The 288,358-nt window shown below is 38.6% G+C and overlaps 2 protein-coding genes and 1 non-coding gene across 4 annotated transcripts; all 3 read right to left on the minus strand.

Moving 5' to 3' along the window:
- Positions 1–6,881: 6,881 nt before the first annotated feature.
- CLCN5 (Cl-/H+ antiporter 5) lies at positions 6,882–181,476 on the minus strand. 2 transcript variants are annotated; one of them, XM_016218526.2, is made up of 15 exons: positions 181,232–181,476; positions 180,519–180,633; positions 179,055–179,213; positions 55,921–56,067; positions 33,990–34,141; positions 31,521–31,620; positions 27,798–27,985; positions 23,739–23,861; positions 22,671–22,877; positions 19,633–19,713; positions 18,866–19,408; positions 16,954–17,140; positions 15,092–15,490; positions 14,727–14,943; positions 6,882–13,548 (listed from the first exon to the last, which is right to left on the minus strand). In XM_016218526.2, the coding sequence occupies exons 3-15, from the start codon at positions 179,068–179,070 to the stop codon at positions 13,458–13,460; spliced, it is 2,451 nt and encodes an 816-aa protein (XP_016074012.1). In that variant the 5' UTR covers positions 179,071–179,213; positions 180,519–180,633; positions 181,232–181,476; the 3' UTR covers positions 6,882–13,457. The 2 variants fall into 2 exon arrangements, with proteins under 2 accessions (XP_016074012.1, XP_016074013.1); XM_016218527.2 differs by lacking the exons at positions 55,921–56,067; positions 179,055–179,213; positions 180,519–180,633; positions 181,232–181,476 and adding an exon at positions 36,281–37,495.
- A 28,608-nt stretch (positions 181,477–210,084) lies between these two features.
- USP27X (ubiquitin specific peptidase 27 X-linked) lies at positions 210,085–222,762 on the minus strand. Its single transcript, XM_016218465.2, has 3 exons — positions 220,962–222,762; positions 219,771–219,902; positions 210,085–210,262 (listed from the first exon to the last, which is right to left on the minus strand). The coding sequence occupies exon 1, from the start codon at positions 222,530–222,532 to the stop codon at positions 221,216–221,218; it is 1,317 nt and encodes a 438-aa protein (XP_016073951.1). The 5' UTR covers positions 222,533–222,762; the 3' UTR covers positions 210,085–210,262; positions 219,771–219,902; positions 220,962–221,215.
- A 14,983-nt stretch (positions 222,763–237,745) lies between these two features.
- Positions 237,746–237,854, minus strand: LOC148090576 (U6 spliceosomal RNA). Its single transcript, XR_015713799.1, has one exon. It is a non-coding gene; the product is annotated as a U6 spliceosomal RNA (small nuclear RNA).
- Positions 237,855–288,358: the final 50,504 nt, after the last annotated feature.

Here is a 288,358-nt window from a genome sequence, read left to right on the forward strand (position 1 = left end):
TAATGAGTCATCATTGATTTGCTGCCTCCTGCACACCCCTGACTGGGGATCGAGCCCTCAACCCAGGCATGCGCCCCGACAGGGAATAGAACCCCGATCACCTGGATCCCAGGTCAACGCTCAACCACTGAGCCACGCCCGGCTGGACTGGACCTTTTTTTTAATGATAATTTGAAGAGGGTTCCTAAGCATGAAAAACACCAAGGACAAACACCATTGACTATACTTGCCCCAGATCCAAAGCCACTTGGTCATCTGAGGTGATAGCTGGTAGTGGCATGTTAACTGGTGACCATGGATGGAACTGCCAGGCTCAGTAAATATTTGCTGAAAGAGTACATGTAAAACAAACCAAAAAAAATCTCCACTAGACTGTAAACCCTGTGAAGATAGGATTGTGTCGGTGTTTTTCACTGCTATATCCCCAACACTTAGCACAGTGACTGGGACAGAATAGATGTTCAATAAATAGTTTCTGAATGAATGATTGCATGAATGACATCATACATGGGGTGTGGATGGAAAAGGTTGGGTGTTTATTTCTAAGATGTGGCTCCTCCACCTGAATGACTCCTCAGAGATCTCTGGTAGTAGACTGGGACTGTCCAGAGACTTCCTTTAGGCTGAATTACTTCTACTGCTGTCCTGGGTAATTGCTGCTTTTCCCCAAAGATAGGCAAATATCTGTGAGCAGAAGGACTCTGGTTATTTAATTGTAATGAAATAGAAGTAGTATGCTTTTTTTTTTTTTTTTTTTAGCTTTTACTGGGTATCAGACACTGCTAAGCTTTTTACATACATTATCTATCTCATTTATTTCTTACCACAACTTTCTGAGTCAGGTATTAACATTTTCTCCATTTGGCAGAAGAGATTATTGAGGTACAGAGGCGTTAGGTACCTTGCCCAGGATTGCATACCTAGTAAGTGGCAGAGCTAGGATATGAACTTAGACCTGTCAGACTTTAAAGCCCATGCTCTTCCTACTACACCAGTATTAGGACCTGGCAGTAGCCACGGACTTTTAGAAAGTCAAAGGGAATGGACCCTATCTTATTTGCCTTTGTGCCTTGAGTTCTATCACAGTGGCTGTTAAGTAGTAGAGATTTAATAAATGCTTAATGAAGAAATCTATCAGTGATGTACTCTTCCAATTCATTTATTCAACAAATATTTATTGAGTGCCTTATAGTGTGCCAGGTATGTCTAGGTAGGAGGTAGGGATGCAATGGTGAACAAAATCCCTATGGAATATAAATTCTAATTGGGGTAAATATTCTATAAACAAATAAACAAGAAGACATCAGATAATAATGACTACTCAGAAGAATAAAGAGCATGAGGCAATTAAGAATGACTGCGAGGTCAGAGAAGATCTCTGTAAGAGAAGACATTTAAACTGAATAACAAGAAGGAATGAGTCATGTGAAATGACTGAGGGATGTACATTTGATAAAAATGAAACAGCTAGTACAGAGATTCTGAGGCAGGAATAACCTGGGTGCATGAGGAACTGAAAAAAAGAAAGAAAATAGTGTGATGGGAGCACATGAAAGAAGGGGGTGAGTGCTAAGAGATAAGATGTATTTATTAGTTTGTGAGGCTGCCATAACAAAATGCCACAAACCAGACGGCTTAAACAACAGAAATTTATCATCTCAGTTCTGGAAGCTAGAAGTCCGAGATCAAGATGTCACCATGGTTGGCTTGTTCCGAAGTCTGTGAAGGAGAATCTGTTTGTGCCTTTCTTCCAGCTTCTCACGATTTTCTGGCAATCTATGGCATTTCTTGACTTGTAGGAGCATTACCCTGATCTACACCTTCATCTTCACAGGATGTTCTCCCTGTGCATGTGCTTGTTTCCAAATTTGTCCATCTTATAAGGACATCAGTCATATTGAATTAGGGCCCACCCTACTCCAGTACAAAATCACATCTGCAATGACCCTATTTCCAAATAAGGTCACATTCTGAGGTACTGAAGGTTATCACTTACACAATTCAACGTATAACATAAGGTTAGTGAGATACACCAGATGAAGATCATAGAAGGCCTCAGAGGCTAGGGTAAGGGGTTTGGATTTACTCTGCATGTAATAGGAAGTCACCAAAGGGTTTCAAATCAGGAAAGTGATGTGAATCTGATTTATGTTTTAAAAAGATTATTCTTGGGTGGGGAGAGATTAACCAAAGAATTTATATGCATGTATGCATAACCGGTGGACACAGACAATAGTGCTGGGTGAAGGCCTGGGGGTGTGGGGGGGGTGTGGAGGGGATCAATGGGGGAAAGGGACATCTGTAATACTTTCAACAATAAAGATAATTTTTTTAAAAAAGATTATTCTGGCTGCTGTGTTAGATTATGAGAGAAAACAACCCTGTGCCTGCATGAGTCATAAGACTCCCCTGCTAAGGATGGGAATTCTCATCATAACAATGGCTTACTGGACCTGAGGTTTTAGTTTTCATTGTTTATCATTAGTTTTCAGGAAAAAAGTATTAGTTTCCAATTGATGAGATGAACAGATCCTTATAACCACATATAAAAATATTGTTTTCTTTTGTGGGTGTTTACTGATAAAAAAAATTATATAAACAGATGCAAGCTTCTGGTAAAAACTTCAAGTAATACCAAGGGAAGAAAATTAGTAAATACAGAAAGGACCCCAGACATTACTCCCCCACCCCTATTTATTCCCACTTTTCACTTTCTACACACCCACATTTTAAAAGAGCCTCTTTGGAGATCCCCTTTCTAGAAATATTTCTGATCACCTCTGCATGTCTCTGTACAGATTCATACCCACAGTAAATTTTTAACACTAGGCCAACTGTCCAACCAGGCAGGCTCTTATTACCCTCTTCCCATAAACTGTCTTAGAAGCATTCAGGATGAACAGAAGCAGTTAGCTCCAAGATTAACAGTAGAAAGATCACTGGACTTGTGGTCAAAAACATGAATATCCAGTTTCTGTTACAACATGTCCTGCTAAATCTTTGTCTTAGTCTTTGTTTCCTCATATTTTGCCTACTCACAGAGTTGTGATATTGAAAGGTATTTGTGTAATAAAGCATTTCTAGCATATTACTGCTCTTGTAGACAACCCTCCTCTCCACTCCCCACATACACACAGCCATTTCTGTTGGTATTCATCCACATACAAGGAAGTTTTGGTTTTGTACCTGGAATTAGAAAGAGGAGTATGCTGGAGGACAGGCAAGGAGGGAAGGGGTATAATTGGCTTTGTCAGGTTGAGTGATATCTGGGGTAAGGAAGGGTTCACTGAGTGGCTTTGCAGGCTTCAGATGTGGCCAGGTGGGAGTTGGAGCTGGAGAGAAGAAAGTGGGTGCATCCCTCTTGAAAACCATAGCTGACAGACTGGTTTGAGTGTGCCTGGGATGCCCTGATTTAGTGATATTTGTCAGAGCCTTGGAGGCAGAAATAATCGGAATACATTTTTGTAGAAGGGGAGTTACCAAGATTCTGCTAATATTCAGGAAAGGAAAATAACTCTTCCACTAGAATAGACTGCTGGCTTATGCCATTCTGAATTGATTGTGTTTTTGGACTTTCATCTAGGGAATGGGTCTGTGTTTTCCTTTCATTGAATCCTTACTGCCAAGTTGTGCTCAATAATCATTGGTTGAGTGAATTGACTATTCTCATACATTATCTACTTTATCCCTCAGGACCAATTGAATAAGAATGATATTTAGATAGCCATTTGTAAAGCGCAGTTTTCACACCCAGTTTCAATTCTTTTCAACAGTCAATGAGGCAGGTTTTATGTCATTCCTTCCTTAGCGATGAGGTGACTGAGGTTCAGAAAGTCAAATCATGTACCTAAAATCACATGGCGGATAAGTAGCAGAGGTTAAAAAAACATGCCTTTGGTCACCTACAAAGGTTTGTATGAGACGGTGATTAACAGGTTGTGACTTGTAAAATAAAATATAAGATCTGGTCATGGGTGGGTACATGTGGTGCCCCTGAAAGGTATATACATCTAGGTAACAGACATATCTTCAGGCAGGAAATAGGAACTAAGGTGTCAAGCTTTATATAGGCAATCATTCTGCCAGTAATGTATTTTTGGAGGTCCTGCTCTGTGTTGAGTCCTGTATCTGGTAATTGGGATATAAGAGTGAACAAGTGGAACAATGAGTTTTCCTAGGCAGTGCTAAGATGGAGTCCACCAAACAGGAGGCTGATAAGGCTTGAGGGTGGGATGAAGCCTGAAATACCCCTGTATGGTTTTCCAAATACTAGTCTAAAATCTGGCACCAAACCTCCAGGAATCTATATTTTAATACCCATTTCAGGTGATTCTGATGCCCAGTCAGGATCAGCCAGATGAGGTCACTGCACATCATATTGACTCCCTTTATTTTCCTTGAGCTTTTAGGTTAAAACTCCTACCTCCACCTCAGTTTGTGCGATACACACACTCAGGCCAGCATATTAAAAAGAATTGATCTTCACCACACCCCGAGGCCAGTGAAGTAACCAGAAAAATTGCCTCAACGGTAAGGAGAATCTTATGGAACACAAAGCCATACTGTGAGGTCCAGAAGCCCCTTTTTGAAAGGAAACTCATCCTCCAAGGCCAATATTAGAAATTCTGAGTTATGTCTGATCAATAAAGGTAGCAATTCCTTTAAAGTAAGCCTTGAATCCAGGTCCTCTGGCTCCAAATCCTATACTTTTCCTTTTCTGTCTTCTGTTCTATCTGCAGCCTCCTGAATCAAGACCCTAAAATGTCTATTTAGAAACACTAGCTGTGGACAATATATAAGAAATGAACCTCCTCAACCACTCAGTCTTTGATAATTTGTTATAGCAGTTTGAATTTACTAAGACACCTGGAATAGTCCCAGTTTTGCACCTGTTGTCCCAGGGCAATTATTAATACCACCATCCCACTGTCGAAAGAGTCCTAGTCATACAAAAAAATTATGTGGCCATCCTAATGAGGGAGGAACTATAGTCCTTCTTCCCTCATTGGTTTTTATTTTATTTTATCCTCACCCAAGGATATTTTTCCCATTGCTTTTCAGAGAGAATGGAAGAGAGAGAGGAGGGGGAGAGAGAGAGAGAAACATCGATGTGAGAGAGACACATTAATTGGTTGCTTCCTGCAGGCACCACTACTGGGGCTGAGGATTGAACCTGAAACCAAGATACATGCCCTTGGCTGGAACTGAACCTGGGACCCTTCAGTCCATGGACCAAGGCTCTAACCACTGAGAAAAACTGGCCAGGGCTCCTCATTGGTTTTATCTGGGACATTGCTTTGAAAAAGAAACTACAACTTTCAGACACCAAGATAATAAGCTCCTTAAAGGCAGGGACTGTTAAGTGATTGACAATTTTTAAATAAGAAAAGCATTGAATTTTATTATATACATTAAAAATAGAATGTCGATAAACTAAGAAATAACTTGGGATTGAATTTTGTATTCCCAGCATCTAGCTGTACCTATGAATTAATGCTTCTTGCCCTGCCTACCTTCAGACACAGTTCTCTTCAACCCAACCCTTAGCTAGATTAGTATTTCAATGATTGCACTGACATCTGGTGGTCATTTCCAGGTTTTTCTCTGGGCAGCTCCTGTATCAGATGATGAATTGGTGTGTACCTCATACTCATCAAAGCCATTTTTATCTAAGCCCTACAGTGACTAGACACAACACTATAATTTGTAGCAAGTTACTGATAGCTAGTAACAGCTAGATGTATTTTTTTTTGTCTCAAAAGGTATTTATATTAGAGGCTGAAATGGTGATAGTGTGGAAGGAGTGCAGGAAAATGATAAATAATATAAAAAACTGAAATTTCTTTGTGGAATTCTAAGCGTATGAGTTATTTTTACATAGAGGTGTTCTTCCTGAAATGATACAAAGTAAGCTAAAGACATTAAAGTTCTTGGTAGCAACACGATAAAAAGCCAACACCAGTACAGATGCGATCAAATGTAAACAAAAGGAATTCTTAAATGAAAACATGCACAAATAGCAAACTGCCTTACTAGTGGTCTGGCTAACAAGGAGAGGAAAGGAGTAGGGAGGACAAATCAGATGCAGGAAAAATAGAGTGAGAAAGTAGGAAAGCCATACTTCAAAGTATAGTAAGTTCTCAATGTCGTTGATAGGTTCTGCAACTTTAAGTGAAATGATGTATAACAAAACCAATTTTACCACAGGCTAATTGATATAAACTAGTGTTAAGCATCTCATCAGTGTTATAACCAAAAGATGTTGAACAAGGTAGTTAGTTATTCGAGGACCTGCTGTATAGCTTTCTTTTGTTTTCTGTTTTCTAGAGGTGTGAAAAGGAAATGTTTGCATATTCAACTATCTCCCTGAAAAATTCCTTCCTTGGTCACTTCAGAGGGTTCCCAACACATCTTAGAGGGTCATACTAACCCTACTCTTCATTGAGGAACATTTCAATCACCCACCCTACTCCTTGTAAAAAATGACAGTATGTAGGCAAGAGCCCTATCAAAGTCCATAATCTTACATCATTAAAAACACAAAAAAGAGAGAAAAATCACAGCTCCCAGTTAATTCTCATGCCATTAGGAAAGTATAACCAATGTATGAGGCAGGACTATTTAAGTAGTCATAATGAATGAGGTATCTGAAATCTCTCAGAAGACGTAAGCTGCCCTTCATTTGTCTCTTTATGGTAAAAAGCATTACTGAATCTATAAATGTAAAAATAATTAAGTAATTAATAAATCTTTTTTAAGAAGTGAGCTTGCTAGTAGGAGTTTGCAATTGCTATTTACACTATCTTCCCCCAACCCCAGTACACTACCCCCCAATTTTATTATTAGAAATCAGAAGGTACAAAATTGAGAGTCTTCAAAAACACACCAGACACCAGGTTGGGTAAGGCTGTGTTTTATTACATGCATAATTAAAAATCTGTGCTAAGTGGAAATGCATAAAGCAATGGCGACCTGGGTTTAAGCCACACAGAGAAAGGACTAGACAATCCCATTAACCCTTCTGCCAATGTCCATTCCACTACCTTTAACATGATTGTTTACATTTCATACAATTTGCATAGCACTTATCAAAGTACTTTCCATTCATTGTCTCAATTTATCCTCACAACAACCCTGTGAGGTAGGTAGGGCAATTAACACTATCCCCATTTTTCAGATGGGAACACTGAGGCACAGAATGGTTAAGATCTCAAGGCTAGTTAGTAGAAGCATAGGGAATAGATAACTCCCCAGCCCATGTCTTCCTTTTTAGGCTGTTGCTATGCATGACCAAGGAGCAGAATGAAGTGAGCAGTGACTCACAGCTTTGGTACAGGCTGTACCTATGAACAGGGACCAACATCTCTAAAAGTTAGAATAAAGCTAAGACAGTGTGACTATAGGGTAGGCAACATTCAGATAAATATACGCTCTGAACAGCTCAGTACCAAGCTTCCTGTGGAAACTTAGCTTTGGTTGATGCTAATTTCTGGATGCCTAGTTGATGTCTATACATTAGCTTCAGTTAAACTTCTACCAGCTCTTATGAACTAAAATGTTGAGTCAGACAGGTTTTCTTTGGCTACCGTAACTGGAGCCAGCCCTACGAATGAGCTTATTACAAATATTCAAACAGTGGCCCGTGGGCTAGAACCCTCTGATCCTCCTTGCCTCATTGGCTTTGCCAAAGGATGGTATCTCTCCCATAGCCACAAATGAATGGACAGAGGTAAGAGCAGGATGCTGGCCTTGGTCAAATGAAGAAGAGTCACCATCATGACATCAATGTCATCCTTAAGTGATATGACCTGGGTGCTGTCTGTCAGGCTCAACTCCTTTCTGGCCTGTACCTGGTTAGCAGCATAGCTTCAAAAGACAGTTTAAAAGAACAAAATATTAAACACATAATTTTTTTATCTAGAATGAAATTAATTCTTAATCATTACATAGTCCCAAAGGACCAAATATATAATAAAAAAGTAAATACTTATTAAAAAGCTTAGTAAAAAGGCAGGACAATAGGAGAGAAAGGAGGGAGAAGGGATAAAGTAAAATGGAGGCGGGAAAAGGAACACTCTTGAATGCCCATATATTTTAAGGTACACTCAATATGATAATGAGGCTGAAGATTCCTGCCCTGATAAAACCATCCCCATTTTGCCAGATGGCATTTCACTTACCAAATCCTAGACTGCCTCTGACTTTCAATAGATTTCTACTAGTACATAATAATAAGGTTTGGCAATGAATACTTCATATATCTGCCTTCAGGATGCTAAAGCCCTTGACACTCCCAATAAATACCACTGGCTTTTGCCCCTACAGTGGAGCAAAGTTCCTTTGGCCCCATCAATTCAGAATTATCTTCCATTCTCTAAGTTCAGAATGATCCTCTCTTTTCTCCAAGGCCCACATTTGAAACAATATGCCTGTAACAACTGAGAAAATTTTGAACTTAGAGGAGGCGGGAGAGAAAGAGAGAGAGAGAAGGGAAAAAAGAGAGGGAGACAAAGTGGGATAGACGGTGAAAAAAAGAAAGGCAGAGATCATTTTTTTAAACCCTCATAATTTTATACTATCATGTGCCTTTCTTTAACCAAGGCATTTATTCAATGAGTGTGCAAACAGAGGCTGAAGACCCTTTGGCAGGAACTTAGAGGTAGGAATTTATGACTGTGGGATTGGGCTGGGTGACTCAATAGGCCCCATGCAAGACACGCAAACTCCACACATCAAATTCTTTCTTTCTTAGGTGATTTGGCAAAACCAGATTACAAAGTGGAAAAACCAATTTTGTTCCCTACATCACTTGAAAACTTTGCCCAGGTCCAGATATTTAGAAATGAGACTGGGGCCAGCAAACGTTTGGGAAATAACCTGAATTTGCTAACACCTACTATTCCAAGAACTTCTCTCCTTGGAGCAAACAACTGAAATTGAAGCAGAGCAAAAGTCCTGTGGTCATCACAGGAACACTACACTTATTTCACATCAAATTTACACAGCTCCTTGAGCTTTGATCTGAGAAACCCTCACCTTTTCTTTCTAATATACAATAAGTACATACTGGGGAGGCTAAAAATATAGATTTTAAAATATTTTGCTGTAAAAATTCAAGACAATCTCCCTAAAGCATATCATTTAGGCAATGGCAGTAGTGGCTTCCCACCTTCATGAGCAGATGTCTTGTCTTATGTCAGCCCTTTCCATAAAATTAGACTCACTCTAAATGCTGGTCTTTGGGAGACTATTTCACTTTTCCTTCCCTTGAGGCACATGATCAAGCAGTTTTTAAATGCGAAGATGTGTGGCTGGCCTTCCTTCCACCATCTTACATAAACTCATATGTTTTCTTACCAGGGCTTTTCCACTGCCATGACTCTCCATTCCCTCTCTAAAGGGAATCTAGGCATCCCAGAGGTGGTTAAAGAAAAGTCAAGGTTTTAGGATGCTTAAGTTCAGAGCACATATATTGACATTTATTTTTTAAAAGACTCAATATTCTACCTCCCATTTACTTTCTAAATTCCTAACTTTTCTCACGGTTTTCAAGAGCTCGATACTCTACGCACTACCATGAAAGATGCTCTCCTGCTTTCTCTGAACTGATGGATTGCCTATATTTGGCTCTGATCCAATGCAGATAAATCAATTCTTCACAGTATAATGTGGTCAGTCATCAGTAAGTACTTTGGCAATATAAAACACACTGGCTGTTTCAAATTCTCTGTATTGTTTTCACAATCATTAAAAAACTCAGCTTCAAAAATTGCACTCCTTATGATTTTTTTTTTTTTAAAGATACTGTGGGGTAACAAGTACACTTTCCTTCTCATCACCCCCCCAAAACAACAAACCAATATTGAGACCCAACTGTGATGAGTGATTTAAATACTTAAAACATAGAGCAACAATTATGTTTCATGATGGGCTCTATTGCATGCCAAGTTTTTAAAAACATATTTGCTCACCCACACACCTGAACAGGTTCATCACATTATTGAGAATTATTTCACAGCCTTAGATCACACTAAGTCTCCATTACTTTATCATTCTGATGTTTAAATACAATTGAAGGCTGGCTAGAGAAATTTATACTGTGCTCTGCTCTTCCTGTAAAGCTTTCAGATTTAGCTTTGGTGCCAAAACAATTGAAGTGCTTTACAGTTAAATCAGCAAATTAATCATTTGCTCTGCCAACTGGCAAATCCAAAGTATTGTCAATGTCAGATTATTCACCAGAGGATATCTGTTCTATGAACTATACCACCTCTGCTCCACAGTTGGGCTGAGCCAGAAGGATGCTGGAGCCAGAAAAGAGCAGAGCATCTGAACAAACTTCTAAATATAAATGATCTTAAAAGTGGCCATTATTTTGCATTTGCAGTTCCCTACTTCTTCCGTCCAATGGTATAACTAATCATCCATTAACTGGTTGGGCTTCTTTAACTTTTTACATTGAAGATCTCAAGATACAAAATATAGCAGACTTTTACAAATCTATAGACTCTCACTCCTTTCATGACTGGATGTCTACCAGATATTATTCCTTGGAAAATCCTAAAGTACTTATTGACATTCTTTTGTAAATTCTTCCCGTGTGTCAGGCAATTTTCTTTTTTAAATATCAAAATAGACTAGTTTCAACTCATATTCATTTTTAATCACAGAATATGTAGTCTTTGCCATTGAGGTCTGTGGCCATTTGAGGCTACTGACAGATTCTCCCTAATTCAGCTTTGTTTGTTGGTTAAGTATGTCCAACTGCTAAATTAGCAATGTCAGAAAGAACATTTTCGTTTGTCTCAAGACAAGAAACTCTGAGTGTGGAGGTGCTGCGTTAGCAGTCTAGCAGGGAGCTCTAGCCACAATTAACCAACCTTTGAGCCAAACCATAGGATTAGATACATAATGGATACTATACACTACAGCTATTTCTAGCATATGAGTTACGAGGATTCCTGAGAAGCTGAGGTTAATGGATGAGATTTATCAGGGTGAGGTATCAAAGGGATATTATTCTCTGGAGGGCCAATCCGTTCTTAGCATTTAGAAAGTTTACCTTGGCACAGTGTTATCTGATGTCTTGAATTTAGTCTCTGAAGTAGCACCTTAACACTGGCTCATCTGTCTAAAATTAAAAACAGAGCCTAGAAGAAATGCAAAGGCAAACTTAGACACCCCTCCATATGATTGCTGCACTATGAAATGCAACCAAACCTTTCATTGTCATCAAATACTAGAAATACTAACATTTCCTGTTTGCAAACTTTAGTTGGGTAGCTAATAAGATAGGTAGTGAATCAGAAATATACAGATAAGAACTTTGACTTCTACACAATATACAGGGGTGGTCAGGCAAAATAGCCACATCTCATGCGAGGGAATCAGTGGCGTGGAAGGGACAAAAGATATAAAGTTACTGAGTCATGACTATCATAAAATATATCCTAGAGTTGTTGTTTTTTTTTTTTTCATTAAAATGCTAGAGTGATATACTTAAAATAAGAAACTCTGGTGACTGCTTTGACATTTTAAAGATAAAAGTCAAAATAAGCCTTGACTACCTAGTTCTGGGCAATAACATAATTTCAGATTTGGGAAAGATAAGAACTAAGGGTTAAAAAAAATCCTAGAATCTGGGATCAGCAGCTTTTAAAATGAGGTATGAAGTATTTGGGGAGGGCAGGTGGAGGGCTGGGAAGGATATGCTGAGTGACTGCTGATTCCAGGCTGGAAGGATGGAGAGAAGTGCTGGGAACAGACTTGTAGAGTGGGAAAGGCTGAACTTTCACCCTTGGCAGTTAAGTCTCACTGCTGTGGGCATTGGTGTGGAAATTGAGGCATGATAGCAGTGACTAGGTTACAGAACAAAGCCAATGGCTGTGTGTTACCTCTGGTCCACGTCCCAAAATATTACTGAGGCTTGGTTTACAATTTAACTAGCCCTGGGTGTTATTTTTGTAATAGGAATGAATAACTCGGGACTGAGGAGTGGGAAGGGGCAAAGAATGGGGGAGGGAATAACTGCATGTAGGTAAAACTGTAGAAAATGAAACAGTGGTCGGAATGATGGTGGTGGCTCTGTAATTCCACCAGGTGTCCCTAGACTGTGATGTTTTCTACTGCAGTTAAAGTGATAGGAAATTCAGACAGGCACCTTTTCAATTGGATACAAGCACCTTTGGTGTCGCCAGGCCTCGTCCACACCCCTGGGTCTTAGGATGGTTCTGCATTTTTTTTTTAGAATTCTAAGAAGCCTCAAGGGAGTCACAGCTGCCTATTGTGTTCCAATGCCTTGAATATATTTGAAAGTACCCCAAGCCCAAATTCATGTTCACAGGAAAACACTGGCCTGTTCTACGTACTTAACACTGGGAGGAGGCATGGGTGTCCAGTTCTTTTAGTACTATTGGTCTTTATGAAGGAATGCATGAGAATGCAGATACAGCTTAGAATCTTCCCTAGTTTACCAGTATGCAGTCTGGTTCCCTTTATTATTCTTACATATTCCAGAAGCCTAAAGCACCATAACTCATGGAGGTGGCATCTGGGTAAGAGGATGAGTTGGAACCTCACAAAATTTAAAATTCCTAGTCATTGACTTTCCTTAGAACTTCACTAATCATTAATCTGGAGAAATCATTCCTTGCTATTAACAAATTCATGGCAAAATCCTTGTCTACTAGCTAACTAATACCATCTGGAAAATTACCCTTCTTGCAGACAAGGAGAAAGCTCTATAACTTTTCTTTGTGCACTTCAAAAGAGTACCAGGAACAAGCAAGCTAAAAAATCAACCTCTCTAAATTCATTTAGAGGAGATTAACCAAGCAGCATTGTCTTATAATCAGATATTAAAATTAACATACACATACACACACAAACTAATAATGCTAAATATTGTAACAGGAACAAGTTAACATTTGAACTGAATTTTCACAGTCTGGAAAATATCATTACTATTTTCCTTCTGGCTTTCTTTTCTGTGGTTGGAAAAGCAAAGCCCCTTAGTTTACACTTCATCTTCCACCAATGATAGTTAGAGTCCAAAAAAAAGTGACTTTTTCATGAGTTTCCTGCAGGCTATCAGTTAGGATGGTCAGAATTTTTCTTGCATAGTTTTCAATGATTGCATATTGGCTAAAAATTATGTTTTAAATTTTTTAAAAATCTTTAAAAAAAAGAAAAAAGAATTAAACCATAGCAATCTTGTTTACTCTTTCATGAAATCTTCATAATGCAATACCACAGAAGCCTGTGTTTTCTCCTAAAGAGAAGATTAATTTCCAGAAATTATTATGTAGTGCAACTGGTTAACTTGTAGGAAAGAGACAATACACTATTATAACTTCACCATCCAGATATGGGAAATGTGTTTTGGGTACCCAGTTAATAAAATATATCCACGGTCTGCAATGTCCTTTCTGTTTTGTATCTAGCACAACCCTGTGATTCTAGTTGAAGAGAATGGAATCAGGATCTTGGTTCGCCATCTGTGCTATATGCTTTAGCACATCCTTCTTAGTAATGATTCCAAGCAGTCGTCTAAAAGACAAAACAAGACAACAAAACAAAAACAAATCTGTAGTTAAAATAATATTCTCAAAGGTGACACTTTTCTTCTTCAGTCTTTTTCAACTTTGAACACTATCTGCACGTACAGACGATGAAATAACAGGACTAGGATACAGATACCAGGCCTGTGGAACAATACACGGATCCCTGAACACACTGCAAGCATTACTACCTTTGGGTCTCAGATCCTGCTATCTCCTCTGGCTTAAATATTCTTCTCTACATATACGAATCTCACTTACCTTTTGCAACCCAGTTCAAATGTCCCTCTTGCAGACCACCTTCCCTGATCCTACAAGCCAGCAATAACTGTGTCCTCCTCCCAGCAAAAACATGTTCTGTGTACTTGTCTTCTTTGCTGTTGTGCTATATGCACTTGTATTTTCTTAGCTTCCCTATAGCACTGCATACTTCTTGAGGGCAGAGAAGAGTTTTATTCATTTTTGTGTCTCCCCAGGGTCTAGTGGAATGCTTTCTTACATGAAGTAGGGATTCAGTAAATGTTGAATGAATCAGTTAGGAAAAGTCCCCTTCCTTATTTAAATCCTGCAAGACATCTGTTATACCATTTAAAAATTTTAGAGAGTAAAATTCTTATGTAATTGCTGGATTAACATACCATGTTCAGAAAAAAATCCACCTTTCCCCTCAACTTTCCCTCTTTTCCAATAAAAACCATAGTGCTTCCTTTATTTGTTAAAAAAATATCCCAGAAAGAGCCTTGGCCTTGGAAGTCAGAAGACTTATATTTAAAGCCTATCTCTACTATATATTAACTGGGAGCTCTAGTGTAAATCTTTCAACCTCATTGAAACTTGGTTTTCTCATCCTCAGATAATAACAAATGTATTGTATACAAATACTACTTAATACCTTTATAATTTCATAAGAACACAGCTGCTTTCTTTGTGGGGAGGAACTGAGTTATTTATAATGTGCAACCAGCGGTTCCCACCTCTCAAATGCACTTTCTTCCTCACACTTCTTTTCTATTAATTATGATGATAAAATAAACACATCCATCTTTATCTCAGAGCTTCAAAAAGGCCTATAAGTGCTACCAATGTTCATGTGAATTACATTATTCTTTCTCTATATATATAGTCTTTCTTCCACAACCTAATTCTACTTCACCAAAGATCTCTCACCCATTGTGCGTAACCAGGCACTGCCTCAGTCCCAGCTTGCGGAAGATATCTACGACGATCTCCATAGGGGTAAGGTCAGTCACAGTGAAGGGGCTGAGATCCAGGATGTTCCGAAGCTTTAGAGTGGGTGGAGTGTATGGTGGCATTGGAGGAGAATGCTCAGTGAAATAAATGATGGACGTGCTCACAACTCCATCCTGTTTTTTACGAGCATTTTCTATTTGAAAAGTAGGGGGAAAATGTTGAAAATTAAAGTGCTATTTCTGGCTTCTAACTAGTCCCCTCTCCCTTCCATCTTCCCTCATTTCATGAATATTTATTTATTTCCACAGTGGATTCTATTATCCCTTTTCTGGAATCCTTACCAATTGAAATAATGAGATCTCTTCGGAGGACAAAACCGACAAGCCTTTGGGACTCCCGGGACACCACTACTGGGAAGCCACTGTAAGTGGTTTCACTGATTATGGTCTCTACATCTTCCACGGTCATACTGTCCTGAGTAAGGGCAGTCAACAAAGGATCATTTCTCCGGGGTTTCATCACATCCATTGCCAGGGTCTTATGAGCAAACTCCTCTTTAGCTTCAAGAAAGGGGTATCCATTGAGACGAATGTGGGCATCATAGATGCCCTCCCGCCCAAGAGCATCTGCCACCCACTTGCTTGTCATTGCTGCAGCCATCAGAGGCACAATGTATTCCAAGCCGCCAGTTAGTTCAAACATTATGACAACGAGAGAAACAGTCATCCGAGTTACCCCACCTACAAAGAAACAGACACAGGCTATTGAAGGCGGAAAAGTATAGGATTCATTACAACTATCGGCCTGCTACAGGCCCCACTCGGGAAAAGCTTACTTACCAGAAACATTGCTAAAAGGAGGTCTTATTGATAACTCCACAGACCCCAGCAATACATTAAAGGAAGTTTACAATGGACATGAGTCAGAGTTCTCAAAATAGCATCTACAAAAGTATGAGATGCTTTCTTGATTCTTCTTTTTGTTTTATTTGTCTGTTGCTCCGCCCCCCCCATTATAAAAGTAACTGCAGAAGATATCCATAATATGTGCAACACTACAGAGACTACAGGTTCTCTGGGATGTGCAGGCCTTTGTGGAAAATTCAGAAGAAAAAAAAAGTAAATAAAATCATTATCTGTAAGTCCACTGCCTAGAAATAAGCAGAGTAAAAAATTTAAATGACTTTTTCAAGTTGTTTACTATCCAAAAATATGTTTTTACATACATAAGCTCATATTATATGTTTAATTCCCCACATGCTCCCCCACACACACACTTTATCTTGGGAACACTTTGTATATTATTACAAATCTATTTAACGCTGTATTTAAACATGTTAAATGTCAACATCACGTTCAATGTCTGCATAGTATAATATTACATAAATGTACCATAATTTATTTAACCAGTCCCTTACTGTGCACATTTAGGTTGATTCCAACTTTTTGCTATTATAAATATTACAATGATGAACATTCTTGTACAGATATCTTTATCTAAATTTCTCATGATTTCCTCAGTATGATGGAATTTGAGAATAGAATTACTCTTAAAGGGAAGAAATGTAGATATATGGTAAAGAGTGTTTTTTTAAGTATTTAACAAAAGAGTATGTGATCATAGACAATAGGGGAACCTACTTTAGATAAAAGCAGTCAGAGAACAACTGAGGAAAAACATTTAACAGAAAATTTGAAGACAGAAAGGAATCAACTATGCTACAACTCAGAGAGGGGCATTCCTAGGAGAAGGGGCAGCAAATACAAAGATCAGGACGGAGGAATAGGCTTGACATATCTGAAAAGAAGCAGGGTGGGGTGTTATGGGAAAAAATACCTGTATTTTGGACAACCAAGAATGCTTTCTTTTTTTAAAAAAAAATATATCTTTATTGATTTCAGAGAGAGGAAAGGAGAGGGAGAGCGAGAGATAGAAACATCAATGATGAGAGAGTCATTGATCAAGCTCGCAACCTGGGCATGTGCCCTGACCGGGAATCGAGCCCCGATCGCCTGGATCCTAGGTTGATGTTCAACCGCTGAGCCACACCCTGCCGGGCAAGAATGCTTTCTTAAAATACTTGAAAAATGGCAAACCCAACAGGAAATGGTCACTTAAAAAATCTGCAGTTAATTGTATTTAATATCACTCTTTATTATGGCACCAGGGTAGCAATTTTGAAGTCAATGCAAATACTACTCACCTAAGCAGGCTGCAGCCCCAACCATTGCATAAAGGCCAGGAGTGATGCAATCAGCTCCTTGGCTACACCAGCTATTGAAGATGGCCCAGTCATGGTGGTAATAAGCCAGTTGTTCCATTCCTACTCCTAAAAGTCGACCGGCTATAGCACCGACAGCCATGCTAGGGATAAAGAGGCCAGAAGGGACCTGAAAAGAGAAAGTAATAGATGGTTAGTGAGAAATAATGTTATTGCCTGGTACATATAAAGGCTAGAGGATTGACCCTCTGCAAAGCAAACAGGCCAATGACAATGTAGCTATGCACTATGCTAGCAAGTGGCTGTAAAGATTTGTATAATACTACAGGGACTAAAGGTTCTCTGGGACGTGCAGGCAAGTACAGCTGCAAAGAAGCTTACCCTGTTTCGGGGTCCATCAGGCTAGAGCCTGAAATCTCCAGACCAACACAGAAATGGAGGCAGAAATTAAGCCTTTCCCAAAGAAAAAGGAAAATAGATGGAGTTTCTCATATATGCAGACATTTTTCCCAATTTTGAATTCTTATCAGCAACAATTATCCTTTATTGACTATCTACTATATTCTATTCTGGATGCTCTAAAGATAAGATTTCAGGAGGTAGGTGCTATTATTCTTAAATCACAAAGAATCTAAGATTCAGAGAGGTTAAGTAACTTACCCAAGGCCAAGATTTAGTAAATACTGGTGATGGGGTTTAAATGCAATGCTCATAACCACTTTCATGTATTGAATCTTAACCCATTGCTCACACAAAAATAATGGCAGATGAGATTTCAGTTTATTTTGTAAAAATACAATTAAATGATTTAAATCAGGTCGTGACTATGGTTCCGTGACTATCCAGAAAAGGAACCCTCATCTGTCTCCCACTCTTTTTTTTTTTTGACTCCTAGGATACTATAGTGAATTCTCAATTATCTGAGCTAAGACAGGGACATGATGACAAGAATAATAAAAGCAGAATAGCTTGTGTTTGATTTTTTTGAATACATTTGAATCTGGGTGGGTCTGATGGTCTGAAAATCTACTTTAAGTAAAAGAATGAAGCCACAGGTGAAAATTACTTGAGAAGCACTGCAAAACTTTCCAGGTTGTTGAGGAGGATGGACAATATGATCTCAGAGACTTCAGTACTCTAAACTGAATTGCTGTCTCTAATTCCCTGGTTTAAATCTCTACTTCCCTAGAGATAGTGGGGTGCTAAATAAAAGACACAAATAAAAACCAGGAGGGAGGAGGAAAATACCTTAACAGATTTTCTTTTCTGTTTTCTTCTAAAATATGGAAATAATGATGGGTACTAAAAGTAAAACGTGCTGACTTGATGTCTCCTTTTGACAGTTTAAAAATTAATTTAGGATCACCTATAAAGTTCTTGATAATTGGAGATTGATACTAAATGTAAAAAATATATATATTGGGCTAAACCATACGAAATTGCTATTTTAGTGGTCAAAATAATTGAATATTGGCCACTTTGGTTCATCCTAATATTTTTACTTTATCAATAAACTCTAAAGCCACCCTATAAGGACCAAAACTATGTTGGTCAGATTTTGTTTTAATACACAATGCACAGGAATAAATACCTCACCATACTTTCTGAGGGACAAAATTTTCAACTAAAAAGGAGACAACATTTCCACTTAAAATCTCAGCACTGAGGTTTGCATTTGGCCTAAGGCCAGGCTTGGGAAATTTTAGATAGAGGTACAATTTTCTAAGAAATTATGAGGGCATATAGGGGTAAAAAGGGCTTTTGGGGTTGAGGAATAACATTGTATGAAGTTGGAAGCACCACGTGAGCTATGAGGATTGTGTGATATATTAGCTTTGCCCTCCAAAACCACAGCCACACATACATCCACCAAGTACCAAAAGAATCTCCTCACCTTCATGCCAAAGGTGAATATAGTAATAACAATTTTCATTATGAGTGTCAAGGCCAGCTGCCACATGGCACTGTAGACTCCCGCACCAGCAGGTCTGTCAGGCAGTTCACCCCCCTTGCTTGTGTTGAAACGGTTCTCATAATCACAGAGCTTAGAGGAGTCGAGAAGACCACAGTCATTAAATAGTTCAGAAATGAGCTCACTTGTGCTCATTCGGGTGTATTCATTGGGGAAAGCCAGGATGGCAGTGATGGCTGTCACGACAAGTACCTCTACGACAGGATACTTGCCCAACTGGGTGGTCTTACGCTTCCGACACCAGGCAATGTTTGTGCGGATAAATAAAGCTCCCCACAGACCGCCAAATATGCCCAGCAGAATAAATGGTACAAGCTCAAAGAGATGCCATGGGGTGTGAAACTCCACGTAAAATAGAACCAGACGGCTGTTCCCAAATGGATTGATTGAGCGTAGAGTAAATGCTGCCACCAAGGCAGCAAAGAACGAACGCCACAGCGTTTTGAGGGGAAAATAGTAGCTGACCTATAAAAGAGAAAGGGAAAAAACAAACTCAGTCAATATGCAGAAACTGTTTCAGGTAAAAACTTGGTGCTGCAGGAATTAAAAACTGAGAATGAAACTGACCAGAAATCTCTGGTCACATGGTAAAGCACTGAGTTATGCAAAGCACTTTGGGACTGCCATGTACATAGATACTGGCTGGGATTTCCAACACAAAGGTGCTATAGACAGTTAAAAGCAGTTACCTCTTCTAGGCTGAATAATACTCCGCCAATAGGTGCCCCAAAGGCAACAGATACACCGGCTGCTGCTGCAGCCGACAAGACCTACAATCCAAAACTCAAAATTAGTGATAGAATAATGCCACTTTCCTACCATCAATCACAGTTTTAAAAGGAATCTTAGTTGCTAAACATTTTTTTAAAACTTTACATGCTCCATATGTAGTTTATCAAAAATGAAGTTCAATTTATACTTTGAGAGCAAACATTGTACACTGGATTTTGAGCACATATTTCAAATGCTTGAATAGATACAGGGTCTTTCCTTTGTGATTAATTTAGGCATGTGCTTTATTCCAAATTATGCCTCTATCCCCAATACTCACAATTCAGTAACTGAATTTGAGTCTGTAGACCTATTCACCACCTAAATGAAATACTTACAATGATGTGCTTACACAGCACTTTCTTTGTAAAGGGAATGGTTTTTAAATTAAATTTTAAGGAAGGCTCTAATGATACAAAACTAAAGTCACAGTTAGCTCACAGCTATTCAGGAACTGCAAATATTCATACAATAGATATCTAGATTTTCCTATACTATGTGCCCTACTCCATGTCTAGTGATCTATGGAAGCAGAAATAGGGAGGTAGGTAGAAGCAAGTTTGGGAATAGATTTTGAAGGGAAGAGAAGACCTAAGTATGTTTAGGTGTGGCAAGACAAAGGGCTAAGAGGGAGGGGGGAACATGGCAAACAATAATTAATGGCAGGATAAAGTCCTTTAATTAGATTCTGGTTGCTGTAGAGTGCTAATATGATTTGGGGTAGTAAGGAAGTATTTCAAAGAGAAAATTGAAAAAAATTAAGAGGGTTTTTTTGTGGATGTGTTTTCACTTATTTTTGTATTGTTGACAGTACCACAGATATCCCCCATTTTACCTCCCTTAACCCCTTTCACCCAGTCCTTGCCCCGCCCTAGGCCTTCACCACATGATTGTCTGTGTCCATGGGTTATATATATATGCATATATGTTCTTTGGTTAATCTCCTCCCACCCCCTCCCACCTCCCTCCCCTGAGTTTTTCAATAATAAAATGGTTCTTGGCAAAATAAGTAGGTAGGTTTCTCTGGGAGTATAGGATGGCCAAGGAAAATGAAGGGGAGGAAAGAGTGAGGTCTCCAGTGCTAGCTGGGGAGGACTTCAAAATGTATGGCTATAACGGCTTTCATCTGAGAAGAATGACAGTAAACATGGAACTTGAGAAAGGGGATTTTAGTGATTATTTAGGATGAATTATGTGGGAGAAGAAAAGAGGTGGCTTGTTTGCTATAATTATGTTGTTGAGTGGAGCCTGTCTATGCCTTTACTTCTTAAATCTTTATTTTATTCACCCATCTGCCCACTTTGACGAGCCCCTGTGTCACAAAAGGGTTGCTGCCAATCAACTGTAAAAAATAACTGGAAAGTCTAAATAAGCAATAGGAAGTCAACTAAAGATTCAAATATTAATGAGTCTAGTTAGAGAAATATATGACATCTGTGCAGAGAAACTGCCCTCTTATTTTATAAGAAATTATTTGAACAAAAAAATGCCAATTTTATGGAATGAAACTAATAAGCAATCTACAGTTTCAAAGTCACCTCTACCCATGCAAAACTCAGCAGCAATCAACATTTCACTCTTGCCAGTTCAAATGTTTTTTCAACTCTTTTGCTTGTGTTATACAATATTTCCATATAACAACCTCACCAACTTAATACTACCTTTATATCCCTCTACCATTTGACAGGTAACTAAACAATCTATTCCGATTTCTCTCTCTTTCTCTTTCTCTCATTAGCCTTCCTCTCCTGCCAGGAACTTTCCCCCTTGAACTGTCAAAATATAGTCCATATTTGAAGTTTCAACATCTTTGAGTTTCCTTCTAGGTCTTAAATTTTGCTTTGTTTTCCAAATAAACCACTAGGTTCAAATTTTGTGAAAAACCCTTTCTGATAGAATGGCCTTGGTCTTGACCCATTCCATATGTGATTTCTTTGTAATTCAAGAAAAATAAAGCAAGAACCATTATTTTCTTAAATCTATAATTATAACAGAACAAAAGTAAAGAATGGCTTGGAACATTTTTTTTAAATGTTCTCCCTCCTCAAAATCCTAAACATAAGAACTCCTACAGAGATGCTGTGGTGGAACTAATTTAGCCGGGTTGAGACAGAAGGCAGAGGAAGATCCAAGACACAGAACTGAATCCCATTTGGTGTTAGGTAGAAATAAAACATGAAGAGTCTGGCATCTGAAACACATGCTGAGTTTGTATTTTTTCACAGGAATAGACAACTTCTTTTAAAAATCTTCTATTGTTTTGTAACTTATTTTATAATAGAAACAGCACACACTTGTATAAAATTATATATAATAAAAAGAGTTTAAGACTTTACTTTGCCTTTACTATCACCTTACTTTCTCATTCACCAAAGGTAGACTTTTTTTTTAACAGTTTGGGGTAAACCCACTTTCCAGACATTTTCTTTCTAGGTGCACATACACACACCTTTTAAAAACGTTAATTAAATTATACTATACACATTATTCTGAAATTGGTTTCTCAAACCTAATAGTGTTTTCTAGCCATACTTCCATGTCAGTACATAAAAGGCTATTTCAGTCTTTTTAACAGTTGCATAGTATTCTACAGTACAGACAAGATTATTCATTCAATCAGTCCCCCGTTGATGCATATTGTGATTGTTTCAGTTTTCACTGTGTTGACAAATGCTGCACTAACTAACTATCCCTATACATCTTTGGGCACACACATGCTAGGATGTCTATAGAATAAATTCTTAGAAGTGGAACTTCTGGGTCAAAGGGCATTTGCATTAACATTGGTAGAACCCTCAAATTTTCATCCCTAAGAATTACCATTTATGTTTTCACCAAAAGGGGAGAGAGAGAGACAGAGAGACAGAGAGAGAGACAGAGAGAGAGAGAGAGAGAGAGAGAGAGAGAGAGAGAGAGAAGGAGAGAGAGAGAGACTGTTAAGGTCCTTTGTTATTACCTCTCTGCGTTTGGCTTCATTCTTCCTGTATTTGTTGAAGCAATGGCACAGGATGTTCCCACAGCAGCAAGCCACGTGCACTAGGGGGCCCTCTTTGCCCAGGCTCAAGCCGGAAGACACTGCCAGCACCAATGTGATGGTTTTGATAATCAGGGTCCATTTACCCAAATAGCCCCTAATAATAAAACCACTCAAGATAGTTTTTATCTGTAGGTCAAACACAGAGAAAACGGATAATAGACTAAGCAAGTAAACCAGGCTAAGAAGCAATAATCTGGATCTCATTATAGAAACTATACCTTTTGAACAAGTGACATATAAATGCTTGACCTACAGTAACCCCAGTTTGGGAGGGAGCCCAGGAGCCCAAGAAAGTGTGAACTGTTTTTTAAGTTTTCATGTTTCTTGTTTCTTTTTCCTCTTTTGACCATGAGATAGCTGGGCAAGGGAGTATTGTAAGTATGAGAGTGTGTGTATATGGAGAAGGGGAGGTGGAAAGGGAAGGTATTTTCCTTATAGACTAATATAGCCTTGATTCTCCACCAGAAAAATTTGTAACTATAACTTGATGAGGAAACAGAGAGGTAAGGTCATCTGGGTAGCCTTAAATCTCAGTGGTTTCCATCACTGTCAAGCAATCTAAACCAAAAATAGTTAGAAATGGGGTTTTAATCACCCTTTTTCTAGCCCAATTTCAGATTGTAGAAAATATAGCCAAAGAGTTTTATTTCTTATGCTCTAACAAAGTTGACAATACCACTACATTTTCAGACCAGAATCTTGAGATCTACCCTGGGAGCTTCTTGGGTGGCAGTGGGGGAGTGTCTTCAGGGCCTGGCTCATCAGGGACCCACAGGAGGCTAGGAACCAACTCCTTTTAATGTCAAGGTAGCCCAGGCTGAGAGGAAACATAGGTCAGACATAGGGCTCTAGAGAGGCCCTAGATTGCCTCAGGATCTGATCCTGTTTAATATTCATATTGTGGTATGTACTGGAATACATATTAAAGGGTTTTAACCAAAAAGGATTCATTATTGTTACCATTTATAAGCCATTTTAGAAACTCACCTCAGGGATTCCGGAGCCACAGGCATAAGGTGCAAACACCTTGACAAGAGATACGGCAAGGAAGGCAAAAAGGAGAGCCCAGAGGACATACATGAAATAATTCACTATGTAGGCAAAGGCTCCCTGGAACAGGAAAAAAAAAGAAAAGAAGCTTTTTAAAGCTCAGACAGCCTCAGTAAGGAATGCAGCTCTTCTGAGTAATACAGGTTTTCAGGAAAGGTGAGAAAGAAAAAGACCAATATTAAATCACTCAAGATGTTCCTTCCCCGATTAGCAAAGCAACTACTGAAACACTGTCAGCCCATTTGCTACTGAAAATGAAGGGCTTTGCTACACCCAAAGGAAACTGACAATGGCTTCTAAGGATAGACAAGAACAAGAGCAAACAAACCCCTGAAGCAAATTCACTTGCTATATGAGTGGTTTGATAGGTTTTGTAATCAACTATACAGTTGACCCTTAAACAATGCTGAGAGGGATGCTGATCCCTGAGCAGCTGAAAATTCCCAAATAACTTTTTTTAAAATTTTCAACTACAGTTTACATTCAATATTATTTTGTATTAGTTTCAGGTATATAGCATAGTGGTTACACAATCATATACTTTACAAAGTGATCCCCTGATATTTCAATTACCCACCTGGCCCCATACATAATTATTACAATATTATTGAATATATTCTCTATGCTGTAATTTCCATCCTTCTGACTATTCTGTAACTACCAATTTGTACTTCTTAATCCTTTCAATGTTTTCACCCATCCCCATAACCGCTCTGGCAACCATCAGTCTGTTCTCTGTATCTGTGAGTCTATTTTCTATTTTGTTTATTTTGTTCTTTAGATTCCCCAAAAACTTAACTAAAGTTGGCCCTTGGCATCCACAGACTCAACCAAGAGCAGATCAAAATTTATCTTTGATCTGAAGTTAAGAAACCACAGGTAGTAATATGAAAATACTGTGTTCCATCTGTGGTTGGTTGAATCCATGTTGGTTGAATCCACAAAGGAGAATACAAAGGGCCGATTATATTTAGGATTGAAAAAAATCTGTGTATAGCGGACCTGCACAGTTCAAACCCATGTTGTTCAAGGGTCAACTGTATATGATACTATTAACAGCCCTTTTATTGGATGGCTGAACCTTGGCCACACATTTGAAGTGAAGGTTGGCTCTAGGGTTTCATTAAATTCACCTTTGGCTACCTGCCTTGGAGTTAAATTCCCATAGGAGGTTATAGTGTCTAAAATTCTTGGGTGTTTTTCTTAAAATACACAATTATGTTCTGTAGAAAACAATCACAACTTTGAGAGAATTTTGCTACCACAGATTTAGCAACAAGTTTATGCAGTAGAAAGTTCCAGGTTCTGACAACGAAAGAAAACCAGTGAAATGCCAGATGTCCCAAAGAATAAAATGGCAATAGGAATTTTTTAAATGGAGAAAATAGAATGGAGATAATATACTTTTGAGACTACCCCTATGATAACAAAGTCTCAGAGGAAAAAATCTAATTTTAACCACCAATAAGGATTCACCAACATTAAAGGGCTTGCAAATAGTTATGTCTTACCAACAAACAAACAAACACCAATCTATTTTGAATATTAGATTATGCTTGCTGATAGAAATATTAGAACTTGAAACCCATTCGAATTACATGAGACACAAAACTCAATGAACTTTTGACTTTTTAAAACATAAAACACTATTAAAATAATTTGCTGACCTAGACAAAGAAAACCAAAATGTCCAGGTTTTTTCTGAGTTATAACTTTGACTCAGGTTTTCCATTATCTTACTCCCTCAGAGAAACAGATAATTGCTCTCTCTTTGCCTTTGGAATGTAGCTCAGGAAGAATACTCCAGATATTGGAAACAAAGGGGGAAAAGGAGTGAAAGGGAACATAGCTGAAACTGGCTAGAGGCAGAGACCAGGAGGCCAAGTTCTTGGCAGGAGAACTCTTCTTAAAACCCAGAAGACTCTTTCCTCTGGCAAGGATTTTGTTCATAAAAAGGAGAGCCAGAGAAATTTGTCACTTGACAAATCTCAAGCTCTAGTTTGAAAGTTATGGTTGGAACACTTACACACACAGCTATAAAGGGGAAGCAGAGAGGAGCCTTGTGGTGATGCAACAATAGTTCTATATCTTGATTGTGGTAGTGGTTACACAAATCTGTACATGTAATAAAATTTCATGGACCTATACACACACACACACATCTATGCATGTAAAACAGGCGAAATAAGGTCTGTGGATTGTACCATTGTCAATTCCTTGTTTTGCTATTGTGCTATAGTTATATAAGATGTTAGCATTGGGGCAGGTTGAGTGAATGGTAGGGGAGACCTCCCTGTACACTGTTTTCCAACTTCCTGTGAATCTATAATTACTTTAAAAATAAAATATTTTTAAAAAGCAAGGGAATCACACATGCAAAAGACACACACACACACACACAGACTCACCCTAAGTTCCAGGGCTTCTCAAATTTTTCTACCCAAGTACTCCTAATCTAGGAGAGTAAATAGAAACATCAGGGTAGGAGATGGGGGTACCCAGGAGCAGAAATGGAAGAGATTATGTTTTATCTTAACAAACATGGGGATTTTGCATTTCTTTTTAATGATTCTTTACATTTAATTTTTGAGAAAAAAATGTTCCAAATATTTAGGAAAAACTGATATTCTGGGAAGGCACATAGCATTTACCCTGTGGTTTCACCTACCTTGTGGCATGCTGACCCCAGTTTGAGAAGCACAGACTTAAACCCCCTCATACACATAGTACATATGTATTGAACACTTTCCCCGAACCAAAATATGCACAGTCAAATATGTACATAAACACTGTTATTTCTGACTTTATTATTTTCCTACCCTTCTTTTCCCTTGACTGATTCTGTGTGTGTGTATGCTTGTGTGCTTGTGTGTGCGCACCCTTTCAAATGTGGACCAAAGTAGGTGTTAAAATAAATTTTAAAAGTACAAACAGCCCAGCCAGTGTGGGTCAGCGGTTGAGTGTCCACCTATGAACCAGGAGGTCACAGTTTGATTCCCGGTCAGGGCACATGCCTGGGGTTGCAGGCTCGATCCCCAGTGCAGGGCATGCAGGAGGCAGCTGATCAATGACTCTCATCATTGATGTTTCTCTCTCTCTCTCCTTCTCTCTTCCTCTCTCTGAAAACAACAAAAATATTTTTAAATAAATAAATAAATATACAAACATACATCCTAGTCTTATTTCCCTCACTTCACCAACACAGTGGATGAGTAGTGAGTTGAAATGATACCTGTTTTAGTTGGTAGAAGTCAGAGTGGAATTAGAGATTAAGAGTTGCTTCATTCTGTTTTATTTTGTGTTTTTGCTTTTAGTAGGAAAGATCTAACTTACAACCAACTGGTAAGGAACTGCAAAACAAAGTTAATTATGCATTGAAAAATATAGGCCAGCAGACAAGGACAAATAAAACTACTGATTTAATCTTAAAATGGGAATGGAGCAATTTTATTCCTGGGTTTCTGTTGTTTTGATATGGAATGTATCATAATTTTTTTTCATATTCAGAACATAGGTTTTTACTTATAATGATACAGGGTGTCATTAGAGCATTTTGAGCAATTTAAAAAATCATAATTTTTTAAATGTTCTAATGTAATGCTCAGGGGAAAATTACTTTTGGAATCTATACAATAAACATATTTTTAACTCACTCAATCCTTTGTTAGAAATTGTAGCTTACTCTAGCATTTCTACTGAAATTATTAAAGAAAGATAGATTCAGTCGCACGGTATACTAAAACTAAGAAAAAACACCACGTTTGTTTAAAACAAGCAAAAATGTTGTCATTGTGTAAGCATCAAACAATTCTACATGCCGGAAGAGATGGGAATTGGGCTGCACTTAAATCACAGAAAAAGGCAGCTGTCACTGGTTACCCTTTTCATGAAAAGGAAAACAAGGGGAGAGTCCACAATTGCCATGAGCACAGTGTAAGAAATGAAGGAAATGTAAGAATAAAAGTCAGTGGTTCCCAAATCTTCACTACATGTTACCTCATCTGTGCTGATGAGAAGCTGGGACCAGCTATTCCACTTTGGGCATTTGTCTTTGTCTTCAAAGGTGACATGGTCAGAGTCCCAGCAACAGTGTTCATGGTTAAACCACAATCCTTCTGTGCATATACCTTCTTTTAAGTCTGTCATCCAATGAGCAGAGATGTCTATCAAGCCAGCTAAGGAACCTGATTTGAGGGGAGGGGAAAAAGGGCGAAAATTGTTAGAGAAAAGGAGGGGAAAGGGATAAAAATAATGGACAAGTATATACTTTTTCCCATTCCATCTGCAGCTTCTTTCTGATTGCTTGATTTTTACCTATTACCTCTAATAGATGTCATCTATTATTAAATGCCTGTTCATGAGGGGAAAACAAAATAAAACATTAAATACTGTGTATGTAGAATTTCTATATAGGGAAAACTTAAGGGAGAGCAAAGTGGTTGGGTGGGAACAAGGAGTGAATAGATTTGACCTTTAGCTGATTTACGTAGAAAGATTCGGCTTTGACTTAGAGTCGATGAATACTGACCTATAAAGACAGTCAAGTTTATTAAAGATTATTTTATTCTCACTATATAAGGAAGATTGAGAAAACTTGCATTGACCATATTGAAGAATATGATATGATACCTTATTTGAGATGGTTTGGGGAGGGGAGCTGATGAACACAATGGGGTGAAGGGCTCAGTCTTGTGATTTTGTTCCATGGACAAGGCAATTTGAACAATGGCAGGAAGGCATTCTAGGCTAAGGGAGCTGAATTTATAAAAGCACTTGCCTGGCCGGGTGTGGCTCAGCAGCTGAGCGTCGACCTAGGATCCAGGGGATCGGGGTTCGATTCCCGGTCAGGGCACATGCCCTGGTTACGGGCTCGATCAATGACTCTCTCATCATTGATGTTTCTATCTCTCTCTCCCTCTCCTTTCCTCTCTCTGAAATCAATAAAGATATATATAAAAAATAAATAAATAAAGTGACCGTCTCCTTTAAAAAAAATAAAAAAATAAAAGCACAGACTGTGATGCACATGGAAGGTTATATGAAGCTGTGGATATGTTGAAGCCTCCTGAGCCTAGGACATAAATACTCTGAAGTTTTCTTAGTGAGAAGAGCAAACAATATTATATACATAACATTCATCAAAGAAAAGTATAAGAAAGTAAATGATAAATGGGGACTTAGGCACTTTGGCTAATAGACTGATAGGGTTAAGATAATTATAGTACTTTCAGTTCTGGCCTTCTCATCACTTCTGTCATCCGTACGAAGAAATTCTGGCATAAAGAAATTAAATGGTCTAGAATAGTGCTTTAGGGAAATAGGAAAGACATCATAAAATTCACAGCCCCTGAATCCCCAGACTGTTCCTGCATTCAGACACACTGCTTCCATTGTAGCTCTCTAATGCTTAAAAACAAAATACCCTGTGTGTATGAGGGAAAGAAAAATATTCACTGACCACCTAGTGACAAGAAATACATTAAAAGTTTGTGGATATTATGTTCACATTCCAACAGGCCATGTCATGTGTATGTTTTGGTAGGCACTAAAAGTGTTAACACAAGTTATTTACATACTTGAATAACCTAGTCAAATCTAACACAGTTTGATACCTACTCTTGGCTACTCTAGTCCCCACCTTCTCTTCCTTCCTACTCTTATTTCACTTATTGCCTGGATTCCGAAAGTTAACATGATGTTATAGAGTTTGGCTTGTTCTCTAATTGTTTCATACATGCATGTCTTCTCCTATCTAACACAGGTACCCTCTATGCTATCTTCCCTTCTACTTCTTTTTTTCCCAATTGGCTCCTTCTTCCCTTGTTACAAATTTCATCAGGTTTCCCCTACTCTGAAGAATAAAATGCTTCCCCTTGTCCTTGTTACCACTTCAAGCTTTTGTCCCTCCTCTACTTCTAATGAACACCAAATATCTCTAAAATTTCCATACTGCTTGCCTCCCCTTGAGCTCTGGCCCCTAATATTTGCCTGAGATGGTTTTTCAAGGTCATTGTTATTCTTCTAACTGCTAAACTATATAATCTTTTCTCAGCCCTCTTCCTTCTCTTCAGCATCTCTGCAATACTTGGGACTACAGACCACTCAGTATATCGTTAGCCAGCTCTAAACTGGTCAGACCATGTTCTCTCTCCTGCACAAGGCAGAAGAGGCACCATTAACACCCTAGACCACAAGTTGACAAACTATGGTCCAAGGGTCAAATCTGCCTCTGTGTTTGCAAATGAAGTTTTTCTTGGTCACAGCCCTACTCATTTGTTTACCTAATGTCTGTTTTCATGCTACAGAAACCATTTGGCCCACAAATCCTAAAATATTTACTATCTGGTCGTTTAGAGAAAACATTTGCTGACCCCTGTCCTCGATCATCTTCAAAAAGCCAGCTATGGATAAGCCATTCCTCATTGCAGCAATAATCTTACACTCCATGGCTTATTAATTATCTCTAGATAACAGCAGCTGAAGCACCATTAACAACTAGGCACTATGTTGAGTGTTATATGTCTTCTATCTCATTTAATCTTCACAACAAATGTGCAATAATAGGTACTCATTATCTCTACTTTATAGATCAGTAAATTATAGCTGAAACTTGTCAAAAGTCATAAAACTAGAATGTAGTAGGGTTTGGGTTCAAATCCAGGCAGCCACAAACTAGAGACTATGCTGTTAATTGCTATCTCATCTCATCCACCTCCAGGTTTCCCACCAAACTTCTATTTTAGCTTAATATTCCAGATCTTCTTACACCCATCTTTTAATCCCATAACGCTACAACTCTTAGCATCTCTGCTAGGTATTCTTGGCTTTCTGCTTTCTCCATGGGAGGGAAAGCCTGCTTGAGAACTTGCTTTAAAGCTGTATTTACATGCCCGGCCGGGTGTGGCTCAGCGGTTGAGCATCAACCTATGATCCAGGAGATTGTGGTTCAATTCCCCGTCAGGGCATGTGCCGGGGTTGAGGGCTCAATCCCCAGTGGGGGTGTGCAGGAGGCAGCCAATCTATGACTCTCTCATCATTGACGTTTATCTCTCTCTCTCTCTCCCTTCCCCTCTCTGAAATCAATAAAGATATATATATGTATATTTTAAAAAGCTGTATTTATATAGCAAGTGTAATATTCCAAGTTAGATCATATATTATTTGCAGCGGCTTGAGAGGTTGATGGAGATGATACGGAAAGGTGGTAGCAGCCTACTCCTCAGCCATCATGAAAGAATGAGACAGTAAACTCCTTCAGGATATGAGCCATATCTTAAATGCTTTTCTTTATCCCTAGTTGAGAGAATAGATGCTTAAGAAATAGCTACAAAAATGTCTCAGGAAGTCCTCTTCTACATCTCTCCTAAACCCCATGTAGTATGTGTTTTAAAAAAACCTGACTGCTTTCAATAGAAGGGCTCTTCATTAAGACAAGCACTGAAAGGAAGTGCTAACAGCACCTTAAAATGAATATATCATTTTATGGCATACAAATGCATTTAAATGTAATTCCTCATTTAACATCATTTATTTACAGAAGGAGATGCAGGTATTAGCATCCCTTTACTCTGGAGACATGAATTTCCAAAAGGTCCATCACCAATTTATTTCATGTAAGAAAATCATAAAGCACAGCACTCAACTCAGGTCATGACTTAGGGGAGGGGCATACCATAATTTGGGGAGATTTGTTTAGAAAACTAACAGAGTTTACCATACCTGATAAAAGCCCAATAAGTAGCATCAATAACCAGCCAGAAAAAGCATCACTCACACTGTGAATTAAGGCCCATGTTGACTCTTTGCTTTTATTGGTAATCTAAGAAGAAATGAGAAAACATTAGTACATTCAACACACGCCATTGCTTTTTCACCTCCAAATGAGCAACACAGTAAAGAAACACAAAGACAAATATACTTATTGGGAATAGAGACCAATTTGTAGTTACTTATTAAATAATCTTTGGCTGACCCAACGTAACCAAGAACTTAGAGATTTATTGAAGCTTGACTGCTGATCCCCACCTTCATCTACAATATTACAATGCCTGCAAGTATCTTATTCAAGCCTTCCCCATTCAGCTACTGATTTCTTAAAGCATCAATCTGTTTTGCTTACTGAAGTGATCTCTTTCTGCCCTAGACATCAGATATTTTAAGGATGGTCTCCTGACTCACAGCAAATAGTTTGATTGTTTTTCAAAGAACAAACAAACATAAGCTTATTTGAGTGGTGAAAGTACAATTTGAGGTGTACTGTCCAGAGCTGTGCTTCAGGTTAGGCAAATTTCAAGACTTGATCCCACAAACCCCTAATTGTACATTGATCATAGATACTAAATGATATTAGGAATGCATCTCTTTATTTTCAAAAATGTACTGGGAATATCTGAGGCTATCAACAGGTACAGAAAGTTTTACCTTTTAGGTCCTAGTCTTGTCAGTTTAACCCTTCAGTGCCCACATTTCAAAACCAAGAATTCTGACAGCATTGTCATTGGTATTTCCCCTTCTCGTATCTCTATTTCTTTTCTTTGAAATTATGACTTAGACACTCCATTTTTATCTATAGCAACATCACAAATAACTATAATAAATTATTGTAAAAAAATTTTAAAGCAGTTAAAGTTTTCATTTTGACCTATAACTTCAAGTTTCCAGTTCAGTGGTGAAAGTAGATGAGGTAACATTTTTCCCTGTGATAGTGTTTCCATTCTGAGGATGAACAGTCAGTGCTAAAAAGTCTCCTTTGAACATTTGATAAACATATTTTAATTGATTTTGAATTACTATTAATTGGCATAATTTGTATCCGATACAACCATTTTAATATAATGGGGAATATGCCCTTGTCATATCACAGGTGAATTTTGCATAACATTGAATATGCAACTGATGACAAACTGAACTCTGAATTACAGAGAGCAGAAATTCAAAAGCCATACAATTTCAAATTTTAAAACCTGCCTGATGAATTGATAAAATAAATAGAATATGTTTGTGTTCCCAAATATCAGAAACCTTTGAAAAACAGAATGTTTTGTAGAGATCACCTTTTTAAGTTAGGATAAGAAAACTCAGTGGGATTATCACAAATCCAAGCATTACAAAGGAATTTCTCAAAACCTGTACCTGAGACAACCTGACTCCTGGGTTCAGGTGGTCATGAGAAAATCAGTCAGGAGCAAGGAAAGGCTTAAGAATGAAAAGTGATCTGTTCAGGAGATTTACTTGGCTCTTAGGAAAGAAATTATGAATTCAGGACACAATGGGATCAGCTTAAAAATTTAAATTTGGAGTCAAAGCAGAAATAGTAAGAAAGAAAAAATAATACCTACCATTGGTTGAAGAAATGTCTCCACAGAAGATCACCTACTGAATCAGGGTCACTGGGGCTGGGGCCTACCTTATTAATAAGCTCTCCATGTGCTCCTGACACTAACTAGAAATTATGATTTCCTCACTTAAATGATACATAGCAATAAGTTCAAGGCAAATGACCTTGGTGGACTGCTCTGAAAAGTTTTCACCGTACTTTGAAAAGTGGAGAAATTCTCTTGTCATATTCACAAGAATCTGTGCCATATCCATAAGTACCAACTACCTATCATGTTAAATCAATGTCCTTAATTTGAATTTGATTGGTCTTGTGGTTTTGTTCAAGCTGAATACATAAATTTACTTTGGTTCTATGGTTGTACAAAAGCCATAATCACAAAAAGTTTATCTTGTATGCTTCAGTAAACACTAGGGCTCTGAGATTTTTTTCTTTTATTCTTTTAAAAGAAGCCCATTTACTTTTCTTGGTTCTAAAAATCCTGCTTCAAGGGAAAGCCATAAAAGGGAGATGAAGTGGGAAGGAGTATCTTTGAAATTTATTTTGGTCACTCCCACCAAGTTTGCTTCACCTGTCTGTGTAGGTATTTATACCCATGTCAGGCTGCAAGAACCCTTCTCAACCACTTAATCTAGAAAGATAAATCATCATTAAATAGAAATTCTTTTCAAAATCATATAAAGATACTTTAAAAATAAAAATAAATTAAAAATAAAACTCTACATTGCCAATAGAAACCAAATTCAACCACATCTAGGGCAGAAGGAAAGAATACATATAAAGAATATATATCTTCAACTTCTTCCCCTGGTGTTTCCTAACACTTACTCATGTACCATTTTTCGCCTTACCTCTCGGTGCCTATCCCGGTCTCGAGACTTCTCTCTCACCCAGTCAATTGTATTGAAATCATCATAGGTCCCCACACCAGGGATTGGCTCCTCCAAGAAATCCATCATCCTATTTGAAGTACCTATTCCTCCACCATTGTATGACTTGTCCTCTGTATTGAATAGGAAACAGACATTAGTACTTCAGACACTAGTCATTTTTAATACCTCTTTTCTTCGGACCAAAAGGTGAGCCCTTAAACTATCAGATTACTACAGTTAGGGTGTGCTGACAAAGCAATAAAGTCAATCATCTGGTGAGAACATCTATCTCATTCGGAGGTTTCTGTGGTCTAGGCACAAAATAAATGTTTTAAGGCAGTGTAAATGGAAGGGGACAGATGAGAGTGACAAAGGGAGAACTGACAGGAGTTGAAGTGCAGTGGGAAAAGATTTATGAAGCAAAAGAAATGAGCCTGTAGCAGCTTAGGTATTTCAGTTTCTGTTATGGAAGGGAGACAAAAGGGTCAAAGGCCTTTACAAACATATCACAGCAGAAAGCATTTTACATTTATGAGGCAATAATTCAATCTTGGGAGGTGGCTTTTGCCTGAATGGGGACTCCAAAGAAAGCATGTCAGCCTCTTCAAGAGTTAAGCTTGCTGGAATGTACATATTTCCTTTCAATAGGTAGAAGACTCTGATCTTTGATGTGATGGACTTGTAGAAACTTTTACTGAGTATGTCAGAACAGACTAAGATATAAAAGTAGAGATTTAAAGAGCAGTGTAAAACTCCATGATGATGTCCCTCCTTGATCCCTCAACTGGAAGAAACATCCATTTTTCCAACAATCACAGTCCTTTTTCTGCTTTGCCTTTAACACTTCTATTACAATTATTTATGCAAATGCTTTATTTTCCTTTCTAGACTAGAAGCTCTGTGAGGGCAGCCCTAGATCTGACTCATTCATCACTGCCTTCTCCAGCATCTAGTACTTGCCTGAGGCTCAATAAATACCAGCTAAACCAAAGTTTGTTTGATAACTGCGGTGATGAGGGAGAAGTATTCAAACTCAGAAGTTGTACTCATACAAGGTTACTTAGTATAGTTTAACAAACTTGTTCAAGATATTTCCACAATCCTCTGGTGGAATAAGATTTAGCTATTAAACACAAAATGTAATACTATTCAGGTATTTATGCAAATGCACTCTGAGGAAAAATGCACAGTAATGCCATGATTGAACTCAGACAGCCAGAGCTCACATTTGCAGCATCAACCTTGGCAGGTACAAAGCTTTATCTAGACAGTTTGGTGATGAATTCCTCTGCAGAGAAGGCCAAAGTGGGCCTGAACTGACCCCCCCCCCCCCCACTCTCCCTATCTGCATCCCCATCTTCACTCTAAACTTCTAACAGACAACTTCAGTACTCTGACAGGGTCAGTTTGAATTAACATCCAAGCTGTATCTGGTTTACAAATCTGAGTCTTCCCAATACTTAATTCAACATACTTTTCACAAGCATCACACATATTTGAAAGGAAAAGCTCTGCAGAATCTAAATCATATTGAGGGTAGGACTGGGGGTGGGGTTGGAGTAGAAGAGGTGAACAAGTTAATCTTAAAACCCCTAATCAAAGTCCTTTCTCTATCTTCCAGCCTACCTGGCTGTAAAATGGTTGGCTGCTGAATCACCAGTCCAGCATTTCCTATCATGTTAGTGGCATACTGATAAAGATCAGTGTTGGTGTGCTGTTTGAGAGCTTAGAGGGAAATAGCCAGCTAGGAAATGAGGGCAGAAAGAGAATAAAGTATGTGAGGAGGGGAGAAAAAAAAACAAGCTGTTTCAATTCTCAAGACAAACGCTGACATGAACACAGGATACAAAACAATCAGAAATTTACTTTTTAAAGCAGGTTAATGCTTCAATTGAATATGCTCTGGCTTAAGAGTGTTCCTTTCAGGAGAAATTAAATAAGGATTTTGTTAAACTGATTTTTAAAAGCAATAGCTATCTAATGTTACACTATTATCAAATGAAGCCCCCCAGCTTGAAGGATATTATGACAAAATGAAGATCTGCAACAGCTTCCTAACAGAAATGAAAGAATACTCTTACATCACTAGGTAACACAAGCACTGCATCATCCTTCTTTGTAGATAGTCTACTGCTATAAACACAAATTGTCAGGCAGCTCTAAAAGAGCAGGCAGTCATTAGAATCTGACAACAGACTGCTTGTGATTCTCCAGATTCCCTTCTCCCTGGGGTCATGCTTTGGTCCCTGGCCAGGCTCAAGTCTGCTTACCTTCAATTACAGCTTTCTTTTTTCTGCCTCAAGGAAGAAATAACCTTGGCAGCCCGCATTTGGTCATTTAGGTTGAGAAGCTTTTACAGAAAGAACCCCGGTATAAACTGCTTTAGAGGGGCACTTGCTGCGTTCTCTTTCACAGGAACAAACACCACCTAAAGAACCACCAGTGTTCCCCGGCAGAGAGTGTGATGTCACTGTTGGAATCACGTGACCAGACCCTTGGACCAGCCTTAGAGAAAGGAAGATTTTTTAACCGAGCACAGAAGCCTTAAAGATGTAGTCTCATCAAAACAAATGCCATAAAAATGAGGGCAGTCAGGGCAGTTCAGAAAAACTGGGGTCCATTTCCATCTGACTTCTTTCGCTTAGTGTAATACCCTCAAGGAAGGACAAAAATCATATGATATCACTCATGTGTGGGATATAAAATAAAAAAGAAACAAATAAATGAACAAACAAAACAAATTCACAGATACAGAGAACAGACTGCTGGTTACCAGAGGGGAGGGAAGAGGGAGAGGGCAAAATGGGTCAAGGGGGTCAAATGTATGGTGACGGATGGAAACTACCTTTTGGCGGTGAGCACACAATAGGGTATACAGCTATCAAATTATAATGTTGTACACCTGAAGCTTTTATAATGTTATAAACCATGTTACCTCAATAAAAAAATTTTTAAAGAGAAAACTGGGGTCCAGACAAGTTTTAGTCTTCAGACCTCATTTAGCAGAAAATCCAAGAAGGCAAAGTAGAAATCTCCAAAAGCATTTAGAGTTACAGGGATTCTAAGTAAAAAGGGGAGAGAGGCAAATATGCAAAAGAATTTTTTTAATGTGTTTCATAGCAATAACCCAGATAAAATCTCACAGATACAACATTGAGTGAAAGATCCCAGACACAAGCGAGTACATAGCATGATTCTTCTGTTCATACAAGTTCAAAACCAGACAAACCTACATTATATTCTTTTTGTATAGGATACAAATTTAAGCAACTACATTACAAAGAGAAGCAAGAAAATGACAAAAGTAAAGACAGTGACTATCCAGAGGAAGAGAAGAGGTTGTCATCTGGATGGAGTGCATGGTGAGGGTGGAACTTCTAGAATGCTTGTAATTTTTCTTGATCTGAGTGGTGATTACCTGAGTGTTGACATTATAATTATTCTTTAAACTGTACACATGTGTTTTATACCTTTCTATGTAAACATCATAGTTAGATAAAAATATTTTTTAAATGAACTGCACATGAACTGACTATATAAGGTCAGTTCTTTAAAAGCACCTAACAGCTTTGAAAACCCAGAATATGAAAATGAGTTGTTCCTTACTATTAGTGTTCTAGCCAGAAAGCAACATCAAATCTGATCTCATTAATCCAAACTGGGTAAAAGTAGCTATTTCAGCCATGAAAATAAATTCACAACTTTATTTACATTGTTTTAAAGGCTTTCCCTTCCCTGGCCCTATTCTGAAGGCTATTTTTATACAGATCTTAATTGTGCAATAAGGCCAGTTCAATAAAGAAGAATCAAATTGCCATCTCCCAACTTCCTAAGTGAATCCACAGGACAGCCACTGTTAAACATTAATCCAGTTAGTGTGCTCCAATAATCAAACCTAAATGGAGGGCTTTAAAATGTGGGGTTACTCTCATCAACTCTTATGGCCCAATGCATCCTGAAATGTTAATACAATAAAACATTATAAAATGTGAGGAACTTCAAGAAACCTGTACCCTCTTTGTTCAGTCCATCATTATAACATCTCAGTTTCTTGATGAACTAATCTAGCATGACTGAGAGTTAAAATGAAGTAGAAACTGATGGTATTATGACAATGAACTACAAAGCTTAAAAAGCAAAACTATTTGTGGTCCAAGTGTGACTGTCTTGCACAATTATACTTTTTAGAAAAGTATCTATATCTTACTTAAAGAGGATGACATGCCCAACCTCACAATCCTCCTTCAAAGTCATTCTCTATTAAGTAGGATTCTACCTCAAGTATTTAAAGACCACTACGGAATTCACTTATATTATCTAATGAGACTTACATTACCTTATGAGATTATTTTAAACTTTAAGATGCTATTTGTTATGGTGCCTAAAAAATGTGCTTCAACATACAGTGACTGGATCACATAACTAGTACCATGTTACTAACTTTTGATGAAAGTTCATATATTTTTCAAATGCTACATCAGTGCTTCTAGGGGAAGGACTTTTTTATTACATGTAAATTTACTTCTTTTCAAAACTAGAGGGCTAGTAGCTATGATGCACTCCTCATACTAAAATGGGGTTTAATTACAATTCAGATTAAGAAATGGGGCACTGCTATTCAAAATTTGATATATTTCTTTTACTCTTTTCTACGCCCCCATTCCTTCTCTGCCACATTTATAATCTCTAGTATATGTTCATTATACAGACTGCCAGATGTAGGTCAATTGATATTATTGTGAAAATAAAGAAATGCTTACCAATTATTAATGCATCCTATGCTAGAAACACAATAATATAGTTAATATTCGAGGACAAGCAGAGTTATCTTTCTGGAACAGAGATCTGATCAGATCATTTTCTGATTTCTAAAATGAGTGACTCCTACAGAAATTTTTTATTTGATTTGATTGATTGGAGAGAGAGAGAGATTTGTTGTTCCACTTATTTATGCATTCATTGGTTGCTTCTTGTTTGTTCCCTGACTGGGAATCAAACCTTGGCGTATTGGGATGATGCTTTAAGCAACTGAGCTACCCAGGCAGGGCCTCCTACAACAATCTTTTAAAATTTTCAGCCTACAAAGACCACTTAATGGGCATTTGGCACAAGTGTGGACCAGGAATTTTAAAACATCTATCATAAAGCTTAGAATAGGAAAAATAAAATATTGTAAAATGTATAATAATGATGATGAAAATGATATTACTACTATTTTAGGTTTCATCAATGAGAGGGATTAAATTATTGGCACTTTTTCATGGAGGTATCTATAATATCTGACTTGATAAATAGCTTTAACTGTAGGTCATAGTCCACATCCAGTTGGTTTCCTTTTTTTTAGAATTTTCTTATTTAGTAGAAAGGGTAAATTCATGACTTGGTTGTCAAGAATGGTAGCAGAAATTACCTACCCATTCAGAACCAACTACTAAAGTAGAAAGAAAGTAATAAAATGCAAAAAGCTTTTCAAGACACGATGTATTAAGAGTTAAGCTTCCACCCTGGCCAGTGTGGCTTATCTGGTTGAATGTCATCCCATGCACCAAAAGGTCACTGGTTCTATTCAGGGTTGAGGGTTTGGTCCCCTGTTGGGGTGTGTATAGGAGGCAGCTGATGGATGTTTTTCTCTCTCAGTCTTTCCCTCTCCCTTCCTCTCTCTCTAAAAAATCAATAGTAACATATTTTTTTAAGAGTTAAGCTTCTGGTGTGTTAACACTCTGCCAAGGAAGGTAGAGGAAAATCCAACAACAACCCTAAATGTCTAATTTGGGTACTTAGGTAAATCTAGATTTTTATCTCTATACAAAAAAAAAAAAAAAGTAAAATTTAACTCAAGTTTTGAAGGCACAGTGTGTCCTAAGTTATATATAAAATAATTCAATGCTCTAACAGAAAAATGATTCCAGTACAATTAGATCTCAACTTGACTGATAGAAGAAAAGTCCTCAAAAGACTAATTTGCCTTACTTGAGTCCTTGAGGTGGGGCAGGGGGGAGCTACAGAAAAAAAAAGAAATATTAAAACAGCTTTTCCAGAAGAGTAGTCTTAGGTCTAAAAACTTAACAATGGGTCTTTAGAAACACATTGCATGAATGAGGAGTCACATAAATGAATGCATTTAGCTCATTTCCCTTTATGGAAACCACTTGATAATTTTTTTCTAAAAATCACATGATGCTTAAAACTAGAAAACCCCTTAAAATACAAGTTAAAAAAAAAAATTGCTATTTGAGAATGTTTATTTTAATCCTTAACCAATTTGCCATTAGAAATTTACCTGGGGGCTGAACAGTAACTGATTAAATGAACTAGTTAAACACTAACAAAAACACAAGGGGAATGAGGATAGAAAGAAACCTTGTGCAGTGACTCTGAAGCCTGGCTTTAGTAATATCACAGTTGTGTGAGGGCGCACTTACTGGCAGCAGTCTAAAGAAAGGAATAAGTACCCAAAGAAATGGGGAGGGCTATTGGTGTGTATCACATGACTTTAAATAGTTAACTTTTTAAAACGTATTTCAGTTTTTACAGGGATAGATTGTGGTTTTGCAAGGCTGGTAACCACATCTACAAAATAAAAAATCAATACTCCACCTAGCACACATCAGCAGATATTCATCCTGGGGTCACTTAAATTTCACCTTCATTCTATAGCAAGTACTTAAGTACTAAGAGCCTATTGTATGCCATTTCTCACTTCCATACCTGCACCCCCTTCCCTTCTTAATTGGTTCATGAATTCTAGATCTCCCCATAAGTCACGAACCCTTTCACATTCCATTCCATATATTTGAGAATGCATAATAGCTGAAGTCCAATAATTAGTCAACACTTTTAGGACCTTTCTATCTATCAATGTGTGCCTCCATTTCACTTCTATTTTGCTTTCCCACTTATCCAAACCCAGCTTGTGAAAGGCAAATATTGGTGGAGTAGCCCTCACATCTGAGCCTTGGATAGTATTACAGGACCATGTTATGCTTTACTATATTATCTTAGTTTGGCCCCTGGAACACTTATTCAGGGCAACTATTCCATTGGTACACATCTGTACAGCCATGCTGGTTGTTAAATACTAAAATACCTCTATAGCTATAGATAAATAACCACTCTTCCCTGAAGACTCTCCTCCCCTCCAAGAGTCTCCTAGGTGGCTCCTGAATGTTCTCATGATGCAGCAGCTGGAACACCATGAGGATTCAGGACACTGCCCAGTCCTATGTCTTACATCCCAGCCTGTGTTGTTTTGAGTTTCCCCCAATCATTCATTTCATGTAAGGACTGACTGCTGTGGTCCCTGCTCACAACAGATTAAAACTTGAAGTTGTCTAAGAGGCAGGGAGGACAATAAAGAGGAAAATCTCTATCCCAACTCTGCTGAGAACTAGACAATAAAAAAGGTGATGACAGATGTGGGAAATAGAACTGCAGAAACTACAACCAAATCTCTGATATATACTACTGAGATTAAATTTGAGAGTTGTATGAAGTATATAGGAAGGAGGGGAATGGCAGAAAAGGATGGGGAAAAGGCTTTAAAGACAAGCATGAGTCTAGATTCTAACACCACCTACTGACTCCTTGTTTCCCACTGGATACAGCTGCTATCCCCACTGGGTTGTAGTCATTTGCTTGTGGTATACCTATATGTCTCCTACTCCCAGTATCTGCTCTAATCTGGAAGTTCCCAACCCAATCCACTTTCATTACCAGTGGAGCCATGGTGGTAACTTCCAGAATTACCACAGTTAGGTAAAACCACATGAGGGTTATGGCTTGGTATCTGCAGGCTCTCACTGGGCTAAATTGCCACAAAAATCAATAGAGAACTGGAAGTAAAGAGGCTAGATTTGACAAAGCTGCTGAACAGGTTGTCCATGTAAAGAAAATAGCCCTCTGCTTCATTACTTGCTCTTTATTCCTTCCTTATTACACTTGCATGTTTATGGGATTGAAAACAGGATTAGGGAATGTAAGGGTAGGAAGACATTGCCTTACAATGCACACTACATTCCACAGTGTTGGGAAGCCCTTTGGTTAGCATGATTTTGTGTAATTACTTGTAATTATTGTTTTAGATGCAGCAATTCTCCAGTTCTTTCATACTAAGTCTGCATTGGTTTCTTTCTATTAATCTCAAAAAAAAAAAAAAAGCTGGGACAAGACATTAGCCATTATTCTTTGGTGAGAGAAAAAGACTTCAAGAGAAGTACCAATGAAGAGATTCATACTGAATTCATGAGAATCATGTGATGTCATGGACAGAAAATGAGTTTAAAAACATTTATATGAAATACAGGAATTGCTCTTAAAGAAAAATTAAAAATGGAACTGCCATTTTACCTTGTGATCCCACTTTTAGGAATATATCCTAAGAATGCTGAAACACCAATCAGAAAGAATATATGCAACCCCTATTACTCTTAGGAGTGTTATTTACAATAGCTAATATCTGGAAAGAGCTCAAGTGGCCCTCAGTAGATGAGTGGATCAAAAAGCTGTGGTACTGAGGGAAGAGGGGGGGAAAGCTGTGGTACATTTATACCATGGAATACTATGCAGCTGTAAAAAGGGACTTCTTACCCATTGAGGCAACATGGAGGGATCTGGAAAGTATTATGCTAAGTGAAATAAGTCAGTCAGAGAAAGACAAATATCATGATCTCACTTACACATGGAATCTAATAAACAAAATAAAATGACAAACAAAACAGATCCAGAGACATGGAAGCATACAATAGACTGAGGATTCTCAGAGAGAAGGTGGGGGGGAGGGGGATTAACCAAAGTACTTATATACATATATGCACAACCCATGGACACAGACAACAGTGAGGGTGAAGGCTTGGGAAGGGGGAGAGAGTAGAGAGGAGAGGATCAATGGGGGAAAAAGGGGGACATCTGTAATACTTTCAATAATAAAGATAAATTTAATTTTTTAAAATATATCTTTATTGATTTCAGAGAGAGAAAGGGAAAGGGAGAGAGAGACAGAAACATCAATGATGAGAGAGTCATTGATTAGCTGCCTCCTGTACACCCTCTACTAAGGATCAAGCCCCAAACCCAGGCATGTGCCCTGACCAGGAATCGAACTGCAATCTCCTGGACCATAGGTCGATGCTCAATCGCTGAGCCATGCTGGCTAGGCAATAAAGATAAATTAAAAAAAAAAAAAATACTTGTACCTTTGCACACCAGTGTATGCATGTTATTCACTTCAACAGTGTTAGTAATAGCAAAACCTGGAGACAAAGGAAGAGTCCAGTTATGAGAGAATAATGCAAGGAAAGAAGTAGACTGATGTGTACTGAAACAGAAAAATCCCCCAAACATATGTGAAAAAGCAAGTTACAAAATAATAAGTAGAATATTTTTTTAAATAAATATCTGTGTGTTAACTGGATAGAACAATAATTGAAAGGGTCATACTGAATTATTTGGGGGAGTTATCTCTGGAGAGGGAAGTAGAGGGGGTTTAAATTTTATATATATACATATTGTTTGAATCTTTATAGTAATGTGTACTCATGCATTATATAATGGTTCTAAAAAGAAAAATAAACAATGATAACACAGCTAGAAGAGTAGATGGAACAATGCAAAGGGCAGACTTCCATTCTAAGAGGCAGATTACTGAGGTATTTAGAAACAAAGTACGTGACAGTTTCTGGAGAACACCAAGAGAAAAGCACCAAGAGGAAGATGGCTTACTAAGTTTTTCAATGAAAGTCAATGGGAAGAAAGTCTTCCTGATCAGACCTATTATCCAACAATGAGAAGATACGAATTTTAACCCTAGCTGCACAACTCACTAGAAGTGTCATGTTAGGCAATTGACTTAATTTCTGTGAGTTTCAATTTCCTCATCTGTAAAATGAGGAGGTATTAGCATGTATGATTTTTAAGATCCCTTCCAACCCTCATACTCTATCATTTTGGCAATCATTTTTTTGGTCTCTTATACATTGTGATGAATGACTTTTGAGAAAATCTTAGCTTTGAGGAATTCCAAAGACATTTTGATTATAGTTATCTGAGAACACTCCTCTGGCAAGATCGTAAAATGGCACTCCCAATCTTTAGCAAAGAAAAGTAAGACTCAGCTCATCAATAAAGTACAGGACAACCTGGGATCCAATGCTTCTGGTATATTGTTAACTACAGCTATATCAATATAGAATCAGTATCCTTGGAGTACCTGCTAGCCACAGACCCCAGAAACATCCAATACACACTCCTGAAACATTACAGCAACACTTTCCTCTAGCCCAGGGGTGAGATACCTTTTTATTGCCAAGGGCCATTTGGATATTTATAACATCATTCACGGGCCACACAAAATAATCAACTTAAAAATTAGCTATGAAAAAAGCTCCTAGATTTATTGAATTTTGAGTCCTGCCTGTGGTTACCTTGGCAGGACCAGAGCAACATTCCCCATCCCTGCTCTAGCCCATGCCACAAATTGGAACAAGGTGAGTTTAAAAATAATCCACTGGGGATTTATAGTAGTGCCAACAAGCCTCTAAATATATATATTTTTTCTTTCTTCCTTCCTTTCTTTCTTTCTTTCTTCTTTCTTTCTTTCTTTCTTTCTTTCTTTCTTTCTTTCTTTCTTTCTTTCTTTCTTTCTTTCTTTCTTTCTTTCTTTCTTTCTTTCTTTCTTCTTTCTTTCTTTCTTCTTTCAGAAGGGATCAAAGTGGTTTCCCTAATTGAAAAAGAAATGGAGAGCTTCCAGATTCGGCTCTGGCAAATAAAGAGTTTAGAAGTTGCCTGTCACTCCCATCCTTACAACAAACTGAACAAACTGGACAAACTGAAAAATCAGTAACTTCTCTTGGGCCCACCAGAGAGTAGAGGTTGCAGGGGAAACTGCAACTCCCAATTCTGAAGAGACAGGCTTATCCAAAGTGGCACAACTGAGATCTGCTTATCTAGAGTAGAAAAAGCTGGAACCATGATCTCACAGGGACACTTAAATGGCAACTTTGACGAATTGCTGAAGGCTGAGTGTGGACCTGCGTGGGAGTGAGAAACACTTGTGTCCTACACTTTTGTGGGATCTACCTCCAGGTACTGCACCAAGTTCTCAGTGAAGATTCAAGAAAGATCCTCTCCTGGCTCTGAGGAGGTAAAGAGTAATCACTGTGAAATATCCCAGAGCTCTCTATAAGATAGGCCTATGCTCCAGGGGAAAATTCTTTGGCTGAGCCTTATCCCAGTTGGGGGAAGGGCATTCCTTCCACTCCAGCACCCTCCCTTCCCAGCCTTCTAGTCTCACTGAAGAGAAAAAAAGCAGAGTCAACAGGCTCCTGGGCTTCCAGGAAATGCGTTGAGAAAACTGAGGTTAGGGACAGGAGTAGGAGGCAGGGAGAACAAAAACATATACCACTGGACTAAAACTTGTGACAGTCACAGCCACAAAACACAGGCCCAACAGACACTGAAATTTAATCAGAGGATTATAAAATGACCTGTTCCCCCATACCTTACCACCACACCAACAGGATTTTAGTATAATAACAGTGAATTATAGCTGAAAGAGCTGCAAGACACAGATTCTCTATCAAGGAGATCTACTAAAGAAAACTCAAAATCAAAAGGGAAGAGAAAAACAAGGACACTATAGGAATTTAACCCTTTGGCACTGATAGTTACACCAAACATTAAACACTGCCCAACTCCACTGGCCAGGTAGCTCAGTTGGTTAGAGCAGCGTCCCAATATGCCAAGGTTGTGGGTTTGATCCCCAGTCAGGGCACATATAAGAAGCAACCAATGAATGCACAACTAAGTGAAAAAACAAATTGATGTTTCTCTCTCTCCCTCCCTCTCTCTCCTCCCCCCCTCTAAAATCAATAAATAGCCCTAGCTGGTTTTGCTCAGTGGTTAGAGCGTTGGCCCGTGGACTGAAGAGTCCTGGGCTCAATTCTAGTCAAGGGCACATACCTCGGTTGCAGGCTTGATCCCTGGCCCTGGTTGGGGAGAGTGTGGGAGGCAACCAATCAATGGGTCTCTCTTACATTGATATTTTTCTCTCTCTCTCCCTTCCACTCTCTCTGAAAAGCAATGGAAAAAAATATCCTCAGGTGAGGATTAAAATAATAATAATAAAATAAAAGTAATAAAAAAAATTAAAAACTATTAAACACAGCCCAGTTCCTAGAGAGTTTACCATAAATCCTAACACAGTGGAATTAAACTAGAAACCAATAACAGAAAAATAGCTGGAAAATCCCCCCCCCCCCCCCCCAAATACCTTCAAATGAAACAACACACTTCCAAATAATCCATGGGTCAAAGGAATCTCAAGAAAAATTTAAAAATATTTTGAAGGAAATGAAAATGAAAATGCAACATGTCAAAATTTGTGGGATGCAGCAAAAGCAGTGTTTAGAGAGAAATTTATAGCATTAAATGCAAATATTAGAAAAGAAGAAAAATCTAAAATCAAAAGATCTGAACTTCAGCAAAGAAGATATGCAGATGACAAATATCAAAGAAAAAGGTGTTCAACATCATTTGTCATTAGAGAAACACAAATTAAAAAGAAGAAATACCACTACATACCTATTAGAATGGCTAAAATCTGAAACACCGACAATACCAATTGCTCACAAGGATGTGGAGTAACAGCAACTCTCATTCATTGCTAGTGGGAATGCAAAATGGTACAATCCCTTTGGGAGATAGCTTGGCAATTTCTTACAAAACTAAACATAGCCTTATAGTATAACCCAACAACCACATACCTATATATTTACCCAACTGATCTGAAAATATATCTACATGGAAAGCCGCACACAGATGTTTATAGCAGCTTTAGTCATAACTGCCAAAAGTTGGAAGAAACGAAGATGTCTGTCAGTGGGTAGGTGAATGAATAAACAGTAGGTAAATAGAATAAATAGATGAAATTCCAGACAATGAAATACTATTCAGCAATAAAAAGGAATAAGCTACCAATCCACACAAAGACAGGGAGGAAACTTAAATGCATCTTGCTAAGTGAAAGAAGCCAATCTGAAAAGGCTACATACTGTATGATTTCATTTATGTGACATTCTGGAAAAGACAAATTTATAAAGACAAAAAACAGATCAGTGGTTGCCAGGGGCTCAGAAGGCAGGTGGTTGAATAGGTAAAGACGGGGAATTTTTTAGCAAAGTTAAGCTATTTTTCATGATATTGTAATAATGGATACATGTAAAAATACATGGAACTTTAAAACACAAAGAGTGAACCTTAATGTATGCAACTTTTTAAATTCCCAGGATAGAATGCAGTGTGTGACAAAAGAATCTATGTTACAGCCCGGCGGGGCGTGGCTCAGCGGTTGAGAGTCAACCTAGGATCCAGGCGATCAGGGTTCGGTTCCTGGTCAGGGCACATGCCCGGTTGTGGGCTTGATCAATGACTCTCTCATCACTGATGTTTCTATCTCTCTCTCCCTCTCCCTTCCTCTCTCTGAAATCAATAAAGATATATTTTTAAAAAAAATCTATGTTACAAATAGGTGAAACAGCCTCACTGAAGTGAGTAAAGGAAAAAGGTGCTGACCCAAGTGACTGGAAAATTAGTGGAGTCTGTAAGACTAAAGAAAAAAGGAATTATGTATAAGCACCATACTCTAAGTGACAGAGTATTTAACTATGGGTTAACCATTTGAAACCACCATATGCTAGAAGTAAACAATTAACTAATGGATGATAGATGGTGGGAGCCAAGTTTCTTACTACCTGGAGTCGGAGGTTATAGACAAGCAGGAGGAGGCTAGAATGATCCATATGGTAATGGATTAGAAATAGAGATATCAGCATGATCTCAGGTTTAGCTTAATGTAGATACAGATGGATATATGTAGATAATATATCCATTTATAGGTATGAGTATATACATGGGTCAGTATACAGGCATATATTTACTTTCTGAGAGGCTGAGAGGGCCTAGAAGGAACAATGGCCCAGTAGACAGGAGCACAGCTAGTGCCCAGAACTTGGTTTCTAATACCATTCTCCACTAAAAGAAACCAGGGCTCCTTGGAGAAATGGCTGCTTCTGGGACTGGGAAAGAAATATATAATATAGGCCTAGAGCATATTGTAGTGCCAGAAAGTAGATAAGTCTCAAGAAAACGTAACAGTGACAGCGGTATGTCAACAGGAAACATCCATTTGAAAGAGCTCCAAATGTCCAAGGCTGGAAAATTTTTGAAAAAAACAAATAAATAGTAATGGATTATAATCTAAAGTATAAAACAAATATGAGTCCCTGCTGACATAAATAAGTGATTGAATAAATACATGGGAGAAAAGAGAGAAATCCCCCATGGAGAGCATTACAATTATTTTCTATAGATACTTCACTTTCAAGGAGATGGAGCATAATTCCCTAGTTCTTAAGTGTGGCCTATGCACTTCCTTCCAAAGAGTACATTATGAAAGGATAAAGAAAGAGTAACTTTACAGTGGAGAAAACTGACAAACAGTACCTCAGCTAGGTGATCAAGGTCAACGTCAGCAGTGACAAGCTAACAGTAGCACTTTATTTAAGAGTAGGAAGAGTAGTCTTCTTCCAGGAAACCCATAACCTCAGACTAATCATGAAAACGCGCACACACACACACACACACACACATCCTGACTGAGGTACATTCTACAAAATACCTGGCCAGTAATCTTCAAACTGTCAAATTCATCAAAAACAGTCTAGTAAACCATCACAGTTAAGGGGACCCCGAGGACACATGATGACTAAATGTAATGTGGTATCCTGGATGGGACATTAGGTAAAAACAAAATAAATCTGAATAATGAATTTTAGTTAAGACAAAAATAAAAATAAATGAATCAATAATTGGGGGAGAGATTAGAGGGCATAAATTCTAAAATCTGACCAGATATTTTCCCATTAAGTAACCTAAAGGAATCCTTTAAAGCCTGTGGACATCATTGCAGGCCTGATTTTAAGGGTTCAGCATATAAAACTGGTCTGTGGTTTGTAAACTCACAGAGCTTCTGATACAGGCCACTTTTTCTCTCAAGTTTAAAAAGCAGCAGATAAATCATTGCTTTTTAAATTCTCCTGCAAGTTATATAATTTGTGACTTCTACCTATTTTGAGAATGAAAGATTCTTTTGAGGTGGAATTATGTTTCCATAACACTTACTATATATATTATAGTCAATAAAATATGATTGGTCTAATGGCAAAAAAAAAAAAAAAAAAAGCAGCTACAATTGCCATTCTCCCAGGCTAAGTGTTTAGGGAAGTTTGAGTATTATGAAGGTGATGGATTCTGAATTCCCTTTCCTTGTCCTCCCTGCACCATCCACACAATTGCTTGAGTCAGACAGTTTGGGAGAGCCTAACTGAGGTGATGATGGTAATTTTTTCCATGAGCTAGAGCCCAAGATGTTTTCCATTTCTCTCTGGAAATATAGCATGATCTTTTTTGATAGCATGGCAGAGCAAACAGAACTGTTTCACAACTTACTTGGTGGATTTCATGTACCGGCATGATTTTCATTTTAAAAGACTGTTTTTCCTTTTCTGGGACATTGGAAGGTTATGTTGCGGCTTACAGGTGATCCAGGCACGTTGTCACATGACAAGGCCACAACCTGCTCTCATATTCCGCCTGGGCTTTGAAGTCACTCATGACTCTCTTCTAGTTTATTCCCCATATCTAAATGGTCCTATCAAGCCCACCTCTGAAGTTTCTCCAGAACTTAGTCCTTCTTCTCCATTCCTGTTATCTTAATTCAGGCCTTTTGATCTTTCACCTAGATTGTTTAAAAATAATGGTTTAACTGGTCTTCATCTCAAGTCTACTCTTTCCCCGAATCCATCCTCCACACTGCCATAAATTTTCTAAAACACAAATCCAATCATATTATTCTTCTGTTTTTAAATAATTTGATGACTCCTTGCTTACAAGATAAAGTCCAAAAGCATACATAATCTGAACCCTACCTAGATTTCTAACTAGATCTCCCACCCTATCCTCTGCTTTCCTCCCTCCAAATCCAACTGCCACCATCCCCACCCTGGGAGGCTCAGACTTCTGACAGACAGACTCTGGTTTCTTGAATAGAAAAGACTCTCTTGTGCTGCTGTGCCTTTACCTTCATTGCTCCCTGCCAGGAATGTCTCCTCATTCAATACTTAGGCACACTAGGTAGAAAGACAAGGAGATGAGGGAAAGAAGGGAATCAAAGATCATTACTAAAACAGAACAGTGCTGGGTTCATATCTGGGTGCTCCATAAATATTAAATGAGTGAATGAATGAATTGTTGACCATGAGTTCTAGGCTGCTGAGGCAGGCAAATGAGAATAGATGGAATATGAGAATAGCTCTGAAATTTTTCCTGTTATTCAAACCCTTTTTCTATTTTCCTCTCTCTCCCCTTTTTCAGATCCCCATGTTTATGTTTCTTCTAATATACAGACTACTATAAGACCACCTCAGATGAATTTAACCATGTCATACATAATTTACTTATTCATTCCTTATAAATCAATCCTTCTAGTCATCTGGAAAACAAGAACCACTTCTGCTTTTCAAGCTCCTTTTAACTTATCTTTTTAGTACATGCTATTGTGCCTGGTACAAAATGTATTATTTTATGCACAGTTTCACCACCAAATAACAAGAACTTTATGACCTATTCTGTTGTTTTTATTAGAAAATCCCATGTGTAAACATTAAATAAAGTAAGAACAATTAAAAAAGAAAAGAAAGGAAGTTATATCATTACAGAGTGTAGTGACTGGACTGACTTTCATGGCTCATGGAAAACAGCATAATTATTTTATGGTCAGAACTTATAAACCACAAGCAGCCATTCTCCTATAAAGGCTAGTGAAAAGTGATAAAGGACTACTCATGTAAAAACACACTCAACAATCACAAGCAATGCCAAAATCTTATCTGCCTCAGTTTCATAGACTATTAAATGAAAGCAAAGGATACTTGCTTGCCCCAATCACCTACTGAGAGCAAAGTGAACACACTAAAAGTACTTTAGTGATCCAAATGCTATATGAAATCATTTTCTATTAGAAGTAGTGATGATATAAGTAAGCTAAATCAGTCTGGTTTAGCCAGAAGGCTTAAGGAGAGGTAGCCAGTTTAAGTTTATGGAAGCCCTAACTGGCCATTTCACTAGAACCAGTAATTGTTATGACTAACTATGGTTATAACTACACATAAGTGGAAGTGACACACAAACACACATCCCTTTTATAGAAGTAGGCAAATATGAAGTCACTAAATACCAAACCATGAATACCTTTCTTTTATGAATTTTAAATTCAGGTGTTTTCTTTTGTCACTTTCCTGAGATATCTTTACTAGGTAAATTTCATTTTATCCTTTTCATATACTGCAGGATTTTTTTGTTTGTTTTTTTCCTATTTTTTATTTTTATTGAATTTATTGGGGTGACATTAGTTAATAAAATTATATAGATATCAGGTGTACAATTCTATAATATGCCATCTGTATATTGTATTGTGTTCACCATCCAAAGTCAACTCTCCTACCATCACCAGTTGTCCCCCTTTTATCCTCCTCTACCTCTCCCCACCCCCCTTTCCCTCTGGTAGTCACCATACTGTTGTCTGTGTCTATGAGCTTGTTTCTATTTTGTTAATTTGTTTTATTCATTAGATTCCACATATAAGTGAAATCTGGCTTGCAGTTTTCATACCTTTCTAACTAGTGTTATTCCCCAGTTATCTTCTATTATCATTCTGTTCATTTTCATCCTAGTACTACTTATCACAATGGGTAATTAACCAGGTAATGTTTGTTCACTCATTTACCTAACCAGATCTAAATTCTGGGTCATCTTGGATCTCATCTAAATTAATCCCACCACTGTATCCCAGGTGCCTACAATAGTGCCTGGTTCATACAGGTGCTCAAAAAATATTTGTTGAATGGATGGGTGAAGAAATTTGTCCTCACAGTAACAGTAAAGTTAATCCAAACTTCTTAGCATGGCATTCAAGGCTCCAGCTTACTTATTTGGGCTTATATTCTGCCCTTTTTACACCTCTATATATTATGTCTGTTGATATCTCTGTAAAATGTTGCTTTCTGCCTGGAATGTTTCTTCCTATCAACCAACTAATCTTTCAAGACCCTCTTCAAACACATGAAATCTTTTCCAATCCTCCACAAACACACACACACACACACAGAGAATGCTTCTTCTATTAAGTTCTTATAAGAGCTATAACACTTCTATTATAGGGTTATAACAGAAATTTAAAAATAATAGCAGTAATAACATTTTATTGAACAGTAACTCAATGCCAAGCATAGTAATAAGCACTGTATATATTATTATCTCATTTAATCCTGAAAACTACTCTAAGAGATAGACGCTATCATAAGTCCTTAGGGGTATGTTTAGCTAGCTAAAATCAAGGCAGGGATGGTGCCTTAAAGCCTTGCTAATTCTCAAACCTCACAAAGAATCTACACTGCTATATGTCCTTAACATAAATTTGCTAAATAATGAATTTTGACAGTAGTTTCTGGTCCCCTAACTTTACTTTGAGAATGGCAATTCCAATCAGTTAAAAAAGAACAGAGAGTAGTTTTAAGTAATTATACAAATTTAACGTTAAAGTGATGCAGTCCTTTCTAACCACAACTAGGAACTCAGAAGTGACAAAAGAAAAGGGTGATATACCTAGCTATATAAATTTTTAAAATATCTGTAGATTATTTTTGTTCATAGTAAGTAGGTTATTTTATATTTTTAAATACTATTTTTATTTTTCAATTACAGTTGACATACAATGTTATATTAGTTTTAGGTGTATAACCCAGTGATGGGACATTATACAACTTACTAAGTGTTCCCCCCCAATATTTCCAGTACCCACCTGGCACCATACAGAGTTATTGCAATATTATTGACTATATTTCCTATGCTGTACTTTACATCCCCATGACTATTCTGTAACTATCAATTTGTACTTCTTAATCTCGTGACTTTTTTTCACCCAGTACCCCAACCCCCTTCCATCTGGCTACCATCAGTCTGTTCTCTGTGTCTATGAGTCTGTATCTGTTTAGTTTGTTCATTTATTTTGTTCTTTAGATTCTAAATATAAGTGAAATCATATGGTATTTGTCTTTCTCTGCTTGATTTATTTCACTGAGCATAATACACTCTAGGTCCATCCATGCTGTTGTAAAGAGTAAGATTTCATTCTTTTTTATGACTGAGTCATATTCCATTGTATATATGTACCACAGCTTTTTTATCCACTCATCTATTGATGTGCATTTGGGTTGCTTCCATAGTTCAGCTAGTATAAGTAATGCCACAATGAACATAGGGGTGCATACACTCTTTTGAATTTGTGTTTTGGGTTTCTTCAGATAAATTCCCAGAAGTGAAATTGCTGAGTCATAAGGCAGTTCCATTTTTAGTTTTTTGAGGAACCAGCATAATGTATTCCATAGTGGCAGCACCAGTCTGCATTCCCACCAACAGTGCATGAGGGTTCCCTTTTCTCCACATCCTTGCCAACACTTATCATTTGTGGATTTATTGATGGTACCATTCTAGCAGATGTGAGGCGGTACCTCGTTGTGGTTTTAACTTGCATTTCTCTGACGATTAGTGACTTTGAGCATCTTTTCATGTCTATTGGTCTTCTGTATGCCCTCTTCGGAGAATTGTCTATTCAGGTCCTCTGCCCATTTTTTTTTTTAATTTTATTTATTTATTTTTTTGTTAATCCTCACCTGAGGATATTTTTTCCATTGATTTTTAGAGAGAGTGGAAGGGAGGGAGGGAGAGAGAGAGAGAGAAACACCCACATAAGAGAGGTACATTGATTGGTTGCTTCCCGGACACACCCCAGTTGGGGCTGGGAATCAAACCTGCAACCCAGGTATGTGCCCTTGACCAGGAATTGAACCCAAGACCCTTCTGTGCAGGGGCTGACACTCTAATCACTGAGCCACACTAGCCAGGGCCTCTGCCCATTTCTTTTATTGATTTCAGAGAGAGGAAGGGAGAGGGAAAGAGAGAAACATCAATGATGAGAGAGTCATTGATCAGCTGCCTCCTGCACACCCCCTACTGGGGATTGAGCCTGCAACCAAGCAAAGCATGTGCCCTGACCAGGAATCAAAGAGTGATCTCCTGGATCATAGGTTGATGCTTAACCGCTGAGCCACGCCGGCCAGGCATCTGCCCATTTTTTCATTGGGCTGTTTGGTTTTTTGGTGTTGAGTAGTATGAGTTCTTTATAAATTTTGGATTTTAACTCCTTATCAGATGTATCATTGGCGAATATGTTCTCTCATTTAGTGCACTGTCTCTTCATTTTATCGATGGTTTCCTTTGCTGTGCAAAAAGATTTTAGTTTGATGTAGTCCCATTTGCTTATTTGTCCTTCTATTTCCCTTGCCCAAGTATTTGTAGATTAAAAAACAGTTAACAAAGGCAAACGAGAAATGGAAAAAATATATTTAACCTATATTAGACAAAAGATTAATAATATCATATAAACAGAAAACTTCACCCCCAAAAGAAATTTAAATGGTTAGTAAACATGAAAATATGCTCAACCCCATTAATTTAAAAAGGCAAAATTTAAATCAATAATGGGAATTTATTTATTTATTTATTTATTTATTTATTTATTTATTTATTCGTTTGTTCGTTTGTTTTACTCATCATATTGTAAAGATGAAAGAAAGAATTCTAATATTCAGCACCCGTAAGGCTGTAGGGAAATAAGCAATCATCTACACTCATGGTCCAGAAACACTTTCACGTACATAAAACATATTTGTGTACACATATACTACCACACACACAACATTGTTCATTACAGCACTGTTTTTAATAGCAAAACACTGGAAACAACTGAAATATGCATCAATAAAAGCTTGGTTAAATAAACTACGGTACAGCTATACTATGAAATTGTATGCAGCCACTGAAAATAATGATGTTACTGGATAGCCAAATAATAGATGAGGGGAACTCTCATTTTATAAATGTATTCCAGATTCTAAAAGAAACTCAATTATAAAAAAATGAGAAAGGATTTGAACAGACACTTCATCAAAGAGGATATAAGGTTGGCAAATAAGCACATAAAATGATGGTCAACATCATAAGCCATTAGGGAAATTAAATTAAAACCATGATGAAATAACACTACATATCTATTATAATGGCTAAAATAAAAATTACGGAACATACCAAGCTGTCAAGGATACCAAACAAATGGAACTATCATATATAGCTAGTTTGGACACAAAATGGTACAGCCACTCTGGAAGATGGTTTGGCAGTTCCTTAAAAAGCTCAACATACATTTACCACATGACCCAGTGACCCTACTCCATGGTATACTACACAGACAGAAAAAGGAATCAACAAATTGGATAAATCTCCAAGGGATCAAGCTGAGTAAATGAAATCAGTCTCAAAAGGTAACATACTATGCAGCTCCATTTATTTTAATCCTCACCCAAGGATATTTTTAGAGTCAGAGGAAGGGAGAGGGAGGGGGGAGGGGGGAGAGAGAGAGAGAGAAAGACAAAGAGAAAAAGAGAAAAAGAGAGAGAAACATCGATGTGAGAGAGGAACATTACATGGTTCCATTTTTATATGACATTCTTGAAAATGAAAAACCATAGGGGCAGAGAATAGATCAGTGGTTACCAGAGATTGGGGGTAGGGAAGTCTGATTGCGAAGGGAGTGTATCCTTTCTGTATCCTGTCGGTGGTAGTGGATACCAGATTCTATGCATGGGTTAAAACTGATAGGATTATGCTCCAGAAAATAAATTTTATTATACATACATTAAAAATATTTTTTAAAATGATAAATTTTCATCAGCAATAATGATACCTTCTATTTCTCCATCTAAGGGAGGAACATCATCTCTCATAGAGAAATCCATAGCTGTCCCTGGTATGTCCATCAAGTCTTCATCACCAGAGCTGCTCTGGAAGCTATTGAAACACCCCTGCTGAAAGCCTCTATTATCCATGGCTCCTGTACAAAAAGAAAAAGAAGAGACTTATTATAATGAACTCCAAGCCCCTTACCATTTATTCTTTTTAAAAGTGTGGTAAATACACATAACAAAATTTACCATTTGACCCATTTTTAAACTAGACAATTTAGCAGCATTAAGTACATTTACAATGTTGTGCAATCATCACCAGCCATTTCCAGAATTTTTTCATTAACCCAAACAGAAACTCTGTACCTAGCAAATATAGCTCCCCAGCCCCATATAACCTCTATTCTCTTTCTGTCTCTATGACTAGCTGATTCTAGATATGTCGTACAAATGTAATCATATAATATGTGGTTTTTTGAGTCTGGCTTCTGCTTTTCATAATGTTTTCAAGGTGTATTCAGGTTATAGCATGTACCAGAACTTCACTTCCTTTTAGGACTGAATAGTACTCATTGTATGGCTATACCACATTTTGTTTAGCCATTCATCAGTTGATGGACATATGGGTAGTTTTCAGCTTTTGGGTTACATTTATTCTTATGTCTTTTTTCATACTCTTATTTTGACAATATAGACATACAAACTACTTAGTATATTCAGTTACCCTCCAGATGTAATGTACCTTTATCCTTACCATGTAGCTGATAGTAGTTTTTTGGGAACAATGCAAACAAACAAACCAAATGAGGACATATGTACAAAACTCATAGTATTTCACAAGTAATCAATTAAAGTAAAAACTACACATCAGTACTGAGAAATGTGCTAGCCATTTAGGAGTGAAGAAACATTATCTTATGCCTCTGAGTCTCCCAGAGCTCCTAACAGAACATAGATGTGCAGAAATACTGGAAGAAAGAGGCATACTGTGCCATTCAATGTTGTTCTCTGCTCAAGGATATGAAAAATAAAACACTTTTTACATTCCAAGTGTAAATCTCCAGATAGGAATTTTACTCAAAAAATCTTAGTATATTGATTTTTTTAAAAAACATCATTATAGCCAACTTTACGTTATCTACCCTAACCCCCTCCAATTTTTTTAAATGAAATCTTGATTGAGAATCATAGTCAGCAAGTTCCTATTGGATTAGGCAAATAATATTCCTTTTGAGGTATTCCAACACTTTTAAGAAACTTCTTACTCTAGGTTATCAGAATCATGTGTGACAAATGTGGCAAAAACTAAATAAGACAAATTAAGCAATAGGCCTGAAAAATTGGAATCATAGCAGATAAATTAAATATTTTAAACCTTTTGAATAAAGGAAAAGAACCAATATGTACCAGGTACTTATCAATTTTCAGGCTATGTGCTTGGGAGCTCTTTCACTTAATTTTTCCAAAGTTCTTATGCTATGGCATTATCACTCTCAGTGCAGATAAGGAAACTGAAGCTCAGAGAGGCTAAGTAATCTGCCCAGTTAGTACTAAAAAAAGTTAAACTCTAAATCATGTGTTCAATTTCACAATACCTTACTTATAATAAAGAGACCAGCCTGACTGAAGTGTGAGTGACATTTATAAACCACCTACTATGTACAAATCACTGTGGGATAGTGGGACAGATACAAAAATGATGCTGGGTAGGCCAGATGAGATGAAGATTGGGAGAGAAAGATTTGGGAGTTAGCAACATCAAGGTGATGTTTGAAACCAAGAGAACAGATATTCCAAGGGAGCCCTGCCACTCACTTATGGATAAGGATGAATATAAATAAAAGAAATGCATTCCTAATATCCTTCCTTAATATGCACAAATAACTTGAACTCTGTGCAGATGTGAAGTAAACAATAGGTTCCCCAGGAACATTACCACGTTGATGTGGTAACATATGGTCATATAGGAAAGGTAGGGTCATTTATTCAAAGGTACCAATAATGTACAAAATTACTGATCATCAAACCATTCTCTCAGCTACAAAAACTCTAACTATGCTGTGTGGATCAAGTGAGTCCTAGGACACTAAGAATTCATGCTTTGTGGTCTTAGCAGAGCTTCTTTGCTGTTCCCCAATCCTTCATCCTCAATGGACTCTTCCCCCCGCTCTATCCTGCTTCCTTCACTCCCCTTCTCCAAGCCTTCCTACAATAATGCATTTACACAAATTCCCTGTCTCAGCTGTAATTCTAGGGAACCTGACCTACCACAGGATCCTTAGCAGTTTTTTCCTATTACTAACAACACATAAGAAATCCTGAATCTGTCTCCCCTCCTTATCATTCAGGGAGAGGTGTATTTACTCTAGTTGAAAGAAAAAAAAAGAAAAAAGCTCCTCTACTTTGCTACTTTGCTCTGGATATGACTGAGATAGCAGCTCCTTCCCCACCTTACTCTGATTTACAGAAGCTCCACTCCTTATCTCCGGGGAATATGTTCCAAGACCCCCAGTGGATTCCTGAAACCAGGTAGTACCAAACCCTCATATACTGTTTTTTCCTGTACATAATACTTATAATAAAGTTTAATTTATAAATGAGGCACCATAAGAAATTAACAATAACTAATAATAAAATAGAACAATTATAACAATATGCTGTAATAAAAGTTACGTGAATATGGTCTCTCTCTCTCGGATAATGTATATGGCAACTGAGGTAGGTAGTGGATACAGTGTTGATATGCTGGACAAAGGGATGATTCACAGCCAGGGTGGGATGGAGCAGGACAGCACAATAGTTCATCATGGTACTCAGAATGGTGTGCAATTTAAAACTTATGAATTATTTATTTCTGGAATTTTCCATTTAATATTTCTGAACCACAGTTGACCGTGGATAACTGAAACATGGGAAGTAAAACTGGATAAAGGGGGAACTACTGTACTTAATTTTATCCTTTAAGGAAACCAACTATCTCTAGCTCTCACTTGTACCTCAAGCACCAGTCCTGAATTCCCAAGAACTCCACTTGACACTTCTGTAGCTGCTTCAAACTTAATCAGATAATAATGGGGGGAGGAACAGTGGAAATAACTTTAACTTAAGTACAAAAATTAAAATGCAAACAAGGCATGTTCCCTGTCCTCACCCTCCACATCAACTTTCCTTTTAAAATGCAGGTGGCATTAGAGTAAATATTTGCAGTTAATATTTGTCTAACTCTGGGATTTACTACATTCAATGAACCTACAAAAAGCACTTTAATGTCAAGAATAGGTATTCTGGGTTTCTAGAAATCTTAGCTGAAAACAAGCACCATTTTAGCTGATGAGAAGAACTGAGTCTAACAGGTTGGCACACCTCAGGAGGTTTTCTTTTTGTTTAAATTTATTAAATGCCCATGAATTCCATATAGTGACTAGCACTGAAAGAAAGCAAGACAATTTGCAAGATGATGCAGAATCCTTTCTCTTTCTCTGCACTGTTTACATGTCTCATTCAGGAAATGATTTAAAATACATAGTTCTAGCAACTCTATTAACCACACTAATCATAGAAAGAAAATGCATGGGGAGTCCAAAAATAATTTATATTTGGCTGCGAGACATGTCCTGTAGTCATATTTTCAGATGGGTATAACTATTGTTCTGGGAATTCATTAAAACAAAGTAATGACGATACAAGATGAAGAATGAACAAAGGGGAAGCTGGAAAACTTACCAGTTTCCCCATAGGGACCTTACAAACTCCTTCCTGTAACCCACTGACACAGAACAATTCAGCTAAATTGAGCTGCCGCATTCCAAACATTTCCTGGAGCAGCTACCTCGTTTACTGTTTTGGTTATAAAGCACTTCCTTAATTATATAGAAATAAAGGTCAACAAAAGAAAATTAGAAGAAGCAAGTAAATCAAGCAAAACAGATGTTATAAATGGGAGTTCAACAAAAGAAACAAATACAGTCAGGAAAACTCAAAGTGATATTTTCCCATGGATAATCCATTTTGGTTCAGTCTTTGGTTTTATTTCGCAGATATTAAGAGGTTCAAGAGAAAAAGTTAAAGCGGCAGAAAAATGAGGAAAAGTTTTTTAAAGCTGAGATTTGAACTTGCATCTAGTTGAATTGTAAGCTCAGTGTTCTTTCCATAACACTTTGGGGCTTCACTATGACACGTCATTCTAAAGAATGGGACATCTGGAATAAATCAAACTTCTAGATGGCCACAAGCCTGAGGTCAGCCAGATTTTATGGTAGGCCAAGAACAAAGTAAGGGAATTTGACTTATTACCCCAGCTGGTGGATTACAAATAGACTTTGTCATATAATGGAAGCCTAGGGAGAAGAATAAGAAAAAAATGTTTTTGTGGATGTGTAACATAACTGACACTTTCAGCTTAAAGGCACTAAAGTGCATTTTGTCACTTTCTTGCTTAAAATCATAAACTGGTTGCCCATGGCTTATAGGGTCTAGTTGAAATTTCTTTTCATGGCATTCGGGGTCCTATCAAATATAGATCCCATCTACCCAGATAGACTTACCTCCTACTACAAATTTGTTATACACCACATAGGCCATGCACTTCTTTGCCTCCATGACTTTGTTTAGACCAGATACTCTATCTGGAATTTCATCCAGCTCCCTATCCTCTTTTCAGCCTGGTAACATTCCAGTCAGTCCATCTAGGGCCAGTTCAAACAGGCTTTTTCTTCAAAACCCCCTTTGTACAGACATCTATGTTGACTGCATCATCTCTTCCACTGAGTCTTGTGACTACATATATACACCATGTCCTTCTCATTTCTGTTGTTCCAGCAACTTTAGTGTTCCAGAGTATATGTTCAATAAATGCTTATTGAGAAGGATTCCAGTTGGACAGGAAGGGTTAACAGCCAATCAGCATATTTACATGGCTGACACTCAATAAATCTATGCCTGTACTGTGAGGGTAGGGAATTGGGGATACAAAAATCATTTGTTATATTTGTCACTACTCTCAAGGAATTTATGACCTAGTTGAGAAGAAAAGTTTTACATAATGCAATTACACAACAGTTAAGTATTAAACTTTTACAATAAACACGCAATTGACATTCAGAAAATGGAGATGAGATTGTAAGCTAGAGAGGGCTTCGGGAAAGAGAGAGGGTATTCTAGGCCCACGGGAAAAATGGCCAAAGGCTTAAGATGAGAATGAGCCTGGAATTTGTGCTTGACCAGAGGACAGGGTAGGTATCTCAGCAAATGGAGGGAGGTTGATCATGAAGGACCTGGGAAGCCAATGGAATCTGTGTTTTCTAAGACGCAACATGATAAAAAAATAATTTTAAGAGGTAAGTGACAGCAGTGGGCTGGAATAGAGAAAGAAGGAAAGGGCTAGGAAACCAGTTTGCTATTTCCAGTTTCAATGCAGGTGATTTGGGATGGAAGAGGAGCACATACTCCCAACAGTTGTACTGAAAGATCCAGGTTGGAGGAGAATGATGCTAGTTTGTGCTATAGCGTACTGGCATCTGGTTTTACTAGTGACAGCGACATGTGTTGATTCAAATAAATCAATACCTCCATCTCAACAAGCCCATTTGGCAAAAACAAATGTATAAACCAATGGATGGGTTTGTCAGATACTGCAAACATAGCAAAAGGAAAATGCAAGAGAGGCATTATACAATTTACCAATGTATAAGTATTGACATATTGTTAAAAATAAAACATGACGACAATCCTAAGTATAACACTGAAGATGATAAGAACTGGTACACACAAAATCACCTTTTGCCTACCCCACTATACTTTGAACTAGTTGAAGAAAGTGTGTTAAATCTGCGTTCCTAAGTGCCTGACACAAAGAGATATCTCAGTAAATAATCTATTTTATACTCCAATTACAGTTTTAATTACTTTATTTGGAAAAGCAAAAATAAAATGCAAATCATGCAGAGTATCCTCTGAGATGCCATAGAAGATGCTTATTTAGGAGGTTTGGACCAATCCTTAAACCAAGGTACCTTCTCTCCCTGTAAGAATTGTGGGTTAAAAGTCCCAGGAGGAAAAAATAGTGATTCTTCTCAAAGTGTGGTCTTCACCTGTGAGCCATCCTCACAGATGAGTAGGGGTTATGAGAAAAGATAGGAATGAGAAAAGACTGGAACAGAAGAGCAGTTCTCAAGCTTTTTGGTCTCAGGATTCCTCTAGTCTACAAAATTACTGAGGAGCCTAAAGAATTTTTATTTATATGGGTTCTATCTTATAGATATTTACTCCTTTAGTAATTAAAACCTGTAATAGGCAGTTAGACAGACATGAGCAGAGCAAGGACGATGGACCAGGTATAGAAAGTCACCAAAATGGAAAGCCCCAGGTGCCTAGCAACAGACAATTGTAGGGTGGGACCTTGCCCCCAGAGTGGCCTTTTCTCCCCTAGCATATCACTGGTCAGGCTATTTGGACCCCCTGTCCTTTCCTCCCTAGAGATAATATCTAGGCCTCAGTTGTAGTTCAGCTCCAGGCCCAGAAAAGCAACAAAAGCAGCCCCAGCTTACCTCAGGACCAGCTGCATTGGATAATAAGCACCTGCCCTGGCACCAACCAATCAGTGGAGACCACAACCTTGAAAAATCACATCTGTAAAACTGCTGAATATTAAGATATTCCCCTGGGACCCCCTCCCTAAAATCTCCTCCCTTAAAACCATTAGGACAGAGGACCCACTGCTCTCCCTCCTGGGATTATGCCTACCTTTCCCTTCCCCTTCTTCCCCTCCCCCCCCCCCAGGTGGTTGTTAGCATTAGCTTCCTCATCACTCCTAAGCTCCAAAGGTCCTTCCTTTGCCTCTATAACTTGTTTCCTAAGCCAATTTTTTCTAGGAATTGCTTCTTCTACCTCTGTGATTAACGAAATAAATGTTCTCTTATAGTTCAGGTCTTGGATCTGAATTCTTTCTGAGCCAGAACCCAAGTACCAAGGTTGCTGAACCCAGGTCCAGTCTGACCCCACTGGGCTAGCACCGCCTACAACAAACCCAGGAATGTTTAAAATAAATATTTATGAAAGTATTTAGCTATGATAATGATTACCCCACTACATGTTAATATTAACTTTTTTTAAAAAGTCATATTTTCCAAAACAAAACAAATTAGCGAGAGGCATTTTGCAAATCTTTTAAATGCATTAATATAAGACAGCTGGATTATGCTTCACATATTCTATTTGCCATCAGAGTAATGACATCATTACCTGTCACACAGCCTCTAGAAAACTCCACAATATATTCACGAGAAAATGAAAGTGAACAAGGCAAATAATATCTTAATATTAATATGAAAACAGTTTTGGTCTTGCAGGCCCAAAAGGGTCCAAGGAATCTCCAGACCACTCTTTGAGAGTTGTTGAAGTAGAGAAAGAACACAGAATGGAGAAACTATACTTGGGCAACACCCATGATTGGTGAGAGAAGAATGAAGAGGATAAACCAGTCAGAAGAGACCATGTTGACAGTTGTCAAAGTGAAGCAAATGACAAACTAATATTTCAATATAAATGTGTTTCCAAAGGAATAACAGCCTTGATATATAAAGAAATTGTCAAATCATTAAAATTGGATCCCGACAGATAAAAAGGTAAAAGACATTAGTAGATATTTGTTAAAGAAAAACGGGCTTCAAAGGTTCAAATTAAAATAATAATATGCTATCTTCTCTTAGAAAATAAGCTTTTCTTTGGTTTTACCTCAGAGATTCCTCACCTTGTTATAAAAGCTTTCAAGAGACTGATAAACAAGATGACTAGAGAAGTGCCATGAGGTTCAAGGACAAGGGTCTGTCAGGCATGACAAAGATAATAATCAAAATTTATAGATTACTTTCACTTTGAAATATACGATTGTTACAGCAGCACTCTAGGGAGTGCACTAACCAGGTCCTCCAAATACTGGCAAAACCACCCTGCCAAGCTTGAGTCTGACAAAAAGGACCACTGGCTGCACCCAAGAGGGACCGTTGGTATGCTCTTTCTCTGGAGAAACTATAGGCAGACTCTCAGACAGACAGTGAACTGTGAAGCTTTGGAACATGGGCCAATCTTCCCCACCCCAACCTCCCTGTGGCCTCCACCAGCACCACCCCCAACGGAAGACTGTCTTGATCTCTCTTCCCAAGTACTGGTGGCCCCACCCTACTGAGCTCAGTTCCTCAAGGGAATGAAGGGTGCTGAGCTTTGGAGAGGAGCATGCCTCCCTCAGAGGCTCCAGTCCAGGCTCCAGTGGGAGTGGCTACACAGCTAAGGGCTGGTGTAGCACTCTCTCCCCTCTTATGGGCTTGACTGGTGCTACCCCCAATGTAGAATTGTCTTGATCTGTTTTCCCAAATCCTGGTGGCTCCACCCTGCTGAGTTTGCCCCTGCAGTGGGGACAGTTAGTTGCAAACAACCTGAACCAGTAGTGCATTCCTCCTGGGGGAGCTAGAGACTCCAGCAAAGAATGAATGGTATGGCTCTGGGGTAGGGGCGACATTCTCCCCATTGAGTGCCTGACTATGCTGCCCCCATTGAGGGAACCCACTAGGACCATCCTCCTGACCCAGTCACCCCGTCCAACCAAGCTTGTGCCAAGTGGAAGGGACAGTGGAGCATGGCCAGTTTGGGCCCTCTATAGTCTTTCTTCAAAAGGCTCTGGAGGAAGTCCAGGCAACCTCAGGAGGTGGTGGAGTAGCCAACAGGTGGATGCCAACCTCAGAAAGCCTTGGATGTTTTATTTTTTATTGATCTACCCATAGAGCTGCAGGAAGATGACCCTTGTACACAGCTTGGCTCTTCCCACACAGGCCCAGTAGACAGCCACAATCAGTGAATAGCATGGTAGCTCCAGACAGGTAGCCCAAGGCCAGTTACACACAACTTCTGACACTGACCTGCACCAAAACCCTGTCCAAGAGGGCCCAGAACCAACACAACCAGTGGTGGGCTTTAAACATCACCAGAGCTTGACCCAACTAGCCACACAAATGGCACAGGCAAAGGGGCATTTTGGAAGGTACAAGGCTCTGCTGAGAACAACTTCACCTTGGGGGGGGAGAGCAGCCCCTGAATGAACGAGGTCTATCCTTACAGTCAGCCAGCCTGAGGATTAACTCCAACCATAAATGGGCCAACAGCATTCAAGACAGCTATAACAGGATGGGGCACATAACCCACACAAGAAACATTTCTGGAGTACCTAGCTCAGGTATTCTAGAAGACTGCACCACTGAGACCAACAAGACAACTACATTAGAAAGCACTCATGACAAGCCTGGGAGTCATAACAGATCTACCTAATACACAGAGTCAAACACAAAAAGGCAGACAAAATGGAGAGACAAAGAAATATGCCCCAAATGAAAGAACAAGAGAAATCCCCAGTAAAAGAAATAAATGAAATGGAAGCAACCATGATACCAAATGCAGAGTTTAAAACAATGGTTATAAGGTTGCTCAAGGACCTTAGGGGAAGAATGGATGATCTCAGTGAGAACTTAAACAAGGAGATAGTAAGCATTAAAAGGGACATAGAAACCATTTTTAAAAAATCAGAAATTAAGAATACAATATCTGAAATGAAGAATACTCTAGAAGGAATCAACAGCAGGTTAGATGAATCAGATGATCAAATCAGTGATTTAGAGGACAAGATAACAGTAAGGACCCAAGCAGAGCAACAAAAAGAAAAAAGAATTTTAAAAAATGAGGAAAGTCTAAAGGACCTCTGGGACAATATCAAGTGTAACAACATCCACATCACAGGGGTACCAGAAAGAGAAAACAGTGAACAAGAAAAAGCTCTACTAAATCATTTAATACAACATCTAAAAGAATTAGAAAGAGAACAGCAAGGAAAGCTCCAAGGAAGTAGAAGGAAGGAATATTAAAGATCAGAGTGGAAACAAATGACATAGAGACTAAAAAACAAAAGATCAATGAAACCAAGAACTGATCCTTTGAAAAGATAAACAAGATTGACAAACCTTTAACCAGACTGGTCAGGAAAAAAAGAGAGAGGACCCAAATGAATAAAATCAGAAATGAAAGAGAAGTAACAACTAACACCACAGAAATACAAAGGAATGTAAGAAAATATTATGAACAACTATATGCCAACAAATTGGACAACCTGGAATAAATGGATCAACTCCTACAAACATACAATTTTCCAAAACAGAATCAGGAAAATCAGAAAATCTGAATAGACTAGTTACAGCTAATGAAATCAAAGCAGTAATTTAAAAAAACTTCCTGCAAACAAAACTTCTGGACTGGATGGCTTTACAGGTGAATTTTATCAAACACTCAAAGAAGAACGCCTATCCTTCTTAAACTATTCCAGAGAATTCACAAGAAGGGAAAACTTCCAAGCTCTTTTTATGAGGGCAGCATATCCTAATTACAAAACCAGATAAAGACACTACAAGGAAAGAAAATCATAGGCCAATATCTCTGATCAACAGAGATGCTAAAATCCTCAACAAAATATTAGCAAATGGGATCCAGAAATATATATTAAAAAGATCATACATCATAATTAATGGGGTTGATTCTGGGTATGCAAAGTTGGTACAATATTCACAAATCAATAAATGTGATACATCACATAAACAAAAGAAAAGATAAAAATCATATGATCATAATAATAGATGCAGAAAAAGCATTTCATAAAATCCAGCACCCATTTATGATTAAAAAAACTCCCAGCAAAGTGTGAATAGAAGGATCCTACCTCAACATAATAAAGGCCATATATGACAAACCCACAGCCAACATCATATTCAATGGACAAAAACTAAAAGCATTTCCCCCAAGAACAGGAAAAAGAAATGTCCGCTTTCACTACTCTCGTTCAACATGGTACTGGAAGTTCTAGCCACCAGCAATCAGACAAGAAGAATAAATAAAAGGCATCCAAACTGGAAAGGAGCAAGAAAACTTAGTTATTTGCAGATGACATGATATAGTATAGAGAAAACCCTAATGACTCCACCAAAAAACTACTAGATCCAATAAACGAATTTGGTAAAGTAGCAGGATACAAAATTAATATTCAGAAATTGATGGGATTTTTATACATCAATAATGAACAATTGGAAAGAGAAGTTAAGAAAACAATCCCAGTTACTATTGCAATAAAAATAATAAGGTACCTGGGAAAAAATTTAACCAAGGAGTAAAAGACCTGTATGCAGAAAATTATAGGATACTGAAGAAAGAAATTGAGAAAGATACAAATATGTGGAAGAATATACCATGTTCATGGATAGAAAGAATTAACATTATTAAAATATCCATACTACCCAAAGCAATCTATAGATTCACTGCAATTCCTATTAACATTAGACATCTTTTCATATGTCTGTTGGCCATCTGTATGTTCTCTTTGGAGAAGAGTCTATTTAAAGAGATGCAAATTAAAACCATAATGAGATATCACCTCATTCCTGTCAAGATAGCTACCATCAATAAATCCACAAATGCCCTGGCTTGTGTGGCTAAGTTGGTTGAGCATCATCTTTGGAGCATGCACCAAAAGGTCACTGGTTCAATTCCCGGTCAGAGCACATGCCAGGTTGTGGTCCCTGGCAGGCAGCATGCAGGAGGTAGCCGATTAATGTTTCTCACATCAGTGTTTCTCTCTCTCTCTCCCTCTCCCTTCCTCTCTCTGAAATCAATTAAAAAAAAAACATTAAAAAATAAAGAAATCAACAAACAACAAGTGCTGGCAAGGATGTGGAAAAAAGGGAGCCTTCATGCACTGCTGGTGGGAATGCAGACTGGTATAGCCACTGTGGAAAACAGTATGGAGTTTCCTCAAAAAATTAAAAATAGAACTGCCTTTTGACCTAGTGATTCCACTTCTGGGAATGTATCCAAAGAAACCTGAAACTCTAATTCGAAAGAATATAGACACCTCTATGTTCATTGCAGCGTTGTTTACAATAGCCAAGATCTGGAAACAGCCCAGGTGCCCATTAGTAGATGAGTGAATAAAAAGCTGTGATACATTTACACAATGGAGTACTACATGGCTGTAAAAAAGACAGATCTCTTACCTTTTGTGACAGAATGGATCATCCTGGAGAATATTATGCTAAGTGAAAGAAGCCAGTCAGAGAAAACAAATATATGATCTCACTTATATGTGGAATCTAATGAACAAAATTATTTAACAAACAAAATAAAAACAGAAGCACAGATACATAGAACAGACTGACAGCTGTCAGAGGGAAGGGGGCTTGGGGGGGCTGGGTGGGAAAAAGGTGAAGGAATTAAGTAATATATATATGAAGCATATAGACACAGACAACAGTATGGTGATAGCCAGAGGGAAAGGGGAGTGGAGTGATGTGGAAGAGGGCAAAGGGGGCATAAATGGGAACAGAAAAAGACTTTACTTTGGGTGATGGGTGCATGATGCAGTATGCAGATGATGTTTTGTTGAGTTATACACTTGAAACCTGTATGGTTTTGTTAACCAATGTCACCCCAATAATCTTGATAAAAAGAGAAATATATCATTAAAATTCCTAAATAACCTTTAACAAACTGAATATAGCATCACATCGAAAGATTTGCCTTTTATGAAGAGGGTTTATTCCAAGAACACAAGACAGGTATCACAAAGGAAACTATCAACATAATTTATCAGATTGACATAAAATTTTAAAAGTCATACTGATCTCAACAGATGTCAAGAGTGGATTTTTAAAACTTCCATTTATTCTGAGTTTTAAAAAATATTCCAGACAGAGGATTTCTTTCTTGACATGATATAGAATATTTAAATCAAAACCAAGAAGCAATATATCATTCCATTTAATACAGGAAGGAAATGATGCCTCCTGTTGCCAATTATATTTGACATGGTACAAAAAAACTTTAAGAGGAAAAAAGTAAAGAATGTGCAGTAGGTCCTCAAATAACATCCTTTTGTTCAACATCATTTTGTTATAACATTGATGAGATGTCATAGGAACTTAACTCTTGTTTACATCAATTAGTCTGTGGTAAAGTTGATTTAGTTATTCATTGTTTATCTTAAAGTTACAGCACCTATCAAGTATGTTAACTGAGGACTTACTGTATATCAGAAAGGAAGAAATATGATATTCTGATGTTTGAGTTGCATGAATGCATATCTATACAACTCTAAGAATATTAACTAAACATAACTAAAGATAATACATAAATTCAGAAGTTATAAGATAAATAGACAAAAGACACTGCATTCTTATGTACTAAAAATATAATAATTTATGATAGAGAAACTAAAAATACAGTATTACTTTAAAATGTACAAAAGCCAAACAGGAGGGGAAAAGGAAAACATAAGTACATAACATAAGTCAACATGGACTTATGCTCTTGGATGGAAAGTCTAAATATAGCAGTAATGAAGCAAATCCTAATTTGAATTGTATTACATCTATATATTAAAGTCCTCATGGCATCCTTTATATAACTTGAAAGATTGATAATACAATTCATCTAGAAGAATAATTAGGCAAGAATACTAGTGTATGTCTTTTCTTAAATGTAAATATGACAAACTTATCCTCTCAGATTTTAATCTTTATAAAGAAACAATCATCAAAACTCATCAGAGAGATGCAAATTAAAACCACAATGAGGTATCACTTCACACCTGTAAGAATGGCTACCATCAACAAATCAACAAACAACTTGTCCTGGCAAGGATATGGAGAAAGGGGAACCCTAGTACACTGCTGGTGGGAATACAGACTGGTGCAATCACTATGGAAAACAGTATGCAGGTTCCTCAAAAAATTAAAAATGGAGCTGCCTTTTGACCTAGTGATCTCACTTCTAGGAATATATCCTAAGAATCCTGAAACACTAATCAGAAACAATATATGCACCCCTATGTTCATGTCAGCGTAATTTACAATAGATAAGATCTGGAAACAGCCCAAGTGCCCATCAGTAAATGAGTGGATAAAAAAGCTGTGGGACATTTACACCATGGAATACTATGCAGGAGTAAGGAAGAAGGTTCTTGTACCCTTTGGGACAGTTTGGATGGACCTGGTGAAAATTATGCTAAGTGAAATAAACCAGGCAGAGAAAGACAAACATCACATGATCTCGCTTATATGTAGAATCTAAAGAACTTAATAAACTGATGAACAGAATAGATTCAATGACATGGAAGCATAGATCAGACTGACGAATGTCAGAGGGATGGAGGAGGGCGGGTGGGTGGAGGGGGAGAGATTAACCAAAGAATTTATATGCATATATACACAACCCAAGGACATGGACAATGGTGGGAAGAGGGACTGGGGAGGGGGAGAGGACAGGGTGGAATGGGTCATTGGGGAGAAAAAGGGACATCTGTAATATTTTAAACAAAAATCAAAACTAAATAATAAATAATAAATAAAATAAATAAATAACCATATGGGAATTAAGTATAGAGATTCTAGCAATGGATATAAACTGTTATAAGAACTTAATAGTTGCCCTAGCCGGTTTGGCTCAGCGTTTAGAGCATCATCCTACGGAATGAAGGGTCCCAGGTTTGATTTCAGCCAAGGGCATATACCTCAGTTGCAGGATTGATCCCTGGCACTGGTCAGGGCGTGTACGAGAGGTAACTAATTGATGTGTCTCTCTCACATCGATGTTTCTCTCTCTCCCCCTTCCACTCTCTTAAAAAACAATGGGGGGAAAAAAGAACTTAATAGTTGATAAACCAGAAGCAACACAAATATAAGGAAAGAATCACTTTTTAGTAAGCTGCTGAGGCACTGCTAGATATCAAATGGAAAACAATATAGGATTACAACATATACCACACCACAATAAATCCTAGATGTGTTTTTTAAAGTTGACTTTAAAAAGAACACAGACTAGTATATTTATCCTAGATGTGGAAAACAGACAAAATTATTTTTTATTATGGAAAGATATAAAATGGATTAATTCATATGTACTAAAATAAATAATTTTTTGTATCGGTGTATGCATACAATAAAATGAAGTGAAAGGAACAGAAAGAGAACATATCTGTGTCATCACTGATAAAGGTAATAGAAAAGGTAGATACGAATATCCAAGTAAAAATCAAAGGAGGACTTCTGGTTTCTGGGTAAGCATGTAAGGACCTTGGAAGTCTACAGTCTCATCCTTACAATGAGAAGAAAGCTGAACAAACTGAAAACCAACAACTGTTCTTAGATTCATCAGAGAACTGAGGTCACAGGGCAAACTGCTGTCCTCCGAATTGGGGAGAAAGGCTGATACAAAGAATCACAGCTCACATAAGTGGAAACCTCCATGGAAACCAGTACCCAGGTAGGAGAACTTAAATTGTAATTGAAGAATAGCTGGAGGCTCAGTATGGACAAATTTGAAAGTGAAGAAATAGAGGGGGCCCAGTCTTAGGGGGACCCTACAATGAATGCTGTTTTACCTTCAGCAGCCCTACTAGTTCTCACAGTGAAGACCAGAGAAAAATCCCTTGTGCTTCCAGCAGGGGTCAGAGAAATGAACCAGAGCATTCTGTTCATCTTACACTTCACTGACTGGTCACGAGTTAACTCGTGTTTCCATTCCCAAATGTCGTTGACCAGTTTCGAAATAACTCGTGTCTGGACTTCATTGCTCGGCACTTATTTTGCCGGTCCCTAGTTTTCCTCTTCATTATGTGTGCCTTTTTCGCAACTAGTCAGTCAGTATTTCCAGAGACATGATGAACAATACATCTAATTCTTTCCATCCATCTTTTATTACAGCAAAAGTTTTTTTAAAAAAAATGTGTCGTGGCAAAGAAGAACGTTTGAGTAAATTATGTGCAGATACTTCGTCTGATTGGCCGAGTGACTTTGGTAGTCAGCTAGAAGATAGTACTTTGTCAGAAGATAGTAATGAGTCTGACATTAGGCCATCACAAAGGCAAAAGAGAAATGTGATAGTGTCCGACAGTGAAAGTGATTCTGAAGAAGAATGGCAAAAAAAAAAAAGACATTTTACCAGCCTTGGGGGATTATACAAATATTTAAAAATATTAAAATATATACAATATGTTTAATTTCTATGTATGGTAATATAAATATAAGATATGACAAAATAAAGTACATTTAAGTTTATTCAGGTACTTTCATTTGATATTCAAGTGTGGAAAAGTAGCCAGCCATACAGATGAGTTCTGGCTCAAAATAGCCAGTCAGCAAGGTGTTAAGAAGACCAGCCCTCCAGAGAAAACCAGCCCTCCAGAGAAACTGTTCTAACAGAGCCTAACCAGCTTGGGGGGGTACTCAATTCTAGCTCCCTCTAGTCTTCCTGTCTCACATAAGGGGAAACAAAACAAAACTGGTAAGTACTTATGAAGTTCACAACTTTTAGTACAGACTCACTAAAATACTCAAACCTAATCACAGGACTATAGAACACTTCCCCTCTTCCCCACCTTACTACCCCCATCAATAGGGCTCCTGAATAACAATAGGAGAATACAACTGCAAGAACTGCATATCTTAAACCTTATTTAAGAAGTGATCTCTAGGAAAACCAAATACACAGAAGAGACAAAAACAAAGACACTAGAGAAAATGTTAGTCTCTGACAGGTATAGCTACAGTACACAGTAAACACATCCTAACCCCTATCCAGATAAACATAAAACCTCACATTAAAGGCCTATTTACCTCAGTTACTTTTTTACCCATATATCATGTCCAGATTCCAACAAAAAATTACAAGGCATACAAAAAGAGCCAGAGTCAGATATGGAAGAAACGTTGGAATTATCACAACAGCAATATAAAATAATTATGATTAATATGCTAAGTGCCCTAATGGAAAAGATGGACAACATGGAAGAACAGATGGGTAATGTAAACAGGGAAATAGAAACTCTAGGAAAAAAATCAAAATAAAATGCAAGAGATCTGTGAAATAAATAATGTTTTTGATAACTCATCAATAGACTGGATACAGCAGAAGAAAAGAATCAGCAAACTTGAAGAAATGTCAATAGAAACTTCCAAAACTGAAATGCAAAGAGAATGAAAAAATGAACAGATTATCAAGAACTGTGGGACAATGACAAAAGATGTAACAAATGCATAATGGGAACATCAGGAGAAGGAAGAAAGGAACAGAAAAAATACAGTCATGTGTCACTTAATGACAGGGATACATTTTGAGAAATACTTTGTTGGGTGACTTCATTGTTCAGCAAACATCATAGAGTGCATTTACACAATCCTAAGTGGTACAGCCTACTACACAGCTAGGCTCTATGGTATAGCCTATTGCTCCTAGGCTACAAACATGTATAGCATGCTATTGTAATGAATACTGTAGGCAATTGTAACACAATGGTACTTGTGTATCTAAAGATATCTAAACCAGAAAAGGCACAGCAAAATATGGTATAAAAGATAAAAAATTGTGCACCTGTATAGGGCATTTACCATGAATGTAACTTGCAGGACTGGAAGTAGCTCTGGGTGTCAGTGAGTCAATGGTGAGCGGATGTGGAGGCCTAGGATATTACTATACACTACTGTAGACTTTACAAACACTGTCCCACAAGCCTTCTCCCTGTTTCCTTCTGAAAGGGCCAGAGATAGAAAATTGAAGCTATCAATGCTGTTCCATGAACAGGGATATGGGCTGGACTGAATGGAAATATCAGGAGGAGGAATTAGCTGGGTAAGACATAGATTACCATAATAGTGAGTGTCAGGAAGGAGTGAAAGGTGGCCTGAGGATCAGTAGGAATAAGAAATCAAGATGGAGAGATAAAGGAACATAGGGGATTTTTATGGCAATGTGGTTTTGACTATTGCAGGTTGGAGCAGTGGTCAGATTATGGAACTTTGTGTTATTCATAAAAAAAATCTAGGGTGTTTAACATGAAGGATGTAGAACCGAAGACTTAATATTTTTATTTTGAAAATTTGTTTTTTGTTCCATTGACTCTATCTGGTACAAAGGGCTCTCTCTGGCATTTAACTGATCACAAAAATAAAACTTATCTATGCTTTAAGTCATTATAACCTGAAAATATTTCCAAAGTAGAGGGACAGGCTGGCTTGAACCTACCACAGAAAGCTTTTACTAAAGTGGCAGTGGCCCTTAATACTTGTTAAAATAGCTCCTGTGGACCTGTGTACATGTACAGGATCTTAGATCCTCAACAAAGAATTTACAGCAATGTCCTCTAAAGAGCATTAAGCTAGATCTGGAAGGACTGTAGCACCTCTGAATATGACAGGCTCCTCTGTAATGAAACATGCCAATGTACTCAAAATTGAGGTGCAGTGAATGAGAGGGAATCTATTGCCAAGCCCCACAGATATTGTTCCCATCTTAGATAAAAAATTCCTTCTGAACCACACATCCTCCAATTCTTACAAGAAATTCAGCTCTATTATAATCTTATGGGATCCATCATATGCGTGGTCGGTCATTGACAGAAACATCATTACGTGGCACATGACTATATTTGAAGCAATAATGACTGAGAGGGTCCTAAAATTAATAATAAATGCCAAACTAAAGGTCCAGAAAGCTCAGAGAACACTAAGAAGGATAAATATTTTAAAAATCTACAACTAGCCCTACCCAGTTTGGCTCAGTGCTTAGAGCATGTGTCCACAGACCGAAGGGTCCCAGGTTTGATTCCAGCCAAGGGCACATACCTCTGTTGCAGGCTTGATCCCTAGCCCTGGTCGGGGTGCGTGCATGAAGCAACCAATCGATGTGTCTCTCTCACATTGATGTTTCTCTCTCTCTGTCTCCCCCTTTCACTCTCTCTGAAAAGCAATGGAAAAAATTTCCTCTGGTGAAGATTTTTTTTTAAAAAATCTACAACTAGGCATATCATATCCAAACTGTAGAAAATCAAAGACAAAGAAAAAATCATGAAAGTAGCCAGAAGAAAATAATGCCTTGCCTGTAGAGGAACAAGGATAAGAATTACATCAGGTTTCTCTTCAGAAACAATTCAATCAAGAAGAGAAAAGAAGAAAATATATGAAGGGTTGAAAAGAATCACCAATCAAAAATTCTGAGTCTAGAGGAACAATCACTGAAAACTGAATGAGAAATAAAGAATCTTCTCAGAAAAACAAAAATTAAGGGAATTTGGTGGCAGTATACCTGCCTTGCAGGAAATGTTAAAAGAAATTATTCAAAAGAAAAAAATTATACAGGTTGGAAACTCAGATCTACATGAAGAAAGTATGCTAGAGAAGGAATATATGAAGGTAAAATATTTTATTTGCTTATTTTTTCCCACCTGCTTTTTTAAAATATTGAGGTATGGTTGACATATAAAATTATGTTAGAGGTATACAGTGTAATGAGATATTTGTATATATTGTAAAATAATCACCACAATAAGTCTAGTTAACATTCAGTTATTTTTCCTATTCTTAATTGATCTAACAGATAACAGTTTGTTCAAAATAATAATGGTAACAATGCATTCAGTGATGATAGCTTACAGATAAGTAAAATGAAAGAGTGATATTATAAAGGACAGGAGAAAGAAAGTGGGAATACTATGTTATTTGGTACTTGCATTATCCATGAAGTAGTACTGTGTTATTTGGAAGAAAACTTGGATGAGTTGTAAATGTATACTGTATAGGGAATAAATGTATAGGGAAACCACTACAGAAACTTTTTAAAAAGTAAGTATAATTAATATGCTAAAAGAATACAAAAATAGAATCATACAAAATGCTCAATTAAGACCAAAGAAGGCAAAAAAGAAAGGAAGACAAAATAAAAAATAAGAAACCATGGACAAATAGGAAAAAGTGAAAAATATGGCAGATAGTATGGACTTAACCATATCACCTATCACTTCTTTTTTTTTTTTTTAATGGGAATAGCAAACCAGTTTGTTTGTTTTTTATTGTTCAAAATATTATAGATGTCTCTTTTTCTCCCCATTGACCCATTCCACCTCACCCTCCCCCCTCCCCAGTCCCTCACCACCCCATTGTCTGTGTCCTTGGGTTTCACCTATCACTTTAAACATAAATGGTCTAAATATAACAAAGACTGAACCTGTCAGAGTGGGTAAAAATACAATATTCAACTATGTTTTCTGTAAGAAATCTACCTTAAATATAAAGGCACAGAGTAAAAGGAAGGAAATGGGAAAAGATATAATATAATAACACTAATCAAAAGGAAGCTAAAGTAGCTATCTTAATTTCAGAAAAGCAGATTCCAGAGCAAGAAAAATTATCAAGGATGATAATGATAAAGCATCAATTCTCTAAGAAGCCATAACAATCCTTAACGTATATTTGCTTAACAACAGAGCGTAAAAATACATTAGCAAAACCTGATAGAATAGCAAGGAGAAATAGATGAACCCACTGTTATAGCTGGAGACTTCAACACCACTGTACTGGAAATGGACAGATCCAGCAGCAGAAAATCAGTAAGGATACAGTTTAACTAAACAGAATCATCAGTCAACTGGATCTAATCAACATCTACTTCATCTAACAACAGCATCAGAATACATAGACAGTCTTCTCAAGCTCACATGGAACATTCACTAAGATAAATAAAATTCTGGGCCATGAAATATGCCTTAACAAATAGAAAAAGAAATAGAATCATACAAAGTCTGCTCTCAGATAATAATGAAATTAGAAATCAGTAACAGAAAGATAGCTGGAAAACCCCAAAATACTTTAAAACTAAACAACGCACTTCTTAATAACACATGGGTCAAAGAAGAAGTTGCAAGAGAGATTAAAAAGCACTTTGACGCTTTGAACTAAATGAAAAATAGCTTATCAAAATGTGTGGTATACATCAAAAACAGTGCTTATAACAAAATTTATAGAATTGAATGTGTATATTAGAAAATAAGAAAGATTTAAAATCAATCACCTAAGCTTACACCTTAGAAAGCTAGAAAAATAAGAGCAAATTAAACGCAAAGTAAGCAGAAGAAAAACAATACTAAAAATTAGTGTAGAGATCAATAAAATTGTAAACAGGAAATCAATAGAGAAAATCAACAAAAGTTGATTCTTTGAAAAGATCAATAAAATTAACAAACCTCTAGACAGGTTAAATAAGAAAAAGAAAGAAGATATAAATTACTAATATAAAAACTGAAACAAGAATCATCACTATTCATCACGTGAACATTACAAAGAAAATAAAGGAAACTAGCAATTCTATGCTCACAAATTTGATATTCTAGATTAAATGGACCAATTCCTTGAAAGACACAATCTATGAAAGCTCAAAGAGAAATAAATCAATAAATATGCCTATATCTATTTAAAATTGGATTGCTAATTAGTAAACTTCCAAAACAGAAAGCATCAGACCCAAATGGGATCACTGGAGAATTTTACCAAATTTGTTTTTAATGTTTTTATTTCAGAGAGGAAGGGAGAGGGAGAGAGAGAAACATCAATGATGAGACAGAGTCATTGATCGGCTATCACCTGCACACCCCCTACTGGGGATCAAGCCTGCAACCCGGGCATGTGCCCTGACTGGGAATCAAACCGTGATCTCCTGGATCCTAGGTGGATGCGCAACTGCTGAGCCACACCAGCCAGGCTTTACCAAATATTTTAAGAAGACATTTTACCAATTCTCTACAGTCTCTTTCAAAAAAATAGAAGCAGAGATAATACTTCCTAATTCATTCTACAAGGCTAGAATTATCTTAATACCAAAACAAGACAAAACATTACAAGAAAGGAAAGCTATAGACCAATATCTCTCATAAACATAATTGCAAAAATCTTCAGCGAAATTTTAGCAGATCATACTCAACAATGTATAAAAACAGTTATTATACCATGACCAACTGTGATTTATTTCAGGCATGCAAGGCAAATCCAACATTTCAAAAAGTAATTAATGCAATGTATCACATCAACAGGCTAAAGAAATCCTTATGGGCATTTAAATTGATACCAAAAAAAGCACTTAACAAAATCCAACATCCATCCACGAGTTGTTTTTTTTAAATCTCTCAGCAAGCTAGAAATGAAAGGTAACTTCCTCAACTTGATAAAGAACATCTGCAAAAAAAACCTAGAGCTAACATCATACTTAATGATGAGAAACTAGATGCTTTCCTGCTAAGATCAGGAGCAAGGCAAGGATGTCTGCACTCAACGCTCCTATTCGGCCTCTTACTAGAAGTCCCAACTAATGCAAAAAGACAAGAAAATGACACAAAAGGTATACAGATCAGGAAGAAAGAAATAAAAATGTTTTTGTTCACAGATGGCATGATCGTCTGTATAGAAAATCTCAAAGAATCAACCAAAAAACTGAAAATAGTAATAAGCGACTATAGCAAGGTTGCAGGATAAAAAGTTAACATATAAAAGTCAACTGCTTTCTTATAAATCAGCAATAAACAGTTGCAATTTGAACTTGAAAACACAATGCCATTTACATTTTAGCACCCAAAATGAAATAATCATATATAAATCTAACAAAATATGCACAAGATCTATATGAGGAAAACTACAAAACTGTGATGGAAGAAATCAAAGATCTAAATAAATAGAGACATATTCCATGTACCTGGATAGGAAGACTCAATATTGTCAAGATGTCACATCTTCCCAACTTGATCTATAGATTCAATGGAATTGCAATCAAAATCTCAACAAGTTATTTTGTGGGTATTGACAATCTGATTCTAAAGTTTATATTGTGCTTATCGATATAAATGACCCAGCATAGCCAATACAACATTGAAGAAGAACAAAGTTGGAGTGCGGACATTATCCAACTTCAAGACTTACTACAAAGCTATAGTAATTAAGACAGTGTGGTACTGGTGAAAGAATAGACAAATTGATCAATGCAACAGAATAGAGAGCCTAGAAATAAACCCATACAAATATAGCCAACTGATCTTTGACAAAGGAGCAAATTCAATACAATGGAGAAAGGATAGTCTTCAACAAATGGTACTGAAACAACTAGACATCTACACGCCCCCCAAAAAAGAATCTAGATACAGATCCTCAACTTTCACAAAAATTAACTCAAAATGGATCATAGACCTAAACGTAAAATGCAAAACTATAAAACCCCTACAAGATAACATAGAAGAAAATCTAGGTGACCTTGGGTTTGGCAATGACTTTTTACATACAACACCAAAGTGTGATCTATGAAAGAAAGAATTGATAAATTGGGGGGGAAATCTGCTCTGCAAATGCCACTGCTAATAGAATGAAGAAAAAAGTCACATACTGGGAGAAAATATTTTCAAAAGATATACCTGACAAGAGACAGATACCCAAAATATAAAGAGAATTCTTAAAATTCAACAAGACAAAGAATGACCCAATTTAAAAATGGGCAAAAGATCTGAACCTAAACAAAGATAAACAAATGGCAAATAAACATATGAAAATATATTCAATGTCATGTGTAATTAGATAACTGCAAATTAAAACAATAATGAGATACCTCTACACAGCTATTAGAATGGCTAAAATCCAAAACACTGACACCAAATGTTGATGAGGTTGTGGAGCAACTAAACTCTCTTGCTGATGGGAATACAAAATAGTACAGACATTTGGAAGACAGTTTGACAGTTTCTTACAAAACTAAACATACTCTTTCTGTACAATCCAATGATCACAATCCTTGGTATTTACCCAAATGATCTGAAAATTTACATTCACACAAAAATATGCACACAGACACTTATAGCAGGTTTACTCATATACCAAAAGTTGGAAGAAACCAAGATGTCCTTCAGTAGTGAATGGATAGACAAACTATGGTTTGCCCAGACAATGGAATATTATTCAGCTATCGAACCACAAAAATATATGGAAGAATCTTAAATGAAGTAAAAGAAGTTATTCTGCAAAGGCTACATACATACTGTATGATTCCAACCATATGATATTCTGCAGACAGTAAAAAGATCATTGTTTGTCATTAGTTTAGAAAGAGGGTGGATGAACAGGTGGAGCACAGAGGATTTTTAGGGCAGTGAAACTACCCTGTATTATACTATAATGGATAAATGTCATTATACATTTTTCCAAACCCATAGAATGTACAACACCATCAGGGAACGCTAATGTAAATTATGGACTTTACTTGATAATAATGTAACAATATTGGCCCAATAATTGTAGCAAGTATACTACACTAACTGCAAGATGTTAATAATAGGGGGAACTGGGGACAAGTAGTATATGGTAATTCTCTACTTTCTGCTTAGTTTTTCTATAAACCTAAAACTGCTCCAAAAAAAAGTGGCAGTATACATACATGGAAATTTTGACTCTAAAAAGCATCCTGTGTAACACAGAAATCTCTATTAAAGTTCTCAGAGTTCAATGTGCATCAGAATCCCCTGGACAGCTTGTTAAAACACAAACCACACACCCCCAACTTTCTGATTCCTTAGGTCTGAGGTGGGGCCCAGGCCCAGGAAATGCTGATTCTGCTGGTCCTAAGCATCAAGAGAAATGTCAAGTCTGGAAGAAAAAAAAAAAGCTGAACAGTGACCAAAATGGGATATGGAATCTTAGGGTATACAAAAGTTAAGGAGTACTTATTAAACAACCTGAGTCTCTTCTGCACAGTATATTGGGAGAAGTTGGGAGAGAAGGACTGAGTCAGAAATTTTAAGTCCTGTTTAAGAACTCAAGAAAGACTTAAATGTAGTCTCTCTCTCTCTCTCTCTCTCTCTCTCTCTCTCTCTCTCTCTCTCTCTCTCTCTCTCTCTCTCTCTCTCTTTCTCTCTCCCTTCCTCCTTCCCTCCCTCTCTCACCATTTGCAATACTGAATTGTTGTGCTGACCTAAAATATCAAAATCATAAATCTGTAGTGGGCAATGGCCAAAGGCACTAAGAAAGGGAGGAATGAATAGATCAGCCTACCTGAAGTGGAGAGTATACTGCTAAAGCCATAGTAAGGACAGCCTAAAAAAGCTAGACTAAATCTGAATTCTCCAACCCCTCCCCCTTTTCTCTTAATGATTTATCCTAGATAGCTTAACTCATTAGATTGTCCCTCATATCCAGGAGACAAAACGTGCTGATATGCAACTTTGAACTCTGGGACAATACTCTTCTGCCTCTCTTTACACCCAAATGTGAAGTTAAAAAGTAGATGGGGAACATGTTAAGAATTTCTAAGAAACTGCACAGCCGGGCATGGCTCAGCAGTTGAGCGTTGACCTAGGATCTAGGCAATCGGGGTTCGATTCCCGGTCAGGGCACATGCCCGGGTTGCAGGCTCGATCAATGACTCTCTCTCTCTCCCTCTCCTTTCCTCTCTCTGAAATCAATAAAGATATATATATATATTTTAAAAAGAATTTCTAAGAAACTCCTGTATATGTCCACAAGGGTAAACACACTATGCTATTTTGTTCACTGTAGTATTTCTAGCAATTAGCATACTGACTGGCACATAGTAAATGCTCCCTAAAATAACTGCTGAAAGAATGACTGAACCTGAGGAAAGTGACATAAAGATAAACAGTCCTCCTCTATGATCACAATACACACTTTTCTTACACCAAGGCATTAGATGGTGAATTCAGAAAGCACAGCCCATGTGCAGTGAATATGAACAAGGGAGCAGATCAGAAGCTCCTCCACATGTCCGCAATGACAAGGTCCATCCTGACACACTACCTGTGTGCATAACAGATAATGAGGAAATGTACTCTTCTATAGGCTTCCAGTAGTCTTCCAGTAGTCTTAGTAAAAAAGAAGATTCACCTTTCTGTGCATGGAGAGGAAAAAATTAAAGGCTTGTTTCCTCACGTACTGAGTATGTGGGCATGATAATAAAGATGTTTATTCTTACACACATCCACTAGACACTAATGCCACTGCATCCTCAACACCAAGAAGCCACTCAATATTTATCAAAGACATAAATGAATAAATGGGAGAGAAGGGTAATGTAATGGCAGTATGCACTTGTCCATGTCAGATGAAGCTCACCCTTTTAGAGTCCTTGTACTGGAACACAGCCCTGAGAGAGCATTCCAGCCCAGGTACCAAGCGGGGAACAGAGGGAGTATATACAAACATGGGGCACCTGCATACCCTAAGTGAGACAGACAGACATGCAGACTGAGAGAGACATGGAAATAGCATGATAATATAAAGACATAGGTTGTTCTCATTCCCACACTGTGTGGTGTACATACAAGATCAGCAATAAGAAGGACCCCCTGTTCTTCAGCCTCTTTTCAATTCCAGAAGAGCCTCTGGTGGGCATCTTGCTGACTGGTCATGAGATAACTCATGTCTGCACTTACGTTAATTTAAGTAATTTTAAATACCTTGCTGACCAAAGTAGCCAGCCACAGGGGTGAGTTCTGGCTCGAAATAGCTGGTCAGCAGGGTGTTAAGGAATCTCACAATTCTGCCTGCTGGTCCCGGAAGAAAAGGGCAGCTTATAAACTCAAACTCCTACACATCCTGTAGATGTTAAGCTTCTTCATCAATGCGTGCACCTCTCTGTCCTCAGAGGGTATGGGGTGAGAGTGCCCTCAGTGGGTAGAGAGAAGAGCAAGGCTCATTCTATGGCACTCCCAACATATGTGCCCATCTGCACTATGGATCTGTATAAAGTTCATTCTCATAAAGGTGCCCACCAGAGAGCACATCCAGTGATTTTGCCTGTCTTGTTCATTACTGTATCCTTAACACTCAACATAGTGGCCTACACATTGCAGAAACTCCTTACAAATTTGTCAAGGCAAGAAAGAAGACATAACAGCACTCAGTCCTGCCATATGTAAGCAAGGCTCCCTCTCTTTGAAGCCTTGAATAAAGACAATAGTTGAAATAGCACTCATATCTAGGTTGAAAGAATTTATGGAGGGAGGAGATGGGTAGGCTCTGGTCCCTGCCCACACCCTGTGTATGGAAGTCAGGAGGGGAATAAGAAAAAACTCACTCTCCAACACTCTAGGCACCTGAGTACATAGACATTATATGATAAGGACATTTCTTCTAGAACACAGGCAAGCCCACCAGAGAGCCCAAAATCTTGCTCTCCTGTACTTACCCAACACCCACCAGTCACTCAAAAACTCTGACTAAGAAGAAAGAAAGGGAGGGGTAGGGAGAGGTAATGTATAAGCTCTGTCCTTCTTAGTGCAGTTGAGCCCAACCTCTCTCAATCCTTGCCCGGGTGCATTGCATTGAGACAGCACTAACACCCAGATAGCAAGAATTAGAGAAGGGGGGGCAGGACCAAAGGCTCAGGATGTGCACACCACATGTAAGTCTACGTGACAGAAAAAGGAGAAACCGGATTCCTGCACCCAGAGTCCGTGTAGCTACAGGCATTGTCACGAGGAAATTGACTGTTCAGAGACCCACTAGAAAGTAAGACTGATGTCCCTTTGGCTAGTTCACTGTGGCAAACCCGAACAGCAGGAACTCAGTAAATTTGTTAAATGGATGGGTGAATGGACAAAGAAATGCATGCACAAAAAACTGACTGAAAGAACAAGCAAAGTAGAGTAAGGAAAGTGCTGTACAGGCTCTGTCCTACACATAGACCAGGCTCACAATCTTGTATTCTTGCGTAAGACTACTGCACTGATAAGCCAACACTTGAGCCTACATTTCAAGGACAGGGGAGGGGGAGCAAATATCACAGTCCAGGCACCTGCAACACCACACATGCATTTGAGTGTGTGCACAAGAAAATTCATACTTCTACAGACAAGTATAAATAATAACAAAGCCTCTCTCCTGCCTTTCAGTTTTGTGTAGAAATGTGTCTATGTGTGTGTGTGTGCGTGCGTGCATGGAGAATGTAGGTATGCATAAGAGAATGAGAAGGCTTAATTCCTGGCACACTCTGCATGCCTGTTTTCAAGACCTGGGGAAGTTCATTCACCCCACACCTCCACTAGAGACAGGAAGTCCTATAAAGAGAGATACTTTCTCTAATTCAGCAGAATACTCCTAGCACAATGCATAACACATAAAAAGTGATCAATAAATAAAAGGAAACATGAAAAGTTCTCAAGAAAAAAAAAAAGTGATCAATAAATATGTGCTGATTGAATTGTTCAGCAGAAGGTTCATGATGACAAGGCTCACCCTCCTGTAATCCATGCACATAGGAGGTGCTTTGAGAATTCACAACTCCAATATGCAATGGGTATGGGAGAAGGAGCAGTTCGTTCTTCTGCACACCGTGTGCGTGTGTGTGCACACATGTGTGTCTACAGGGTTAAGTGCATGCCCTGAAAAGTAATAATAAGGCTCTTCCTTGATAGAGTCTTGGTTGTGAGTTCACTTAACTTCAAATGCTCACTAAGTGTGTGGTTCTGGAGGTGGTGGGGACAATAATGAACAGATGTCCTCTCTGCCACAGTTTGCAGGGACACAGCACTGGGAATGTATATGAGAAATAGGGATGCTGGCTCCTTTCCACCCTTTTTAGCCTAAGTCCCTTAAGGGATGAGCCTTCACCTGACTTATTTATCACTATGTCCCCAGCACTTAAACCAAATCAGTGGTTCTCAAAGTTGAGTAAACTTCAGAATCAGTGGGAAGGCTTATTAGAACACAGATTGTTGTGGTTCAGGATTTAGTAGGTCAGGTGTGGGGCCCAAGAATTTGCATTTTTATGAGGTTCCCAGATGATACTGATGCTGCTAGTCCAGAGAACACACATTGAGAACCAGCACCATAAATGAACATTAAAGAAATGAAAGAATGGGAGGGGTGATGTAAAGGCTCTCTTGTCTTTTAAGCATGGATGGGATTCCCTCTGTTTGAATTTTTATACAAGGGCAATGGCCTGGCCAGCATTTGTATCAAAGTATCGAGAATGAGAGGTAGGGACATGAACAGAAGACTCGGGGACCTTCAGATTGTGTGTGTGAATGTGCGTATGTGTGTGTACAAGAAACATCACTCTCCTGCTCACAGGTGATTTACCCATGATTATACATAGGTGAAGTGTTCTTTCTGCATATGCTAAAAGGGCCACTTTCATTCAAGCTCTGGCTGTGGAAGGAGCATGTAGAAAGCTCCACTGCCCTACACACTGGACATAGGTGAGACAACACTGCTAGTGACACTCAGTATCCTATGCACACTATGGATGCAGCTCCATGTATGGGGAACATACCTTCTGTGTTTCTATACCTGACTGCTGTGTATGTGTACAGGGAAGGCTCATTTTTCTGCATATAGTGTGTTCACGTGTGATTATACAGAAAGGCAAAGAAAAGGATTGCTCCTGTACACAGCAGCATGAAGGAGAGCAGCAGTAAGAAGACATCTCTCATTTAGTCCCTATCGATGGAAGGATTGGGAAAGTTCACTGGTCTGAACACTGGGATCAGAGTCTCTGCATGTAGAGTCATGTCAGTGGGTGTGTCGGGAGGGGTGGAGGGGTGAAAATCTCACTAGCAAAACTTACACATATGTTTGTGTTTGCAGAGCAGATAGCAAGGAACATAAAGATCTACTTCATTCTTCTGAACTGTGGCCTATTAGTCCACAGCATCCACAAGTCATAGTGTGTTTATTAGTCCCCAATCTGAATATAAGGGTAGCAACCTGAATGTAAGGGTCCATTTTGATACCTGCTATATCCTCTGACTGACATAGTGCCTGGCATCTAATAGACACTCAAATATGTGTGGAAGGAAGAGAAAGGGGGAGGGAGAGTTGCTGCACAGAGTTCTGTTCTTCTAAATGTAGACAAGCCTCCTTCCTTTGGAGTTCTTGAAGAGGGGCAGTGATTCAGTACAGCAATGGCACCTACACTGAACGAAGGAGCATGATGTACCCAATAAGGAGCACACTCCGTGTTAAGTGTCTGTGTATGTGTATCCAATCGGGCCCTTCTGTATAGAGTGCATTTGTGTGTATGTAGGATTGTGCTGAGGTTTAGAAGATTCTCCTACACATCTGTGTGAGACCAGGAGGGGGGTCATGTTTGGTCCCAAGGTGTAGTCTGCCCAACCTCAGGATAAGCAGGCATGATGAGTGAGGAGTCCATTCTGCTATCTGCAAGGAGGGACCAGATGTGGCTCATTCTCTTGTGGGCCAGGTGCCCAGCATGGCACCTGAAATAGAGTAGACACTCAACAGGTAGTTGTAGAAAGGAGGGGAGGAGGATGTAGAGGTGCTCTGTCCTATGCGAAGATGACGCTGCCCCTCTCAGAATCCTTGCCCAGGTGCATTGCATTCAGAAAGCACTCTCACCCAGGTAGCAAGGATTAGAGAGGGGGAGCCAGAACAGAAGATCCTGGAACCTGCACCCCCTGAGTGTGTGTTTAACAAAAACACTCACTGTCCTTGCCCAGGGCATCTGTATGATTAAACTACAGTAAAGATGTTCTCCTATACATATCAGAGTGAGAGCAGGAATGAGAAGTGTCACGCTTGTGTGTAAGTTGGGGGAGGGATAGATAAGAAGTCCCCTATGTGGCCCACTTCCTCTCAGTACATGCAGGGGTGGTGGGTGATGACAGAGTCCATATTCTCCCCTGGACTATAAGATCCAGGAAGGCAGGGATGAAGTGACCGGCACAGTGACGAATGAATATTATTTGTGGAAGAAAAGAATGAATGACAGAGGGCACGCAGGCATGTACCAAGCAGCTGAGAGGTGATGTACAGCTCCTCTGTCCTTCACTCAGAGGAGGCTCACCATCCAGAATACTTGCTCCAGTGCATTTGCATTCGGAAAGCACTTTCACCCAGGTACAAAGGATGAGAGGGAGAGCAGAGCAGAAAGTTCAGACACATGCACCCTGTAGGTGTGTGCAGGTGCATATTTAACTCTCTTGGTCCCATTCCCTCAAAACATCAGTATGTGCATTTGTAAGATTGATAAATCTCCCCAGAGTGTGCATTATGTATTCATCCTCATGCACGAGTCACATGGCCATTCTCTCTCAGACAGAGCCTCTGAAAATGTGTACTGGAAGCTGGAGAGTGGCATTTTTCTCAGATCACACATGAGAGTCTGCATGTGTTGGCTGTGTGTTTGGAGGATAACAAGAAGGCTGGGACCATCTGTGTATGCAGGCACACATGTGCATGTACATGTTGGAGAACAGTACAGAAAAGGGATACTTTATTCCCTTCTATTCCTCTGTTAAACTACAAACTCACTGAAGGCAACAACCAGTTGTGTCAGTCTTATCACCCAGTGTATGTTCCCCCATTACAGTATCTAATACTCAGTAAGCTGAAATAAAGAGAAAGCTCATGCCCTGACATAAGAGTAAGCCTGTCCACAGGGAATAAAGTCCATCTTCCCATAGGTATCCTCTAGAAAGCCCAGGGAACGAGGACTCTGGGCCAGGGATGTTGTCTATCTTATTCACCATTGTATCTCTAACACCCAGTGCAGACGCTGGCACCTCATAGCAAATGCAAATATTTGAAAGAAGGTGAGAAGGTGAAAGAGGTGATGTACAGGTACCCAGTCCTACATGTAGACAAGGCTCAGCCTCTTTGAACCCTTGGATAGGTGTGTTGCACTGAAATAGCACTCACACCTAGGTTCCAAGGATTTGAGAGGGGGAGCAGACAAGAAGGCTCAGGGATCCACCCTGTGTGTGTTTGTGGGTGTGTGTGTGTGTGTGTGTGTGTGTAACTATGACAAAGAATCTTGTTCTCATGTATATACACTGTCACTTATGAGTGACTGTACAGAGGCAGAGAATGTTCTCTCCTGCATAGTTGTATGTGGGATCAGTGAAGATACATGCTTTTGTGTATTTGTGGGTGACAGTGACAATGAGAAATCCACTCTGTGGCCCACCCACTCTTGGTGCATGTAGGTGTAATGGCTGATAAAGAAATCCATTCTTCTCCTGCAAGTCTAAGCAACATGAGGGCAAAGCCCAGTCATATCTTATTTACTACTATATGCTCACTGTCCAATTTTATATCATCTATACAAGAGGTGATCGATAAATATTTGTGGAATAAATGAAAGGAGGATGGAAAGGTGCTCTGTCCTAAACGAACATGAAGCTCTCACTCTTGGAATCCTTGCCCAGGTGCATTGCATTCTGACAGCACTCTCACCCAGGTAGCAAGGATTAGAGAGGGGGAGCAGGGCAGAAGGATCCTTGTGGGTTTAAAAAGAGGGCTTATGCTTCTTCACAGATGCTGCTTACTTGTGACACTACAGAAGTAAAGAGAAGGTTCTTGAGCTTCACATTAAAGATGTCTAGCTAAACACATATTTTGTTTTCTCTTGGATAGCAACAAAAAGGTATAAATATATAAGGACAAAGAGACTGGAAGGAAAGGGGTGTGTGAGTGAGAGGAAGAGAGAGAATAAATATGAGATATCACCAAGGCTCATTATCCCCCAAATCCTTTGTATGAATGTGGTCAGAAGGCAGTATAATTGAGAGTAGTTGTTCTCAAACTTCACCATGCATCAGAATCCTATGGAGAGCTTGGTAATATACAGACTACAGGGGTTTCTGATCCCATAGGCCTGGGGTGGGGCCCAAGAATTTGCATTCTAACAGGTTCCTAGGCGATGCTGCTGGTCAGGATGGCATTGGTGTGGTGGAAAAACCATAGATTCAAACCCTGGTTCAAATGCAAGCTTTGCCACAAATTAGCTTAGAAAATCAACCTGATTTTCTCAAGGTCAGGTTACACTTGTGAAAAACTGGGACAATAAAGCCTACTTCTTAATGATGCCAAGCAAATGAAATAGGATGACAAATAAACATAAAGTGGAGCAAAGCACCTGGCACATAGCTATCATTATGGGTATATCTCATTTCAAGAGCTTCACTTCATCTCACTTCACAGACCTGGCATTTTTTACAAATTAAAAGCAAGACCCTCCACTAGCGGAAGAGAATGTAAGAGTGCAAACTATGACCTAGTTAGTTTGGTTCATTGGTTAGATTGTCGGCCCATGGACTGAAGGGTCCCGGGTTCAATTCTGGCTAAGGGCATGTATCACAGTAGCAGGCTTGATCCCTGGCCCCAGTCGGGGTGCGTGCGGGAGGCAACCAATTGATGTGTCTCTCTCACATCAATGTTTCTCTCTCTCCCTTCTACTCTGTCTGAAAAGCAATGGAAAAAATATCCTCAGGTGAGGATTTAAAAAAAAAAAAGACTGCAAACTACATGGGCATAGGGTTTGCAGAGTTCTTGTTCAACAGGCAAGAATTCAACTGCAACATCAGAGGAGTCAGAGGGCCTGTGCCTTCGGACTGGGAATGCATTTGTGTATGTAATTCTATTTTTTTAAATTTTATTATTGATTTTAGAGAGAGAGCAAGAGAGCAAGAGAGAGAGAGAGAGAGAGAGAGAGAGAGAGAGAGAGAGAGAAACATCTATGTGAGCGAGAAACATAGATTGTTTGCTTCCCATACACACCCCAAGAGAGGATTGAACCCACAACCTGGGCATATATCCTGACCAGGAATCACATATATCCTGACCCTTCAGTGCATGGGTCGATGTTCCAACCAACTGAGCAACACAGACTAGGGCCATTCATGTATGTAGTTCTTGGGGTGGGGTTGGGGGGCACAAGGCCACTCATAGGAGAGAATGTGGTAGCTGAGTCTTGCTCTCCTGTAAACCTGCATGTTGGAGGAAGGAATGGGAGAAGAAGCACGTGAGATGGCTCACTCTCCTGAATGTTTCACATGCTTGTATGTATCATGGAGTACCCACAGAGAGGGGAATGAGGAGAGGTTATAGGAGCTCTGTTCTCTGTGCTATAGACACTCGCCCTCTGTGAATCGTTGCCCAGGTGCATTTCACTTGGGAAAGCACTTGCATCTGGGTACTAAGATTAGAGAGAGGGATACAGAACAGAAGGCTCAGGCACACACACACACACACACAGTGTTGGCACAGGTGTCCAACACATACATGAAAAAGAAGAAAGAGAAGGTTTCCCTTTCCCTCATACCTCATATCCAATGTATCAGTAAATCCAACAGGCTCTAACTTTAAAATATATCAACATCTGACCAGTTTTCACCACTACCAGCACATTTCCATCAATCTCTCACTTGAATTATTCCAGTTACCTTCTAATTGGTCTCCTCATTTCTGCACTTGCTCCCTCTCATAACATAGCAGTCAGAATATTTTTAAAGGCTTGTAAAACCCCTGTAATCCCGATTTTGAATTAGAAGTATAAGAATAAACTCATAATATGTTTTATCTAGAAACAAGACAAAGCAACAACAATAAAGCATTATTTTTGTTCTGGTCATTGAAGAAGCCTGAAAACCAATCCAGAGGCAATGAGCACTTTTAGTACCTAGAATGTGGTCTCTAAATATCACATCCAATAAAAGGAATCAAGGCTTATTAAAAACATGGTAGATTCCAGATCTGGGGGAGGAGATGTCTGAGATGAGCCTGGAAAATTATCTCAATCCAGAAAGTAGAGAAGCTACTGAATAACTACTGGGTCCATGACAAAAGAACTCAGAAGACAATCTGAAGAAGCTCCCTCTGGCTGAAGATAGGACATTTGAGCTTTATTGAGGATATAAACTGCAGTGGCTTGAAAGATCAAATATATTTAAATCCATGGGCTTATAATAACTTTTAAAATCCTCTTTGGAATAAGCTAGTGACCCAACTCATTATTTTGAATACTGAGTAATAAAGAGAATCAAGCATTTATCCTGCCTTTCCTATAAAAATTTCACCACTGGGTAAACAGGTAGTAGATAAGGGAAATTTTTTCTTTATAGAAGTATTCCAGCTAATAAATGAAGACAGAATAATGGAATTAGAATATCATCATTTTGCAAACCTAATGAAAGAATGGTTCTAGGAATTGAGCATCAATGGTAACTAACATCAGAAAGGGAAACAAACAGTCATTATGTGACTCTTGATGGAAGTATTTCTGTCCCTTTCCCCAAAGTTAAGCCTGAATCTGATCAGGATCCTCGATACAACTATCAGTTTACAGGAAATACAAACAAGGAAAGGGAACATGTAAACTATACCACAGGGATGAAATCACAAAAATCCAGCCTGTGGGAAACTGCAGGACAAATGGACTACTCTTCCAACAAAGGAATTACAAGCAGGGAAAAAATACAGATGGAGAGGGAAGTTATAATCAGAGACTACAGATAACTATCAACCAAACGCAATGTATGGGCTTTAGTTGAATCCTAGTTTATGATATTTTATAGACAACTGAAAATTTGAACAATGGATATTTGATTTTAAGAAATCATTGTTAATTATCGAGCATGATAGTGGTATTATGGTTATGATTTTTTGAACAAGAGTTCTCACCATTTAGAGATATATAAATCACCAGCTTTCCCTTTCCTCCATCATATCTTGCTACTTCTCACCCCTCTGCTCCTGCCACTATGGCCTCTTTGTTGTTCATAAAATATAGTAGGTCTTTTCTGATTGTCCTATTTGATACTGAAATTTCACCACCATCTCCACTGCCCTACCCACTCCTTATCCCCTTTTCCTGCTTTATGATTCAGCAGAGCATTTATCACCAACTGACACATTATATATTTTACCTACTAACTTTGTTTACTGCCTGTTTCCCCTCACTAGATCTTGACTTTTTATCACTGATGTATCCCTGGTGTGTAGGAGAGTACTCAGCACACAGTAGATGCTCAATAAGTATTTGTTGAATAAACAAATGACTCACTGAATGAATCAACTGCAAATTCTGAGTCTGGAAAGAGGACAGAGAAAGCTCACATTCTGACTTAAGTCTATGTGAATGTCTAAGAAGACAGACTATGCATTTGTGAAGGCATTGGATAGTGAGGGAATACCACCTCCTGCATCCTGTGTGTGTGTGTGCGTGTGTGCGCGCACACACCACACGCACTTCCATATGTGTTAAGGAGATGCTCCTTAATTTCCCTCTCACACTGGGTTTGTCAGCATTAGCTAGAAGGCTCCCTTTCCATCACACCCCATGTATGGGAGTACTTAGAAGGCTCTCTCTCCTCCCCACTAGGTGCGGGCAAGGAAGGAAGAGGTCCAAAGGCTCACCCTCCTTCTAGGTTGTCCTTGTTACTGAGTGTGAGGACCCGCACTTTGTACAAGAGAAAGGTAAAAGAAAACTCACTCCCTTGCAAGATCTATGTAGGAATGAGATGAGAGAAAAGACACAGGGCAGTGGGTCATACTCCTTTCTACCACCTGTGTGTGTGTCTGTCTTTTTATGAAGGTGTGTGTACATGTATGTGCACATGCACAAGAGAGCAAAGAAAGCTGAGGCTCACCATCCTGCAAACCCTGCATGTGGGAGGGGTTTTCAGCAAGCGCACCCTCCACCATGCAAGGGATGTGAGAGAGGGAGCAAGGATAGGCTCACTCTCTTGGCACAACATGTAGGTATAATCTAGAAAGCAAGGTGCATCAGCCTGGGGGTTGCCCATGGGCAACAAGGGAGCCAGCCAAGGGAGGGGCACTTCTGGGTAAGCCAGGAGGGGCACACATGGTGTGAGACAGTCATTCAGAGTAGGATTTGGTAGCAGTGGCATATTTATATGTCCCACAACAGGAAACATGAGGGAGGACATAAAAGGGAGGGACTATATCAAAACTGCAATCACTTCCATGTGTATGTGTTTGTGCTCATACCTGTGTACTGGAGAAGGAAGAGAAGCCTTGCCCTCCTGCAAGCCTTGGGTGTGGGAGGGTAATTAAGATGACTACGGTCCTACACTCAAGGCATGTAAGAGAGAAAGAAAGCCAGGAGATTTGCTCTGCTGTACACTGTGTGTATATGAGTGAATGAAAATATGTGTGTGTCCCTTATGAACAGGTATGCATGTGACTGTGCACCAGACATGCTGTAATGAGAAGGTATGTCTTCATGAATGTTCACATATGTACCTTTAGAAATGTTCACTATATACCACCTATTTTCCATTTTCCTTCTTTCTTTTTCTTTCTTTTCATCCCAAACACCATTAGGGTATTTATTACTCACAGGGCACTGTTCTAAGTGCTTTTCATGTCTTAGCTCATTAAATCCTCATAAAATATCTACAAGCTAATCATTATTGTCACTATTTTTTATAGATTAAACAAAACCGGATCATGCATAGAGGACACATGATAAGAAAGTTCAGAATCTTACATGCTGGTGTTTAGAAAGAGGAGACAACAAAAAAGGCAAGAAGGCTCAATCTTCTGATGAGAGAGAGAGCGAGAGCAAGAGAGAAGGCAGGAATACTACACTATGCAAGGATATAAGAGTGTCTCATTCTCCCTTGTGCTACATGGAGGGAAGGTGTGGGTGTGAGAGTGAAGTGGGGGGAATTTGAGTTCCAAGTGTGTGCTAGATGTAACAGGGAGGCTCCTTTTCCTGCATGCCTGCTTGTGGTAGACACAAGCACTGCTTGTGATGAGTGTTAAAGAAAATCTAGCCTTTCCAAATGCACTCAACCCCAGCAGAGGAAACCACAAGCTGTGGAGTGTGGAAAGCTTCAAACAGGGTTTTCAGGGCCAGTCACAAACAGCAACTGACATTGGCCTGCAACAGAGAGAGATCATCCAAAAGACTGGAAGTTCAAGAAGATATACCTAATACATAGAAACAAATCCAAACAGGAAGACAAAATGGGGAGACAAAAAACAAGCCCCGAATAAAAGAACAAAATAATTCTTCAGAAGAAGAGCTCAATGAAATGGAGATAAGAAATTTATTAGATATAGAGTTCAGAATCCTGATCATAAGGATGCTCAAAAGCATGAGAAAAGAAATGGAAACTATGAAGGACATTAAGAATGACATAATATAAATAAATAAATAAAAATGGGAAGGAATAAACAGCAGATTAGGGGAAGCTGAGGATCATGTCAGCAAATTAGAAGATAGGGTAGAAAAAAATCACTCAATCAGAGATCCAAAAAGAAAAAACAATTAAAAACCTGGAGGACAGTTTTAGGGAGCTGTAGGACAACATGAAACATAATATTTGCACCATAGGAATGCCAGAAGAGGTAGAAAGCAAGCAAGGGATAGAGAACTGTTTAAAGAAATAATGGCAGAAAACTTCCCTAACCTAGTGAAGGAAAAAGTCACACAAGTTGAGGAGGCACAGAGAGTCCCAAGCAAGAAGAACCCAAAGAGGCCCATGCCCAAACACATCATAATTAAAATGCCAAAAATTCAAGACAAAGAGAGAATCTTTTTTTAAAATTTATCTTTATTGTTGAAAGTATTACAGGTGTCCCATTTTAGCCCCCCAATTGACCCCCTCCACCTCCCTCCTGCCCCTTCCCCAGGCCTTCACCCCGACATTGTCTGTGTGCATGGGTTATGCATATATGCATATAACTTCTTTGGTTAATCTCCTCCTACCTCCCACCCCCCTCCCCTCTTCCCTCTGAAATATGATTGTCTGTTACACACGTCAATGTCTCTGGATCTATTTAGTTCATCAGATTCTTTTGTTCATTAGCTTCTTCTTAAAGAAGACCCTTCAACATTTCCTGTAGTGCTAGTTTGGTGGTGATGAACTCCTTTAGCTTTTCCTTGTCTGAGAAGCTCTTTATCTGACCTTCAATTCTAAATGATAGCTTTGCTGGGTAGAGTCATCTTGATTGTAGTTCCATGTTTTTCATCACTTTGAATATTTCTTGCCACTCCCTTCTGGCTTGCAAAGTTTCTGTTGAGAAATCGGCTGACAGTCGAATGAGTGCTCCCTTGTAGGTAAGTAACTGCTTTTCTCTTGCTGCTTTTAAGATTCTCTCTTTGTCTTTAACCTTTGGCATTTTAATTATGATGTGTCCTGCTGTGGACCTCTTTGGGTTCCTCTTGTTTGGGACCCTCTGTGCTTCCTGGACTTTTAAGTCTATTTCTTTCCCCAGGTAGGGGAAATTTTCTGTAATTATTTTTTCAAATAGGTTTTCAATTCCTTGGTCTCTTTCTTCTCCTTCTGACTTGCCAATAATACAAATATTGGGCCTCTTGAAATTGTCAAAGAGGCTCCTTATGCTATCTTCATATTTCTGGATTCTTTTTTCTGTCTGCTCTTCTGGTTGGGTGTTTTTTGTTTCCTCATGCTCCAAATTGCTGATTTGATTCTCAGCGTGCTCTACTGTACTACTATTGATTCCCTGTAAATTATTCTTCATTTCAGTTCATGTAGCCTTCATTTCAAATTGGTACTTTATTATGTCATCGATGTTCTCAATTATTTTCATCATACTCTTACTAACACCCTTGAGCCTCCTTATAACCATTATTCTGAACTCTGTATCTGTTAGCTTGCTTGGATCTATTTCATTAGTTCCTTTTCTAGAAATTTCTTCTGTTCTTTCCTTTGTGACACGTTTCTTTGCCTCCACATTTTGGCTGCTTCCTGGTGTTTGTTTCTATGTATTAGGTAGAGCTGCTATGTCTCCTGTAATTTGTAGAGTGGCTTTGTGTAGTAGGTGTCCTATAGGGTCCAGTGCCTCAGCCTCCCCAGTCACCTGAGCTGGGCCTTCTAAGTGCTCCCCTGTGTGGGCTGTGTGCACTGTCCTGTTGCAGTTGAGCCTTGGTTGCTGTTGGTGTCACTGGGAGGAATTGACCCCCAGGCAATCAGCTGTGATTGTAACTAAAGCTAGAGAGCTGCTGTGCTGGAGACACCCCTATGGAGCAGGATTTGCTTCAGTGGAGCTTTGGTGTTCACCAAGTGCGCCCCTTGAGTGTGTCACTCGTGGATGTGGTAGGGTTATAATCCAGCGTGGTTGAGTCTGACCCCCAGGTGCACTGTCTCTGGGGCATCCCAGGAGGTGGAAAGTCAGCCTGTGCCAGTGTCTTGCCCAGGGCCACCAAGCATGAGCTACACAGCAAACTGTAGATGGCTGCTACTTATGCTGGGCTTGGCGGTGTCCAGGAGAGGCCAAGCTATGAGCCAATGCAGGCTGCCAGTAGTGCCAGGCCTGGGGCCATTTATCAAGCCGTATGGGGCACACTGCTGCTTATTTGAGAGATTTTAGGAAAATCCTAAGCATGAGGCTCAAGAGGCCACTTGCATACAAAAGCCACTGGAAATGCCTTGCATGAGTCTGCAAGTAGGGAGTGGCGGGGCCTCCAGGAATCACCGGGGTGGGAACAAAGGTGTGAGTCAGGTGCTGGAGATTCAAATATGGCGCCTGCTTGCCGGCTGTGTGCAGGGAGGACTAGCCAAAGGAGCAATGGCCTCTGCCAGCTCTTCTGCCTGGGAGAAAGCTGCCCCTCCACCTCTCACCTGGATTTCAGGCAGGTTAGTTCCTCCCCAAGTGTCCCAGGTTCCTTTCAAGCTGCTGCCCAGCGCTGGGCTCAGAGGGAGCGCGTCTGAGCGAGTCCATGTGCGGGCCCTTTAAGAGGAGCTCCCTGAGGCTCCCACAGCCTCTGCAACCATCAGCAACAGTCCCCGCTGGTTTCACAGCCCGGAATTGTGGGGACGTCTCTTCCCGGCCTGGAGCCCTGGGCTGGGGGCCTGCTGTGGGGCTGGGACCCCTCTCTCCTCTGGGAAACCCCCACCACCAAGATTCCCTCCCGGGTTTCAACCGCAGCACCAGGTGTGGGCCCGCAGCCGGGTCTCTATGATTCAGCCCCGGCCCACCCATGTCTCCACCACTCGTACCACTCTCAATGCTCCTTCAGCTCCCTGGTTGTAGGGCTTCTGTTCAGCCAGATTTCAGGAGGCTGTGAGTGATGGTGGTTCTGTATTTTAGTTTTAATTTTGATGTGGTTGCGGGAGGAGGCAGGTGCAGCTGTTACCTACGCTGCCATCTTATTTTCCACTGCCCAAGGAGAGAATATTAAAGGCACCTAGAGAAAAGCAATCTGTTACCTACAAAGGAGCTCCCATAAGGCTGTCAGCTGATTTCTCATCAGAAATTCTACAGGCCAGAAGAGAATGGCATGAAGTATTCAAGGTAACAAAAACCAAGACTACTCTATCCAGCAAGACTATCATTCAAAATAAATGGTGAAATAAAGAGCTTTCCAGACCAAAAAAAAAAAAAAAGGCTAAAGGAGTTTATCACCACCAAACCAGCATTGCAAGAAACATTAAAGGAACTGCTGTAATAAGAACTTAAAACAGAAAGAATGAGAAACATAGGCATAAATAAATAAAATGGCAGTAGATAAGTACCTATGAATAATAACCTTAAATATAAATGGATTTAATACTCAAATTAAAATACGTAGGTTAGCTGAATGGATACGAAAACATGCCCCAAATATATGATGTCTAGAAGAGACCACTTCAGAGCAAAAGACTTACAGGGGCTAAAAAAAACAAAAAAACTTCTGGAGGGCTTTAAGGGAGAGATCAACAGCAATACAGTCATAGTAGGGTACTTTTACACCCCACTGACTTTACTGGATAGATCTTCTCGACAAAAACTCAACAAGGAAACCGTGACTCTAAATGACACACTAGATCAGATGTATTTAATTCACATTTACAGAACATTTCACCCCGCAAAGCTGGAGAATATACATTCTCCTCAACTGCACCTGAGACATTCTCAAAGATAGACTGCATGTTAGGACACAAAACAAGTCTCTACAAGTTGAAGAAGGCTGAAATCATATCAAGCATCTTCTTGGACATTTACACCATGGAATACTATGCAGCTATAAAATAGAAGGATCCCTTACCCTTTGCAACAGCATGGTGGAACCTGGAGAGTATTAAGCTAAGCAAAATAAGCCAGTCAGAGAAAGACAAGTATCATATGATTTTACTCATATGTGGAATCTAATGAACAAAATAAAGTGATGAACAAAATAGATCCAGAGACATAGAAGCATGGAACAGATTGATGAATCTCAGAGGGAAGGCATGGGTGTGCGGCTGGGTGGTTGGGGAGTGATTAACCTAAGAACTTACATGCATAAATGCATAACCCATGGACACAGACAATAGTGTGGTGAAGGCCTGGGAGTGGGGTGCAGGATGGAGGGGATCATTGGGGAAAAAGGCGGGATATTTGTAATACTTTCAACAATAAAGATAAATTAAAAAAAAAAAAAAAAAAACACTAAAAGAAAAAAAAAGAAAGTCTGCAACCCTACCCACAAGGCATGAAAAATGATTCAGCCTAGGTGTGAGAAGACAGAGCACAAGAGTGTTAGAGGGAGAGACAAGACGTCAACTTGCTAAGAAGTTTCGCTTTGATGCCAAATCATAGGAGAGAGATTCAAAAAGTATAGCTTTCTTCAGGCAAAGGATGTGAGAAAGAAAGAAAATACAGTAGTTCCCCCCTTATTCACAGTTTCGCTTTCAGCAGTTTCAGTTACCTGTGGTCAAGCACAGTCTGAAAATACTAATGGAAAATTCCAGAAATAAACAATTCATAAGTTTTAAATTGCATGCTGTTCTGAGTAGTGTGATAAAATCTTCTTACCATCCCATTCCATCCCATCCCATCCATGATAAATCATCCCTCTGTCCAGTGTATCCACATTGTATATGCTATGCTATCTGCCTGTTATCAACTGTTGTAGTATCACAGTGCTTGTGTTCAAGTGACCCTTATTTTACAGCATAATGGCCCCAAAGCATAAGAGTAGTAATTCAGATGTATCAAAGAGAAGCCATAAAGTGCTTCCTTTAAGTGAAAAGGTGAAAATTCTTGACTTAATAAGGAAAGAAAAAAATTGTATCTGAAGTTGCTATGATCTACCATAAGAACAAACCTGTGAAATTTCAAACATGGAAAAAAATTCATGCTAGTTTTGCTGCTGCACCTCAAACTGCAAAAGTTACAGCCACCATGCATGGTAAGCGCTTAGTTAAGATGGAATAGACATTCAATTTGTGGGTGGAATACATGAACTGAAAACATGTTCCAACTGACAACAATGTGTTGCGCCAGAAAGCGTTGAATCTATATGAAGACTTCAGCAAGTGGTCCCCTGAAACGAGTGACACCAAGCCATTTACTGCAAGTAAGGGACAGGTTTGGACTGAAAAATATAAAAATTACTGGAGAGACTGTGTCTGCTGGTGAAGAAGCTGCTGCCACATTTGCAGAAGAGTTAAAGAAGTAGATTAGGGTTCAGTACTATGCAGTTTCAGGCAGCCACTGGGGGGGTCTTGAAACATATCCTCCAAGGGTAAGGGGAGACTTACTGTAGAAGAAAAGCCTTATTCGCTCACATGTGTGAGAATGTGCATGAGAACAAGGTAAGTCAATGCTCCCTCTCCTGCTTATTGGTAGTGGTTTCAGAAATCCCACCATCTACCAGGCAAAAGATACAAGCAAAGAAGGTGAGATGGTTCACTCTCCTGAATGCACGTGTATGTGTGTTCACACACCCCAAGCAAGATGCAGAAAGTGTGGATTGTGTAGGCTACAGGTAGGCAGGTAGCAAGCAAGACTGGCGCCTGAGGCAATAAGCTAACTCATTTTCCCACACACCTGTGTCCCTGCACTATGTATGTGTGGTGGTGGCAAGGAAAGCAGGGGAAGGGCTACAATAAGCCTCCCTTTTGCTCAAGTCAAGTGTGGGGGAGGGGTGAGAAGAAAGTAGAGTATGGGAAAGGGAAGAGAGAGAGGAAAGAGACAAAGTCAGACCAAAAAAAAATGAGAGATAGATACAGATGATAGATAGGTAGGTAGGTAGATAGATAATAGATACATGATAGATTAGATCATAGATAGATATAGATGATATAGATAGATGATATAGATAGATGATAGATGATAGATAGATAGATGATAGATGATAGATAGATAGATAGATAGATGATAGATAGATAGATAGATAGATAGATAGATGATAGATAGATGATAGATGATGATAGATAGATAGATAGATAGATGATAGATAGATAGATAGATGATAGATAGATAGATAGATAGATAGATAGATAGATAGATAGATGATAGATAGATAGATGATATAGATAGATAGATGATAGATGATATAGATGATAGATGATGATGATAGATTAGATAGATAGATGATGATGATAGATGATAGATAGATAGATAGATAGATAGATAGATAGATAGATAGATGATAGATGATAGATATAGATAGATAGATGATAGATAGATAGATGATAGATAGATAGATAGATAGATAGATAGATAGATAGATGATAGATTAGATAGATAGATAGATAGATAGATAGATAGATAGATAGATAGATGATAGATGATAGATAGATAGATAGATAGATAGATAGATAGATAGATAGATAGATGATAGATGGATAGATGATAGATAGATAGATGATAGATAGATAGATAGATAGATAGATAGATAGATAGATAGATGATAGATAGATAGATAGATAGATAGATAGATAGATAGATAGATGATAGATAGATAGATGATAGATAGATGATGATAGATAGATAGATAGATAGATAGATAGATGATAGATAGATAGATAGATAGATAGATAGATAGATAGATAGATAGATGATAGATAGATAGATATAGATGATAGATAGATGATAGATAGATAGATAGATAGATAGATAGATAGATAGATAGATGATAGATAGATGATAGATAGATAGATAGATAGATAGATAGATAGATAGATAGATAGATAGATAGATAGATAGATGATGATAGATAGATAGATGATAGATGATAGATAGATAGATAGATAGATAGATAGATAGATAGATAGATAGATAGATAGATAGATAGATAGATGATAGATAGATGATAGATAGATGATAGATAGATGATAGATAGATAGATAGATAGATAGATAGATAGATAGATAGATAGATGATAGATAGATGATAGATAGATAGATAGATAGATAGATAGATAGATAGATAGATGATGATAGATAGATAGATGATAGATAGATAGATAGATAGATAGATAGATAGATGATAGATAGATAGATAGATAGATAGATATAGATAGATAGATAGATAGATAGATAGATAGATAGATGATAGATAGATAGATGATAGATAGATGATGATAGATATAGATAGATAGATGATAGATGATAGATAGATAGATGATAGATAGATAGATAGATAGATAGATAGATAGATGATAGATAGATAGATAGATAGATAGATAGATAGATAGATAGATAGATAGATGATAGATGATAGATAGATGATGATAGATAGATGATGATGATAGATAGATAGATGATAGATAGATAGATAGATAGATGATAGATAGATAGATAGATAGATAGATAGATAGATAGATAGATTATAGATGATAGATGATAGATAGATGATGATAGATAGATAGATAGATAGATAGATAGATAGATAGATAGATGATAGATAGATAGATGATAGATGATAGATGATAGATGATAGATAGATGATAGATAGATAGATAGATGATAGATAGATAGATAGATAGATTATAGATGATAGATGATAGATAGATGATGATAGATAGATAGATAGATAGATAGATAGATAGATAGATAGATGATAGATAGATAGATGATAGATGATAGATGATAGATGATAGATAGATGATAGATAGATAGATAGATATATAGATAGATAGATAGATGATAGATAGATAGATAGATAGATAGATAGATAGATAGATAGATAGATAGATAGATAGATGATAGATAGGTGTGTTATGTGGAAGTCTCACTTCCCTGTCAGCCCATGGAAAAGTTGGATCAGGGTAGAAGTAATAGAGGAGGTGAAAAGTGGCTATGTGAGACAGCCAAAGCAGGCATATATTTTTAAAGTACAGCCAGCAAGAGTTGATAATGGCTTCATTTAGAATGTGTAGAAAATATAAGTGCCAAGGATGAATGCAAAGACTTCAGGATTTAAAATTCTACACATCTCTGGCCTGAGCAATTGGGGAATGCCATCTACCAAGTTAGAGAACATGGGGGAGGGGAGAAGAGGAAAATCAAGACTTCAGTTTTGTTCATATAAAAGTTTAAGGTGGTTATTAGACATCCATGGGCAGGTGTTAAGTCACAGTATGGATACATGCATCTAGAGTTCAGGAGAGAGGTCCAGTCTAGAAATATAAATATGGAAGTCATCCACAGGGGATGGTATTCAGAACCACAGGACAAGATGAGAACAGCTGAGGACTACTGAGAAGTAGAAAGAAGTCATCCAAAAACTAAACCCACTATCTCTCTAATGTTTAAAATTCAGGAAGAAGAGGAGAAACCATCAAAAGAGACTGAGAAAGAGAAGCTTGTGAAGTAAGAGAGAACTAGGTAGAGCCTCAAGACAGAGGGAATGAGCAACTGTGTATGGGTCTGTCAAGTAAGATGATGAAACTGCCCAAAACACTGATTTTAATGGTGAGGTGAAGATTAAAGCCTTAATTGGAGGATATTCAACAGAATGGAAGAAGCATAAATGGAGAGAGTCAACTCCTTTAAGGAGTTTTTCTATAAAGTAGAATAGAGAAATTGGTAGAAACTGGAGGAGCTTTTGGAATCAAGGAAGAAGGTAGTGCTTTTTAATTTCCTAATTTAATTTTTAAATTATATGTGTTGTGGAAATTGAAACAAAGAACAAAAGTTGCTTGTCCAGGATCAGGGAGCTGGTAAGAGAGCACCAGGATTGTACCACAGGTAATCTGCTTGCCAAGACAGTGGGCCTAACTACCAAACCCCAAGTTGTATGTACCCATGTGTGTTTGAGAACCAAAGGTCATAAGGACTCACTCTCACTCTGGCACATCCTGGGCACACATGTATGAAAGAGGGAGGGGGAAAATGGAAGGGAGAAATATAAAGAAGTTTAATAGGAAGGCTCAAGCTCCCATCATAAATGTGTGTGTATGCACACAGAGAAAGAAGTCATGAGGCTGACACTGTAGCACAACCAATGTGCACATTGGGAGGTTGTAATAAGAAAGCTAAATTTACTTTAGTTTATGTGCTGCATGGAGTGGGGGGGGGGGGTAGCCCTAGAAGGCTTATGGTCCTGCAATGCTGGATGAAATGAAACAGCTCAGGTGTCTCTCTTACACGCATACCATGTGTGTGTGCACATGAAAGAAAGAGGAGTGCAAGATAAAGGGAAGTGGGAAGGGACATGGAAAAACGCACGTTACAATAGACGATGCATAAGAGAAAGAACACGTAACCTAGCTCACTTTCCTGTGTGTGTGTGTGTGTGTGCGCACGCACGCGCGCGCGTGCATGTGTTTGTTCAAGGAAGCATGTTTTTAAAAAGCATAAAGCCTTGCATGCATGCTCAAGGTAGAAAAGGTGAGACAGTTCGAGGCTTGTACTCCTGCACAGACAGTGGGGGCATTTGTGGGGAGAGAAGCAGAGAGCAAAAGCAGAGCCAGAGCAGGTATAAGAAAAATACTTACTGATGAATCCTATAAAAATGTTAAAACATCACAAATATTCACAGTTTTTCTGATGTAAATAATTATAATTTAAACAATGTTTCAACACCTTTGAAACAACTGAAAAAAACAAAGGGCTTTTCATGTACAGACTAAGTAAGCAAACTTATCAGCTATCAAATAATTCTTATATGGTTTTCCTTAGATGTCACTTACTTGACAACACTAAATACAGTATAAAGAACCAAATGGGCATTCACCTTGACACATCTTCTTTAGTCTGCGATCTTGTTGGCCAACAGATTATAGCTTAGAAGTTGCCCACCATCCTTTAAGAATAAACTCCCGTTTCACATCTTATTATTTTTCCCTAAGTGAAGAGGGGCAGATAGTTTTTATTCCTCCAGACACTTCACCATACAAAGCAAACACTAATAGTCAGGACTCTTCTTTTTCACTGTGTATATATGTGTGTGTGTACGTGTGTGGACATAACTGAATACATACATGCCTATGACTCTGAGCATTTATTTTAAAGTCCACTATCCTACAAAGCATGCTTGTGGGAAGGGTATGAGAAGTCCTGCTGGGTTTAAGAGACGGCACAGTTCAGAATGCCTACACACCTGTAATGCTTGTGTGGGGCAGGGGCCTAAGACAGGTCACACCCCAACATGTGAGACCAAACAGGTCGAGAGTCACCTGCTCCACCTCACAGACAGAGAACATGCACAGACACAGGTACTAAGAGGCCTGGGGTCATAAGGAGCTTCATCACCTTTGTGTCACTCTTACACACCTGTGTGCATCATCTACAAACTCTGTAGGTGGGCATGGGATTTGGAAAGTTTACTCTCCTCCAGTCAAGGGACATAAAAGGGGAATAGGGTCAGAAGGCTCTTCTCTTTCTGGCAGTCTGTGTATGATAGAGAAAGAGGAGACAAGGAAAGGCTCATTTGCTTGCAAACCTTCAGAGTGGGAGGGCAACTGAGAAAATTCACACTCTGACATATAGGTAAGTTATAAGGCCTGTGAGGTAGCAAGCAGGTCAGAAAGTGAGTGTGCTTGAAGGTCTGAGGTGAGGAGGCTTATTTATCTACACCTTTTCTGTGTGGCTGCTCATGAGAAGGTTCATTCAGTAGCAAGCTATCTATCTGCAGGTATATGCAGATGCCCTTGCATTGGCAGGAGCAGAAGGGGTGCTGGGAGAGTAAGTAAGAAGGGTTACACTTAACCCTGGAAGCTACAAACATATATTGCTGTATGTGAGAGCAGGAATATACAAGGGGGAGATGGGGCTGTGCTACCACATACCTTCTGCACTGTGTTGTTCGTATAGTATGGTATAGTCTCAGCTTTGGGATTCCTGATTCTGCTATTAATGGTTATGTGTAACTGTCCTATGCCTTCATTTCCTCATCTATAAAGTGGAGACTACAGCAGTATCTCATTCTTGGGGTTGTCATAAGGATTGACCCAGACAACATGCAAGTGCCTAGCTCAGCACCTGGTATACTGTAAATGGTAATCAACTGTTGGGCATCATTGTTGGGACTAGTAGCAGCAAAATGAGCTTTTGTAGGGAAATGTCACACGAAGACCCCCATAAGTGCCTGTGACCTCAACTGTTCACTTTCTCGCTTGCCTGGGGCCAGAAAGGAACTGCTAAAAGGTGGTTAGTCTCTGACTTTACTCTGTGCTCAAAACCTGGGGCTAAGAGAGAGAGAAAGAGAGAACTAAGGAGAGAGATACAGAGATAGAATCTTCAACAAAATGTTGATTATTATAATTTTGAAGTAAAGGAGAAGATAGTAAAATGAATTGGAGACCAAGATGACTGTATGTATGTGCTCAGGATGTGAGTGAGGAGGTACTGAGGTAAGGTGTGAAGGGTATAGACAGGGGCATGACACATTGAAGGCGAAATAATAATGTTGTGACTTTGATACCCTTGGTGGAAACAATAGTGATCAGCAGGATAAGCTAGATAACAAGCTCCTGAAAAATCATGGTATATTTAATAATATTCAGAGTCAAAAACTCTAAAAAGGAAATGTACATTTCGGACTTGATATATATAGTGTGACTGCTGTCCTAAGGACCTTGAAGTCTCTACACCAAGTAAGAGTCCTATGAAAAGTTCTCTTAGCTCCAACCCAACTCCAAGACTTTATGATGCCATGAGGACAGAATTAAGCCAGATAAGATGAAATACTGAACTACTTATACAGGGCAATGGAATTGAAATGCAGGAATTTAGAAAGGAAAGACATTGCTGCAGACCAGATGAGTTGGAGTAAAGAGCTACCAAAGAGGATGGGAAACACATGGACAGGTCAAGAGGAAGAGGAGGTGAAAGAGGGTATTCCAGAAGGTAGGGAGAATAGTAAAGGAGCTACCTAAGAGGCAACAAATAAACCCGTTGGGCTGGAATGGAGAGTTCTGCCAGGAGGAAGGGGGTGAATAAGGTCAAAGCCATGCTGTGGTCGCTAAATGTTGCAAGAATAATAATGAGTTAAACTATCAGTGTAGTGAGCAACCATTCTGTAGAGGGAATTCTATGTGGCCTACTGATAGTGTTTCTCTTAATTAATGTGATCACTTGAGAGTGAAGAGGAATAAACTAAAACTAACCCTAGCTCATGTTTGTATGGAGTTTATTGCTTCATATGAAACTAGAATAGATATTTAATTTTTATAATGAGCTGATTTAAAGAAAGATAGCAAGTCCACATGAGCATGAAGATAATAAAGACAGTATGCAAAGAACCAGAATGCCTATGAAACACAGGTGCAGGCCATGGGCAGTAGCCACAGTATATAAGTTGGAGAACAAAATGTTTCTTCAGGAAGTTTAGTGGAAATATAGATTGGCACTAGGGAGATCAATTTAAAAGCTCAGCTCTCACAACTGACAGATGAGAGAGGTCAAGAGGGCCAGAACTGGCCTGAGTAAAGGTGAGAATAGAAAGAAAGTGATGGTGGGAGGGGTAGTGAGGAGGCGTTCAGCATATTTCAAGAGCAGTAATTTGCAATTCATTCTATGTGGTGTTTTGTGAAGAATCCTGTGAGTGTTGGAAACAACGCTTGAATGAGGTGGTAGCTGAGCTAATATAAATGAGATGAGTGTGAGGAACATTTTAAGCAATCTACAGAACTTAGATTTTGGATTAAGCCAGGGCATGATTACATCATAAAATGCCAGGGATTCCAGCATTAACACACAGATAATGGCTTGGGCTAAGAATTAGGTATTTGGGGTCTTAATATCCTTCACTGAAATGGTCATGTTGCATTGCAAAGCACTAAATAACATGATGCTGTGTGCTGCACAGATACCATGGCATTTAATATATTTTTGCTACTCTTAATTCTGGGCAAGCTACCTATCCTGTGCTGGTATTCCCAACATGAAACATTAATCTTTCCCTCATTTCCCAACCCCTATAGCTCTAAAACCAAGATATAACACGTAATAAAACTGGAAGTTGAGTGGATTTTTTTTTTATTGCTCAAGGGAAATTTAAACAAAAAACAACAACTTGGAAGGGCTTTACTCATGAGCTCAAGTCCCCTCTAAAAATAGACAGTTACACCATTCATTTGGTACATAAACTTATTACGTCTTACAACTTGGAGGACTGGCAGAATGAATAGATTCATTATCTCTTCATTTATGCTTTTCTTAAGAGCTGCCAAGCCTTTGCACTCTACATTTCCTCCAAGAACACACTCTAAGAAAGTCTCTCCTCTGAGTGGCTCATATAACACTTACACACATCCTGCCTTGTGCTGGAGTTATTTGCATTGTGCCTTATCTCCCCCTAAGGGAAGATACTGACTTTGACATCACTTGGAGGCCTCAGATACAGTGTAGAAGCTCCTTAACTATCCATGAAATAAATCTGTTTGCTTTTAGGCTAAGTACAGCTGCTTCCATTCTGTTTGAAGTATTGCCATTTCAAGGCCCCAAAAATGTCTTATCAGCAGTTATTTAAATTATTTCCTTTTTGCCATTATTGTGCAAGAAGATGTGGATAAGACGATTTACAAATTCAGGAAGATTTCAGGGTGTGTCAAATTTTGGGACATACATTTCATCCTTCAGTCACTGTTCTGCCTAACCACCCACCCAAGGCATGGTGACTATTAGCATGACAAATACTGCCTACACTTCACTCTGTAATTCTAAAACGTAAGCTTATGAGTAAGTCTTAATCTGAATTTAGGTCTAAGAGACAAACTACATTGAGTTGAAGGTTAATCTTTAGTCTCTCAATGAGCTAGAGAAGAAAAAACATTAAACAATCTAGAGAACTGGATTTTAGTTTCAGCCTTGTGACTGACCTGATCTGAGGGGGTCTTTTTAATCCTCACCTAAGGATATTTTTTCCATTGCTTTTCAGAGAGTGGAAGGGAGAGAGAGAGAAACATCAATGTGAGAGAGACACGTCTATTAGTTGCCTCTTGCACGCACCCTGACTGGGGCTGGGGATTGAGCCTGCAAATGAGGTACGTGTCCTTGGCTGGAATCAAACCCAGGACCCTTCAGTCCACAGGCCAATGCTCTAACCACTGATCCAAACCAGCTAGGGCCCTAATTCTTGAAATGCCCTTGTCTTAGTTTATATTATACTGTACAATAGTCTGGTTCTCCTATTACCTTCACTGATATTTCCTTCTTTTCAATCTTTGCTGCCACCTCCTCCTTTTTTAAGGTTCCTACTATGTGTCTCCCCACTCCCTCCCCCACCACTGGCAAGAATATATCTTTGGCTTTCTAATTATCTCTCTCTGAATTCTATTACTGGTTTCAGACGTCATTATTCTCAAATAAATTCTAAGTACTTATTCCTCCTTTCCCATTCAAACTGCAGGATATTTCAAACCATTTATCACAAAATAAAAAGATCAACACCTACAAAATATACCTAAAGCTAAATTCATTACCTTTCCCAAAGCAAATTTCCTTCCCCCAAAATTGCCTGCAGTCGCTAATTGCTATTTTGAGCTTACCAATTTAAAATATTAATTATCTTTTACTCCCTCCTATTGTAACCTCTATATTTAATTGGTTACCAAGTCCAAGCTTTCTGGTTTGCAGTGTTTCAGACTTGTTCATTTATTTTTTATCCCCACCTTTCCCACTGTGTAGTCTGGCCCCAACTGCTTTACACCTTTCATTATCTGTTATTCCTTTCCAAGACTGGCTCCTACTGTTGGCCACACTCAAATCTCATATTCTCCCACCCTCCACAGTCCTCTTGCCCAGTCAAGTCAATTTCATCATGGTCACCTGCCCACCCACCCTAACCAGGTTTGTGTTACTAAGCCAGACAGGACTGTAACCCTCCTTTTCTACGTGTCCAAATGTTAACTATCTTTAAAGACCCAAGTCAAGTCTCACTTCTTTCATGATATTCTGCTTTTCCTAAACTCTCATTGGACAACACTACTCATTTCTTGATTATATGCTCATTCTCCACTTCCTTCATTTTTTCTTGAATAAAAACACAAGAGAAACTGGGTTTGGGGCATTTTTTTCTTGTATCCTCTTCCATAGTGCTGGATGCATAATGGGTGTTCAAGAAATGCTTTTTGATCATACAATGATTAATGTTCAAACTATATTATTTAATTTGAAAAAACTGTTCTTATTTCTCCCTTAGTGATCACATATTGAATCTAAAAGAGCCCATTAGAATCATGACACTCTGGTCACCCTCCCTACTCTTCTCTCCCTCTTTTGGAATTTAACACATAAATGACACACATCACATAATACTAAAAGTCTGCAGTTTTAGAACTTTAATAACAAAAGACCACAAAATCCAGCTAGATACTTCCATTCAATGTGAAAAAACCATTTTCCTCTAGCTACCAGGTTAAACAAAGCCCTTAAATTAAAAAGCAAGAACAACTGGAAATACTTCCTCTTCATGTCCCTGGGGAAATGCTGCTCTGAGGCTGACCCTGGTGGTGGAGAAGGTGGGTGTGGAGAGGAAATCTTAAATGCCTAGAATCTAGGGCTCAAGCCAAAGGAGGAAGAAACCCAAATCCATTGGGACCCAGAACATCTTTCTCTGCTGCCAGAAGTTCAAGGGGGGAGGGGTCTCACTTCCTAACTTGTCTTCTGTGTTCTTAAATCTGTTCAAGCTATTGTATTACTTATTCCATCACCCACCAGCCACTAAGCAACAAGCCCTTCCTAGTTAGCTCAAGGAAACAACAGCACACCAAGTATGCCCTATTGTCCTCTGCCTAAGAGTAACTACAACAGTTAGGTTTTTGTGGGCCAGCAGAACTTAATTAACTACCTTATAAACCAAGAAAAAATTATGCCTCCACATATATGCATACCTTTATAATTTCAATATATCCTTTAATTAATCATAAGGGCAAGCAAATAACTTGCACTAAAACAATCTAAAAGAATTGCTGGCTTGCCACAAAGTTAATATATCATTGAGTTAAGAAATTATTGCAAGGTGGGAAAAATGAAGAAACCAATGTGCAGAACATTCAGCATATTGTCCTAGCAAAGTGCTAGTTCTGTTGCAACAGACTTTAGCAGTATGGCCATTTTTATCCTTGACACAAGCCACAATATTTAAGTATTTTTTCTCTTTGTTCCCTTTTATTCCTAAACAGAGGTCTTAGAGATTCTGCCAATGATGCACCTGGATAGTCACTGGATATTTTAATGCAAATACTAATTAAAATTCCACCCCTACAAACTACATAGAACCTTGAAGAAGAAAACAGGCAAGTTTCACAGCACAGGTACTTTATGAGGTTTGTGTCTAATCCCACAGTAAGATGCATAAAATAGTATGTCAGAATTCATCCTTTAAAAGTCCAAAGAAAATAATAATAGTGGGAAAATGGGGATATGGTAAAATTTTTGTAATTTTTCCAAGATGAAATTTCAGAAGGCAAAAAAAGAAAGAAAGAATAGGGCAAAGGGGGGGGGGACTGACCCCAAGACCCTTTTGCAGGTTCTATGGCACAAGTCAAGAAGATGTAGCCAGTCAGCTCATAAATTTTCCACTAACCACAACTAAATATAATTCAAAACACCTGGAAAACTTTTTTTAAAAGAATGAACTGAAAGACCCTATAGATTTGGGAAGTTATCAAAATTTGTGCTACCAGACAGATGACGTAAATGCTCTCAGGACAATGTTACAAGTCAAAGGCTTAATTCATTCAACTGAGCAGCACCTCTGCACATGGATTATAATTTACACTTCATAATGTACACTCCCACTAATGCCATATGTTTAAGAAATCATCATTGGGACTGTGAAAGAAAGTTCCCAAATTCTCACCACCCTTGAATATAGAGGCGTGTTCACTTGGTGATAAGTCACTGAGCTGTAACTTTGGATTTGCATGCTATTTTGTATGTGTGTTATATTTTAAAAGAAAAGTTTAAAAACTTCCCAGCATCCTCTGGCTAAACTAGTAGCATCATCAAACATCTTGCTGCAGAAATGCTTAAAAATGGCATAGTGTTCCAGTCATTTGGAGTAAACTCACTATTTGAGATAGAAGCATTAACTGCTTGTGGACTACTGGTGCATGGACAGTAAGAACCAACCTTGCAAATAAATGCATAGGGGGAAATTATTCATTGATTAAGCGGTATCACTTAACCTGAAAAAGGCTAACTCAGCAATTACCAAATTTGGGACAATTGTAGTACTCTCTCAATTTAAAGTTTCCTCTGATCTCTAAGTGGACAAAACATTGCATGGTATGTGTATGTGTAACAGAAATTAATAGAAACTGGATAAATATGAACCAATTTTTGATGTTTTACAACATTCTTAATATGTGATACTCCATGAAATCATAAAATCAGGGCCCCAAACAACTGGTCTGAATCAGCAGAAAATGCCTATGAGAGGCAGGACACCGGACGAAAACCTGTGCCATGGTTACAACACTATACAGTGGCCAAAAGGTTATGTAACAGGGCAATATTGAAAAGTGAGTAGAGTACTCTGTATGTGCACAAACTATAATCAGTTCAATATACTTTAAAAATATGTGTTTTACAATCCAATTTTAAAAATGGGCAAAGGACTTAAAGAGACAGTTCTCCAAAGTGGACATACAGATGGCCAAGAGACATATGAAAAAATGTTCAAAGTCATTAATCATCAAAGAGATGCAAATTAAATTTGACAATGACCTCACACCTGTCAGAATGGCTACCATCAACAAATCAACAAATGGCAAATGCTGGCAAGGATGTGGAGAAAAGGGAACCCTAGTACACTGCTGGTGGGAATGCAGACTGATACAGCAACTATGGGAAACAGTATGGAGTTTCTTCAAAAAATTAAATATGGAACAGCCATTTGACCTAGTGATCCCATTTCTAGGAATATATCCTAAGAAACCCAAAACACCAATCAGAAAGAATTTATGTTCACAGCAGCACAATTTACAATAGCTAAGATCTGGAAACAGCCCAAGTACCCATCAGTAGATGAGTGGATAAAAAAGCTGTGGGACATTTACACCATGGAATACTATGCAGCTATAAAAAAGAAGGATTTTGTACCCTTTGGGATAGCATGGATGGACCTAGAGAGTATTATGCTAATGAAATAAGCCAAATATCACATGATCTCACTCATATGTGGAATCTAATGAACAAAATAAACTGATGAACAAAATAGATCCAGAAACATAAAAGCATGGAACAGACTGACAAATCTCAGAGGGAAGGTGGGGATGGGGGAGTGGGTGGGGAGAGATTAATCAAAGCACTTATATGCATATATGCATAACACATGGACACAGCCAGTAGTGTGGGGAAGGCCTGAGGGGATAGATGCCAGGTGGAGGGGATCAATGGGGGGGGGGGTGTATCTGTAATTCTTTCAACATTAAAGATAAATTTTTTTAAATTAAAAATTAAAAAAATACACATTTTAATCAAGTGCCTACTATGTATTGTGCAAGACAATTTGGGGGAGGGGGGAATGTTATTTTTATTTGTATAGAAGAATATTCATTTTTTATTTAACCAATATGTATTGAGGGGCTTACATGGCTATATACCAGGATACAATATTTTATTTGGAGGACACATTTTATACTCTTTAGGATTTCAAGCTACTTGGGAAGGCAGGGAGTGGACTATGTTAACAGAGATGGAACAATTATAAAAACATAAAATACAGTGTGTGATTAGGTGTTAAACAGTGCGGTATTAACTGCAGCAGTTCAAGGAAGCTTAGTATAGATGCAGGGGTGGGCACATAGTCTGAGTCTTCTAACATGGGCAGGTAAGATTGGTGATAAAGAGGGTACTCCAAGCTACAACAGGTAAGGTCTAAGCAAAGGGCAATGCAGAGTGAATCAGCAGGAGGTAAAGCAGTGCTACTCAAAGTGTGGTTCAAAGGCCAGTCCCCAACTTGTTCACCAAAACAAGTCCAGAAATTAATAAGCATTTAGAAACTTTTATAGTGATTTGACAGTAATTTTATGTCTCATAAATCTAATAATATGAAGCTTCCATTTTATGCCTTATAATTTCATTCTCCTAATCATTTTTATTGTATTATACAGAAGTTTCAACCCATGATGGGTTAGAAGTTAGAGAAAATAAAAATACAATTAGTTTGTCTCTTGGCACAGCTCCTTTGAGAAGCACCAGTTGAGGAGAGTGATGATATGTTTGGGTCAAGGGTCTGGGGTGTGGAGGCAAGGTGAGGAAATGAAGGATGGGCAAATGGGGTAAGGTAAGCTAACAAAGACCTTGAAACCCAAGCACATGGAGGAATTTATAGTGGAGACAATAAGTATTGGACAGTGGTCCTGGGTTCATGGATAAGGAAGTGACATAAATAAAGAAGTAGTTTTGTAGGCCAGAGTCTGGCAGTAGTTGGTTGGGTTTGATTGGAAGATCAATCTCTCAGAAAATACAGGGATTAAAGTAATTTGGAAATCTGGTGAGGAGGCTGAATTTGAATGCTCTGTAGCCCAGGGTGATAAAGAGTAGCACTGTAAAACAAGGGACAAAGTTTAGAGACACTAGCTAACTGATGGTGAAAAAAGACAAATGAGACTCCAAAATTTCTTGCTGGAGGCCAGATAGAAAGGGACCTCGGTCCTCAAAAAGGAAAAGCTGAGCCTTGAACAAGGATAATAAGTAAAGAGAAGCTAGTAAGAAATGTGGGGGACCCAAAACACTGAATTACTTGGATGATGGAGTGGTTTTTCTGGGGTGTGGGATGGGGCAAGGGATATAACCATGAGAAGAAAAGTCTAGAAAAGTAACACTTTAAACAATGAGACTACGTATTTGGGCCTGATCAAATCTCTATAATCTATAAACTAACCTACATAGTTTCTACACTGAGGTTTCTCTGCACTGAAGTTAGTATACGTTATAATGGCTGCCTGCAGAGGCACTGTGGGGGAGGGGCCTTTCTTATAAAGGTCTAAATAGCAATGCTTCCCTGGGCCTTCTCACAGGCACAGGCAACAGAATGTTACCTGAGCTATAACAGGAGCCTAATTAAGATGACCTCTGTTTGGAGAATTACAGGAAGAATGTTTCATTACACCTTGAAAATGCTCTCATGTAAAGTTTATAGTTATAACACCATTGGTCTATTAACATTCTGTTTATAATATATTAAGTACTTCCAAGGGTATCTTATATGAAGGGCAGTGATTTTTTTCCCCTTGCCATACTTGTACCTGTCAGGGGTTGATTCTTATGGATTTAATAAGCAGTATTTAAATAGATTGATTTTATATAAGTGTATTCCTATTGGTAATTTTCCAAAAGAATATACAAATTGCTCCCAGAATCTGGTTGGGAGAAGGTCTTACCAGATAAGCTAACATATATCTTGTATAAGAAATGCATTGTTTACCCCTCACAGGAGCTATGGAAAATAAGAAAGCACCTAAGGTAAAGGTAGGGTAGACTACCAACAACCTTAGACAGGTTCAGAAGATAGGGAAGGACTATGTGCTACACTCATCTCCTCCTGGGACCAAACTGGAATTACAAATAAGTATAGGGTAATCAACCTGAACAACCAACAGAAGACTAGCAGAACAGAAGTTTTACAACCATGGATTCAGAGAGAAAGCCACATCGAGACTGGTAGGAAGGGCGAATATGGGAAAAGGGTTGGCCCCACATCCACCTGTGGTGGTTGAGAATCTGGAGGGATATCCAGCCGCAAAAGTCCCACCTTAGGAGTGCAAGGTCTCAGTCCCACACTTGGCTCCCTAGTTCGAAGCATCAGAGCTGGGAAGAGGTGCCCGCATAACATCTAGCTATGAAAGTCAGCAGGAATTCTATCAGGAAGACACTAGAGTCTGCTAGAAACCCAGGCACCCTCTTAAAGGGACATCGCACAAAACTGCATTCAAAGCCACTCACCCCGGGCTCCAGAAGAGGGAGGGCAGCTCAGAGTACAATGCAGTCATGAGAGGAGAGAATGGGTTGTGTGGCTCCAGGGAGAGCACTGCAGGGACAGCCGCCAGGGTCCTGGTGCTGAGATCCCCTCCCACACTGCTGGTGCCTTTCTTGGGTCAATCAAGCCCCTCCATATGGAATCAGCCTGGGGACTGCAATAGTCCCCCCCTCACCCTGACTCCCTATCACCCTGCCCTGCCGAGCTCATCCCCTTTGGGGGAGTCAGTTACCTAGGCCCATGGTGAAGAGGCCTGGGCAGGCTCAAGAGGTGTTATGTGGGCTGAGTTCTCTGAGTTGTGTGGCTCTGGGTTGGGAAGCTATTCCCCCTGGAGCACCTGACCAGTGCTATAACCCCATGGGAGTTCTACTAGCCCACCCTACCAATATCAGGGACCCTGCCAAGCTCATGCCCTGCAGAATTGTCAGCTGGCAGTGGCAAGCCTAAGCATGCAGTGCAGACTTTCTAGAAACACTCTTGAGGAGGTCTGGGCAGAATCAAGGACAGACTGAATTACATGGCCCTAGGGCAGAGGCCATTTTTACTTTGCATTCCTGAACTCATGCCAATGTCCCTGTGCTGAGCCCTCCCTTCACATAGCCAAATCTTGGTCTGTTTGGACGTAGTGAACTCTGCTGGCCTCACCCTAATGACTCCTTGAGACCCCACCCCACCACAAATGTCTGCAGACCCCTGGCAGTTGGCAGTTGGCCTTGGTGTACCCTGGGATTTTGCTGAGGGGTCTCACACCCAGCACTGGAACTGAGTTTTTAAATCTGTATCAGTATGGTAAACACCACTAACCCCTACCTGGAAACTCACTAAGAACCTGTCTCATGCAACTCACATATCACCAAAGGCTCTTTCATTGGCTGAGCCTAATATGCAGCCAATAAGTGGAGGCAGATCTCAGGGTATGCTAGGACTTTGCTGGCCTGTTCCTGGGCTCTGTGATGGAAGTCACCTTGGTATGCAACTTGCCCCTCCCATGCATGCCCAGGCCTATCAGAAGCAGCCACAAACTATGGATCACTTTGTAGCTCCAAACAGTTAGCACGTGGCTGGTTACAAGCAGTGTCTAACACTGATGTGCACCAAAGTCCCTGCAAAGATGCCTCAAAACCAACACACTGAGTGGTGGATTTCAGACCACAGCAAAGCATGACTCAATTAGCTCCACAAGTGTCATACTCAACGGGAAATCTCAGCAGGCATCAGACCCTGCTGGGGAAAATTCTTGTTTTGTGGGGCCAGCCTTCACACAGCAGCATGTACACTGTGGTTGGAGTTGATCCTTATAGTCAGCCAGGTTGAGAGTCAATCCCACATATGGTGAGCCAACAGCAATCAAGACTCAACTACAAAAAGAGGGCTCACATAACCCACACAAGGGACATTCCTGGAGCACCTAGCTCAGATTATCAGGGAGAATGTGCCACTGGGCTTTACAAGGCACTTACTATGTAAGGCCACCATACCAAAACTGGGAGACATAGCAGATCTACCTAATACATAGAAACAAATACAGAGAGGCAGCCAAAATGGGAAGACAAAGTCGCATGCCCCAAATGAAAGAACAGGAGAAATCCCCAGAAAAAGAATGAAGTAAAATGAAGGGAAGCAATCAACCAGATAAAGAGTTCAAAACAATGGTTATAAGGATGTTCAAGAAACTTAGTGAGACCTTCAACAGCATAAAAACATAGAAACTATAAAAAAGAACCACTCAGAAATTAAGAATACAACATCTGAAATGAAGAATACACTAGAAGGAATCAACAGTAATAGGTTAGATGAAGCAGAGGATTGAATCAGTGATTTTGAAGACAAGGTAGCAGAAAACACTCAATAAAAGCAGCAAAAAGAGAATTTTTAAAAATGAAGATAATATAAGGGACCTTTGGGACAGCATGAAGCATACCAACATCTGCATCATAGAAATGCCAGAAGGAGAAGAAAGAGAGCAAGGGATTGTGAACTTATTTGAAGAAATAATGACCAAAATTTTCCCTAAACAGACACACAAGCCCAGGAAGCAGAGAGAGTCCCAAACAAGATGAACCCAAAGAGGCCCACACCAAGACACATCATAATTAGAATGCCAACAGTTAAAGACAAAGAGAGAATCTTAAAAGCAGCAAGAGAAAGACAATTAGTTACCTACAAGGAAGCCCCCATAAGAATTCCTGCTGATTTCTCAACAGAAACATTTCAGGACAGAAGGGATTGGCAAAAAATATTCAAAGTGATGAAAGGCAAGGACACTACAACCAAGACTACTCTATCCAGCAAGGCTATCATTTAAAGTTGAAGGAGAAATAAAGAACATCAATACAAGAAAAATCTAAAGGAGTTCATTACCACCAAACCAGTATGACAAGAAATGTTAAAGGGACTTCTTTAAGAAGAAGAGAGAGAAAAAGAGGAACATAAACATTAAGGATAAAATGGCAATAAATGTGTACCTATCAATCATCACTTTAAATGAAAATGGGTTAAATGCTCCAATCAAAAGACACAGGGTAGCTGAACGGATAAGAAAATATATGCTGTCTACAAGAGACCACCTCAGAAAAAAAAGACACACAGGATGAGAGTGAAGAGATGGAAAAAGACATTGTGTGCAAATGAAAATTTTTAAAAAGTTGGGGCAGCAATACTTATATCAGACAAAATAGACTTTAAAACAAAGACTGTAATAAGAGACAAATAGGGACATTAGATAATGATAAAGGAACCAATCCAACCAGAGAATATAAACTTTGTAAACATATATGGAACCAAAATAGGAGCACCTACATATATAAAGCAAATCTTGGTGGACATAAAGAGCAAGATCAACAGTAATACAGTCATAATGGGGGATTTTAACACCCCATCGACATCAATGGATAGATCTTGCAGACAGAAAATCAAAAAGGAAACAGCAACCTTCAATGATCCACTAGATCAGATGGATTTAGTTGATATTTTCAGAGCATTTCATCCCAAAACAGCAGAATATGCATTCCTTTCAGTACACAAGGAACATTTTCTAGAATAGACCACATGTTAGGACAAAAAACAGGTCTCAATAAATTTCAGAAGATTGAAATCTTATCAAGCACCTTCTCCAAACACAATAGTATAAAACTAGAACTCAATAACAAGGAAAAAAAAATGAAAAACACACAAACACATGGAACCTAAGTAACATGTTACTAAACAATGAATGGGTTAACACTGAGATCAGGGAAGAAATAAAAAGATACCTTTAGACAAATGAAAACGAAAACACAACAACCCAAAATCTATGGGACACAGTGAGAGCAGTCCTAAAAGGGAAATACAGGCTTACCTCAAGAAACAACAAAAATGTGAAATAAACATTCTAACCTTACACCAAAAGGAACCAGAAAAAGGACAACAAACACAGCCCAAAGTGAGTAGAAAGAGGGAAATAATAAAGATCAGAGCAGAAATAAACAAAATAGGGTCAAAAAAAAATATGAAAGATCAGTGAAACCAAGAGTTATTCTTTGAAAAGATAAACAACACTGATAAACCTTTAACCAGATTCATCAAGAAAAAAAGAGCCTGGCCGGGCGTGGCTCGGCGGTTGAGCTTCGACCTGGGATCCAGGCGATCGGGGTTCGATTCCCGGTCGGGGCACATGCCCGGGTTGCGGGCTCCATCAATGACTCTCTCATCATTGGCGTTTCTATCTCTCTCTCTCCCTCTCCTTTCCTCTCTCTGAGGTCAGTAAAGATATATTTTTTTTTAAAAAGAAAAAAAAAGAGAGAGGACTCAAATAAATAGAATTAGAAATGAAAGAGGAGACATTACAAGTAACACCACAGAAATACAAAGGATTATAAGAAAATATTATGGACAATTATATGCCAATAAACAGGACAACTTGGAAGAAATGGATAAATTCCTAGAAACATACAATCTTCCAAAACTGAATCAAGAAGAAACAGAAAATCTGAATGGACTAATTATAACTAATGAAATCAAAGCAGTAATAAAACTCCCAACAAACAAAGTCCTCAAACAGATGGTTTCACAGGAGAATTCTACCAAACATTCAAAGAAATAGCACCTATTCTTTTAAGCTATTCCAAAAAATTCAAGACGAGGGAAAATTCCCAAGCTCATTTAATGAGGCAACATTATCCTAATTCCAAAACCAGATAAAGATGCCACAAAGAAAGAAAATTATAGGCCAATATCCCTGATGAACATAGATGATAAAATTCTCAAAACATATTAGCACACTGAATCCAGCAATACATTAAAAGATCATACACCATGATCAAGTGGGATTTATTCCTGGGATGCAAGGTTGGTACAGTATTTGCAAATCAATTAACATGATATACCACATAAAATGAAGGATAAAAATCACATGATTATATCAATAGATGCAGAAAAGCATTTGACAAAATCCAGCACCCATTTATGATAGAAAACTCTAAGCAAAGTGGGAATAGAGAAAACATACCTTAATATAATAAAGGCCATATTTTACAAACCTATGGCTAACAACATACTCAACAGGGAAAAACCAAGTGTTTCCCTTAAGATCAGGAACAAGACAGGGATACCCACTTTCACCACCCTTTTTCAACACAGTACCAAAAATCCGAGCCAGTAATCAGACAAGAAGAAATAAAAGGCATTGAAATGGAAAGGAAGAAGTAAAATTGTCATTATTTGCAGATGACATAATACTCTATAGAGAGAACCCTAAAGATTTCACAAAAAAGCTACTAGAACTGAAAAAATAAATTCAGTAAAATACCAGGAAACAAAATAAATATTCAGAAATCAGTTGCATTTTTATACACCAATAATGAACTATCAGAAAGGGAAACTAAAAAAAGAATCCCATTTACAATTGCAAAAAATAATAAGATACCCAGGAATAAATTTAACCAAGGAGGTAAAAGACCTGTACTCAAAATATTATAAGACACTGAAGAAAGAAACTGAAGATACAGTACAAATAAATGGAAGCATATATCCTGCTCATGGACAGGAAGAATTAACATCATTAAAATGTCCATACTACCCAAAGCAATCTATATAGTCAATGCAATTCCTATCAAAATATCAATGGTGCCTGGCCTGGCATGGCTCAGTGGTTGGGCAATGACCTAGGATCCAGGAGATTGCGGTTTGATTCCTGGTCAGGGCACAAGCCCGGGTTGCAGGCTCAATCCCAAGTCAGGGGCACGCAGGAGGCAGCCAATCAATGATGACTCTCTCATCACTGATGTTTCAATGTTTCAACTCTCTGTCCTTCTCCCTTCCTCTCTCTGAATCAATAAATATTTTTTTTTTAATACCAATGGCATAGTTCACAAAACTAGACCAAACATTCCAAAAATTTATATGGAACCACAAAAGAACCCAAATAGCCTCAGCAATCTTGAGAAAGTAGAACAAAGTTGGAGGGATCACATTATCTGATATCAAACTGTACTACAAGGCTATAGTAATCAAAACAGCATAGTATTGGCATAAAAAGAGGTATATAGATCAGTGGAACAGAACAGAGATACCAGAAGTAAACTCACGATTTTATGGTCAACTAATATTTGACAAAGGAGGCAAGAATATACAATGGAGTAAAGAGAGTCTATTCAATAAATGGTGCTGGGAAAATTGGAAAGATACATGCAAAAAAATGAAACTAGACTGCCTTCTTACGCCATATAAAAGAATAAACTCAAAATGTATTAAAGACTTAAATGTAAGTCTCAAAACCACTAAACTCCTAGAAGAAAACATAGGCAGTATAATCTCTGACATTTCCCTTAGCAACATTTTTTCTGATATATCTCCCTTGGCAAGACAAACAAAAGACAAAATAAACAAATGGAACTACATCAAACTAAAAAGGTTTTGCACAGCAAAGGAAACCATCAAAAAAAACAAAAAGACAGCCTACTGAATGAAAGAAGATATCCATCAATAAGACATTTGATAAGGAGTTGATATCCAAAATTTATAAAAACTCATACAACTCAACACCAAAAAAACAAACAATCCAGTTAAAAAATGGGCAAAGGACCTGAGTAGACACTTCTCCAAAGAGGATATACAGATGGCCAATAGACATGAGAAAAGATGTTCAATGTCACTAATAATCAGAGAAATGCAAATTAAAACCACAATGAGATATCACCTCACACCTGTCAGAATGGCTGCCCTCAACAAATCATCAAATGATGCATGCTGGCAAGGATGTAGGAAAAAAAGGAACCTTTGTGCACTATTGGTGGGAATGCAGATTGGTGCAGCCACTATTGAAAACAGTATCGAGGGTCCTCAAAAAATTAAAATTGAATCTGCCTTATGACTCAGGGATTTGACTTCTGGGTATATATCCAAAGAAACCCAAAACACAAATTCAAAAGAATATGTGCACCCCTATGTTGATTGCAGCATTTTTTACAATAGCCAAGATACGGAAGCAACCCAAGTGTCCATCAATAGGTGAGTGGATAAAAAAGTGGTGAGATACATACATACATATATATAATGGAATACTACTTTGCGATAAAAAAGAATGAAATCTTACCATTTGCAACAGCATGGATGAACTAGAGGTTAATTACACTACGTGAAGAAAGTCAGTCAGAGAAGGAAAAATACCATATCACTTCACTTATATATTGAATGTAAAGAACAATACAAATGAACCAAAAAAAAAAAAACACAGATTCATAGATACGAAGAACAGACTGATGGTTGCCAGAGGTGAGGAGTGGTTGGGGGACTGGGTAAAAGAGGTGAAGGGATTAAAAAGTAGAAATTGATAGTTAGAAAATACTCACAGGGATATAAATTACAGTATAGGGAATACAGTCAATAATATTGTAATAACTATGTATAGTGCCAGGTTGGTAGTAGAAATATTGGGGGGATCACCTTGTAAAGTACATGATTGTCTAACCACTATGCTGTACACCTAAAACTAATAAAATGATATTAAATGTTAAGTGTAAGTTACCTACAAAGGAGCTCCCATTAGACTGTCAGCTAATTTTTCAAGAGAAACACTTCAGGCCAGAAGGGAGTGGCATGAAATATTCAAAGTAATGAAAAGTAAGGAACTGAATCTAAGACTACTCTATCCAGTAAAGCTATCATTCAAAATTGAAGGTGAAATAAAGAGCTTTGCAGATAAAAGAAGGCTAAAGGAGTTCATTACTCCCAAACCACCACTACAAGATATGCTAAAGGGGCTGGTGGAAGAAGAATAATAAATATAGATAAAGAGGGGAACACAGACGTAAAGAAAAAATGGCAATAAATAAGTACCTATCAATAATAACCTTAAAAGTAAATGGCTTAAATGCTTCAATCAAAAGACACAGGGTAGATGAATGGATAAGAAAATATGACCCATATATATGCTCTCTACAAGAGACCCACCTCAGAACAAAGGACTCACACAGGATGAAAGTGAAGGGGTGGAAAAAAAATTTCCATGCAAATGGAAATGAAAAAAAAAACCCAAAAAAAAAACAAAAAACTGGGGAAGCAATATTCTTATCTGACAAAATAGACTTCAAAATGAAAGCCATAAATGACAATGAAGGTCACTACATAATACTAAAGTGGTTGATCCAACAAGAGGATATAACTCTGATATATATATATGCACCCAATATAGGAGAACCCAAATATATAAAAAACTTCTGGAGGGCTTTAAGAGAGAGATTGACAGCAATACACTCATAGAAGGGGACTTGAATACCCCACTGACTACACTGGACAGGTCTTCTAAACAAAAAATCAACAAGGACACAGTGATACTAAATGACACATTAGGTTAGATGGACTTAATTGACATTTACAGAACATTTCACCCCAAAGCTACAGAATATACATTCATGTAAAGTGCACCTGGGACATTCTCAAAGATAGACCACATGTTAGGACACGAAACAAGTCTCCACAAGTTCAAGAAGACTGAAGTCATATCAAGCATCTTCTCAGATCATAATGGCATGAAATCAGAAATCAACTACAATAAAACCACTAAAAAATATTAAAACACATGGAGGCTACGTAGCATGTTATTAAACAATGAATGGTTTACAAAAGAGATCAAGAAAGAAATCAAAAACCTCCTGGAAATAAATGAAAATGAACACACAACAACCCAAAATCTATGGGACACAATGAAAGCAGTCCTGAGAGGTAAGAACATAGCACTACAGACCTACCTCAAAAAACAAGAAAAACTTCTAATAAACTATATAACCCTACAACTTAAAGGCTTAGAAAGAGAACAACAAGCTTGGCCAGGCATGGCTCAGCGGTTGAGGGTCAACCTAAGATCCAGGCGATCGGGGTTCGATTCCCGGTTGCAGTCTTGATGTCTGGCAAGGGGCATGCAGGAGGCAGCCAATCACTGACTCTCTCTCACCATTGATGCTTCTATCTCTCAATCCTCACTCTCCCTTCCTCTCTCTCTAAAATCAATTAAAAACAAAAAAAAAGAATGTGTTGGCAATATAAGCTGTTTCTCTCATCAGCACTCATGCTTTTGGCCAATACTTTGCCTGTGTGAACTACTTCTGAATGTGCCTTTTTTTCTTCTGTAATCTTCTGTTTTTGAAGATTATCAAGTCTAGCATCCTGTTCTGAATGAGTACAAATACATACTCCTTAGACCAGCATTTTCTAAACTGTGAATTATGGGATACTTGGTTCTACAAGTGTTACTATGTTCTTAATTTTTTACTAAGTAATATTGTCCTATGGTAAAATGAATTTGGGGAATGGCACAAACGTTTTTAAAGCTCTGAGAAGTCCTGTAGTAAATAAACTTATTGAACTTTTTATTTACTTCATCATTTTGGAAATGACCAGAAACCCTGACCCTAGAATGCTTATGAACCTCAAGGCAAAAGCTATGGTTTATGCAGTATTTTAAAATCAGTATTTAATATAAAAACTAAATCAGGTAGGTTACTAGAAGGAAAAAAGAAGATTCATGTGAATTTTTTAGAAAAAAATATATAATTCCTTTACAGTATCTTGGTTAAGTTTTCACTATGCTAACCAAAATGAAATGTTTCAGGTGCATTTGAATGAGGTAGAAAGTGCATTAGGGATGATTTTATTTTAAAAGAACAGATAATTCAAAAGTAATTTATATGAAGTATTGAAATTCATTTCATATTTTTAAAGTATATTTACTTTCCCAGCTGTACTTTCCATACTTTTCATTTTGATTCCAGACAGTGGGGGATAGCATTTTCCAAAACATAAGATAGGTGGGAGGAGGAAAGCAGGTGGGATGTAAACTTAGCCACCCACTGTACATTCATAGATAGACTTGACTGAGGACATATTTTTAAAGCTTATAAATACAGGGTATCCCAAAAAAATGTATACACACTTAACAGCTGATAGCTCAATTGATGTTTCTTTCTTTTCAGATTTAAGTAAGACCAATGATTAATAAGAAAAACAGTAAAAATAAAATTAAGTGAATCAATATGGTAAAAATTTGAAAATTCAACATTCATTTCTGACTTTAAAAGTAGAATTTATATTAATATTATAAATATGATTATGTCTGAAGGAAGTCAACACTATTCTTAAAGGAGACACATTAGAGGTATTCACCTAAAAAAGGAAAGAAAAGCCACACAAAAATATCTAATTACCATTCTAAATTAACCATATTAGAAAATTTGATCATTGTAATCAAATATAAATAATGAGTGAGTAATATGAGATAAAATTAAAACAGCACTATTTAGACACTATGTAATTATATAACCTAAAAAACCAAGATAGTCAAGAAACAAAATTTAAAATAATGCTTTCAACAAAGGGAAAAATTATAAGATCCAATCTCATAAATCTATTGCATTCCCACTCCAATAATAAACATCTACAAAAATACAACTAGACAGACAGAAATATGTTCTACCACAGCAACAACCAACAAAAAATTTAACATGAATTACCCTAATTGGGCACATATATATAGTGGGGACTAAGTATGGCCAAGACATCAACAGTTTAACACAATGCAGAATCATTTAAGCCTTCATTTCCACCTGAACAGTTAACAAATCTGTCAATTTTACCTCTGTAATGTGGCAATATGGTGTACAAGAAGCTTGCCACCTAAATATAAAGTTAATGACCATGTTCCTCAAACCAAGAGTTTAGAGACAGATGGTTTCTATAAAAGGAATGAATGAAATGAACTACAAGTAAATGATTATTTAGTACTATGGTCACCCTCTGTATTAGTAAAAATAAAGATAGAGCTAAATAACTGTGGGGCTAGTGGGATAATGAAGACACTCAAGACACTGTTGACTATACTACCACGTAAACCAACTGTCTGACTCAGTTCTCTCAGTTCAGGAACACGTCCCCCCAAAATCTGACCTGTCCTCTACCACATAAAAGGGTACTTTGTATAAAAGATGTTTGTCATAGCTTTATTCATATTTTTTTAAATCCCAGAGATGTGATTAAACCAAGTCTGATATAGCATTTATTCCCCCTCATTCACTGATTATTCGTTTTGAAGGGCACATGAACAAAACATGCAGTCTCTGATCTCAAGGAATTTACATTATATTATTTAATATACCTATTAAATCATCATGCTAGCTGATACATGTAAACGAATGTAAAAAATAATGTTAGCTGGAAAAGTCTATCAACAACAAAAACAAAAACAAACTGCACAACCAATAATAAAAGCAATGTGAAATATTTTCTCTCTACACACACAAATAGAAACAGAGAAAAGAATTTGTAAGAAATGGACAATATAAATAGTTGGTCTTTAAAATCTGTAGAATAGTTTCCCACACATGCATACAAACTTGCACTGCAACTTCTGTAATGCTTTCGATAGCAAAGTTTGGCATTATGTAGTGGCTTTTTAAAAAAAAATAAAATCTAGTTCCTATATTTTTAGAGACCAGCCTTTATGTATATGTAACTGAGTATATCCTTCTTTTTCCTTCTCTGTTTCTCTTTTAACTGCCAATAACATAAAACTCAAGTATGTCTTGTAAATTACCTGCTTGTTACATTTCCTGATTAGGGAGTGTTATGTTCCGTTTTCCTAATTTAAAATCAGATGAATGGAATTTGTTATATTTCTTTACTTTTTATAAGACTTTTAAAACTTGAGAGCCGGAATTGAATTCTTTCAGTGGGTCAGTGGCTCTTGCTAGAAAAAAAATCCCCCATCATGTTTTATATGATGCTATTTGTTGGAATATAAAAAGACATCCTGAAAGTAGACGTTATAAGTTTCCCACTAGGGGCAGGAGGCTCCTCTACATTTAGGCTACCTCTTGCCCTTTAAGACATTCAAAGAGATTTTTAAATGTTTATTTTTACAACTTTCAACTTATTGTGATCCTAAATATCACCTGCATTAAAAACAATGTTTTGCCCAGCTGGGCATGGCTCAGTGGTTGAGCATCGACCTAGGATCCAGGAGATGGTGGTTTGATTCCCAGTCAGGGAACATGCTGGGGTTGCAGGCTCGATCCCCAGTCGGGGGCGTGCAGGAGGCAGCTGATCAATGATACTCTCTCATCACTGATGTTTCTATCTCTCTCTGTCCCTCTTCCTTCTTCTCTTTGAAATCAATAAAGATATATTTTTTAAAAAACAAAAGGCAATACTTTGTTTCTGTGGCCACTCTAAAATTAGGAGGCCAAAAACAAAAAGAAATGAGCATGGTGATAACAGCAATCAAAAGGAAGAGAGTAACGGCCACCAAAGCCAGGATAATTCCCCTAGATTCCCTCACATGCATCACCCACTGGCTCACAAAGCCATCATATTCAGAGGCAAAGAATACTGGACTCAAAGGCTTGGAATTATTTTCTTAACGATGCCATTGAGAGCTTGGTAAATTTAATCTGGAGGTTTATTATATTGGTTTAAGCATCATATTTAGCTTGAACACAATTAATTGACTGTAGTCCAAATATATTATTCTCAGTGTTCTTTTGCTAGTCTCTTAAAAGTTCAACAGCTGTTGCTTTCTGGCTGCTAGTAATAGAAAGGAACAAATTTAGTAATATTTGGATTTACTAAAAGACTTGATTGGAAGACTTGATTTTTGTACATAAAAAGTTCATTTAAAAATTAGCAAATAGAATAAAAACCTGCCAAGACTGAAACACAAAGGCTGAGGCATGGAAATGACATAAACTACCCATGGTGCCTTTCAACGCAATTTCAAGATGCAGGGGTTTTTTGTTTGTTTGTTTTATCATTATTTTTTGGTTAGGGTGTAGTATAAGGGTTGAGTTTCCAGATTAAAAGGTAGAGAAAGATGTGTATAAGGCTCAAAGACAGAAGAATGCATTAACCATTAAATCCTAAATTAGAATAGGATTCAAGCAACTTCAACCATTTGGGAGTACGGATAGTGGAAAAAGAATTCACACAATGTCATTGGATTATAGTATGAAAAATGGTGGCTCATTGGGGAAAGGAATTTTCAATAAATGCTTTTGGGGAAACGATTAAAATTCATTCCAGATGAGTCAAGGATCCAAACTTCTTTTTTAAGTTATGAAAAACTATAAGAAAATGGAATGGTGTATTTATACTCAATGTGTGAGAGAATTTTATTAATACCAAAGCAAAAGAAGAAATAATCACCCATGGGTGATGAACATGACTACTTAAAAATAAAGCTTTTTATATATTAAAAAATTACAAAGTTTAAAAGGAAAACAATACAGATAAAAGTGGCCACAATTTTGATAGAAAAGGAACTTAATATAGAAAATACTGAAGACCTAATACAACCTGATAGTTAATATTACTTTCCTCTTGGTAAGTGACTAAAAGGCATCAGTATTTTGAATACTGAAAAATGTTCAGCCTCATCAGAAATTAAAGCATTGCATACCTATTAACTTCCTAATAAAACTCAACATTTCATTCCTCGGACAACTGATACCAGTTTTTAAAGATATGCTGCTCTATTGGCGGCAAGTGAATTAATTAGTTAAAGCAACAAATAGGAGAAAACCTCGTATTTTCAGTCACTGGTATTTTATATACTGGCCATTTCCCTGCACCACTAAGACAGTTTTGTAACTTTTAGATGCTCTTATCATTTTGGGTCCTTTCAGATTTTTTATTTTCAGGTTTATTTTTAGTCATTTATGCCTAAATCTCTTTGTTTGACAATCTTTCATAAATAGTTCTCCACTTTATATCTGCCATTAAGTGAAATTGTTTTTGGAAATTTGGTTGAAAATGTTTCCAATTACAAGTTTATTTATTGATAAGTAGTTTTTATATACTTTTTGGTGATTTTACATTTTAAAACACACTTTTAAAAAAAAAACATTTTGGGCCCGGCCAGGCATGGCTCAGCGGTTGAGCATCGACCTAGGATCTAGGCGATCAGGGTTCGATTCCCGCCCAGGGCACATGCCTGGGTTGTGGGCTCGATCAATGACTCTCTCATCATTGATGTTTCTATCTCTCTCTCTCCCTCTCCTTTCCTCTCTCTGAAATCAATAAAGATATATTTTTTTAAATAAATAAATAAATAATAAAGTTATTGTTTCACTAAAGCCTATACTACAAAGAAATACAAAGCTTTCAACAGGGTTGAAGGACTAGCTGAATTTTTTGTTGGGTTTCCCTAAAAGGGGCATTAAATTTTAAATGTTATTTTATGATAAGAGGTATTAGCTAAAGTTACAATGGGAATCATATTGCAACATGTAAATGTATCAAATCAATGTGTTGTACACCTTAAACATACAAAATGTTATAAATCAATTGTATCTCAATAAAAAATGAAATATTTTAACTCTGTAATATAAAACTGAGAGACATATATAGACATATAATGAATTCAACATTCTAATAATCATAGGAATATTTATATTTCAAATCCTAAATACATTAGTACTAGACCTTTAATGTGACTAATTAGTATTTATAAAAGTAAAGTTGCTTCAATGTAAAAGAATTATAGAAAAAAATTAAGTGGAAAAAGCATAGCTAAAGAGGTAAAGTAAGCAGAGAACCTAAAAAAAAAAAAAAAAAAAATCACCTGAAAGTTTACCTAATAGCTTTTAAGGAATTTTTTTTAATTTATGAAGACATTGCCAAACATTAAATAGGTATAACTGGCTGAAAATGAATTGCACTTTGTTGAGTCTGAAAAATGAACAGAAATTATTCAAGGCAGGTAAAAATCTTCAGAACTACCCTGTGGTACACAGAAACGAGCAATATGTGAAACTATGGACAAGATCATTCTTTTAAATTAATCTTCTGCTCCCCAAATGTTTTTAAATTGGTCAGTAGTTTTTTAAAACAACAACTCTGGTAATATTAATGAAGGACTAAAATCTAGCCATCAAAAATGAAAAAATGATAAACGTGTAGCCCATAGCAGGAGGTGTTAGCAGAGGTGAGACTTTAATGCAATAAAGACAGAACAGAACATATGTCTCTTTTGGTAAAAATGACAAGGACACAAAGAGATTATAAAGTTGTATAAATAGTTGTACTTTGTGGGGAAGATAGTGCCATCTTTTATGGTATTTCAGCATACAATAAAGAAAAAAATCATAGTATCTTCAACCTATTTTTGCTTGTTTCAGAGGATGAAGTTCCCCTCATCCTCTCACAAGCTCATCATCTAACCTGCACTTAGATTATCTTCTTCCCTCAACTTTGTGAGGGTTGTGTTTCAACTGTCCCCATGGGAACTCTAAATCTCTGGTGACACATGTGGTCCACTCCTCCCATTTAAAACAGAACCACAAACATTCTTTTACCTTGCTGTCCTCTCTAGTAATCCTCCACCGTTCCACAGAAACTTTGCTTCTACCTTCATCTTCCCCATTGGTTGAAAATAGTGTCTACCTTTTTGGGAGAGTCTACAGGCAAACCGACACACTTAACATATCATATTCATTAAATAAAGGGAGGGCACTTTTTCAGCTTTATTTAGGTACAATTAACAAATAAAATCACAAGATATTTAAAATGTACACTGTACTGATTTGATGTAAGTATACATTGTGAAAGGATTCCTCCACCTAGTTAACACAACAATCATTTCACATATTTATCAAATTTTTTTAGAACATTTCAGTTCTACTCTCTTAGCAAATTTCAATTATAAAACATAGTGTTATCAACTATAGTCACCATGTTATACATTAGCCCTCAGATCTTATACATCTTATAACTGAAAAGGCAGATTTAAAATAATTAAATAGGGGTTTAAATCATTATGTAAGAATTTTCTAAGGAGATTTCAAGATTAGCAGGTAGAGGCTACAAGCAGAGAAAATTAACGTGGACACTTTTTTTAAAAATCTGGACCATAAAGGAAGAAAATTGACTCAAGTTTAAATAGCAGCCCTTATGTTGTTCAAAGTGCTTTCCTATCAGTTAGGCAAAGTTATAGGTATGTGTATATATATTGTAGAGGAAATCTTAGAGGGACTCTAATCTAGCACTTTTAACTTACAGATTAAGAAACTAAAGCCCAGTGTCTTGTTAAGGATGGCTAATATCAACTGGGCATGTACATCCTCTGTATAGGCCTCAGTACAAGCCTCATTTAACAGCTGGGGAAAGTGACTTAGAGTAGTCAAGTAGTTTCCCAAAGGTAACATAGAACAAGCTATTTAGTTTGCAGGGCCTAGTGCAAAATGTTCAAAAATTATTAAGAATTCAAGATGGACGAAGCAGAGAATTAAACCAAGCACAATGTCTTTCGGAGTACCTGGGCCTGGATACAGCAAGGGTCACATGACCATGAAGTCAACCCTGGGTGTATATTAAGTAAAAGTGTTAGAGCTGGAAGCTTAAACCCACTTTCCTCGGATCACAAAATCCCAACACTTTTTCCTTAGTTTGTTTTAATTTACTTTTATTATTGAAAGCAGTACAAATGTCCCCCTTTTTCCCCCATTGATCCCCTCTACCCTGCATCCCCCACTCCAGGCCTTCACCACACTATTGTCTGTGTCCATGGGTTATGTATTTATGCATAAGTTCTTAGGTTAATCTCTCCCCATCTGCCCACCCAACCCTGCCTTTCCTCTAAGATTCATCAATCTGTTCCATGCTTCTATGTCTCTGAATCTAACTTTATTTTGTTCATTAGATTCCACATATGAGTAAAATCATGTGATAATTGCCTTTCTCTGAGTGGCTTATTTTGCTTAGCATAATACTTTCCGAGTCCCACCATGCTGTCTCAAAGGGTAAGGGATCCCTCTTTTTTACAGCTGCATAGTATTCCATGGTGTATATGTCCGAGAAGATGCTTGATATGATTTCATTCCTGAACTTGTAGAGACTTGTTTTGTGTCCTAACATGTGGTCTCTCTTTGAGAATGTCCCAGCTTTGGGGTGAAATGTTCTGTAAATGTCAATTAAATACATCTGATCTAGTGTGTCATTTAGAGTCACTGTTTCCTTGTTGAGTTTTTATCCAGAAGATCTATCCAGTAAAGTCAGTGGGGTGTAAAAGTCCCTTACTATGACTGTATTGCTGTTGATCTCTCCGTTAAAGACCTCTAGAAGTTTTTTGTCTTTTTTAGCCTGTGTGGGTCTTTTGTTCTGAGGTGCATCTCTTGTAGACAGCATATATTTGGGCCATGTTTTCTTATCCATTCAGCTACCCTGTGTCTTTTGATTGGAGTATTAAATCCATTTATATTTAAGGTTATTATTGATAGGTACTTATCTAATGCCATTTTATCTATTTATGCCTATGTTTCTCATTCTTTCTATTTCAAGTTCTTATTACAGCAGTCCCTTTAAACATTTCTTGCAATGCTGGTTTGGTGGTGATAAACTCCTTTAGCCTTTTTTTTTTTTTTTTTGGTCTGGAAAACTTTTTATTTCACCATCTACTTTGAATGATAGCCTTGCTGGATAGAGTAGTATTGGTTTTCATTACCTTGAATACCATGCCATTCCCTTCTGACCTATAGAGTGTCTGATGAGAAATCAGCTGACAGCCTTATGGGAGCTCCTTTGTAGGTAACAGATTGCTTTTTTCTAGGTGCCCTTAAGATTCTCTCTTTGTCTTGAATTTTTGGCATTTTAATTATGATGTGTCTGGGCAAGGGCCTCTTTGGGTTCTTCTTGCTTGGGACTCTCTGTGCCTCCTGAACTTGTATCTTTTTCCTTGACCAGGTTAGGGAAGTATTCTGCCATTATTTCTTCAAACAGGTTCTCTATCCCTTGCTTACTTTCTACCTCTTCTGGCACTCCTATGATGTGAATATTACTATGTTTTATGTTGTTCCACAGCTCCCTAAAACTGTTCTTCTGTTTTTTAATTGTTTTTTCTTTTTGGTTCTCTGAGTGATTTTTTTTCTACTCTGTCTTCTAATTTGCTGATCCGATCCTCAGTTTCCCATACTCTGCTGTTTATTCCTTCCAATGTATTTTTTATTTCTACTATGTCATTCTTAATATCCTTCATAGTTTCCATTTTTCTCATGCTGTTGAGCATCTTTATGATCAGTATTCTGAACTCTATATATGATAGATTTCTTATCTCTATTTCATTTAGCTCTTCTTCTGGAGAATTCTTTTGTTCTTTCACTTGGGTCTTATTTTTTGTCTCCCCATTTTATCTGCCTGTTTGGATTTGTTTCTCTGTATTACATAGATCTGCTTGGACTTCCAGTCTGTTGGATGGTCTCTGGTGCAGGCCAATGTCAGATGCTGTTTGTGACTGGCCTTGAGTGCCCTGTTTGAAGCTTTCCACACTTTACAGCTTGTGGCTCCTTATGCTGGGGCTGGGTACATTTGAAAAGGACAAAGATGTGCATCAAGGTCTGCTTTTCCAAACTCTGGGTCGAGAAGCAAATCAGGCAAAGACTCAAAGCACCCAGAGGCTGATTGTTATTCAGTCTCTTAATGAGCCTCAGGCTGTAGAAACGCCACAGGGTGGGGTGAGAGGTTTACAATGGGTGGGCAACTGCTTCACACACACCCCCACACACCCAGGCAAAAGCTGCTTGGAAGGTAAATGTCTTCCTGAGAAAGATGTCCTCTGTAGTATGGGGGAATGATTCAGAGCAGGAATCCTGATGGCTGCCCTCTGAGCTCTATCCCCCAAGCCTTACACAGCTCTAGTCCACTTTGCCCTCCCTCTGCTAGAGCCCAAGGTGAGTGGCGGCACACGAAACTTTGTGGGTTGGCCCTTTAAGAGGTTGCCTACATTTCCAGCTGTCTCTCTCTGGTAGACAGAAACCCTGCTGCTTTCACAGCCAGATGTTACGTGGGCACCTTTCTCAGTTCTAGTGCTCTGGGCTGTGGAGCCTAGCTTGGGGTTTAGACCCCAGAGTTCTCCGTGGGAACCCCCCTCAGCTGAGATCTCCCTCTGGACCTTCAGCTGCTGCCTGTAGCCCAGCCAGCCCTCTCACGCCTCCGCACTTCCTACTAGTCTCTATACGGTCTCCGCTTTATGTCCTTGGTTATGAGGGTGCTCTCCATCTAGTCTTCTGTTGATTATTCAGAATGGTTTTTCCATATTTTAGTTGTAATTCCAGTTTGGTCCTGGGAGAGTATCAGTGTAGCTTCCACTCAATCCGCTGCCATCTTGGAATCTCCTCCCAACACTTTTTTTATTGAATAAATTTGACATGTAACATTGTGTAAGTTTAAGGTGTAAAGCATTTTACTTTGATGCATTTATATGTTGTAATATGATTGCTGATGTAGCGATATTTACCACATTACATAATTATGGCACAATACTATTGTCTATATTCATTACTACTTGTTATAAGTTTGTATCCTTAAACACCATCACTCTTACCCAACCCCCACCCCAACCCCTAGTAACCACCTTCTTTCTGCTTTCTGTTTTTTACAGGTTTAACGTTTTTATATTCTGCATAAAGTGGTATCATGTAGTACTTGTCTTTCTGTCTGACTTATCTTGGTTAGAATAATGTGCTCAAGGCCCATCCATGTTGTTGCAAATGGAAGAATATCATCCTTTCTGATGGCTTCATTCACCATCCATTGATGGGCATTTGGGTTGTTTCCATATCTTGGCTTATCGTGAATAATGCTGTGATATACATGAGTACATATATCTTGTCGAAATCCTGTTTTTATTTCCTTTGGATACATACCCAGAAGTGGAATTGCTGGATCATATGGTAGATTTATTATTCATTTTTTGAGGAACCTCCATATTGTTTTCCATAGTGGTTGGACCAATTTACATTTCCACTGATAAAATACAGCAAATGCTCAAATAATGTCATTTTGTTCAACATCATTTCGTTATAATGCTAATGAGATGCCATAGGAATTTAACTCTTGTTTATATCAATTAGCCTATGGTAAAACTGGTTTCACTACAGTTTGTTTCACTTAAAGTCACAGAACCTATCAATGATGTTAAGTGAGGACTTACTTTATACTGGTTCCCTTTTCACCACATCCTCACCAGCACTTGTTGTTTGTTGTCTTTTTGATTAATAACCATTTTAACAGGTGTGAGATGATATTTCACTGTGGGTTTTATTTGTATTTCCCTGATGATTAGTGATGTACAAGGGAGCCAAGAACACCCAATAAGGCAGGGGTGGGGAATGTCTGGCCTGCAGACATTTGGTCTGGCCCTTCCAAGGCAACCACAAGCAGGACTTGAAATTCAATAGCTAATTTTGAAGTTGATAATTTTGTATGATGTTATGAATATCCAAATTGCCCTTGGCAGAACAAAGGTTCCCCACCCCTGCAACAGGGGAAGGATAGTCTCTTCAACAAATGGTGCTGAGAAAACTGAGGAAACACATGCAGAACAATGAAATTGGACCTCTGTCTCACACCACTCACAAAAATTAACTCAAAATGGATCAAAGACTAAACATAAATCCTGACACCATAAAACTCCTAGAAGAAAAAGTAAGGAAAAAGCTCATCAATACTGGTCTTAGCAATGATTTTTTGAACATTATGCCAAAGCACAAACCACAAAAGCAAAAATCAACAAATAGGACTACATCAAGCAAAAGCTTCTTTACAGCAAAAGAAATAATTTAACAAAATGAAAAGACAACTTACAGAATGGGAGAAAAAAATTGCAAACCATATATGAGATAAAAGGGTTAATATCCAAAATATATAAAGAATTCAGTCAATTTAAGAACAAAAACAGAAACAATCCGATTTTAAAATGGTCATTTTTCCAAAAGGACATCAAAATGGCCAACAGACACATGAAAAATGCTCAAAGTCCCTACATTTAATGAGTGTTTTATTCTGTCTCCTGGGAAATTGAAAGGATCAGCTTAACCAAGATTACACCATTGGTTTGCAACAGAGAAAAAATTTGAGCCCAGAAAGCTTGACACCAGTTGCCCATGGCCACAAAAGACCCTTCTATGCCCTGTCCCTCTTCCAGGTGATTGAGATCAGCTAGTTATGGGCAACTGGAGAAGAGCAGCTGTCACCAACACAGCTGAATCAGCTTGGGGCTGACTTGCCCTGCCCTGCCCACCACCTGCTCCACACACTAAAATCAGCCTTTGTACAGCCTGGCTTCTGGGAAAGAAGAGGAGCTAGGGGGAAATAGGGTAAGTGATTTTTTTTTTTTTTTAAGTCTCTCTTCATAGATCCTCTTTAGGGAGAGTCTGGACACACATATTTTGAAATCTTTTGAAAAGTTCCCTTGTGGTGCTTGTACAACCTTGGGTACTGACTTTAGTCTAATAGGAGGTATAAAGACATCTCAGATGCCTTTAAGAAACTGATCACTATGGCAACTATGTTACTGTGAAAATTATAGTAGACTTGCAGAAAAACATACCAGGGTTTAGAATTCTAGACCTGACACTTATTTGCTGTCTGACTCTGGCCATGTCATTTTGCTTCTTTGAGCCTCAATTTCCTCATCTATAAACTAGGGATACCACCATTAATTTCCCTGTGAAGTGTGCTTAAGGATTCACTGCAGTGTCCCTGACACATACAGGGGTGGGCAAAAGTTGGTTAATAATAATAATACAATACTTAATTAATAATAATACAAGAATAAACTCTGTGTTTTGTGTACTCAATACTGTAAACCTACTTTTGCCCACCCCTGTGTAGTCATAAAATTTTTTAAAGATAAAAAAAGGCCCTGGTCGGTGTAGCTCAGTGGTTAGAGCATTGGCCCTCACATCAAAGGGTCTGGGGTTCAATTCCTGGTCAAGGGCACATACCTGGGTTGTGGGTTAGCTCTCCACCCCGGGTCAGGGTGGGTGCAGGAGGCAACCAATTGATGTGTCTCTCTCACATCAATGTTTCTCTCTTCCTCTCTCTCCCTCTCTCTCCCTCTCTCCCATCCACTCCCTCTGAAAAGCAATGGAAAAAATATCCTCAGGTGAGGATTAACAACAACAATAAAAACCTTTAAAAAGGTCTTCTATGCAAAATAACTGCTTTTTTAAAAAATATATAATTTCAATGTTAGGGAGCATTTCCCTAACATAGTTAATTTGTTAGGGAAACAAATCCCTAATTCAATATCCTTGGATTCCTTAATGAGACTTAAAAACAATTTCTGTCCTGAAGTTGGCATTTTTAATGTTTTCTTCCCAGGGAACCAAAACTAGCCTAAATACATCTCCCTAGCTTTTCCTAGGACCTCAAATTCCACCAAACCACCCTGCCCTCAAGCAGAACAAACTGACAATGGGATCAAGTTTACCTTTGCTGCCACAGCAAAACACTGCATACTGCTCTGGCATAACCTTTGAAAACATCTTTTTTTTTATTTACTGTGACAGAACTCCACTATAAAAATAGTTATGTACATAGGCAAAGCCTGTTCTTCCTTCAAAAGAAGGAAACACAAAAAGAATAAAAGCTGCTGTGTTAGAGGGATGACAGCACTGGCAAGTTTTTTCCAGGAGCCTAACATTAAATATAAGTATAAAAAGAAGTTATTTTGCATACCTAACTGCAAACTAAAAGCTTTCAGGTCTCCCCTACTCAAACCTTTCCCTTCTTAACAACACCATGCTTGCCTCCCTCAACTTCAGGAGTCTTAACTATTAGCAGCAGTCTCACCTCCCTTCGTCTGTTCTCATGTTTAGTTACTCTTCAAGAATTTCTGATACCAACAACCACTCCCACTCTGGAAACCATCACTTCCTGTGGATTTTTCAGACATCATTCCTTGACCACTCCCACTCTGGCTTCTCTTGGGGTTCTGGTCCTGGCTCTGTTACCAATCAGTGTTTTTTTTTTACTTTAGGAGTGGTTATCAAACTTCAGCTTGCATCAGAATCCCCTGGAGAGCTTGCTCAAACAGTGCTGGGCCTCATCCCCACAGTTTCTCCTTCAGTGACTTTGAGGTGGATTCCTAGAATTGGCCTTTCTAACAGTTTCCAGGTGATGCTGCCACTGCCAAGGGAGGGGTGTGAGGGTGTTGGCTACTCTTTGAGAACCACTGCTTAGGTTAAAAAAGTGCTAAACTAGATTAAACCAGGATTTCTCAACCTCAGTACTACTGACATTTGAGGCTGCATGACTCCTTGTTGGGGGGGGGGGCTGTGTTGTGCATAGTAGGATGTTTAGCAGCACCCTTGACCTCTACTAGTGCCAGGAGCCACCTACCCCCACCCCCGCTGCCAACTGTGACAACTAAAAATGTCTCCAGGCATTGTCAAATGTTGGGGGGGAGGCAAAATCACCCCTGGTTAAGAACCACTGAGTTAGACTGACAAGCAAGCTCCTTTTCTATGAAATGATGAAGCCTCCTCCTCTTGTTCATAAGATGCAGATTTTTTCTCAAGATGTGTTAATTTTTGTTTGATTCACCCATGCATCCATCCTACTATGTGTCAGGCACTCTGGGGACTACTCAGTTTGATGAACATGTCCTTGCTCTTAGGACACTTACAATTAATAGAAGAGACTGTGTGATCAGTAGGCCCAGGAAACTGTGGGGACATGGAACAGGGAGGTCACAGCAGGCTTTCTGTAAGATGATGGTAGAGATGAGAAGTTGGCTAGATAAAAGGGAAGGGGAGGAAAACTCCAGGCAAGTTCAAAGGCTTGAGCTACCAATAGTTCCGTGTAGCTGCAGACAATCACCTTTTTTCCCTTATTGAAGGGGGGGGGGGAGAGTGGAGGGAACAATATTATCAACTCTTTAATCTTTTTTATCTCCTATATCCATTTCTAGTAATTCTATATCCTTCCCCCATTTGTACCTTAATCTATAGCCATTTTGAACTTCTTTCTACTAACCAGAGCCTTATAGAATCACTTTCTCCAGACACATGAATTAAATCTTTCTCCCCTCTTCTATTATGACACCCATTACACTTGATTATGATTGTTTTTTCCTGTCTGGCTGACTAAGCCCACAAGCTCCATTAGGGCAGGGAACCATGGCTATCTCATTCAGCGTATCTCCAGTATCCTGCACTGTGCCTGGCACAAGCAAGCCATTCAAATATCAGTTGAATGAATGATGCTCTCAAATTCCATATGTCCCAAACTGAACACTGAACAACACTCTCATTTCCCAACCCTGTTCTACTCCTATTTCCACCTACCATCCCCTCCACCTCCCACATACCCCCATTCATATAGTCTTAGCAAAATTTTGGCATCATCTTTCACTTCTTTTTTCTCACTCCATACATCCATCTTTGTGTCTCCAGTGAGAAGCAAGATCTGTCCTCCGAACATCAAATACTTCATCTGGGAGACAGTCTATGGAAAGAATATGGGCACTGGAATCAAAGAGAAGTGGGCTCATCTCACTTCTGCCTCTTAATTGCAAGGTGATTTTAAACAATTACATACAGTCCCAGAGCTTTAGATTCCTCATTTTAAATGGGTTTAACAGTTAAATGTGAAGTACTTAGCACCTCAGTGTTACTCAATAAATGTTTCCTTTCCCCTCACAGAATCCCTGGAAGGAGTAATAAGCAAAGAGGAAGACAAGTAAAGAACTAAGTAGAAGGATGTTCATAGCAGCACAGTTTACAATAGCTAAGATCTGGAAACAGCCCAAGTGCCCATCAGTAGATAAGTGGATAAAAAAGCTGTGGGACATATACACCATGGAATACTATGCAGCTGTAAAGAAGAAGGACCTCATACTCCTCGGGACAGTATGGATGAACCTGGAGAAAATTATGCTAAGTGAAATAAGCCAGGCAGAGAAAGACAAACATCACATGATCTCGCTTATACGTGGACTCTAAAGAACTTAATAATCTGATGAAAAGAATAGATTCAATGACATGGAAGCATAGATGAGACTGACAAATGTCAGAGGGATGGAGGAGGGCAGGTGGGTGGATGGGGAGAGAGTAACCAAAGAATTTATGTGCATATATACACAATCCAAGGACACGGACAATGGTGGGGAGAAGGACTGGAGAGGGGGATGGGACAGGGTGGAATGGGCCATTGGGGAGAAAAAGGACTTCTGTAATATTTTAAACAAAACTAAAATTTTTTTAAAAAGAACTAAGTAGAAAGGTCAATAAAATGGGACAGACTGAGAGGGACAGAATGGAAAGCCAAAGAAGAAATAAAATGTAATCCCCTGGAAGAGACATATTTGCTCTTCTATTGTCTTTTCTCTCAAAATTTAACACATAACATTTATGCTAGTTAAGGAATATAGTAATATTCAAGAAAATGAAAACATATGTCCACCAAAAAACTTGTGCACAAATGTTCACAGAAACATTATTCATAACAGCAAAAAAATGGCAACAGCCCTAACATTCATCAACTGGTGAATGAATAAAATGTGGTCTATCCATACAATGAAATATTATTAGGCAATACAATGGAATAAAGTATTTTTATATGCTAGGACATGGATGAACCTTTGAAAACATGCTGAGTGACAGAGGCCAGACACAATATACTACATATATTATACAATTCCATTTAAATGAGATGTCTACAATAGGCAAATCTATGGAGACAGAAAGTAGATTCGTGGTTTCCTGGAACTGGGGGACAGGTAGTTTCTTTATGGTAGGACAGAAATGTTCTGAAATTAGTGGGAATATACTTTAAACCATTGAATTGTACACTTTAAATGGCTGAGTTGATGGTATGTGAAATATATTTTAAAAAGGAAAAGAAGATACCGAGAATAAAAGAACAGCTAGAGAAACAACAAAATTTTTTTCTAATTATTTCCTTCCCACAACCTTGTAGATTACCTTGTATATCCCACTCTGAAGACTGCTGCCTTTGACTAAAGAAAAATTATCTGGCTAAGTATCTGGCACTGGCCATGACGAGAATTCATGGGCATATTTCCACAGAGGATAATAACAGCAAGGTTTGAGTAGAAACAAAGGGTCAGTGCCCTAGAGCAGTGCTTCTCAGACTTGAAGGTACACATGCATCACCTTGGGGTCCTGTTTTCACAGGGTTGATGTGGCTCTAAAATAAAAGAATGGCCCGGTGGGGCGGGGCTCAGTGGTTGAGCATCGACCTAGGATCCAGGCGATCGGGGTTTGATTCCCGGTCAGGGCACATGCCCAGGTTGTGGGCTCGATCCCCAATGACTCTCTCATCATTGATGTTTCTGACTCTCTCTCCCCCTCTCCTTTCCTCTCTCTGAAATCAATAAAGATATATTTAAAAAATAAATAAAGAAAAGAAAAGAAAAGAGTGCATTTACATGCTTTGTAATCAGTAAAGCACCATATAAAGGTTGTTACGCAATCACGTCAAACATTTTTGAGGATGTGAGGGGGGTCCTTTTAAGAAGAGGAAGGGAAATGGCAGTAAGGTTTACTTTGTCCTACTTTGCTTAAGGGAGGGTTTAGGAAATATCAGCCACAATGTCTTCAAATCTATATAGTGGGAGCATCTTGCACAGGTTTTAGGACCGTATGATCTTAAATTGCTTTAAAATTCATAAAATAGAAAATTCACATGTAAACAGCTGAAAGCTTATTCAGCAATGTCACTTGGTGTGGAAAAAGTACTGACTCTGGGGTCAAAAATCCTGGGGTTGAGGCCAAGGTCTAACACTTGCTAAGCTTTATACCTTTAGTGAATTCTTCAGTGTTTCGTCATATTTGATAGGGGTGGGGAAAATATATCTTTCCTATTTCACAAGATGGAATCAGCTGAGCCAAATTTTGAAAGCACTTGGTCAAACTCTGGACAAGTTGCTTTGCAAATATTTTTATTGCACATGTCTATCAGTAGAAAAACATTCAAGCATGTGTTCCTATGTAGCACTGTATTCATATTATGCACAATATATGGCACATACAAAAACAGAGGGAGCATGAGATAAAAATAGAGTATAATTTCTCTGGTAGATTAGATAATCAATATTACGTTTACTGAAATTGATAAGTATACTATGGTTATGTAAAAGAATATCTCCATTTCTAAGGAATACTTAACAATTTGGGGTAAAGGGCCATGATGTATGTATTTTACCCTCAAGTGGCTCAGAAAATATGAATACATACACACATGCACACCAGAACATGGAAATGGAGTAAAATATTAACAATAGGTGAATCTGATAAAGGGTATAAGAGTGGTCTTTATACTATTTTTTATAAGTTTTCTGTAAGTTTGAAATTATTTCCAAATAATTTTTTTAAATTGTAAATTCTAATCATTGATTGGGACTTGCAGAATGACAGAGTAAAGAGCTTGGCCCATACTCTCCTCAGCAAAGTAACAATTTAACTGGTAAAAATTATTTTTAAAAGCAATCATTTAAAGTCTCTAGAAATTGTCCTAAGGGCATGCAGCAAATGGAGAAACATACATTGAAGAAAATCTATTAAATTTCAGCAAGAACAGTGGGGGAGTGGATGGCATTTGAGCTACAACCTGCTTTACCACTCTCCACCCAGCTCTGTGTTACAGAGCCTCTACCCTGAGTAACCAAGAAGATGAGGGTTCCTTTCCCTCCCAGCTTCCAGTCTGAGGCTACAGTTTCACCCCAAGAGGGGCAGGTTGCTGGTGTTTCTCATCTCCCACCCTATGTTGCAGAAGTTGTATTGCAATCAGAGGCAGCCAATAAGACCTTTCCTCACCCAGCTCCCACTTGTAGGATAGAAACTCTACTCTAGGCTCAGTGGTTGAGTATCAAGGTAGGATCCAGGAGATCACGGTTCAATTCCCAGTCAGGGCACATGCCCCGGCTGCGGGTTCAATCTCCAGTAGGGGGAGTGTGGGAGGCAGCCAATCAATGACTCTCATCATTGATGTCTCTCTCTCTCTCTCTCTCTCTCTCTCTCTCTCTCTCTCTCTCTCTCTCTCTCCCTTCCTCTCTCTGAAATCAATAAAGATATAGTAAAAAAAAAAAAAAAAAAAAAAAGAATGCTGATCACCCTTACCCCAGGTCACTCCTAGGTCAGAGGCTATACCAGCCTTTCATGATAAAAACCACCAATAAGCTAGGAATAGAAGAGAACTCTCTCACCCTGATTAAAGGCCAACTATGAAAAATCCAGAGCTAATCTCATAACTAATGATGAAAGGCTGAATGCTTTCCCCTAAAATCAGCAAAAAGATGAGATGTATAATCTCATACCTTCTATTCAGTACTGTACTGGAAATCCTAGCCAGGGCAATAACGCTGGAAAAATAAATAAAAGGCATCCAAATTGAAAAGTAAGCAGTAAAACTATCTGTAAATACAGATCACATGATATTGTATACAGGAAATCCTTAGGAATTCACTAAAAAAAAAAAATTAGAACTAATAAATGAGTTCAGCAAGACTGAAAGACATAAGGTAAATATACAAAAATCGATAACATTTTTATATACTAGCAACAAACAATGTGAAATAAAATTAAGAAAACAGTTGCATTTATAATACCAACAAAAATAATAAAATACTTAGGAATAAATTTAACAAACATACAAAATTTGTACTCTAAATCTCTAAAACATTCTTAAAACAAATTAAATAAGACCTAAGTAAATTGAAAGACATCCCATGACAGACAATAACAAGTGTTGGCAAGAATGTAGAGAAATTGGAACCCTCATACATTGCTGCTGGGAATGTAAAACAATGCAGCTGCTTTAGGGGGAAAAAAAACCAAAAATGTTTGGCAGTTTCTCAAAATAGTAAACAATTATGATATGACCCAGCAATTTCACTCCTCAGTATATAGCCAAGAGAAATTAAAATAATAGCCACCCCAAAACTTACATAGGAATGTTCATAGTAGCATTATTCATAATAGCCAAAAAGTGGAAGCAACCCAAAAGTCCATCAACTGATGAACAAATGTGGCATACCTACACAATGGAATGTTACTCAGCTCAAAAATGAAGTACTGTTCCAAGGATGAACTTAAAAATATTATGCTGAAGAAGTCAGTCACAAAAGATCATATATTGTTTTATTTCATTTAAAGGAAATTTCCAGAATAGGCAAATCTATAGAGACAGGAAGTAGATTTGTGGTGGCCTTGGGCTGGGCTGGGAGTGTGGGAGTGAGATTGATTGCTAATGAATACAGGATTTCTTTGTGGGTGATGAAAATGTTTTAAAATTAGATTGTGGTGATTGTTGCTCAACTCTGAGTATAATAAAAACCATTAAATTGTATGCTTTAAATAGGTGAATTGAATAGTATGTAAACTATATCTAAATAAAGCTGTTTTTAAATGTAAAGAGTCTAAACAAACCAATTAAAGGCAGAAATCTATAGACGGGATTTAAAAAGCAAGAACCTATGTACTATATGCTGCTTATAGAAACCCACTTTAAATATAATGACAAAAATAAGTTAAAAATAAGAGACAACTTAAAGTTATAATAAGCCCAGCCAGGCGTGGCTCAGTGGTTGAGCATCGACCTAGGATCTGGGCGATCGGGGTTCGATTCCTGGTCAGGGCACATACCCAGGTTGCGGGCTCGATCCCCAGTCAGGGGCCTGCAGGAGGCGGCCGATCAATGACTCTCTCATCATTGATGTTTCTCTCTCTCTCCCTCTCCTTTCCTCTCTCTGAAATCAATAAAGATATATATTTTTTAAAAAGCTACAATAAGATATAGCTACATACCTACTAGAATAGCTAAAAGTAAATACACTGACCATATCAACCATTGGCAAGGATGTGGAGCAAGTGAAACTTATTGACTCTACCATTTTATATTCCCATCAGCAACCACTTTGGATAACAGGTTGGCAGGTTCTTAAAAAGTTAAATATACATTTACTATATGAGATTCAGTCATTCCTATCTTAGATATCTACCCAAGAGAAATGAAAGCCTGTCCATAGAGAGATTTGCTCACAAACATTCATAGCATTATTCATAGTAGTTAAAAACTGAAAACAAAAAGCTAAGAACCATATGATTTCACTCATATATGGGATATAAAACTGAAACTCATGGACACAAACAGCAGTGTGGTGGTTGCCAGAGGGAAGGGGGTGGGGAGTGTAGGGGGTCCTAATATTTGGTGACAGGAGAAGATTTGACTTTGGGTAGTGGGCATACAGTGCAATATACAGATCTTGTAACAGAAACCCACACCTGAAACCTATATGATCATATTAGCCAATGTCACCCCAATACATTTACTTTTTAAAAAATACTGAAACAACTCCAATGTCCATCAGCAGGGGAATGGATAAATAAATTATGGTATGTCCATACAATAGGATAATAAAAACCAATGAACTGTTTATACATGCAACATGGATGAATATCAAAATAATTATGCTGAACAAAAGGAGCCAAGCAAAAGAGAATACATACTGTATGATCCATTTGCATAAAACGCTAGGAAATGCAAATTAACACAGTGATAGAAAGTTGATGGTGGGGGATGGGGGTGCGAAGGGAAGAATTAACAAAGGACCAGAAAAAAAACTTTTGGAGGTAATAGATGTTTTCATTATCTTGATTATGGTGATGGTTTCACAGATGGATACATATTTCAAAATATCCCAAAACTTATCACAGTGTACACTTTAAATATGTGCCATTTATTGTATGTCATTATGTCTCAATAAAGCTGATTTTTTTTAAAAGATAAAAACCACATGTTCTCAAGGCCAAATCAAACCTTACAAATCATTAGAGCGATCCCAGGCAGATCCTTCAGCCCCTTTGTGACACTGATGCTCCAGGTTTAAGGTGAGGAGGTTTATGACCCTGTGTGTGCATCTTCCAAATGGAACAAGCAACACAAGACTGTGAAAGGACCTATTTCAATCCTGCTGCTGGGTGCACTGGCAGCACATATATTTTGTTGTAGTGACACAATTTTCAGCCATTGAACATATTAATATAGTTCAATGAAGTTTTTCTCCTGAACTTAGGAGATTCAGTCACTAATAGACAGGCAGGATAAAGTCATCCCATGTGAGGTCTGTAGGAATCTGCTGTTCAGAAAGCAATGGAAAAGAGGGCTTGTGGAATTGAAAAGTGTAATGGCTAAAAAAATTAGTCTTGGAGACAAGTGCCTAGCACCTAGTAAGTGTTCAAAAAATCAGCAAAATATAACAAAATTTTAAAATAAACACCATTAATTCAGAATTTGTTATAATATGGATTAGAGTTAGGTAGAAAACTATCTTTATACAGGGATAAGGAAGTTTGATAGCCCTGGCCAGTGTGGCTAAGTGGTTAGAGAGTAAGCCCACATGCCAAATGGTTGTGGGTTCGATTCCCGGTGGAGGGTATGTACCTGGGTTGCAAGTTCCCCAGTTGGGGAACATGTGGGAGGCAACTGATCAATGTCTGTCTCTGTCTCTGTCTCTCTCTCCTCTCTCCCCTCTCCCTCCCTTCCTCCCTTCTACTCTCTCTAAAAAGCAATGGAAATTCCCTACCTGGTTTGGCTCAGTGGTTAGAGCATTGGCCCTCGGACTGAAGGGTCCTGGGTTCAATTTCGGCCAAGAGCACGTACCTCAGTTGCAGGCTCGATTCCCAGCCCTGGTCAGGGCTCATGCGGGAGGCAACCAATTGATGTGTCTCTCTCACATCGATGTTTCTCTTTCTCCCTTCCACTCTCTCTGAAAAGCAATGGAAAAAATAGCCTAGGGCAAGGATTAAAAAAAAAAAAAAAGAAGTTTGATAAACACATTAATAGCATAAGCAGGATTTCACCGGGCATGATAAATCCACATAAACAAATTAACCTTACAGGTCCCTCAGAAAAAACCTATTTACAGCCTAATACAGGTAACACAGAGTGTGGAAACAGACTACCTGTATTCATATCCCAATATCATGACTTAATAACAATACAGGCATTCCTTAGCACTTTTTGGTGGTAACAAGAAAAAAGACAAACTTAATGGTCTACAAACAGGAAGAACATGAACTGTATCCTAAATGGCCTCACTGGAAAACAGCACAGATCTTTAGAGTAATTCTGACATGGAATTCACCTGTCATCCCCTCTTTTGAGGAGGATACTGACCTGGTTTGTAATATTTGTCCTAAGGTACCTTCTAAGTTGGGAAAGCAAATTCCCTTTTTCCTAATGTAGAACCACAATCAAACAGGAAGAAATATCTCCTTCTTCTGAGTTGTCCATATGAGCAGAAATTGAAAGCATTTCCATGGGTAACAAAGTGCCTTCAAGGGGAAGGGGAGAGGAGGAGGTAAAAGAGGGAATGAGGTATAAACAGTGATGGAAGGAGACTTGACTTAGGGTGGTGAACACACAATACATTATACAGATGATGTATTATAGAATTGTACACCTGAAGCCTATATAACTTTATTAACCAATATCACCCCGATAAAATTAAATACATACATACATACATACATACATAAAAAGGAAGGCGCCGAGTGGTTACCACTCTGTCCTGGGTACTGCTAGACATTTCTGTTCCTCCTCCTTTCTAGACTATTTTATGGTACTATGATGGCCACCTGTTGCAAAAGTTTCTTCTTAAATCGTAATCAGACTTCCCAGCCCTCAAACCATACACTTCACTGAGAAGAGCGATCAACAAATGAAAACTTTCTTGTTCTTTGCCTCTCCAGTCACAAGGGAATGGCTGTTGTTCAAATACGGCTTGTTTGTTTTGGCTTCCATCCTTTTACACAACTCATTCTGCTCTACCCAGAATCACTTGCTCTCACCCCTCTACCGCACTCCAACTCAAACACTTCCTTAAAAATATTTTTTAAACCAACGAATGTCCCTCACTTCTTTTACCACCCACTTCCACCTGGAGTCATGGTCTGGCTTCTCATTAACTCCACATCGCTTTCACCACCATGAACCCAGGTATATCATGTCCTAGTATCATTCTAATTCTGGGTTTATAGCTCATGCTATTAACTCTAGGCTAAGATAGCACCATATCAATCTGTCATTAGCACTATACCTGGGATGAGCTAGGAAGAGGGTGGGGGCCTTCATTCTCAAGGCAGGAAATACAGAATTGGGTCAAGCTTGAATATAACTAAATAGGCATAATTCTCATTTGGGGGAAGTTCAAGGTGAGAATGACATTTAAAGTTTAGTCAGCTAGAGATCACCAAGGGAAAGCCTGTAGTCCAACAGATGATGTATTATAGAATTGTACACCTGAAACCTATATAACTTTATTAACTAATATCACTCCAATAAAATTAAATAAATACATACATACGTACATAAAAAGGAAGGTGCCAAGTGGTTACCACTCTGTCCTGGGTACTGCTAAACAAAGTCAAATTTATTCACTCATCATAAGAGAGGGCACTCCAGAGGAACCATGGGATGTTACTTGACTAGAGAGAGGAAAGAAGCATCTTTTGGGTTCCTACTGAATGATTCTGAGGAGGGCCTATGGAAAGCAGGGATCTGTTCTGGATTGGTTATTATTTCTGAGGCAGGATTAGGAGAAGCAGGGATAAACTGGGGTTGGATGCTGTTCTGAAGAAAGGGTACCTCAGCAATTGGGAATCCCCAGTAACATATGGGAAGAACAGACTGGGGCTGGGACATCATTGACAAGAAAGCAATGTTCACTGAAAGAAGGTGTCTTTATGGTTTTTTACAGCTGCTGCATGACTTTGGGAGAAGCAATGTTTCCTGTTAATTCTGTAGTTATCTTTATCTGTGTCTGTCCTCCCAACCTAATTAGCAGCAGGGCTGCCTTTTTTGTTGTTGTTCTAGTCCCAGTGCATTCTCCAGTCCTGGATGTTTTGACTCAATGAGATGAATATGGATGCAATGTTTATTTTTAGTCCTACAAATGCTTAGATCTAGGAACAAGTTATACAACCAAGAAGAAATTGAATTATATCTACTGACTTTGAAAGTTTAGGTAGAATACTGAAGACTTCGGGGGCATGTGGAAGCTTTTCACCTCTTCTTCCTGTTGAAGGTCATGACTTTTCACTAGAAGGAAGAATATGAGAAAATGAATATCTTGCTACTTAGATGATGTCAAAGAAAAGGATGTGGTTTTCTAGACAATCACTTAAGATCTCAGAATGATAGACTTCTGGCAAGGGAAGGAGAAAATTTCACACAGACCTAGACGAAATTATTTTCCTGGACATTCGTTTATGGACTTAAAGGAAATTGTTAAGAGAATTGTTAAAAATTGTTTTTAAAAATCACCAAAAAAAGACAGAAAGAAAAACCACCACCCTTCAGAAGAAAACTGAACAAAAGAGCTAGAAATAATGTCTAGGACTGAGGAAGTCCACAGACTGATTTAACAGAGTAGTAGTAACAAAGTTACTGGGGTACTTGAAAATAAATATAATCTCAAAGTGATCATCATCAAAAGCTAGTGAGATGGCATCTGGCACTAGATCATAAAAATCAGTATAGTAGTTAACCAGGTCGACCAGGGTTCAGCTCCCTGTGCTACCTCTTGTCATGTGATCTTGGTTAAGACACTTACCCTGTCTGAACCTTCACTGGCCAATCCATAAAATGGGTATTAAAATACTTACTTCACAAGCCGTTATGAAGATTAAGGTTTATAATGCATGTAAATATCTATCACAGTGTATGGCACAGAGTAAGTAGCCAACAGGTAGCCACCATCATTACCATCATAATCATAATTTGCAGTAAAAATGTGGTATTTTCTTATAAAATCAACAAACGAGATGGTGGAAACATGATGAATAACGGTTGAGAACAAAAGCAAAGAGAAAGAAGTAATGCTGTTAGATCATGCAATGAACTCCCCTGAAACAGAAGAAAGGCATAGTATTGAATTCCATACCTTCTCCATCATACTTCTTTTCCCCACTAAACAAGTATGGGCAATCTTGTGTGTACACACACACCTTCTTTCCTGTTTTCTGTATCTCAAGACATCCAATCTACCCAAACTGAATTTTGAAATCAATGCTGACCTATGAGAGGTCAGTTTTCAGTACAGGGAAGATTTCACAAGCCAGAGTTCATGAATTAAAGACAAAGATGAGGAAGTACAGATGGCTCCTTCAAGAAATTTTCAGATAAAACGAAGGAAAAAGATAACCCGTTAGTAGGTGGGGATAATAGGATTAAAAGATTTGGGGGAAGTAAGTGAAAGAGGGATTCTTGGATGTGTTTGCAGGCAGAAGAAAAAGACTCAGAAAAATACTAAAGATACAGGAGAGAGTAATATAACAATATTTTAAAGGAGACATGGGAGATAGTTAAAAAGAAAGATTAGCCTTGGAAAAGATGATAGAAAAAGAATGAAGATAAAAGTAGCCATGGAAATAAATGTTTTGAGGGAAAAAGAGTTTGTGACCAGTGAGCTCTTTTTAGGGAAGTATGCAACTAGATTATCTGCTGATGGGGTTGGAAATAGGGAAGGCTAAATTAGGGTACCAGAGGGGTATGCTAAGAAAACTGAACAGATGCTGTGGGAAATTGGAAAAGGAACCAACCAAGAATGTGTAAAAAAGGATTAGTGAGCAGCCGTTAAGGATCCAGCTGTGGTCAGAAATCACAGTCTGGTCATGGATATAATCTCCATGGTGTGATGATTTTCCCAAGTACTACTCAGAAGCCTGAGAACGGGACAGAAGAAAACAGATGCTAAAGTCCATCTAGGTTTGGGGATTGGCAGGGCAGGTGTGGGGGTATAAGAGGGACATGAGGGAATTGAGGATACTGGTGGCAATTAATATCAAATGGCTGGCAGGGTTCAGTGGGGGCAGGAAATGGTTCATTGAGTGGGAAAGTCTGTAGAAGCAGGACAGGACTGAAATCAGGAAGAAAAGAGAAGGGCCTAAAAGTGTTGATGAGGTCAACAGGGTTCTATGGGAGTAAGGGAATAGGGAATGTGGAGGGTTAGAGGTATTAGTTGAAAAGCTGAACTTCAGAGTTTGAAATATCAGAAGTAGAACAGTTCCAGCTGGTGACAAGGCCCAGAGTGTGGCCCATATAAAGAAGTTGCTGAAGCAGAGCAAAAATGAAGATTATATTGTTGGAAGTCAAGGAAGTATTATGCCAGGGGTCATGATAGCATAGAATACTAAGCTGGGTGTCCAAGGCCTCAAAGAATGTAAGTAACCCAGATCTGGTCTATGTCAATGAAGAGAGTGGGTATAGTACTCAATGGCCTGCATATTAAAGAGTAAGGGAAAAGGAAAGTTGTTGAATAACAAACAATCTGGCATCAGAAGCTAGCTTTAAGATTGAGGAATTATGGGGAAATGCGCAACTTCCATTAAGAGGGCAGTGAAGAAAATAGTGTCATCAAGGCAAAGAGCTCTAAAAGAATGGTTGAGAATATATTAACATTACTTGACCAAAGAACAGGTGTTCTGGTGGGCAAAGGAAATCTGAGATGGGAGTGTTAGCCAGGAAACAATATGTATATCAAAAGGGAAGAACTGTGCTGAACTTACAAGAGGGAAATTTCACCCTTTAGAATGCTGAGGAAGCAGTGAAAGGAACTACAACTCTGTGTATGTTTAACCAAGAAAGAAGAACTGATTGGTAAAAGTAGAAGTGAAAGAAACTTTAGGAAATATGGTCATGTCATCTTAAGTACTATTGGCTAATGACCAAGGACCAAAAATGTGATAGGTACAAAGATATTCCCCAGATATCAGGAATGAAAATTTCTACAAGAGACCACAGAGACTCTTAAGTGGACTACTGTTTAAGAGGAATTTTTTAAAATATTTTTTGGGAGAAATTCTCATAATATTATCAATCCTTCATGATCTTGAAGGGAAAAAAGGAGAAAAATCTAAAGAACACAATGTAGCTACACAGGAAACAAACTGGTCAGCTACAAGAACTAATGAAGCTATAGCAAGCTCATATTTTTCAAGGTAAGATCGTCAACTCTAAGTAGAAGATATATGTGAACAGGTGACGGAGAGAGCAAGTGAGCAAGCAAGAACACCAGTGGGATAACTTGGTTCCTATTTCTATTCCCTCCTAAATGATAAGGATAATTTTCAAATTGGAAACTAGCACAAATGTGAATAATAGTTTGTCAGAGCCCAGCAGATGATGAGATACTGAGAATGGCAAGCAGTTTAAAATTAATTTGGGTCTGTGGATGCACATCAAGGATATCCTACAGTATTGAGGTAAACAATATTCCTTATTGAGAAGCTACTGTTGACAATCTCTGAAAAACCAAGGCCAACTACAAAAATGAAGGAAGACTGTAGCTTGACAACTACAGCCCAATTTCCAAAAGCCAAACTTTTCTAAAACAACACAGAAATCGAAACTACTGATCTTGATAGAAAAACAGACTATAATGAAGTATTAAACTGATGGTGATGAGCAATGACCACGTAGTAAGAGTGGTAGATATAAGTAATGCTACTGCCTAAGTGTCATTGAGTTTCAGTAAGTCATTGGACACATTTTCCCTATAGAATACATTCATATAAGACAGGGAGATACAGGTGGTTGATTTAGAATTGCTTGAATAGCCATACTTAAAAAGAATGCTGCCCTGGCCGGGTGTGGCTCAGTTGGTTGAGCACTGTCCTGTGCACCAAAAGGTCATCGGTTTAATTTCTGGTCAGGGCACATACCCAGGTTGCAGGTTCAATCCTCAGTCGGAGTGTGTACGGGAGGCAACCAATCGATGTTTGTCTCTCACATCAATGTTTCTCTCTCTCTTTCTCTCTCTCTCTCCCCCTCCCTTCCTTTCCCCCTCCCTTCCTTTCTCTCTAAACACTAATAAAAATATTTTTTTTTAAAAAAGAATGCTAATGGAATGCTACTCAGCAATAAAAAGGAACTATTAAATGCAACAACTTGCCTGACCAGCGTGGCTCAGTGGTTGAGCGTCAACCTATGATCCAGGAGATTGCAGTTCGATTCCTGGTCAAGGCACGTGCCTGGGCTTCGGGTTTGATTTCCAGTAGGGGGCGTGCAGGAGGCAGCCAATCAACGACTCTCTCATCATTGATGTTTCTATTTCTCTCTCTCTCTCCCTCTCCTTTCCTCTCTCTGAAATCAATAAGGATATATTTTTTTTAATGCAACAACCTGGATGAACCTCAAAGAAATTATGCTGAGTGAAAAAAAAAGCCAACCTAAAAGGATACAAATTGCATGATTGCTGTTATGTGACATTCATGAAGTAATATAAGTATAAAGACAGAGAACAGTTGCTAGGAGGCAGGCATGGGGAGGAGGAAGGAATGTGGCTATAAAGGGGTAGAACAAGGGAGTCTTGTAGTGATGGTAAAGTTGTTATCTTGATCATGGTGATGGTTACACAAAGACACACATGTAATAAAACTTCATGGAGCTACAGACACACACAGACACACACACACACACACAATCTGAATTAAACTCTGTAGATTGTACCAATGTCAATATCTTCATTTTGATAGTGTACTATAGTTGGGAGACATTAGAAGAAGGGTGCATGAGACTTCTCTGTACTTTTCTTTGCAACATCCTCTCAATCTATAATTTTTTCAAAATATAAAGATTTTTGTAAAGAGCACTAATAGATCAATGACAGCCTCACAAATGGAGATCTAGTTGCTTACCTCAGGATTCTGTACTTGGCACTTCTAAAATACCATTTTTAACCCAACAAGTTGGAGAAGACAAAGAAAGCATGTTTATCAAGTTTATGAATGACATAAAACAGAGTCACAGACAATCTATTTTCAAATAGAACTAGAATCCAAAAATATCAACAGGCTGGATTAGGAACTGAAATATAATAAAGACAAAGGTAGAACCGAACTGTAGCCCCAATTGTAGCCCCAATACACAGCACAGCACATGGCACAAAAAAAGAGGACTCAAAAAATACCAGTAACCTATGGACACAGACAATGGTATGGGGAAGGCCTGCGGGGGACGGGAGGGGAGGTCAATGGGGGAAAGGGGGATATCTGTAATACTTTCAACAATAAAGATAAATTTAAATATATATATATATATATATATATATATATATATATATATATATGAAAAAATAAGTGAATGCAAGTTTCAGAATATTCAGCATGTTTAGTGGGAGTTCATCTGAAAAGGCCTTTAGCCAGCAGAATGATAATATTCCCTCAAATGAACACAATATTTCATTAACAAAGTATATATAACTTTAAAGGAGAGTGGAGGTAAATATTGTATTATTATTGTGCTCTGCACTAGTCTGACTGCATATATAGGACCAAGTCAAGTCTTAGGGGCCATGTTTCAAAGGAGACATGAATAAATTAGAGTATATCCCAAGTAAGGCAACTAAGATGGTTAAGTTTCTAGAAATCTTCTTACATGAAAAACACTAGAAGGAACACAAGATATTTAGCCTGAAAAGATAAGATGTGGCAGGTAGAAGGAACAAGTTAGATAACAATTATAATGTAGACCATGATATAATGATAATATTAAATACTCTACTGTAGGTAGCATAGCACTTTATGATCTATAACATGCTTTCATACTTTTATCCTTGTCTGTCCAATATCTGAAAGGCTGGCAAGTAGGGAAAGGGCTAGAATTTTTTCTTTCTGTGTAGCACAATGGTTAGAGATTACAAAGAGACAGATTTCAGCTCAAAATAAAGATTTTCAAACATTTCAATCTTCACGACAATGGAATATCAATAATGGTAAGAGCAACAATAATGTGCTAGTAGACATAATAAGTACTACACATTTATTATCTGATTTTAACATCACAACAGTCCTGTCAGGTAGGTGCCATTATCCTCACTTCACAGATAAGACAACTAATAGACAGAGGGGTTAAATAATCTGCCCAAGGCTATAACTACAGCTAGTCAGGTGTCAGATTCAGGCAGTCCCACTCCAGATCCACTACTTGTGGGAAAACTAGATCACCCACTAAGGCCACTTCAGGTTGAGTGGACTGCCAGGCTGAGTCAGAGGATGGACTAGATCAAATGTAAGACAACAGGATTCTAGGAATATTAGATGACAGGCTAGACTGGAATGGAGACACTTCTCCTTCTAGAAGTATGGCTCTAGTCCACCCCTCCCCAAGAAAGTAACATTTTAAAAAATGTATAGTTTACTAGGAAGGTAGGGGCATTGCTATCAAAATCTTTCTTGTACATATATTTTTAGTCCTATAGTGGCTGTTTATGTTATTCCCTTATATTTTGCTCTCCTATGCTTTTTTCCAGAGTATTCTAACCATATTTCTACAATATTAGCTTTATCCTAGATTTATAAGAAAAAAGCATAATGCAATGTGCATAGTAACAAAAAGCTATGCTGTTGTCTTTTATGTTAATCTCACCCCTAAAATGAAAATAAATAAATAAAACAAAGCAAAACAAACAAAAATACTAGCTCTAAGGCCCTATAGCAGGTTGAGAGTGAAAGCAACAGCATAAGGCCAAAGAGCTAATACAGACCTTGTAGATAGTGGTAGAGTTCTCTAGACATTCAGATCAGTTTTGGCTTCACCAAAATTTGAGATTTGAGTATCTAACAGAAGATTAGTATCACCATAACTGAATCAGAAAAGTACCTTTGAAAAATTTCCTATGACAGCCCTGCCCCCACCAACTGATGCAACATATATTAAAACTGCAAAGCTCACTACACTTTGACAGTTTTATTTAACAAATGTTTTTGGCTTGAACCACATAAATTGAGATTTCTACCTCTGGAGAAATAGAGGAAGGCTTTCCTTTATTAAAGATTTAAAAAAGAAAGAAATCTGCTTTGTTAAAAGTTAGTGTAATAGTGGTTAGGTTGAGCTGTCTTTGGAGTATACAGTACATGATTAAAAGTAGAAACAGAAGATAAAATACTGAGTCAAATTTAGATGAATTTCTGAAAAATTAGAGAAAAATAAACCAAGATCAACATAATAAGCAATCTGTGTTCAGAAGCAGCCAAATTATCTCAGACTTTTACCAATGGCTATGCTTATGGTATCCCAAGGGAGTTGGGGGTGGGGTCAATGAACAGCTGGTCAGAAGACTTAAGAAAAAAACATGCCAACTCTGTAAAATAAAAGTGCTTTGTTGGGATTCTACAGATGTTTGTGTTTCCATCTGCTGGGTTCTAGCTGGAGCTTAAGGAACAAAGGTTGTGACAAAGGGCTGTAGAGTTTTGACTGTTTTATAAGTGGAGGCAACAGTCAGCCTGCAGCACTGAGGATGAAGTGTAAACTGACCACAAGGTGACAAGGCGCAAAACGTGCAAAGTGCAGCTAGCTGGCTGAAATGGTGGGGTACAGGGGTAGGGGATGGGTAGGATTCTCTTATTTAATTTATGAGAGACCTGTGCTATATAACATGTGAAAGGCCAGTTAGTACCAGACCCAAGAGTCAAGCCTAGGTCTATCTGCCTAAAGGAATGAACTAACTAGTCTGTCAGTCCTAAGAGAAAGCTCCCCCACTAGCCAGCCCAGTGACTCTGGATAAATTACAACCTAAGGCTCAGTTTCCCCATCTATAAAACCAGAGAGGCTACATTTGGGGGGGGGGGGAATTGGTTTTGACCCCATATCTCATCCCAAAGGAAATGCCAGATGTACTCAAAATTTAAATGTAATTAAAATAATAAATGTTACTATGAGAAACAGGTCCATCCCTGGCATTTGCAAGGCCAGAGGCAAGAATATAAATGTAAACTCACAATCTTTCACCTTCTTCCTCCCCTCTCCCCTGATCCCACTCCTTCCTAAGCTACTAGAGACCTTGGGCATATATGTGTAGGCTATTCAATCCACACATTCAAGCTCCATCCACACATTTCTCTCACCAAACGACCACCCCTTAGACCTAGGAGAGCTCAACCTGTGACATAGTTTCCCCCTCAGGGGGACAGGCCCAGGGAATATGCCCTTGCAAGCCCTGGAGACCGATTGAGCAGGGAATTCTCAGCTTCCAAGTACCTGGAGTATGGTCTAGAAGGAATATGCAGAAATTCTAGGTGGCCACATCTCCTTGGCCCTTAGAACTCACTGCCTGGTGGTGAGATGTGTAAAGTATAAACTATAAAGGAAAGGCTGGTACATTTGACTATATAAAAATGGAAAACTTGTGGACATTAAGAACAAATAAATTATAAAACAAATATCAAAACTGAGAAGAAACGTGCACCATTATGACAGAGTTACTATCCTTAATAATTAAATAACTCTTAAATTAGTTAAAAAGTAATTAACCAATAAAGAATTATCAATAATATAAGCATATGAAGAAAATGCAACCTTATTTGTAATTAAAGGAATACATTACAACAAAAAGCTTTTCTTAACTTACCAAACTGACAAATATTTTCCAAATGATAATACAAAGGATTGACAAGAGTTCAAGAGTGTAAACTCATCAACCTTTACCCTCCTATCTATCCAATTCTACTTTTTATAACTCATACCAAAGAAACAGTTAAGGATGTGACAAAGAGGATGTTCACTATAACACTGGAAACAAATGTCTCAAAATAGGGTATTGGTTAAATAAAATCATTGTATATCATTACAATGGAGTAGTCAAAAGTGTTATTGAGGAAGAGCTGACAATATAGAAACATGTCCATGATATAAAGATAAAAAAATGTAGTTTATAAAATAGTATGATTCATTTTATTGTTAAAGATACATACAATCTAGAAGGCTATACCACGATGTTAAAAATGTCCTATATCTTTTAAAATGGGGATGTTAAAGTCCTCTGTTCCTTATTTGTATTTTCTAATTTTTAAAAATTGGTTATGCTCTAGTCTGTTTGGCTCAGTGGTTGGAGCGTAGGCATGCAGACTGAGGGGTCCCAGGTTCAATTCTGGCCAAGGACATGTATTTCAGTTACAGGCTCGATCCCTGGCCCTGGATCCAGGTGCGTGTGGGAGGCAACCAATCAATGTGTCTCTCTCATATCGATGTTTCTCTCTCTCTCCCTCTCCTTTCCACTCTCTCTGAAAAGCACTGGAGGAAATACCCCCGGGTGAGGATTAAAAAATAATAATAATTGCCCAGCCGGCATGGCTCAGCAGTTGAGCATCGACCTATGATCCAGGAGATAGAGGTACAATTCCCAGTCAGGGCTCATGCCTCGGTTGTGGGCTTGATCCCCAGTAGGGGGAGTGCAGGAGGCAGCCAATCAATGACTCTCTCTCATCATTGATGTGTTTCTCTCTCCCCCCCCCTCTTTCTCTCCCTTTTTCTCTCTGAAATCAATAAAGACATATTTTTTAAATAATAATAATAATTGGTTATAAGAATATATTACATTAATTTTTATTTTGTAAAAAAATAAATAAATCATTTTTAAGAGACTTGGTTACTACAAGAGCATTCCTTTGTCGTTTTAACATTTTAGGATTCTATGAAGAGAAAAACCAACGAACTGCATAGTATCCTCTCCAGAGAAAAGGAAGGAGTCACTATAGCATCTTCTACATTAATAGGGAAAGACTCTATTTAAATAAAACAATCAAACAAAAAGCAAAAACAAACAAACAAACAAAAACCCACCTGGAAGACAAGCCCTGCCAGTATAGAATGGAGAATCTCCACTACTTAAGGCTATAGAGTGCTGTTCTTTCTGGATTTTATCTTAAAGCAATATTCTTTTATTTCAAAGTCTTTTTTTTTTTTTTTTAATGTCAAATGGCTTCCACACAAAACCAAACCAATCATTTTGATGAACAATTGGTAGGTGGAAGGAAAGGACAGAACTGAACACAGTGGTATTGGTGGGGGCCGAGTATTTTTTTCCACTTCTTCCTTTCAAGGTAGAAAAGCTACTGTGAGAGAAACATTTATAGCTTCTTTCTGTCCCTTACTCCTCTCAATGGAGGGAGCCACAATTATTTGCTTCAGTGATTAGACAACAATTCATAAGAAGAAATTCATGTTAAATCTAAAGTTCAAGGCTGGCTCATTGTAACTACAATTTAAAAACGATTTATCTGCCTGCCCATCCATCTGCACACACCTAAAAACATGCACAGGCACGAGCTACGTGCTTAAGCAACACTTGCTGCCTGGCTGCACCAGGAGATCAGAAATCAAGACTTAGATAAGTAGTCTGTTCCGTGAGGAGAGTGGAAGTTTCTATGCATATTTAAGAAAGGGGTCCCAGAGGATAGAAACACAAACAGATCCTAAAAAATTCCCCATTTGGATGTATCAAACCTCTCTCCAATTGTGCTACACAGTTTCCATTTGGTGAGCAAAACACCATGCCAGCTCAATGATCTGTCATCTATTTCTGCATGTTTGTTTGAGTACAGAGGACCTCTATATATCCCAATATATCTCACATAGTATCACTTCAACATGTAATCAATGTTTTTCTTTGTTGGTTTGGTTTGGTTAACCTTCACCCAGGGATATTTTTTCCATTGATTTTTAGAGAGAATGGGAGGGAGGGAGGGAGGGGGGGAGGGAGGGGGGAGGGAGGCAGGGAGGGGGGAGAGAGAGAGAGAGATTGAAAGATTGATGCAAGAGAGACACATAGATCAGTTGCTTTCCACACACACCCCAACCGGGACCAGGGATCAAGCCTACAACCAAGGTATGTGCCCTTGACCAGGAATCAAACCTGGGACCCTTCAGTCTGTGGGCTGATGCTCTAACCACTGAGCAACACTGGCCAGGGCTGTAATCAATGTTTTTAAAATTACTGAAATACTTTATATTATTTTTATCATATTAATTCTTTAAAACCTGATGTGTATTTTCCATTTATAGCATGTCTCAATTTATATCAGATACTACTTGTTAACTATGAAAACTAGTTACTTAACCTCTCTTTGCCTGAGTTTCCTCAATTTTAAAATGGGAATAACAGTATTTACCTTATAGAGTTTTACTGAAGTTTAATAATATAATATGTATAAAGGGCTTAGAGCAGTGCCTGGCAAACTATAAGGGCTTAATTCATTATCATTATCATCCTCCATTTACTATATGAAGAAACTGATCATATGAAGAAACCAAGTATATTTCCCTAGTTCATAAAGGAAATCAATGCTGGCTCTATTCTCTTTTAAATAGTTGTCTATTAAAGTGTGCAGGACAGCTGGGAGCAATGGAAAATCATATTTTTTACCCATTTAAAATTCCAAAGTGCTAGCCAAATGGAGTTTGGGATTTGGTCCAAAAGGCAACATTCTTCAAAATGGTAGCTTAGAAAAATGCTATCCAGCTGTGTTATACTAAGGGTTCTTTTGCCCTACCACTTCCTTTAAGCTCTGTACCCCATTTGCTGTAATATTGTATCCGTGTTAATAGGTGGAAAAGTATAACTCCTTAAGTTTTTATTCTGCATTTATTTTGGGTTATTTTTATTGATTTTTTATAGATGACTGGTGAGGTTAAATATTCTCACATAAATTTGCAAAATGCCCAGCACCTAAGACTATCCAATCTTTGACATACAGTGCTTGACTGTGCATTTCAGAAGACTCAAAGAAGAGAAGAAGCAATACAGACTTGATAGCAGAATTGAAGGAACAATGGCCTAAAACTCAAGAAACCTAATTTCTATTGGTAGTTACATAATATTCACAGGTATGTAAAGTACAGCATAGGGAATATAGTCAGTAATATTGAAATAACTATGTGTGGTGCCAGGTGGGTACTAGATTTATCAGGGGAATCACTTCACAAGATATAAATGTGTAACCACTATGCTGTACACCTGAAAGTAAAATAGTAATATTGAATGTCAACTGTAATTGAACAATTAAAATTTTTTTAATCAAAAGGAAAAATAAACCTGATTTCTGTCCTAGGATCTATGATTAAATCACTATGTGGCCCTGGACAATCCACTTAAACTCCTGAGCTATATCTCAGTTTAAGATAAGGTTGCCTGCAGTATTTAGGACTAAGAATTAAAATGCAGTACACCACAGCAATAACTCAAGATAAAATTGCATGAGGGAGGAGTGCAGGGTAGAGGGGATCAATGGGGGAGGAGGGGGGACATTTGTAATACTTTCAACAATAAAGATAATTTTTTAAAAAATTGCATGAGGTCTTAGCATTCTTGTTTACCTCTCTTTAAGTGTTCTGGCAATGAGTTCCCCTTGGAAAAAAATGAGTATTGATAATGTTTGGGGATAATTTCCCTTAATATCCAGATAATTAGAATTCCTAGAAAAGCAAATAAGATTCATCTATCTGATATTTCTCACTGAAATCCAAATGATTGTCATATCCTCCAAGGTTAAGAATTACAGGACATCAGCATTAACACAAAGGGGTATTTATGACCACCTCCATAGATCTCCCCCTAACCCCAAATTCCCTGGAGCAGTGTTTCTCAGCTTCAGCACAGTTGACATCTTGGGTCAGATAATTCATTGTTATAGGTTGCCTGGGCAATATAGTATATTTAACAGCTTCCCTGACTTCTACCCACTAGAAACCAGTAGCATCCCCCACAGTTGTGACAACCAAAAATGCCTCTGAGAAATAAGGCCCCCAGAGAAGCAAAATGGCCCCCAGTTGAGAACCACAACTATGGATCCTCAACCACAGCTACCTTAAATTCCTTTGGAATTAAGCTTACATAGAGACCTGCAGTTTTCAGTGTGTCATTGCTTATACACAGCCTCATCAATACAACATGGAGTGATCAACTTCCCTAAGCAATCTGGATTCTCAAAAGGCATAACCTTCCCTGTTAATTTACAATTAATACCCATATAGTGGAAAATACTTTTTTAAAATGACTCATTACACTGCAGAGTTTATCCACATATCTTTTTCAGAGCCAAAACAATGTTTTCATACAAACAGAGATCTCAGTAGCTAATATTTTAGATTAAGATATTTAAGTTTTAGAGCCCATGATACATGTCTTTAACATAGGGACCTTGGTTTTAATTTACTGATCAAAGTTTCCAATATACTACCCATCTACCACCAATTCTCCTCTATCAAGTACCCATAATTCCTCTTACTCACCTAACTGCTCACATGTCCTGGTTCCCAGTGACTGGGTCCTATATCCAGCCACTGCTTTTCATCTAAAGTTCTGACAGAGGGATATTCTATTTCCTTGGGCCTGTGCACATAAGCAAATTGGGAAGGCATACTAACGAAAGCTTATCAGTCTTAAAATAATAAGATCAACCAAACATACAGGGAATATCTACTCTTTAATGCTATAGTGGACACAAAAAGAAATACTATACATGAAAGAATCACAGAATAGAAACAATCACATCAACCACATGCCCAAAGTAATTCAGTTAGCAAATTTGGCATGCTGATAGGGGAGCATTCAAGTAAGGGTATCCATTTCCCAATTGCAGCTATAGACAAAAAACTAAAGTTTAGAGCTAAATTTATGGGCTTGAGACTCAACACCTGGAAGAAAGGACACCAACATGATAATGGTGGTTACCTGTGAGGAGGAGGTTGAAGGGGCACTTTCACCTTCTACTCAAGATGCTTCTATATTTTTTAAGATGAACATGTAATCATGTGTTACTTCTGTGATTAAAAAACGACTTAGGTAAAGCCAGGAGAGAAGACAAAATCTCAGGAGAGAATAAAGAGAAAAAAGACAAAGAACTCTACACTCCCAAATATGGACATAATTTAGGGGCAGAAGGAAGCAAAAGCAAAGAAGCAGCAGTGGGAGAGGCAGGCAGAAGGAGAACTAGCAGAGTACAACAATGTTGTGGCCAAGGGAGGGAAGTTTCAAAAAGGAACTAAACTGTTAACAGAACTAAAAAGGGAAAAGGGGAGAGGAATAAGACCCCAGAACAAAATTTAGCTCTGAAAGAGGCTTCTTAAAAATCATAACCTTCTCCCTACCTCATGCCCCTCAATCTTTGAGAAAATTGAGGCCCAGAAAGCCTAAGTGGCTGGCTAGATAGGTATTGGTAGCTAGAGAGCACAGGAAAGGAAGACCACATGTTTATGGACAGTCTAGAGAATGAGTCCAGTGGAAAGGAAAAGAAGATACCAGGAGAAAGGGGCGGGGGGGGGGGGGTAATTGGATAAGTAATACCTGGAATAGACAGGAAGAGATGGGACTGAAGCAGAAGCAGAAGCAAACAAAAATAATCTGACTTTTCCTCTGAAGCTAGATAACATGTTTCCTTTTCCGTTTGGGTTATTAAATTAGCAGGTCAGGAGAACCACTTAGAGAGTGCCTGGGTTTCCCCAGGACTCCACCCTTGGTACCTTTCCCCTCTCAAACTATACACATACCCTAGGCTCCATTTACCATCCATACATGAAACATTCCCAAATTTCTATTCTAGCCCAAACCCTCTCCTAAGCCCCAGACCCAGGGGGGATGAATCTCTACTTAGATATCTATAATCATCCAAACTGAAATCTTCATCTCCACAATTCTACTCCTGATCCAGTGCTCTCTGTCTCAGTGAAAGGAACCACATGATGAATAATTTTAGGCAAATTATTCAACACATCTCCCATTATATCTTTGTAAGCAAAGTGAAAAAAATGACAGTAAAGTTAAAGTCACAGCTGTTAGAGCAGCCTTACCAATGAGTGTCCATTAATGGGTTAATGTTAAGTTATAGTCTTCAATTAGCCTTGTTCAGCTCTATGCCAAGTGTAGCAGACACATGTAGGTGATCCCCAATAATGACTACCTCCTAATGTTCATGCCCTTGTATAACCCCCTTGTGTAGGGTGCGGGCGGGAACTATTACTAATTTCTAGCCAATAAAATACAGCAAAGGTGATCTGAGGTCACTCCCATAATTAGGTTTATATATATACATATATATGTATGAATATATGTATATATATTAGGTGTACGTGTGTGTGTGTGTGTGTGTGTATTATAGTAAAGCCTCAATATAACAGATTTATTTGGGCCACGGGGTGTCTGTTAAAGCCAAAAGCCCATTATGTAATAAAGTAGGTTTTCTGAATGCGAATGTTAAAAAATTGACAAACTAGCCCTGGTTGGTGTGGCTCAAAGGTAGAGTATCAGTCCTTGCACCAAAGGGTCTCGGATTCGATTTCCAGTAAAGGGCACGTACCTGGGTTGCAGGTTGGTTCCCTGGTGGGGGTGTGTATAGGAGACAACCAATCGATGTGTCTCTCTCATATTGATGTTTCTCTCTCCCTCCCTCCCTTCCACTCTCTCTAGAAATTAAGAGAGAAATTATCCTCGGGTGAGGATTAACAAAACAAAAAATAATTTGACAAACTTTTTAGTTTACCTGTTTTTACTTATGTAGACACGTTTGTGTAATTAAAATTAACTATGTATGAAAAGTTTAATTTCACAGAAAAGTTTTTTATATGAATTAGAATAATTTTAAATTTATATTCAATAGGTCATGTGTGCATTCACTAGTCACCACCAGTAAATAAATGCACACAGCTGGGGGTGCCTTAGTGCATGTAGGAACATCTGCCAGTCTGCATTAAAACTGCTGCAGAAAGTCACACCATGTGACAACAGAAGCAATTACTGAGCTTGATGAGCTATGATCACATGCTAATCATTTTCAGAACATTGTTTACAAGTGGTGACACTTGGATTTAAATATGTAGACTATAGTTGTAGATATGTAATATTTATTTATGTCGGTGAAATTACTGCAGTGTTTTTTCCAACATATGGCCTATTTGCTAAAATTTGTTAAAAATAACAGTGAATTAAAAACATAAAATAACCTGTTAATTTAATTATAAGCAAATCTTGGTTTAAAAGATTTTTAAAAAAACAGGGTGTTAATTTTCACATATGACATATGGACTGGAAATTTTGTCCATTAAATCCAAAGTTTGTTAAATCAAAGTCCACAAAATCAAAGATTTACTGTATATATATTAAAATATACATATTTTCACACACACACACATGCATGCACACACACACACACACACAGGATTCCTTCTTGCTACTATGATATAGGGACTTTATTCCTTACTGGCCTTGAAGAAGCAAGCTACTATGCTGTGAAGTGCTTATGGAGAGATCTGTGTGGGAGGGAACACAGGTGGCCCCTAGGATCTGAGGGCCTCAACCATATAACCACAAAGAACTAAATTCTGTCAACAGCCATGTATGCTTAGAAGAAGACCCTAAGCCTCAGATGAGATTGTAGTTCCAGTCAACAACTTGATTGCAGCCTGAGAGACTAAGCAAAGGACCCAACTAAACCATGACAGGCTATGACCTATGGAAACTGTGAGATAATAAATGGGTATTGTTTTGAGCCATTACATTTGTGGTAATTTATTATGCAGCAATAGAAAACTAATACATCAAGCAATATTTTATTACAACTATGCTAATGTCTAAGTAAAAGCATAGACCAGAAAGGTTTTTCTAAAAAATAAATAAAAAGGACAGACAGACAGACACATACTTAGAGGAAGAAGTAGACCTTGGGCTCATTATGAGTTAATAGTAAGATATAGCTACCAAAAAGCTAATACTACTTGAGATCATATTAACAAAGTATAATGCACAAAACCAAAGGAGAAGCAGTCCTATTGTGCCATATAAACTGGTCAAATCAAATCAATCAATGTTTCCTGAGTGCCTCTATTTAAGGCATTAGGAGGAATAGAGGGACACATATTCTTATCTCTCAAGTATTTTTCACTGTATCTGGGGACCTAAAATAAACATTAAAAAGTTAACCCATAATAAAGAACTTAAAAAGCAGCTTAAGACAATAGAAAAGATGTTATAAAGCAAACATTAGCTGTGGCTCAGTGACTAGAGTGTTGGCCCGTGCACCGCAGGGTCTCAGGTTCAATTCCAGATCAAGGGCAAGTATCTGGGTTGCAGGTCCCTGGCCCCCCTTTGGGGCACATGTGGGAGGCAACCAATTGATGTGGCTCTCTCACATCGATGTTTCTCTCTCTCCTCTCTCTCTCTCCCCCCTCCCTTCCATTCTCTCTCAAATTAATGGGAAAAATATGCTCGGATGAGGATTAACAACAAAAAAAGGGGGGGCATTAGAATTCATCTTGCAATTAGTTAAAGGCAATAACAGAAGGAGTTCAGAAGAGGGAAGCAACACATCACTATCAATATTATGATTATTGTTTTGACAATATAATATAAAAAAGTGAGTGTATTCAACAATGGGATTCAGTTCCACATTACTGAGCACAAGCACTCAAATTTTGAAAATGTGGAGATTAAAATCAACCATTCAGACAAACTGAGCTATTTCAGGGGCTTTTTAGTGACAGATAACAGATGAGTAAATATGGGCAAACAAAGGTTAAATAATTTGTTCATGATTACAAGTCAGTAAGTCAACTGTACTGAGCAGAATTTCTCTTAGTGTAGAATGCCAATGAAAACTAACATTACCTTTCCAAGTTACAGTGGGTACTTCTGGTTAATATAACTTGTTCACTAAAATAATTTGAAATCCTGAGCCATCTTTTACTCTTTGTCTCCCCCCAAGCTTGACCAATAGTCAAGCTTTGTCATGTCTTCTTTTATGATGTCTCTCACATTGATGCCTTCCTTTAAATCCCCAGTCAAGTCCGGCCGGGCATGGCTCAGTGGTTGAGCATCAACCTAGGATCCAGGAGATCATGGTTCAATTCCCGGTCAGGGCACATGCCCAGGTTGTGGGCTCAATCCCCAGTCGGGGGCATGCAGGAGGCAGCCGATCAATGAAAACTCTCTCATCATTGATGTTTCTCTCTCTCTCTCTCCCTTTCCCTTACTCTCTCTGAAATCAATAAAGATATATTTTAAAAATAATAATAAATAAATCCCCAGTCAACATCTTATATCCAGGCCCTGAACCTCTTTCAACAATCTCCTAATCTCCCCAATTCCAGTATCTCCTTCCTATCTGTTTTACATAGCTCTACCCATGACATTCTCTGCTCAAAGCCCTTCAATTGCCTCCCCATTGCTTATAGAATTAAGTATAGATCTATTAGTTTGGGAACTAGAGTTGGCTTCAAGTCCTGTCTCTACCAGTTCCTTGCTATGTGACTTAGAGCCTCATTTTTCTCATTTGTGAAAGGAGGTTAATACCAGCTGCTTCACACATCCTGGTTTTCCTGGATCAGTGCCTGTCTATACCTACCACATCTGATTAGCACACCACTTCACTCTCAAAAGTTCCCTGGTTTTGACAATAAATCATTTATTTGGTCAATAAAAGGTTGTTACGAGGATTTAATGGGACAATGCATATAAATATAACAGGCCTAGCATGATACTTTTATCATTCCCCTCAAATGTACCTTGTACTTGGCTGCCTGAAATCGTATCTCCGACATCAACAACTATAGAAAAACCTACCCCATACTACATGGTCTACCTCAGAGGCCACCTCCTCACCTTTGTCTAACTCTATGGTATTCTAAACCTCTCTTATAATGTGTATCTAACACTAGCTTGAGTCATGGTTATTTGTGCACATTTTAACTTCCTCAGAGATTAGCTGTGGGAAGGAGAGTATCTGCTTTTTTTTTTTTTTAAGAATCTGCTTCTGATTCCTCGGAGTGTCTTCCACACAGAAGATAAATTACATTCTTCAATTTAAAAAGAACCAGAATTTTGGCCACAGAATTGCATTTCACTTATCCATCAGCTGTTTATTCAAGCATTCTGCTTTCTTACTCCCTTGAGATTATTTCATTTGCTTATTAGTACCACAGCAAGGGTATGCTTATAGGAAGTTTCCTTCTTCCACAACTGGCTACCACCTGATTGTTTTGTGGTAGTGGTAGAGGAGGGATTCTTAAAGTGATGATCCTAGGAATACAGAGTAACCAAGAGCACAGAACCTAGAGCCAGACTGCCTTGGATCCAGGTTCTATTAATTACAATCTCAAAAACCATGCAAAACACTTGGAAAAAGCACACTGTAATTATCCAATAAATGATAGCTATTATTATTTGTCCTCGTCTCTTTCTCTACCTCAGTGAAATCAGAATGCTTTACTATGGAGTGGGGTCTCTCAGCAACATCCTCTATACAGGCAGCCAAGTACCAGCTCTCAGCAGATACAAAGTCCAGCCCACTCGGGTCAGTTCTCTGTCCATCTTTCTAGGATGTCTGGCTTCTTCTCCAATTCCATCTACCTTTATGCCTAGTCCAAGCTAGGGCCATTTCTAACAGCTTCTCTGATCACCAGCAAAGATAAGAATCCTCCTATCTGGCTTTGTAAGCATAACTTCTAGGTCCAGGATCAGGTTTAACCTCAAACCACACTCTAGGTAGCTCCTCATGCTCTCTGATTTCCACAACCAGAAAAATCTCACAAAAGTTGCACTGTATGATTCCAGTCTTTCTACACCTATCTACAGTCTGAAATTACTTAGCCTTTCTCCTTTCTCATAATTGTTCCCATCACTCCAGTCTCTGCTGCCTGCCCAATTATACATCTTATACATACAATTATATATCCTAGAGTAAAACCCAACTTGCTTCTTAATCTATTGTTAAGTTTTCTACCATCCATCTCCTAACTAAAATTTCAAGTATTAGAGAATGAGGGCCAGTTAAGACAGACTAGTGACTCTTTGTCTCTAAACACACACAACTGAGTGAAAGAACTATTCATTAAACTAAATCAAGAGGACATTCAGCAGGACATTCCTTTTACTTCTTGTATCTTGGGTAAAACTCTCCTTTTGTGGGGAGGGGGAATGGGCTAAAATCAGTTGGAAGCATTTGAGAATTTAATTAAAATGTTATTATATAAATATCAGGAAACATATCTTCTCCACTTCAAACATAAGGCCATACCTATAGTCCTTCTCAGGTCCTTAAGGAAAAAGCTCAAGAAATTGAAGCCTAGCATTTACTTCCAATATTTAAACAAGTTCAGCAAGAACAACAACTGTTTATCCAGACACTGAGATACTTAATTGTTTAATTGTGGACTGGAATACAATTACTATGCTACTTGGGTATTAAAATACCCACAGATCAAAACCAATGACATAATTAAAGTTGCTCCATCAAAAAATCCTAATAAAACCAAGATTTTTACCTAATTTTATCTCACTTTCTTAGCATGAAGCCACAGCTCCTCCCCTAAGCACTCTGGCTACTGTGATTCCCTGGTAGCTTTCAGAAGCCCTTTATTTTCCCAGACTCTGCCTCCTGTGCTTCAGACCTGACCTCTCACCTCAACCACTATTACAGCTTTTATTTCTTAGTATAATAGCATGAAGAAAAGAATCGAGTGGGGTACGGGTGTCATTTAAATTTTATTATTTAAAGGCATTATAGCTTGTTGTAAACAAGTCAAGCAGTATAGAAAGGTGTCAAGTGGAAATGAAAAACCCCTAGTCCAGCCAACCCTAATTTCCAAGGTAATAATAACTGTTTCTTGTGCATCATTCCAGAAGATGTCTATGCATATGTAAACATACATATATACAAACTCATATCTATCTATCCTCTATCTCTCCCCTTCTTTCTGTTGTATAAATGGCATCATAAAATACCATTATGCACCTTTTTTCCCACTTAAAATGTACCATAGACAGCATTCCCTGTCACTATATATACATCTACTCCACTCTTTTAATGAAATGCATGACATTCCATCGTGTGTATACACCATTATTAATATAACCAGTCTCTCATGATGGACATCAAGATTGTCCATAGTGAAAAAAATGGCAACAATGAGTCAACTAATATCCTTCACCAAGTGATTTCTGTGCAGTTCCTTTTTAGAGTAGATTCACTGGGACAAAAGATATACACATCTTACATTTTGATAAGGACTTCCAAGCTGCCCTCCAAATGGGCTCCAACAATTGATACTGCCACCAACACTGGCCACGAGAAGACTTAGTACAGTCAATGCCAGGGAGGTTCTCTACATATGAACTTTTTTTTTTTGCCAGAAGACATTAATGGTGTAATTCAGTGTGCTTATCTTTTTGGGGGGCGGGGGGGGGAGGCAGGGCAGAAAAAGAAAAGAGAAATTCAGTGCCCAGAATATCTCACATACCTGGTAATATCCAGTTCATCTCCACTGGATGGTCCCTGTCCTGGATTTATTTCGAACTGCTCTATGTTGCAATTTCTGTGCTGCTCTTCATGGCAGTACTCAGGGCAGAAATCCTAAATAAATATAATAAAATGCTACCTAGTGCCTGAATGGCATTGGGTTGAAAAACACCAAAATAGGCCACTACTAAGGGGGTTGCCTCATCCTATTAACTCCTCAACAGCTTCTTTGGTCTGACCACAGGTCTATAAATACCTAGGTGTTAACAGAAGGAAGGAAGAAGAAGAATCTGGCATGTGTTGTCACCTGTAGTGAAACTTTCTAGTCCATCCACCCCTCCTGCACCACCACACACAAAACAGCCTTACATTAAACAGGAAGCTCTGAATCATAATTTTGGTTAAAACATAAGAACCTATAGTTAATTTCAAAAATGCTAACAGAGTGACGGGAAAAAACACACACCCTGGAAGCCTCAATGACAAAACAATTCTTTGAGGGGGGAAAAAACCCTGAACTTGTCAAAGTAGCAATAAAGCAGAATAGGGAAGGACTAACATTTAGCAGAAAATTATAAAATAGTAAAACCTAGGGGAGGCAGTGTAATGCAGTAGGGCCAAACAGGCAGAGAGACTGGCCTCGATTTTCTGCTTCAAGATGAGACATTTGCAATAGATTACCCTGAAAGACCCTTTCCAGTTTAAAAACATCCCTTTAAGAGCATATCAATTTTTTTTGCTGCTGCTGCTGCTGCTGCAATTATTAGACAATCAGAGCAGCTAAGACAGGCTGGGCATTTTGGTGATTCTCATTCTCATCTACAACCATGTTTAACAAGTGTCAGGCAATGTTCAAAGGCCATATATGTGCATATTAACTCACTTTATCTCCCAATAAGTCTATGAGTGGGTATGATTACTATTAACCCCATTTTATAGATGAAGAGGGTGAGGCACAAACACATGAAATAACCTGCCCACAGCTATCAGTAACCAAGCCAGGATAAAAACCCAGGGAGCCGTCTCCAGAGACTACGCTTCATAGATGAGACAAGTGAGGCTTTTGGAGTTTAGGTCACTTTGGCTTCCAACTGGCAGAGCTGGATTCAGATCCAAGAGTATTGGATTCCAAGGCTTGTGTTCCTTCCACAAGCAAATGCTTGGGAAGAAATGGCTGGCTCCTAGAGAAAAATTGTCTGAAAAAGTGTTTTATTTTGTTTTTTAATCCTCACCTGAGAATACGTTTTTATTGATTCTAGAGAGAGGGGAAAGGAGAGAGAGAAACATCAATCATTGCCTCCCGCACACACCTCAACAGGGGATCGAACCAACAACCTAGGTATGTGCCCTAACTGGGAATCGAAACCGCAACCTTTTTGGAGTACGGGGAAGACACTCCAACCAACTGAGCCACCCAGCCAGGGCTGAAAAGTTGTTTTGATTTACCCTCTACTTAATGCTTTTTATCATAATCCATCCCCCACCTATCCTGCCCCAATGAGGAGTTGTAGAAGGGCAATAGTGCAGAGAAACAACTAATTTCTGTATGTGCTGTAGGTGAGACACTGGGCCAAAGAGACAAAAAAGTGAGGAGGGGCTCTGTTTCTCTACTCCAGTTCTAACACCATGACTTTTGTCTGAGAGTCATGCAGATACTAACATTTTGGTCAACAGGCAGGAGCAGATGGCTTTTCCTAGGTGATAGCCATCCAACTATCAAGCCACACAACTGTCCAGATTTCACACTGAAGCTCTGTTATCAGTTCACTGAATGCTCTGTGATGCTTTCCTGGCCCCTCATGTGCTAGCTTAAATCACCAGTGTTCACAAATACAGTGTGATGTGCTAAAAAACAACAACAAAATACTGCAAGGTGGAAACATGCTTCCTTTCGATCTGAAGGCAACAGAACAGTTTCTCATTGCAAGTATTTTATTACCGTTTTCCTCTGCCTTATTCATGCTTACCCTAGCATATTTTGCCACCTTTCCTTATTTAACTCCCACACTTGATTGTCATTTCTCCATTTTTGTACAATCTCCTTGTCCCCACTCTCACTCCCTAAAAAGTTTTTGGAGTCAGCAAGAGAGATGGTCAAAAATTACAAGAGTACTTGAGAAAGTATTAACAGCAAACACTACTCTAACCAAACCCTCAGGGACTTGGTTTCTTTTTATTATTTTGGAGGTAGAGGGGGCACAAAACAGCTGAAGCAGCTGTCCAGAGGCCCAAGCAATTCACTCCTTGTGGGAGGCACTAGTATTTTATATCACATTTTTAAATACTTGTTTTCTAATTATAAAAGTAATACATATTTATTGTATAAAATTTGGAAAAATATAAAAAAAGAAAAATAGTAAATTAATCCTACTACCTGAAGGTAGCCACTTTAACAACTTTGTTTCATTTCATTCCATTCTGTATTGGTCGTTGCATTCAACGTGTATATGTAACATGAAACACACAGAGATACACATAAACCCACATTTAAATTAAAAAGCCAGAGCCTGGCCAGGCGTAGCTCAGTGGTTGAGCATTGACCTAGGATCCAGGCGATTGGTTGGGGTTTGATTCCTGATCAGGGCACATGCCCGGGTTGCGGACTAGCTGATCAATGACTCTCTCATCATTGATGTTTCTATCTTTCCCTCTCCTTTCCTCTCGCTGAAATCAATAAAGATATATATATTTTTTTAAAGCCAGAAATGGAATAATCCCATACTTTTCCATTATATCACGAAGATTTTCCTTGGCGTTAGTTTTGATTTTTAATGGCCAGATAATTTACTCTATAGATCTACCAAAATTTACTTACATTCCCCTTACTATGGAAACTGTGTCTTCAGTTTTTCACTATTATAAATACCTTAGTATATAAAGCTGTATATATACATCTGATATTTCCTTCAGAAATTATCCTTTTTAAAATTAATAAGGAATCCATGTTATTTACAGAAAAATGGGAAGATACAAATAAGCAAAAATAAAGTTAGCTGTAATTTCTTTTTAAAATACTTTTGTGGATATCCCCTCAGACTTTTCTTTATATTATATACACATGGACACAAGCACATATATTAAAATGGATCGTACTATAAAAAATAACAGTTACCATGTATTGAGTACTTACCACATGCCAGACACTGTGATTTTCTCATTTAATTCTCCCAGCCACCCTATGCGTTAGCTCAGCAGTTCCCAAATTTGTCTACACACTGGAGTCATCTGGGGGCTTCCAAAATCCTGAGCACTGAATCCTGTCCCCAGAGATTCTGATTTAATTGAGATGGGTGAGGCCTAAGCATGGGAGGGTTTGAGGGATTCCCCAAGGGACCATAATAGGTGTGTAAAGGTTGAAAACTATTAGGTTTGCGGTTTTGCTGCTATTTTATCCTCTTTTACTAATGTGGAAGTTGAAGAACACTAAAGCCAGTAACTGCCCAACATCATGCAGCTGATAAAGCTGGGATTTCAATCCAGCTCTAAACTCAGAAGCCAGAATTTTAACTATTGATAATTTGAGATCTGCTTTGCCCTGCCCCACCATTGAACATCGTATCATGAACTTATTTCTATGTTAATAAATAGAACTCTACATTATCATTTTTAGCAACTACAGTATTCCACTATATCAATGCATCAGAATTCAAGTACCATCACCCTAGCCAGTTTGGCTCAGTGGTTAGAGTGTTGGCCCATGGACTGAAGGGTCTCAGATTCGATTTCAGTCAAGGGCACATACCTAGGTTGCACCTCTGGCCCCAGTCAGGGTGTGCTGGGGAGGCAACAAATCAATGTGTCCCTCACATTGATGTTCTCTTTCTTTCTCCCTCTCTACCCCTTCCACTCTCTCTGAAAAGCAATGGAAAAAATACCCTCGGGTGAGGAATAAAAAGAAACAAGAATTCAAGTGCCATCAATTTTCCTACTGTAGAAAATGTTGCAATCAATATTGTTATTGATACATCTTTGTGTACATCCTGCATAAATTCCTTGGGATAAATTTCAAGAAAAGGAATTGCTGGGTCAATAGGTTTTGATAAATATTGCAAAATTGGCATTCCCATCAGAAGTGTGTGAGAATGTCCTTGCCAACAATGAGTTTCTTCATTCATTCCTTTTTAGTCTTTGAAAATTTTATTGGAGAAAATGGTGTGCTGATTTATTTTTTATTGAATTTATTAGGGTGACATTGGCTCACAAAAATCATAGTGCATCATGTACCCATCACCCAAAGCAAAGTCTCTTTCCATCCCCATTTCCTCGCCTTTGCCCACCTCCACCTACCCCCACCCCTTTTACTCTGGCTATCACCACACTGTTCTGTGTCTACGTGATATACATACATTCGTTTTTTTGCTTAATCCCTTCACCTTCTTTCATCTAGCTCCCCACCCCCTTCCCTCTGACAACTGTCTGTTCCATGAATCCATGCCTCTGTTTCTATTTTGTTGTCAGTTTATTTTGTTCATTATATTCCACGTATAAGTGAGATCATATGGTATTTGTCTTTCTCTGACTAATGGTATGCCATTTTAATTCCTCTGTCTTTACTACTAAGAACATTTTTTCATGTTTACTGGAGATTTAAATTTCTTCTTTTATGTATTTCCTTATTCCCATCCTTTGAACATTTTTCTAGTAAAACACTTGTATTTTTCTTACTGCTCTGTAAGTCTTTATGTATTAAGAATAATGAGTCTTGTTGCAACTGTTTCTAGTTTTCTCATTAACTTTATTTATGGTTTTGTGCAGAAATTTTAAATTTTCATATAGTTGATTACATTAATATTTCCTTTATTATTTAACCTTTGATATTATGCATATAAATATCTTTGCTACCCCAAGATTATATAGTCTCCTATATATATATTTAGTTCCTTTAGCATATTTCTCTTTTTTTTTCTTTTTAAACATATCTTTATTGATTTCAGATAGAGGAAAGGAGGGGGAGAGAGAGAGATAGAAACATCAATGATAAGACAGTCATTGATTGGCTGCCTAGCCCGCAACCTGGGCATGTGCCCTGACCAGGAATCGAACCCCGATCTCCTGGATCCTAGGTCGATGCTCAACTGCTGAGCCATGCCCGGCCGTGCTCTTTTTTTAAAAAAAAGCTTTAGATTCTTTAATGCAGCAGTTCCCAAAGAGGATTACACATCAGAAGTGCTTACAGAGCTTCTTTAAATGCTCAGGTCTTAAGAATGGATTAAAAAAAAAACAGTGGTACATTTACAACATGGAGTACTATGCAGCTGTAAAAGAAGAAGAAAGAAGAAAGAACGAAGAAGGAAGAAGGAAGAAGGAAGAAGAAGAAGGAAGAGGAGGAGGAGACGACGATGACGACAACGGCGGCGGCTCTCTTACCCTTTGAGATAGCATGGAGGGACCTGGAGAGTAGTATGCTTAGTGAAATAAGTCAGTCAGAGAAAGACAAGTATCACATGATCTCACTTATATGTGGAATCTAATGAACAAAATAAACTGATGAACAAAATAGACCCAGAGACATAGAAGCATTCAACAGACTGATATATTTCAGAGGGAAGGGAGGGAGGTGGCAGGAAGAGATTAACCAAAGAACTTATATGCATATATACATAGCCCATGGACACAGACAACAGTGCAGTGGAGGCCTGGGGAGGGGGCAGAAGCAGGATGCAGAGTGTCAATGGGGGGGAAAAGGGGGCATCTGTAATACTTTTAAAATTAAAGATAAATTTTTTAAAAATAAAAGTACACTGAGAAAAAATAAAATAAAATAAAAATAAATAAATGAATGCTCAGGTCTTAAGACTGAATCACAATTTGGGGGAAGGAGACCTGAGCAGGAATATTGTTAAAAGCACCACAGGCAATTCTGATGCACCCCCTCCTTTATTAAGAAACTACTTTAATCCTTCTGAATTTACATTCATATTTTTCCAAATTATTTCAGCACATTTCATGAATTTGAAATGCTACCTTTACCTAACTTGGTAAGCTCCATGAGAGCAGAGACCATACCTGTTTTTACCAACCATTACATCTCTAAGGCCCAGAATAATGCCTGGTGTACAACTGGTGCTTCCTATGTTGTTTTTAATTGATTGATTTTAGAGAGAGAGGAGAGGGGGAGAGAGAGAGAAATATTTTGTTGTTCCACTTATTTATGCATTCATTGGTTGTTTCTTGTATATTACGTGCCCTGACGAGGAATCAAACCCACAACCTTGGCGTTATCGGGATGATGCTTTAACCAACTAAGCTACCCAGCCAAGGCCATAAATGTTAAGTGAATAAATAAGTAACAACTGAAAACACAAGTCTCCAACTTCATCCCATCCCAAACTGGCTAGTCTTCTCTTCAACATTTTCTTGACTATTAGGGGAGTAAAACTGATGTTATTAATAATGATCCTGAGTTAGCAAAAATATTAAATTATGCCCAGTACATTCTGTTTAAAGTGGCCAGAAAATGTACTAGAGGGCTCCATCAAATGAAATCAAAAGAAGAATGTTGGCTATGTTTAAGAGGTATGGGAGTTCTGATACAGTTCTTCACAGAGGAACTGAACAGTGGTGACCTGAGAAACTAAGGAAACTTGGCTTCCTCTAGCACTTAAGAGTTCAACTAGCTTCAGAGACTGACTCAGAGCTTCCGTGAGATGGAAGGCCCACACATACCCTCTTCCATGAGCCCATGGAAAGAAAATTGGAATAGGGAATCAGGAGACCTGAGTCACTACTATCAACATGTTTGACCATGGCATGTCACTTAACCTCTAGGGGTTGAACTAGATGTTGTCTAAGAATCCCTTCAGCTCTAAACCTGTAACTACAGACCCAAACAGGCTTCCACAGGGCAGGGCTTCCAAGGACAACATGAAATTGCCTGCACAGAACAGAGTCCCAATCCCACCCCAGGCTATAACAAAATAAGAGTGATAATAATAGTAGTAGTAGAAGTGTAGTATTAGTAGAAATAACAACAGCTATTGCTAAATTTTACTGAGCACTTATTATATAATACACAATAATCTAGATATCTCACTAATAATAATAATGGCACAGACACTTATAGGACACTGGCTATGTTCCAAGTGCTTTGCATATATTAACTCAATCTTCACAACAACCCTATAAAGTGAGCTCTATTATTATCCCCATTTTACAAATGAGAAAACTGAGACAGAGAGGTCAAGGGACTTGCCCGAGGTCTCACAACTGCCAAATGATGAAACCAACTAAGTTGAACACAGACCATACTTTTAACTACTATGCCATACTGCCACCCAAACTATCACTTACTACGTCACTTCAGAGATCGCACGAAACTGCTGGTGGGAATGCAGACCGGTGCAACCACTTTGGAAAACAGTATGGAGGTTCCTCAAAAAATTAAAAATGGAGCTGCCGTTTGACCCAGTGATTCCACTCCTAGGAATGTATCCTAAGAATCCTGAAACATTCATCAGAAAGGATATATGTACCCTGATGTTCATAGCAGCACAATTTACAATAGCTAAGATCTGGAAACAGCCCAGGTGCCCATCAGTAGATGAGTGAATAAAAAAGCTGTGGGACATTTACACCATGGAATACTACGCAGCTGTAAAGAAGAAGAATCTCGTACCCTTTGGGACAGTATGGATGGACCTGGAGAATATTATGCTAAGTGAAATAAGCCAGGCAGAGAAAAACAAATATCACATGATCTCGCTTATATGTGGAATCTAAAGAACTTAATAATCTGATGAACAGAATAGATTCAATGACATGGAAGCATAGATGAGACTGATGAATGTCAGAGGGATGGAGGAGGGCGGGTGGGTGGAGGGGGAGAACCAAAGAATTTATGTGCATATATACACAACCCAAGGACATGGACAATGGTGGGGAGAGGGACTGGGGAGGGGGAAGGAACACGGTGGAACGGGTCATTGGGGAGAAAAAGGGACATCTGTAATATTTTAAACAATAATAAAAAATAAAATAAAAAAGAAATGAGTTGCATTTACTTCTGTGTCATATTTCCCTCTTCATTAGTGCTAGAAAAATTAGGTTTTACTCCAATGTAAAATTAAACAGATCAGATTCCAGGGCCTGAGATAGCAAAATATATTATTTATTAAGAAAATAATGAATGACTTTTTTATTTAAAATTGTTAAGCATTAAAATTCCGTAGTATAAAATAAATAAATCATTAACTACTAATGACATTTCCATTAAATACAGAGAAAACACACAAGATCTTTATGCATCATTTAGGACAAAACTTCAGATCCCTACCTGCACAAACTCCAGTTCCTGAGACCTGACAGCCCACAGGTGTCTCAAACAAAACAAGCCAAATGAAACGAGGTACAGTTCCTACCATCCCCATGCCCTTCTGATCACCTCCCACATTCCCTACGTGAGTGAATAGCACCAATGGCCCAAGGTTCACTTCCTCCCACATCAAGTCACAGAAAATTTCTAGAATTCATTCCATTCTCTCTATCTTTATTGCTCCTGTTTCTGCACAGACCTTCACCTTCTCTTCCCTAAGCCACTACACAGAAACTTTCCAAATGGCTCTTGGTTTTCATTCTCTCCAGCTCCAACCCCACTTCAACAGTGCTGCCAAAGTCATCTTTCTAAAACAAAATCTGATTATGTTACTTCCCTGTTTAGAATCTTTGTCTTCAGGATAAAGTGTAAAATCCTCCCTAGAACATACAAGGCTCTTTTTTATCTGGTCCCCTGACTACCTTCCCAGCTTCATCTGAGGTCATGCCCCATACATCTCACACGAGACAAACAGAGCGACTTGGAAGTTCCTAAACAGTGCTTCTCTGTCTGCCCAGAATGCAATTCTCTCATTTGCCCATCTGGCAAACTCCCACTCGTTTTTTCAGACCAGCTCAAAAATCAGAGTTCATTATGCTTTCCTCTGGGCTTCTACTGAATTTTGCACCTCTCCCTATTATAACACTTATTCAGCCAGACACAATTTTTTACTTATTTGTGTGTCTTTCCCATAAGACAAGGAACCGTCTAGGGTTCTGTGCCTTATTCACTCCATATTGTTTGTTGAATGAAAGAATAACTCAGGATTTAAACAAGAATATTCAAACTGCTCCCGATAAATGCCCATTGTGTGAGTCAAAGCAAGCATAGAGGCCAAATCCCATTTCAACAAATGTCTTTAACTTGACAATCCTCTTAACATCAAAAACAGTTGTTACATTTGTGTGACTACATACTTGAAGCCATAACCAACAGGAGACAGTTTTAAAAGCTACATTAGACCAACAACAAACCTACCTGTTGAATATTTATGGGCATCCGAGCTCTTCATTCTACCCCATCCTTAACCTTTTGTGGACCATAGACCAATTTGGGTAGGATTTGTCTATCATTTCTTAAACCTACACTCCCTTTTGATAAGCACAAAAATCCCACACACCCCTGGAGATTCCAATACTCTCCCAAAGGGCTCAATCCCACTAAAAATAAGAAAAAACTTTGTGCAAGCAGCAATTCATAGGTTCACAAGAGATGTAATCCATCAGGCAAGATATCATTGAGCTTTGCTCTCACATAGTTCATAATGTTAAAACAGGTATTTTCCTTCTATCTTCAAACATAAACATTGTAACATTAAATATGCTTTAAAGTCTTTACTGGGAAGAGGAAGCCAGGGAGGTGTTGACATCTGTCTCCTTCACCTTTGAGAACTTTATGATAGAAAATTGCCAGAAACAAATGAAAAACACAAATATGAAAAAATATCCCATTTGGTCAAATATAACCCCCACAAGCACATGTTTAAAAGAAGGGAGTTTTTTGAAAATGCTTCTGGCATGACACTTTCCTTCTACTTCCCTCACCACCCCTTCATCCGCACTTTAAAATAATTTGAACTTCTAGCTAGCAGTAACTTCTTTTAAACACATATGTTTTGTCCTTGGGAAGACAAAGGGTTAAATTAAAGAAACAGCTGGCTGCCTGCCACTAGCTGGGGGGGGGGGGGGGGTAGGGATGGAGGATATAGAAGGAGGAAAAACCAGTTAGAGGAATGAGTGCTAATTTCTTACCCTGCCACATTGCCATATTGATCCTATCCACTCCCACGTTGGGGTCACAGACTCAGAGTTTCTCAGAGCCCCCCCACTTTCGTAGGGAGGCTTGACCTGGATGTAGATGGAACAGCAGCAATGTGGTCTTAGTTTCTGCCAGATGCTCAAGCCCCAACCCTGAAAAATGTAAACAGAAAAATGGAAAACTAAATGAAAAAAAATTCAAATCCTTGAAAATTCTTTCCTATCCCTCCCTGAATCTCTCTTTCAAAGATATGCAGACACAGGCAGTTCCCCCTAAGCAGCAAGGGATAGCTGAAGAAAGACAAAATGGGGAGATCTAGAGTCAGTTCATACTGCCACTGGGTACTGTCCAATTCTGTGTGAATCACTGGATCTTCAACAAATGGGTTTCAGAACCTCAAAAGATGGGTGGTTGGATGAAATAATCATTAAACATCTTTCCTACTTGATGTTCTATGCTTTGGGGAATGAAGAGCAGCATAATATTCAATGCCCTCCACAAACCCCCGACTTTACATAAAAAAAGTGTAGAAGGGACAGCAAATTTTGTGACTACTTGAAGTTTAAAATAGATCTTGTATAAGGAAAGAAAAGAAAGGAAGCATAATAAAAAGAGTGATGCCCTCTGGGTGGTTCTTCTTCTCTACTTCATTATACTTTCCTATACTTTGCCAGTGTCCTATAGGGAGCATATGTTGCTTTTATAAGGAAGGGGGGAGACCCAAAGAAAAAATAAAATACTAACTTAAGTAAAGCCAAATTAATTCAACTCATTCCTATTTTTAAAACGTCATATTCAGTCCTAGGACAATACTATTTGCAAGGATATAAAAGGTGGTAGGAATGGGGGGGGGGATGAAAGGTCTGACTACTTTGATTTCGAGATTTAACATATTCAACACTTTGCTTGTCCATTTAAACAAGTTCTTAATTAATAAATTGGTCTTCCTTATTTAGCATATGAGCCAACCTACTTTTTTAAAGAAAAAGTCCTCACCTTTTTGACCTGGTGAACATCAAAGTACATTGCTATTTCCATAGCTTTTACATAAGCAACACCTCCACTCTGAAATGAAAGTACTAGCATACAGGTACTGAAGACTAATACAAACTTGAAAGTCACCATTTTGGCCTTCTTTAATGAATTCTTTTTAAGGACTAAATGTAAATGTGTACACTAGTTCCAAAACACCAACAGAGAAAAGACAATGCTTTGGATAAGGAAAGGTTCACAAAGTCCTAGGATGGATTCGCCAGAAAAAAGCCCTCCGATGATTTATCTGGGACCTGGAAAAGTGTTTGGGTTTGCCTTCTTCCCCCCTCCCCTCCCCTTACTTCAGGCACAGTTAAGTAGTACTGACCCGCGCCTGGTGGGGCCGAGCAAAATTTAACATCTCTGAAGTCCAACCCAGGTAACTGCTAATAAATGTATGGCATTTATGTAAAGCAGATCCTTACTGGATTTTATGCTCCACACTTCTGATTTCCTTCACTTATTCGAGGTAGCTTACACTGACGTTATCACAGGGGCACACGTACAGCTTCACTTGGCAGTCCAGGAAACTGATTTGCTCTGAAATGTAAAAGAAAGGCACATCGATGTGAAGGGAAAGCCCTTGGTGGTGAAGGCGCTCAGGCGCAAGCCTAGAAAGTCTGGAGAGAACCGGTTATCCGCATTAAGTGGGAAAAGAAAAACTCGCAGCAACTAGTTTTCGGAGAGTTTGAACTCCTCTCTAAGACCCACACCAACCTTTGAGTCCAGAGCAGGAGGGAGAAGAACGGGCCTTGACAGAGCTTTACCAGCCAAAGCCACTCTGATCCAGTCCTGGAAAGGGGACGCCTGGAACTAACTTCCCCCATTCAAAAGCGGGGCAGACTTGGCGCCTCTCCGCGAGAAAAGTTTGCTGGGACAGCGCAGGGACCCTTGCTCGGAGACTAGGGCTGGGCTCCCGGGAAGATGCCGCCCTGCACTGGCTAGAACTAGCCGGTCTAACTCCTTCGAGTGCCAGGCGGCGGCGGCCGAGCGTGGGGAACCCCCATCTCCCCCGGGCCAAGCCAGCGGAGGAGCGCTTCTCTGTGTCGCTCCGCCCAGGGGGTGCTCAGGGGGTGGGCCAGGGGCCAGCGGGCCGAGAAAGGACCCGTTGGCTAAGGGACAGCTCATCTGTCTTTACCTGTTGCCGAGGTCGAGAGCGGTGGAGCCCGTGTCCGCTGCTGGCGGTCCAAGTGCTCAGCCGGCTCTGGCGTCCTGAACACCAAGTTGAGCTAGCGCCCCACGTAGCCTGCAGAGCTTCATTCACAGCCCTGCGGGGAGGAGAGGGAGCCGAGCTGGCGCGCGGCTCATGTGACAGGCGTCTCGCCAAGTATCGGCCAAGCACAGCTGAGGTCTGCGCGTGCGCGCCCTGGCCAGCCCTCTCCCCACACCTTGGCCCAGCGGGGAGTGGGCGATGCCAGCTTGGGTGGCGGCAGAACCAAGACTGCAGGCTGGGATCGAGGCTCTGGGAGGGGTTTACGCGTGCGCAGCCGCAATAGGCCGGCCGGGCTCGCTGCCATATTTAATGAGGACTGGGCGGGTCTTAACCCAGTGCTGGGCGTGTCAATTGCTTTTGAAAGAGAAATACTGCATTATGTTTCACTGTTTGGAGCCTGCGGTACGTTTTTTGTCTTTGTCCTTAGAATGAAACTGTTTATCTTGAGCTCCTGGCCCACAGAGTAGTTAGTAGTAGAAATCGAATATTACTAATTATATTAGCTCACGTATTTTGAGCCTCTAATAATATGCAAGACACTTTTCAAGCCCTTTACTTATTTCAACTCATTTAATGCCCACATTAACCCCATTGGGGTACACACTATTATTTCTCCACTTTTACTTATAGGTAAGAACAGAGGCACAGAAAGGTTAACTTGTCCTAACTCACCCAATAGGAGTAGGAATAGTCATGCTTCTAACAGCCAACTTGATCCTCATTGCACTGGGAAATCCACAAGGCAGTTTTTAGTATTTTATCCATTTTAATAATTTAAATAGAAACGGAGGCTTAGAAAAGCAAAAATTACAGGTCTTAGTAAGTGGTAGTAATTTGAGTCTACCTGAGCCAAAGCCTTGCCCTACTGTTGTAAGTTACAGCCCCTTGTTTTACAAAAGAAAAAACAGGCCAATGGGATTGACTTATGTAAGATGATCCTGCTAATTAGCTATTGGTAGAACTGAGACTGGAATCCATATAATCAATCCAGGTAATCTAACTAGAACCCCAGTAGTCTAATTCAGAGTCTACTGTAGTAAGCAATTTTGAGTGCCTACTTTGGGCAAGCTAAGGGGCCAGGGATACAAAACACCCAGTCAGTGCAAAGCCACCAAGGGCAAATCTATAATCCAAAAAGTCAGGCTTGCCCTGGCGGGGTAGCTCAGTTGCTTAGACCATCGTCCAGGTATACCAAGGTTGCAGTTCAATCCCCAGGATCAGTCTGGTCAGGGCACACACAGGAATCAGTTGATGAATGAGTTGAACAGCTAACGATCAATGTTCCTGTCTCTTTCTCTCTCTCTCTAAAATCAATAAGTATATATATTTTTTGGCCTGGCCAACGTGGCTCAGCGGTTGAGCACTGACCTATATGATTGAGATCATAGTTGGATTCCCAGTCAGGGCACATGCCCGGATTTCGGGGCTCGATCCCCAGCAGGGGCGTGCAGGAGGCAGCTGAACAATGACTCATTATTGTTTTTAACTCTCTCTCCCTCTCCCTTCCTCTCTCTGAAATCAATGAAAATATATATATTTTTTTAATTATAAAAATTAAAATAAATAAATTTTTAAGTCTGGCTTTTTAACCCATTGCAATGAGGGAGACCCCACACCAGAAAAACCTTGGGACATCTTACCAACCACAGAAAAAAGGCATTATAGGAATTAGGGGGAAGGGTGGAAGGGTGGAGTTTAGGTGAATTTTAAATGAAGCATTGTTTTGGTAAGCTCAAAGCAGGGCTGTATGAAGGGGTCAACATCAGGTCTGGACTGTGATGTGAATCCAGAGTCCTGTTTTCTTGGGAACCACAAAGTAAAGATAGATGTGGAATGCTGTGTCCAGATACCTCTTATCTGAAGCTCTGCACTTGGATTGGAAATCGAGGCTGCTTCTCTGAGTCAAAGAAATTTATGCCCTCCAGGCAAATGTGGATGTTTTATTCTCATTACTATGATTTCAAGCAGCAAAGTTTCTCATTGTCTCTAATTGTAGAGAATAAAGTTTCTCAGTGAATAAAAAAAGTGGTGTTCACACAAATAAAGGGGGTTGTTATCACTTTATAGCTGCATGTCTTTGGGAGAAATACTCTTCCCTGTTAAATTTGCAGCTGGCTTTATTGGTGTCTGTAATTGCAGCCTGATGACTGGCTGGATTTCTGTTTTCTCAGTCCAAGCTAATTTTTACTTTCTCACCAGGCCTTTGGGCACTCATAGTGTATGGGTAGGTGGGGAATAGCCACAAGTAACTAGAAAGAATTATAATTTAATTAAATTAATTAAATCATAATTAATTAAATCAGGATACACTGAGTCTTCTGATAAAGGTAAATCCAAGTGAGGTAACAGTGTGTGTGTGTGGGGTGGGGATCACATATGAGGACCTGTCAGGTTGAAGCTTAAGGTAGGGAAGTATAGGGGGATTGTGGGTGATATAACCAGAAGGTAAATTCAGGCCCAATTTTGGAAGATCCTGAATGTTGGACTGAGATTTGTACTTAATTCTGAATGTGACTGAAAAAGAATCAAGGCTTTTAAGCAAGGGAATCCCTTTATTGGAACCCTTTTTTAAGAAGGTGAATCTGGGGTGATCGTTCAAGGAAGTGTTTGTTTGTTTGTTTGTTTGTTTGTTCATTGCAGGATAGGAGAAACTGTAGCTTATTTGTGGACTTAATAGGAAGAGCCAGTAGTGAAACAGAAATTGAAGAAGCAATAAAAGGAGGGGATAAATAATGCAATGAAATATGTGATGAGATAGAAATGAGATGCAAAATACAAGCTAACCTTGGAAAAGACACTTCTTTATTTAAGACAAGAAAAAGACAGATTGAAGGATGGCAATCTGGTTATAAGCAGAACTACTTGGAATACAGTAGTTGTTTGGGAGAGCTTGGACAGGAGTGATTTATGGCAACTATGAGATGGCTGCAGTACATGCATATTACCACTTGGTGTCACCACTGACTGCTGACAGTTTGGAGGGCTCCTGTTGGGATTTTAGGAGTACGTTCCTTTTTCTTTGTTTTTCTTTCTTTCTTTTTTTTTTTTAATGAAGTACGTTTCAAAAAAGGACATTTTATCTTTTGCAAATTGCAAAAAAAAACACACAGATTGGAGAGTGGGCTCTGGATCCTGACTGTATGGGCTCAAAACCAACCAGATTCAGACACTTAATAGCTATTTCACCTCATTCAAGTTACCTAATTTCACTCTCCTTTAGGTTTCTTATTTGTAAAATGGAATAATAGGATAAAATGCATTAACAGTTAGAAAATATTAAATGTTCAATAAGTGTTAGCTAGTATTACTATTGATGATGATGATGATGATGATGATGATGATGATGAAGTCTTTGGATCCCCAAGTGTTTCAGGATCTATTTATGTGGTGAGTAACAAATGCCTATACAATACTTTCCCGTGTGAAGTGGTTAGAGTATGGTACTAATGAGGCAAAGTTAATAATTTAACCTAGTTATAGATTCTGTTAACCCTGTTCCCTTCCCCGTGAGAAACTTAGCCAGGCATCCCACAAGCTTGTGCACATGGTCACAAGTGGATTTGGCCAAGAGAGTGTAGATAAATCAACTTAAATGAGTCTCTGCTCACCTCCCTTTTCCTTGTAAAAAACTGGAAAAATGTTCCCACCCCACCCCCACAGTGGTCAACAGACTTTTTTTTATTAAAAACCATTTCAGGTCTTACAAAGCAAAGAGTAAAGATGATGTGATCTTAAAAGTTGATTATAAAGAAAGAATAAAGCAGTGAATTTCACTTTAGAGTTAATTTTGCAAATGAAAAACTTTCAGAGCAATAGATCACTGTGGCACCTAAACTGTCATGTCTAAAGCAGCTTTATCTTTAATTTTGAAACTGTCATTGCAAATACAGACTGAAGTAGTTATAGGAGTACATAGTTGTGTAATGCAGTAAGTGAATGGTTCTGGTATTATTCTTATTAATTTGTTCTACATTTTGTTTAAGCCCTTATTATTGTGTCAAGTACTGTGTTATCCCTTAGAGATACTGGTTTTAAAATAAAATGGGTGCTGAAAAAATGCCTGGGATAATTCTAGAAAAATGGAACAGAATTAAAGAAAATGAACAAAGTTCTTTAGTTCAGGGAATCTATTGAGACAATAGGTTAGGAAACTCTGAAAACACAGTGATCTAAGATCATTTGTAGTTGCCCTGTACCTGTACACTGAGTATCAAAATGAACAAATGGTTTCTATGCCAATAATGGTAGCTAATCTCATGATTGGAGAAATACTAATTATACCAATTATATTTCTAGGAATTTCTCCTTCAGTTATGTGTATATAGGTATAAACTGTTGTGTGTACAAGGTTATTCACTGTAACATTGTTTGTAATAAAAAATGAGAAACAATCAGATAACCATCAATAGAGAACTGATCGAATAAATAATGGTACATCTACTGAATGAGAAAGCTCTTTATGTACTTATATGTAAAATTCTCTATGATACAGCATGTGAAAACAACAAGATGTCGAGTTGTGTACTTTCTCAATTTTGTGCTATTGAAGTATATTACTTATTCAATTATGTATCTTAAAAAGTAATATGGAAAAAATTTTGAATAGCCCGTCAAGGGTAGTGTTCAGATTGAAGAGCCAGTTGGTTAGCTTACTGCTTAGTGCCAGCCAAAGAAAAACCCCATTGGCCCATGAGCATATACTAGACAGTCTATGGTATGCAAAACCCAGTCTTTATAGTTCTTTCATTGGGCCCAGCATAATTTTCAACAGATGGCTATCATGAGAAATTTTACTTTTTAAAAGTACCATATCATATTGCCCAATATTTGAGAGAAGTCCAATTCCATCTAGGTTAGTGTTGCTGGTGTGCTAAGAGGGCAAATATAAGAGTTTTCTTAGGGAGTGGTTTTGAGGTTTTGCCAAGTCTCCAATCCGTTGACTACATCCAGATCTGTATAGCTTTCTGTTCCATGAAAGAGTTGAAGCACATGGAACAGTGGTAGTGGTTTCTCAGAACCACTGTGGTACCCGTTCACCCACTAGTGTAAGAGCTCCTTGAGGGCACAGTCCGTGGCTTATGCTTCCTTTACATTCATCACAGCAGTGCTTTTCAAACTATTTGTGGAGAATGACAATTTCTCCACAAATCCATCCTGTACCAATACTTTTATAAAATACAATAAAAGTCAATTACTAGAAAAATGAAATCAAAACAGACATTCAAAATACAATCCAAATTTTCTATGATTATAGTCAACAAACAAAATTACTGTGTCAAATTATTGTCAAGGTTTTGAAACATTTACTCTCAATTTCTTGTCAAGGACCAGTATTAAACAGTTTGTGGGCTGGCACTGGCCCATGGACCACACTTTGAGTTGTGTTGCCTTGCACCACTACCACAGTGCCCAGCTTGTGGTAGGCATTCAATAAATGCTGGGTTTAATACATTATTTTATAGTGTTTTCTACTTTGCAGGGTGTCTTCCCATCTTTTTCTCCCCTTTATCTTCATACCACCTTCAGAATTAAGTGGAGCAGATTTAATCATTCTCATTTGACAGAAGAGGAAGTTGAGGCATGCAGATTAAGCGATTTTCCTGGTCTAAAACAGCTCCTTTGTGTCAGAGCCCAAATTAGTCTCTGACTCCTATTGCATTTTGTGGCAGCAGCACTAAGAAAGCCCTCTACTCAAAGAGAGTTTCCCAAGAGTTCCACCAATTATAAATAAGAAGACCTGTCTTAGACTTTGCAAGTGACAACAGATTGACAACGTGGTATAATAGAGAATCAGAGACCTAGTTTGGAATCCAGGCTTCCGCAAGAGATTTTACTTCTGTCTCCTTATCTCTAAAATAGGGATAATAACAGCTTCTCCACAAAGCTGCACTAGAACTAAATGGTGAGTGTGAATAGCCAGGTAAGTAATTAAGAAAGAATGGTTATTATTAATATTAGGCTCAGTTTAGCACTGCATTGAGGGGCTTGCTTAGTAATCTAATAACGTGGAAAAGTGTCCCATCTAGTGGTAGAGTGAAGAACTGACTCTGGGAAGAGAACATTGCTCTTAGAAGGCTACCATATGTGAATCATGCTCTTCTTGCCTTTCTTTTTGCATTGGCTAGTAGAAGGCTTAGAGCCAAATGTTTGGTCCACCCCTAGCAAGAGAACAGGACTTTACAGACTATATTGTATGATAACCTCACCTCTTGTTCCTTTTTTTTTTTTTTTTTTTTCCTATCTGTACTTTCCCTTGGCTTGATTATTTTTAATATATTTTGTAGGTCATTTTAAATATCCTTTGGAATATGCAGAATGGTGATTTATTAAACTAGGTAAGAATATGACAAGAATACATTTTATTTTGTGTTACTGTTAGTCCATTGTCCTGGCAAAGTTCAGAACCTAACAATAGATACAAGAACAGGTAAGTTGACTCTAAGATGTAACAGAGGTTTAAAAATAATTCAAATTAAAAATAAAACTTTAAGACTCCAGCCTACAAAAATTGAAATGGCCACTACCAATTAGTACTGGAACACTCCAACCTGCATTAGGTGGCTTGTTCATTTATTTATACACTGGGTCTTACCATATGCCAGATACTGTTTCAGGTACAGAAAATATAGCAATGAACAAAAAGACAAAAGTCCATGCCCTCACTGAGCTTACATTTTGTGTGTGGGGAGAGGGGGGATGGTGAAGACAGATGATGAAAAAGATAAATAAGAATATTATATGGTATATGTAGGAAGTAAGTGCTATAAAAAAGCTGCAAAAGAGTATAGAGAGATCTGGAGGGTTACAATTCAAAATAGGCTAATCAGAGATGGCTTTGAGAAAAGGTGACAATTTAGAAGGTGACACAAGCCTTAGATCGTGTGGCTCAGTGGTGGGAGCATCGGTCTGTGCACTGGAGGGTTGTGGGTTCGCTTCCAGGTCAAGGGCACCTGTACAGACCTGGGTTGCAGGCCCGATCCCCACCCCCGGTCTGGGTGTGTGTGGGAAGCAACCAATAGATGAGTCTCTCACATCAATGTTTCTCTCTCTCTCCCTCTTCCATTCTAAAAATCAACGGAAAAAATATCCTCACTCCTCAGGTTAGGATTAAAAAGGAAGAAGAAGGTGACACAAGGAAGAACGTGAAGGAAGTGAGAGAATATGCCATGCTGGTATCTAGAGGAAGAGTATTTCACACAGAAAGCAACTATTGTGAAGGCTCTTAGATAGAAGTATACCTGGTGTGACTGGGAACAGTGAGGAGGCTGGTATGGTGGAGACAATGTGAGCAAGGAACAGAGTAGTTAGTGATGAGGTCACAGAAATCACAGTGGGCCAGATCATGTGTTGGCTAGTGTAAGGATTTTTACTTTTTCTCTTGCTTGAGCCATGGCTTAGCAGCAATGGGAGGATTTCAGAAAGGGGTTAGTCTGATTGACTTATCTCTTAAAAGGATTTCTTTGGTTACTGTGTTAAGTAGGAAGAACAAGCACAAATTCAGAGGTTATTTCAGCAATCCAGACAAGAGATAATGGTAGTTTGGACAATGTGATAGCAGTGGGGGTGATCAGAATTGGTCATATTATGCATTTATTTTCAAAGTAGCACCATCAAGATTTACTGATGGATTGGGTATAAGATGTTACAGAAAGAAGGAAGTCAAGAATGATCCCAAGGTTTGTGGCCTGAGCAATTGGAAATAATGAAGGATAAGTGGATTTGGAGAAGATAAAGATAAGAAATTCAGTTTTTAACATTTTAAAATTGGAAATATATATTAGATATCCAAGTAGAGATATTAAGTAGGCAGCTAGATGTACAAGTTGTAGTTTAGGTTTGGACCGAAGATACAAATTTGAGAGTTGACAGTAGATGGCGTTTAAAGCCAAGAGATCAGAGATGAACAAGAGAGAAAGTAGAGACAGAGAAGAGAAAAAATAGAAGAGGAAGGGAGGAACAAGACTGAGACCCAGAGCACTCCCATAAGAAATCAGGAAGCCAAGAAGGAACTGAAAAGAAAATTAAGAAAGAGTACCCATGTGATAGGAGAAAATCCAGAGCAGTGTGGTATCCTGGAAGCAATTGAAAAAAGTGTTTTAAGAAGGAGGAAGTGATCAATTGAATTTAATGTTACCAGTGGATCAAGTAAAATAAGGCCAACATTGGATTTGGCAATGTGGAAATCACTGGTGATGTTGACATGTTCAGTCTGGGTAGAACTATGGAAAATGGAAGCTTGGTAAGAATGGGCTTAGGAGAAAATGGAAGAGAAGGAACTTCTGTTCACCAGATGGAGTGAATGCACTTATCCCTATTCCTCTTGCTAAGTACATTCTGTATAAAACAAATATAAGAAGATTTTTAAAGATGAAGAGAAGAAAACACGGCTAGGGGCCTTGGAACCTGAGGAATGACACAGTACCTGAGTGATGTTAGTTGAGGCCTAGTGGGAAGCCTAAATTTTGACCCCCTTGCAATAGTAACAAGGTGTCTCTCCTACCCCTCACCTCCCACATGAAAACAAGGTCTTCCACCTCCAACTGGTAGTAACAAGGTGGCACCCCCTTCCTGACAAGGAGTCAGAGGCCAACTAAACAGAAGATTTAAATAAATTCCAGGCCTCATCACATAACATCCAAAATGTCCAGGATACAAATGAAACAGAAAAATCTCAACTTCAGTAAGAAAAATCAATCATCAGACACAAAGACCTATGTGATACAGCTATTAGAATTATATCACAAGGATTTTAAAGCATTCAAAATAAAAGTGCTTCAAAGAGCAGTTCTAAACAGGTTTCAAATGAATGAATAGTTTCAGCAAAGAAATAGATGATATAAAGAGAGCCAAATGGAAATTTTAGAAATGAAAAATACAATGACTAAAATTTCCACAATTTGAGAAAAGACATAAACTTACAGATTCAAGAACTGAGATAATCACAAACAATAAACCCAAAGAAATCCATACCAAAATACAACATAACCAAACTTTTGAAAACTAAAGAAAAAGAAAAAGTCTTGAAAGCACCAAGTGGGAAATGACATCTTATGTGGAGGAGAGGGGCTATTTAAATGAAGGCATATTTCTCATCTGAAACCATGGAAGCCAGAAAGAAGTGGCACAACATTTTTCAAGTGCTAAAAGAATAGAATATATAAAGAACACGAGAAATTGAACAGTAAAAGAAAACAAACAATCCAATTAGAAAATGAGCAAAGGACATGAAGAAGCATTTCACTGAAGAGGATATGTAGAAGGCAAATAAACACATAAAAAGATGCTCAACCATGGAATACTATGCAGCTGTAAAAAAAAGAAGGGTTTCTTACCTTTGGGACAGCATGGATGGAACTGGAGAGTATTATGCTAAGTGAAATAAGCCAGTCAGAGAAAGACAAGTACCATATGATCTCACTCATATGTGGAATCTAAGGAACAGACTAGATTAACGAACAAAATAGGACCACAGACATGGAAGCATGAAACAGACAGATCTCAGAGGGAAGGCGGAAAGGAGGGCAGGAAGAGATTAATCAAAGAACTTATAAGCATATACACACAGCCCACGGACACAGGCATTGGACAGGCGAGAGCCTGGGGAGGGGTGGGAGATGGGTGGAGGGGGGTGAAGGGAGGAAATGGGGACATCTGTAATACTGTCAATAAAAAAAAAAAGATAACATCATTAACCTTTAGGGAAATGCAAATTAAGGCTATGATGAGATATCATTACACACCTACTAGAACTGCTAAACTAAAAATGAAGGTGACAAGGATGTGGAAAAACTGGATGTTTCCTACATTTCTCACAGGAATGTAAAATGGTAAGTCACTGTGGAAAATAGTTTAGCAGTTTCTTAATAAACTACAGATACACTTACCGTATGACTGAGAACATGTTCAAGGTCCTGTATGAGAAGGAACAGAAGGGGCCCTTGACCACCCTGTGTCACTGCAACTGCTGCCTGGTGTCAGTCATCAGCTAGAGGGCTTCCTGGTGGATCTGGGGCCAGTGAGCTGAGGGCCATGGTCTTCCTTGACAGCCAGCTGTACTTCTACCAGATGATTGGTGTGAAGCACTTCATCCTTGCTGCAGCCATCATGAAGATCATCTCCCTGCTGCCCTACCAGGAAGACATCAAAACGCTGAGTCTCAGGTACTGGGACACCAAGCCCATCAAGGGATACTGCATGGACTTCACAGTGGACAATGTCCAGCTGGGCTTCAGGATTTGTCTCCGACACCAAAACGCCATGATGTACATGTACCTGTGGTAAGCCAAGGACAGTTTCCTGGGCATGTGCTTGCTGTGCTGGGCAGACTTCTTCATGGGTACCCACTTGAACACATTCTGCAGGGACCCGTGCAGGGGGGCCACCTAGGGGCCCAGCGAAAATCAGTGGTGCGGGAGAACAAGCACATCACATGGTTCATCACGCGACCACTGGCATCTGACTCCTGCTGCCCAAACAGGAGAAGACCTACCTTTGGCTGATGATGCTGCAGAACCCACCCACCACCTTGCTGTGGGCCTCAACCCCTGCCTTGGCAGATGCGGAGGGTAGATGTCGCTGCCCTGGCTTGTCAACCTCTGCCTTCACCTCAGCACCATGGAGCACCACGAGCGGGACAAGATCAGCACTAAGCCCGACATTCTCAGGGAAGACCTGATGGACACCAATAGCATCACTGCTCACTTATAGTCCCATGGATGCCACTGCCACTCCAGTGCACTGCCTTTTGTATAAAACATGGGGGGGAGGGGTAAGGGGGGAAAAGTGATTGATGCATACAATAACTTAAATGAATCTCCAGAACATTATAGTGAGTGTAAAAAGCAATCTCAAAAGGTCACATATTACAGGATTCGTTTACTTAACATTTTCAAAGTGACAAAATTATAGAGATGGAGAACAGATTAGTGGTTGCCAAGAGTTAGAGATGGTGGAGGGAGGGGGAGGGTGTGACTATGAAGAGGGTGATGGAACAGTTCCATGTTGATTGCAGTGGTGGTTACACAAATCTACAAATGTGATAAAATGGCACTGAACTTTTCACACATTTTGTACCAATGTCAATATCCTGGATTAGATATTATACTATAGTTTGTTACATGTAACATGTTACAGACAACACGCAGGGGAGGGTAACTGAGTGAAGTTGACAAAGGGCCTCTCGGTAGTATTTTCACAACTTCCTGTGGAGCTATAATTTTCTCAAAATAAAGTTTTTAAAAGAATAGGATAAGAGGAACTGTAGATCGATATCGAGTATAGACAATTCTAGTGAGGATTTTGCTGTAAAGAGGAACAAAGAAATGGTATGAGTAGTGAGCTAGGGAAGGTGACTCAAAAGAAGATTTTTTAAAATTTTTAGTGGGAGCAATAATAGCACGGTTGAAGGTGATGGGAAAGAACCTGTAGAGGGGAAAAAGGAATTTATAATTCATGGAGAGGAGAGGAGAGGAGAGAGTTACCAGAGAGGATGGGATCTAGTAAACAAGGGTGCATGTGGGGTGAAGGGGGTGGATTTAGCTAGGAGCAGGGACTGTTCATCCATAGTCATAGCAGAAAGGGTTAAGTATATACATAGATTTAGGTGGCTGAGTAGATTATGTGGTAGAAATCTGTGGGCTTTGTTTTCTGATTGTCTCTTTTCTAAGTGAAATCAGAAGCAAGGTCATGAGCTGAGAGAGAGGACCGGTGCGGAGGTGTTAGAGGCTTGAAGGGAGAGGAGAAGGTATGAAATAGTTGTCTAGGAAACCGGGAGAGTAAATGGACTGGGATAATATTATGTTATTTCCTGGCGACATTAAGTGCCCACTTCAGGTTCATGGTCTTGAATTTAAAGTGGAGAGTGTCGTTTTGTGTTTTTCTCAAGCCATGTTCAGCTCCACAGATAAAGGAAGGGATAGGAGTTATTGGTAATGACAAGATGGAGGCAAGAGACTGCAATTAGGTAGAGGACAAAACTGGAAGAGAGGATTTTAAGGACCTGAGAGGTTAGGGTGTTGAAAGGATCAGGTATTGAGATATAGAAATCACAAAGAATTAAGACATGAATAATTAGAAAGAGTGAGACAAACTAAAATATTTGAGAAATTGGAGGGGCACCTGTGGGCCTATGGATAACTACCACAAGGTAGGCTACAAATATATATATTTGTGTATACATATATATATATATACACACATATATTAAATATAATTATATATTATACGAAATTAATTATATTATCTATAATATATTCTGTGACAGGGAATTCAAAGATGGGGATTTTTAGGGAGGAGAAAGGAAGAATGATTTGGAAATGGCAGTGGGGACTTCAAGCTGTGGAAGAAAAAAATAACCACGGTTTAAGAAGGCTGTAAGGCCCTTGTATAGATCTAGATTATGGTCAGATGAAGAAAATTAGGGAAGCAGTCAACAAACAGGGAGAAGATGTAAGGGATTTAAATTTTTTTAATTAAAAAAATAAGATAAAACTTTTTAAAAAAATAGATAGGTGATTTTGCTGGAGATTTTGAGGTCTGGATAGGGTTACTAAATTTATCATCCAATCTGGGACACTTTTGAGAATGACAAATGTTAAACTGGGCGGGACACTAGCACACCATACATAAACTCGAATCGTCTTGGGCAAACCAGGACTATGGTTCCACGGGACACAGTAGAAACATTTCAGGATCTGGAGAGGTCTAAGAGGTGGGGCTAGGTTAAGCAATACACAAAATTGTAAGGGATTAGAACATGAGATGTGTGGGCAGTGACCAAGAAATTCCAGGGTCATTTGTTAAGTATGGATTTGCAAATAATTTATTCCAGTCTGAGGCTTGTCTTTTCATTCTCTTAATAGCATCTTTCAAAGAACAGATTAAAATTTGATGAAGTCCAATTTATCATTTTTTTTAATGTAAGTCCTTTATTTCTTAGCTCTATTACAATAACAAAAATAATATTTCCCCTTTATGACCACCTACTTAGTTTAGGTGTTGTATCATGTCTGTTCTTTATGCAGTTTAATTTAACCCCACAGCAACCCCACAAAGTAGGTTTCAATATTTCCTTTGTACTCTTAAGAAAAAGCAGACCAAAGGAGGGTAAGTAAGATTTCAGGGTCACTCGACTGTTAAGAGCCAGCATTCATACCCAGGACTTTATTATTCCAGAGCCTATTCACTGCCTCATAGTGCCACCCACAGCCACAACAGAAGTGAAGGAACACCTAGAATTTTCAGTATTGGGATAAATTTACTTCTCAACCCTCACAAAGACTGCTTTAAAAGAAACATTTGATAAAATGGTGGTTATGACATCATCTTGCTGTAACTAAGAATTTTTTAAATTAAAAAGTGTGGTAAAGGAGGTGGAAAAGAAGATGAGATATAAAAGGGAGTGCTACTACTTCCTAAATATATTAAAAATTATTATGCTAAAAGGAAAAAAAATGAAAGCTGTGCTATGTAAACTTAGTGTGCTAATCTTAGTATGTGTACAGTGGTTTTACGGATTTATTTTTTTACGGAACATGCTTTCAGTGTTATATGTATATGAGAAAGATGTGCCTAACTCAAGGTTTAAAAAAAAGATTTTCTACTATGTTTTCTTCCAGAAGTTTTACAGCTTTAGATTTTTTATTTAGGCATATGGCCACTTTGAGTTAATTTTTATAAATGAAAAGAAGCATGCATCAAAATTTATTTTTTGCATATGAATATCTAATTATTTGAGCATCATTTGTTGAAAATGCTATCCTTCCTCTAATGAATTGCCTGTGCATCTTTGTCGAAAATCAATTCTGCATGCCTATTTTTTGACTCTCTATTTTGTTCCATTTATCTATTTACCTATATTCATGCCAATACCACACTGTCTTAATTGCTATACCTTTATAATAAGTCTTGAAGTCAGTTGTTGCAAGTATTCCAACTTTATTCTCCAGTTTCAGAATTGTATTTGAATATGTGTAGTAAATCATCACATTGTACATCTCAAACTTACACATTGTTATATGTTAATTATATCTCAATAAAACTGGGGAGAAACTTAAGCAGGCATAAAAAATATTCAGTAATCAAAAGAATAATAGTTTAATGCAATATTTTAAAAGTCAAAATTAATGTAAAAATCCATGTTGAACAAAATATAAAATTTTAAAGACAGGATCTTACCTTGTAATCAATCAATCAATCAATCAATCAATTGCATATCCCTTAAAAGATTGTATTTGACTATTCTAGGTTCTTGGAATTCACATGAATTTTAGAATCTGGTTGTTAGTTTCTTAAAATTCTGATAAGATTTCAATTGAGAATGCATTGAGGTGGTGAACACACAATAGAGTAATGATGTGTTGTAGAATTGTACACTTGAAACCTGTATAATTTTGTTAACCAGTGTTGCATCAATAAATTCAATAAAAAGGAAAAAAAGAGAGAATGCATTGAATCTTTAGATCAATTTTGAGACAGCTGACATCCTAGCAATACTGAATATTGAGATCCATGATCATGATATACTCGATTTATTTAGGTCCTTTGTAATTTTTTCAGCAATGTTTTCTACTTTACAATGCACAGATCTTGCACATTTTTTAATATAGCCCTCTAATTATTTTATTTTACTTATTTTTTTGTTATTTTTTTTTAATTTTTGTTTAAAATATCACAGATGTCCCTTTTTCTCCCCAATGACCCATTCCACCCCGTCCCATCCCCCTCCCCAGTCCTTCTCCACACCATTGTCCATGTCCTTGGGTTGTGCATATATGCATAAAAATTCTTTGGTTAATCTCTCCCCCTCTACCCTCCCACCCTCCTCCATCCTGCTGAGATTCGTCAGTCTGATCCATGCTTCCACGCCATTGAATCTATTCTGTTCATCAGTTTATTAAATTCTTTAGATTCCACATGTAAGTGAGACCATATGATGTTTGTCTTTCTCTGTCTGGCTTATTTCACTTAGCATAATATTCTCCAGGACAATCCACACTGTCCCAAAGGGTACAAGAACCTTCTTCTTTAAAGCTGCGTAGTATTCCATGGTGTAAATGTCCCACAGCTTTTTTATCCACTCATCCATTGATGGGTACTTGGGCTGTTTCCAAATCTTAGCTATTGTAAATTGTGCTGCTATGAACATAGGGGTACATATATTCTTTCTGATTAGTGTTTCAGGATTCTTAGGATGTATTCCTAGAAGTGGGATCAGTGGGTCAAAAGGCAGCTCCATTTTTAATTTTTTGAGGAACCTCCATACTGTTTTCCATAGTGGTTGCACCAGTCTGCATTCCCACCAGCAGTGTACTAGGGTTCCCCTTTCTCCACATCCTCTCCAGCATATGTCGTTTGTTGATTTGTTGACTGTAGCCATTCTGACAGGTGTGAAGTGATACCTCATTGTGGTTTTCATTTGCACCTCTCTGATGATTAGCGACGTTGAGCATTTTCTCATGTCTCTTGGCCATCTGTATGTCCTCTTTGGAGAAGTGTCTATTCGGGTCCTTTGCCCTCTTACACATATTTTGTTGCATCTTTATCTCTAAGTATTTTATGGTTAGAGAGTGGGGTTTTTTTAATTCAGTTTCCAATAGTTTGCAATTGGTTTTTGTACATTGATCTTGTATCCTACAACATTGCTAAATTCATTTGTATTAGTCCTAGTAGCTTCTTTTGTGAATTCCTTAGCATTCTCTACATAGACTATCACATCAACTGAGTATAAAAACTGTTTTACCTCTTCCTACTCTATACCTTTTATTTCTTTGTCTTGCTTTAGTGTATTGACTAGGACCTCCAGTAGAATAATGAGTATAAGTGGAAAGCAGATATTTTTTTCCTTTTCCTAATCTTGGGCTCAAAACATTCCATATTTCACCTTAAGTATGATGTTACATATAGGTTTTTTGTGGATGCTCTTTAACAGATTGAGGAAGTTCCTCTTTTTTTCCTAATTTGTTGCGAATTTTTATCATGAAGTGTTGTTGGATTTTGTAAAATACTTTTTTCTGAACCTATTGAAGTGATCATATGGTTTGTTACTTTTTCGTCTTTTAATATTGTAAATTACACTGACTGGTTTTCAAATGCTAAAGCCCCCTTGTGTTCTTGGAATAAATCACTTGTTCATGATATACTAGATTATTTGTTAAAATTTTGATAAGAATTTTTGCATCTATGTTCATGAGGGATACTGGTCTCTCAATTTCTTTTTTTAAAATTTGTCTCATTTGGGTATCAGATTAATGCTGGACACATACCATTAGTTAGAAAGTGTTCTTTCCTCTTCTATATTCTGGCAGACTTTATATGGAATTTGTATTTTTTTCCCATAAATGTTCGGTAGAATTCATACGTGAAGCCATCTGTGCCAGGAGTTTACTTTGTGGGAAGGTTTGTATATAAAAAGTGTGTTTGTTTATTAGTTATGAGTATGCTTACATTATTTCTTCTAGATTGAGTTTTGGTAGTTTGTCTTTCAGATTATTTATTCATTTTATCCATGCTGCTGGATTTATTGGCATCAAATTATTCATAATATTCCCCCACTATTCTTTTAATATGTCTAGGATCTGTAGTAATGTTCCCCTCTTTCATTTCTGATACCAGGAAACTGTATCTTCTCTTTTTTCTTCCTACTCAGTCTGAATAAAAATTTGCTAATTATAATTGATTTTTTTCAAAGAACCTGCTTTCGGCTTCATCATTTTTTTTCTATTTTCTATTACAGTGATTTCTGCTGTATTATTATTTCTATTCTTCTTTTTAATGTTGTGTTTGATTTGCTTCTCTTTTTCTAATTTCCCTAAGATGGAAGCTTGGGTCATTTATTTGAGAGCTTTCTTTTTCTAATGTAAGTGTTTGGTGCTATGAGGTTTCCTCTAAGCACTGCTTTAGTCGCTGCCTTCATATTCTGATGTCATATTTTCCTTTTCATTCAGCTCAGAATGCTTTCTAATTCCCTGTGATTTCTCTTCTGTGGCCAATGGGTTTCTATAGATGCATTGATTACTTTGCAAATATTTTGGGATTTTCCTGATATCTTTCTGTTATTGATTTGCAATTTAATTCCTTATGGTTAAAGAACATATTTCATATTACTTGAATTCATTTAAATTTACTGAGACTTGCTTTACCTCTCAGAATTTGGTGATTTGGTAAATATTCTGCATTATCCTTGAAGATAATGCATATTCTTCTGTTTTGGGTGAAGTTTTCTATAAATATTAATTAGGTCATGTTGGTTGAAAGTTTTAAGTCTCCTATATCTTTCTTTTTTTTTAATACATCTTTATTGATTTCAGAGAGAGGAAAGGAGAGGGATAGAGAGACAGAAACATCAATGATGACAGAGCCATTGATCGGCTGCCTCTGCAGGCCCGGGACTGGGATTTGAACCCGCAACCCAGGCATGTGCCCTGACCGGGAATGGAACCGCGATCTCCTGGATCCTAGGCCAACGCTCAACCGCTGCGCCACACCCAGCCGGGCAAGTCTCCTATATCTTTGTTGATTTTCTTTCTACTTTTTCTATCAATTATCAAGAGAGGAGTGTTGAAAGCCCATATTTGTGAATTTGTCTATTTCTCCTATATCAGTTTTTACCTCAAGAATTTTTAAGTTCAATTATTTGATAAATTGATTGTTTTATCATTATGAAATGACACTCTATCTCTGGTATTATTTCTCACTCCGAAATCTATTTTTTCCTATAACTTAGCCACTTCAGATTCCTTCTGACTAGTATGGAATATCTTATTGTATTCCTTTATTTTTAATCTAGTTGTGTTTTCATATTTAAAGTAGATGTCTTGTAAGCAGCATATAGTTGGGTCATGTTTTTTCAACCATTTCTCTGAGGTATTTAGACCACTCACCTTTCATGTGATTGTTAATATGGTTTCATTTATATCTGACATCTTGCTGTTTATTTCTCTTTATTTCATCTGTGCTTTGCTCTCATTTCCTTCTTTTATTGCCTTCTTTTTGGATTAATGAGTAATTTTTTTGAATTCCATGTTATCTCCTTTTTGGCTTATTAGGTATAACTATTAGTGATTGTTTTAGGATTTACAGTATACATCTCTAACTTATCAAAACCAGCCTTGAGGAAATACTACAACAGTTTGCATATAGTATAAAAACCCTACAGCAGTATCCTTCCATGTTCCCTCTCCTTGCCTTTGTGTGATTGTTTTTATACATTGTGCTTCTACATATGTTATAAACCCCATAACACATTGTTATCCTTTTTGCTCTAAACTGTCAATTATCTATTCAAGAGAATTTTAAAATAAGAAAAGAAACTGTGTACCACATAGTTTCCTTTTTCATTTTCTCCTTTTTCATTCTCTTCATTTCTTTATGTAGATCCAGGTTTCCATCTGGTATTTTCTTTCTGCCTGAAAGACTTCCGGTAGCATTTTTTTTTAACTTTATCTTTATTGTTGAAAATATTACAGGTGTTCTTTTTTTTCCCCCTTGACCTCTTCCACCCCTCACCCACTCCCCACCCCAAGCAACACTATTGTCTGTGTCCATGGGTTATGCATATATGCATATAAATTCTTTGGTTAATCTCTCCCCAACCCACCCACCCCCACCTTCCCACTGAGATTCATCAGTCTGTTCCATGCTTCTATGTCACTGAATATATTTTGTTCGTCAGTTTGTTTTGTTCTTTAGATTCTACATATAAGTGAAATCATGTGATATTTGTCTTTCTCTGACTGGCTTTTTTCACTTAGCATAATATTCTTCAGGTCCATCCATACTGTCCCAAAAGGTAACAGATCCTTCTTCTTTATAGCTGCATAGTATTCCGTGGTGTAAATGTCCCACAGCTTTTTTATCCACTCATCTACTGATGAGCACTTTGGCTGTTTCCAGATCTTAGCTATTTGTAAATTGTGCTGTTATGAATATAGGGGCACATATATTCTTTCTGATTAGTGTTTCAGGATCCTTTTTTTTTTAAATATATCTTTATTGATTTCAGAGAGAGGAAAGGAGAGGGAGAGAGAGAGAGAGAGAAACATCAATGATGAGAGAATCATTGATCAAGCCCACAACCCGGGCATGTGCCCTGACTGAGAATCCAACCCCGATCATCTGGATCCTAGGTCGACGCTCAACTGCTGAGCCATGCCCAGACGGACAGTGTTTCAGGATTCTTAGGATATATTCTCAGAAGTGGGATCACTGGGTCAAATGGCGGTTCCATTTTTAATTTTTTGAGGAACCTCCATACTGTTTTCCATAGTGGCTGCACCAGTCTGCATTCCCACCAGCAGTGTACCAGGGTTCCCCTTTCTCCACATCCTTGCCAGCAGGTGTCATTTGTTGATTTGTTGACTGTAGCCATTCTTACAGGTGTGAAGTGATACCTCATTACACTTCTTATAGTAATGATCCACTAGTGATACATTATTTCAGCTTCTGTGTATCTGGAGAAGACTGTTTTTTCTTCTCTTTGAAAATATTTTTGCTGCATATAGAATTATAGATTGACAGTTTTTCTTTCAGTCCTTTAAAGATCCTGCTTTACATGGTTTCTAATAAAAATATATATTGTTTTCATATTCATTTCTGTGTATAAAATGTGTCTTTTTTCTGGTCCCTTTTAGATTTCTTTTTCTTTATCATTGTTTTTTGAGCCATTTGATTTTGACATGTCTTGTAGTTTTCCTTATGTTTCTTGTGCTTGGAGTCCATTGACTGTTTTTTAGATTTGTGAGTTTATAGATTTATCATATTTGGGAAAGTTTTAGCCATTACTTCCCCTAATAATTTTTCTTTGTCTTCCTCTCTCTTCTCTCCTGAGAATCATACCTATATGTATTAAGCTACTTGCAATCATCCCACAACTCACTAATGTCCTATTCACTTATATTCAGACTTCTCTGTGTTTCTTTTTGAATAATTTTCATTTCTATGTCCTCAAATTCACTAATACTTTTTATTGAAATGCCTAATCTGCTCTTAATCACATCCAGTGTATTTTATATCACAGACATATATTTTCATCTCAACAAATTCAATGTGAATCTTTATTTACATCTTCCATTTCTCTCTTTAACATACTCATGCTTGTCTCTACATATATGAAATATACATGTATATTGGCAAAAGCAGGTTTATAGTTGTGTGTAAATGAAACACAGTTTATTCTTGTATTAATTATTTATTAATTATTGTATTATTTTCATATAAACAACTGTAAACCTTCTTTTGCCCACACCTGTATTTATAATAGTTGTTTTAATGGCCTTGTCTACTAATTCTATTACTCTGCTCCATTTCTGGGTGTTTTACTATTGATTATATTTTCCTTATTATGAGTCATAGTTTCCTGCTTCTTGGCATACCTAGTAATATTTTTGTGGATGCCAAATATTGTGAATTTTATGTTGTTTGGCACTAAATTTTCTGTATTTCTTTTAATACTTTTTAGCTCTTTCTGGGATGCTGTTAAGTTACTTGGAAAAAGTTTGGTCCTTTTGAGGCATGCCTTTAATCTTTGTAAAGTAGAATCTGGAAAGATAAATAAAATTAAAACTGAACTTTCCTTGTTGCCAAAAAGGAGAGACCTTTACTTCCTCCCTTTTCTTACTATTTCCTTGATAAATCAAGTATTTATTAATTCTTCCTCTATCCTTTTAGTATGTATGTAAATATTTTCAAAGTCTCGATAAGCCTTCTGCCAACCTTATTACCCAGAAATTTTTTTCTTAAGAGACTGGGAGCCATCTCTTTGAAATGTAAACAGCAAGGAAGATGTCATCCTAGGAGCTTAGCTTAAGCACCTTGCAATAAGCTGAAAGCACCTGCTTGTCGTAGAGATATGAGAAGTTTTATTTTTCCTTCACATAAAAGCAATTAACTAGAACAGATGGCTACTCCAATTACCAGGTGAACTTAGGATGAACTATGAAAGAATGTATAATAAACAGTGTTTTAAGTCTTCTTACATAGGGACAACTTATCATTCATTTAGGATTTATTTCTGTCTTTGCAATCTCATTAGCAGATTGCTTGTAATGCATCAGTCTGGTTTAGTGTTTATTTAATAATGAAACTCTTTTCTTTCTTTCCTCCATTGATGGAGATTTCCTGGATTGGAAGGTAATTTTATCTTTAATTTTCCCCCCAACCGATCAGAGCAGCATTTTAATATTGTCCTCTACTGAAACACTATTCTTTTGAGTACTATACCCAAAGCCCTGGGTATTTCAAGATTTCTCCATTCGGGGGGGGGGGGGGGGGGGGAGGGGAAAAAGGTGAAGGGATTAAGATGTGCAAATTGCCTGTTATAAAAACAGTCATGGGGATGTAAATTACAGCATACGAGATATAGTCAATAATATTTTAATAACTATGTATGGTGCCAGATGGGTACTAGATTTATCAGAGGATCACTTCGTAAGGTATATACATGTGTAATCACTATGTTGTACACTTGAAATTAGTATAATATTGTATGTAAACTGCAATTGAAAAATTAAAGTGATGTTAAGAAATATTTCTCCACTCTGGATGTTGGGAATATCAACTTTTTCCAGTCCTGTTTGAGCTCCAAAACTTATTCTCCATGCTCACTTTTAATTATTTATTCCTTGACATTGGGTAGTTTCCTCACATACATATGCTGATCAGTACTCAGCTGAAGAGTCTAGTCTAGGACAACCCACACACACTACTGTTCCCTGTGAATCTAATCACTTTGCCCTTCATGAATTTTCAGCTCTGTCTTCTTGACTCAGGTAGACTGTCAACCTCTGTTTAGATTCCCCCTGCTTGTGCTGTGACCTGAAAACTCTCCAGGCAGTATGCTGAAGTAATCATAGGGCTCACTTTGTTTCTTTTCTCTCAAAGATCAGGGTCCTTTGCACCCTAATGTCCAATGTCTGAAAACTTTTGTTTTATATAACTTATCCATCCTTTTTAGTTGTTTAAGGTAAACCTAGTTCTTTTTACTCCATCATGATCAGAAGAGAAAGTTGCTGTATTTTCTTTGAACCATATTTTCTTCTTTTCCCCCTTCCTTTCCTGTCTCTTGGATTAATCACTTTTAAAAAAATCACTATTTCTCTAATGATTTTGAAGTTATTCATTATATGCTCTTTATGCTAAAGAGACTATTTTCTACCTATTGCCTGGACAAATGATGAGCTTTCTTGCTGTATTTCTGGCCCTGTAGGTGAAATTTTATTACTTCCCTTTGTGTGAAAGGGTGGCTCATGGCTTAATGGATGAAACTCTGTTCCCATTATGTGGCTTCATCTTCCATTTCTGTAATAGTATTAAAACTCCAGTCCCTAAAATGTAGGATTTCTTAAACTTTTTAATCTCAGAATCCATTTACATTTAAAAATGTTGTTTTGTTCTGGTAGGATGGAATAAACAAACTCCAAACTGTCTCTCCCAATACATACAGCTGTAAAACCTAGACAGAATGCATGAAACAGCTACTTGAGTACTCTAGTAGAGTGGCCATTAAACCATGAACCACCCTTTTGCGCAGAGGAAAATAATAAAATTTCAGCTACTGCCAGAAATACAGCAAAGAAATAATAGAGTAGATTGAGAAAGAAGAGCAGAATTTATACTGTCATTGAATTATCAGTAATAATTTTTTTTTCTGGTATGATCTGGCATGGACTAACAGAAGTCCAAAACCCAAAAGTGTATGCTAAAAATTACAAAATGCTGATGGAAGAAATCAGTGAAGGCCTAAATAAAAGGAGGGACATATCATGGTCATGGATAGGAAAACTCAACAGAATAATGATATCAGTTATACCCAAATTAGTCTATACATTAACACAATTCCAATCAAAATCCAAACAAAACTTTTGTCAAATATTGACAAGCTATACCAAAATTTATATGAAAAGACAAAAGAATGAGACTAGCTAAAACAATTTTGAAAATAATAAAGTCGAAGTAACCATACTTGATTTTAAGACTTACTATGAAGTTACAGAAATCAAGACAGTGTGGTATTAGCGAAGGAACACAGGCACATATCAATTTAGATTAGAGAGTCCAGAAATAGAACCACACTGATACGACCAGGTGATTTTTGAAAAAGGTGTAAAGGCAATCCAATAGAGAAAGGATAGTCTTTTCAACAAATGGCATTGGAGCAATTGGGCTTCCATGTACAAAACAAACTTCAACCTTAATCTCACACCTTTTACAAAATTTAACTCAAAATAAAAAAATAGATCTAAATGTAAAATCTAAAACTATGAGACTTTTTATACTTTATTTTTAGTGTTGACACCATTACAGTTGTCTCCATTTCCCCTTCCCCTTTGTTCACCTCCACCCAGCTCCCGACCCCCACCTTTCCTCTGGCCATCACCACATTGTTGTCTGTGTCTATAGGTTATGCATATATGTTCTTTGGCTAATCTCTTCTTTTAACAGAAAACATAGAAGAAAAACTTCATGACTTGGGATTAGATAGTGTTTCTCACATGACACCAAAAGCATGATCCATAAAAATAAATAATAAGTTGGACTTTCAAAATTAAAATATTTTGTCCTGTGAAAGACACTGGTAAGAAAATAATAGGAAGAGCTACAGACCGGGAGAAAATATTTGCAATTCCCACATCAGAGAAAGAATTTGTATCCAGCGTATATAAAGAAGTCTCACAACTCAACAGTAAAAAAATCAAAACTCTATTAAAAAATGCCAAAAGACTTGAACAATCACATCAACAAACAGGATATATGGATGAAAATAAGCACATGAAGAGATTTTCAGCATCATTAGCCATTAGCAAAATGCATATTGAAACCATGATCAGATCCTACTACATACCTATTAAAATGGCTAAAACAGAAAACCTGACAATACCAATTGCTATCAAGGATGCAGAGCAATTGCAACTCTTACACTGTTCTTCAGAAAGCAAAATGTTACAGTCACTTTGGAAAACATTTTGGAGTTTCTTATAAAGTTAAACATAACACTTACCGTATGACCCAGCAACCCCATTCCTGGGTACTTGTGGAAATGTTCACATAAAACCTGTACACGAATGTTCACAGTAGCATTATTTGTAATGTCCCCAAAGTGGAAATAACCCAAACGTTCTTCAGCAGGTGAATGGATAAACAAACTGCAGTACTACTTTACAATAAAAAGAAATGAACTATTGATTTACTCAACAACTTGAAAGAATCTCAAAGGCATTATGCTAAAAGAAAGAAGCAAGTCTCAAAAGGTTATATATTGTATGATTCTATTTATATGGCATTCTCAAAAAAATGTAACCACAGTGATGGAGAATGGATCAGTGGTTGTTGTGAGAGCTCAGGCAGGGGTAGGGGTGGAAGGTATAACAAAGGGATAGCAAAAGGAAGTTTGGAGGATAATAGAACTATTTTTTATTCTGGTTGTGGTGACTGTTACATGAACCAGCATGAACCTATACAAGTGTTAAAATTCATCAAACTATGTGCCAACAAAGCCAGATTTACTCTATGTTAATTTTAAAATAAAAATTAAAAATATTGAACATCCTAAAGAGCTTTTGTTTATTTGGATTACATCTATCAATATTTTCCATAACAGAAGTTAAAAGTGATAAAATTTTAAATATTAATTTGTTAATTCATTTAAAATAACAATACTGAAAGTATATTTCATAAAAACATACTTGTAATGAAAAATAACTATATATATTCCAAATATACAAAAAAATGTAATCTCATTGTTTTCCATTTTTGCAAATCTCTTTAATGGCTGGCTTAATAAAAGACGGTTATATTCTCATATCTACTTCTGCATCTATCTGTTGCAATATCATAGCTTCAGGAAAACTCTGCTGTACACTTGATAGAGACGATAATAAATGAGAGTGATAAATTCAAATAAAATCTAAGTATTATTGTGAAAGCAGTTTGACTTTGTGGACCCCCCAAAGGATCTTGGGGACCCCTAGGGGTCCCCAGACCTCCCTTTCATTATGTTGCTAGTGAATGCCAAAATCTGAAAACCTCTTAGGTCATTTTCAGCTTCAACTCACTTTGCCTTCCCTCTTTGTTTCTGGTACTCAGGAATTTCCCTTTCTTGGTTCTAAACATGGCTATATGTGTTTTGTTACTATTATATTTATCCAGCATTTATGTATCTGAAGTGGGATAAAGGATTTTTCACATCAGCTTCATCTACTTTATCAGCTGTAGGTCTCTTTATAGTGGTGTTATCGATCTTTTCTATTTTGTTTCGTGTGATTTCCTTGAGCCTTTCCACAATCTTTGTATCTTTTCAGTTGTGGGGCTTGTTTGCTTCTAGTGTGGTTTGTAATTTATTTTTCTTTTCAATTTTGTTTTAAGATTTATAAACTTCTCTTTTTTTTAAATATATTTTTATTGATTTCAGAAAGAGGAAGGGAGAGGAAGAGAGGGATAGAAACATCAATGATGAGAGAGAGTCATTGATCGGCTGCCTCCTCCTGGGGATCGATCCCAAAACCCAGGCGTGTGGCCGGACCAGGAATCGAACCTCAATCTCTTGGATCATAGATTGATGCTCAACCACTGATCCATGCTGGCTGGGCTAAACTTGTTTTCTCAATCTCCCATTGTCTTAAATATCTTGTACATTTTTAAATTAAATTTATTGATATAGCATTGGTTAATAACATTATATAAATTTCAGGTGTAGAACACTGTAATTCTTGAGTGTGTTCTTTTTAAAGAGCCATCATCAAGGGAAACAAAGGAGGAAATAAACAAGAAGGACTACATCAAAATAAAAAGCTTCTGCACAGCGAGAGAAACCATCAACAAATGAAAAGGGAGCCCGCTGTATGGGAGAACATATTTGCCAATGACACATCTGATAAAGGGTTAATATCCAAAATATATAAGTAACTCATACAACTTAACAAAAGGAAGACAAACAATCCAATTTAAAAAATGGGCAAAGGACCTAAATAGACACTTCTCCAAAAAGGACATACAGATGGCCAAGAGACATGAAAAAAATGCTCAGTCACTAATCATCAGAGAGATGCAAATTAAAGCCACAATGAGGTATCACTTCACACCTGTAATAATGGCTACCATCAACAATCAATGAATGACAAGTGCTGGGGAAGATGTGGAGAAAAGGGGACCGTAGTACGCTGCTGGTAGGAATGCAGACTGGTGCAGCCACTATGGAAAGTAGTATGGAGTTTCCTCAAAAAATTAAAAATGGAACTGCCATTTGACCCAGTGATCCCACTTCTAGGAATATATCCTAAGAAACCTGAAACACCAATCAGAAAGAACTTATGCACCCCTACATTCATAGCAGCATAGTTTGCAATAGCTAAGGTCTGGAAACAGTCCAAGTGCCTATCAGTAGATGAATAGATAAAAAACATTTACACCATGGAATACTACGCAGCTGTAAAGAAGAAGGATCTCTTACCCTTTAGGACAGCATGGATGGAACTGGAGAGTATTATGTTAAGTGAAATAAGCCAGTCAGAGAAAGGTAAGTACCACATGATCTCACTCATATGCGGAATATAATGAACAAAATAAACTGATGAACAAGATAGATCCAGAAACATAGAAGCATGGAACAGACTGAGGGACCTCAGAGGGAAGGTGGGGGTGGGGGAATGGGTGGGGAGACATTAATCAAAGAACTTTTATGCATATATGCATAACCTATGGACACAGACATTGATATGGGGAAGACCTGGGGGTGGGGTAGATGCGGGGTGGAGGGGATCAAGAGGGGGGAAAGGGGACATCTGTAATACTTTCAACAATAAAGGTAAATTTTTAAAAATAAAGAGCCATCATGATACTCAAAATATCTGTATATCATCATGATACTTAAAATACTCGCAGTGTTTCTTTTGGTGAAGTTTCTCATTGTGTATTCTCTTCATTTGCCTTTTATTTACATTCCTTCTCTTTTTCCTCATTTCCCCCCGGTTTCTATAGGTCTTTAACTGATTCTTTTTTTACCACTGACTTGTTTAAAAATACTGTAAAGTAGTTTGCATCCGTGACACGATTTATTGTATCAAATACCCTGTCTCAAATTATATTAATTCATTTGTTCTAAGAGAACATCTTTCTTATATCTTTGTCATTCTCTACCAAGGGCAAAGATGGTGGGAACAGCTTTCTACACTGGGTGGCATGGCAATAAAGGAGTGTCGATAATCTAAAAATAATAATAAACAACTTGAAGTTGTTCTGCTATTTATTATCGCCAAACATCAGCAATTCTAAATAATATCAGTGATAAAATACTCCTTCCCCCAGGGAATACTCCTATTGCCCTCCCCCACCCTCTCTCTGCTAATGCTTCTGATTTATCAGGTCAATGTGACTCAATCCTTATGACAAAATATCTTGATAAAAGAGCCTCCCAGTTTTTGCTGGGTTGCTTATATGTATTTGGGGTTGGGGTGGAGGCAACAGACTCAGCTGTTCCATAGACAGATCTATCATCCATTCCCCTGTTTTCAGTCACTTCTCATTCTTACTAACTTCCAAATCCTGTCGTGGATTCCATTAGCAAGATGGGCTTCAGCTTCCACTCCACCCTCCCATTAAAATACAGTGTAGTTAGGCTTCTACTCCACTTCCTCCGGAATATAGGCTTACATAATTGAACCCCTATCTTTGGAATAAGTATACATTCATATGCAATGGTGGCATTTCAAGCTTACTGTTTTTCACTTTGCTTTTTTTTCACTTGATATATCTTGCCAATTATCCCACATGAGTACATAAAAAGTTTGTTTTATTAACAGCTGCATTTTAGTTCATTGTATAGAGGTATCACCATTTGTTTAACCAGTCCTCTAGTGATAGACATTTAGGTTGTTTACACTACTGGCAATAAATAACCTTATAAATCATTTTGCACGTGTGCAAGTACATCTGTAGGATAAACTACAAAATTGCTTTATATAAGTATATGCATTTGTAATTTTGATAGATATTGACTAATTGCTCCTCCACACAGAGAATGTGTTTAAGAGCTACCACAAATAGCTGTCAGTCTTTCCACATTCTCACTACTATGGTGAGTTAGCAGACATTTTTTTAACCTTGCCAATCTGGTATATAAAATATGGAGTCTCAACGTAGTCTTAATTTGCATTTCTTATTATGACTGAGCTTGAGAATTGTTTATGTGTAAGAGACATGTTTTTTTCTTTTTCTGTAAACTATCAATATTCTTTGCTCATATTTTTATTGTTGTCTTTTTCATATGGATTTGTAGTTCTTTGTATCATTGAAAAATAAACTGTGTGATATGAGCTGTAATTATTTTTTCAGTTTATCAGTCTTTTGGCATTGCTTATGATGAATTAGAGCAATAAACCACACTTTTATTATGAAATATTTTAAGTATATGGGAAAATGCTCAGAAAACTGTAACAAATACCCATGTACCCCGAATTTTGTTATTTGGGTATGTTTACAAAAATAAATTTTTTTCAAATAAATAAAATGTCACAAAAACAGATGAAACCCCCTTTGTACTCCTTTCAAATCCACTCCCCTCCCTCCCTCCCCTAAAATAACCACTATTTTAAAATTAGTTTGTTGTCTTCCTGTCAATATTTCTGTTCTTTCATTATATGTACATGTTCTTAAAAACAGTATTTAGTGTTGTTTGGTATATTTTAAAAATCTACGTAAATAATATTAAACTATATGTATCACTCCCAAACTTGTTTTTTCACACAATATTATGTTTGTATGGTTTATCCATGTGGCTGCATATAGATCAAGTTAATCGATTTTCATTTCTATAAAGCATTTCATTGTATTAATATACCAACATTTATTCATCCCTTCTCTCACTGGTGGAAGTTTTACTATAAAAAGCATTCCTCTGTGTGCAGAAGTTCTGTAGCATTTATATCTAGAAGCTCAGTGGCTGGCTTGGTATCACGTCCTTCTCAAAACCTGTGAGAAAAAGGAAAACAGAAAACAAACAAAAAAAACCAAACTTTGAACTGCTCTCTAAAGTGATATATACCAGCAGTATATGAAAATCTCAGTTACCCTAACATCCTTGCCAATGCCAAGGCGGTATTTTCAGAATTTAAAATTTTTCCAGTCTGATGAGTATGAAAACGGTGTCTCAGTATTGTTTAATTTGCATTTCCTAATTGCTAGTAAAATTGAATATCATCTATCTGGGTTTCTTTTTCTGTGATTTGCCTGTTCATATATGTTACTCTTTTTTTTTCCCAATTGGCTTATGCATCCTTCTTATTGCTTTATAACAATGATTTCTATATTCTGGATAATAGGGGTATAAAGGACACACATAAATGACATCCATGTTCAGTCAAAGCCAAAGCTGAATAGTATTATCACAGGATAAACTCAGGGAATACAAGAATAATCCTGACATTTTATCAGTAAGGATTTTCACAGGTACAATTTTATTAATAAATTTTTAACAACTTGACATAATGCAAGAATATGAAGTTCTCATCACTGTCAGCAGCTAGACTCCTGTGCTCACTAGAATGCACATTTTCAGAACTAAATACTTTCAATTGAGATCAGTGGAAGAATATGATATTTGGGGGACTTCTCATTTTTCTCTAAAATTTCTTTTCTTTGAAATCTTTATAATCTTTATGAAGTCTGAACTAAAGATGATTTATAATGAACATCGTTGTACACAATTTTGGAGTTTTCCCACCACAAGAAGTTTTGACATGGAAAGATGGCATTTTGCTTTTATTTAATCTTCACAAGATGTGAGAAATTCTCAAGTAAGGCTTTTTCTCAAAAGATTCATAGTCTAAATGAAATTAAGCAACTAAAAAATTAAACACAATCCTTAAAATTGATTTTTTTAATATTTTGAATACTCTGTATGCAAACAACTCATACAAAGAATAACACTTATATAATATCTGTTATTCTGCCTTGGATTTTTATGTTAAATAATATACACATCTGTTAGTTCAAAAAGTATATAATACCTTTCCTAAAACTGTGTAACTAATATTCTCTCTTAATATTGGCATTATAGGTTAAACTATGCCCCTATTTAACTATTTGAAATTGCTTTTTGACAGAAAATTAACAGCTTACATAAAATTCACAAAATTTGCTCTTGGAATAAATACAACTTTATTCTTCAAGGGACTGATAGAATTTCAATATATAAAACAGAAAGAATTTGAGGGGCTTCACATTATATCTGGAACTTTTTCTTTGTTTTGTTTTTTTTCTTTTTATGTTTTGTTTAAGAAATTCTGAGGTCATAATATTCCCTTATATTTTCTTCTGAAAGTTTTCAAGTTCTGTTTTTCACATGTAAGTGTTTAATCTGAAATTTGGGGAGGGATAGTGTCAATTTTATATTTATTGATAAAAAGTTGTAATGTTTCAAAATTATTTTTAAATCTCCATTGTATCTGTAGTATTGTTTCTCTATTCACATTAATATCATTGACTTTTTGTCAGATTAATCTAACAGTCTCTAAGGAAAGTATATTAAAATCTCCCACTATGTATAGATTTGTCAGTTTTCCCTTATAATTCTGTCCATTTTTGCCTTACATATATTTTTTTTAAATATATTTTTACTGATTTCAGAGAGAGGGAGAGAGATAGAAACATCAGTGAGAGAGAGTCATTGATCAGCTGCCTCCTGCATGCCCCCTACTTTGGATCAAGCCCTCCACCTGGGATGTGCCCTGACAGGGAACCTAACCTCGATCTCCTGGATCATATAGGTTGATGCTCAACTGCTGAGCCATGTCAACAAGGCTGCCTTATGTATTTTAAAGCTATGTACTAAGCATACAAAATTTATAATTTTCATATTGTCCTACTGAACTGTACCTTTTAGTGATGTTGTCTATCACTAATAAAGGCTTTGGCCTTATAATCTATTTGCTATGTTATAAACAGAACTAGACTCTCTTTCAGTTAGAATTTTCCCAAATATCTATTTTCATTCCTTCATACTTCCAATCTGTGACCTCCTGTTTTAGATATGTCTCTTTTAAAGAGCACATGGCTGGATTTTTCAAAATCCAATCTGATACTGTTAACTAGAGAGTTTCATTTATGTGCATTTATTGTTATCATTGTATTATTTTTATATGAATTTGTTTCTACCATTTTAATTTGTGCTTTCTCTTTACCATTGTTTTTCAGTGCTTCTTCATTTTTCCTCTCCTTTTCTGTCTTTAACTTGATTGATGGGGTTCCCCCACCCTTTTTTCCCCTCAGTGGATTGGAAATCATATAGTGTTACCTCAGAAATAACGACAAGCATAATTAACTTACAAAAGCCTAAAGTTAAAAAAATCCTTTACCTTCCTTCCAGATAGTACAAGAGCTTAGAACACTTTAACTCCATTGACCCTCCCAACTCATATGCTTATTATCATCTGGTATTTCAAGTCTAGATTGCTTTTCAAATCTCACTTGCAATGATTATTGTTTATACCTCCATATTTATTTATACTTGTCCACGTTTACCATCATCTTTAATTTTTATTCTTTCATTTATCACAGACCTTGTGCTTGGGATCATTTTTATTCTATGCTTTACTTACAATACACTATTAAATTGCCTGGGATCATTTTTATTCTATGTATTTCTTACAATAAACTCTTAAATTTCCTTTAGTAAGGTTCTCTGCTGGTGAAGAACTATCTCAATGTTTGTGTGAAATGTCTTTTATTTCACTCTCATTCTTTGAAAATGTTTTTTATGAGTATAGACCACTAAGTTAACAATCAGCAAATTGAAGATCATTCCACCATCTTCTGATTGTTAAGAAGTCAGATTGCTTTTTCTATGATGTGACCTGTCATCTTTCTCTGACTTCATTTTCTCTTTCTCTTGGGTTTTTTGCAGTGTCTGGGTTAGATCTCTTTTTATCCTACTTAGGATTTGTTGGGCTTCTTGAATGTGTGGATTGATTTCTTTCATTAGGTCTAGAAAATTTTTCAGCCATTCTCTCTTCAAATATTGACTCTGCCCCATTTAATATTTATATTCATATTCTCTTTCTCTCACACTATTATCAGATGTGTGCTAGATTTTTTCATTGTGTCCTCCTCATCTCTTTCTTTCTCTCCTGTTTTTTCTATTTTTTTTTTTTCTCCATTCTCCATACCGAGAGGATGATCACGTCTTTTTGGGTTTATATTCTAGTTTGTTAACACTCTGTCCACATTTCTGCCAGATACATTCATTGAGCTGGTGTTTTTCACTTCTGGAAGTTCTTTTCTATTTTTTTCTCAATATGTTATGTCACTTTTATAGATTTTTTTCTTCCTTCAGATATTTTCAAGTTAACAATTTGTTTCTGTAAAAAATGGTACACATAGTTGTTTCAAATATGTATAGGGTAATCTACTATCTGAAATCTATTTGGGTCTGTTTCTGTTGTTTTTATCCCTGCTGTTTCTAACTCAAGTTGCCTTATTTCCTTATGTGCTTGACTTTTTAGTCTGCTTTCTGGTCATTGCCATTGAAAATTTATTTGTGGGGGCTCCCTGAGAGCTGCAATGAATAGCGTCTCCTCCAGAGGCTTTGTATTTGTTTTTACTGAGTTCCATGGGATTCGACCTGTCTGGGAGCCGCCTAAAACCAAGTTCATAACTTGAAGTTTCATGGCTGATTCAGGCCATGGGTGATAAAGGTGCAAAACCGAGGATCGGAGTGGAGCCTCATTTGCTCAGGGATGGATTTTTTTTTTACTCTCTCCCCCCTTTTTTACCTTTTCTTTTTAGCAAGCAAGCTCTGCTTGGTGCCAGGGCAGCCTTCTGTACAGTTCTCTGGGATTATTGGAAACAGGAGCAGACTTTGTTCTGGTTGGCCCTTTTGCAGCTAATGTAGGCTTTTGGGATCTCAGGTTAATGTAGAGAGGGTCTCCTATTAAAGGAGGGTGTCCTATACAAGGAGGGTCTCCTATTAAAGGCTTGGGCTGGCCCTAAGCCTTAATTTTTCTCCCTCTAGCCCTGTGTGGCTACTTAAAGTTCAGGCTTTCAATAGAGGCAAATGCTCTCAAAACAAATTGGCTTTGTTTCACCAATATTCTGCTTACCTTTTTGGTTACAAGTTTTCCTCCAAAAATTGGCCTGGAAGTTTCCCTGTCTTCTCAGCATATTTCTTACTTCAATAGGAAAGTTGAATCAACTAACCCAGCTTGCCATTGCCAGAAACTAGATGTCCATATCCTTAAATGTTTAAACATTTATACTTGGCTTAACAAGGTGCAAATTCAGTCAATATCCCTACCCTCCTTCCAAACAATACAAGAGCCTTAGAATACTTTAAATATTAACAGTCTCCTCCTGTCTTATATGTGTTTATTATGCTCCAGTGTTTTTTGTACCAGCTTGTTTTTATACCTCCATATTATTTAGCATTATTAATGTTTTATATACTTAATGCTTATTTAGATTTCCCCATGTTTGCCAATTTTAGTTCACTGTTACTTGCCTTCTATTCACCCTCACTCTCTGATTTCCATTTCCTTCTTCCTGAAGTATATTTTTCAGGAGTTATTTTAGTGAGAGTCTATTATTGCTAAACTTTCTTTGGTTTGTTTCCCTGAAATGTCCTTATTTCATTCTCATAGAGTAGTAGTTCTTCTCATCAGTATTTCTACTCACTCTCCTCCTTATGGAAACGGATGACTCTCCTGTGTGTTGTATCATTTCTTTGCAAGTACAGTATTTTTATTGTTTGTTTCTGAGCACATCTTCAACAGATACTGTGTTTTTCTGTGGGGTTCCATGTGCCGTGGATTATAAAAATGTATTTGCTTTTGCTGAGGTTCTAGAGTTTAAATGGTTCTACTCCAATTTTTATTTTTATTTTTCAGCATGCGGTTCCCATAACACACAGTAGGGTAAATTTAGACCCCACATCCACATATGACATAGACTTGGGGTTTTTATTTCTTCAGGTGGCTCCAGAGAGAGCAAAGGCTTTTAACTGCTTACTTTCCAAACCCCTTTTCATGGGTAGAGAAGCTACTAAAGGCTTTATCCAGAGGTTTAAGTTGCAGCTTCTCTGCCTCTGGTGGACTTTGAGGCTGTGTTGTCAGTACCTGCATGAGCATTAGATTCCTAGCTCTAAGCCCTAGTGCTCAGGGCCTAATATCTTGGACCAGTATCACCATGGGTCATCGTGGTGTCTGTTTACAATTACTAGATTAGCTTTAAGTTTTCTTTTTGTGTCTCCGGAGATTTTACTTTTTTTGTTTTTTAAGCTCAGCTACAATTAAAATTTTTGTTATAGCTTATCTACAGTTAATATGTGTGTGTAGTTGGGGAGGTATCATCTTAGTGTGCCATATCGCCAGAAAAAAAAACATAGTTGATACATATGATATTGCACCTTATTGATAATTAAGCATTTTCCCTTATCACTTTCATCCTCATAAATAAGCACTTCTTTAAGTTCCAAGGATGTTAAGCTCCCCTCAGGACCATCTAGATTCAGGGCACTTATGATGCTAGGTCTCTGTAGCATGTTGGATTATTTTCCAGATACACCACCCATGTAGTTTAAATACATCATTCCCCTGGGGTCTAAAATTCCTTAGCACTGTTTTTCAACTTTAAAAAATTTTAGTAGCAGAACCCTTCCTTCAAATATTATTTGAAACCCCAAAATGTAAAATAAATAAGAGGATCTGCTCCAGTTGAAGTGGGGCTGAGTTCCTGATCTTCACCAATTTACGTTCTCCATTGCTCCCCAAGGTGCTCTCCAATGTGCTCCCCAGGGCATCTTAATAGACAACTTGGGCTCCGAGTATCATGGTGTGAAAACAAGTTGACTAGATCAGTGATTCTCAGTGTGGTCCCAGAACCAGAAGCATAAGCATCACCTGGGAATGTGTTAGAAATGCAAATTCTCAAGCCCCCACCCCAGATCTACTGAAATCAGAAATTCTGGAGGTGGGACCCAGCAACCTGTGTGTTAACAAATCCTCCAGGTGACTGTGATGCATGCTTGAGAACTTATTAGAATAGAGTATCCCATTCAGATGTTGGAACAGGGCTGGGGTCCAAAATTATTGGACAGAATATGGCCCAAAATTGATATTTCTGGTTATTTAAATTATCCCACACTTAACTGGAAGGATCTTTTCCATTAACCATTTTCTTTTTGTGGATTTTTTATTTAATTAAATTTATTGGGATAACATTGATTAATAAAATTATATAGGTTTCAAGTGTACAATTCTATAATACATCATCTGTATATTGTATTGTGTATTCACCACCCAAAGTCAAGTCTCCTTCCATTACCACTTATCCCCCCTTTATTCTCTTCTACCTCCCCCTACTCTCCTTCCCCTTTGGTAATCATACTGTTGTCTGTGTCTATGAGTTTGTTAAAAACAAGCATCCACCTTTTTTATTGTACCTAAGTGAGATTATAGACACCTTGAAGTCCAACTTTGCAATGGCCTGAGTCCCTTTGAATTGGTTCAATATGTCAGAAATCACTAGGAAGAGGAGAGATTCTTACTTTTAATTCATTAGGCAGAAATAGTGATGCTTCTCATATTTTTTCTCGATAAAAAGACTTCATATCTGAAGCTCACAAAATAATGTTGAGCAAAAGAGTCTAGGCATAAAAGTATACATACTGAACAATTCTATTTATAGAAGCCATAAAAAATGCAATGCTCATCTACAGTAGAAGAAGTCAGGATAGAAATTACCATTTGGGGCTATGGACTGGAAGGAAGCAGGACAGGGCCTGACTTATGGGTAATGTTCTGTTTCTTGATCTGGATATTATTTACAGGGATGCATTTATTTTCTAGAAATTTATCAAGTTGTACCCTTATTATATGTGCATGTCTCATATACTATATTTGATATATTTCAACACAAGAGTTTGAAAATGGTATTGGGTCACTTGCAGAGGAAACTCAAGTGTATAATGACACTCCTATGGATGCTGGGTTTCACACTTTCAAAGGACCTGGGCCTTCATATCTAGGTGTAAATATATATTTGGTGCAAACACAGGTTCTTGGCACCAGATCTACTGCATGATGACAATATGAATTGTATGGGGGCCACTCTGTTTCTTGTTGATGGCATCCCTGATCAGGATTCCCTATGGATGGGGAAGAAGTGAGGCAGTTACCTATGTGAACTGTAGGCCAGAGTAAGTTTCAGCATCTGGTTACTCCAGAATATGGGAGGTGGTAAGGTTCTGGATTTTCAACCTGGTTAGTCCAAGAAACCAAAGGAAGCATGTGTCACTAGTGAAAGGGAAGTACCCTATTGTTTGGTCCCTCATTCTGAGCTCTATAGGTGGATAAGGCCCAAGTCATGAGCACCCATCTTTTGCTTGTGCCCTTCTGGGCCCAGATCATAAACCTACATGTAAACTGTTTCCCTGACCTTACCAGCTTATGAAAGTAGACAGTCTCAGTTAAAGAATTAGCTTAAATTATGCCAGCTCTTGCCCACGTCTGGAATTCACACAGAATTCCAGTCCTCATGTAAAATAGCCCAGTGGTATCTGAAAGCCCCCAGTAGATGACAAACCAATCTGTTTTTGGCATCTCCCACGTTCTTCCTTACTAATTCTAGACCCCATCTTCGTGTACTCTGCCCATGAAGCTGCTTAAGAAGTACTTACCCCTCCCCTGCCCCTACCCACTGCAGCTGTGTCCACCATGGGAATGTTGATAAGGTGCCAAGGATGTTACTTCTTGATCCCCCTAAAGGCCATAACTATAGAGGCGCAAACCCATGTGCCAGACATGCTCAAACATGCCTGAACCTCCATTTGAATTCAAGGTAACACATTATGCTGAATACATAACGCTCTGTGTCCCACAGTGGTGTGTTCTGAAGGCAGACTCTGGCTGCTTTTACATTCCATGGCTCGGTTTGGGGGGTTAGTAACAGGTAGGGGCATAGGGCTGGGCTTGAATGGCTTCCCTGTTACTGAGGGGCAATGAATGGTTTTTTTCAGAGGAGGTGCATGCTACAATCAGGAAGTGTCAGGGACAGCTGCTCCCTCTGGTGGTCTGTGCCTTCCACCAGAGGAGACAGAGGGGTCAGCTTCAGCAGTCTTGCACCATTCATCTCTTAGAACTATTCCTGAGTGCAGGGTATTTAAAAGACAATTTCTAGATCAGACAAACCTAAAATGAGAATGTTCTGTTAAAATGCTAATGCCATACAAGATGAAGGTTGTGGAAATGTTCCAGATTAAAGGAGACTAAAGAGACATAACTATAAGCAATACCTTGCTTGGGGTGGTGAACACACAATACAATATACAGATGATGTATTCTGGAATTGTATACCTGAAACCTATGTAATTTTATTAACCAATGTCACCCCAATAAATTCAAAAGCAATACCTCAACATAGACCAGATCCTGTGATAGAAAGGGAAAGGCTATAAAGGACAGTATCATCTCAACTGATGAAATTGGAGTAAAAATGGTAAATTAGATAATAGTATTGTATCAGTGTTAAATTTACTGAAGTTAACTATACTGAGATGTAGAGAATATATATGCCTATTTTTAGGAAATGCACACTGAAGTACTTAGGCATGAAGGGCTATAATGTATGTGATTTACCCTCATATTGTCCTGGTCCAAATACACACACACACACACACACACACACACACACACACACACACACACGGGGGCATACATATAAACTGTAAAGTAAAATATTAGCAATAGGTAAGTCTGGTAAAGGGGATACAATGTTCTTTATACTATTTTTAGTTTTGCAACTTTTCTGTAAGTTTAAAATTACTTCCCAATAAAAATGTTTTTAAAATGTAAAAGGCCATTTCTGTGCAAGCAGTCAGAATCTGGTGGCCCATGTCTAACTGAACTCTTCCTGTGGCACAGATGAGAAGTGAGGACATGGCTGTCTTCTCAGGCAGGGCTACCAGACATATCCCAAAAGGCAGTCAAATAAATACCTAGCATGAAGTTGCCAAGTGGCATCTAAGGCCACTCATCTCTTGATCTCCCCTATCCCAAGAGATTCCTGAAATAACACTTTTTACATTTTCTCCTGAGGATTATGGGACCTGGGTGCTGGTAAAAATTTGGTCATGAAAGGTGTATTGGTTCATTCACCCATCCAGTAAATGTTTTGAATATCTACTTACTATGTGTCAGGAACAGTGCTAGGGGCTGAGGATGCATCTCAGGGTACAAGAGGAGACACAATCCCTATCCTAAAAAGCCCATGAGCTAGTTGGGGATGTACCCACAACCACTTAAATAAATATATATTTCCAGTTGACCATGAAGTAGACTTGGGAAGCCCTGGGGGAGCCCAGCCTTTTACCAGAGCCAACAGATACAAGCCCCATGAGTCTGATGCACATTTAGTTTCCCCCCAGGATTTCCTAGGTTATAGGTACTTTTGTATCTCACGCTGAGAAGAAGGAACCACCAGTGCTTACCCCAACCTGGGTGCAGCCCATCTGTTTTGGCTTAGCTTTGCCCTCTGTGAGAATCAGGGATGAGGCCAACATGCCACTCCATTGATATCCCTGGGCTGGTGAGCCAGCGAGCTTTTTAGTGCTGATCTATGCCTGTAGGTGAATATAACAGATACATCCATAAGACTTATAGAAGGCAAAAACCACCAAACACCTTTATGTGGAAGCCTGGCAGCCTAGTGGCCCTAAGAGTCCCATCACTGGGGTGCTGAGTCATGAAAACAACATGACAGTATTCCAAATGGAGAGAATAATAACTTTTGAGGACAGTTGTGGTTCTCCCCTCAATCCTGGGTGTGACATTGACTGTGATGCCCTCTACACAAGAACAATAGTGGAGTCCTTTGCCTTGGGACTCCAAGTAGTCAATGTCGTAGAGGGAGTTGTAAGAGTGTGTGTGTGTGTGTAACTGCATGTAACACCATGTGTGCCCATTCTGTTCATGGGTCTCAGGTAGTACTGACACTCACCTCTGATGCATTCTGGTCCTGGGCCAAAGTTTTAGATCCAACAAACGTTTACTGAGCCCCTACAAAGTTCCAACCCTTTTACTTTATACTTTGACACATTTTATATCATTTAATCTTTAACAATAACCCTTTAAGGTAGGAATTATCTGCATTGTACAGATGAGAAAACAATCGCAAAGAGGTTCATTGATTTGCTCAAGTATATCATACAGCTTTTTTAAAAAACACTCACACACAATACTCTTAGCTGAGGACTGTCTGTGTTGGTTGCTTAACAGTATTTCTTGTCTTCTCTACTACTGGAGCTATTGCTCCCCTTATACAAGCCCCTTCTTTCTTCTCTTTTCACTAGCCCTCGTGGGCTTTCCTTTTTTTAATACTGCATTTAATAGCACAAAAAAATCACGAATACAAAGAAACTGGCAAAGGTGTTTGTCAATGAGATATCCCTGCCTCCTCCACTTTTCTGCTTTCATACCCATATGTGTAATGGGCTACATTTGTATAAACTTTTCTTTTTTCCCCCCCAAACATATAACTGTTACGATTGGTCAGTTGAAGCTGAAACACCCATGGAGAAAGATGTTTTACAGTTACAAGGGCACACACCCCCCCCACACGCCACCCCCCTCCCACCCCACACTTTCCCACACAATCTTTTGGAGGAATATAGGATATGTACCAGTGTCAGGATCTCCCTGCCTTCCTCACCAGAGCATTCCTGTCATCTACTTTTCCTTTCAGTGACTGCTTAGACTAGAGCCTCTTCTCCTGCTCCTCCTATTTCTCTTCCAATCAGGACCTTTTAGACACTAGGTACTGTTCAATTCTTACTCTGACAGGCCCATGGGCCGTGCAAGTAGGTCCTTTAAATCTCTATGCCAGTTGTAGTATAGGTGTCATCATCTTCTATTACAGGTAGATCTGTGTGTCACTTCAGTAGGCTTGTGTATTCATTTCTTTCACTTTTTCTGACTCATGCTCCAGGACCTGTTTGTGATAGAATAGTAAATACCCTTCACTGTCCAGAACGTCCTTAATACTGGCCTTGGTGATAACAGCATCATCACATTTGAACCACTGGTCCTTGTGGTGCCGGATGAAGCTGGTATAGTGGCCACTCTCCAAGGTTCCTTGGTGATTAACCACAGCAAACAAGGAATACTTATTCTCATCATTTCCACTACTGGTTGGCAGCTGCAACTGTCCATTCATCCTGCTCTCTTTACTTGAGGCCATAAATGGTGTCATATCCAGCTCCAGAGGAAAGGATATATATGTAGTGATCTTGCGCCTCTGTTTAGCCGAGTGTTCAAACCGTTTGAAATGAAAACAGGCAACAACAGGTAATTTATTCATTGTGAGCTGTTTGGTAGATTCCTGGTAGCTTTGGCAACTACCACATTTGATTTTGGCACTGCTTCCTAGGTGCTCTGGCCTTGTAAACCTTCGCAAGCAGTCCGTGAGTGTGGTGGTTCCTGGTATGTGGCTTTCCCCATTCACATTGCTCTCTCTCCCTGGGCTCATGGGCCAGAAGGAGGTGCAAGAACCAGGCAAGTCCAAACTGATGTCCCAGCATGGGTCTATCGTGGTAGAGACACCATGACAGGCTTGACAGGTGACATCGGACTGTAGGCCACCTGTGAAGATTTGGTCTATGATGCAGTTACAGTGGTTGGGATTGTTGGCTGCCTTCCCGGCATCATCACCTTTGCAGTGCCGGTGCAGAACATCTAACGCTGCAATGAGAAACTCGTGGGCATCCTGTTGCCTGTACCCTGCTAAATGACGTGCATGTATCCATACCAGGTGCAGTAATTTATAAGGAACATGAGGAGATGGGTTTCCAGAATACAACTCCCGAAAAAGTGAAGACATTTCACAGACCAGACACAACTCCGGACTTGGCATTTCACATCTGTGCCTGTCAGAGAGGAAGAAATCTCTCAAGATTGGAGTGTGGGTAAGAGCCTGGACGATGCAGTTCATAAAGCACGTGTTGCCAAGATTGATTAGTCCTCTTAAACCGATGGTAAAGCTGGAGATGATCCTTCTTCTCCTCGGGTTGTGTCCCAGCAGTTCTAACTCGGGTTTGGTTGTCTCCCAGGTTGGGTATTTCTCACCGAGGCCAGGCACTGAACACTGCTGGTGAGAAACCTCGGTTGAGGTGGAGGCTTGTAACTTCAAAGCTTCTCCTTGCTCTTCTTTGGCAATTTGCTCAATGTCTTTGTCATATACATAGTCCTTACACATAAAGCAGTATATACCTCCATAGTAAAGGTCTACAGCTAAGTTGTGTTGTTTTGTCTCGGCGTGCTCATGAATGTGTTTCTCCGTGAAGCAGCCAAAGAAGACACAGGAAAGGCAAGAGTGGAGTCTGTTCAGGTGGGTGCCGCACACATGGCAGATGCACGACTTTGCCTTGCTTTTCCTGGTCTCTGGGGTTCTACACCACACGAAGCACTGGTAGATCACCCGCAGTTCCTCCCTCCAGTTCTCTCCCACCTTAAAGCTGTTCACGTGGGAACAGCCTGGTGGACCCACAGTGAAATCCACATCCAGGCATCCGCCCCCAGGGCCGCGCCGGGGCCGGGGCCGGGGCGGGGGCCGTGGCCTAGGCTGCGGCGGGGTACGGAGTCGGGTCTGAGGCCGCGGCCGGGGTCGGCGGCGGGGGGCACGACTGCGCCGAGGAGAGGGATCAGGGGGCCGCGGGAGATCGGAGGGAAGGGAGGGGGGAGGAACCTCATCACTGTTGCTGTTGCCGCTGCCGCCGCCGCTCTGCGCTGGGTTCTCATCCTCCAGCTCCTGCTTCGGCTCCCCCTTCGGCTCTGGCTCTGCTTCCCGTACCGGCTCGGGTTCAGGCTCCAGCTTGAGCTCAACCCGGCGGCCTGGACCCTCCTCCGTCTCCACCTTCCCGGCGGCGCCCACCTTCCCCGCCGCCTCCACCTTCCCGGCGGCGTCCACCTTCCCCGCCGCCTCCACCTTCCCCGCCGCCTCCACCTTCCCCTCCACCTTCGCCTCTGTCTCCACCTTCCTCTCCGCCTTCTCCGCCGCCGTCTCCGCCGTCTCCGCCTCTTCTACCTCCTCCGCTTCCACTGGCGGCGGCTCCTCCCCCTGCTCGCAGGGTTTGGGCGGCCACTGGGCGTGGCGGCGCGGGGGCCACGCAGACCTGGGGTGTCCCCCGCCCGGCCTGAGGGAGCGCGATGGCTGGGGCAGCTGGACCCAAAAGGGACTTTCACTGAAAGAGGCGGCGGCGGAAGCAGGCGACGCCCCCGGGGATCCTCCCGCCGTAGCCTCCTAGCGGAGGCCGCTTCTGCAGCCAGGCCCGGTTTCCTTTAATTCAATATTTCCCAAACTTGCTTGTTCCCGAGAATCACGTGGGAAGCGTGTTAAAATTACAGATTCCTCGGCTCCACCCGCAGACCTACTGAATCAGAATCTCTAAGGGAGGTGCTCCGGAACCTGTATCTTTAACTAGGGCCCAAGAGGATTCTTATGATCAGGCAAGTTTGGGAAACACAGCTCTAATTCATTGAGGCTGGCGGGAAGGGGGGCGGGGACCGCGCAGTCTCTTTAAGGCGCTTCCAGTTCTCAGCTCCAATCGCTGCTCTGACCCCCTCCGTCGTCTCCTCCCCACTCCTCGACCTTCCCTCGGTCCAGGCGGATTTCCCCAGCACTGCGGAGACGGGGACACCAAAATAACTAAATCCAGGAAGGTGTCTGGGGCTGTGAAATGTCCCCTTAGAGACCAGGTCCTGGGGAGCTCAATCAGAAGCTGTGATAGAAGATGTTCTCTGTGGTTGAGCCTGCCCCCTGAGCCAGTCTCAGGCTCCCTTCCCATCCCAGGTTCTGCCCCCTACCCAATAAGGATGAAGCTCCAGATCCATCCTGGGGCAGGCCTGGACCTCAGACTCCCACGGGCAGAGTTCCCAAGGCTGCTGGGACTGAAGAGGCACGTCCCTTTGCTCATCTTATCGGTGTTCTGGAGAGGCTACGCCCGCTCCTTTCCTCTTTCTCTGGACTCCCAAGGCCGAGAGTGGGTTGAGGATTTGGCAGCTGTACTTCTGTCCCAGCAGATGCTGAGCAGCTCAGGGGCAGCGGGAGGGACCAGGCACAACGAGGCCACGCCAACAGTTAGCACCTCCCCTATGGCTGAGAGGCCAGAACTACGGTACCCCACTCCAAGACCCTCAAGCACTAGCAGGTGCAAGCGGGGAGGGAGCAGGCCTGAGTCTGAGGGCCTCTGGGAGCTCCTGCGCTGAGAGCTGCTGGCAATGGATAACAGCACCAGACCTGAGCCCAGAACAAATGGCTCAGGTCTTGGGCTTACTGGGGGATGTCATGGAGCGGCCACAAGTGCTGGTCCCAGGGAGGGCAGCTCAGGGCTGGCGTTAGGATGGAGGTCAGAGGAGAAGTATATAGCCAGTGCTGGTGGATCAGGGGAGAGTGTGTCCTAGGAAGAGTCAGTCCCTGATTCCTGGTGATTGCTGGCCTTGACCTAGTATACACTGCCGGGATTGTGGGACTATGCTGCTGCTCAGTGATACCCTAGCAGAGTTCTTGGTTAGCATGGGACATCACCCCTCCACCTGGCTCCTTCCTCCAGGGAGGAGTGGTGCTGAGGCCTCCAGGGGTTAGCAGTATAAATTGGTTGTCAGGATTCAGGAGCCCTTAAGGAGGATAGGATGTCTGGTTCCCATAGAGCTGAGGTCCTCAGAGCTGCACTGGTGCCTCCCCTCCTTAAGCCAACTCTTGCTTCAATTCCTTGAAGCACCACAGCATCTTTCCAATAAACCCTGCCCTTCGTGGCCTGAAACCAGAGGAACTGCAACTAGCTCACCCACTGAAGGATTCCTGCTCCTGCTATTGCTGTTGCTGCTAAAAATGACAAAAGTCATGGAGGGCTGGAGGGACAGGAGGTACTCTCATCCCACCTCCACAGGAATACAGACATCAGACGAGATGGCTGTGTACCTGGGTCTATCTACCACTGAAAACACCATGGCAACCCAGCTGCCTTACTGATCAACTTCCTGCAGAAGCCCTCTGGTCCAGCATGTTCTGGAAGTGGGGAGCTCTACCATCATTCACTCAACAAGTGTCTACTCAGCTCCAACTGAGAGCCAGGTGTTGTATTACGAGCTGTGGACACAGTACTGAACCATACAAACTTGCCCAGGGCCAGAATCAGGCCTGGGAAGTGTCTAGGTCACCAGCAGAGAAGAGGCACCAAAAACAAAAGAATCAAGAAAAAATATCAGAAACAGTTTGATATTCTTTTTAAACAGTTGTCCTCCTTGGAAAAGTTAGAATTTTGTTGAGCTTCTTTACATTCCTTTCCTGATTGTGTGTTACTTTTGCTCTGAATCTCATGTAGGGGGTGCCAGCATAATCTTTTTTTTTTTTTTTTTTCCTTTTTCCGTTCCTTTTTATTTTAACTATGGGTCTTGATTTGAAGAAAATAAGTCTGAAAAATAGTATCTAAAACAGCACAATATAACATAACCAGGGGGAAAATACAAATAGTATGTAATTGACTGGACAATTGTGTATGTTTCTATATAATTTGTTAATGAACTGGATCTTAAAAGATATGTGATCATGAATATGATTTCAGGAATAATGGTTATTTAAACAGTTTATTACCTATTTTGGATATATATATATACTTTTTTTCATTTTGAGGAAATAGCTATACTAACCCTGAAGCATTATCTAACTTAATCTTTTTTTTAAAATATGTTTTTATTGATTTCAGAGACAGGAAGGGAGAGGGAGAGAGAGAGAGAAAAACATCAATGATGAGAGAGTCATTGATCAGCTGCCTCCTGCATGCCCCATGCTGGGGATCCAGCCCGCAACCCGGGCATGTGCCCTCATGGGAATCGAACTGTGATCTCCTGGATCATAGGTCAATGTTCAACCACTGATCCATGCTGGCCTAGCTAATTTAATCTTTTTGATGCTTAGTGCTTATATGGGTCTGGATTCAGTCCTGAGCAAATGTCACCATCTCTGTCTCACAAAGACCTAACCGAAGGCTGACAGAAGGGGCCAACCTAAAGAGACCCCTCCGCATTGCAGTCACAGCACCTGGGAATGAATATAACTCTGACCACAAGGTGGCAAAAGAGTATATGACACTCCCTTGAATATTTGTTTTGTATGTTTATATAAAACTATTGGTTTATATCAAAATACTCTCTAAAAATATTTTTAACATTGTGCTCTACACATAGTGACATCTAAAATTTTGCATCAAAAATGTCAGTTAACTGGAAATAATGTGATTTCTGAAAAATATTGACATTCACAAACAAAACTTACATCACAATTTCACATGTAACCAATGAAACCTAAATACCTTAGTGATTTGAGAGCCACCATCAAATCCTTTTGCAAATTAGATGGCTTCTGATAAAATTGAAGGAGAAACCCAATGTTGCTGTCAGCTGATAAATCATGAAAAACAATTTTAAAGATATACCATATTATAATATTTCCCCCATATATCTCCAAAGGAATTCAAAGACTTGAATGACATTGTCAAGTCATAAATTTATAGCCAAACTCTTCTTTGATAGTTGGAAGTTATACATTTTCCCTTTTCTCTCTGAGTTCTTAACTCCATTCTAGTCTTTTAACAGAATTTTGTCCCAATAATATATATTTTTTCACTTGAAATGATTTTATTGATTATCCTATTTCCCTGCAACAAAAAATATGTATATTTTTTTAAATTCTTTTTAATGTTCCTGTGAACCTAAAGCTCTTAGTGTTGTTTAAAAATTTACTCTTGCTTGCCCTGACAGTTGGTTGGAGTGTCGTCCTGTACACCAAAAGGTGGTGGGTTTGATTCCTAGTCAGGGCGTGTGCGGGAGGCAACCCACTGATGTTTCTCTCTCTCTCTCTCCCACTTCCTCTCTCTAAAATAAGTAAATAAAAATTTACCCTTGCTTGTGTTATCATGACAAATAGTATTAGAATATAATGGATCAAAACATTGTAAATGTATTACAAAATTTGAAAGGTAATTGTTAAACATCAAAACAAAAGAATTATTAGAGATAGATAAGTCCTCATTTTAATTTAGTGGGTGTATCCATGGATAAATATTGCCTATTGCTAGAATTAGACAAGATTCAGCATCAATTCTCTGCCTACTTTTTGCATTGTTAAACGTTAGCACACAGAAACCTCATTTGTATAAATAAGTCGATGGGAATGGACATTTTATTTTAGCAATGTCACTCAAGTCTTTGAATTCCTTTGGAGATATATAGGGAAATATTATAATATGGTATATCTTTAAAATTGTTTTTCATGATTTATCAACTGACAGCAACGTTGGGTTCTCCTTCAGTTTTATCAGAAGCCTTCTAAGTTGCAAAAGGATTTGATCCCCAATTCATCTGTTAGAGCAGTTTGTTTCTTCATTATTGACTGCAGTGTTTAGAACTCTCTCTCTGGTACCCTGGGGATTTTACACTGCAGGGCAGTGCATGCAGGAAACATTCAAGATGAGTAAAAGATATGCTTTTCTATCGTAAAGTGCGAAAAGGACTGTTGTGAAAAGGAAGATGGAAAAAAGAGAACCAGCTTGATTTCTCCACCACACTGTGTTTTCTGGAAAATCAATTTTAGAAAATATAAAATACGAAATTTGAGGATGTAGACATTGATCCCTTTAAAACTCTAAGTGCTTTATTTACCTCATGGAAAGTTTTCCTGTACCCCCTGGGTAATGCACACTCCACTTTTAAGGTTGCGGGTTTATATTTATTATTATAAAAGTAATATATACAATATTTGTGGTTTTAAAAATGGTATAGAAGGCATAATATGAAAAGTTAAAGCCCCTCTCTCCTCTACCAATCACACTCAGTTCTATTCCCCTAAAAATAACCACTTGTTAATAGTTTCTCACTTATCCTTTGAGAAAGTTTCTATGCAAATACAAACATGTTTTTACATGAATCCTTTTATGAAATAGAAATGAGACTGTAATATACATATTGATCTACAACTTAGCAGTTATATATTGGATACCCGGCAGTGCTCTCCAAGTTGACCTACACATCCAGTGCAATGCCAATAAAAACTCCAATGACTTTTGGGGAGGAGAATTTTACAAATTAACATGGAAGAATAAAACGCATTTTCCCCCTTCCTATTTTCTCCTTCTTCCTCCCAAAAATGAAGATTTAATGGCTATAGGTGAGTAGCCATCTTACAACCAAAAAACTGATTGCCCCTTGACCTATTCTTACATGAGAAAAAAATGCCATATTTTACCAATTTTAGGAGGTACATCTTGTCATGTTTCAACATCTCTGAAATCACTGGAAGACAGTTTAATGGTTATATTTGCAGCATCTTTTTCTTTTTTGGTGGTACATAAAATGATGCTGTGTCTTACAGTCAATAGTTTCTTAGGATCAATATAACACTGGAAACATCATCCTGTTTGAGCCTTTGTTATTTGTAGTCCAGTTATATGTAGCTGACTACAATGCCTAAGTGACAACAGCCTTTCTATTTCATTCCTAGTGAAGTCTGAAGTTCTTATCCTGGCCTTTAAAGCCCTCCAGAATCTGGCCTTGGTCTCTTAGACCTCACTTCTTATTAACTCAGCCTTGCCTCAAACAACTAGATTTAGTGCTGCTTCTTGAATAAGATAAGCTATCTCCCACTTTCAAGCTCTTCCCCTAGAAATCCTCATAGTTTTCTCCCTCACTTCAGATTGCTGCTTAAATGTCACCTTATCGCAGAGTCCTTCTTTGGCCTCTGTATAGAATAAGATTCCATTTCTGCTTTATTTTTTCATCAAAGCACTATCACCGCATGATATACAAAATATTACACCCACACAAAGACACATGTAAAAATTACTATAATATAAATTCCATGAGAGTAAGATGTTCACTATTCTATTCCCAATGCCTCTTTGGCACAATACATATTTAAATATTTGTGAAACAAAAAAATGCATGCTTTTCATTATGAGTGAAGTCAACCATATTTTCATATGTTGACTGGCCATTTTGTATTACCCTTTTTTGTAAGTTGCTATTCACATTCTTTGCCTATTTTTCTTTTGGCTTCTTATTAACAATACTAAGAGTAACCCTTATATGGCACTTGAAGTATGCCAAGAGTTGTTTTATTAAATATGTTTAACCCTCACTACAATTTTTAGAAGTAGGTTCTGTTATCCCCATTTTACAGGTGAGGAAATTGAGGCACAGAGAGGCAGAATGACACTCAAGATCACACAGCTAGTAAATGATGGACCTGAGATTCAAGCCCAGCAGTTGGAATATAGAGCTTGGAATCTTAACTTCTAAGCTATTAGTCCTTTGCCTGTCATATTCTAGTATAAATAAGTAAGTAAATAAATAAATATTTCCATTTATCATTTGATAGTTGTATTTTATTTACTTATTTATTTTTTGCCATATGATGATTACTATTATCATGTAGTCAAGATTTGCAAACTTCTATTTGTGGATTCTGGATATTAGTGTCTGGCTTTGTTTGTTTGTTTGTTTGTTTGTTTTTCTGATTATAAAAATTTAGAGCAAGTGCAAAGGTCCTGAGACAAAAAAGGAACTGGATGATTTTAAAAAATGAAAATAAGGCCAGAATGGCTTGAATTTGGTTACCAAGAAGAAGGAGCGTGATACAAGGTGAAGATGAGAATAGATATGCAGGCAGGGACCAGATCACCTGGAACCTTGTAGACCACTATATAGGATTTGAATATTATCTCAGTTGTGATGGGGATCAGTTAGAGGAGTTAGCAAGGGAATGACATGATATGATTTATTATTTATATACAGTAATTATAATCTAATAAAAAATAGTAACTAACATTTATTGATTGCTTATGATATCCCAGGAACTATTTTAAAAGTACTTTACTAAGTTATTTAAACCTCAGAACACTCTGACAAGGTAGGTACTAATATTATTCTCACTATACGAATGAGGAAACTGAGGCACAAAAACATTAAGTACCTTAAACTTGCTTATGGATACTTTCTGCTTCTATATCTGTCCCCATTCAGAATATACCTACCTTCAACAATGAGGTATCTGACACCTACTGTGTCCAGGCCTCTGATGTCCTACTGGTGGTTTGTGAGTCTTCACTGGGCTCATGAGAAAGGGAAAATGGCAAGTCCACTTAGCATCAGGGCCCTTAGGTTTGAGAGCTGGTCAGGTGGGCTCTTCTCACCCCATTTGAACGATGCCAAGCTGCCGTAAATGCAGCAATAGCCAACCTGCTGGCCCATTCATGATGAAGGTGGCCAGCTCAGCAGCCCCTGCTTAACACTGTAGCACAATAAGGCCTTGCACCGTGCAGTCCCATAGACATACCAGCAACCAGGGAACTGTGGAATGGGCTCATTGAGACCCACCACAGGCTTCCAGGTTATGCCAGCCCTAGTGAGGGAAGCAGCAGGCCTAGTAGTGTGGAAGGGGCAGAAAATGGAGGAGCTCAAGGCATACATGTGATTCCAATGGTCTGGGCCCTTCTCTGGCTGAAAGAAAGAAAAGGCTCACAGAGAAAGCAAAGTCATATTTGTAGGGGATAACAGCAGAGATATAGGTTACACTATATCATATCCTAATCAGCCATTTCTCCAGTTTTTAGCACATATTGCCTGCAGTAGTCTGTTTCTTAGCTTCCTTCAGTCTTCAGCAGCTCTGACTGTACCCCTTCAGACTGCTGCTCCATCTGACTTACACTTTTGATTCTTTACCTATCTGCTCCATAATGTGAGTTCTGATCAGCTTCCTGCATGTTGGCACAGTGTTTGGCCAGCCACCTATCTTACCCCAGCCTTTTAAGAAAATCCTGGAATCCCCAAATCTGAGTCCAGTGCTGGAGGTGAGATATAGCATGGCCCCAGGGCTGAGCTTAGAAGCACAATGAAGAACACATTCTCCAATATTACTCATCAAAGTGCGGTATTTGACTTCTTGTATTTGTCCTAAGTGTCTCCTTCAATTTTGAAGGGTGGAAAGAGTAGATCTTGTTATATTGTACAAAACTGGTACTTAAAATTCTAATCACATTTTTATTATTTTTCAAAAATCTTGCTCCTTTTTTATTTATTTTTAAGATTTTTATTATTTTTATTGAAATATATTTGACATAGAAATTGTGTAAGTTTAAGGTGTACAACATGTTGACTTGATACATTTATATATTGTAATATGATTATGATTGTAATGGTAGTTAACACCTCTATCAAATCACATAATTATTATTTTTTGTGGTTGGAATAATTAAAATCTAATCTCTAAATAAGTTTGATGATTATAATACAATATTTTTCTCTATATTCACTATACTGTGCATTAGATCTCTAGGGCTTTTTTACTGCTAGTTGCAAGTAAATCTTATTTCTTTTAAAGCCACAGAAACAATACAGACAAAATTATATAACCTCTATAGAGGGAAATTGAGCAATGTGTAACAAAATTACATGTGTATTCACTATTTGACTCAGTAATCTCATGTCTAGGAATCCAATCCAAAAATATACCAGCAAAAGTACAAAATGACATTCACTGCAACACTATGTGTAATAAAAGACTGGGGGGCAGGGAAGAGTAGGAAATGTCCACCACTAAGGGACCAGTTGAATAAATTATAGTGGAGCTATAAAATGGAAAGCTGGAAAAAAGTTTATTTTAAATAAAATTAAGTGGAATACTATTCAATGAGATAGATTTCTAAATAATGATTAAGAATAACATCTTGGATATATTGATGTCAAAAAAGCAAAGTGTAGAACATTGTATATAGTATGCTATTTTTTGTGTAAGACAGTTGGGGAATTACAATATTTACAGAAACATTATGAACTTATGATTTATTTCTTTATTTTTCTCTTTCTAAAATATAAATATTTCCTAGCTTTGTCCACTGAAAAGACAAAACAGCAATGGTAACAGAGTAGCAATGAGTATATCTTATATCCAGATTGTGGTCTCTAAAATCATTTCTTACCAAAAGAAGCCAATCCTCCTTGAAGAAATAATTATTTACACGTGAGTAACAGGAAATGTACAAAATGAGCCTGGGACATCTTGTTTTGCCAAAGAGCAAGGGAAATATCAGAATAATGTAGTCATGTCAAAAGAACACAGGATCCAAGATGAAGAGGAGTTCCCACTTGCATTTATTGGAACAATTAGAGCATCAAAAAATCTACAATTAAGCAAGAATCACACGTATAAAATACATGCGTTCATAATGACATTAAAAAACATTGGTCACCCCTGGATGATGCTAGGGCAAAAACTTATTGAAAAAATTAATAAAAGGAAAAATCAAGAATGTATCCCATGTTTCCTGTATGAACTATATTTCAGGGTAACCATATAGTTAATGATATTCTTTGTGCAACAATTCCAGAGAGCAAATGCAGAAGGAATGGTAGAATCACCATTTGCAATCCCTAATTAAATAATAAATTTAATGTTTTCTCAAACCCAGCACTATTGACATTTGGGGCCAGATAAGTCTTTATTTGGGAGCTGTCCTATGCTTTGTAGGATTTTTTTGTTGTTCAAAATATTACAGATGTCTCCTTTTTACCCCATTGACCCCTTCCACCCCTCACCCACTCCCCACCCCAGGCCTCCACCACACTATTGTCTGTGTCCATGGGTATGCATATATGCATATAAATTCTTTGGTTAATCTCTTCCCACCCACCCACCCCCACCTTCCCTCTGAGATTTCTCAGTCTGTTCCATGCTTCTATGTCACTGAATATATTTTGTTCATCAGATTATTGTGTTTAGATTCCACATATAAGTGAGATCATGTGATATTTGTCTTTCTCTGCCTGGCTTATTTCGCTTAGCATAATTTTCTCCAGGTCCATCCATGCTGTCCCAAAGGGTAAGAGATCCCTCTTCTTTACAGCTGCATAGTATTCCATGGTGTATATGTCCCACAGCTTTTTTATCCACTCATCTACTGATGGGTACTTGGGGTATTTCCAGATCTTAGCTATTGTAAATTATGCTGATATGAACAGAGGGGTGCACATATTCTTTCTGATTAGTGTTTCAGGATTCTTAGGATATAATCCTAAAAGTGGGATCACTGGGTCAAAAGGCAGCTCCATTTTTAATTTTTTGAGGAACCTCCATACTGTTTTCCATAGTGGCTGCACCAGTCTGCATTCCCACCAGCAATGTGCCAGGGTTCCCCTTTCTCCACATCCTCACCAGCACATGTCATTTGTTGATTTGTTGATGGTAGCCATTCTTACAGGTGTGAAGTGATACCTCATTATGGTTTTAATGTGCATCTCTGATGATTACTTTGAGCAATTTTTCGTGAATATGTCCCTTGGCCATCTGTATGTCCTCTTTGGAGAAGTGTCTATCCTTTGCCCATTTGTTAATTGGATTGTTTGTCTTCCTCTTGTTGAGCTGTATGAGTTCTTTGTACACTTTGGAAATTAACCACTTATCAGATGCATCCTTGACAAATATGTTCTCCCATACTATGGGCTTTCTTTGTATTTTGAGGCTGATTTCTTTTGCTGTGCAGAAGCATTTTAGTTTGATGTAGTCCCATTTGTTTATTTTTTCTTTTGTTTCTCTTGCTCTAGGAGTTGTATCAGTGAAAATTCCATTATGTGAAATGTCTGTGATTTTACTACCTATGTTTTCTTCCAGGATTTGTATGGTTTCATGACTTACATTTAAGTCTTTTATCCATTTTGAATTTATTCTTGTGTATGGAGTAAGTTGGTGATCTAGTTTAATTTTTTTTTTTTCATTTACCTGTCCAATTTCCCAACACCACTTATTGAGGAGACTGTCTTTACTCCATTGTATGCTCTTGACTCCTTTGTCAAATATTAACTGACCATAATGGTGTGGGTCTATTTCTGGGGTCTCTGGTCTTTTGTTGTACCAATTACGGGCTGTTTTGATTATGGCTTTGTATTACAGTTTGATATACAGTAAAGTGATCCCTCCAACTCTGTTCTTCTTTCCCAAGATTGCTGTGGCTATTCAGGGCCTTTTTTGGTTCCATATAAATTTTTGGAATATTTGTTCTATCTCTGTGAAATATGCCGTTGGTATTTTAATAGGAATTGCATTGAATCTATAGGTTGCTTTGGGTAGTATGAACATTTTAATGATATTAATTCTTCCAATAAATGAACATGGTAAATTCTTCCACTTGTTTACATCTTCTTCTATTTCTTTTTTCAGCATCCTGTAGTTTTCTGAGTACAGGACTTTTACATCCTTGGCTCAGTTTATTCCAAAGTATCTTATTTTTTTAGTTGCAATGGTAAATGGGATTTTTTTTTAGTTTCTCTTTCTGAGAGTTCATTGTTGGTGTATAAAAATGCCATCAATTTTCAGGTGCTAATTTTGTACCCAGCTACCTTGCCAAATTCATTTATCAAATCTGGTAGAACTTTGGTGGAGTCTTTAGAGTTTTCTATGTACAATATCATGTCATCTGCAAATAATGACAGTTTTACTTCCTCCTTTCCAATTTGGATACCTTTTATGTTTTCTTCCTGACTGATGGCTGTGGCAAGGACTTCCAGTACTATGCTGATTAAGAGTGGTGAAAGCAGACAAACCTGTCTTGTTCCTGTTTTTAAGGGAAATGGTTTTAGTTCTTGACCATTGAGCATGATGTTGGCTGTAGGTTTGTCATATATGGCCTTTATTATGTTGAGGTATGTTCCCTCTACTCCCACTTTGCTGAGAGTTTTTATCAAAAATGGGTGTTGCATTTTGTTGAATGCTTTTTCTGCATGTATTGATATGAGCATATGATTTTTGTCTTTCATTTTGTTTATGTGGTGTATCACATTTGTTGATTTGTGACTATTATACCAGCTTTGCATCCCTGGAATAAATCCCACTTGGTCATGGTATATGATCTTTTTAATGTGTTGCTGGACCCAGTTTGTTAGTATTTTGTTGAGGATTTTAGCATCAGGGATATTTCGAATCAGGGATATTGGCCTGTAATTTCCTTTCTTTGTAGTGTCTTTATCCTGTTTGGGGATTAGGGTGATGCTGGCCTCATAAAAAGAGCTTGGGAGTTTCCCCTCCTCTTTAATTTTCTGGAATAGATGGAGGAGAAGAGGTGTTAATACTTCTTTGAATGTTTGGTAAATCTTGCCTGTAAATCCATCTGATCCCAGACTTTTGTTTGCTGGGAGTTTTTTGATTACTGCTTCAATTTCATTAGTTGTTATTGGCTTATTAGGTTTTCTGATTCTTCCTGATTCAGCTTTGGAAGATTGTATGCTTCTAGGAACTTGTCCATTTCACCCAGGTTGTCCAGTTTGTTGGCATATAGTTGCTCATAGTATTTTCTTACAGCCCCTTGTATTTCTGTTGGGTCCGTTGTTATATTGCCTCTTTCATTTCTGATTTTAATTATTTGGTCCCTCTCTTTTTGTTTCTTGGTGAGTCTGGCTAAATGTGCATCAATCATACTCATATTTTCAAAGAATCAGCTCTTGGTTTCATTGGTCTTTTGTATTGTTGTTTTAGTCTCTATGTCATGAATTTCTGCTCTGATCTTTATTATTTCCTTCCTTCTACTTGCTCTGGGCTTTTCTTGCTGTTCTCTTTCTAATACTTTTAGCTGTTGTGTTAGATGGTTTATTAGAGCTTTTTCTTGTTTCTTGAGGTATGCCTGGAATGCTATGAACTTTCAGGACTGCTTTCACCATGTCCCATACATTTTAAGTTTGTTGTCTGTTGATTTTCGTTTCTTTTGAGGAAGTTTTTATTTCTTCCTGGATCTCATTGGTAACCCATTCATTGTTTAATAACATGCTATTTAGCCTCCATGTGTTTGAATATTTTTGAGTTTTTTCACAGTGGTTGATTTCTAGTTTCATGCCATTGTGATCTGAGAAGATGCTTGATATGATTTCAGTCATCTTGAACTTGTAAAGACTTGTTTTGTGCCCTAACGTGTGGTCTATTTTTGAAAATGTTCCATGTGCACTTGAGAAGAATGTGTATTCTCCTGCTTTGGGATGAAATGTTTTGTAAATGTCAATTAAATCCATTAGAATTAGTGTGTCATTTAAGGTCTGTGTTTCCCTGTTGATTTTTTTTTTTTTTGTCTTGATGATCTGTCAATGATGACAGGGGGGTTTTAAAGTCTCCCACTATGATTATGTTGCTGTCAATCTCACCCTTAAAGTCCACCAAGAAATTTTTTATATATTTAGATGTTCCTATATTGTGTGCATATATGTTTATAAGGGTTATTTCCTCCTGTTGGATCGATCCCTTTAGTATTATGTAGTGACCTTCTTTGTCTCTTATTTTGTGGACTTTACTTTGAAGTCTATTTTATCAGAAATAAGTATTGCTACTCCAGCTATTTTTTTATTTCCATTTGCATGGAATATTTTTTTCCATCCCTTCACTTTCAACCTATGTGAATCTTTTGCTCTTAGATGGGTCTCTTGTAGACAGCATATATTTGGGTCATGTTTTATTATCCATTCAGCTACCCTATGTCTTTTGATTGGACCATTTAATCCATTTACATTAAAGGTTATTATTGATATATACTTATTTAATGCCATTTTCCCTTTATGCTGATGTACCTTTCTCTCAATATTTCTTCTTCTTCTTCTTAAAGTAGTCCTTTTAGCATTTCCTGCAATGCTGGTTTGGTGGTACTGAACTCCTTTAGCCTTCTTTCATCTGGGAAGCAATTTATTTCACCTTCAAATTTAAATGATAGCCTTGCTAGATAAATCAGTCCTGGGTGCAGGTTCTTTCTTTTCATTACTTTGAGAACTTCATGCCAATCACTTCTGGCCTGAAGTGTTTCTGTTGAGAAATCTGCTGTCACCTTTATGGGGGCTTCCTTGTAGGTCACTGCTGTCTCTCTGTTGCAGCCCTTAGTATTCTCTCTTTGTCCTTAATATTTGCCATTTTAATTATGATGTGTCTTGGAGTGTGTCTTTTGGGGTTCCTCTTGTTTGGAACCCTCTGTTCTTCCTGAACTTGTGTGGCTTTCCTCTTCACCAGGTTAGGGAAATTTTCTGTCATTATTTCTTCCACCAGGTTCTCTATCCCTTGCTGACTTTCCTCCCTTTCTGGTTACCCCTATGATGCGAATGTTGTTTTGCTTCATGTTGTCCCAAAGTTCCCTTAAACTATCTTCATGCTTTTTAAGTGTTTTTTCTTTTTGCTGCTCTGATTGAGTGGTTTTTTTCTACCTTTTCTTCTAATTCACTTATTCTATCCTGTGCTTCATTTAGCCTGCTTTTAATTCCTTCCAGTGTATTCTTGATATCAGATATAATATTCTTCATTTCTGCCTGGTTCTTATTTATCATATCAATATCTTTTTTCATGCCAATGAAACTTTCACTTCCTGGACCTTCCCATTAAGTGTCTTGTGGTTCTCATTAATTTAAAAATATGAAATGCTTCACGAATTTGCTTGCCATCCTTGTGCATAGGGCCATGCTAATCTTCTCTGTATCATTTCAATTTTTAGTATATGTGCTGCTGAAGTGAGCACTGCTTTGTAGGATTTTTAGCAGCATCTCTGGTCCCTACTCATTAGATGCCATTAGCACACTCCATTCCCATTTTTGACAATCAAAAATGTCTTCAGACATTGTCATATGTCCCCTAAGAGACAAAGTCATCTCTGGTTGAGAACCACTAATCTAAGGAAATGATTATGAATGAATAAAAAAAGATTAGGCAAAGTGATGACAGGGAACTTTATAATGGAAGGATCAGGTTGAAACCATCTGAATCCATTGATCAATTTTAGCATCACTAAGAGTGGGACGGTTACATATGTGCCTCCTGATGTGATGGAGTAGGAAGCATACAGCACCACCTATGATATATTGGTACCAAAAATAAAAACTGAACCTAAATCTATTTAAGCTATAGCTGTAACTCTCAGTTTATGGTGAATATAGGAGATGGAAGGATAAATTCATTGTCACCACTAAGAAACAATCAGCCAAATCTAGAATGTGGAATATTTTATAGGAAAAGTGATATATTTTCTCCAGTGATAAGTAAGGTTAAGAACAAAGACAAGGTGCCATGGCCAGCATGCTCAGTGGTTAGAGTGTCAGCCTGTGGACTGAAGGGTTGAGGGTTCAATTCCTGGTCAAGGGCATGTACCTGGGTTGCAGGTTCAATCCCTGACCCCAGTCAGGTTGTGTGCAGGAGACAATCTATCAATCTGTCTCTCTCACATTCATGTCTCTCTCTCTCTCTCTTCCCTCCTCCCTTCCACTTTCTCTAAGAAATCACTGGAAAAATATTCTCCAGTGAGGATTAACCAAAAAACAAACAAACAAACAAACAAAAAACACAAAGAGAAAGGGATTACATTACCAGAATTTGTGACAGAGCTTTCCCTTTCCATGAGGTGGAAAGAGAGAGTAGTAACAAACTAAAAAATGTGTGGTGCACTGACCTGTTTTTCTGTGGACAGATGAAAGTGGCAGGTCAGTCAGTTTCAGTCCTAAAGGTTAAAGGGCCACAGCTCTAACAAATGGAAAATTGTGGGAAGATGGAAAGATAGTATCCGTGATTAACTAGGGACTCTGCCTTAAGGAGTAAATAAAAAGAATTTGTCTGAAAGTGATGAGGTATTTGAGGAGTGCCAAGGCAAGGGAAAATCCCTGTCATTATGGTGCACCCACTGCCAGCTGAGCTTCACTAAGAGGGCAAGCTTGCACATGAGGCTGTTAAGATGACTCAAACAAGAAAAGTGACTTGCAAGGCAGACAATAAACCTGCAAGAGGGGGCTGGGACAGAGCAGCCTGGAGCAACCAAAAAAACCCTACTCTGCTCAGCCATCCACCCACCCTGAAGTGGGATGGACATTTAGCATTGAAAATCTTGAAGCCCAATGAGTCCAAGAATTGGAAAAGATGTCATAAGAACTGAAAAGTTTTCCAAGTGGCTGATGGAGGTGAGCTAAGGTATGGGGCAACAAAACCCTGCAGACAAGAGGAAGTTGAAGGGGACTTTGCTCAGACCATTGATATGGGGATATGTAGAAGGAGGTCAGAGAACATACAGGGAACATTTAGGGATTGGGTCAATTAGAAGGCAATGGGGAATTGAGAGAGGGGGTAAGAGAGAGAGATGCTGGACAGCCACACCATTAAATTAGTATGGAATCCCTGGGTTTCTCAGCCTCAGGAATGGCAACAGACAGACAAGAAAAAAAAAAAAAAGAAAGAAAAAACCTTGAAAATTCAGCACTTGGCCCCTATAATGTGAAATATGGAAAGATTATACAACTTTCCAATTATTACAACCAAAATAACTAGAAAATAAAAACAAAATAGTTGATGCTGATTACTTTCTAGAAACTATCTAGAAAACAACTTTTGGTGGTGAACTAAGAGTTTGGGGATGGTGAATTCCTGCAACAAATCAATAGTATTTACCTCTTCAGAGAAGAATGAGCAGAGACTGAGGAAGAATCAGAGGGTGTTAAGTTTTTTATGAAGTCAAATATACATTTACCACATGATTCTGCAATTCCACTGCTAAGTATTTACCCTAGAGAAATAAAATTTCTGTTCACACAAAAACCTGTACATGAATGATTATAGAAGCCTAAAACTGGAAAAAACCCAAGTGCTTTTCATAGGTGAATGGATAAACAGACTTCTGTATGTCCATACAATAAAAGGACAATAACTGTCAGCAATAAAAGGGAATGAACTATTGATAAACACAACAACATGGATGAATCTCAGATGCATTAATCTGAGTAAAAGAAACCAGAATCAGAAGGCTCCATGGTATATAAATCTATCTATATGCTGGAAAAGATGAACTATGGGGATAGAAAACAGATCAGTAGTTGCTAGCAGGTAGGGGCAGGGGAAGGGTTAACTACCAAGGAGCATAAGGGAACTTTTTGTAATATGGAAATTTTTTATATCTTTATTTTGGTGGTGGTTACACAACTGTATACATTTATCAAAACTCATGTAACCATACTTCTAAAAAGGGTGAAGCTGGAGATTAAAGATGGTGGCAGAATAAGTGGAAGCTACACTGACACTCTCCCAGGACCAAACTGGAATTACAACTAAACTATAGAAAAACCATCCTGAATAACCAACTGCAACTGAAGACGAGCTGGAGAGCACCCCCATAACTAAGGAGGAAAAGTGCAGACTGCACAGAGACTGGTAGGAAATGCAGAGGCATGAGAGGGCTGGCTGGGATATCTCAGCTGTGGGAGATTCCCACTGAGGACTCTGGGGCCTAAACCCCAAGCTGGGCTTCCCAGTCAAGAGCACCAGAACTGAGAAAGGTGCCCATATAACATCTGGCTGTGAAAAGCAGCAGAGTTTCTGTCTGCCAGGGAGAGCTGGCCAGAAATGCAGGCACCCTCTTAAAGAGCCAACTCACAAAGTTTCCTGCGCAGCCACTCACTTTGGACTCCAGCAGAGGGAGGGCAGAGTGGACTGGAGTTGTGTAAGGAGAATCTAGGGTTGTGGGCTCTGGCGATAGAGCTCAGAAGGCAGCCCTCTGGATCCCTATACTGAGTCATTCCCCTATCCTGCAGAGGCAGACTTTTACCTTCCAAGCAGCTTTTGCCTGAGGGGGAAGTAATTGCCCTACCCTGCTGGAAAACCTCTTGCCTAAGGCTCATTAAGATACAGATAACAACCAGACACCCCACCCTGTGGAGCTTCTGCAACCTGAGACTCATTAAGAGAATCAGATTAATCAGCCTGCACGCAGAGGCAGACTTCAGAGTGCTTTGAGCCTTTGCCTGATCTGCTTTTGGACCTGGGCCTTAGAAAAGCAGACCTCAGTGTCCATCTTGATCCTGTCCAAACGCACCCACCCCAACAGGGGGACCTCAAGCCATGGGTTGTTGATAACTCCAAACAGGGTACTCAGGGCCATTCACAAACAGTGTCTGACATTGGCTTGCACCAGAGACCCTCCAAAAACACTGATAGTCCTAGCATATCTACCTAATACATAGGAACAAACCCAAATAAGCAGCCAAAATGGGAAGACAAAAAACAAGCCTCAAATGAAAGAACAAGAGAAGTCTCCAGAAAAAGAGCTAAATGAAATGGAGATAAGCAATCTATCAGAAAAGGACTTCAGCATACTGATTGTAAGGATGCTCGACAGCATGATAAAAGATATGGGAACTATGAAGGACATTAAGAATGACATAGCAAAAATAAAAAATACATTGGAAGGAATAAGCAGCAGATTAGAGGAAGCTGAGGATCAGATCAGCTAATTAGAAGACAGGGTAGAAAAAAGTCACTCAATCAGAGATCCAAAAAGAAAAAACAATTAAAAAACAGGAGGACAGTCTAAGGGAGCTGTGGGACAACATGACACATAACAATATTTGCATCATAGGAATGCCAGAAGAGGTTGAAAGTGAGCAAGGGATAGAGAACCTGTTTCAAGAAATAATGGCAGAAAACTTCCCTAACCTGGTGAAGGAAAAAGCCACACAAATTCAGGAGGCACAGAGAGTCCCAAGCAAGAAGAATCCAAAGAGGCCCATGCCCAGACACATCATAATTAAAATGCCAAAAATTCAAGACAAATAGAGCATCTTAAAGGTAGCAAGAGAAAAGTGATGTTACCTATAAAGGAGCTCTCATACGGCTGTGAGCTGACTTCTCATCAGAAACTCTACAGACCAGAAGGGAATGGCAATGAAATATTCAAGGTAATGCAAAACAAGAATCTAAAACCAAGGCTACTCTATCCAGCAAGGCTGTCATTCAAAATAGATGGTGAAAGAAAGAGCTTCCCAGACCAAAAAAAGGCTAAAGGAGTTTACCACTACCAAACCAGCATTGCAGGAAATGTTAAAGGGACTGCTGTAATTAGAAGTAGAAATAGAAGCATTGCAAGAAATGTTAAAGTGACTGCTGTAATAATAAGAAGAAATAGAGAAACACAGGCATAAAGAATTAAAATGGCAATAAATAAGGACCTATCAATAATAACCTTAAGGACTTTAAGGGAAAGATCAACAGCAATACAGTCATAGTCGTGGACTTTAACACCTCACTGACTTTACTGGATAGATCTTCGAGACAAAAAGTCAACACAGAAACATTGACTCTAAATGGTACACTAGATCAGATGGATTTAATTGGTATTTACAAAACATTTCACCCCAAAGCTGCAGAATATACATTCTTCTCAAGTGCACATGGGTCATTCTCAAAGATAGACCACATGTTAGGACACAAAACCAGTCTCTACAAGTTCAAGAAGATTGAAATCATATCAGGCATCTCAGATCACAAGGGCATAAAATTAGAAATCAACTATAGTAAAAACACTCAAAAACTTTCAAACACATGGAAGCTAAATAACATGCTATTAAACAATGAATGGGTTACCAATAAAATCAAGAAAGAAATCAAAAACTTCCTTGAAACAAATGAAAATGAACACACAATAACCCCAAATCTATGGGATACAGCGAAATCAGTTCTAAGAGGAAAGTTCATAGCACTACAGGCTACCTCAAAAAGCAAGACAAATTTTTAGTAAACTATCTAGCCCTAAACTCAAAGAATTAGGAAGTTCCATTGTGAAGCTGTCCAGACCAGGACTTTTGTATGCTGGGAGTTTTTTTTATTACTGCTTCAATTTCATCAGTTGTTATTAGCCTATTCAGGTTTTCTGATTCTTCCTGATTAAGTTTTACATGATCTCACTCATATGTGGAATCTAATAAACAAAATATACTGAAGAACAAAATAGTTCCAGAGACACAGAAGGATGGAACAGACTGGTAAATCTCAATGGGTAGTGGGGGGTGGGGGAGTGGGTGGGGAGAGATTAATCAAAGAACTTATATGCAAATATGCATAACCCATGGACACAGACAATAGTGTGCTGAAGGCCTGGGGAGGTGCAGATGCAGAGTGGAGGGGATCAATGAGCGGGGGGGGGGGGGGAAATGGGGGTTATCTGTAATATTTTCAACAATAAATGCCCCACCAGGCGTGGCTCAGCTGTTGAGCCTCTGTCAGCCTAAGATCCAGGAGCTCACAGTTCGATTCCTGATCAGGGCACATGCCTGGGTTGTGGGCTCAATCCCCAGTAAAGGGCATGCAGGAGGCAGCCAATCAATGACGACTCTCTCATCATTTCTGTCTCTCTGTCTCCCTCTACCTTCCTCTCTCTGAAATCAATAAAGATATATTTAAAAAAAAAATAAAGATAAATTTTGAAATAAATAAAAATTAAAAGGATGAAGCTTACTGTATGTAAATTATATCTTAATAAACCTGACTCTAACTTTTAAATCTGATTATCCAAGGAGACTACATTGGAGAAAATAGGCTAATAATCTGGTTGGTTCCTGTTTGGACCTGGTTTCAGATCAAAGAAAAACCCAAACAAACAAAAACCTAACATCAACTCACCTATCACCTCCAAGGAGAGATCAATGTCTCTACTCTTTAGGGAGAATGAGTGTATCCTGAGACACAAGGATAAGTAATAAATTTTGCCTGCCTGTTATTTCACTTTACATATGAGACTCTGCATCCAGGGAAAAATGGAAGAAGTTGCTTTGGTTCCAAGCCAAAAATATTCAGAAACATCTGACCATTCTGCCCTCACAAATTTCAATCTAAGAAAGCAGGAGTTGTGGGTTCCAAGAACATAATTGCTTCCCAAGGCCACACTGGGCTTGTTGGGGAGAATACAGAAGGGAATAGATATCTGGACTTTATCGCTGAATTCTGGGTACAGATAATTTATTTTACAAACTCCTTGACTGTACGCATTGTTTATGGGATGCAAAAATTTGCTGCAGTACCTGGTATTCCACAAGTAGCACCCAAGATTGAATTGGTTTAAAGTGGGAGTGTCTTAGTAACCTCAAGGATTTTTTTTCTTCTATTTTTTCTAACCTTTGTAATGCTGCCTCAGTGCAACTAATTTTGTGGAGTCAGCTGGATGGCAAACTTCAACCAAAGGGTCACACATTTCTACTTGAGCTCAAGTTGGTATAAAGCCTATGGCCACCTAAAATTCCAACAGAAAGATTTCCCCAATTCTGTTCATATCATAGGAGAAATGAGGACAATAGTCCAAAAACTGTTGGCTTGGAAGTAGAGCTACTGCCAAGGTTCATCCATAAACATTCCTGTCTGATTTGGAAACCAAATGGAACTTGAACAACTACGTTCTGTTATAGAGATTTCAATCTGTCCATCGGCACTAGTAGTAGCCTATGACCATTAGTTGAGTGGAGAAATTCTTAGAAAAGCCTTCAGCTTTTCCATGGGAAATATCTGTATCAATATCAATTGATGTCTATGTATCTCTAACTTATTTATTATTATCCTTTAACTAAATAATCTTAGAGGAGAACTAGTAACTGCAGGAGAAAACAAATTATACTTTGAGGATGACTCCTTTGCAAAAGGAAAAGTTGGACTGGGAGTCCAGGAACCTGAGTTCTAAATAAGCTACCTTGGAAAGTGGAATTGGGTCGAGGAGGTTGAAATTGCTGCCTTTGGGCTTCCAAAAGTGCAATCCATTTTGAGGATATCCAGGCACCCTAGTAACAAAGTCAGCCTATTTATTTCCAATAGTAAGTTGTTGGACCAGTGGAATATCCAGTATTTGATGAACTTTATTTGGCACTACTTCTGCTTTTCTTCCTATTAGAGAAGAAGGCAGTCTGACATAACAGTTAGGTGCACAGATTCTGGAGTTATTGTTGCCAGTATTCAAACCCTGTCTCTGCCTTTTCGTAGCTATGAGAACTTGAGCAGATTATTTAACATCTCTGTGTTTTAATTTCTTCAACTCTAAAAATAGGTATAGTAATAACAATGACTCCACTTTAGCACTGTCGTGAGTGGTGATTTTGTAAATGTAAAATCATTCAGAATAAGCAATAGCTCTTATAAGTATTATCTATTAGTATTACTCTTTTCATTTCTAGGGGCCCAAAGTATAAAACTGGGTGGAGAAATAAGAATTGGGAACATTGCATGCCTTGGCCAAAGTGTGCCATGAGACTCTTAACTATTAAAATTTCTGAACCACAGACCTGAGCTGGATCCTCTTTTCTAAATTTTTGTTCCTGGCCAATACAATTTAGAGGAGAGCCAGGAATATCAAAGTACTGCACACATCCCTCTCTGGTGGGTAGTTCCCAAATTTCCTTTTTATATGTCAGGAAACTCCTGTCATAACTAACCTAAGTCAGCATATGAATCTGTATTAGTCTCCCAAGACTGCCATAATTAATTGCCACAAATTGGATGGCTTTAAACAACAGAAAGTTATTCTGTCTTAATTCTGGAGGATAGATGTTTAAAATCAAGGTGACCAAAGTGCCATGCGTTCTCTGAGAGCACTAGGGGAAAATCTGTTTCATGCCTTTCTATTAGTTTCTAGTGTTGCTGGCAATCCTTGGCATTCCTGGGCTTGTAGACACATCACTTCAATCTCTGCCTCTGTTGTCACGTGGCATTCTCCCTATGTGTCTCTGTCTCCGTGTCTCTTCTCTTCCTATAAGGAGAACAGTCATTGGATTAAGGGGCCACCCTAATGACCACATCTGTGAAGTTCCTATTTTCAAATAAGATTATATTCACAGGTACTGGGGATTAAGACTTCAACATATATTTTGAGGGGACAGAATTCAACCCATTACTGGACCTAAGACAATAAACATTTTAGTATACCTGAAACCATGATATTGTCACACATATTGGGTGATGGGAAGAAATAAATATTGAAGAGGAGGACTGGTTTTCTACTTGCCTAGAATGCTCCCTGCAATGGTCCCAAACCAGATACTCTATGAATTTTTATCAGGAAATTTCTAGTTGAAGGCATAACTTTAGGTAAACTTTGAAAAAGACTGCCCAAGGTTGACTCTTCTCAGTGGTAGTTCACAGCTACTCTTCTCGAATTAAGACTATTCCAATTATGAAGGAGGATGCCCCCACCACTGGAAACCATCCAATTAAAGTATTTTGCTACTAAGGCAAGGGGGATACTTCCAAATAAGAAATGAGGTGGAAAGTAGCAAGCCTCACAAATATGAATGGGCAGTCACACATATCTAACATCCCTAACCCTGTGGACATTGTAGAGGGAATGAATCAGGTTTAAAGGTTGAAATGCCTAAGAGCTTCATAGGGCCTAGTTTGGCTAAACCCCTTCCTTTTAGGTTGACTAGCCTGAAGGAGCAAAACCTATACATATTAAGGTTTTACTGACAACTTTGTGTGGAGGCCTTAATATACTGAGGGTCCAGGAAGGGGAGTCAGAGATAAAACAATTTGGCAAAGAGTTACAACAGTTAGTTTAGGGCTTTAAATTTTAAAACTATCAACTGTATTATAGAATTCGGGCCAGGGCTCTACTCAGGCCAAAGAGAAAGCCCGAGAATTGGTTGAGAATTTGTCATGGCACATTGTCACATTCCATTCCTGTTCCCAAACTTGAGTGAGGTGTAGAGGATGAGGGATCCATTCTTGACAATGTGCAAGTTCATACTGAGTGTATACAAGTGGGATAATAGGTTTATCTATGCATTGTAGCTAAAGAGGCATGGGCAGAAGTCTTCAACCCTTTCCCTGGAGGGTTAAAACCAGAAACAAATGCAAGACTTACTCCTAGAATGCCACCTGTAGTGGATATAAAAATGTACCACTGAGATCTCCTGCTACAAGAAAGATAGTTGGCTAATAGCCCCAGTTTCTACTTGACTTGGTCCATCAACATATTTGTGCCAAGACCATGCTTTCCTTGGGCTACCAATAACCACCGACTGAGCATGATGCAAGTACTAGTGCTGACTCATTCTTGTAGGACACAAGATTCCTCTAACCCATCTGCCTGGCTCAAACTTTCTTTGAACTGTGCTATAGGCTAGGACTCTTTCAAGCCAATCTTTCTTTCCCACCCTCCTTCACAGGTGTCAGACCTGGATTGTAGTCTGAAGGCTCTCTCTGCCTACTTCTGCTTCTTCCTCTTTATAACCCATAGGCATTTCTCCCAGTAAATTTCTTGCACATCTACTCCCATCTTGGTATCTGCTTCTTGGAGGCTTTGAATAGACATAAATCAGAAAGCAGATAATCAGAGAGAGTTTGGGGACTGGAATACTCTCTACCTGCTGGACAAAGTGGATGCCATTCTGAGTTGTAGATGGGAACAGATACTCCTTTTCACAAGGTGGTGACCCAAATGTTGAAGATTTCACCAGTAATGACCTGGAAAAATGCCCAGTAGAAGGGAACACCCTTGCAGGTATGATGATTCTGGCATTTGAAAGATAGGTCAGCAAAGTTGCTTGGTTATTACTAATTTGTATTTATGTCCTACAAAGGGATAATGAGATTGAGGGCTGTTAACAAGCAATTGTAAAGACTAAGTATAAGAACCAGAGGATCTTGTTGATAACTTATAAAGATGCCCTTTTCTCCTTCAGTAGAAGAGAAGTCACATCAGAAGAACAGACTCAGGACTTGGTCCTCAAGATAGTTAAATGTTCATCCCAGGCAAGTCTGTCACACTAAAGTTAGAGCCCTGGTTGGAAAAACCTGAGACCTAAAAAATAGAATAGTATTTTGATAGATAATCCTAAAATGTTGGCTCTGTAGATTTCCCTGGACTCACAGAAATTGCAGAGGTAGCTCACCTTTCCCTAGTCTTCTCTCATGCTAGAAGATGCCAGGGAGGCCTCACCCCACCTAAACAAATGGTTTCCCTTTCAGGAGCTGCCCTAATATTTTCTCCTGACTGCCAGGCTAATAACTTGGATTAAATCTCAGCATCCAATGGGAGATACACTGGGCCTGATAAAGAAGGAAATAGATTATATACTGAAGGAGATGCAAGAATTCGCTAACATAGTAGAATGAGCCAGGTGAGTACCCCTGCAATTGGATTTTAAGGTACTTGATCCTAGCAGCTAGAACATAACATAGAAGAAGAAAGAAATTACCAATTTGAGGATACTTTCTTGGGAGGTGGATTTAACATCTTGGGATTGGACAAACTCACTGTTAGAGATGGCATAGGCCCATACTGAGTGAAGTGGAAATGCCGCATTGCCTGGAGGATGGTGGAGAAAGGAATAAAGAGGCTGAAGGAATTGGACGTGTTGGAATGAATGTATCATGTAAGGTCAGAAATACTATCAGATTATGTTCTATGGGAGACCCAGAAAACTCATTATTCACCAGAGCCATCAGGAATATACTGATGAGAGAGGTACCAGGATTACTAAGAAATTCAGTGATGGCTCCCACCTACTGGTTAGGGCTAAGGATAAGAGAGGTGGTCACAGAGCTGGGCTCATTAAAGTCCATGGGATCATGGAGCCTTGAAGTAATAGAGGCTAGGTGTTAGCAATTAACTGCCAGAAGCCAGGAGGTTGCAGGCATCATAATGACTGGCATTACTTTAAGTCAAAAGATGAGCCAATGGGGGGCTTGCTGTATAGGGCATTGTGGCATGCTTAGAAAGCAAAATAGACAGGCAGTCAACAAGGTTCTGCTTAGCATCTACAACCAGAAAAACAAACAAACAAATAAACAAACAAGAATGAAGGAGGAATCTGAGAGCAGTTACCCAATAAAAATTGTAACTTTAAAGGCATAGCATGAGGATCTTTGGGGTGACAGAACACTTCTGTATCTTGATTGTGGTGCTGTTTGTACAAATATATACATGTGATAAAATGTCATTGAATAATCTACAAACATACAAAATAAACAAGTGCATGCAAAAAGGGTAAAATCTGAGTTAATATCTGTAGTCTAGTTGATTGTATTGTACCAATTGATTTCCTGGTTTTGACAATGCACTATAAGTTACGTAAAATATCCCCACTGGGGGAAACTGGGTAATGGGCACGTAGGACCTCTCTGTACTATTTTTGCCACTTCTTATGAGTCTATAATTTTTTCAAAAGTTAAAAATAAAGAACTGTGGAGAAAACTTCGGCACTCAGAAGCATATCAGCGTACAGAATAATGGTAGCCCTAGGGCTGGAAATAGTGATCTGCGTAGCTGTGGTTTGTTATGAAGCAATAGAAACATGGGGGAATTGTTGCAATTCCACTTTTTTTAATGCAGAGCAACAGCCAACGGTATTTTGAGTCCAAAGCAAGGAAGATACCTGCAAGTAGCTGAAACCCTATTATGTTTTGTTATTGAGATAATAGGATTGCTTTACATGAGCCAAGCAAGAAAGCCCATGCCAAAACTTGTAGCTTGAAAGAAAATCCCCTGGACAGTAGTCACTCTTCTAAGAAATGCTGAATCACCAACAATCTTGATGACACAGAGGACAATATGTGAAAAAGCATGAATTCCAACTCTGAGCTGAAAAGTGATTTAGAATAATCAAGTTATAGATGTGAAGAAATTTTAAAAATACTTTAAGCAATTTATATTGCTTATATATTTTTATGTACTCATAAATGTGATACATGAAAAGATACTATATATATTACTGAAATCACTCTTTTAATAAGTAAAAATTAAAAATTATAAGTGCAAAGACAACATTGTGGCATGGTTGAATTGGCAGCCTTTTTATTTAGTGTAGCGATACATAACATGATGGGATTTTTAAAATTGATGGCATCTTAGATTTGATGAAATACGGTACCTGGGAATAGCCCTGGGCCAGACCTGGGTGAACACCTTTGCCCCCAGCAGCCCAGTTCTGACCATGTGTTCATCTCTATCCTTTACACCTTGATGATGCTCATGCCTAAATTAAGACCCACATATCGGCCCTTCCTGAAATGAGGCAGCTCACCCCAGACAACCTTTACCTCACCATGACGTAGCTCCATTCAGACTAGTGCCCTGATTTCTGCTCCCCACAATATGAGGCACTTGCCTTCTTCAACCTCCTCCAACCCCCAGACCAGGGACTTCACCTTTCTCCATCAGCACCCCACCTAATTGCTTCAGCTTTTGGCCTGTACATGGAAGACATTCACAACAAACTTAAGAATCTGAGTCACCTCCAGTAGCCAGCAAAAAGGAAAAAGGCCAAGGCTGATTATCATCACCCAGCTGCAGAAGCCATCTGGGAGGGGAAGCAGGTAGGGTTTTCTTCCTATCACATCAGTATGATCTTGCACTGCCACAAACTCTGAAAGAAGCTTCTGGTTCCATTTAGGGGAAGGGTGGGAAACCTTTTTTCTGCCAAGGGCCGTTTGGATATTTATAACATCATTCCGGGCCATACAAAATTATCAACTTTAAAAATTAGCCTGCTGTATTTGGTCAAACATTTAATTAACACCCCTAATGTGATGGCTGGAACTGCTTTTCTATGATTTTACAGGCCATATACGACCCATGGGTTGGACGTTCCCCACCCCTGATATAGGGAGAGCAGATGCTACTGAGGAAGAGTAGGGGGCGGGTTGCTAGGTTTGGTTGGAAACTGTTGGGGGTACTTTTTGGTCCTTGCAGTGGGCAAAGTCTATTTCATGATGGGAAGAGCCGACCTAAGACCTCTGGTTTGGCAAAGTTGTTCCATGGTGTGAAAGGCAGAAGTGAGAGCCCTGATCTTTGTGTGGTCCATTTGTAAGTGCTAAAGGGATGCCTCCTGGCCTGCTCAGCAGCTGCCTAATTGTGTGGGGGACTTAGTCTGAATATGATACAGGAGAGCTTGGGAAATAATAAATTTTAGGGGGTGGCATTGTACAATTTGGGCAAAATTATAAACATTTTAATTTGTTTAAAATGAAATGTTTATAATCAACAACTAGGATCTTTCAATAAATTGGAATGGCTTTGGGTTCTCTTTTCAATGATTTTATGAGTCACGTACATGTGTTTTAGGTTTTTGCAAAGTTGTTTCCTTGTGATTCTTTTGATATTTTTATTTTTATTTCAATTTCCTTTTAAGGTAAGCAATCTTATTCTGTCCAGTTTCTGAAGTTTTCATAAACTTTTTAAATTTGAAAATTGGCTGAAAATGAGTATCTTCCAACAACAGTTTATACTTTGTAACAATTGACTGTGTTCATTTTTAAACTATTTTAGGTTACTGTTCTAGCCACATTTTCAGTTTGTGAATTCTTAACATACATTTAAGGGTAAAGGGGGGATAAATGGTGATGGAAGGAGACTTGACTTGGGATAGTGAACACACAATACAATATACAAATGATGTATAATAGAATTGTACAGCTGAAACCCATATAACTTTATTAACCAATGTCACTCCAATACATTCAATTAAAAAATAAATAGAATAAAATAAAACATTTCAATTATTTTTCTTTGTATATTCCTTTCATATTCAATAAACTTCATTTGCACAATTTTTATCAGGCTCTGATATTATTTTGATACCATAACTGTTCTATCAGAATTGAGAATGTGAACATTCCTAGGTGTTCCATTTGGACAATTAATTAATTTTTAAACCCTGTGTGGCATTTTCTAAGCTTTTAAAAAATTATATACTTGCATGTATTTTAGAATTTTGGGAGTGATTTATCTTTCTTTTAGTTTTTATATTTTATTTTTATGTTATTTTTCATTGAGATGTAATTGACATATAACATTGTGTAAGTTAAAGGTGTTCATGTTGATTTGATACATTTACATATTGTAATATGTTTTCCATTGTAGGGCTAGCTAACACCTCCATCACATCACATATTTATCATTTCTTCTTTTGGTGAGAATAAGATCCTGTCTCTTAGCAATTTTGGTGTTTATAATACAGTGTTGTCAATAATCACTATATTGTGCATTAGATCTCCAAGACGTATTTACCTACTAATTGCAAGTTTGTACCCTTAACCAACATCTCTCCAATTTCCTCTTTCCCTCAGCCCCAGGAAACCACCATTTTAGTCTCTGTTTTTATGAGTTCAGCTTTTTTAGAGAACACATATAAATGACATCATACAGTATTTGTTTTTCTCTGTCTGATTTATCTAATTTAGCATAATGTCCTTAAGCTCTATCCATGTTGCTGCAAATAGTTGGATTTCCTTCTTTCTCATGGCTGAATAATATTCATATAAATATATCATATTTGCCTTTATTCATTCATTTGTTGACAGACACTTAGGTTGTTTCCATATCTTGACTATTGTGACTAGTGCTACAATGAACATGGGAGTGAAAATATCTCATCAAAATATTGTTTTCATTTCCTTTGAGTATATACCCAGAAGTAGAATTGCTGGGTTGTATAGTAGTTCTATTTTTAATTTCTTGAGGACACTTTATAGTGTTTGCCATAGTAGCTGCATCAATCTGCATTCCCACCCACAGTGTTCAAGGGTTCCCTTTTCTCCACATCCTCGTTAGCATTTGTTATCTCTTGTCTTTTCTATAATACCCATTCTAACTGTGTGAGGTGATATTGTGGTTTCGATTTTCATTGCCCTGATGATTAGTGATGTTGAGCACCTTTTCATGTTGGCCATTTCGAGGTCTTCATTGGGAAAAATGTCTATTGAGTGCTTCTGCCCACTTTTTTGTTGTTGTTGTTATTGTTGTTATTGAGCTTTATGAGTTCTTTTTATATATTGGATATATATATAAAAAGCCGATATATGGTTTGCAAATATTTTCCTGTTATGTAGGTTGCAATTTTTATATTTTAAATCTAATTTATTTAAGTCAATTATTCCTGCTCTGCTTGGCAGTGTTTTCATGAAGTTTTCAGTTGAATATTTATTTGACATGCATACTTTCAATCACCAGTTAACAATTTTGGTAACTTTTATGTATCCTATTTAAATGTTACCAAATCAAGTCCTGGCCAGTGTGGTTCAGTTGATTGAGTGTCATTCAGTGCAACCAAAGAGTCGTCAGTTTGAGTTGCCAATTTGATTTCCAGTCAGGGTACAGCTCGGTCCCTGAACGGGATGCAAGTGATCGATGTCTCTCTCTCTCTCTCTCTCTCTCTCCCTCTTCTCTAAAATCAATAAAAAACATTAAAAAAGTAAATGTTACAAAATCAGGAGTTGAACTATTCATACCATACAGATTATGGCACATTTTTTATCATAAGTCAGTACAGACTATTCTTTTTAAATTTTCTTATTTTTCTCCTTTAAGTCCTTACTCTCATTCAGACCCTCTCTCCATCATTCTAATGTACTTAAAATTTGTCTTGGATATGTCTGAATCTTTAAAAAATATATGGTGTTGCTGGATGTCAAAACTTTCTAATATATTTATTCTCAAAAATTATTTTTCAAGTTTAGTTTCTTTTCCAAATAGTAATATTCACTTTATAGATCTAGCATTGTTATATTTTTGATTGCCTGTATCATTCATGTCAATACAGGCTGTATTCAGCATAATGTTCCACGGCACAATGACATTATATTGCACTATTTTGCTTTCAGAATTGAAGCTTTTATCTAATTGGGCTTGTTTCATATCATGAAAGGCCAGTCTCAGTGTCAAGAGCAGGGATGAGAGCTTTTTTCTGAGCAAGGAGTGACTGGTAGTAAACTCTATAGATTGCCTTGCTGAACATCTCTTGCAACCCCTCTCTAGTGCATCTTCCTTGATGACAGAGGCTGGAGGGCTAAAAGCTTTATTTTCTTACTCCCTTAAAACCAGGAGATGGATATAATTTAGGTTCTGCTAATCAGGTATACTCACGTGAGAATCATCTTTGAAGATTTAGTCAAGTGGGGAAAGAGATGGCAATATGAGAGGCCTCCATTATGCTGCTGTGGGTCTAGCAGGCATGGGGTGGCTCTAGAACAACAGATATGATGGAAGCTTTCTGGTCTCAGGAGCACAGCTAAAGTAGTATGTTCTGAGATTCAGTGGCTGTGGTGGCAGATTCCTGATTGTGGCTAAGGTGATGTGATCCTGAAGCCAGCTGTCAGCAAAGAAACTTTCTGATTCCCCAACTTCCTGAGTATGGTAGAGATAGCAGTCTTCTTGGTAGGCAGTTGGTTTTGTTGTTCTAGTAGTCATTCTTAGCAGCTGAGCTTAGAGGTTGCTCTTTCATCCCTTCCAATAATTGCAAGCTCATTATTCCCTATGCTAAATCCATTATCTTGTTAAAATAACTAGAGTGATTTCTGTTATGGGCAGCTGAACTTTGACTAATATACATGCTAATCAAAATAAAGTTCTTCCCATAACTCTTTTTACTAAGGAACAACTTGTTCTTATTTTTAAGTGCCCTTATTAAGGCATGTCAGGTACAGAGCTTTTTTCACCACCCACAAATCCCAGACTAGTGGCCAGATGAAAGGAGTCTATCATATGTTGTTGGAGGAACTACTTTCCCTGAACAATAAGAACCCCTTATCTTCAATGGAATTTACTTTTAGTTACTGTGTCTCCCGTCTCCAAATAAATTGACTTAATAGGGAAATGTCTCACTCTTTTTTGCCCAGAACCCTGACATCAGAGGCTTAGGTCCAAAAAGGGAGGGGATAAGGGGAGAAGAGTAGGATCTACAGATCATCTTAAGCAGAAAGAAAAAAAGCTTCCAGGGCTCCTTATGTGGGAGCTAGGCAGTCAGGCTCTGCCCATTTCACTGGGACCACCTGGAACTGTACCAAGCTCCAGAAGAGTCAACCTGTCGAGTCCCTACAGGGTGACTGAGGGATCTGCTCTCTGCTTGCCTTGCATCCTCACACCCTCAGATGTACCCCATCAATCTGAGAATGAAGAACATACTTCTTGTGTGTGCAGTGCTTCCATATGTTAGCTAAAGGCTGGGTGGATTGAGAGGGCTCTGGGCAGCTCAAAGAAAAACACACAGAAGATGCTCGGCCATGCAGATAACTACACTAATGTAATGGTAGGTCCATCAAATTAGGTCTTAACCAGCCCTTCCCTACCTCTGCATTCATACCATCCCCAGAAGCTTTGATGCTTATTTTCCCTTTGTCTTTTTAATCTTCACTTGTCCAGGCTGATACCCTTGTTTAACCAGCACTCTGAGTTTTCTACCCTGTGGCTGTATTTCCTAAGCAACTATTAACCATATGCCTGTTAGCATTGTGGCTTTTCCAACTGATAAATTCCTAAACCGTCCCTTTGGGGCCAAGTCCTGGGTCCTCTTGCCTGTGCCTTTTCCTGAAAGGCAATCCTGATGGGACCTGACTCAGCTCAGATGGAGGACTTACTAAAGAATACTACCACCATCATCACCTCAGGCATTATTTTGTATGATTTTCCAAAATGTATTTCAGTTAGGGGTTTGGAAAGGCAAAGTGCATTTTAAGGTTATGCTCTGTGTACAAGACTGATGATTAATTGGATAAATCCTTAATAGTTCTCTCTATTGGTTAAAGTAATTGTTTCAGATAAACCCTGAAACAATTACAGTGGCTTAACACAATTGAAGTTTAATTCTTGCTCCATAAACCCAGCAAAGATGTTCTTGCTTGGAATGCACTTTGCCTTTCCAAACTCCCTAACCGAAATACGTTGCTTGGTGGTAGCCTCCTATCTTGTGACCTTCTTCCTCCCTAGGGCACCAGTGTTCCCTCTATTTAGCTGGCAGATAAGAAATGAGACAATGGTGAAGGCAGAGCCCTTTATTTGGCCACATAGTAACTCTTATATTCCACTAGCAAGTATTAGTCACCTGAGTGGAGTTGGGGGTGGGGTGCGGTGCTGAGAACAGTAATCTCCAAATGGGCAGCTGCTCCTAGGCACGATTCCATGCCATGCAAAGAGAGCATAAATCTTAAGTGGCTACAGAGTCATTTTGGCCATACCTTTTCAAACAATTAGCTTCTAAATAAATCATAGCTGGAGATATAATTTTGAATCTTCTAAAACAGCAGTGACGCAAAATTTCCTGAAAATAAATTAGAAATAAATCCTCTTAGCGTCTCACAGTTGGCCCCAAATGTAAAAGTGGACATGAAAAGTTTTAAGACTTTTTCATGGTGTATGAAAAATGTCACCCTCACTCTTTACTAACATTTAAATAATTGGGTACAAAGGTTGAAAGGTAAAAATTATTGAGTAAAAGTCCCCAAGCTCATTGACACACACGTTTTTCAAGTATTTTAAAAATATTGCTAATGAAATGTTTTTTCCCCCCCACTGAATGTATGCTTATTCCTGCTGATAAGCTGCTCTTCTGATCAGGCAAGACTGTTCCCAGCAGCGGTCTGGCCCTCCAGGGCAGCATCTTTGAGGAACATAAAACCCAGGCCTACTCCTGGGTAGTCAGCTAAAAGAGAAGTTCCAGGATCCTGTAGGCTCAAATTTGAGAAGACTCCATCCCTGTCTTTCCCATGCTTCTCTAGCTTGTGGTCTTCAAGCTAGGCTAAGTAAATACCTTGCACTCCAGCCTAACCACTGAACACTAGGTCTTTCATGCAAAGATATCACTTCATTCACACAAGAGTAAATATAAGCCACATGTCTGCTTCCCTGACCCATAAGCTCCTTTTTTCTCCATATCTAAATCTTGAATCCAGATTTTGTTCATTTTTACCAGGGAATCCATTCCTATCAAACAGCGAGCATTATAGAATTAAGTGAAAATTTCTCAGGGGAAGATAAGTTTGAGGGGTTGCCCCCACAGAATTTAGCTAGAAAATCCCCAGGGAACATTATTTCTTCTCCCAAATACTTCTTTTTAATCTCAAAAGATCAGATTCCTCCTGCTCCCTGCCACCTGCATAATCTCAGAAACATTCTTGCATTTGCCCAGATCCTCTTGATCTCTCCTCTTATTCTTTCAGGGAAACTTAAGTCTCTTCTACCTTCTCCCTCCAAACTTGTACACTCCACTCACTACTAAAAACCCCCCTCAGGTTTGTGAAAAGCCATTAATTATATTGAGGTTGAGGACTTGGTCCCTAGCCCTAACCCCCTAAAACTCTTCTGTTAAGAGGGCCTACTCACGCCCTGGCTGGTGTGGCTCAGTTGGTTGGAGAATTGTCTCATACACTGTAAGGTGGCAAGTTCAATCCCTGGTCAGGGCATGTATGGGAGGCAACTGGGAAACTGATCAATGTTTCTCACATCAATGCTTCTCTTTCTTTCTCTCTCTCTCCCCTCCCTCCCCTTCCTCTCTCTCAAATCAATTTTTTTAAAAAGAGGTCCTACCCTCCTTAGAAAGTTGTGGATATTATATCTAATTCTCTCTTCTACTCTCTGTACAAAATAAACCTCCTGGTATTGTCCAGCTGATTTATAGGGGACAGACTATGTTTTAGGGCCCTGTAACTACAGAAGCCATTCATCCGGGCATTGCCAGATACCGAGTGGAAAGGAAATACAAATTATGGACCAAGAAAAATGTAAAACATATACAGCATATTTTGACCAAAAGCTGGTCAATGTGCCTACTCTTGTGAATGAAAATCACTGACTGACACTCGAAACTGATCAATCCATAAGGGAATTCAACCCCCCGCAGTGGTGTATCTGCTCCAGCTATCAGAATCAGATAAGTACACTGAAGTTCTATTAGATGAAGTAGTTATGTGGTGGCACAGATTCATTTAAAATGATTAATTTAAAAACTGGTTGGTAACTAATATAAAAATAATAAGGTCATATACATGGAAAACTGACTAAGAATATGAAAGACTATGACAAGGGCAGTGTGTTTGAGTTGGGTTATGTAAGAAAAGATAAAATAAGATAACTTTGAAAGAAAGATTCTGCCTTAAATAGGACATTCACCTAGGTGATTCTTAGTTCCCAAGTCTCCCTTGGATCCTATGAAAGTCATGGGGTCCCAGTCCTGGGGAAGAAAAGGCACAAGAGCCAGTCTATTAAGATGTGGGCTGGGCCTGTACAATAAAGATTTCCTCAGTTATATCTTTCTAATCTGGGGGAACTGAAGGGCAGAAGAGCAGTCTTGAGAACTGACCTCCATAAACTGCTATAAAAACAGACAAAAGCTTCAAGTGAGAAAAACCAATAAAGCTGCTCCTGGAATAAGTTCTGTGCTAGAGTAGGTTCCATGGGTTTCTGAGAGTGGATTGTAGGCATCTCTTCCCAAGTCATCATTCTGTTCAAATACATGTTGGTAGCTTGAAATTGGCCAAAGTAGGAATATTTAAACTATGGAAATAGGCAAATGCTACAAATCAGGGGTTTTCTCCCTCTCTGAGAGCTGTTTTATCAACACACCACCGCCTGTGGGTATGTGTTTGTCTAGGGAGGAGATGGGCCTCCCCAGTGCAAGCCCCTTTGAATACACAGCCCCTACCCACCCACTACCTTGAATGAACATCTTCTATTGATGTATTCTGTCTGCTGCATCCCTACTTGTCTTCCTTTTGGTAACAACGCCCCCTGTTCTTTTCCTTGGTCCTGATTATTTATAAATTCCTGTTTTACTCCATAGATTTTCAGTGGGCCCACTCATTCTGCATGTAAAGACAAGTGGGACATATCTGTACAAACTAAATCCAAACTGACTAGTACATCAGAGCATTTTACTGCAGAACAAGAAAAGTTATAGTTTTACCACCTCCCATCTCCCTTATTAGTATAGGTTTACAGCTACTGAGCACCTATGTGTGGGTGATTTAAATGGAATTTCTCCTTCAATCCTCCCATCCACTCTAGAAGTTGAGTATTATCACTCCTAATTTACCCATGGGGACATTGAGGCTCAAATAGTCTTCTAAATGAATATCTAAAGAACACACTGAGCCTAGCCTCTGTGGCCCAGTGGTTGAGTGTTGACCCATGAACCGAGAGTTCACCAGTTCAATTCCTGGTCAGGGCACATGCCCGAGTTGTGGAGTTGATCCCCAGAAGGGGCGTGCAGGAAGCAGCCAATTGATGTCTCTCTCTCATCGATGTTCCTCTCTATATATTCCTCTCTTCTTCTCTCTAAAAATCAATAAGAAACATATTTTTTTAATAAAGAACACACCAAGCCAGATCCAGAGCCAGAATTTGAACCCACGTCTGTGTGACTCTAAATTCCATGTTCATAATCACTTCATTGCTCTGCTCTCATCTTATCAGGCACCATGGTAAGAGCACTGTGGGGGGAGGTAGAAAGTGCTCAAGGACGTTCATCCTCCTTTGCCCAGCCTCAATCTCATTATACTTCAGACAGTGTGTAGTGAGAGTACTGAGGAAAAGAGCTAGCTGACGCGTGGGATTGCCAAGCAACAGCTTATGAAACGAACTCAAACCATGGCAACCAAACACTGCGGACCCAGCAAAAGCCTCATTTCATTTACAAGAGTAAGAGGAGGGCTTTGTCAACAACCGATGAGATAAATGAGAAGACTACAGCCTATGAAAGTACAAGGAATTATCATTATCAGAAGCATCATTAGTTTTAAAGCCTTCAATACCAAATAATCTATGAAAAAGATTCCTTGAAAAATATAGGATTAAGCACATCATTATGTCACATATAAACTATGTACACATACTTTTTTTTAAAATGTGTATCTCTGCTATCCAAAATCTTAACTGGTTGCTGTTTATGTAATAGAGCTATTCATTTCGGGGTGGTAAGGAAGGCTAACACATGAATGCCTCTCATTTAAAAATCAATTTATTTACAAAGCACCTTCTAATTAATTCCTCACAATAACTCTGTGTGCTCGGTATTGTTTTTCCCACTCCATAGGCAGGAAAAGCATGATGTGGAGATTGTAACTGAGTGTTCATAGGGTGCACAGTTAATAAAGCACAGATCCAGGATGCTGCCTTGCAAAAATGTTATCTCCGAATCCTGAGAATCTGATCACATCTACAGCCCCTCTCTCTTGAAAAATGCACAAAAAGCAACTTGTACACTACAGTTTGCCTATACAGGCATACCCCATTTTACTGTGCTTTGCTTTATTGTGCTTCACAGGTGTTGCATTTTTTATAAATTGAAGGCAAGGCGCTCCACCAACAACAAAAAATTACACTTAGCTTTATTGTGGTGGTCTAGAACCAAACCCACAATATCTCCGAGGTATGCTTATGATTCAGTCGGACTCGTGGTTCCCCCTGATGTACATCTATGTAATCCAGCTGGAGGAACAGTATTTATTTGCTTTTAACCATGATACACAGTGCTTTCATGGCATTATTTCATTTCTTTTCTTCAGTGGATACATGAAGCCTCCCAAAATTCAGAGGGTTGTTAAGCTAGAAGCCATGGAAGCTTAGTAGTTGCAGGCAGAAGGGATTAGACATCACTGAATTGTTAACCATTTTAATCTACCCCAATTTTAGTCCCTCAAAATTCCATCCTGGCATCATCCTTTGCTCACTGCCTTGGCCAGGCACACATCCAGCAGAAATGGGGGAAACAGGCATTTCTCAGTAGACAACTGACCCCAAAGCAAGAAGCCTTGTCTTTGTCTGGATGTCTTTTGTTCACTTGTTGTGACCTGGACACTGTCACCTTGCAGACAGGAAAGATCATGGGTGTTCTAGTAAGGGGACCAATGGGATCTTCACCTGATAGTGACTACCAAGCCAGTAGAATCATGTCTTTTTTCTCGGAGGACCTAAAGTGATTTGCTGAGGACCCACAACAGGCAAACTACGTCTTTAGTAATACAGGCTTTTAACTACAAATCCCTGCTACCCTGATAGCTGGTGCTGGACCTTCTATGAACACAAGAGACTCTATTCCTCTCTATCAATCCTCAGGCCCAGACTAAAACCTAATTGAGTGGCCTTTCAGGTCTTCCAGGTTGTACCACTGATATTTGGAGGTAAGAGGGAGCACAAATCCAGTGGGGAGAGAAGGAGGGAAAGAGAAAGAGACAGAGACAGAGAGAGAATGTATGGATTGTTTCTTTTTAAGCCTCAATGGAGTCTGAAATGAGGGTTGGAATCCCCTGGGCTTGAATGTCATCAGTATTTCCTGGCCTCCCTTTCAGCCCTCCCTTCAGTCTGTGGGGACTTTATCTACTCTGGGATGACTGGAAATCCTTTGGGCAGACCACATATTCTTTTATGCCTGTAGATAGGCCAGGTCTTATCTCTTGGTATTCAAAAGACTGAAGGTCCTGCAACTGAAAAAGCCTTTCTTTCAGTTCTTTTTTCTCTGTGTAAATTTTCTGAAGTCAATTTCAACTTCTCTTTTGAAACTCAATAACTGATCTTGGGCTCTTTGATTCTATTTGTATTTCTGCTAAAATAACTCTACCGTGGGGCAGAAGCCTTGGACCTGCTGTGTCTGAAGCAGGGCCGGGAGTACAAGGGCAAGCTGGAGCTGGAGGTGAAAAACAAAAGTTAATAATTCACAATGTCAAACTTTAACAGAAAGAAAGAGAAATAAGTTTGTCAATAAAGAGATAAGGGTTCAAGAGGAAAAAAAAGACCAAGGTAGATCTTAAAAGTGAGCCTCTGCCTCTTATTTCTCCCCCAAGAAGAAGCTCCATGTAAGGATAAGAAATTTTAATCTTGTTTTTGCTCCCACTGGATGTTCCATCTCCTAGCTCACTAGCCATTATGATCTGGAAGATATTGTCTTACACATGTGTTATGTGCATTCTCTCATTTAAATCTGACAGTGGTGTTATATCTCTGAGGGCATGAGAAGTGAGAATCAGAGAGAATAAGTAACTTACTCTTGGTACATAGCTAAGAATTTGAACTGGAATCTACTTTCTGTGAAGCCCAGTGACAATAATCACCATAGTCTAACAGTTTATTTTACCTTGGCTCCTATCATGGTTGAAAGTGGGGGGAACACAGCCTTGCATAGTCCTGACATTAGAGTGTGTCTGGAGTATAAAGGCCTCTTTGTGGACCGGGCTCTGGGTCCAGTTGTCCATAAGTTCAAGACATTACAAGCACAATATGGCCACATGCTATTGGAATCATGATGTCACCTTTAGATATGCATGAGTGTGCAGAAAATAGTTAATTTAGCAGACCTGGTACTGTTGTCTTTAAAAAGGGGTGCTTTCACCCAGCCGGGCATGGCTCAGTGGTTGAGCGTCGACCTAGGATCCAGGCAATCGGGGTTCGATTCCCAGTCAGGGCACATGCCCAGGTTGTGGGCGAGGCAGCCGATCAATGACTCTTTCATCATTGATGTTTCTATCTCTCCCTCTCCCTCTCCTTTCCTCTCTCTGAAATCAATAAAGATATATTTTTTTAAAAAATAAAATAAAAAAATAAAAAGGTTTGCTTTTGAGGTTGGCCTTTGGGAACTTGGCACTTACAGGCAAAATACTGGCTGCTTAAAGATGTTCACATCCTAATCCCTGGAACCTATGAATATGTTACTTTATATGGCATATAGAATTTTGCATATGTGATTAAGGCTAAGGGCTTTGAGATGAGGAGGTTATCCTGGATTATCTGGGTGAGTATAACCTAATCACAAGTCCTTAAAAATGAAGAACCTTTCCAAGTTGTGGCCTGAGAGATGAGACTTGAGAAAGAGTCAACTAACTGTTCTGGCTTTGAAGATGGTGGAAGGGGCCACAAGCCAAGAAATGTGCTGGCCTCTGGAAGCTAGGAACAACCCTCAGTTTATAGCCTATAAGAAAACAGGGACCACTGAACTGAATTCTGCCAACAACCTGAGTAAACAGGAAATGGATCCTCCCTTGGAGCCTCACAAAAGGAATACAGCCCTGCTTATACCTGGATTTTAGCCAAATGAGACCTATGCTGAACTTCTGACTTATAGAACTGTGAGATAATAAATTTGTATAGTTAAAGCCTCTAAGTTTGTGATAATTTGTCACAGCAGTGATGGAAAACTAATACTAAAGCTTGACCTTTTCCCTAATTGATAAGGTAGTTCACTGTGCCTAACCTGTTTGTACAATGTCATTTATGCTGAACACCTGTTTTCCTTCTGAGAGTCTGGAATTTTGGTACATGCTAGGTAGAGGGTTCCTAGTGACCATCCCCCAGTTGAAAAAAAGCCCTTGGGCACTGAATGAACTTCTTGGGCAAAAATATCACCCGCATAATGTGCATTTCCACTGCTAGGAAAGAATGTGCTTAGCGTGCCCCTTCAAGGGAGGGCAAGCATAAGGAAGCTTGTGAATGGATTTCTCCAGAACCCACCTGTGTCTTTTATTTCTTGCTGATCTTATTGTATATCCTGTTGCTGTAATAAAACTTTAGCCATGAATACAATCGTATACTGAGTCCCATGAGTCCTAATGAATTCACTGAATGTGTGTGTGGTCTTGGAGAACCCTGAAATTATGAGGGATGACAAGCCACATTTTAAGTTCCAAAGTGCTTCAGTAGATGTGATCGGAAGGCAGGCCTTTATTTCCCACATCTCAGGTGACCCTAGAGGCATGGAGCCCTGCACCATGGTTTCCTTGTTGCTGAGCAACAGTGGTGTTTTCCAGAACAGAATTTGGGAATGGGGTCCAACCTGGAAGTGCCACGATCCATGACAAGAGGCACACCTCCTTCCTCTGGTGGTCTGTGCTTTTCAACAGTTGCAGCCGGAGATGGGGACTAGCTATTCACCGATGGGTAGGTCAAATGTTGAAGCCACTGGGTGAGCCTACGGCTAGATGTAAAAGTTCAATTCCAATAGGTCTTCAGGCCCAGCAATCTTGAACAATTCCACTGTCAGAATGCTGCATGAATTCCTCCAGGAAATATGTCCTAAGACATTTTTCAAGAAAGTATCTGGTTGGGCAGTAAAATCTGTAGGCACACACTTGATTGTCCTTTCCATCTGAATGCAGACAATAAATGTGCGTGCTCAGACAGACCCCTTCTAGAGGGAAGTCAGAAACACCCTACATGAAGTTGTAGTTTGGTATGAGTGGAACTATCTCTCTTTTGATTTCCCTTATTTAACAAGACATCCCCAAAATGGCACCTCTTATGCTTCTCCTGAGATGAGGGGCCCCAAGTCTCAGTGAAAATTTATAACTACATAAGGAAAGCGGCAAGCTTAATTCGTTTATTCATTCCATCATTCCTTCATTCATGTATTGAGGCACCAAACTGGCTGCTGGCAATACAGCAGTAAACCGGACAGACATGGTCCCTGCCAGCATAAAGTGTCCAGCCTAAAAGAATCCTCCCATCTGGTATTACCATGCTCTGCCCCCTACATAATCATTAGAGACTCTGACCACAGAATTAGACAGACCTAGATTTCCAGTAGTACCTGGACCATAACTAGAACCTACTGCTAGACAGGAAGGGGCATGGGTTCTGAAGCACAGACACTCAATATCATCTCCCTAAGGACATGATATCATCCCTGCTGTATCCAGCCTCTTGTGAATAACCTTTCTAAGTTTGGAGAATCTCTGAGTTAAGAGTCCTGCCTCCCTAAGATGGAAACCAGAACTCAGCCTAGGGGAGAGGTGTGAGCCTCTAGGATCCACCAATCATATATTCCCCCTCAAAACTTTCGGTCAGGAGACAGAAATAGGAGACAATTGTCCAGTGGAACTCATGCCTGGTAAAAAAGGTAGAGCGCGGCCAAGAGATACCAAATTTTCACAGGCAGCTGTAGTAGATGTCCTAATGGTACAGTCCTGGGTTCAACCTCAGCAGTGGCTATCCCCAGGGGAAATATGATTGCACCAACTTGTGGCTGCCTAGCCCCAAAGCCAGATTCTCTCAAGTGTTGGAGATTTCCTTGAGCTCTACCTAATAGCCATTTTTTAAAATCTTTTCTAAAATTAAATTAAAAAATTTTTAAATATGATAAAATGAAAAGAATGAAAATTAAAATCTTTTTTCTGCTTAAAGAATCTATAATGGATTCTGTGCTTGCAATTAAGAAGCCTGATGGATAAAGAGAGACCCTAAAACAAGTAGGAACCAGTCAATATGCTGTTTCTCATTCACACTTTCAGGGCTGGGGGGTCTAGATCTGAAAGCAAAGATGATTAGAGGACTATAAGTCTTATCTAGATACCTATTTATAAAGTTATTTATTTGATTATTTGCTTGCTTGTTTATACTCTTTTCTGATTTTAAATGTCATAGGTCAGCTACCCCATAGGACCAGAACTTGAACACTCACCTACACAGAGGGTTGAAAACAAGTTTCTTATTGGCATTAATGTTCCTGCATGGCATATACTGGCCACAAGATGGCGAAAGAGATTATCACATCAAGCCAGCCTCTCTTCCTCCACATCATTATTGCACTACAGAGAACATTTATTGAGCACTTACTGTGTGCCAGAAACTGTTCGAAGGACTCAAATGCATTAAGTAATTTGTCACAATAAAATCCTATGAAATAGGTGTTATTTCATCTGTGAGGAAACTGAGGCACAGAGATATCTGTGTGTCTGTCAGCCTGTCTCTAGCTCATCTTTATCGATTTATGTATCATTTATCTATATCCATTTTCTATCATCTATATCTACTTATCAATTTATCATCTATATATTTTTATTTAAAGTTTCCATTATTATAAAAGTGATATGTACACAGAGTAAAAATATTCAAATGATAATGATTGGTAAAAATTAAAATTTCCCCTCTCCTCCCTGACCATTATCCCAGTTCCACTGCCTAGTTATAATCACTGTTAACAGTTTCTTGTGTAATCGTCCATAAATTTTCATAAAAATGAAAACTGGGTAATCTTCCATATTCATAGAACATGAATATGCAAGTATATTTTATATGTATATCCTACACACAAACTCACACACATGAGACCATATCCCACACACTGTTCTACCACATGCATCTCTGCTTGGCATTTCATCTTGGATATCAGATGCAGGCTGGGACTACCCTTGCCTGAGGGTCTCATTTACAGGCCTAGGGGATGACACTAGCTGGTGTGCTGTGCCTGAGGGGATGATACTAGCTGGTTTAGTGTGCTGGAGCCCGAGGTGGCAGTGAGTATGGGAGAAGAAGGTTTACAGGCTGGAGGGGTTAAGGAGATGGGAAAGGGTGTGAGGTAAGTTTGTGAGTAGTTTTAAGTGTCTGGCCCTAACTTCCGATGTATTCTGGACTCTAGCGCTGATCCCAGAAAAAAATTCAGACTTGGATACTACAAATATTAGAAATGCCCTTAGAACAGGCCTACCTCTCAGCGATTTGGAAGACAAGGTAGAAAAAAACATGCAATCAGAAGAGCGAAAAGAAAAAAGAATTTTTAAAAATGAGGATAATTGGCCTGGCCAGCATGGCTCAGCAACTGAGCATTGACCTATGATCCAGGAGATCACGGTTCGGTTCCTAGTGAGGGCACATGCCCAGGTTGCAGGCTCGATCCCCAGTGGGGGACATGCAGGGGGCAGCCTATCAATGATTCTTTCATCACTGATGTTTCTATCTCTCTCTTCCTCTCCCTTCCTCTCTCTGAAATCAATAAAGATATATACATATTTTTAAGTGAGGATAGTTTAAGGGACCTTTGGGACAACATGGAGTGTAACAATATCCACATCATAGGAGAACCAGAAGGAGAAGAGAAAAGAGAAGAGAAAGAGAGAGAGAGCAAGGGATTAAGAACTTATTTGAAGAAATAATAACCAAAAACTTCCTTAAACTAGTGAGAAAAAAGACACAAGTCCAGGAAGCACAGAGTCCAAAACAAGATGAAGCCAAAGAGGCCCACACCAAGACACATCATAATTAAAACGGCAAAGATTAAAGACAAAGAGAGAATCTTAAAAACCACAAGAGAAAGAGAGCTAACTATAAGAAAGTGCCCATAAGGACTTTCAGCTGATTTCTCAACAGAAACATTCAGGCCAGAAGGGATTATCATGAAATATTCAAAGTGATGAAAAGTAAGGACCTACAACCAAGACTACTTTACCCAGCAAGGCTATCACTTACAATTGAATGTAGCCCAGCTGGGTGTGGCTCAGCGATTGAGCGTCGACCTAAGATCCAGGTGATCAGGGTTTGATTCCAGGTCAAGGCACATGCCCGGGTTGTGGGCTAGATCCCTGATTGGGGGCATGCAGGAGGCAGCTGATCAATGACTCTCTCATCATTGATATTTCTATCTCCCTCTCTCCCTCTCCTTTCCTCTCTCTAAAATCAATAAAGATTTTTTTTTTAAAATAAATAAAATAAAATTGAAGGTAAAATAAAGGGCATCCCAGACAAGAAAAAGCTAAAGGAGTTTGTTACCACCAAATAAGTATTACAAGAAATGTTAAAGGGCTTGATGATGGAGAAGGAGGAGAAGGAGGAGGAGGGGGAGGAGGAGGGAGAAAGAGGAACATAATTTATTACCATAAAAGGGAAATAAATATGAACCTATCAATAATCACTTTAAATGTAAATGACTTAAATGCTCCAATCAAAAGACATAGAATAGCTAAATGAATAAGAAAACAAGACTCATATGTATGCTGTATACAAGAGACCCACCTCAGAATGACAGATATACACAGACTAAAGTAAAGGGATGAAAAAAGATATTTTATGCAAATAGAAAGGAAAAAAATGCTAGGGTAGCAATACCTATATCTGACTAAATAGACTTTAAAACAAAGGCTATAGTAAAAGACAAAGAAGGACACTATATAACGATAAAGAGAGCAATCCAACAAGAGGATATAACCCTTTTAAACATTTATCCACCCAACATAGGAGCAACTAAATATGCAAAGCAAATTTTGATGAACATAAAAGGAGAGACTGACAGTAATACAGTCATAGTGGGGGATTTTAACACCCCACTGACATCAATAGATAGCTCTTCCAGACAGAAAATCAACAAGGAAATGGTAGCCTTAAATGACACACTAGATCTCATGGATTTAATTGGTATCTTCAGAGCACTTCACTCCAAAACAGCAGAATATACATTCTTTTCAAGGGCACATGGACCATTTTCTAGAATAGATCACATGTTAGGACACAAAACAAACCTTAATAAATTTAAGAAGATTGAAATCATATCAAGCATCTTCTCCAACCACAATGGTATGAAAATAGAAATCAATTACAAGAAAAAAACTGAAAACTACACAAAGACATGGAGGCTAAATAACATGTTACTAAACAATGAATGTATTAACAATGAAATCAAGAAAGAAATCAAAATACACCTTGAATCAACTGAAAATGAATACAGAGCAATCCAAAATGTATGGGACACAGAGAAAGCAATCATGAGAGGGAGATTCATTGCATTACAGGCCTATCTCAAGAAACAAGAAAAATCTCAAATAAACAATCTGACTTTACACTAAAATGAACTTGAAAAAGAACAACAAACACAGCACAAAGTGAATAGAAGGAAGGAAACAATATAGATCAGAGCGGAAATAAATGAAATCATCTTAAAAAATTACAAAAGATAAATGAAGAATAAAGATGGTGGCAGAGAGTGGAAGGTACACCGACACTCTCCCAGAACCAAACAGGAATTACAATTAAACTATAGAAAAACCATCCTGATGCAAATTAAAACCACAATGAGGTATCACTTCACACCTGCCAGAATGGCTGCCATCAATAAATCAACAAACGACATGTGCTGGCAAGGGTGTGGAGAAAGGGGAACCCTAGTACACTGCTGGTGGGAATGTAGACTGGTGCAACCACTATGGAAAACAGTATGGAGGTTCCTCAGAAAATTAGAAATGGAGCTGCCTTTTGACCCAGTGATTCCACTCCTAGTAATGTATCCTAAGAATCCTGAAACATTAATCAGAAAGAATATATGTACCCTGATGTTCATAGCAGTACAGTTTACAATAGCTAAGATCTGGAAACAGCCCAAGTGCCCATCGGTAGATGAGTGGATAAAAAAGCTGTGGGACATTTACACCATGGAATACTAAGCAGCTGTAAAGAAGAAGAATCTTGTACCCTTTGGGACAGTATGGTTGGAACTAGAGAAAATTATGCTAAGTGAAATAAGCCAAGCAGCAAAAGACAAACATCACATGATCTAGCTTATACATGGAATCTAAAGAACTTAATAAACTGATGAACAGAATAGATTCAATGACATGGAAGCACAGATGAGACTGACAAATGTCAGAGGGATGGAGGAAGGCGAGTGGGTGGAGGGGGAGAGATTAACCAAAGAATTTATATGCACAACCCAAGGACACAGACAATGGTGGGGAGAGGCACTGGGGAGAGGAATGGGGCGGGGTGGAATGGGTCATTGGGGAGAAAAAGGGACATCTGTAATATTTCAAACAAAAATAAAGTTAAAAAAATAAATAAATAAATAAATTTTAAAAATAAAAATAAATAAATAAATAAATAAATAAATAAATAAATAAATAAATAAATAAAAAAGAAAAACCGTCCTGAATAACCAGCTGCAACTGAAGACAAGCTGGAGAGCATCCCGATAACCAAGAAGGAAAAGTGGAGACTGTAGAGACAAGTAGGAAGTACAGAGGCATGAGAGGGCTGGCTGGGCAACAAAAGGGCAGCAGCTGAAGGTCCAGAGGGATATCTCAGTTGGGAGGGGTTCCCACTGAGGACTCTGGGGCCTAAACCCCAGGCTGGGCTTCCCAGTCAAGAGCACCAGAACTGAGAAAGGTGCCCACATAACATCTGGCTATGTAAAGCAGTAGAGTTTCTGTCTGCCAGGGAGAGATGGCTAGAAATGCAGGCACCCTCTTAAGGAGCCAACTCACAAAGTTTCTGTGCAGCTACTCACCTTGGGCTCCAGCAGAGGGAGAGCAGAGTGGACTGGAGCTGTGTGAGGAGAATCTAGGGTTGTGAGCTCTGGAGACTGAGATCAGAAGGCACCCGTCTGAATTCCTGTGCCAAGTCATTCCCCCATAATACAGGGGACATCTTTCTCAGGCAGACAATTTGCTGCTTTTGCTGGGGGGGGGGGGGAGCAATTGCCCCACCCTGCTGGAAAATCTCTCGCCCTACCCAGAGGGGCTTCTGCTGCCTGGCGCTTGTTAAGAGACTGATAACAACCAGCCACCGCACCCTGTAGAGCTTCTGCAACCTGAGACTCATTAAGAGAATCAGATTAATTAGCCTGCAGCCAGAGGCGGACCTCAGAGTGCTTTGAGTCTTTGCCTGATCTGCTTCTGGACCCAGGCTTTAGAAAAGCAGACCTTAGTGTCCATCTTGGTCCTGTCCAAATGCACCCAGCCCCAGCAGAGGAGACCTCAAGCCGAGGGTTGTTGATAACCCCAAACAGCGTACTCAGGGCCATTCACAAACAGTATCTGACACTGGCCTACACCAGAGAACCTCCAAAAACACTGAGAGTCCTAGCAGATCTACCTAATACATAGAAACAAACCCAAACAGGCAGCCAAAATGGGGAGACAAAAAACAAGCCCCAAATGAAAGAACAAGAGAAATCTCCAGAAAAAGAGCTAAATGAAATGGAGATAAGCAATCTATCATATATAGAGTTCAGAATATTGATTGTAAGGATGCGCAACAGCATGAAAAAAAGATATGGAAACTATGAAGGACATTAAGAAAGACATAGCAAAAATAAAAAATACATTGGAAGGAATAAGCAGCAGATTAGAGGAAGCTGAGGATCAGATCAGCTAATTAGAAGATAGGGTAGAAAAAACTCACTCAATCAGAGATCCAAAAAGAAAAAACAATTAAAAAACAGGAGGACAGTCTAAGGGACCTGTGGAATAACAAGTAATGTAACAATATTCGCATCATAGGAATGCCAGAAGAGGTCAAAAGTGAGCAAGGAGTAGAAAACCTGTTTGAAGAAATAATGGCAGAAAACTTCCCTAACCTGGTCAAGCAAAAAGTCACACAAGTTCAGGAGGCACAGAGAGTCCCAAACAAGAAGAATCCAAAGAGGCCCATGCCCAGACACATCATAATTAAAATGTCAAAAATTCAAGACAAAGAGAGAATCTTAAAGGCAGCAAGAGAAAAGCAATCTGTTACCTACCATAAGGCTGTGAGCTGACTTCTCATCAGAAACTCTACAGGCCAGAAGGGAATGGCATAAAGTATTCAAGGTAATGCAAAACAAGGATCTGAAACCAAGACTACTGTGTGCAGCAAGGCTATCATTCAAAATAGATGGTGAAAGAAAGAGCTTCCCAGAAAAAAGAAGAAAAAAAAAAGGCTAAAAGACTTTATCACCACCAAACCAGCATTGCAGGAAATGTAAAAGGGACTGCTATAATTAGAAGTAGAAATAGAAATAGAGAGAAAGGAAAACATAAGCTTAAAGAATTAAAATGGCAATAGATAAGTATCTATCAATAATAACCTTAAACCTAAGTGAATTAAATGCTCCAATAAAAAGATATAGAGTGGCTGAATGGATAAGAAAACATGACCCAAATATATGCTGTCTCCAAGAGACCCACCTCAAAACAAAAGACTCACACAGGATGAGAGTGAAGGGCTGGAAAAAAGTTTTCCATGCAAATGGAAATGAAAAAAAAGCTGGGGTAGCGATACTCATATCAGCCAAATTAGACTTCAAAATGTTCCATAACGAGAGACAAGAAAGATCACTACATAATACTAAAGGGATCAATCCAACAAGAGGATATAATCCTGATAAACATATATGCACCCAATATAGGAGCACCTAAATTTATAAAAAAAAACTTCTAGAGGATTTTAAGGGAGAGATAGATAGCAAGACAGTCATTAAAGGACTTTAACACCCCACTGATTTCACTGGATAGGTCTTCCAGACAAAAAATCAACAAAGAAACAGTGACCCTAAATGACACACTAGATCAGATAGATTTAATTGATGTTTACAGAACGTACTCCCCAAAGATGCAGAATATACATTCTTCTCAAGTGCATATCAGTAGATGGATAAAAATGCTGTGGTACATTTACACCATGGAATACCATGCAGATATAAAAAAGAAGGATCACTTATCCTTTGGGACAACATGGAACTGGAGAGTATTATGCTTAGTGAAATAAGCCAGTCAGAGAAAGAAAAGTACCACATGATCTCAGTCATTATGGAATGTAATAAACAAAATAAACTGGTGAACAAAATAAGATCCAGAGACATAGAAGCATGGAACAGACTGAGAGATCTCAGAGGGAAGGTGGGGGTGGAGGAGTGGGTGGGGACAGATTAATCAAAGAACTTATATGTCTATAAGTATAATCCATGGACACAGGCATTGTTATGGGGAAGACCTGGGAGTGGGGTGGAGGCAGAGAGGAGGGGATTAATGGAGGGGGAGGGGACATCTGTAATACTTTCAACCATAAAGATAAATTTTTAAAAAATAAAAAATAAATCATTTTTTTAATCATATTTCTTAAAAAGGATTAAAATTAAATTTAAAAAAAATGAAACCAAAAGCTGGTTCTTTGACAAGTTAAACACGACTGACAAACCTTTAACCAGACTCAACAAGAAAAAAAGAGAGAGGACCCAAATAAATAAAATCAGAAAAAGGAAGAAGAAAGAACTGTTATCAAAGAAATACAAAAAATTATATGCCAAAAAATTGAACAATTTGGAAGAAATGGATAAATTCCTAGAAACATGCAATCTTCCAAAACTGAATCAGGAAGAATCAGAGAATATGAATACACAGATTACCACTAGTGAAATTGAAGCAGTAATCAAAATACTCCCAGCAAATGAAAGTCCTGGACCTGAGAGCTTCACAGGTGAATTTTTCCAAACTTTCAAAGAACACTTATCCTTCTCAAACTATTCCAAAAAATTCAAGACTAGAGAAGACTCCCAAGCTCATTTTACAAGGCCAGCATTATCCTAAATTCCAAAACCGGATAAAGACATGAAAAAGGAAGAAAATTATAGGCCAATATCCCTGGTGAACATAGATGCTAAAATCCTCAACAAAATATTAGCAAACCAGATCCAGAAATACATTAAAAAGATCATACACCATAGTCAAGTGGGATTTATTCCAGGGATGCAAGGTTGGTACAATATCCACAAATCTATAAAAGTGGTACACAACATAAACAAAATGATAAAAGGATAAAAACCACATAATCATATCAATAGATGCAGACAAAGCATTTGATAAAATCTAGCAACCATTTATGATAAAAACTCTTGGCAAAGTGGAAATAGAGGGAATATACCTCAATGTAATAAAGGCCACATATGACAAACCCACAGCCAACATCATACTCAATGGGCAAAATTACAAACGTTTCTCTTAAGATTGGAAACAAGACAGGGATATCTGTTTTTACCTCTCTTATTCAACATAGAACTGAAAGTCCTAGCCACAGCAATCAAACAAGAAGAAATAAAAGGCATCTTAATTGGAAAGGAAGAAGTAAAACTGTCATTATTTAAAGTAACATGATACTGTACATAGAGAACCCTAAAGATTCTACAAAAAAACTGCTAGAACTGAAAAAAGAATTCAGTAAAGTAGCAGGATACAAAATAAATATCCAGAAATAGGTTGCATTTTTATACATCAATAATCAACTATTAGAAAGGGAAACTTTAAAAAATCCTATTCACAATTTCTTCAAAAATAATAAAATACCTAGGAATAAATTTAACCAAGGATGTTAAAGACCTGTACTATGAAAATTATAAGACTCTGAAGAAAGAAATTGAAGACTATACAAATAAGTGGACGCATATACTGTGTTCATGGATAAGAATTAACAACATTAAAATGTCCATACTACTCAAAGCAATTTATAGATTCAACACAATTCCTATCAAGATACCTATGGCGCATTTCACATAACTAGAACAAATATTCCAAAAATTTACATGGAACCACAAAAGACCCCAAATGGCCACAGCAATCTTGAGAAAGAAGAACAAAGTTGGAGAAATCACACTACCTGATATCAAACTATACTACAAAGCCATGGTAATCAAAACAGCATGGTCCTGGCATAAAAACACACATATAGATCAATGGAACAGAAAAGATAGCCCAGAAATAAACCCACACCTTTATAGTCAATTAATATTTGACAAAGGTGGCACAAACATACAATAGGGTAAAGACAGTCTATTCAACAAATGGTGTTGGGGAAATTGGACAGATATGTGCAAAAAAAATGAACTAAACAGCCTTCTTACACCATACACAACAATAACGTCGAAATGAATTAAAGACTTAAATGTTAGGCTCAAAACCATAAAATTGCTAAAAGAAAACATAGGCAGTAAAATCTTGGACATTTCGCATGGCAATATTTTTTCTGATATAGTGCTTTGAGCAAGAGAAACAAAAGAAAAATAAACAAATGGGACTACATGAAAATTAAAAGATTTGCCCAGTAAAAGATAACATCAACAAAATGAAAAGACACCCCCTGAATGAGAGAACATATTTGCCAATGATACATCTGATAAGGGGTTAATATCCAAATTTTTTAAAAGATTTTTTTATTGATTTTTAGAGAGAGAGGAAGGGAGAGGGAGAGAAAAACATCGATGTGAAAGTAAAACATCAATTGGCTGCCTCTTGCACTCCCCTCTCTGGGGACTGGGCCCAAAACCTGGGCATGTGTGCTGACCAGGAATCGAACCGTCAACCTTTCAGTGCACTGGATGATGGCCAATCAATTGAGCCTCACTGGCTAGGGCAATATACAATTTTTATAATAGAATTTATAAAACTCAACACCAAAAAAGACAAACAATCCAATTAAAAATGGGCCAAGGACCTGAATAGACACTTCTCCAAAGAAGACATACAGATGTCCAATAGACACATGAAATGATGCTCAACATCACTAATCATCAGAGAGATGCAAATGAAAACCACAATGAGATATCATCCCACACCTTTCAGAATGGCTATCATCAATAAATCAACAAACAAGTGTTGGCAAGGATGTGGAGAAAAGGGAACCCTTGTGCACTGTTGGTGGAAATGCAGACTGATGCAGCCACTGTGAAAAGCAGTATGGAGTGACCTCAAAAATGTAAAAATGGCCCTGGCTGATGTGCCTCAGTGGTTAGAGTATCAGCCTGCACACCAAAGGGTCGCAGGCTTGATTCCTAGTAAAGGGCAGGTACCTAGGTTGCAGTTTCAATCCCCAGCTCCTGTTGGGGTACGTTTGGGAGGCAACCAATCAATACGTTTCTCTCTCTCTCTTTCTCTCTCTCCTTCCCTCCTTCCCTTCCATACACTATCTTTAAAAATCAGTGGAAAATAAAAATCAACGGAAAAAATATCCTCAGGTGAGGATTAACCACAACAAAAATTTAAAAATGGATCTGCCTTATGACTGAGAGATTCCACTTCTGGGAACTAATTTGAAAGAATATATGCACCCCTATGTTCATTGCAGCATTGTTTACAATAGCCAAGATCTGGAAACAGCCTAAATGCCCATCAGTAGATGAGTGGATAAGAAAGTTGTGGTACATTTACAAAATGGAATACTACTCAGCCATAAAAAAGAAGGAAATCTCACCTTTGTATTAGCATGGATGGACCTGAAGAGCATTATGCTAAGTAAAATAAGCCAGTCAGAGAAAGATAAGTACCATATGATTTCACTCATATGTGTAATCTAATGAACAAAATAAATCAACAAACAAACAAAAACAAAAAACAAAAACAGGCCTAGCTCTTTCCTTTGCTAATGGTCATTTTTTAATCTAACTTAATCTGTATGGAATCCCTGTGAGGTAAGAATTATCTTCATTTTACATGAAACAAAGCTGCGACTCACACATGAATCATCTACATGTTACAGGTAAACATAGCTTTTCAGAAGTAGAACCAAGAGCCAACTCAGTTCCTTTGATTCTCATCCAGGGCACTGTCCACTGCATTTCAGCAAAGGCCTCTGGGGAAATATTACCTTGTACCCCCACACAATATTCTTGGAACACAGGCTTTGCATCCCCTTCTACAGTCCTAATCTTCCTTCTCCATCCTTCCTTCTGTCCAGGCAGCTTTCCCTAGCACTGTGGGGCTGGGGACACAGAAATAACCAAGTCCAGGAATGTCTCTGGAGCTGTGAAATGTCCCCTCAGAGGCCAGGTCCTGGGGAGCGCAGTCAGAAGCTGTGACAGAACATCATCTCTGTGGCTGAGCCTACCTCCTGAGCCAGCCCCAGGCTCCCTTCCCATGCCAAGTTCTGCTCCCCTACCCAATAAAGATGAAGCCCCAGATCCATCCTGGGGCAGACCTGGATCTCAGACTCCCAGGGTCAGAGTTCCCAAGGCCGCTGAGACTGAAGAGGCACGTCCCTTTGCTCATCTTATCAGTGCTCTGGAGAGGCTATGCCCGTTCCTTGTCTCCTCCTTCAGCTCCCAAATGCCATGAGTGGCTTGAGGGCTTGGTGGCTGGCCTGACCCAGCAGATGCTGAGAAGACTAGGAGCAGTGGAAGAGACTAGACACAACAAGGCCATGCTTACAGCTGGCACCTCCTCTATGGCTGAGAGAGGGGCCTGACTATAGGACCCTACCCCAAGATCCTCAAGCAGTAGTGGAGTTCCAGGTCAGGCAACAGATAGGAGCAGGGGAGGGGGCCCCTTGGGTTAGCAGCAGGAGTTGGTTGTCAGGAATCAGGAGCCCTTGAGGAGGCTAAGATGCCTGGTTCCCATCAGGTTGCCTCCGTGCTGGTTCTTCCAGGGTGCAGGAAGGTTGCCACCCCTCAGGTAAAGTAGACAGATAGCGTACCATATCCTTCATGCTCTGGAGTTTTGTTCCACACAGCTGGGCAGGAGGGGCAGGACCACTGCAGCTGACATTGCCAGAGCTGCCTTGGTCCCTCCCCTTGCTAAGCCAATTCTTACTTCATTTCCTTGAAGTACCCTAGTATCCTTCCAATTAATGTCTGCGTTCGGTGGCCTGCAATGAAACACTCAAATTTGTTCCCTATTGTCATGGTGCACCTAGTTTAAGAGGCTCTTCCCATCCATCTGGCACCTCTGTCCTGCCCCCAGATGACAGATGTGGACACTGAGCATGGTGTCCAGGTTGTACTACATGTCCTTGCATCCACAGCAATCCAGTACTTGGTGATGGACTGGGAGGGGTGAAAACTTGAAGGACCGGAATCAGCCTAAAGATTGACTAAGTGCTTAGGTCACCTGCAGGGAAGGGGTTCTCCAGCAAGTAAAAAAAAAAAAAAAAAATTGGAAACATTTGATACTTAAATTTGATATTCAAAGAAACAGCAAAATCAACATATGGGAAAAACAAAAACTTTGCCATTGATTTTCATCATGAAATACATATGGCAAGTGGAAATAAATAATTGCATTGAAAAAGAATACGTATTCAGTTGCTGAATATGGAGTTCTTTGTATTTCCATTAGGTAAAATTTATTAATCATGATGTGCAAATCTTACATATCCTTACTGATTTTTGTCTGCTTATTGTTACTAATTTCTCCTTGTGGTTCTGCCAATTTTTTTCATTACATTTAGAAGCCATACTATTAGGTTTATATTTAAAATTGTTAAGTCTTCCTGATGAATTTAATTTTTCTACATGAAGTATTCCTTATTTCTATAATGCTTATTTATCATAAAGCTTATTTTTGCTATTTTGTGCAAAATCTTTTGTCCATCCTTTTACTTTCAACTCTTCTGAATTCTTATGTTTTAGCTGTGTCTCTTGTAAACAGCTATATCAGTTCTTTGTGTTGCATAACAAAAGACAGAAAGTGTTCAAATATTTGAAAGTTAAGAAATACACTTAGAAGTAATCCTTAAGTCAAAGAACTCAGAATAAGAATCAGAAAATATTTTGAGTTGAATAACAAAAATAATATATATCAAAACTTGTGAGATGAAGCTCAAGTCCTATTCAGAAAATGTTATCATTTAAAAGTGTACATTGAAAAGGCTGAAAGTTAATGAACTAAGCATCTATAGTAGGAGCTAGAAAAAGAACAGCAAATTAAATAGAGAAAGAAGAAATAATAAAGGTGAGAGATAAAGTTAACGAATTATAAAACAAAAAATAGAATAAGATCAGCATAGCCAAAAGTTGGTTTATTTTGAAAAGTCTAATAAAATTGGTAAACTTCTAGTAAGACTGAATAAAAATGCAAGAGAGAAGGCACAAAGTATTAGTGCTAAGAATTAAAATGTCAGCATCACTATAGATCCTGCAAACATTAAGGGAATTATGAGGGGGGGAAAGGGAATAATGAGGATATATGGACAACTTTGTGTAATGAAATTTTAGATAACATGGCCAAAGTCCTATAAAAATAAAACTTATCCAAATTGAAGAATAGAAAAAAAGACGTGGTGGGGAGATGGGTGAAAAGGGTGAAGAGATTAAGTACAAACTGCCAGTTATAAGATTAGTCATGCAGCACTTCTATAGACCAGCTCTAAATAGAACATGAAGTTTTTTAAGATACCAATTACAGTAGTATCAAGTTCCTAGGAACAAATTTAACAAACGATGTGCATGACTTCTCTGAAACAAATGTAAAGCTTTATTGAGAGAATTTAGCAAGCCAAATTAGCAATATAACAACAGCATGTGTGGCTTCGGCTTGTCTTCTTTTTAAAGTATCACTGTCCATCACCTAAAATATAAACATAACAGTTGGGTAGATTACTTAGCAGGCCTTTAGTACATGATAATAAAGGTACACAAAGGATATTTATTACACTTTTGGCTTTATAAGATAAAACTAAAACCAGAACCCTAACCACTGCATAGACTTCTACGCTAATGTACACTTTCAGGTATACAAGCACTAATTTTTTTAATGTATCACTTTTTGGTGGTATGAAGATAGATTTCTCAAGCCCACAAAAGATTAAATCCTATGAGCCTATTTGAAGATAATTTTTTCAAAAATATGTTTTTGTTGATTTTAGAGAGAGGGGAAGAGAGAGGGATAGAGATAGAAACATCGATCGGCTGCCTCCTGCACTACTGGGGACCGAGTCCGCAACCTGGGCATGTGTCCTGACTGGGAATTGAACCTGTGACCTCTTGGTTCATGGGTCAATGCTCAACCACTGAGCCACCCCGGCCAGGCTAAAGACAACTTTTTAAACAGAGGGCAAAAACTGCCAATGATTTCGGTTAAAATAAAACCAACCAAACAGAAACTCCAAGAAGCAAAACAAACAAGCAAGCAAACCCAGTGTTATTCAAATGCCTTGACTTGAAATATTCTAATTATATACTAAATAATGATGTCATACTATTTAATTAAAGAGGGAGCAAAAAAAAGCATTCCATTTGGTTTGTCTCTTTCGAGCAAAAATATTTCATTGATCTAGTTCAAACTTTATATGGCCTATTTATAGTAAGGTGGTCATTTATTCCACTTGCACCTGTTGTCATAGCACCCCTCTTAACTCTCAAGAGTGTCCTGGTTTGAATGATAAAAATTACATGGTCACACTAGTTTTAAGCCATTATCATAATAGATGACATTAAAATGTGAAGGAAAATAGTACCAAATCTCAGCCTGGCTCACAATTTAAAAAAACAGCAAACCAACATAGAAAAGCCAAAACATACAGATCTATATTAATTTTTGGTGTCTGTGAGATCAAGTGATTTTTGAGAAACAGTTCTGGCAAATTAAAAAAAAAAAAATCAATACTATTGTGTTGTTTATTCGATTAGTACCCGAGTGTGTTAAATAATTTATATATTCTAAAAAGTATTTGATCACTTGTCTTGTGTTTTAAAGGACTTCTACTCCAAGTAATAATACTTCCATGTTTTATAATTCAACAGCATGGCTGTGACTTAATTCATTGTTTTCCCTGACACTGTCTTTGAATCAAGCATTTGGTGTCTGAACTACCTTTCAAGAAATCTTTGTATGTGTGATATGTTATGAAAGTATAATAATATTGTAGAAAAGAGCAACCCATTACTTGTATTCTTAATGGATAACATACCTTTTGGAATTTTAGCAGGTGCTAAAATAGTTGGACTCTTCCCTTTCACATCACAGCCATCTGCACACTCACCACCAGTCTTTCCCAAACCCATTTTCTGGCTTTCACATTCCAATTCAGGTTCTTATGTAAGTAAAGAGAGTTATTAATGTAAGTAGTAAACCATAAATTAATGATATTAAATAAAGCTCTGTAGGTTAGTATTGTAATAAATGTGATGCATAAGAGAAAAAAAAAAAGCATTAAAGGGTTTTCTGCTAGAAAACAGAGTTGTATTTCTCATATATTAACTCCTGTATGAAGTGTTCCTTTTTCTGAAACTGTTTAAGATAACTTAGTTGTCACCTTTGTAACCCATATACACTTCTATTATTGCACCTATTTCATTAGATTAGCTATTTGTTTTTGTGTTTTTGTTTTTTTTAAATATATCTTTATTGATCTTAGAGAGAGGAAAGGAGAGGGAGAGAGAGAGATAGAAACATCAATGATGACAGAGTCACTGATCGAGCCCTCAACCTGAGCATGTGCCCTGACCAGGAATCGAACCCTGATCGCCTGGATCCCAGGTCGATGCTCAACCATTGAGCCACGCCTGGCCAGGCTAGATCAGCTATTTGTTTACACCAATTTCTCTGACAAGACTGTGAGCTCAAGGCAGAAATAATTCTCTCATTTCTATTTATATCCTCAGCACCTAGTACCTCACCTGCCACCAAGCAGGCCCCAACAAATGAGTGAAAAAAGTCTTTAAAAATAGTAAAATGAGACAAACTCAAACTGAGGAACATTTTACAAAACAACTGGTTTGGACCAAAAAAATATATCAATTATGAAAGACAAAGAAAAACTGAGGAACACTTCCAGGTTAAAGGAGTCCAAAGAGAAATTAAAACTAAATACAATGGGGGGGGGTCTTCGATTGGCTCCTAGATAGGGAAAAAATAATGTTATAAGGGACATTGCTAGGCCAACTGACTACATATTAGATAATCATTATTTTCTCAATGTTAAATTTCCTGGATTTTTAAAAATTGTTGACAGTATTACAGATGTCCCATTTCCTCCCCTCACCAGGCATTCCCCACACTATTTTATCATGGTGCTAGGGTTATGTAAGAGAATATACTTGTTTTTAGGAGATACACGCTGAATTAGAGAGTAAAGAGTTATATTTGAAATATACTCTCAAGCGGTTTAGCAATAATAAAGTGTATTAATATCTAAAGACTCTTGACCATCTGGTCTTCCTCTAGGTCTTGATCTTACTCGTGCATTCATATTTCACACTGAAAGTACAAAATCTAAAGAGAGGGCAATATGTGGCAAAGTGTTAGCAATTGGTGAATCAAGGTAAAGAGGATGCAGGAATACACTCTACTTTTTTATAACTTTTCTGTAAATTTTAAATCTTTTCTAAGTGCCCTAGCCAGTTTTGCTCAGTGGTTAGAGCATCAGCCTGTGGCCTGAAGGGTCCCAGGTTCAATTCCAGCCAAGGACATGTACTTCGGTTGCAGGCTCGTCCTTGGCCCTGGCCGGGGCAGTTGCAGGAGGCAACCAATCAATGTGTCTCTCTCACATCGATGTTCTCTCTCTCCCTCCTTTCCACTCTCTCTGAAAAGCAATGGATAAAATATCTTCTCTGAGGATTAAAAAAATTAAAAATAAATCTTTCTAAGTAAAAAGTTTTTTTTTAAAAAAAGAATATGTGACAATTAGACTATGGCTCAGGAAGACAAAAATATTGAACACTAAACAGCAACTAGGAAACAATTTTACATTTTTATTTCTCTATATTATGAAAATTTTTAAAAATCACAATCTAAGAGCTAATCTAGGTTTGCTTAAACTTTTGATGCAATGACTTAAGAAGCCTCCCAAACAGCATTTCAAGATGACCAAGTTTAACTAGTGTATAATTTTGCCTAGATTTAATATTGTTTCCTTTGATTTGTTGATATAAACCCTTGGCAAGAATTGTATTTCCCAGGCATGTCAAATAATTTAAAATATGGGATGGGTAAAATGCTAAAAGAGGAAAAACTTATCAGAGAGAGGGACTGCAGTTGCAAACTATACCTTTCCTTACCATATAGGTTTCCAGCCAATTTTCAAGGAACCCTTTATTTATTCCTGTTACTAGTACAACATCATAAATGAAATACAAAATGTTCCTTCATCCCCTCTTCACCTTTAACTGCAGGTGCTCCCTCTCCTCTCTCTTGCCTAGGATTCTCAATTGGTGGTTCCTCTTGTTGAGATTTTTTGTCACTTGGTTGCTGGGCCTTGTGGGAGAGTACATACGAATAAAAAGTATGCTTATTATTATTATGACAATAGAAAGCACGAATATACATACTACATGAAATAACTAATCACAAATCTGAAGAGGTTTTTCCTATACTCTTGTCTCTAAGTACTCTTAATAAAGTTACTTTTCCTATATAAAAAATACTCTAACAAAGGAGTTATCTTCTTCTAGGAACAATAACTCTAGAAGCCATTTTAATCTTTTCTGGGCTGTGTGCTATTTATTAATAAACACAATAGGGAAGCCATTGGGATGATTTCCAGGTTCATATCAATATACATAGGCAGGCAACACCAGAATATACGCCTCCTTGCTCAGTGTCTCATTCATCACATTCAGTTTTCACCCATTTTTCAGCAAGGAAGTCCTTTATACAACAGATCTGTATTGGTTCAACAACTTTTTGAATTTTTTTCAGAAAAAGTTATTTTTTCTTAACAGAAGCAAGATTTTAAAGTACTCACAACCACAGGTTTAACCGGATCGAAAGACTCTTGACCATCTGGTCTTCCTCTAGATCTTGATCTTACTCGTGCATTCATATTTCACACTGAAAGTAGAAAATCGTGAACTGGGAGGATGTAGTGAAAAAAATAATTATACTGGACTATTTCCCTCACCAACTTCTGATTATAAATTCTTTTTGACATTTGGTGAGATTTCCAAAATAAATATTGAATTAATAATAACTGCACGTTTTCCAATCCCATGATATTCAATGTGATTTGTTTCTCTCACAGGTATTTTGGCAGCAGTGGGACCCTTCAAGTACTTAAAAAAAAGTACGACTTTCCTAAAGAGATTTAGTTTCACAACTAGACTCTCCAGTATAAAGAGATTTTGGAATATACAGCCACATCCAGCTCTCCTCTAACCACCACCGATTCTGTGTTCTGTCGGCAGTTTCAGGTGCCTCCAAGACTCAGATACCTCCAATACCACCCCCAAAACTCGTCCCATCTCCATTAGACACCCCTGCCCCTCCCGCGGCCCACCGTCCTCCCTTGTCCTAGCCCTGCCACAACAAGGGTCATGGCGGCCTTGATGCCTGTCAGGAGAAAAAGGACGACCTTGAGGACTTTTCTCCTCGGAGGCCACAGAGCAAGCCACCCCAACAAGCATGAAGCCCACAGGCTCTCGCCTCACATTTACTCACACTTAAACTCCTGGGAGGACTGGCCCATGGACCTACCAGTTGAGTCTCAGCAGGCGAGAAAAAAAACCGGACGGACCGTAAGACGCAAACCGCACAGCTATGTGCACCAAACCTTGCACAACCGCCAACCGCCAACCGCCAACCGCCAACCGCCAACCGCCAACCGCCAAGCCAATGGTTCATGGGAAGGCCGGGCATGCGCACTGAGTCCTGCGCGCTACAGGGGCTATTATCCCCGCCCCCTCACAGGCCCCAGGGACGACTTCCGAGTTTGTCTTCTGTCTGCAGTTCCTGGGCCCTCTAGCACCCAGACACCTCAAATAACGCCCTTAAGGCTCTCCCCACCCTCAGCTGACCCCTCCTCTCCAGGGCCCACCACCCTGCCTTGCCTCGATCCAGCCACAAGGGCCATGGTGGCCAAAAGGTCTGAAAGGAGGAAGACCACAACCTAAAAGACCTTCTTCCTCCGAAGCCACAGAACGTGCCACCCAGACTGACCTGAAGCCCGCTCTCTCCTCACACGCACTCATTCACACCTATTCACTCTTACACTTGCCACCTGACAGCAGAGAGCCTCATGGAGAATCACAAAGGGAATGAAAATGGTAAGTACCTTCCTTTGCCACCTAAACACAACCTATGCTGGGTCAACTCAGCCAGACAGCCCCAAGCCTCAGAGGTGTGCGTGGTAACACCCACGCTACTGCACAGTTATGTGTGTGCATTTTGCCGGTGGTCCTAGCCCTCCCTCAGTTGCAAGCCCCACCCCACTAGGAGTAGAGGGCTGCTTTCCAGTCCCAGAAAGGACTTGTCCTTCCCTTCTCTACCGCCAAAAACTTTCAGTCTGTCTAGGAACATTCCTAACCCTGCATTTCACCTGCTGATTGCCCCTCCAAATTTTCCTGTCCATGAGGATGACTCACTGGCCCTCAACAGAACCTGTAGTCTCCCCAAAGGTGCGTGAAAACTTTTTTAGGGTCTGAAAAATTGCAAAGCCATTTAAAACATAACAGGTATCCAGAAAAAGTAAAAAGACTTGATAAATCCAAATACATAAGCCTTAAAACTTGTACACGTCCTGTGACCAAGCATTTCTACTTCTAGAGCTTTGTTAAGGGAACTGCCTTGGATGTGAAAAAAAGATATAGATACATGACACTTACAAAGCAGCTTCATGTATAAAAGCATGGTTATGGACTTGCTATGTAAGCAAACTGTGACACATTTTTTTCAATTACATTTTACATTCACTATTGTTTTGTATTAGTTTCAGGTGTACAGTATAGTGGTTAGACAATCATATACTTTGCAAACTGTTCCTGCCAGCATTTCCAGTACACACCTGGCACCTTACATAGTTATTACAATAGCACTGACTTTGAATGTTATTGAATATTATTCCTGTGCTGTACTTTACATCCCCATGACTATTTTGTAACTGCTAATCTGTACTCAATCTCTTAACCTTTTCACCCAATCCCCTCCACCACTCCCCCTCCATTCCATTCAGTTCAGGCAACCATCAGTCTGATCTCTATATCTTTTACTTTGTTTCAATTTTTTGTTTGTTTATTTTGTTCTTTAGATTCCATATGTAAGTGAAATCATGCTATTTGTCTTTCTCTGACTGGCTTGTCTCACTTAGCATAATTAATCTCTAGGTCATCCATGCTGTTGCAAATGGTAAGATTTGCTTTTTGTAAAGGCAAAGTAATCAATAGTGCTTGTCTCTGTTTCATTTCATTCTTTTTCTGGGGCTTTCTCCTCGTCTTTCATTTGTGGCATGTTTCTTTGTCTCCACATTTTGGCTGCCTCTCTGTTTGTTTCTGTGTATTAGGTATATCTGTTATGTCTCCCAGTCTTGGTAGGGTGGCCTTACATAGTAGGTAGGTATCCTATGGGGCTCAGTGGTGCAGTCTCCTTGATTACCTGAGCTAGGTGCTCCAGGAATGTCCCTTGTGTGGGTTATGTGAGCCTTCCTGTTGTACATGAGTCTCGATTGCTGTTGGCTCATCTGTGGATGGGGTTGACCCTCAGGCTGGCTGACTATGAAGATTGACCCCGACCACAGCATATGAGCTTCTATACAGGGGCTGACCCTATGAAGCGGAATTCGCCCCAGCGGGTTCTGGAACCTGCCGAGATCTCCCTTTGGTTGTACCACTTGTGGAACTAATTGGGTTGTGTTCTGATGTGGTCTGAAGCCCGCCAACAAGTGTTTTGGTTCTGGGGCCCCTTAGGAGGCGTCAATGTCAGACGCTTCCTGTGACCTGAGCTACCTGTTTGGAGCTACAAAGCAATCCACAGTCTGTGGCTGCCTCTGCTGGGACTGGGTGCGTCCAGGAGAGGCCAAGCTGTATACCAAGGCCAGCTTAGGGTTTGCTCATTTTTAAAGTAATCATTTAAGATCTCAAGGGTGTTATGAGTACTAAAGCCATTTCTGTAATACCTCTTTTTGAATCTACCTTCAAACCCCAAAGCATAAGTATTTCAAATATTTACAACTGTGGTAAAATGTGTTTGAATATGAACTTTCATTTTGGAAACTGTTCAGATGATGTTTAGAATCACATCTGGTCCATAAGGAAGGGAATGCAAAGGTAAAATACCACTGGACCCTAAGCAGGCTAAGGCTGAGAGGGAGCAGAGCTGATTTCTTTGTATATTTCTGAAAAACAGTTCTAAAAAAAGAACAAAAGTAAAGTTTTATGGTCTGGCTACAGCTTCTGAAAATAAATGTAGCCTCTTTACCAGACCTACTGGAAAAGCTGGCACTTAGTGAAAATGAGAAACATCTAGACATAGGGCAAAGAGCAAGCCATTTGAAGCTCAGGAAATACGAGGTAGGATCCCATCTCCACCGCTCCCTCTCTGTGGGACCAAAACTATTATTATTAGCTCAACTTATCTGAAATTCAGTTTCCTCGCCTGTAAGTTATGTTCAGTAATCTTACCTTTTAGGATTTTTAGGGGAAGAGGACACACTCTGTGTAAGCATTTAACTCAGTTCTTGGTCATAGCATAGACTCAATAAATGATGTATTATCATAAATATCATTACTATTATTGTTAAGTTTTTCTAAAACTACCTGTACTTTGTAGTTATATTTTTACTGGGATTGTGTTCTCCATGAAAACAAAGGTTTTTGGCAAATATTTTAGGTACAAAAAAGTAAAGTGGATTTCTGGACAATCCCTTCTCCCCTCCCTTTTTTATTTGCTTCTCCTTCCTCACAGCTTTGCACACCATGTGCCTTCTTAATAATTACCATTTTCTCCATTTAGAATGAACTCATTTGTTTACAAGTGAAAGACTACAGCCAGAGCCTATCCACTTTGCCCAAGACCACACCAAAGTTAGATCCTGAATGCATCATCAGTGCATTGTCTGATTCTAAATGAAGTGATCTTGCTGCTCTACTACCTGCTGCTTATCCTGCCAAGATATTTCAAAGAGCTAGCATTCATTGAGGGCCTACTCTGTGTACTTCACCAAAGCTATTTCACTCTCACACCCATAACCCTAAAAAGGCAAAAATAATCACTATTCTCACTTTACAAATGAAAATGCGGATGTTCAGAAAGAGTAAGGAATTTGCCCAAAGACACACAGTGGCCATGTTATAAAAGACACTTGTCCAAACAGAAATGCCTTCATAATCATGGGAATCAAAATAGAAAGATGGGATGGCATCTATGTCCACCATTCAACCACTGACTTCCCTACTCTAGTTACATGGGCTCCTGCGTGCAGTCCTGGGCTCCTACCAGGAAAGCCCCCCTTCTGGCCTCTTCCTGAACCAGATATCTAGTCACAACTGGAGGGGGAGGCATCTCCAAAGAATGTGGGGACCCTGATTTTAGTCAGCAGAGTCTAATGCCAGAGCTCTTTTAGAGAGGGTTTATTCCCCCAAGTCACAGAATGTTCAAGATCAGATACCCCATCCCCTGCACCAGAGCACCTGGTGCCAGGGGCACGAAGATTTTGCAGAAGAGCTAAATAATCAGGAATTAGGCTCACCACTCCCTGTTTTGGGCTTTGGCTGGCTCTTCATTACAACAAGAGTTTGGACTAGAATCCAAAGGTTCCTCCAGCTCCAACATAGAAGAAATAATGCAGCCATGTGTAGAGTGTTGAGACAGATAGAGGCTTTGAAATCGGACAGGCCTAATTGGGAAACTTTACTTTGCTATCTGCTGGCCCTGTGTTTTGGAGACATTACTTATGTTTTAAGCCTCAGTTTTCTCCTCTATAGAAAAGAAGTTATGTAAACTGACACACCTAAAGCAGGGGTGGGAAACGTCTAGCTCGCAAGCCATATACAGCCAAAGAAATCATTTGGTCTGGCCCTGCCAAGGCAACCGCAGGCGGGACTTGAAATTCAATAAGTCTAGGAGCTTTTTTCATAGCTGTTTTAAGTTGATAATTTTGTATGGCCCACAAATGATGCTATAAATATCCAGATGGCCCTTCACAGAAAAAAGTTTCCCCACCCCTGACATAAAGCAATGGCGAGTGCATAGTGAGCACTTAAAAATGTTCACTAATATACTTTTTCAATTAAAATTTAAGGGACACTCAGGGATACATTTACCCCCAAAATGTCTCTCCCACTTGCTCCTTATAGCAGTTTTCCTTTCCTACTTGATTCCTAAGCTCACTGGTGGACCACAGTGCTTTGGTGCTGTCCCTGGGAGGCCCCAAATAAATGTCACACTTGCCTGGCAATAACTGTCCAGCCTACAACAACTGGTCCCACTGCACATCTCAAGCAAATTAAACTTCTATAAACACTTCTCTCATGTCACTCATGTGCCCTAAGCCCTCCAATCTTTTCTGCCTGGCTTTTGAGGCCTTCCACAGTCTGGCTTTTGATGTGTCCGAAT

Source organism: Miniopterus natalensis, chromosome X (assembly GCF_054644295.1).
Source record: "Miniopterus natalensis isolate mMinNat1 chromosome X, mMinNat1.hap1, whole genome shotgun sequence".
NCBI lineage: Eukaryota > Metazoa > Chordata > Mammalia > Chiroptera > Miniopteridae > Miniopterus > Miniopterus natalensis.

Excerpts from the sequence above, each read along its gene's own strand:
- CLCN5 (XM_016218526.2), bottom strand. Across the intron at positions 34,142-55,920 it reads CTTAGATGGAGAAATAGAAG|AGGACAAGTCATACAATGGT; the intron begins GTATCATTATTG and ends TATTCAATACAG. Across the intron at positions 15,491-16,953 it reads TGGGGCTGCAGCCTGCTTAG|GTGGGGTAACTCGGATGACT; the intron begins GTGAGTAGTATT and ends GTTTCTTTGTAG.
- USP27X (XM_016218465.2), bottom strand. The coding sequence starts at position 222,532 with ATGTGTAAGGACTATGTATATGACAAAGACATTGAGCAAATTGCCAAA.